Below are 278407 nucleotides of genomic sequence, written 5' to 3' on the forward strand. Positions count from 1 at the left end.
AGTAGAATGGAAACCTAAACGCTGACGACAACTCGTGACTGCATGTACGCGGAAAATGTTTCCTTTCTGGCAATCCTGCAAGGAATAAATGTTAATAACATAAACCACTTAACAGCTTTTGCCCGATTGAAAAAAGACGCTTTGCTCAGAGCTTTACAGAAATTAATACTTTTAGTTTACCTGTTCATTTTGTTAACTTTTCATTCCATAAAGCTCAGATTAATATAGCATGCGATGCTGCCATTATTTTTCATTCCATAAAACTCACATTAATAATAATAGCGTGTGCTCCTCCCGCACAAAAGGCGCGCTTTATCTTTTTTGTAATTCTCATTGACATTTCCAATATGAATAAATAAGTGAATAAATGAATGAATAGATAAATAAATATTAAATAGATAAATAGATAGATAAATAAATCAATAGGTAAACAAATGAATGAATAGATTAATAAATAAATTATGAAACATGCACCTGCTACCTGCGTGCAATACTCTCGTGTTGAACTGTGCCAGTCCTTGAAGACAATCAAGGCGGCTGCTTATATTGGGGGGGGGGGGGGGGGGGGAGTTTTACACTTTAAAATAATTGTCTATAACGTAACATTTTGGTGTCTCTGAATTCATAAATCATCTCATCTCACACATCATATGTGTAAATGAAAATGATCTCTTTGTTGAGTAGCCTTTATTAGTTGGACGAATTTCTATGAAATCCATTCGGTGTGGGCAATAAGCAATTAAGATTTACACCTTTATAGTCTGTTTAGGGTTTTTGGTTTAATTCCTCCACGGGAGAATATGGGTTTATGTTACTGAAGTCGGGGCTCATTCAAATTCACGAGACCAACACCCACGAATCATACAGCCCACGAGTCATATACAGCCCATATAGCCCACGAGTAATACAACCCACGAGTCATTACAGCCCATTAGTTCGACCCGTGTATAATGCAGAACTCGTGGGCTGTTTATGACTCATCTGGACCTCTTTTTTTTTTTCAATGACAAACTCGTGGGCTGATGAAATGTTTATTACTCGTGGGTGTCGATCTCGTGCAGGATGACCCCGTGTTAATACACAGTGTATGTTTCCACACTCCATCCTGAATTACTAACGCGAATTAGTGATTGCATGTCTTCATTTGAAACGTAGAGTCGCTATTGATTATTTTCACAATCTATTATATCTTTATTGACGGCATCGTGAAAACAGCAATAATTTCATTCCGTCGAACTCTGAAATCAATCTTGGTACCCTGTTTAACTTTTTTTTTCGTTGTATCAATCAAATCTGTAGAATTCAGATGAGGAAGTAAATCCTCCATAATGTTGTTGGTGTTGTTGTTTTTTGCCAATAGTATCCGGTCTTGAGTCCACGTGTTCTGGCAATGTTTCGGATTAAAGAGGAAATCCAACCCAAAAATAAATAAACGTCAAAAGAAAGAGAAAAATATTCCCTTCAGAACGATACAAAAAAGGAGAAAAAAATCGGATAAGAACGAAGGAAAATATAACATTCTAATATTTTTTTTTTCGGAAAACATTTCTTGACCAGTCATTTTGAATATTCAAATCAGCAAGTTGACGATGTCATGCTCTCACAATTTTTTTTATTCATTTCATATACAGAAACAACAAAAATCTCATATTTTCAACTGTATAAATATAAAACTTGTCTTAAAACCACCCGAAATAAAAAGAAAAAAATTTCACTCTTATGGGTATTGATGGAACATGCCTTTACTTATATTCGCTAAAAATAAGATTTGTTACCGAATTTCATAATAATACATGAAGTAGGCCTGCATGAAAATTGTGAGGATATGGCATTATCAACTCACTTATTTGAATACTCATAAGGACTGGTCAAGAAATGTTTTCCGAAAAATATTGTGAAATTGAAAAATGTCATATCTTCCTCACTTCTTATCCGATTTTTGTCATTTTGTATCCTGTGTATAGGGTCCTATAATAACAGGGATTTTTTGTTTCTCTTTCTTTTGAAGTTTATCTTTTTTTTTGGGGGGGGTGGATTTCTTCTTTAAAGAGGGTCTAGGGAGTTGTCACGTGAAAAGTCACGTATGTTTTCGATATCACTGTTAGAATTATTATCTAATCATCATCATAATTATATGCAACATTTTCTTCTTCATTTTTATTGTTTTGCTCTTTGGTGTTTTTTTTTCCTGCAGCGCTCATAAAAAGTACAAACAACAATGGTAACCAGTCTTGTGATTGTGCCAAAGAGGAACACCATCTACTAGTATATATGTCAACCAGTTATCAGTGCAATGGTTATATGTATGAACTGGCAAATTTGAAACTATGGGTAACAGTTTGTTTCGCTCTGAGATAGGCACGTGCTTAGTACAGACTTGCAATAAGCCGTCCGCAGTATTTTATAGACTTGAGCGCTCTGTAGATAGGTGTATAGGCCCTATGGATACTTACACTCAATATTTATCTCAAGACATGCATTCTTTTAATTGTGCACCGAATTTGATACCGAGCCTTGAGCTTCTCGTTATTTCACGCATCAACTTGTAACTCATCAATGTATACGGAATGGTTTAAAAATTACTTTGTGATATATAGTTCCTACTTATCTTTATTCTCTGTCATGGTTTAGCAGTATAACACAAAATAAACAGCATCCGTGACAGTTACATCAATTTCATTAGTGGACAAGAGCACAATGATAATGTCATAACGTGCATATGGAGATCACGTGACAGCACGATTATGCTATAGGGACACGTCTTGACGAAGCATTATACAGCAGAACAAATCTTACGAGGTGCACAAAAAGAAAGGCATTTTCAGTGTTGGTATCATATCCAAGTTACGTCTCTATTTACCAAAAGAAACCTTAATTACTCTGTATAATGCCATAGTTATGCCTCATTTAATGTACTGTAATGTAGCTTGGGGAAATACTTATAAGACTCATATAGATAAGTTGATTGTTCTTCAGAAAAAAGCTGTAAGGTATATTACAAATTCAAACTTTAGAAGTCCAAGTTTGCCATTGTTTATTCAACTTCATATTTTGCCATTTGAAAAATTAGTTATCTTGAGTTGCTTGATTTTTATGTTTAAGACACAAGGTGATCCGAAATCTTTCATGAAGGATGCGTTTGTGTTAAATTCTACCGTTCATGCTTATAATACGCGTAAAAGTAATCTCATTCATCAACCCTTTGCAAGAACTCAAACTGCCCAAAATTCATTTGTATATGTTTGTATTAGAGAATGGAATAATTTGCCATTGAGAATTAGGTCAGCCTCATCACTATCCAACTTTAAACGTACATGTCGCATTTATCTTGAGGGAAATTTGTAAAACAAGAATGATCAGGGAAGCTGAATTTAAAAGTATAGTAAAATAGAAAGTATCTTTCTGCAATTTCATGTAAATTATATGTGTGTGCATGAGAGTTTTTGTGACACGTGTTTGTATGATTGAATGTGTGTGTGTGCGCGTGTGTGTGTGTGTGTGCTTGTGTTGCATCTGTCCTATGTAAATATGTTACTATTATACTTCTTGTTAATATGTTTAAAACTTTAGTATGTTTTGCTTTGTTTTATATGTTTATCCGGGGCCCCTTTTTTACAAGCTCTGCTTCTTTTGGGGTCCCAAACCATTCATTATTCTTAATGCTGTATCCTTTTGTAAAATGTCAAATGTTTAATGAATTGGTTAAATAAACTTGAACTTGAACTTGATATATCCTGAGGCCCATTACTTTGCCTCACAGGCCTAGATAAGCTTTTCTCTCTCTCTCTCTTCGAGGCCCGGATAGATAGAATACAATTTTTTTTTTTTGACCGACATCGCGGTCCATTGCTTCGTGGTCTAGCGGTTGAGGAATTGGCATAGCGGGTATATTCTATCACTCAGTTTGTGGTTCGTTCAAATTGCCACGGTTCTATGCTTTAGATGAGTGAAAAGGACTAAAATATCACATCGTGACTGATGAGCACTGCCTGATGAATTATATTGGCACAAGTTATACTCTCTTTCCTTTTGGTATTGTAACACATTTCTCTCACATTTCTCTCACTGTCAACATCACGTTATTGTGGAGGTCATGTTTCTATTACTTTATTAACCATTGCCCGTATCAATGCAGGGAGGTGGAACCAGAAATTGGTATATTTTCCATCCACAATTCTTTCAGGAACATTATATGATATGCGTTAGGGAGTGCAGAAAAAAAAATACAATAGGTGTTAGAGACGTCAGTTCGAAAGCGGGTTGTTCTAAATCACATAGTCTTTAATTCTTTGTTCGCATTATTAATTGATATACTCATTGACTGCGAACAAACTTTAGTTTTTTCGTAGCAAATCTAAAGAAAAGTGCTTGCATATGACTCCAGACTACACACTTTGGTAAAACAATACATTGATATAGCTGCTTTTAACGATAATCCTTATGAGCCGAAACTGTTGGAAATGTTCATGGTAATGTCACTATAAAGTGTTGCGCCAGGATACATTGGTGAGCCACTTTCACTTTGTCTTTCGGTTTTTGTCGTGATCGCATTGTTCGAGCGAATGAAAATATTTGCTAAAAAGCTTAGAAGTATATAAAAGGAAAAATGAAAGGGTTTACTAAAGGTATATGTTTCAAGGGGCACTCTTCGAAGGACGCGAGGCTACTACGTATACACAATAAATTTACTTATAAGTGTAAGTGCCCCGTTAAGGGCGAAAATTTCGCATTTATCAGTTATGAAATTGACAATTTTTGGGCAAGAAAGGTGCTTTTGTTCATTTTGGTCTTTGAATAATTGATAAATTATGTGTTGCCTTTCAGGGGGCAAATGGGGGGGGGGGGGCAAAAACTAGTTTTGACCCCAAAATTCTAGGGGGGCAAGTTCTCCCTCTGCCCCCCCCCCCTCCCGCGTCCGGCGCTCTTGATTTCTAGTGCTAGTTCTAGTTCTAGTGCTATTTTTCTAAACGGTTATATCAAGAGTTATTACCAACGACTGAGCTGTGAAGAGTATCATAAAAATAGATCGTTAGAAAAAACACTGCATGTGGAAAGGATCTATATGCCCATAGGCATATCATGTATCAAGATAAGCACAGGGAGTATTTCATTTCAAGGATTTCAGCAGCTTGTAACAGTTTGTCAGAAAAATATCCCACCAAAACGCTTCATGAAATGCCCTCCACATCTTGTGTGTCCAACTTTGGCTGATAGTCAAGTTATCCAATCTCTGCCAAGTATATATACTCGCTGAGAACATCACAGCGTTGTGAGTACGATATACAAGAACACGTAAATAATTGTATACATAGTCTGTTTCCAAGACAACAAAAAGCACTTTTGGAACCTACTCTTCCCGGCATACACGCACACCTATAGTCCTATTATAGATCTATTCCATAAACAGGGGTTCGCAGGGGGGCTGCGATGACGGGGATAATAAACCCCCAACCCCATCCCAACCCCCCCCCCCCCCTGCAGCTTTATGGATAATTATATTTTACAAGCACATATTACTTTGTTTCCAAGACAACGAAAGCACTTTTGGACCCATCTCTTCCAAATTTCTCGTAATCCACATCCATTACACACGAGATCTATAGTTAGTATTATCCATAAAGAAATATGCTATACATCTCTATAGCGGCTGCGGATTTGTACTATACTAATTAAACTTCATTAATATTGTCATGAAGGAGGGGGCATATTATGTTTTACATGAGGATAATATTCGTGGCGAATTTGACAACTTTCATGGAAAATTTTTTTGACGTTTTTGTTGCAATCATCATGCTTCAAACAATAATAATGATGATAATAGTGATTATGATGATCATGATGACAATAAAATAGTAATGACAATTATTGTGATAATAATAATAATGATAATAATAATAATAAAAAATAATAATAATGATAATGTAATAATAATGATAATAATAATAAAATAATAATAATAATAATATTAATAATAATAACAATAATAATGATAATAATAGTAATGATAACAATAATAATACAGATGTTTTATTCAAATATTGCGTTCATTCACTTCGGAGGTTTTTGTTATGCCCATTCACTTTGTCGTTGAAATTCACTTTTGATCACTCGAATTTGTATTCATGTCAATTAGATCTATAGGATAAGAATTTGTCATTCAAACTGTAACAATAATTCCAATTTCACGAAGAGGTCAGTCCATTTTTGGGGGAAGTATAACTCGGAATATAATTTTGTATCTTTTTATTCTTTTATTGAGGAAAGGGTGTTATAATTAATGTTCATGACAACCTGGTTCATGAAATCCTATACTGATTTATATTTACAGCCTTGATACAAAAAGTTCGTTTGTGATGGGTATGAGCTGAATTAGTTAGCCGTCTGTTTCGTGATGTAAATGCTAAATTCTTTGATCAAGGTGAAAAATATTGAGTGATCAAAAACGAATTTGAATGACTAACTCCAGAGGCAGCTTGTTATTGCACGATGACGTCACTGTGTGATATAAAACTTTGTATAAGCCATTATTTCTGACCAGTGGTCAAAAGAGGAAAATCATGTCAGGGAGTACAGTTATACCTTACTCCCAAAATGATATGGAATTACTGCCATACTCTCTAAAAAAAAATCGAGTGAAAATATTCACTCTAAAAAGAGTGAATTAAAAATAGGAGTGAATTTCAAGTGAAATTGGAGTGAATTTTGAGTGAAAATGCTCATTTTCACTCATTTTGGAGTGACGTCAGGGATCACTCCAAAATCTTCGAGTGATCCCTGACGTCACTCCAAAATGAGTGAAAATGAGCATTTTCACTCAAAATTCACTCCAATGTCACTCGAAATTCACTCTTTTTTGTATTCACTCTTTTTAGAGTGAAAATTTTCACTCGATTTTTTTTAGAGAGTACAAAGAAAGAATCAGGGGCGGATCCAGGAATTCTATAAGGGGGGGGGGCATTTCTTTTGCCACTTTCGGGTTTATACTCTGCTGGAAAAGCAAAAAACAAAAACAAAAACAAAAACAAAAACAAAAACAAAGGCTTTAGCGCAAGGGGGGGGGGGCAAGCGCCCCCTTTCATTTTCTCTTCCTTTTATTTCTTTTGTTTTAAGAAGAATTTAAGGGGAGACGCCCGATGCACTCCCTGGATCTGCCACTGAATCAAGCTAGTCAAAATGAAAATGAAAACTTAATGCGATGATGATAAAGATGATCAACTTATGACATCAATAATGAAATAATGAAAATGATATCAATAACATAAATGAAAAGAAGAAAAAAAGAGAACTGGAGAATAAATTAAAGACAGAGAATATTTGTGATCGCAAAAGGACTGTATTTCACACAGTGACAGATGTAAACCAAATGTTACATGAACTCAGAGACTCCAACCCAAAGCACCTTCTGATCTGAGAGATTCTCCCACCTGAAACCCCCAGCAAACGGGAGACTCCAAGTTGATGTGTGCGAAGCGCGAAGTTCCTAGGGTTCTAGATGCTCTCTGGTGCTATTTTATAGGGCTTATTTTTTTCGACATACAATGGCAATAAGTAAGAAATCCTTTCAAACGGGAGACACAGAGGCAGGGAGGGCGGGAGAAATTAAATCTCAAGCGGGAGAACGGGAGAATTTGCAAAGATAGGTTTTCGGCGGGAGATCTCCCGTCGAAAACGGGAGAGTTGGAGTCTCTGTGAAGTCATTGCCATGGCAAGGAATGTGGATCATTAATTTGAATAACGATTTCATTATCATTTTTGGCCACATAATAAAACCATTGTAATTTCCTTCGATACCTCATAATCATAAACTATGCCGTCATTCGCAACAGCTACTATATAGAGGGAATGTAATTATAGAAGCTCCAACACCTTTTCTTTTTCTTTTCTTTTTTTAATTACTAGGATAAGAATAATGGATGTTCCTCGACAACAGCCTAACCTGTTGCTTCCTTTTTGAAAGCGTCCATTCGCTCCGTCCATTCAGGAAATTCTAACCCCGTCTGAAAATCAGACTACGTCGAAGTGCTTGCGCCATCATAGTTCGTGTTTCACAAGGGGGGAAAACCCTTCTCCGTTTACGCTACGTCTTTGCGCTGGACCTGGGGGGAGAGTCCAAAACAGCAACACCCCAGGGCAGGGCCAGGGATCGTCACCACACCGGCTCAGGGTCACAAGAATCGACGAGTATTCCAGTCATATTGCACACTTTGCTTGAAAGCTTTCATCTTACTTGCCTAAATTCGATCTGAAGTACCTTGCTGACTGAGAGTTGCCATGCATGATGTGATATCCGCCCGCCTGCGCCTGCCTGCGCCTGCCTGAGCTGAGCACGAAAGCATGTTAAAACGTGTCCAACGAAGTAACTGTAGCCCTAGGCCCTACTGAGTAAATATATATATATATATATATTTTTTTTTTTTTTACTGTACCGGGCCGGTGGCGGTGTACGTCAGCTGACGTTGTGCATGTAAGCCAACATATTCTTTTTAGTCATAAAAGGACTTGATTCAAAGACTCGTGTTTAGATAGATATGTGGCTGGTGTGTCAGCTCTGCAGTTTCAGTTTGCTGTTTTCTCCAGTAACACGGATGCATGCAACGGTCGGATCAGCAGTACAGTAGCACCACTGCATGTTCACATGTAAATTTAGCTTGTTTTGGACTTGGACTCTGGAGCTGGACTCTGGAGTAATTGTTTGAGCTTGTATTCAGCCCGACCAGACTCCGTGCGAAGCACACACTTGTGTATAGTGACAGGGATGAGAACGTGTTACCACCTGGTCTGTAGTCAGTGTTTCAACACATGACAGTGAACATATGTAGAAGAAATATGTGTGATATCTATTGCTAGTTATCGTTTAGACAGACGGTGGTACTGAGGTATACTGTACTACCCAGAGTGCCACTGAATACAAACATGGGAGCAAAGGAGAGCATTCAACAAGGTACACGATGCAGGGTTCATAATTTGGAGAAGGAGCTGTTCTGTGAAGAGTGCAGAGTCTACATCTGTTCGGACTGTGTTCCATCAACTCATTCTGATCACGAGAAGATACAACGCAGGCAGTTTGAAGATGATCTGGAGCAGAAAGTGCGTATCCTTGATTTTCGAAGCAAGGACATGAAGGCATATCTCAACAGAAATGTAGAAGTCGCAGAAGAAAAGCGCCAAGAGATAAACTCTGCCATGGAGCATCTAAAAACAGAGGTCAGAGAAGCCTGCAGTGTACGAGAGCTGAAAGACTTAGAATGTTCCCTGATATATGAGATCGAGAGTCTCCACAGACATTACAATGAGGAGCTTGATACACTAAAACATCAAAACCAGCAAAAAATGAGCAAACTGAACAGCATGATGAAACAAGTGGCTACTGACAAGTTGAAATATTTAGAGACAGAGAGCTTGACAGCTCATGAGTCATTGTGCAGTGAACTCGGTAATATTGTGAAGGAAGAAGTCGATGATGCGGCGCTGGTGGCAGTCAAAGAGAGAGCCTTTCGCAAACAAATCACTCCGGCAGGCCAAGATGTCTTTTCTGTTGTGGATGTTCCCATCTTACCGTACCACATCACCAAGAGTGTTTCATTGCGGTCCACGTCTAGTGGCATGGCTAGTCTCCCGGGGGGCAGTGTTGCGCTGGGATACAGAAGACGCAGCAGAGAAGGAATCGACTTGATAGACTCTACAGGTTGCACACAACCTCTGCAATACATTCCTTCAAAGTGTTACCCTGATGTTGCCTTCCTCTCCAATGAGACATTAGTTGCGCCAAGCCTCAATGCCACGGACATCTGTGCCTTCAGCCCCAATGGTTTTGAGCTATTCAAGAGCACTCTCCCCACCAAATATTCTTGCCCAAATGTCAGCGTAACTTCTTCAGATGAAATTCTTGTTGCCAATACCACCCAGCATATCTACATCTTTGAATCTACGAGTGGAACACTGGAGCTATCGATCTCGACGGAAGATTTCAGGGCTGAAGCGGCACGCTCAACAAGGGCTGGGCCGATTGTGTCAACTGCGTCATACCCAGGCATCGTAACGGCCTTTGACAGAGATGGTCAAAGAGGGAACAGCGTTCTGGGGAGCCTTGGGGAACACTTCTTTGTTGATGTGGATGAGGAGGACAGGATTTACATTCTCACTGTTAGGTGGATTCCCCGTAAAGCTGAGTGCAGTTACAAGCTCTCTTGCTACCGGCTTGACGGGCTAAATCTGAAAGAAACTGCACAATTTGCAGGAGAAAAGCTGACCTTAAAGAGCAGCTTCTGTTATCTAGTTTGTCTCCAAGACAATATGTTAGCTTTAGTGAGTGCTTGCACTCTCTACTTTATCCAAGTTCCACCAGTTTGAATGCATAGCAACAGTGAACAGACACCTATTTTAAAATAGGGGATTGCAATGTATGCTTATTATGTACAGGGTGCTCTGAGCACAGCTATAGTAAAATTTTGTTCCAACAAAGTAAAAATTCAGGTCCCAATCTCTTTTCTTTCTTATCTCTTTCCACTCAGCTATGTAGTGAAATTTTTGATACAATGAAAGAAAAATGTAAATCATGAAGACTTTGTTATAATGGAAGACACCTGTATGATTAGTGTTTAAGTGTAGACTTTTTCTTCCAAATGCTGAGTGACTGGTTTGACTACAGCTCATCAAGCCATGCAGGAGACAGGGTTCTTGTACAGTGGACTCCCGTTATAACGAAGTCCATGGGACCGGCAGTTTTCTTTCGTAATAACGAAATTTCGTTATAAGCGAATGAATAAACAATAAAAATACATAGAGTTGATAATGTTGCGGCCCTAAATTTTATTTCGTTGTAACCGGAATTTCGTTATAACCGTGTTCGTTATAACGGGAGTGCACTGTATATGAACAATGTCCTTCAACAGCAGTCTACAATTATGGCCTACTCTAGGCAGGCAAGTACACACTGCTGATGGGGAAAAACAACAATGCAGAAATATTTTTACTAGCATTCAGTTATTAGGATTTAATGTTTATTATAATTGCTTCAATGTGATAATGCTTACTTGAGGGAGAGTATACAGTAATATTTATGATTACATGCACTTTACTAATTTATCATTGTTGAAGAGACTGAATACAGTTCTGGACATGAATACAAAGTGTTCATCCTATTGACAGCCACTTTGCAGGTTCTTTTGGAATGTCCTCATTCTGAGCAAATCAATTTCTGTCTAGAATGTATACGAACAGTTGTATGCTGTTTACATTCGTGGTTTATCAGATAAGTGTCTTTAATGTGTATCTTTGCCCAAAAAATTCTTTTTGATATATGAAAGAGATGCATTTCAGTAGTCCATTGCACCAACTTTCAGAGAAAAGGGGTCATTAATTAGTGAAATAATGCATCTGAAAGTTTCTAAACTCAATGGGTCTGGGAGGCAAGACTAGAGCAAACCCTATTGTTTGCAGTGGGTTACGGAACCACAGCGGTTCCTGAATCTCCCAGACACAGTGTGATGGGAAACTTTGAGATGCATTATTTCACTAATTAACGACCCATTTTCTCTGAAATATGGTGCAATGGATTACTGAAATGTGTCTCCTTCACATATCCAAAATAATTTTTTTTGGGCCAAAGATACACTTTAAAGGTAGGGGATATCTTTTACAGAACTCCCAAAATGCAGCAAAACATTAAATATGAACATCAGGGGACTTGTTTAGGCCACTGCTTAGAAATTTGGAAGTCAACAGTTATCTACAATTTGAATAATGCACAAAACTCAACTACTCAGTAGTTCTGTGTGTCAGCCACACTTAAGCCTTTTTGTTGCAGTCTTCTGTATTTTTCATCTATAAACACAAATCTAAAAGTATAAGAGCTGGTGTAATAACATATGGAGTGTGTGGCAAGAATGTGTATAGAAATGTTTGTAAGTTTTGAGGAACTTTATTCACAAAATATACATGATGGACACACATGCAGTGCATGGGTCTGCAAAGGTAGCCTAGTAATGTACTGGAATTTACGGTGAGCCCTGAAAAGAATTCAATTCAAAATCTAACGGTCGATAAAAATGTACTAAATGTTACCTTCCACTTTCAATACTTTATGCAGGGCTCGACACTAACGGTGGCCCGGTGGCCCGGGGCCACCAAAAATGAAAGTCGGGCCACCAAATTTCCAAAAAGGGCGAATTTGGTGGCCCGCCTCGGGCCACCAAAATTTTTTGAAAAGTATGTCAATAAATTCGTAACTTTTTGCGCTGGAAATTAGCAGTTAAATTAGTTTAAAGGATGGATGAAAAGGACTGAATGAGTGCCTGAGAGTGAGTGTTGCAAGTTTGTTGAGTAGATATGTCCAACTTCTAATTCTTACTATCATAAAACTTAAATATTTGACTCATTAAAAAAAAAAGGACTTTTAATGTTTTTTATTGTGTTTTTTTCAGGCCACCAAATTTTTCTCTCGGGCCACCAAAAATTTGAAATTTAGGATTTTGGTGGCCCCATCGGGCCACCAAACAAAAAAGTTAGTGTCGAGCCATGCTTTATGGGAGTTTCTAAAATGATACTCTCTTCAGCATACCACTGTGTTTATACAACTCTTCATTTAAGGCATGCAAATGGGATTCCCTACCTTTAAGTGCAATGGAAACATGGAACCAGCTATTATTTTCCAGTAAGTATGAAGTAATGTCAGTACAGAAGAGGAATTAACAATGTTGAAGTCAGTGATTCGGTTATTGAGGCATTTTGATTGCAATTATGTTAATGTATGTATACTCGATTATACCAACTTTTCTTCTTGAAGCCCCCCCCCCCCCCTCCCCCTTTCTAGTAACAGGGCTCTAATCCAAACATGTACTGCATATATGCCATATATATATTGTGAGTTTATGCAAATGGAGAATTCTCAACAATTTCGCAAGTGGTTAAATTTGCAATCATGGTGTACAGTATTGAACAGAGAAATGCATGCGTGTGCATCACAATTGATGTCGAGATCAGAGTTGATGAATTTATGTGTTAATTAGATTCATGAATAGCACCGGCTCACAAAATTTGCAAAAATAAAAACATCACCAAATATTTAGTGTATGCAGCATACCTCACCAATGAGATGGGCAAACCAGAGGGGTTTTCATGAATAGTATCCGTCTTTATTTCCTCATATTTCATAATGCATAAACATATATGGCATCCATGTTTGAACTAAATAGTTCTGCTCTGTTTTAGGAATTATCAGTGATTGCACAATTGTATACTTGTGGGCATCAAAATGTGATAGATAGCAGTGCAAAGGTATGATGAAAAAATTGTCCCCATACTAGCTAAATGCGCAGTTGTACTGTCATTTTGAATGTGAAATGAAATGGGATTGTAGGATATTTCCCCAGACCAGTTATGAGCAAAATATCCAATTATTTTGATATTTTGTCCATTCAAAACTTGTTAAAGTAGAAAGCTTGATTTCCAAACTAGCAATGCATCTTTACAAACTCAATTAAAGTGGAAGAGTAGTCTCAAACACAAATTCTGAATGGCTCAATATGATTATAGTTCCAGTTATGGATCATTTATTACAGAACGCCAATTGGAAATGTAGGTTTAAAACTATCTAGAGTCTTAAGATGATCCTGGAAAAATTGTCCACAAGCAATGAAAGGGCAAATAAAATCTACCACAAAGGAGTAGCATACAAATGATCTACCTCAAGATTTTGTTTGGATATTTTGGTATCATTGTGTACTGTAATGAAATGTTGGTAGGGTTTAAAGGGAAATGGGATAAGGATAAAAGAGAAATAATATACAGAATACTTGCTGAAGGCCGCCCAAAATATTGGTGATTTGGTAAGCCAACTCTGCAAATGATAAATCTGCACAACAGGCCTCACTTACTATACCGGGTGTCCCAAAAAAAGCGGAACGGTGGATTTTCAGTACCTTGTGTTCTAAAAGTGATATATTTTTTGACATCATTAGAAAGAGCATCTTCCGCAGAAGACTATGATAACAAAATCATTAAATTTGGTTCAGTACTTTTTATTCTACGCCAATTTCTGTAAATGCAGTCATTTTCAATTTTTTGCGACTTATGAGATAATAATTTGGGTGCGACACGCGTTCCATACGATGAATTGTGTAAGCTCGTTGATCCATGTCAACAAAAGATAACGCTTTCATATTTGGCGCACACACACACACACACACACACAGACACACACTGTTTTTCCTGGCCCGTGCCCAATGTGAAAGCTGTATCTTTTGTTGACATGGATCACCGAGCTTACACAATATTCACCGTATGGATCGCGTGTCGCACTCAAATTATTATCTCATAAGTCGCAAAAATCCGGCGAAATTTGACAATGACTGCATTTTCAGAAATTGGCGTAGAATAAAAAGTACTGAACCAAATTTAATGATTTTGGTATCATAGTCTTCTGTGGAAGATGCTTTTTCTATCGATGTCAAAAGATTAGACCGCAAGGTACTTAAAATCCACCGTTCCGCTTTTTTTGGGACACCCGGTATAACTGTACTTGTACATTTCTCATTTCACCTATTTAACCCATTGAGGTTGCATCTTGAGTATACTTGGGCAAGTGTCTATGGGAAATGTGTGTTGTGCATAGATCAGCCCATCCTCAACAGGTCGATATCGATGCTATGTACAGTCTATATTAGTAGGCGAAAGCTCCTACAAGGTAAAAGATTTTTATATTGAACTAATGAAATTTGCCTTTATTAGAGATTCACCAATCAGATGAACCTCTTCAAAGATCTATGATAAGTCAATATTATTGTTTTGCCTTTCTTTGCCACTTTGTGAATTATCTGAAATACAAGACATAAAGAGCACTATGAATGTGGAATCTGCACAGACATAAGTACTTGTATGTATCCTTTTTATCTGTTTGATATAACCTAGCTATACAATTATTATTATTATTATTATTATACTGCTATTTATTTGGCTTTCAGTCACAAATATCAATATTACAATACCTTGGTATTCAATATCAAAAGACACAATGGAGAGTTATGTTTGCACCAGGTTGGGCAGCCCTGGTCTGAAATCAAGATTGTGTTTTGCTTTTCTTTGTCATTTTGCCATTTTTGTGTCATACAAACTATTTTGAAGCTGTTTGCATATATCCTATTGTGTAAATGAATATAATAATGTAATATGTAACTTCTTATAGTACCCTAGGTTTCAAACAAATCTTCAGCTTTCTTTAGACGTAGCCCATGTTTATATTGTCTTATTATACTTTTTTTTTACTGGTGCTGTAGTAAAATTGGATTGACATACGATGTGTACCTCCATACTGTTTGTGTATATTCATATGTAGATGGAGTGTCGTGTTTGTACTTATATGCAATTAAGTTATATTCTTTGAAAACATGAAATGGGAATCATTTTGTCTTATTTTGGAGGTGGTTGAATTAGTGTTCATATTTACATGTGTATTTGTGTGTGTGATTGTGAATGTATACATGTGTTTGTATACATGTTGTGTGATGTGTTTAGTGTATGTGTGCAGCATATGTGACCCCTCCCCCCCCCTTCTGTGTGTGAAAGTGTTAGAGCTTATAACACTTTTTTAAGTGTATTATTCTCAATGTGGTATTCTAATTTTTTTCTCTGTGAAAAAAAAAGAACTAATCTCTGATTCTATAATCTTTGACAAAGAAACACCCAAATCCATGAAGAGAAATTGGTACAACTTGTCCGTTAACCCTGGCAAACCTAATATATATTTAAGTTCTATTGACATTGTACCAGTAAATAAATATTTCAGTAATAGGACAAAAAGTGTTCACCACATACACATGTAGGGTTCTATTTGCAATGAGCACAGTGCTGCATGTTACACATTTGTTTGCTTTAGGTTTTATAACATGTGTGTTTATACTTACTGCAGGAGTGTTATGGCAAACTTGGCAAACATGTTATTGACTGATTGTAGTACAACATTTACTTATTCAACATGCCATTATTCCTAAGTAAACTTACCTACTCACATTTACAATACTTTAAATTTACAAATCAATATGCAGTCCCCTGATGTATCATAAACTTGGAAGGTGTTTTCTTATTCTTTCTTTGCTGTTTGGTGTTTTTTTTTTAGCATGTACATAAACATATAGATGTTTCAACAAATTATTTTATGACCGAGATACTGTGCACCCCCCCACACACACACAAAAAAAAAAACATTTACATATGTGCACACACACACACACACGTTATGGGTGATAGGCATGGGTTGGATGAATAAGTTGAAAAGATTATGAACACTGAATAGTTTGAAAAAGAATAATTATTGACCATACCAGCTGTCCTGTTTAGGACCTATAATATGGTTTGTAGCATGGATGTTGATTTCCTCACAAGTTACAGGAAATAAAACCACAAAAGAACGGGTCCACTCTCTTACTAACGGCAATTACACTAGCTGCAGTATCATACTGGTACGGTACATAGACTTAGGATGGGTAGGCCAGCCCTATCTATATCTCTCTATATACTGAACATGTTGAGATATCACGTATTGACTCCATGAAGAAGAAATGAAGGAACAAACTGGTAATGCATTTTTGACCAATAAAGCATGAATTTATTCGACTCAAATTTTCAGCGTCCTACGCAGATTCAGGAGCCTGACAAGACTCCTGACGAAAGCATAGGACGCCAAATATTTTCGAATAAACTCATGCTTTATTGACCAAAAATGCATTACCAGTACCAGTTTGTTACTCTATATACTGTATATTTTTATACATACCGGTATATATATATATATTTTTTTTTTTTCACCTACCAGTACTCATCAATATTGCTGTATTGTAGGCCTATACTGTGTTCATTCCATATTAATCATGCAAGTTTTCCTATGCCATATAATAAATATCAAATAATATTTACATAGGCCTACAATGCAGATCCCATCATCAAAAAAGAAAAAGCAAAACAAAACTGTGTGCCTCCGTTGTTGTTGTTGTTGTTTTAATTTCTAATAGAGGCGTGTGTCTCCAGCTCCCTCTTCGTAACTTTTAGTCTAGATTCCTGACTATTAATTTTTTTTTTTCTGTCGGTATGGTGCAACAAGCAAAACGCAACATGATGTACTAGTAGTCTTCAAGTATTGTGACCTTGCATAAATGGGGTGTGTGAGTGTGCCCACGTACATATCCGCCTGTTAGTGCTTGTCATGACGGAAAGTGAAAACAAGTCCAGAATCTAGACTACTCTCTTCTGTGAGCGTGTGAGCACAGAACTCTTACAAGAGTTCTGTGCGTGTGAGGGGAAACCCGGAACCGTATGCATTACGTGACCGAGATCGTAGTGTAAACATCAACAGCCCAGCCTGCATAGTAGATCTGCAGCCCAACTAACCCCGTCGCGGGGCGCTGTAACACAGTAGTTGTCCGTATGGGGTCGCTGCTGCGGTTACAGCCCAACCAACCCAACCGTACATGGTATCTGGTCATTCTTGCCAACCCGCTTTCTTCACATCATCTGAAACCAACTTCCACTTTCCCTTATGTGCAAGACACTTGACATGTAACTTTTGCGGGGAAAAAGACTTAAAGTGAAATGACGTATGACAGCTCCAAACGAAACAAAATAGGCTGTGACATCACTCCCATAAACGAAGTCGAAGAGCTACTGAGCTGAGTGAATGTCCTGAGCTGAACAGAGCAGTGCAGTGCGTGCGGCCTGGCACCGACACTCGGTCGCCCACGCCACTCCTTGGTATGTAAATCTTGTTGCTACATGCAATTCATTGTCAGCGTCAGAACTTGTTTGTTTGTCTGTTGAAGTACCTGGTGATATGTTCCACAGTTCCCATGTCTGTCTAGTTAAAGTTCTTAAAATATTTGACGCTGGAAGGAAGTACAAAAAAGAATGCAAATGCACATGCAACACACCTCCCACGATGGCCCGGCATATGGGGTCCTACATATGATTTGATGTATCAAAATTGATTTCATGATTTGGCAGATTTTAGGAACAAATTGCCCATTTTTTTTTAAGGAGGCCCTATTTGTAATGACTCTGGCATTGTATTTTTATTTTGCAGGCACAGGGTGCAGATGATCAGCGATATGCATGCTTTGTCGTGAATGGCTTTGGTGTTTAGTGGTGCATGCACACTGGAGTATTCTCTAGCCCACTAATTTGAGAAACATCGCATAGAATTGACACATTTGTGCCTCATGCAGAGAAACCAGCTCTAGAGAAAAAATGGATTCTAAGACCAGTGCTGAGGAGACAGAGCAGTGTTGTTCTGTTCCCACGAGCCATGTCGAGCATGAGACAACTGATCGCATGGCCTATGAAGAGGAGCTAGAGGGCAAGGTGTATGCCCTGGTCGAGGAAAGTAAGTACAAGGTGCTATGTGTTGACAGCAATATCCAAATTGTGGAAAAGAAGCGGCAAGAAATTGCCTTGGCCATGGAGAAACTGAAAGCAGATGTTAGACAAGCCTGTGGTCCTCGGCAGCTCAGAGATCTGGAATGTGCATTGTTGTATGACATCGAGACCCTACATTCAGGATACAATAGGGAGCTCGATAGACTTAAGCAACGAGATCAGCAAAAGATAAAGAAAATCAACAGATTATTGAAAGATGTGGATACAGATGAGTTAAAAAGTTTACAGGGAGAGAACTTGGCTGCTCACGAGTCGCTGTGCTCTGAGCTCGACAAGCTTCTGGAGGAAGAAATCGATGATGGTCCAGCAGCGGAAGTTAAGGAGAGGGCTTGTCGCAAGCAAGTCGCTCCTGTCGGTCAAAATGTCTTTGCGCTGGTCAACATTCCCATCTTTGCATTTCATGTCTTGAAGGAAGTTTCACTGAGAGGAGATTCCTCGGCAATGACAGCACTGTCAGAAGATAGTGTAGCACTTGGATACATGAGCATGAACACCGAGGGAATAGATTTGATTGATTCCAGTGGTAGCATTCTTCCTTTGCAGTATATACCTCAACAGTGCTACCCAGATATTTCTTTCCTGTCAAATGGAACAGCGCTGTTGTCGTGCTCAAATCTCACCGACATCCGCGCCTATAGTCCTAATGGATTCGAAGTGTTCACCATCACGTGCCCCACCAAGAATAACTGCCTAAAGTTTGGCATAACTTCTTCAGATGAAATCCTCGTGGCAAATGGAACGGAGCAAGTCTACGTCTATGAACCGACATCTGGGAAACTAGCACAAACCGTGGCAACAACAGAAAGGAGACCAGAGCTGGCGTTTCCAACCAAGTCCGGAGTGATTGTCACAGCTTCCTACTGGCCGAGTATAGTGACCGTCTTTGACTGTGATGGTCAGAGGGGGAACAGCATTTCAGGGAGTCTTGGTGAAGAGCTGTTTATCGCTGTGGATGAGGACGACAGGATTTACATCCTCACAATCCTTTGGATTCCTCGAATAGCTGAATGCAGATACAAACTCTCTCGTTACCGACTGGATGGACTGGATCTGAAGGAAACTGCACAGTTTGCCGGAGAAGGACTTTCGCTTAAAAGTAGCTTTTGTTACCTGACCTGTCTTTCTCGTGAAAGACTGGCACTAGCATGTGGGCAGGCACTTTACTTCATCCAAATCCCTCCACCGTAATTACAGAGAATTTATTTCTTTGAAAAGTAGATTTACTTACCACAAGATATTCTTCTTTCTTCCTCGTACATGTACTAATATTGTACAGCTATTATTGTATGATTCATGTGACTGAAATGTATGCTACCACTCTAGACAGTACTCTTTGTAACTCAAATGCAAACATGTGTACAATACTCTAGCTCTATCCCAAGGAATTTGTTTTGCAAATGTGTTAGAAGAAGCAGATTATTGTTACCCATTCTAGTGCATTGCGGTGTTAAGAATCTGGACAAAATTCAATACATGTATTATGTGAAGACAGGCGTAAGAACATTTAATTCACCAATATTACAGAATCTCTGTATGAAAGTTCATTTTACTGTTTTTTCTGAAATGTTGATCTTAAACTGTATTCAAATCAATGTAGCGATTGCTAACCTCTTGCCAAACTGATATTTCTTGATAACATACTCCATTGTCGGTTCTGTATATACATAATGTATTTCACAACAGTGTTTTGGTGCTTACATGCCTTAAGTGATGTAGCAATAATTCAAGCATACAAAATGAAATTCATTTATCTGGATGGACCAAAATTAGCAGGGATCCATGAATGTTCATGAATATAAAGCACTTTGAAGATATCTGGAAGAGTGGTCTATTCTGGCCAAAAGTTAAAGGTACAATGCATGAAAACAAAGTGAAGCTTGATATTAAAAATATGTATTTTTTTTCTGCATTTGATAATCACTTGTATTTGGTGCACACCAAACAAGAACAAAAACAAATGTCTCTATATATTTTACATTCAATTGTGTCAAGATTAGTTACTTCAACACGTCAATTAGATGTTAGATTCTGACCAAGAGTGAATTAGTATCCCATATAACCATCCTAATATTTGTTCTATATTATAGGGAACATTCAAATAAGAAGACCCCACAGACAACTGTTGATTGAAACAGCATTCTACATGTACATTTCTTCTCTTTTTAGCTCACCTGAGCCAAAGGCTCAAGTGAGCTATTGCGATCGCCCTTCGTCCGTCGTGCGTCGTGCGTCGTGCGTCGTGCGTCGTCCGTCGTCCGTCGTCCGTCGTCCGTCGTGCGTCGTCCGTCGTGCGTCGTGCGTAAACTTTTTACATTTTCATCTTCTTCTTGAAAACCCCAAGACCGATTTTCATCAAACTTGGCAGGTAGCATCCCTAGGGGGTTAGGAACTCAATTTGTTAAAATGGGCACCATGCCCCACCCAGGGGGCCCCCAGGGGGGCCCAAACCCCCCAAAATTAAGGAATCTGTAAAAATCTTCTTCTCTAGAACCAGAAGTGATAGAGCTAAGTTAATACTATGAGTTAGTACATTGATGACTGTAGTTTCAAGTTTGTTCATGGCAGAATCAGGGGTGCCCCCCTTGGGACCCAGGGGAGGGGGGGTGGGGAAGGGTTCTAATGGGGCCTAAATTGTACATTTTCATCTTCTTCTTGAGAACCCCATGACCCATTTTCACCAAACTTGGCAGGTAGCATCCCTAGGGGGTTAGGAACTCAATTTGTTAAAATGGGCACCATGCCCCACCTAGGGGGCCCCCAGGGGGCCCAAACCCCCCAAAATTAAGGAATCCGCAAAAATCTTCTTCTCTAGAACCAGAAGTGATAGAGCTAAGTTAATACTATGAGTTAGTACATTGATGACTGTAGTTTCAAGTTTGTTCATGGCAGAATCAGGGGTGCCCCCCTTGGGACCCAGGGGAGGGGGTGAGGAGGGGTCCTAATGGGGCCTAAATTGTACATTTTTATCTTATTCTTGAAAACCCCATGACCCATTTTCACCAAACTTGGCAGGTAGCATCCCTAGGGGGTTAGGATCTCAATTTGTTAAAATGGGCACCATGCCCAACCCAGGGGGCCCCCAGGGGTCCCAAACCCCCCAAATGAAGGAATCTTTATAAATCTTCTCTAGAATCAGAAGTTATAGAGCTGAGATAATATTATGAGTGAGTACATTAATGACTGTAGTTTGAAGTTTGTTCATAGGAGATCCAGGGGTGCCCCTCTTGGGTGGGGGGGGGGGGGGGGGGGGGGGGGTGGTTGGAAGGGTCCAAATGGGGGGCCTGAATTGTACATTTTCATCTTCTTCCTGAAAACCTCATGATGGATTTTTGTCAAACTTGGCAGGTAGCATCCCTAGGGGGTCAGGATCTCAATTTATCAAAATGGGCACCATGCCCCACCCAGAGGGCCCCAGGGGGCCCCAATCCCCCCAAATTAAGGAATCTTTAAAAAATTGGGCCCTTATTGTACATTTTCATCTTCTACTTGAGAATGCCTGGTCAAATTTTAATTTAGATTAGTGACTGCGTGAAAGGTGAACTTGCGATACTCAGGTGAGCGCTAGACCCGCGGGTCTCTTGTTTTACTCACTCTCTGTTTGTGTTTTAGTTAAGGATGTGGCACCAGACAGCCCAATACATTTTTGGAAATGGAAATGAACTCCCCCAAATTTCCTGAGAATGACTTTATTGTGTGCTAACATTCAAATTGCCCTGGTATGGTCTGGTAGTCCAGCCATGTTTTTTCAAAATTTTGCTTTGACCATTCACTCAGCAAGCACAAATGCCAACAGAGATTTTAACAACAATAACAACAACAACAAGAACAAGAACATAAAAACAACAGCAACAACAAAGAAGAACTAAAACTGTCAGCAAACTCTGTGGAGGTTAAAGAAGACTTCAATAATTCAGTGAGATCCTTGTTACTAAAATCTTCTGACAGTTACAGTCTTTTACTTTGAATCTAGTGTTACATCATAAGTGACTTTTGATGATGTACTAGAAATACAAAAACCAGTCAGGCCACGTCACCCAACAGCAATAATTTGATTACTGCAGCACAACCATTCAACTGCATATTATTCATATGAAGCAGTACTGAAATGTATTTACTTTCTTGCCATATGATATCTGAAACCAATTTTCTGAAATTTCTTTGTGGTACTCTGAAATGTAATTTTTGTCTGTTTTGCTGTGCCTACGTGGTGGAGAGTCGCAGTCTGTTCATTCGTGTGCAGGGTAGTAAAATTAATACAAATGCATGACGAGGTTGTGTTGACACATTCTTGGATATCCACCTCTTCATATGCAGCATAAGTAGATGCAGAATTTAGAGTGAAAATAAATTTGTTATTTATGGTAGGGGTCTCATTTGGGAAAGGAGCAACTGTTTTGAATTCCGTTAATCCATTTATATGCTGTTATCACTGCCTTTAATATTTGTACTGAACTAAGTGTGAAGTTTGTTATGAATACAAATTGATACATACTGGTACATCATTTTATGATCATCTCTCATAATGCATTAAATTTCTTTTTCAGCTGTGTACAGGATACTTTAGATGTCGTGGATCTGGAGTTGTTATGTCATTTCAAAGCACTTGATAACTTTACATGATGAAACAGAGCAAAATGGAGAGAAACCAAGAAAGTAAGCAGTAAAAAAAAAAAAAATATTTAGGAATGATTTAGATTTGTATGTCCATCCCAAATGTTATGATCCATTGCTTATAACTGCAGCTGGACAAAAATGTGTCCTATAATACAATATTGTACACCCATGGAATGAAAGAAATGGAGGGAAATTAGGAACAAGATAAAACATGCGTAGCAACTCACTGGGTATTTCAGGATAAGTGGGATAAGCCTAGGGGAAAAAGAAGAAACAACAAAATCAACAGCAACAAGATTACCACCATAGAATGACAAAACTTACCCCTAAGGGAAATATTTTATATTTGCTATATATGTGTCTATCATGAAGTGAGTCATACATTAAAAATATAAGATGTACATGTATGTGTGTATGTGTGTGTCTGCATCAATTACACACACAAACACAAACACATATTTACATGTAGATATCATCTGAGCTATTCAGCAAAACATACACACAACACACAAATTCCGCCGTCTCATTCACTTGCTCTTTTCTCCTTTCATCTCCTTCGCTAGTACATAGAAATAAATTTACCTTTCTCTGGACAGGCCTTCATCATCCACTTTTAATGACTGCTTCTCACACTGTACTGGCTTTACGGATCTAAATTTGTTTGATGAGGGTAAGTTTACTCCAAACTCCAACTCTAGCCTCCCATACATGTGTCTTAAAGAGCCACATAGTCAAGAATCGCAGTATCAAAGCTTATTGTCACAGGATTTAGTGATAGAGCTGTAAGTGCATTGCGTATTTGGGTGAGTGCCCTGCATAATCTTTTTTGACACATAGTACTCGAATAATCAATATCAGGTTTCTTTTGTTATGATCTGAGGGTTGCCAAGACCATTCTCACGATTTGGAGGATAGTTGGAGGAGATGGACAAAGGGAAGGATGGTGATTTTTGATGACAAGAGATAAGGAGTTACACATTGACAATACATGGATCTAATTGTGAAAAAAAAAGAAAGAATCGATACACAAAATGAACAAAAAGCATTCATGAATACAAACTACATTTGTTAAGGGGCATCTGTTGTCATGCATCTCATTTTCATTACAGGCCAGATCAGTAACAGTTCACAACAGTCAAAGATCTGATGAAGTAGTAATATTGCACAGGGTAATGTATCTATGTGATTTGTTTTATTTTTCTCTTCAAATGCATCACTTAAAGAAGGCGATCCCATTCTGGCACCTATGCAAGTAGATGCATAGTTGTATATAGGTGTGTGAGTGTGCATGTGTATACTGAATGTATGTTTGTATGTATGTATATGTACATATATGTGTGTGTGTGTGTGTGTGTATGCATGTATGTATGTATGTAAAGTGAATATTTACTTTCTTTTAGCCATGCCAAAGAGACAGACAGTAATGGCAGCATATAAAACACATTTCTCACCAGGTGTGATGTCATGATTTCTTTAAATGCACACACACAAAAAACAGCAACAAAAACATCCAAACAAAAAAGAGAAACAAACAAAAATTATGTTTGCAAGTACAGTATTTAGGTTTTTTTTAATCGAAGTTTTATTACACAAAGAGCAGCAACATCTGCAGTCAATGTTGAACCTTTTTTTCTTCCTTGAACACATGACAATTTACCAGTATGCTGTAAGATTTGAGCGATATGAAGTGAACAGATAAAATAAATGCACATCAACATGAGGCCTGTGAATAAATCCATCTTTGATCTTAATGGTCTCATGTTTAATGGTGCCATCGTGGCCTTATGATCTCTCAACAGGCTTGTCTTTATTGAAGTTATACCTACATCTTATTCTAACTTTATAATTCACATACTGGTAAATGTAACACATACAAAACATTGGCTCACTTTGTAAACCACAATGAACATGATAGCAACAGCAAAGCAGTAATACATCTGAAAACAATTTATACTATGATGATGAAGATTAAGAAAAAATCCCAGGCACTGACTGTTTGAAGAATCACCTTACTATAATCTAGTGATGTCTGACTAAATTACAATATACAGTGGCTTCTGCTCGCATTACACGCAATAACATTATCACTGTGGCATCAATTGGTTGTTCTGTAAAGAAAACAGAGACTCCAACTCGCCTGCTTTCGACGGGAGATCTCCCACCGAAAAATCTCCCTTTCTCCCGCTTGAGATTAGATTTCTCCCGCTTGTATGGTTTTGTAGATGTAAATTAATTTCATATGCATGCATGAATAGTATCTGCATATGATATATGAAATGAAGTTTTATTAAGCCAAAATATATGATTTGAATCATTGAATCACTACATAGTGACTATGTAGTGATTCAATGAATTAGTGCCATAGTATGTTGAAAAATAAACTTGAGATAGCACAAGAAAGCATCAAAAACCCTATTGACCCAAGGGACTTTGCGCACATCAAGTTGGAGTCTTCAGTTTGCTAGGGGTTCAGGTGGGAGAATCTCCAGATTAGAAGGTGCTTGGGGTAGGAGTCTCTGAGAAAATGCAAAATTACCGTACACACTGCAATATTTTACGAGCGCAATATTTTGAATTTTACAATAGAGAACCACAAGGGCGATTCTGAAAGAAGTAAAATATCTGTATCTAAGTTGGTGACTTCCCATCTCGGATGGGGGTAAGATACATATTCTTTCCAATACATGTTAAAACCTTGACATGTAGGCTACAGGTCATCTCTAAACACTTGTGATTTGGGGCATATGACTTAGTTTTTAGTTGTGAACTTACCCCTCAAGGAAGGTTTTTGAGGGGAGGCATGAAACATTAAACAAAAAAAGACAAGAAAAAAGAATGGTGAACCTTTCAGCAAAAGACAACTAACATATGGAAGAAAACTGTAACAATGTGAATATTAGTAAATAACCTACAGTGACAATTACTGTCTTGACAACACGCCATAATCCACTTGCTTTTCAAAAGCTCCTCTCAAGTCTCAAGTCTTCTGTTTGAAATATCACATATTTCACACTTTCTGCAATGAATCTGTCAACATGATACAAAACATGATTCAATTCTCAAAAGGGACACTGAACTCCTTGCAACAACAAAACTCATACGTATGTCTCTTTGTCCCAAAATAATAAACGTGCACTCGCACGATCTCACTGGCATAGGTTATCTACAAATGAAAATGGTAGTCTGCTTCTCAGACTGTCTGCATTTCATCTGCAGTGGAGCTGACCAGTCAAGTCTGTCCATCTGAGACCCATTCACACTTGAAATATAAGAGTGCAATGCTATCAGCAGTGATCACACAGACTGCACAAAATTTCTCCTTGTTTATTGACACTTGGTGCCCTGTTACCTCGCCCAACAAGAACAGTCTAGCAAGCCCATGCAAATTATACCTTGGGCAGCAACATTGATCTCTGCAGTTAAGACCCATTTTAGAACAGCGTGAGTCTTAGAACTGTGTATGAGAGCTGTCTCGGAAGCACACTGTGCTGAAAGACCACCTGTACAAGTAGGTCGAGAGAAGTCTTCAGCTGATTTAAAAACATGTCCGCACATTCTCGTAAGACTGCACATATTACTGGGGGTGGATCTACCAAGAGCACTTTCACATTGTCCAATGCAGTCAGACACACTGAAAGTGAGAGCATGCCTCCACAAACAAAATCTCAGCACCAACAAAAACATTCAACGATAGAAGTGATGCGCAAAATTCTAAGGTTTACTGTCATGTCAAACACGTCCTCCTTGCCTGGCAGGTTAGGGTGATGTCCTCTGGTATCATAATTTGTACTCCATCAGCTCTGTGAGTTGCTTCCGGTACTCTGGGGCAAGAGGTACACTCCTGTGAGGTGGAAGAGGAATGAAGAAAAATCTCGTTGTTCACCCTCTATGTGATGAACACATCAGGATAATTACCCCAGGCCTCCCTCCGGACAATTACCCCCAGCCAAATACAGGTTAGTGATACGGTTAGAGTAACGATTAGGGTTAGGGTTAGGTTTAGGGTTAGATTTTGGCTTAGGGTTAGGATCAGGGTCATGATTAGGATTAGGGATTAGGGTCAGGGGGAGGGTCTGGGGAAATTGTCCAGAAGGTAATTGTCTTAGAGTCATGCTGACACTTAGCTGCAGCATGCCATGTTTTTTGATCAGCTGTGTTCCAGTAATTCCTTCAAACTTAATTGTGATTTAGCAAGCCCACTCAGGCATATCAATTTGCCTCAGTCCAACAGAAAGGCCATGGTGACAAATAGGATCTAAGGGGATTAGGTAATCTCTATTCACTGGCAGCTACTTTTCACAAATCTGTGGCAATCAGCAAAGCGAGCACTCCGGCGGACATGCCAGTCAGCATAAAGCACAGTAAGGGTTAAGAGGTTAGAGGTCATAATATATTGATAGACCGATAGATGTCATGCCTTACGCGATGTGTAAAGACATACAAAGCACAATCATTTCCCTCCTGGTACACTTTCAAACATGACAGCCTTGAACGACCAGTCTTATTTTTTTTTTAACCAACCCTGGATAACCCAATTCCTGGACAATACGACCTGAGCCCTGGACAGCTCGGCTAGGTCATATTGTCCAGGGTTGGGTTATCCTGGGGTTGCGTTGTCCAGCAGGCCAGTGGCAATGTTAGTGTGTCGGGGCAAAGCTACGCACTTTATGTGATAGCCAAACGTTGAGGTGATCCTATGCAGAGAGGTCTTGACAGTCGTCCGCAGGTCGTTGCGCAGCTGGTCATCAGGGTGGGCAGGGCCAATTCTGGTGACCTTCAGCTCACGTGGCTCCCGTGACGTCAAGGGAGTTGGCAATTTGAAGAGTTTTTCCAACGCCTGAAAGGTTGGAAAGAAAGAAGAGTTTCTTCTAATTCTCGCTATCGCCAATGACGTAAAAAGTACCCGGATGTGGTTTTTTCGTCAAGATTTAGTGCACTTGGTAGCAAGGGCACTTCCGGCGCGGGGCATAATTTGCACAACCCTAGCGTGCGCGTACGTGTACCTTACCTATAGCGCAGCGCCGACCACGGATACTAGTACAGTAGGCCGCTGTAAAATACCGCCCGAGCCAGCGAGTGGCCAGGCCTGTCATACTCGTACACTGTAGTCCCCGCCGGCGGCCGGCCTTGCATTAATAGTATACAAATATTGACTGCTCATGAGGATGATGGTGGAAATTATCATTCCCGAGGTGCTTTTCATACCGACCCTTCTATCACCCCGAGGCGTTAGCCGAGGGGTGATGGAAGGGTCGGTATGAAAAGCACCGAGGGAGTGATAATTTCCACCACCATCCGAATACAGAGCAGTTAATATCTGTTTTATATACCTCATCGTTTACTAAGACTTAACCAAGATCTAGGGCTAGGCAAATAAGAAGTAAATTCTAACTGTTAGGCCTAAACGTTAGCCCTAAAATCAGGCCACAGACTGCGCTTGTTGGCATGGTTTTCGTGCATTTCGTACTACCCAATACGCACGGTACATTGTACTCACTCACAGTCACACGGCCTTCGGCGAGCTCCTGCATAAAATCTTGGCAGAAGATTACAGTATACATCCAGTTTCCCGTCGCTCGTGTTTTTAATTCGATATTTTCAACATGCTGAGATTTGTCTCTGCTTCGGGATCCTAAGAAATTCTAATTGCAAAGTGTACGATCTTTGATCCAGCTCACTTCAAATCACGGAGGAGCGCTCGATCACCATGCCACGTAAACGTATGCCTGCCGTGCGCGCGCTAGTGCGATGATTTTGCATGTGTTTAAATACGATGCGCGTAGTGAACGTCCTTAGTGGGTGGGTGGAGGGGTTGCGGACACCGCGCGCGAAGTCTAGTGTGCTTGTTATGTGTACAAAAGTCGCGGAGGGTTTACGAATTCTATCACGAGGGTTTTGCCTTTCTATCACGAGGGGTTTGCCTTTCTATCACGAGGGTTTTGCCTTTCTATCACTTACATGAAAACCCTAAGGCAAGATAGACGGGACTACACCTTGTCACGTGATATACTTTTGACCAATGAGTGATACGAATCTCACTTATGAGGTATATAACATGCACCACTGCACGCAGCGCATAAGCTAACACATACCGGTACAGCGTACTGCTTGATCATGCGATCGATGTGCACATCACAGATCAGTCATCTCTGCATACGCGGAAAATATGCTGGAAAATATTCACCCACCTGGATATACAGTATATCGTCATGGAATGCCCATCTTTTTTCTTTGTTTGTTCTCTGTCGAAATGTCGCGAACACAATCGGGAACGAACAGTGATCTCGAACTTATCCTGTCTCCGAAGCAATTTCTTCCAAGTAAGTACGTACAATGTACGTAGGCACTAGGCCTACTACCTAGTGCTACTACCACTACTAGTAAGTCGCGCGTGCACGTATACTGCGCTGTGGAGTCACCCGCAAACTTCACCCACGCTGCCACGTCACGTCTCGCATGCCAGTAAGGGTCCTATTTCTGCAGATTTTTTTCATTTATTGTCGTGCGGACAACACATGGCAGCTTCGCAGCAACAACCAATAGTTGTATTAACGGCAATTTCTTAAGAATGGAGAAATTTCAAATCATATTAAAGCTGTAATTCAAATTGAGAAAACCGGAAGTACACGTAGAATACAGTCGGTTGTGTGTGTAAATAGCATTTGTCACGTATCACGCGCGTACGAACGGAAGTGACTTTGCTACCGGACTATCCCATAATGCACCGTAAATGACGCTTAAATCAACATCCGGGTACTTTTTACGTCATTGGCGATAGCGAGAATTACATCCCAGTGCTACAGTCGGGACACATATACTAGTACATCAATGATGCAAGAATTTATTTAAAATGTATTTTACAGGAAATGTGTGCATTGGATATCTTTTGAATTTCTGAAAAACAAAGGTAAAGCTGAGTAGCGTTTAGGCAAAAAGAAGTTGAAAATCTAAAAATAGTTCAACTATGAAAGTCAGTGCAGGTTTACAACATGACGGGGCAATAAAAGATGAATATTTACCAATGACTCACTTTGGGTTCCTATTACCATAACTTACAATGTACATTAAGATAATTTTTGCTATGCAATGTTGTCAAGGTATTTAGTTGTGAATAATGTCTGTGAAAGCTGAGCATGCTCACAACGCATACAGGCACATACCCTCATGTTAATGAGATGCGAGAACGTCATGGTTCTCATCATACAGACACAATATCACAATCTAGCCAGTTATAATGCCTTGGGCACAATGGTTGGAGGGTCTCTGGAGTAATACTACTGCGATGAAGCTGCTTCCCATAAATAGGACAGTGTAGACTCTCCAGCTTCAGACAGACACCTTGACGTCTTTCCTCTGCTGTTTACATACTGTAAAACGAGAAATGTTGGCGTGCATTTTAATTTCGCGAATTTCGTGAGCGCCAAGATTCGCGAAATTAAAATGCACGCGAAATTTCTTATCTACATTATATGCATTGAACGCAAGAGGCAATTCGCGAAAATTTCTTGCCGCGAAAAAGGCCGTCGGCTCCAATTCGCGAAAATTTCGTGCCGCGAATATTTCATGTTTTACAGTAATAGCAAGCTTTAGATTTGCGACGCGAACGCTGAGACTATGCTAATTTGGCCAAATCTGATGTTCTGCACATGTGCCACACAGCTGTTTCTGTTGTTCAACCCAGGGAGTCTTCATCGTCTTGGCGTTTGTGTCACAGATGTAACGTTCACTATTATTACACTTCTGTGCATGAGCCAGAGGACTATCTTGCAATATATAGAAACTTACATTATGCAAAGCAAGCATTTCAGCAAGAATATCTGGTAGAGATGACTGGACAACTCCAAAGGAATCCTCCAGATAGGAGGCAGCCACTAGAGAAGACAATGCTGGTATTGACAAGGATGAAGAAGGAAAATGATAATCAGTCATTAATCATGCCCTATTTCAGCTCTACAAATATGATTCACATGCAAGTCATGCTCGTTTATCTTTTATCCTGCTCATGTACATAGTGTCATAAACACATGTGAGCTGTCATATTGTATGCTATGAATCTTAAAACACTGTTAAAATAAGGAACATGAAATAAACTTTTATTCAAGTGGTGTAAGTACAAAATCAAAGACAACTCTATGTCAAATCACAAAAGAAACACACATTAGCAATTTATCAGAAGTATGAAAGTTGTTTGAAGAATTCGTCTTGCGTTTCAGTCCACAGTTCAGACTGAATCTCCTTTGCAAACATGTGCTGATGAGTTTGAACAGTGACTGTGCACTTGAAATGCATTTCAAATTCATGAATTTCTTCCGTCGAGATGTTTTCATTGCAACTGATTGACAAATTGCCCTACATCGACGTAAATAAGCACTGAATTGATCAATGTTTTAGTAGTAGCCATGATAGTGGAGATGACGCCTGTCCGGTGATCAGGAGGTCGCAGGTTCGAATCCTGCTCAAGTATGTATGCCCATGATTTTTTATCATGGCTACTACTAAAACACTGATCAATTCAGTGCTTATTTACGTCGATGTAGGGCAATTTGTCAATCAGTTGCAATGAAAACATCTCGACGGAAGAAATTCATGAATTTGATTAACAAAGCAGTACCCGCTGCATGCTATAAGGATTAGAACCAACACTTGCTTTCGGGCGAAAGCTCGGTGGTCTAGTGGAGATGACACCTGTCCGGTGATCAGGAGGTCGTAGGTTCGAATCCTGCTTGAGTATGTACGGCCATGATTTTTTATCATGGCTACTACTAAAACACTGATCAATTCAGTGCTTATTTACTTCGATGTAGGGCAATTTGTCAATAAGTTGCAATGAAAACATCTTGACGGAAGAAATTCATGAATTTGAATAACAAAGCAGTACCCGCTGCATGCTATAAGGATTAGAACCAACACTTGCTTTCGGGCGAAAGCTCGGTGGTCTAGTGGAGATGACGCCTGTCTGGTGATTAGGAGGTCGTAGGTTCGAATCCTGCTCGAGTATGTACGCCCATGATTTTTTATCATGGCTACTACTAAAACACTGATCAATTCAGTGCTTATTTACATCGATGTAGGGCAATTTGTCAATCAGTTGCAATGAAATCATTTGTCCACCACATACCCTCCAAGGCCCAGATATGCAGCTGAGCATCAGTAAAGAGAGCACGACCGTCTGCCTCGGGGAATGGATCCACGAAGTAGCAGAATAGGACCAGCTGTCGTAGGACTGTTGGGCGGGGCAGGAGCAGGAGGCGGTGGCGGGGCGGGTAGGGGGCACTGTTTACTGGATCAGCTGTTACAAAATCACAATGATTATGAGGGATTGGGGGTCAGTTGCAAACAGGTCAACAGTGATCAAAATTTGATAGAATAGTTTTGGAAACTTTGAACATGTACAACATGCATAAAAATCCCAACAAAGGATGCAGAGCGCACACGTTCAAATACCACTGTAATGGACATAAAACCAACGCATGTCCGTTGTCCTCAATTTCCACAAAAAGCTCCTAAATTTCAAAAAAACTTCACAAAAATCTCCTTACAGTGTGTCGAACTCGCATATAAGCTCTATCAGTACAACTGGTAACTACACTCCATGCGATGTCAATGAAATTTAATGTCAGTGATCCCCCAGATGGGTTAATCAAAGCACACTACAGAGTGCAAAGAGGCGTCCAGGCTTGAACCTCTGTTGCCCCTACCTCTTTGGGTGTCTCGTATCGGCTTTCTTGATGTGACGAGAGGAGTGTAGCTGTGATTTGCAGGAGGGTCCACCAGCACGCTGTCCTGGCCTGGTGTTACTGGGGCTTGGCTCCAGCTAGGGGTTGCTGGTGAGTAGGGGGTACCACACCCTTGTGAGTAGCCCCCCTGGACGGGTGTGGTCATGCTGGTGGTGGAGAGGTTGGTGATTCTCTGGCGGGGCTCATGTGGGGTGGTGGCTGTGTAGTATGAACTACTGGAACCTACAGCAGCACAGATATTGAGTGAAACATATAACAGAGGGTCTCTATGAAATGATAAACTAACACATTTACACTGAGTGTATTCAAAAGTGTATTCTTTCAGTACACTAAAACATTCATTTCCATTTACCCGCCTCAATACAAGAACCTTGCTAAAAAAGGCACCTGATTATTAAAAGTTGTGCCAAAATATCTTCAGACTCATCAGCTAGGTGAGGTAAAGATGGATGAAATTGTTCTCCACTAGAAGTACAATAGGTCATGCTACTGAAACAATTTCTATTCTTGGGATGACAAACTTACATTCAATGTATCACCATTGCAGAAATGTATTGGAGCTCATTAAAAGCAATACAAGGTGAATGATGTCTGAAGAATACAAACATACATGTATTTCCTTAAATATTACAGAGTAGTGATTTGTCTCTCTCACCCCTCTGCTTCAAGCTACCACTACGCTTCCTCTTTTCTTCAGCCAACATCCGCTTCTCCTTGGCGAGTCCGTTTGCTGCCCTCTCTTGGTGGATGAGCAGACGGTCAGTGAGGGAGGAAAGCAGGTCCAGACACTCCATGCTGATCCTGTTCCAGTTGTGAGGATGGCCACCTGTGGTCAATCATCGGTCAAAGCATGGTGACACACTTGAAATCCCAGTATATGGCATTACATGTACTAGTCATCTACAGGTCACTGAACTTATCTGCGACAAAATAGTCAGGTCTCAATGTACATCAAAGGCAGCAGTCTTGGGGAAATACAATTTCTGGTACTATAGTCACACATTGGAATGTCCATTGGCATGGTTGGTGGTGCCACCTCCCAATACGTCGCAAAGACATCTAAACATGGCATGAAAGCCAACCCAAGTGCCAACACCACCACAAGTAAACTATAACGATACTCACTTAATGGCCATTTGTAATACTTTCCATAAATATCAACTCTTGTTTTCTTTCACTGACCATGAAATGTCTTGAGCATCTACAAAAATTATTACAGATATTTTTGAGGAACATTCTGACTACTAATTGCAGAATGCATTCAGTGTGTGAACAAAAAAGTTTGAACATATTTGCAATATAGGGCTGCACACTAACTCATTTTCTCTACTGGTCCAACCTGTCTGTCGGATCAGTAGGTACCCAGAGTTTCAATTTTTTACAGGTCAATTCCTGAAAAGGTTACTGGTCCGACAGTGGGTTTGACTGGACAGGGACCGTAAGACCAATGCCAGAGTGCAGCGTTGCATATTAGAATGATATCCTATAACATCTATGGACGCAAAATGAAAGATGCTTGGAAGGCTCAAAAGGGAAAAGGGCTTGCAGTCCGGATAACTTGACCCTAGCTCGCCCACATTAAGAGCCTGGATGATAGACTAGCACCTAGTCAAAAGAATACCACTGTACCCCTTAGCTACAAAGCATTATAGTCTTACTGTCTCCTCTAGCCCAAAGCACACAAAACTTTTGCCTCCCCTGCCCTGCAGCTTGGATAAGAGACTAGTGGCAAATATCAATACCTCTGTTCTCCCTGGTAACAGAGCACACTTGAGTCTAGCCTCACCTGGCTGGCTGAGAGAGAAGATCTGCTTCCTCCTCACAGGAGAGTGCTCTGCCAGAAGGCTGAGATCCTGGTAGGCGAGGTGCTGGACCAGGGGAATCCCCCGCTGGCCCAGGGCTCTGTGCAGTGTCATCTCTTGGTTCATGTTGAATGCTGCTTCTATGGGAAACTCGAAGACCTGGGGAAAACAGGTAGGGAAGAAAAGGTATCTCAGATATAGATCCCCAAAAATGTTAATGTTAAATATGTAATTAAATTATTGCTTTATATGAGCTGTAAACAGGAGTGTTCTCATACAAACCTTACAATTATACGTTGAAGTCGTCAAGCTACACTACGGACAAGCTATCGCTTGCAAATTGTGTCCTTTTCATAAGATTTTCATGTGACCATTCAGAGTCCCAATCGTCTGGCGTGAAAACAGCACACAGCACTACCTCTTCAGGTTGTGCTACATTTTGGGAGACTCTAAAGGGGGTGTACTGTTTGTGCCCATTTCATTCGTTTTGTCCCTTTCTCCGTAGTGGAGCATATAGGCTATCAACAACAATCCTCCACTGGACATGATTCTGGGTTGCCCTTTTTGCTTCTTTCCAGGTGATACCCCTCTACATATCTGCCCCGCTACCAATTTATCATAAATAACAAAAATGTTGAAGGGGGGATGGCAAGACTAACCTCAGTATTGAAGACCTTGAAGAGGTAGAGGGCAGACTTCCATGAGTGGGTCAGGAGGGTCCCAAGTAGCCAGGCCTGCCAGAAGAGCCTGATGTCCAGCAGACCTCGTATGGAGTCCACTGGGGTGGGCAACTCATAAAGCCTGAGGTTGGTCAGCAGCCAGGACTTCAAGAGGCAGCCTGTAGGAGGCAGAATGGGAGACAGAGTGAAAAGAATGCTGGAGGCACAACTGGTTCAGCAGCATCACAAGTCAAGAAAGATATTGAGCAAAAAAAAATAATTAAAAAAGAAACTAAAAGAGAAGAGAAGGAATGCAAAGAGAGAGAAAAATGCACATACACACTAGTAGTGAAAAAGGAAATCTACGCACACAAACTGGCCAAACGAAGCAAGATCAAACAATAAAGAGCAATACTTAACCTGGTAGAATGAAACTAAAAAATGAGTTACTTTTTTAATGGCAGGTCCATACTAAATAGTTATAGACAAACACACATACATATGCCTACTTGGGACTACAGCATCTATCACTTTGGCTAATGCCAGTAAGCTAATTGGGTAAGATGCATATTTGTCCAAGACACAACTGATAAAAACGTCACATATTATTAGCACACTATTTTATCTATTCTAAGACTAACACTCTGTCCTCTGCACAGGACAATAAATGCAAGCCAAACCAAAAACACTTTGATGAAAAAAAAAATAGATTGAATTTACTCAAGGTTCAACAGACATTCAAACATCACATCATGTCAGAAGGGAAGTTATTTCTTCAGGGTCAAACACTCACCAAGGAAGTAGAACGTTAGGTAGAAGTAGGCACACAGTCTCAGGGATCCCAGCGCATTGCTGGCAAGGGACGGCAGCAGGTTGGACTTGACTTGGAAGAACTTCATTTGCTACATGGATAGGGAAAAGAAAGTCACAATAAAATCACATATACAGCAAAAAAGCAGACACTTCATATCATAAACATACAATGAAGAACTTTTATTTCACATATCCCGAAGCCATTTGCTCTAACAAGAAAGTGCTTTCTTAATAAAGAATAGCAAAATACATGAAAATGTTTGTAGTAAACCAGAGTTTCATAAAAAGTTCTCACTTACCTGTATGATACTGAATGTCAGCAGATTTGAACGTTGAAGAAAATGAGACACACTATAGACCACTCCCTGTGGAAAAAGATTTTTAAAAAGACATTTGAAATTTGCCTATCTAATAGACTCAAAGCAGTACCTGTGGCAATTCAATTTTGCCTGGCTTGAAAGTCTATTTGGTATCACCTCCATGACAAACATGATGATAAAATGGCACAGGCTTTCAAGGAGGTAACAACTATGGGCAACATCATGGTAAAGGCTGAAAATCAATTTTGCATTACTTTTACAACAGATATGAATAAGGCATGATACAGCATGAGAAATGCTGCTTCCACCTAAAAGACATTGAAATGTCATCATATACCACTCCATTTGATACATATCAACAAGGTGGAACATTTTAATTAGCAAACTATTGGTGTAGATTATACGATAAAGGCTTGAATAACAAACACACATAATATGGTTTTTTTTTCCCAAAAATACTCCAAAGTGCAACCATTATTAACAAAATTTATGAATGTTTCTGATATTTTTATTACAAAAGTGCTAGAGACCAATGCAATAGTAGATATTCCAATCAACTCACCAAATAGGCAGCAAAGAGAACCAGGAACAGGTGACGGTCATTCAAGCACAGTGCTCCCACCTGGTTCTTGCACTCGATAGAGAGGGCCGCATAGCGTCCACCAATCAGCTTGCAGCACGCCCATCCTATCAGCCCGCCTAGGAGGGTGTGGCCTATCGCATGGAGGAGTCGGCCTGGTCGCGTGACGCTCAGGATGATTGACAGCCGGTTCCTGTGGATTTGTGGGATCACTGCGAGGAAACAATCACAATTTTTTTAAACAATATGTGGTTAGCACCCTCAAATCTCCTCATAAGGAGAAGTGATGCTGTAGTCTCTTTATGTTATCAATAATATTCTACGAGGGAGATGGAAAGGGGTAAAACAAAGTATTACACACTTTAAAGACCAGCTAGGGTGCGGAAACATGGGCGGTTCATCTTCATTCACTGCCCACCAGGGTACAATTGAAAACCATAAAAAGTGCCTGTCGAATTTGCACACAGAAACATAAGCTCATCAGTAACAGTCAACTTTGGTCAAGATTCTTTGGCCGTAAGTATAGCAATCAGTGATATAGCTGTACACAATTCCTTTCCTTCTCAAATATAAGGAGCCAGGCCAGCCTTCTCATTCCATGAATCCACATGCTACTGGGTTTTCAAACCATTCATGGTTACCTATGATTATGAATAGTTTGCACAAGAAGATTATGCTAAAGTCTCCAAAATTATGAGGGGGTTGAAATTCTGGACACAATATTCCTTCATCACTGATCTGTTCTAAAACTACTCTACAAACTCTAAATGCACTCTGTTTTTCTTTCTGTAATCACATAACACTAACAGCAAATGCTTTTACATATCATGAGCTAGTACATTTTGCACAGTGTGCATGTGACAAATACATACCGTATGTCCCAAAAAAAATTACAACGGGGCCCTACGCAATGATATCTTTAAAAATATTGCATTAATCTAAATACAAATTCAGGGTGTGAAACTATAACTCATTGCCCACATCTTACAGAAAACCCCATTCGATTTGCTTCAGCGGTCAATGAAAAATGAGGAATTTTGTAGAGGATGTCGGGAATCTCTTTTGTCCAAGTTCTGTCTATTGTTTACACACAAAATCATCGAAGTGCTAAACTTGGAAGAATCAGATTCATGACATGCTTTACTACAATCCCCATTTCTCTGTGACTACCCAACCAAATCGAATGGGGATTTCTGCAAAATAGAGCTAAGATGTTATATTTTAAGACCCTGAAGTAGCATTGAAAAAAATAATCATATTGGATGTTATCGATGAGAAAATCTGATTGTATTTTTTGTTGGACATACTGCAGTATGTCCCTCAAAAATTACAATCAAATTTTCGAATTGATAACGTCCAAAATGATCGACCTGTCTAAGTGCTACTTCGGGGCCTTAAAATATAACATCTTAGCTCTATTTTGCAGAAAACCTCATTCAATTTGGTTAAGCGGTCACAGAGAAATGTAGATTGTTGTAAAGCATGTCATGAGTCTAATTTGTCCAATTTTAGCACTTTAATGCTGTAGCGCGTGAACTTGGACAAAAGAGATTCCCGACATCCTCTACAAAATTCCTCATTTATCTTTGACCACTGAAGCAAATCGAATGGGGTTTTCTGTAATATGTAGGGAATGAGTTATAGTTTCATACCCTGACTTTGTATTTAGATTGATTCACTATTTTTAAAGATATCAAAGCGGGGGGTCCCGTTGTAATTTTTTTGGGGACATATTGTACACTCGCAAAAACTCAAGGGTCAAAAGGGATCTCATAAACTGCATTATTTCAGTTGGTATTCATTACTCACACGAGTATGAGAAAGCATTCAGAATGGACACGATTGCAGCACAGAAAACGATGAAGGTGATGTAGGCAATACCAGACAGAGAAAAGCAAGAGAGAAGACATCCTGTATATTCAGAAAATAAAATACAACAAAATCATACAATATATTACTTCCTTTGAAACTGGAATATATTGCAGGAAAAGTGATGAAATAGCATATTTCTAGAATTTTAAGAAGGAATCATATTCCCTTGTTTGAGACAATGTGTAATGACATATTGCCATTGATATTTTGAGCTAGTTAGTTACGTGGAAGTATATTTTTGATGAAAACATGTAGAAACTCCTATGGAAGAAACCATAACCAGAAGCTTGTAATTCTTATGTGGCTTGATAAATGTAATGACCAACCGATCAGTTTTAGACTGGGCATCAGATGCAAGTTTAAGTACAATTTCATTCCATTTAAGTTTGGAGCACTCTTCACTACAATTATTGCACATTTATGAGAAACAAGCCCACTGAAAAGCTATTGTTTGTGTAAGTGGTAAGATTTTGAAGTCCTAAAGCCATTCATCAAATTTAAAGTCAATTCTCACACATCTATTTCATAAAAGAACTTGTGAGCATACAATAGCTAATCAAAGCAATCCATCATATTTAAATCTCATAATACAGAGGTTGACTGGGATTAGCAATTGATTACTTTTGCAACAGTGAAGGTTGAAAAACTCACCAAGAATCCAACGAGAAGGGTGCAAGAGATCAAGGTGGGTCAGAAGGACATAAAGACTGACCGCTGGTGGCAAGAGCAGCAGTGACCAGGCAACACTGGCCCCAGTCCTCCATCGAAACACCTGACCAAGAAAGAAACCAAAGAAACTGTGTACTGATATTCAATCTTCAAGCCTAATATTGTAATCGTGGAATATTGCTCACTGTGAAATTTCTTGCATCATGATACCAGCACAAAAATAAAAATGTGGAAATATTTTGTACACTATTGATCATGTGAATTCATGCTACAGAGACAAAGTGTTGAGAGTGAACAAAATTAAAAAACACAGATTTGTTAATTGTCAAAGTTGAAAATTTCTTGTCCTTATTTAATACGTCGCTCAAAACAACTCCTTCTTCACTTGCAATCCCAGCATACGCTGCCTGCGCCTGCACAATCTGAAACTGAAGACTACAGTCTAGTGAAGTTTCATTTCATCTAATGAATGCGACTTTTCTTTCAAGTAAAGTTGAATCTGTCATCATGCCCATGGTCATTGTTCATGTTGGCATTACTAGACTATTGCAAATACTTGGGCCATGCCATCTAACCTTGTTAGGATCTTTGTTTCTATGGCATTGGACTACCCTAAATACAACTACAAACAAGAGATTGAAACTAGACACCTATTATTAACTCAATTACATAATTACATAAGCTCAAGTACGTAATCCCAACTGTGACCATAGATGTGTTCAAATTTTCCTTTTTCCCCGCGAGCGGTTTTAGTGTTAGAACCTGGAACCATCTGCCAGGACCTGTGGTCGCGATTACCAGCCCATTCATTGTATGATTGACATTTTACTTTCAGAGACTGAGAGAGGCTGCTCTTCCAGTCCTCCGAGTGATGCATCCTCCTGTTGGGTCACACATGCTCTAGAAAAAAGTCTAAGCAAAGAGGCATGTATTCTACTTGCACTATGCACAGTCACTTTTATTGTACATTTATAGACATAGAAATTTATAGTGACATTTAATCACTATGTCACCTCTCACTGACGCACAACGCTTCTATCATACCGGGATAGTTCCAAGGAGCTCCTGAAAGCCAGAAAGGGATTACTACTTCAGGGTTCAAGGTTCAATTACAAACATGACCCAATGCAATGGCAAATGATTGATGAGATGGCCAGCAATACCAGCGGCAGCAGTGAGCTGTCTCGTGGGTTACATACAATGCCTGTTACCAAGTGTTAATCTTTCTAAATTCTACTATGTTAGACTCTAGGAGAATCGTTAGGTAGCTAGGGCCTACCGGGTAGGGGTAGAATATCTAGAATCTAGATGGAATCTGTAAAGAAATACACAGTCCAATCGAAACTTCGACTGTAAAAGTGTAGACTTTAGAATTTAGGTTAAACTAAAGTCTAGACCCACTCTCTAAATACAGTCAGTAAAATTATGACCGTTTAATAGCTGTATAATGTAACTGTTAGCATGGAGGTAGAAACTACCACCATGCTGTTAGTGTGCCTATCTGTTACAGCGGTCCGGAGCGGATCGGAGGACAAAAATGAATGCATAAATTTACAACGATAAAACCCAGCCACATGATACTTACATCTCTCATATACCAGTTATATCGGATATTCATCCTCAGAATACAGTCTGGGAACAAACAGTCTGAACTTCAAATGTTTGCAGTAACTTTAGTACTTTGCATGGGGATAAACTCCTTGAATATTTACACACTTCGTCGGCACTGTCGAAAGCACGAGCTGGGTCTGTCTACACGGTTTCAAAAGTTCGCGCATGAACGCGAACGGCAGCACACAGAGCGCAGGCTAGGCTAGAGGCAGCCGTAGCCCCACAGCGCAGTGAGTGAGAGCAGCCAGCAGCTAGGCTCGTTCTCATCGGGCACAGTCGGGGTCGTGAACGGAGGAAGCATCAAGATGATGGCCATTCAATTCATTCAGTGCCGTGGATGTGGATGAAGCGTGGCCTTCAAGGTGGTCGTTGTCAATAGAGGGAGCTAGCCGTGTAGATCTTGCGTGCGACGCGACGCCCCATACAGCGATATCCGCGCGCGCCGTAGTATAGTAGCCATGCGCCAGTCGAGCGACGCGATCACGACGCGACGACGCGACGCTACAAAATTCTGAGCTGGTCACCCAATCACCATCAACGGAAAGACAGAAGAAATCACAACAAAATGACTTCCATGCTAGACCCAGCCACTGGAGTCCCATTTGTAAGTTCCACTTATCAATGTATCTTGTCGCATTAAATTCTGGTTTTGTAAGAATGTATTTTACCTGGCCACAGTTGGTCGCAACATCATAAATAGACCACTGCACTGGTGCAAGCCGAGACCCAGTTGAAGAGTCGACACGCCCTTTTGTACAGTCCCATTGCCTGTTATTGATGTTGCTACTTGAAATGTGATGGTGCATGTGCAAGTGAAAAAGCTAAAAGATGCATGCTCTTGCAAGTCTTGAATTAAAGTGACAGTCACCAGCGGTGAGAGGTTTTATCCTACTAGTATTGCAGGAAGAGTACCCTCCTGGCTATTGGCAGTAATGAAGAAAATGATATGCTTACGTTGTATGCATGCTTGCAGTTGCATAGCATATCAGTCCGGGAAACCCGCTCATGAGGACCGCTCCCGCGTACGAGGACTGCCCCGCCTCATGAGGACCGCCCCCCCGCCTCATGAGGACCGCCCCCATGCCTCATGAGGCCCGGGGGGAACGCCTCATGAGGCCCCCCTATTCATTTCTATTCATCTCACATCTGACGAATAAATTGTCGCAACTTTGCACGGTGATTTTTTGTTACACACACATGTCCACTCTCCATGATGAAAAGAAGAAAAAATCCTATCTGTTTTTTTTTTTCAAAAATCGAGTTTTAATCGACCGATGCAGAGCGCCCATTAAAACATGTGTGTTTTATACGTCAGATGTGAGATGAATAGAAATGAAAAGGGGGGCCTCGTGAGGCATGGGGGCGGTCCTCATGAGGCGGGGGGGCGGTCCTCATGAGGCGGGGCAGTCCTCGTACGCGGGAGCGGTCCTCATGAGCGGGTTTCCCGGACTGATATGCGACTATACGCAGTATAGACTCCCTAAAATCCTACCCCTAACTGTACAAAGTGCTATTTGCATTGCATCAATGCTTTACCTGAACACATTTGATTAGGTTGGCAGAAAACAGACAAACTGGATACAATTACAAGGTGTTAGTATGAGAAACAGATAAACTTCACCTGTGGTGTAGGTTTGCTTGTATAACTTATTATTGGCCCCATGTTAGGAAGGGCATTTTGAAAGCTTGTGTGGAAATGCTTGAATTTATCTGTTGTCTACACTCTCATTTAGATTGAAGTGAATGTATACAAGGATGGCACCAGACTGGGCTTCAGTGTAGCAGGCGGGATCGACCAGGACAGTGCCAAGAATCCCTTTGTCAAGAATGACCAGGTGAGCTTCCACTAAACCACTCAGTTTCCTGTATGTTTCTGGATTAGGATCTAGCCCTTTAAGGGGAGAATGTGTAGCTTGGCTGTGACACAACAACCAAGCAATTGCTAGAATGGTTTAAAAATGAATAGTTGATACAGTGGAAACTCAGTATAACAAGATCCTTGGGACCAAGACAATTTGTTCTTTGTATCAAATATTTTGTTATATCAGTAGTCAATAGTCAGTACAAAACAAAGGAAATAAATTTATTGGGACCAGAAAAATTAGTTTGTCATATCAGGTATTTTGTTATATCAGATCTCTTTTTATCAAGTTTCCAATACTATTCCAGCCTTGTCTCATTGACTGCTCTTTAAATATTGACCTTGTCTTCCAAGGTGGTTACAAATTGAGTCATCCATCCACAATTCAGGAGTATGTGACCCTGCATCACAATGCGAATAGAAAGTCACTAGATATTGATTTTTAGTTAGGGGCAGATATTGGAAGAGCAGGTTTCAAGGTTTAAAATTATGTATGTGAACTTGGTTCAAATGGACTCTCCTAACTTATCTAAATTGTAGAAAGAAGCACACATTCTAGAAAAGTGTGAACTCAGAAAAGAGGCTCTGAAGTACCGGGTCTATTCAAGCACTAAATCTTACAAAGCCATGCTAGCTGTGCAATGAATGAGACAAAAAACAGGATGTAAAACACCCCATTGACAGCTATGAAGGGTTTATCAGTTTAAGCTGAAATTGATCATGCTCTATCGACGCATTGTATCCATGGCTAACCCCCACTTCCAAAGCAGTAGCATCATCCTTTCAAAAGTTATTAGATTTGAAAGTGAAGAGTGTGGAAAGGGTTTTTAAACAATGAAAGTGGACTCTATTATTAAGACACACCTTATCACACTATTCCACAAAAAAGTGTTCTAGAAAATCTGCTAAGAATTATATTCCCCCTGTATCTTATGATCCCAAACTGTAGAATAATAAAGAAGAGGAATTTCTCTTTCAGAAAGTTTGAAAATTTAAGATTGACTAGGTTGACCCGTTTTACCTAATTTGAGTCCTCACACAAAATCAGTGTGTGCGACGTTTTGTTGGTTTTGTGATGCACGGCCGCATAAGCTCTTAATTTCACATGCATTATTTCATAAAGTGACATACACGTAGGTGTATGGACATGGATGAAGAACATGAGATGCTGATGCAGTGGACTCCCGTTATGATGAAGTCCTCGGGACCGATAGTTTTCTTTCGTTATATCAACATTTTGTAACATTTTGTTGATAACCGAACAAATACACAATGAAAATACATAGAGCTGATAATGTTGCAGCCTGAATTTTTACTTCGTTGTAACTGGAATTTTGTCATAACCATGTTCGTTATAACGGGAGTTCACTGTACCTGTCTAAATTAACTTTTTCAAACAACAAGTGAGGATAGACATTTGAACTTGATAAAATAATTTGAAGACCAGATTGTTGGTGAAATTGTGCTAAGTCTTAGCCTGATGATGTGGTCGAACCTCAGTAGTGAAAGCTAATGAGGTTGATAGGATATTTTCTTTTATTTGTGCCCTTTATATTATAAGAGTGTGAATATTGAGAAAGGTTGGGAGGTCTGTTCCAGTCATACAATATGCCTAACATCCGCATTATACCGTAAAGGGGAATGAAAACATATACAATCATATGTGGATTGAGTGAATGCAGAAATAGTAGTAGAACACATTAGTGAAGTTTGAGGAAAATTGGACAATCCGTTCAGACGTGAAGTTTTAAAGTTTCAGTGCTGCCATCGCTGGATGAGAAGAATACAACAGTTTGTGATGTCACAGTAGGAGTAGCAGGACAGTGATATAATACACTTTTGTTTTACTCTATACAATTGTACATGGTGTTCATGTTGTATAAATACAGGCATTAATAATGCATAGATATGATATCTTACGAGCCAACTTGCTTCAAGTGAGTGCCGGCACTTTACCATCTTTCTTACCTTTTCCCTCACCACCAACAGGGCATCTTTGTTTCCAAAATAGCTCCTGAAGGTCCAGCTGCCAGTGCAGGTCTACAAGTTGCCGATAAGATCCTTGAGGTGAGCTGGCCATCTTGCGTAATTCCAGTCATGAAATACTTCATCTTTAAAGGTGAAATCCAGTCCAAATATAAGTTGGTGCGATAAGAAAGAGTAAAATATTACGAGTTCAATGGTAAAATTTTGATCGAAATCAGTGAAAAATAAGGAAGTCATGACATTTTGAAGTTTTGCTAATTTTTTAGGAAACAGTTCTTGAACGGTCAATATGAATATGCATATGGCAAAGTGAGCATGTCATCCCCTCACAACTTGCCGTATAGTTTGTACATAAAATTTTGAAATTTCCAGTTTTTCATTTAAACGCAATTATGCCCGAGGCTCAAATCCTGATATATCTAGCTGATCACTATTCTGAAGTTATTCAACCAGGAATAACATCATATGTCAGACTTCAATAACAGAAACATTGAATTTTTGTCATTTTTTTGTACACGATCAATGAAAAGTTGTAAGGTTATGACTTGGTCAGCTCACTCATTTGCATATTCATATCCACTGTACAAGAACTGTTTTGCAAAATTAGCAAAACTTCAAAATGTCATAACTTCCTAATTTTTCATCCAATTTCAGTTAAATTTTTACCATTGAACTCATAACATGTTATTCTTTTTTTATCAGACTAACTTATTTTTGGACTGGATTTCCCCTTTAAAAGCAGTGTCATGTGCCAATGATATGAAGTCTCCATAAATACTTCTCGACTGTAGATCAATTTTCAATAAACCCCCAGTCAAGTCACCCTTGACAAGGCACACCAAATTTAAGCAAGTTCTCATGACATTAAGTGGAGAGCATACAAAATTTTGTATATTGCTTTACCCACATTGATCTTGGTATGCGAAGCAATAAGGTAGCTGTGTAATGTCTCTCTGGCAAGCTACTTCTACTGATTGTGCATCCAATGCTCAACTAAAAAAATTGTATGGCTGAGATTCAACATTGTAGTACTACTGTATACGCTATAATTTTCGCGTACATAAATTTTCGCGAATTGCCGCTGTCACACATTTTCGCGAGTGGTTAAATTCGCGATTGGTGGACCAGAGAAAATATGAAGTGGCAAAGAAAGTGTGAATTTTCAACTTACTAGCAAATAAGAATGATACTAGTTATACACTGCATGAAAAAAACTTACCAAACTCTGCGAACTAGTAAGTTAGAATTCAACATTTTTGAAGTGGTTAAGTCCATCGCGCTAGATTTCTGACGAGTGGTCCCCTCTCTACAGTATTCGTAAGTAGACGTGGACGTGCGTAAACAAGCTTAGCCAGTATGGTCTGTTCGGTAAGCCGTGACATGATATACTAGTACTGAAATGTTCGTATCATCAAGGCAAGGGATTCATTTTGGAAGGTAATATTTTCGCGTGTTGTTAATTTCGCGATAGCTCCCGACTCGCGAAATTCGCGAAAATAAAACCCCCGCGAAATATATAGCGTATACAGTATAATATTATTGTACTTTCTCTTTTTAGTGCTATTCAGTGAGCATATAATAAGTAAATCTAATTAAAAATTTGAACTATATTTGAACTGCTAATCTCCTTTTTTTTTGTATATTTTTGTCTGAATTTGCAAAGGACCTATCCAATGATATGTTGTGAAGAGCTTTGAGCACCACGCTGTGTTAAAGATATTCGATGCAAAGTACAGCCATTATCATTTCATTTGAATATTTGTCTGAAGATGACAAATTTTGATTGTATGTGGTCAGCAGTGTAAGAGAGCAACTTCTTATTATGATAAATGATATCGGGAATTATAAATGTTCAGGACCTGAAATGAAGTGGGCTTTTTACCAAACTGATATTCTGCTTAACCTGAAACAGTGTGCGCTGTGTTTATCACTGGCACACTGCTCTGCCATACTAGCACCAGAGAGTGATGTTCGATTGTACTCGGCACAATGCTGGAAATGTAGATAAGTTTAAATCATTGCTTAAAACTTATCTGTTTACTCAATCTTAATTGCTGTTGTTGTTGTTGTTGTTATATGATGTACATAATGCTGTATTTTAGTTTGATATTTTTCCATATTAATGTGCTTGGAAACGTCAGTAGTAAGGGCTATGTTAGTGTTATTTATTATGAGACGGTATAGCTACATGTGTATTCCCCCCTTCCATTTTGTAGGTCAATGGCTATGACCTCACCATGGCAACGCATCGTCATGCCGTCAAGATCCTGACCAAGGAGAAATACACGATGCTGAAGATGAAGGTGACTAGGCAAGGACTAATGACCAGCTAGTAGCCCCATCCTACTCCCCCTCTTTTTATTCTCGCTCCCCGTCGAATGGTCGGACATACCTGTGGCGTTACTAAGCATAGCTTGCTATTATAGAGGAGATCATGAGAGTGTTTGTATAGTTCTGTTGGTGCCTATCAGTGCCACTAGTGTGCACATGTTTTAGAAGAATTTCTAGATGGCTGCCACTTCTTGATCATGTGCCAGCCTTTGGCTGATTTTGGAAAAAAAAAAAGATGAATTAATTCAGTGGCAGATGATAATCTGTGTAAAATAATGTTTGCAGATGAAGCACCAGTGTGCTTTAAGTGCTTCCATGTTGAGAGAATTTTCTCGTATGATCACTGGTAGTCGGGATATTCTTCCCTGTTTATGGCGATGTAAAATGGATCATTGAGCTGTCAATATTTTGCAGTGAAGCATTGACTTGTGGTAGGTAGATTTGTTGCACATTTCTATGCTGCTTGTTCTGAGTCAATTTATATCTTTTGCCAAGAATTGTGTGTAGCCTAGTGAGATCAGGGAATGAGCTGATATAGGGGCTGTAGTCAAAAGGTATTTAAAGAGTGATTGCGACTCTTTAATAACAGTGCATTTCTAGTGATTGCGAGACACTTTAGTAACAGTGTATTTCTACAGATTACTGTACATAGAGCCAAAGAGATTTTCTGATGAAGTAAGGTCGACTGTGCATCGGCAATCATGTTGTGAGTTTTATGTACGTGTCACTCTTCATTTTGCTGTACTTGCTCCATCACAGCAAGTGACGCTTGCTTTTGCTGTTGTCTGCTGGCAAAATTGCCACTCACTTGTTAATTCTAAGGTTCCAAGTGTGCACTCATATTCACCACCATCATGCTTGTACACCAACATGCTATGGATTGTTGGAAAATTTGTCACACGCCGTGCTAATCCTGCAAAATTGTATGCAGAAAAATTTCACCATGGCGTTTAGCACATTTTTATTGAGATATTCAGTGTGCTGTGCTGTGGTACTATTGCCTCTTTCTTTTAACAGTAATGCAGGCTCAGTTTCAATAGTGATCAGTTGGTATATTCTTATTGGGTGAGAGTAGTTTTTTTTTGGTACTCTTTGTTCATAACATGTGAGGTGGAAAGAAAAAATGGTTTAGCTAGCGCGGAGTTGCTTGATCCTATTCAGTTTAGCAAAGAATGTCTTGGACTGTCATATGTATGTGAGTTGCATTTTACTTTAATGCACCAAATTGCTTGCAAGAGTTGTGCACCTTAGCAAGACGTCGATAGGGGGAAAATCTTCGGTCAAAGATTCCACTGCAGAGCAGAACTGACCATCACTGTGTGATCAGTACAAACCCTCGTGTTGCTTTAAGCAGCTACAACAAAAACCCAATTGGGCAGTACACATACTTTGCACTTTGCACCTATGCTACATTCAGGGAGAACAGGAGAGAAATATATATGAAAAATGTCCTCTTTTTGGAATTCAAAAAGGCATTTCAGTTGGTGTTCTGTAGCCGTGGCACTAGTGTCATGACATGAGAACGTCCTTGCAGCTTGCAGTGTGCAACACCAACAGTGCAACATGCAAAAATGTTTACTATATTTTGACCTAGTGAGCACATAACTGCTGTTTATGACGTGGCCGACAGAAAAATACAAAACATGCAAAATCTTTCCTACTCAACAAATCTAAAAAAGAGAGGTAATGATAAATGATGAAATAAATGAGTATGTGAAAGTAGGCGAAAACCATCGATATGCTTCACATGCATGCACTATCTCAGATGAATTTAAGCTTCAAAGAGTTTGAAGAGCACGTCAGCCTTAGTTGGAATGTAGGCCAGTACTATCGACAGAATGAATTTGTAATGTGCATTATATAAAAATGGTTTACTATTGCTTGTGACTTTCTACTATCAGTATCATTATTTACATGTTGAAATTATTTCTGTTATCAGTTTCATTATTGCAGTTGTTATTGTTGTTGTTATTATTATTATTATTATTATTATTATTATTATTATTATTATCATTATTATTATTATCATTATTATTATTATTATTATCATTATTATTATCAGTATTGTTATTGTCATTATTGTTATTATTATCATCATCATCGTCATCATCATCGTTGTCGTTATAGATTGTTATTGAGGATTTTTATGTCTTTTTATGCTTCTTACCAACCAAACCAGTCTCATGTATATCTCATTTTAGAGACTTTGGAATGCCTTGAGGTAGTGGCAATTACTCTAACATGTGTAGATCAAGGACTGTTATGCTTTGTACTATACCTACATCTGAATATTTATGTGTAGACTGTATAGAAATTAGTGCTAGTACAGTACTTTTGGAGAGGTGTTATTATATAGCTTTATTAATATTTATGGCGTAGCTTTGGAGAATTTGGTGTGAATCTGAAATGTCTTCCGTTTATTATCAAGTCTGGAATGGCATGACTTTTGGAGTGTTTCATATCCTATTTCTGATCATGCTTCAGGTGGTAAATAATATTATGCAGGGCTCAACATTAGCGGTGGCCCAATGGCCCAGTGGCCCAGGGCCACTAAAAGTTGATGTCGGGCCACCAGATTTCCTTCTTGGTGGCCCGATCGGGCATCTAAAATTCAATAGGAAATTTCATATTTCTTTTTATTTCTGGCCATTACATTTCTTTTTCGGGCCACCAAAATTTCATACTGTATTTGAAGATGTTAGTGGCCCGAATGGGCCACATGAGAAAAAATTTAGTGTCGAGTCCTGTTACGCTTAATGATCTTCATTGGTGATTCATCTTAGTGTGCTGTGATGCAGCTTGTGAAATCAACAAGAAAAAAAAAATGCTGGATTGAGGCATAATATTTTATGAAAAAACAAAACAAAACTTGTGTATAATTTTGATAAGCTTATGTGAATAGCATTTTGCAAATATGCCCTGGCGATGGCCTGTTATGTAAACTATTATCTTTTCTCTTGTATAAAATAATGAAAGTAGTTCATAGAGGACCATGGGTGTAGCAAAGTAGAAAGATCCGTAGGAGTCCAGAATGTAGTTCTTAATGCAGTTGTTGTGGTTTTTTGTCCCAAATACATTTGTAGTTATTGTATTTTTTCCTCGGAATCATGGAATTACAAAACTATTGTGATTTCTCCTCTTGTGGTTCTACAAACTTTATCTGACACCTCATGTAGTCCGTACTGACACCATGCTAGACATTCAGGAATTAAGTCAATATTTTGATATCAGATGGGCGATCAAGAATGAAAGTACTGGAAAATGAGCTCTCACTCAGCATTTGATGTACTTGTATTTATGTTTATGTTTCAAGATTTTGCAGCTTTATGACAGCATGACGGTGCTGAGGATGATTAAGTCTACCATTCAGGAAAAAGCCTTAACCAGTGCATCAATGCACAAGTGTGGTGCAAATAGCTGGATGTATTAATGTTTCTTGATCAAATACAAACAAAGACATTTTTTAAACAAATTTATTCATATGGTATTTTAACACGAAAACATCACAAAACTGTGAATACCCCGTTTTTGAAATGACATCCCTATGATTATTCTTGCCATGGTATTAATCATGAATGATAAATTAACCTTTAGCTGTGCATTTTAAACAGTGTAGAGCCTTTCATGGTAGTGTTGTATATGAAGACTGCTCCCTAATGCTAACTAAGCAGTACTAGTTCGGTTGTTTTGTGTATCAGAAAGGTAGACACAAGTTTGTTGGTCAATGACTGTACAAAATGTAATAGAAATACATTTTCTAATTTTTAACCAGTGTCTTACTTGAAAAGAGTAAATCAAAAGAGATTCAGAAACAAATTTTTAAATCAGCACATAGTCTCTGTATACAGAAATATAAGGTGATGGATGTTTTAATGTATGATAATCCATTTTCTCCTGTAATTATCATGTTAGTGTTTCATTTGAGTCTAAGGTGTATTGTGGCTGATGTATTCTTATGTAAAGAAGTGAATATTGTATTCCTGTCTTCTGTAATATATTTATTTGTATGTTATCTGTGATAATGCCTATATGACGGTTCTGAGTAAAGCAAAATTTTTGCTAAACTGTACTAAAATACTGCGGTATTCCTATGACATATAGCATGGATGATTCTATAAGAAACCTTGCTTTTTATGCCATGTTGACTGAAATGTACGTAATTGTTGTAAAGTGATAATATCCACTGTGAAAAACAGCATCAATTGGTCTTTGGAACAGCACTGCACTTTTTTTTTTTTTATTATCATCAGGTTACAAAATGTACTTGGCAATTTTTCTTTCTTTTTTTTTAATCCGTCAGTGGCTAGCAGCTGTGGTGATGTATAAGAAGACTATGATTATAAAATGTGAAATAGGGACTTAATTGGGCACTTTTTAGGCTTTCTTGTGCCCTCTTTATAGAATAACTGCCTGATATTGACCTATCAAGTATCACTCATATCACTTTAGTGCCCGATTTTAGGTGTTCATCGATCCACGCCCGAAAGCAAGTACTATTCTGCGAGGAACTGATTATTGTATTATGCCTTGATGCATGCATTTTATGTAAGTACGTATTTCATTCAAACCATTTGTCAATGTTATTTAAAAAAAAAAAATATCTGAGTGGTTTTTAAAACAAGAGTGTGTATTCAGTCAGACTGTTTTCTGCAGAATGTAATCAAATGTAGATTTTAGGACGGTCATGTTAACTGATCATGTGAAAGCCAGTTCTTACTTACAACCCGATCATGTGAAGATATAGGTTATTGCAGACCTTCTCCTGAAATTGACTTGAAACTGATATATGTTTGAAAAGTGGATAGGTCTTTATGGAAAATACATCATAAATATTCATAGTCTATGAGGTATGTGCATGTCGGGATGTACGGATGATTGTATATTCTTTTCAACCAAATTAACACATATTCATGTTGCATTTACATGCGGATTACCACTTCCTGCTTGGTTGTTTTCAGCTGAACTTCTAATCAAAACATCAATCCATGGTTGAGAAGTGTGTGGTTTAGAGGTCATTGCAGACCACTGCTAACTGTAAACTGGCTTATTCAAACAATCACATGTGATAAGATTGTCAAAGAATTCTTGTCAATGATTCCACAATGCCAAATGTTTTCTCAGAAAGGAATGCTAGTCATGCCTGTATTTTTCTATCTAGTCTGACACACAGTATTTTACACTCTGTCACAATGCTTTAGCTGTGAGGGATGTGTGTTAATTTTTAAAAAGATTAGTGGTATCAGTCCTACAATTGGTTTTAGCCCACACATTGGTCTGACGGTAGGATAAGTGTAAGGTTTTTGTCTCGCCCACCGGAGGTGAAGGCGAGACTAAGGGATCCAAATGGCGTCCGCCCGTCGTCCTTCCGTCGTCCGTCACAAATGTTAAAGTTTACCTGCAAGACTCTCTTATGATGCATAACTTGGCAACTGTTACAGCAATGGCAGCCACACTTGGGTGATAGAAGCACTAGGGGTATCTTCATGTTATGGTGTTGTCGGAGGTCATGTGATGATGTCAAAGGTCATTTGAGGTCATATACATGTGTATTAAAGAGTATGTGCAAGACTCTCTTTTCTATGTTAAAGTTTACCTGCAAGACTCTCTTTTGACAAATAACTTCACATAAGTTGCTTGGATTACAACCTAACTTGGGTCATAGATGCACTGGGGGTACCTTAATGTTATGGTGCCGTTGGAGGTCACAGGATAAGGTCAAAGGTCATTTGAGGTCATACGTTAAAGTTTACTTGCAAGACTCTTATCACACGTAACTCGACACATGTTGCTACAATGGCGCGTTTTGATTATGGCTCATAACTTTTGATCCCTTCGTCCCTTTGTGACCAAACTTGGATGGTAGATGTCCCTTGGGGAGCTGAGGGTCATCACAAGGTCAAAGGTCACAGACAGGGGTCAACAAATTTTCAGGGGCCCCAATGTTAAGTTTTTAAGGGTGCGTTTCGATTGTGGTTCAGAACTTTTGCTCCCTATGTCCGTTTGTGACCAAACTTGGACGGTAGATGTCCCTTGGGGAATTACAGGTCATCACAAGGTCAAAGGTCACAGAAAGGGGTCAACAAATTTTCAGGGCCCATTGTTAAGTTTTTCTGATGCGTTTCGATTATGGCTCATAACTTTTGATCCCTGTGTCTGTTTGTGACCAAACTTGGATGGTAAATGTCCCTTGGGGAGTTGAAGGTCACCACAAGGTCAAAGGTCATAGGCGGGTCAATGAACTTCTGGGAATTAGAAAAATATTAATTTCTTGTACGCAAATGGGCGAGACACAATTTGGCACTTGCCTTGTTATAATCTGCTAGTGCGACGATCATTCCCCAGTAGCGCATGAAAGTCTGCCCTTTTTCTGCCATTCCCGATGTGTTTTCTCTGCCTGTTGAAGTCAGCCAGTTTAGGATCACATTTTCAGGGGAATGCTGGAGGACCTGTGTTGAAACTGCCATTCATACTGACAGTCTTTTGGCAAAGTGTTAAAAAAAAAGAAAAAAAAATTCAACTTTTACAGAATGACCTCAACTTAGACTGGTTGTTTGTTGTTGGAGGTATGGAGAAAAAAATCTGGTAATGAAATGTGGTTAAATCTAAATCTGTTACTATGTCTAGGTGGTGTGTGATTTCCAAGGTGAATTTAATACAAGTTGTGTGATTTCCTTTGCAACATTCTCTTTAAAAGTGTGAATCATCTAAATCCTCCCCCCCCCCCCCCCACTGTTGTATCTTGTCATGTGTCACTCTTGAGTCCTCATTGCCATGTGCTACAATTGTATTCATGCATTTTTCAAATGCCAAAAATGTTTATCTGCCTTCTGTACTGATGAATTGTATTTTGTATCTAATCACATTTGTGACTGAGTGTGTAAATTGCGCTTGCAGGGCATAGATTTTGTGTCATGTTTGACAAAGAAGAAATTTGTAGAACTTTGATTTTGATTTGCATTTTGGGAAAGACAATGAAAGAGATTTATCTACAATTAAAATTTGTAATGTAAACCAAATACTTATGTAAAAAGCCTGTTGACTTCTGTCATTATCATGTGATGTGGTGTGTGTGTGTGAAGAAACAAAAGTCCTAATAATAGGCCTGCTGTGGAAATTTGTTTCAGAATGGTCCTTGGAACCAGAAAATTTTCTTCATTGTACTGTATCAAATGTTTGGTACTTAAGTAGCCAAAAACAATTTGGTAAAAGAATTTGTGGTATTTTGTACGATTCATAACAAAAGTCACAATGAGCCAAACGATTCTCTTTTTTTTTTTCATTTTTAGAATGGAAATTCAGTGTGCACACTTTTGGTAGAATATGTGGAAATTTTTAATCCAAAAAGAAAGATGATACTGTGGTTGATAATTGAGGTTAAAAAAAAATGCCTTGACAAACTGAATTCTCCATTATTGCATGATTTTCTCATTTACTGATTACAGTGCACTCCCGTTACAACGAACACGGTTATAACGAAATTTCGTTATAACGAAGTAAAACTTCTGGTCCCGAACTTAACGCCATTATAAGTCTATGGTACAAAATTCGCTTATAACGAACACGGTTATAGCGAAATTTTCGTTATAACGAAGTCTTTTCTGAGCACCACTGACAAAGAAAAACAAAAGAAATGTGCTCCGTTATAACGAAATGCGAATTGCTTTCGAAAATACGTAGCGGAACAAGCATTTATAGCGTCTCTGCATGGGCGAACGCCTTCACGTCACTGTGCGTTCGCCCCTTGTGTCATGCACAGTTTCTGAGGGGAACTTGCGTTTAATATTGTAATACAATAATCCCATCCCATTTCACATAGCTTTCCAGTGTATGATGAGTATTCAGCAAAAAGAATATGATATATATCCGTGGTTTCCTTGTTTACGTTATATATTGTATTTGTTCGGTTATAACGAAATTTCGTTATAACGAAAGAAAACTGCCGGGTCCCAAGCATTTCGTTATAACGGGAGTGCACTGTACTTTATAAAGCTGTTATTTTCACGTACAGGTATTTTCGTGAATGAGGAGGTCACAGACATTTTTGTGAGATGTTGTTTTCACGAATTGACACCAAGATTATCCTCAGTGCACTACATGTATTACCCTAGTGTATGTAAAACATTTTTGTGTGTTATATTCGTGGTCCAACAGTGATTCGCGAAATTTGCAAAATTAAACCTTCACAAAAATAACAGCTTATACAGTAAATCATTTGAAAATCTAATATCCACATGCAGCGACAGAAGAATATAATGTAATGAAATCATTTTATTCACACTGCACATACTCCTTTTTCAGGTGCTCAAACTGATATTATACTTGAAGACCCACATGTGGTCACATTCTTTTCAAACAATTAAGAAATGACCCATAATCTGGTATAACTCTCTTTTTCATTGTTCTTTTTTTTTTAAAGAGGGGGTGAGGTTGGAAGGGCTTACGGAAGTCATTTCTTATTTATGCTGTGTAGATCATGTACAGACCAGAAGATAGAGATAATATACACTTGAAGATCAATTTTATACCGAAACACAGTGATAAAGTCTGAACAGCGCCCCCTTGTGACTTTGGTCTGGCAGATGGCTTTACCATTTGCTCTCCTAAGTTGAAAGTGTGGGTAGATGAGGTTGAGGTTTGAGGTGAGGTGAGGGTGAGGTTTATTATTACTGAAATTGGCAGCCCAGAGGCTGAAGCACATTCAGTTTACAAAATATAGATAAAATCACAGTTTCACAAATAATAAGATGTTTACAATAAACATATTCAGAAACTATGCATAAAATCATACATACAATATATCAATCTAAAATCAACAACAACAAAAAAACATACATATACAACAAGAGAAAAAAAACTACCTGGGTACTCAATATCTTTATCTTTTCATCACTGCATTATAAATTTAAAAAAATACAACCCCTTAATCTGAACAAAGAAAAAAAATGCAAGATGCCTTTAATTTTGGACAAGACTACTCTAGGATGAACTACTGTATAGTGGAAATGAGTGTGTGACAGCGTGTTTGTATGTATGGGCATCTGCATGTTAAGGCAAATGTGTAATCATTCTCATGAGTATTAAGAGAAGACAATGGTCCTTTTAGTGTGGTGTCACTCTGTGGAAATTTCATATCAACTGCAAGGCTTAGATGAAGAATGTAATCTGACCAGCTTGTTGCTACTTTTGTACACCCGGGGTGTTTCATAAAGCTGTTCGTAAAGTTACGAACGACTTACGAGCGACTGGTGATTGGTTCTTGTGGTAAATTATGGAAATTCTGATAAGTATAGCACATCAGAACTGATCACCAGTCGCTCGTAAGTTGTTCGTAACTTTACGAACAGCTTTATGAACGGGGCCCCGCGGCCGGGCACTTATTAAGTAGTAGCAGAAGTTAGTTGTATGTACCCTAGCTGCTTTGACATGGTGGCAGAAGTTTGTTTATGAAAACTTGGCAAATGAAATTATTTCTTATTTGTGCATAACCATTCACCATAATAACTGCAGCATTCAATTGCCGTTTGTGTACAATGACAGGCACATAAAAATAACATCAATCACAGTACCAGTAATGACAATCTTCATCTTCTTTACCATCATCATCATCACTATCACCATTACCATCATCATCGTCATCATCACCATCACCATCGCCATCGCCATCGCCATCACTACCACCACCATCATCATTACCACCATCATGATGGAAATGCATCAATGGTCCATACTTTTTGTGCTTTTCAGCCAATTATAGTTAACTGATATTAAGAATGACTCAAAATGTGCCTGTTGGACCAGAATGTCTTTAGTAGCATATCAATTGTATCAAAGTTTCCATGGTAATAAATTATGTGGAATAAATTGGGTACATTGAATTTTGTTTATCGAAATTTTCATCTTTAAGCTATAACGTTTTCTTGAAAATTTGATAAATCAAGCAATACAAGGTCATTCTCTGCAGTCCGATAAGAAAGTACCGTAGCTTGAATCACGATACAGTGTATCTGCCACATACCATGCAATCTTTTTGATGGGAACATACCTTCCTATGAAGAGTTTAAATGCAAAAGCAGATACATGTATCCTCATTTTTATCAATTCGAGATATTTAATATTAAAGCTGCCAAAAAAGAAGAAAATAAAACCTACAATTTGTATGTGCGATAATTTTGATATTTCAAAAATATTAGTTATGCAATGAGTGCAGTATCATTGAAAAGATTTTATTTTTCTCTATTTGATGATGGCCTTTACGTTAAAAAGTCTGAAATTATCTCTATCTCTTTATGCATTCAAACTCTTCCTACGTAGAATATATATGTACATAGAAAACATATAATATATATATGTATATATATATATATATATATATATATATATACATATATATATATAATATATATATATATATATATATATATATATATATATATATATATATAGATGATGAAGACAAACAAGTTGACATAATGCATTAGAATCCAACTTCGTTTATTTGTAAACCAAATTTTCGACCCTTGCACGATCTTCCTCAGGGTAACAGGGTCGAAAATTTGGTTTACAAATAAATGAAGTTGGATTCTAATGCATTATGTCAACTTGTTTGTCTTCATCGTCTTCATGCTCTTATTCCAACACGTGGATAATAAACCATAATATATATATATATATATATATATATATATATATATATATATATTATATATATACATGTATAATATATATATATATATATATATATATATATATATATATCCATTTATTTATTTATTTACACTTGGTGATTCTATCCTACTATGAAGAGTGCTCGATATCCTCAAAGGAAGAGCTTTAGACAGTAGTAATGAAACAAGTTCACGCAGTTGACTGCAGGTTCATCCGTATTTATTGCAACTCTGAGTTTCATGCAACCTCATGAGGTGCATCATCATCATATCACTGCCTGATGATTGCACCTCATGAAGGTTGCATGAAACTCAGAGTTGCAATAAATACGGATGAACCTGCAGTCAACCGCGTGATTGTTTCATTACTTCTGTCTATATATTTATTTATATGTATATATTCCGTCACCCATGGCTACGAACAGGTCCTAAGAACCCATTTTCCACTGATATGTGATGTTGAATGGCAATCCCCTTTGTACATCGCAAAACTTTGACCCAATAAAACATTCAGACACTGCTGTAGTTGTTCCTTTTAGTTCACACTTCATTTAATATGTCCGTTTAAGATATTACACAAAAACAAACAGTATGGAAAACATTCACTCCTGTTCAGAACATAAAGAATCTAACCATGAGGTGAAGAATCTACAATAAAGTGAAGATAAAACCCATTATATCCACACAATATTTTTGAATGAGTTGTTCACAAATCACTTGACGTCTATGACAGAAAGAGAGGGAGGGAGAACTTTGAGAGAGAATGAATGAGAAGAAAGTGAGAATGACGTATCAAATTTAACTTAGGATGCACGCAAGAGAAAAGAAATTATCACTATACACCTCTTTGTACAATTAGTATACACAAGCCATCATAGTCGTTGCATGATTTCATCAATATTTCTTCAACCACATGTAAAGAAAAACTCTACACCATTGCTCCTTCTGAAAGCAAGTTCAAACACTGCTTTGCAAGAAAAAGGAATAAAGTAAAAAAGAAAAAATCATAGAAATAGACGGTCATGGCATAAACAGCGGACACACAAAGAGCACGGCAAGAATTTCATATTCAATACAAAAAGGATGCAGCTTGTAAAAGAATCGACACTACACAGCCAGGGTAAGGAATACTCCAAGAAGGCATTTCTTTGCCACCATAGAAACATATCGTCATCTCTGATAGGTCGAGACTTGCATGTACACTAACACACCTGACAGAGACTACTGAAATACAGATGACTGAGGAAGACAACCTACAAGGGGATGGGAAGACAAATGTGACCCGCTACAGCAAAAGGATCCGACAGTCAAGGGAAATTAATTTCCTGTAAATGACCTGACATTATACCCTTACTCTTCTGCTTTAATTTCATATATAACACGACTCATTAAAGTACTACTGTAGGTTACGGAGATATTGATGATTTTATGAGACCATGTTGAGTGGTGTACGAAATCAGCGTTTCGAGAAAACCACCTTCCTTTTTTTTTTCCGCGCAATAGTGATCAATGGGAGGTAAGGCAGTTTTTGCCTCTTGACAATAGAAGGTATGCTCATAGCAACCTCCGCGATGTTCATTCAAGCTTGGCGCCAGCAGTCTACACACGACCAATCAGTTACCAGGATGCCGTGCGCTGACCAATAAGATTACTCCCTCGTTGCTGGGGGGGGGGGGGGAAGTCTATCTGCAGCGCTAAATCCAAATCTTCGGACACTTTTCTGTTCCGTTGAAAGTCAGAAAATCATGGCCTAGAAAAATGCCAATTTCTTCCCTTTCCTTTGATCATTTCCCTTCAAAATTTTCGTAGATGATAGACGAAACATTAGACAAACAACATTATGCCAAACACAGAAATTCAACAGTTTAGACCGATTTTGATGATATGACATCATACTCGATTTTCTCGGCTCTGCCATCAGCGATTTTCGGATACTTTTGTCGCGTCACAAATATTTGAGGAGAAAGTCTGTTTCCATGGATACAAAAGTGCAGACTTAGTAAGAGGTCAGACTGAAAATATGGCCAGCACACTTCACAGAGTCAAAACAACTTCCCAACTAGAGAATCTGTCCCCATCCCATCAGATGAAGAGTCTCATTTTCATCATATGGTAGATTAAAAGAAAGCACACAAATGACCCAATCATCATGAAATCCCAATGGAGTATTAAACCAAGCATTGATTTTTAAATAGCACTTTCCAATTTTCCAAACTCTTCAAACATCCCCATGCTTTCTAAAGCCATAAAACAACATTGCCAAATTCCAAACCTCCCATAAATACAGTAAGATTGCTGACCACTACCAAAAACAAAACACCAAAAAACAAAACTGATTACTGTATATTAAAAACAAAGGTGTTTTCGCGAGGGTTTAATTTTCGCGAATTTCGCGAATCTCAGTTGGACCGTGAATTTAACAACACGCGAAAATATCCCCATACGCCAAGGTAGTAGTGCGCTTATGTAGGCCTCTATGTCAATTCGCAAAAACACATCTCGCGAAAATGTCCGTGACCTCCTCATTCGCGAAAAAAAAATATCTGTACGTGAAAATAACAGCGTATACAGTATCTTTTCAGGAAATCAACTTTGAAATTTTGAGGTGGTATACTTATGTAGCTGGCAGGAAATTACACATTTAAACACAGTAAGTTGATTCAAAATGTCAATGTAGCACGAGGGCTGCAGAACGTTTTTGTAAGGGTGGGGGTGAAGGGGCAATGGTACCCTGAGCACTGTTATGATGTGTGTTTTGAATGATGGGATTAAACAATTCAAGATTTACTCCAGCATTCAGACACTCGCCACGGTGCAAAATAACCATCATGAAATTTCTCAAATAACTGCAATAATTCCAAAATAATTGCATGATTTTCTGTGATTTGGATTGTGATGATGATCGCACTATTCGGTAAGACTTTCATGTCACACTAGCCAAAATCTGAAGTTATAGATGGCAATGCATGCTGTAAAAAAATGATATCTTTTTAATAGTGGCATGAAATTTTCGCGAATTGGAGCCGACGGCCTTTTTCTCGGCATGAAATTTTTGCGAAATGCCTCTGGCATTCAATGCATATAGTGTAGACAAGAGCCTTTGCGTGTATTTTAATTTCGCGAATCTTGGCTCTTTCAAAATTTGCGAAATTAAAATGCACGCGAACATTCCTCGTTTTACAGTATCTGAAGATTTGGATCTGCTAGTTCGTGTCGGTGTGAATGCCTCTATTGTTTCTATCAAACGGTCAGGTACTACAAGTGTAGTTTACTGCAAGCAAACATTGACTGGTTGGAAACAAAGGTGCCCTTCAAGGACGTTGTTGGGCTTTATTACATATCAAAACTACCGATTACTTCTAAAGTTCTCTGCAGTAATTTTCAGTGGAGGAATGCATGTTCACACTCAACTCTAACTGTCCTGTAGTTGGATTGAAAGTGGTCATGTGTCTTGTTAAAGGTACAGGTCAAGGTCTGTGAAATACAGCGGAAGAGGGTGGAGACTAATTTGGCGTACTCTACGAGACAAAAACAAAATAAGACACACAAAAAAAAACCAAGGTGCAGGCTAGAACTTGGGCAGAGCAAACAAACAAAGCAAGAACACATATGTACACATTTGGGACAGAGAACTTTTGATAAGGGTTAAAAAACAATGTACACAGTACACACGGCCTTTTGCAATAGACCGCTATAGCTGCCTATCCATGAATAATCCATTTTGCATATCCTATTGCTGTGACGAATCAAACATGATTACATGATTTCATGCATTCTAACAAAATGAGTGCTACTTTTCCTTCTTGCTACACAGACAACAGTGTATATCTGTTTGTTTGTTCATTTGTTGCAAAGAATAGCATCAGCCTGAGCAAATAGTAATTTGGACGTGACAGACCAAGTAAATCTGACCTTCCATACAAAGACCTTTCATAGACGTCAAACATATATACACATTAAGCTGACAAGTCTTGCCAGAAGGTAGGGCTCACCACGTATTGAAGTTCTTGAGAGGAACAAGACATTTAAACCTCGTCACCTTTGCTTGAATTTCTCCACTCACGACAATTGTCTTGTGAAAAACAAAATCTTTCAAAAAAAAACCCATGCAACACATGAAATACAGACCACTCAATAACAAAAATTCATGCCTACAAAATGAGACAAGCGAAATAACCTGCAACATCTCTAGAAATATATATATAGATATGTAAATATATATATATTTCATATTTACAAGTATATACTTATTAAAAAAATCTACTATACAGATCTCTTAACAAAATACAAATATTTTTTGTACAAAAATATGATACATACTTTATGCTCTATCAACAGTACATACAAAGGTTTACCAAGCTCTTATATCAGGACAGTATATAATGGACAAATATTTCTAAACGCAGGAAGAAAGGCACATCCATTTTTCCTTTTCAGAAAAACGACAACATTTTACCTTCTATCAGAAGACATACACCCCCTAGAGATTTCAAGGGCAAGACGCAATGGCAATTATTTTTCGGTTCTATTCAGAGAGGGAAGGTGAAAACAATGTGAGTAACAGGGACTACTCAAACATGAACAATATGATGTCTTCTTTGTTCCTTTCCTTTGTAATTGTGACTATTCACATCACTGTGTACATATGCCAGGTGCAGACCACATTTTCTGACTGGCTACATTTCTACACTATACTGCGTGTCCCAGAAAAAAACGAAACCGAGTTTCCTTGCAACTGTTTACTATCGAATCATACATTTTCTCTTTGAGATATACATCAATAGAAAGATAAACTTTTCTCCTCTCACTTGATGTACAACTTAATGTTCATCATTCATGCATGACTGAGTTAGAACAATGAACAGTGGTGCTATCAAATTTTCATTTGCACGTGCAAATCATGACTTCAAGTAAATTTTTCAGACTTTTAACGTTAAGTTTTCGAAAAACACAGTTCATAACCTAAATACCCATATTTTCTTCTTTCATATGAGACCTTATGCATCACATATGAATAACGCATGCTTGAGAAAAATGTGCATGAAAACATGCTTCATTTCTACCAATTCTACGGATAGTAAAAAAACTAGCATTCAGCTCTCCCGACTTAGCATTAGACAATGGGCTCACCTGTGCCATTGAATTCACACAAAACAATGGCAGTGCTACAGTGAATGTTGTTCGGGGAGGGGGGGGGGGAGGGGGAGGGGGTATTTACAGAGAATGCTGTATGAGACGGAAAGCCCTTTGTTTTCATTTATTCAGAGTAGGTTATGAGACTTGACCAATAATTGAAGATTAATATCGAGTGTATTCTCAGGCTGCAAGCAGTCCAATGGCTATTGGAAATCAATGTTACAGCAATGGTATTTTTTTTTTTTTGGGGGGGGGGGGCTCGGAAGGCTTTTTCGGTCGGTTACTCCCTCCCCCTTCAACAGTCCGCTGATGAACACACTTTGCTTTGCAAAAGATTGCCGAAAAAGCCTGAAAAACTGATTCAAAGTTGCCATTTGCTCGTGCAAATGAAAATTTAGTAGCATTACTGTCTATTGTTCTAACTCAGTCATGCATGAATGATAAACTATGAGTTGTGCATCAAATGAAAGAAGAGATGTATATCTTTCCATTCATGCATATCTCATAAAGCAAATATATGATTATGATTGCAAAGAATTGCAATGAAACTCGGTTTCGTTTTTTCTGGGACACGCTGTATATTGGTGGGGAAAAGAAGGTCTTCACATTTTTTATTAATGGCTATCAAACTAGGCCTTTCATCACATTTTCAATGATACTGACCTAAGATAGGTATACAAAACATGATGTACATTCTCCTCTGCAAACTACCTTTCCTGTCTTTCGAATGAAAAGAAACAAAAAAGCATACCATATCAGACTAAACAACTCATATGAATACCATTATTCCATGAATTTAGTTTACTTTGAATGGGTACTGTAACACCATTCAAATTGTGGACAAAAAAGGTAAGGTAGTTCGTGGAATCGGGAGGAAACCACTCATATTTTGACTCCTCTTCACAAAGAAGAGGCTCATTCATACAGATATTTCATGGATTCTAAATAACTGCCTTTGAATAGTTCAAAGTTCTGTAGTCTTCATACATGTTTCAGAAATGGCATTCACTCCTGGCAATGACAAGACATGAGCTCCAAACACATAATCTTTTTTTTTCTTTTTTTTTTAAAGAAATGGTACAACATTGGTGGAGATGAGAATTGGGCATTTAACTTTTTTGCGAGATACCAAGAAAACACTTATGAGAAAGTACAGAGCATACCATTTTAAGAGGACTTCAAAGTTTATTTGATGAAAATTGGGTTTGGAATGACTGAAACATCCAAAAACAAGGTAAAACAAAGCGATCGTAATAAAGTGTGGGTCCCACACTTTATTAGAATTGCTCTTTTTTGATATCTCATCCATTTCAAAACCAATTTTCATCAAATAAATGTTGAATTCCTCATAGAATTACATGCTCTTTCATATTTCATAAGAGGTTTCTCATTATCTCACCAAAAAATGTTAGAAACATGAAATTAGGTCTCAACCAAAACTGTACGATCCCTTTAAATCAATTCTTTAATACCTCGCTGCCTTTCCTTTCAGCTACTAGCCAAGGCTTCTTCTCCATGTTTTTTTTGTCAATAGGTCTAGAGCCTTACATAAGAGATGGAGAACCTACAGAGGAAGAATCATCCAAGTGATTTTGTTTTCTTTCAGGCGGATTTTTTTTTTCATTAATTTCACGAGCAAAGAGTACATTTCATTGCCTTCTGGTACAGTGACAGCATACCATGGCAACAACACAGAAAAAAAAAAATGCCTGCTTGTCTTTTTTTTTTTGTCACAATCATAAAAATCTGCTGTCAGAGTTTCGATCTTATGCACAGACAACAGCCTCATAAAGGAAAAGAAAATGAAGAATGGTATCACCATGCATAATGTTTTCTTTGAGATGATGTATCATAGGATTAGTATACACTGCCTCTAATCTGGATTTCCCAAGACTATTGAAGGTTTATTTCCATGCCGTGTTACTTTCCCATCTTTTTTTTTCCATTCCTCTGCCATCATTCTCCCTTCTCTGCCCCCCCCCCCCCCCCCCCGTCTCTCTTGCTCCTCTATAATCATCTGCATTTCTACAAAATTGTCTAAATAGTTGCTACATGATACTGATGTAAAAATCTTGATACGTCTTGAATACCAATCAAACGTGTCCACTGCATTTGATTAAACATTATATCATAAATTCAAATTTCAGATCTCATTGAAAAAGGAATGTTTTGTTGATTTGTGTCATTTTTCAGGAAATTTTTACAGTAAAATCCACAATCATTTCTCTTCCTAAGGTACAAACAAAAAAAGCTTCTAATGAAACTATTTCAGCAATGGTTAAACAAAAACATCACGTTCTTTTTATAACTACCGTAGTCTCATCTATATACATAATCTATCCGGATAAGTAACAGTGAATGAAATACCTTTGGTAATTTTTGTAAGTACTGGTCATTTGGAATCCACTTCTCTCAGTGGGGAGGGAATTCACTCCATAGAGGAATTTGTTCAAACTACAATTAAGTAAAGGGCCCATCTCCTTGGACAAGACTTAGCTATAGTTCAGGTGACTCTTAAGTCCAAGAAATGGCTTGTGATCTAACCAAGAAAAGGCGACTCTGAGCTACTTTCGAGATGTCTCCAAACAAGGTGACATTTGCCTGGAAGTCAAGCAGACATCGTGGAGACGTTACTGCGGTAGGTCGCTGATGGGTCTCTGCAAGGCCACGGAGACCTCACGGAAACCTCGTGGACAAAATTTGTCAGCACAAATGACTGGTAGACATGGGTAACATTGTACACATAAAACGAACAAGAATTACTCTTCCTGCTATTTCAATTTGCATTCACTTTTACTGCAATCAGAAAGAAAACTCCTTATAAGGAAGAATGTGATTATGACCTCACATTTTCCTTCAAAAGACAGCTTTCACAATGTTGTTTAAGAGTATGGTACATCCTAATGAATGCATGAATACAAGAGTTCTACGAAATGTATTTCAGGTTAGCTGGTCCATGATTACACACAACAGGGTTGACAGAACTTCACTAATTCTTATCTCAATATCAGACGTAAAACCAGGCCAACTTTCGACCTTCAACTTTCCATGAAGCCCAACATTTCTGTACCTGCTACACATGTTGCAGCTATTATATTACCTAACTCCAAGATTCTAGGAGTTTCTAGGCCTCTGATTGGTCAAAGGTGCAGTCACGGAAACCGCTAGCCGACTGCTAGTAAGTAAAGCAAAAACTAGTGACTAGGCATATAGGCTAGTTCAACCTTCGTGTACAATACTTGTTGCGTTCATTTGCATAAACATGCCTAGCTGGGAAGATACATGTAAGTATATCTTGTGCATGTATCTATATTTGCACATTGCAAAGTTATATTACATCTAATTTCTCTGACTGGTACCAAAACGACTTGATTTCAATGCATTAATTAGTAGGATGTAGTACATAAAACAACTATCGACTGCTTCTTTTCGGGTCACTGCTAAAACTATTCACCTTTGGTGATTTCTCAACAGTGCTATGCCCTGAGACTCGGCTGTTGAGGGGCATAGCACTCACCTCTGGGCAAATAGTATTAACCATGCCCTTCGAAGCAGTTGATATTTGTACAACATAGACATATGTCATATTTGACAAAATACCACACATATTCCAGCTTGTTTTTAGACACATCCGAAATGACAATCGGGCATATGATGTACAGGGAACATTCACAATTCACCAGGATTTCACTTTCCATGAAATGATGTTGGGGGAAAATGGCACAAAATTCAGATACACTTATCATAAACGCATAAAAATAAGATGGAAATGATTGATACAGTTTTTACATCATTATCAAAAAAGCATGGACTATTAAAAAAAAAAATGTATCAAGGTATCTTGCTGCCATTCTCTGGGCAGAAGTGGCATTTGTTGTTTGTTTTTTGACACATACAAAAAATATTCAAGGTGATAACGTTAATGAAAGAAAGGCACAAGTTGTCCATATCAAATTTGTGAATACATACTTTTGGCATACAAAGGGATGGACGGATGTTACAAAGTGGGCCAATCGTACTTTAGGTAAGGAGTCCAAGGCACTTTGGAGACTTCAATGAAATGTCTGTAACTCCTCTCAACTTCGATACTGATTGAAAATACAAAAAAAAAAAAAAAAAATTCCCACGGTAGTAACTTCTATTTATTGAGAAGAAATTGCAACCGATGATCGCATATTGTCCTTGGGTGACAAGACCTCATATCTCAATTGGGGTCTAGGGCAGTTACCACCTGGGCAATTACCCCAGATCCTTCTCCTGACCCTCACCCTAATCCTAATACTGAACCTAATCCTAACCCTAACTGAAACTCTAGACCCTAAACCTAACCCTAATCTATACTCTAACCTTATCACTAACCAGTATTTAACTGGGGGGTAATTGCCCTAATAGGCTCGATTGGCATACATTGAAAAACCTTCCAACTCAAATTTGAATATCAAAAATACTGATCGGAGTTTGAATATCAAAAATACCGATCTGACTTTTAAAACATTACAATCATTAATGTAGTCCAAAACAAATGTCTTCACATTATTTGACATCAACATTGATGTTATTTTGCAAAAATGTTGAACTTATGAGAAAGTTTTTTTTTCACGCTCCTGAAATTTCATGATATTCTTGCAATACGAGGTCTTGTCAACCAAGGTGCAATTATTTCATGATTATTACTCCTTACTAATATTAAAATGTACATTGAGCTAAGACTCTAGCATGGCAGCTTGAATACATGATTATACGATTGTAAACATTAATGTGTTATGCAGCATATTTTGGCCTGTGGAGAATAGAGTTGATTTTATTGGTATAACTGACAAAGGTCAGATTACGATATGACAAAGGTTGATAGATCATATTAATGTCAAGTCTATCGGTTACTATGTAACATGAATCCCTCTCTTTGAAAATGTAGTCTTTCACGGAGGAATATGTCTATATTCAATAGTCATTTAGGAGCAGAAGGAACATAACACCACACATTTGAATTGATTGCATTCAGCTTATCACGAAGAGTTTGTAGACAACATTGTTTGTAGAGTGGTCAGACAGAGGGTCAAAACTGACCAAAGCCGCTATACCCAGTATGGCTGACCATTTGTGACAAGTGAGTACCGAGGTAATTGGCTACTTGCGTACGGCAGGCACAAAATGCACAAATTGTGCGACAGTGTTTCTTTTTTCTTCCTTCGGTCTGCTGATCATCTTACAACACAAAATGACGTCATTCTAACACACAAGGGCTTTTAATCTATCAACACCCTGATTGAATATCACACTATGTGTCACAAATGTCATAAATGCATCAAGATCACCTTGTGAATCCTTCCTGGATATATTTTTGCATAGAATGTTAGCATAAAATGACAAAATAGCTTGTTATTTCTCACACCAGTGTGGCAGAAAAATATAATAAAACCTATTTCTTATTCTTCAAGATTTGGAGATACACACTTGTCGGTAAACGTGATTTTCAACAATCTCTTTCCATCAATTATTTCAGTTTCTGGATTCTCTCTGACCACTGTGTTTGCTGTCCATCTCATGCTGGACAGTGGTCAAGAAAGCTGTCGATTGACCTCTGTCCCCCCCCCCCCCCCCATCCCTCTCTCGTCAGACTGGGACGCATAGAGAAGGATGCTACACATATCTTGCATTAAGTTTCAGACTGGTTAAGGATCAGACTGGTGTCACATCACACGATGGTGCCACTGAAGCCAACCTGTCCTCTTTAGAAGGACAATACGTTGGCTGAAAATGATAAGGGCGTAAAGTTGCCACTAAAACCATCGTGTTCAAGACAACTTAACGCCTTTCTCATTCTCAACTGACGAATACTTCTGAACCTGAGTGGGAGGTATGTTAAACAATCACAGAATATGGAAGAAATGCATGAAACAAATTCATCTTCTATCAGCACCACTAGGATGAAGCATAATTATGACCAAAGATGACACTTTAACGAAATTTATCAGATGGCCTCTGGTGAAGAAAGGCGCCATTATCAAACTTGTTCGTCGTGTGTCTGTGGAAGTCAAACAATAACACAACCTCAATGCTAGAACGTGTCTTTCTTTCTTTGATACCGGTACATAGCCATGCATTAGATATTCTTAGGGGAGTTCTGGGGTGTGTTTCATCAACGTTTGTCAGCGCTGACAACTTGAATCACCATAGTAACAGTCAGTGACCAGAGCATCTCAGCCAATCAAAACCAAGGATGCTGAAATTGTAGATGAAACACCCCCCAAGTAGACCTGTTGACATAAAACCAATTTGAAAGTTTTACAGACAATACATCACACATTCTTCAGATTTGAAACCATACTGAAGATGGATCCACAACAGTCACAGTCTGATAAGTAGTCTCCATTGACAGCCTTTTAGTTGATTAAAACAAAAATTTCCCCACAATCATCGATTGCTGTGAGTGTAGCCTCCACAATCATTTTTCCAGGCGTCTCAATGCTTTTTGTGCGCCTCAGTCTTCACGAACATCATTCACCCACATATCCTCCATGTGTGTTCGTCTTCCTGGATGAAAGCAAAATATTTCGTGTTATTTCTCTGCCGATTCCAGAGCAGAAGATAACATCAAGATGAAGGACAGGGGAAATAAAATCAGCCAGAGAGAGAGGGAGCACATTATACAATATGGATGAGAAGCACAGTATGGTCTTTTGAGCACCAGATATTTGTGTTTTAGGGGGCAGCTTTTGTTCGTTCACTCGCTTGGGTCCCACGCTCTTTCCGTCCGACCGTGGATCACGATGCTCCGTCGGCGTAGACCGCCGAGAGCTGGCTGGGACACCGGTCCACGGCGTTCATCTGGAGGAGATGGCTGTCCTCCGGGGTGTGGCCGGCGGTCAGGAGAGAGCCGTGGAAATCAGCTGCTGTCGAGGTTATCTCCACATTACTGATACCTGGATGGAGAGTAGAAAAAGAGAAGATGATGATGACGATGATGATGATTCGGAGCATCTGTATGGCACCATATACTGTATACACCATATATTCCGCGAGTCTAAATTTTGACGAATCAGGAATTCCCGACGATTTCGCGAGTGGTTAAATTCGCGACCGTGGAGCCTTGTACTGAACGGAGAAGTGCACACGCGTATGTCACATTCACATCGGGATCAGAGTCAATATTTTCGCGTGTCTTTAATTTCACGAATAGCACCTGACTCGCACAATTCGCAAAAATAAAAACCTCGCGAAATATTTGGCGTATACAGTATCTGTTTAATTCTCTGTGTGCCACATTAATTTCTTGTTCATAGGTTTGTGTGTGACATTTGTGCATATTTGACTCATTGGTGCAAAAAGGGTTAAACAAATATTCAAAGGTGTAGACTCCTCCAAGAGGAATACAGACAAACAGATAGAGAATACACAGGGAGGAAGAAAACTAAAGGGAGATTTATTTTTTTTTAAAGAAACAGGGAGATTCCTGCATCTCACTGGCCATTAGGCAAAATGGCACAGAGGATAACAAGTTGGGTCACTTTAATGAATGTTACAGAAAAAAAAAAAACTTTTGACAGTAGCATAAAGTTCTTTAGAAACACTGACTGACATTGAGATTCCTTTGCAATAACCAATGCATTTCTATTTGAATACTCCATGATAGTCTTATGCAATTGATGTAGCAAGCTGTCTGAATTAAAGTGGTTGATGAAATGCTACCCGACAGACACACATTCAATACCGGTATCTTCTTGACATATTTCTCAGTCACTGCAGTATTTGGTGACATTTTTGTCTGAAAGAGTGTTGACCCACATGAATTAATGCAAAGGTTCGGAAAGCTGCTCTCCTTCCAAGAAAACATATATATCTTCATCATGGCGTTATCATCTCAAAAAATTCCACTTATTTGATGCCATAAGTGCCTGATCAAGAAAGGGCTTCTAAGTTGGCATTTCATCAAGCCTCTTTTGTAGGTCTTCCTGCAACCAGGGATGCTGACAATGAAATGTTCGAATCAAGGACTTCTGCAACTTTGATTACTTGCTGATACAGAGAGAGAGAAAAAAATAATATAGCAGCCACATCCTGGGGCTTCAGTTTTTTTAGCTGTATACACATCAGTCTTTAATTAACACAGCGAAGGCCACTGCAGTTCTTATTCAGTTCTTTGATGCAAGAGAATATGGCAGCTTTAATTGCTGAGAAAAAGAAATGATTATAAATGACACCCTCAGACAGGGTGACTTCACCTTTATAGATTTTAATCTGATGATTCACTTCACTTCTGACGCACAGAAGATGTTTAGGTTTATACAAACATATGGTATCACATAGCAGTGTGATTGTTATCACGACAGACATATTTTCTATTCTTTATTTGCATAGCACCTGACAAAACATTCTACTGTCTTATTGTCTGTAGTGTCTCCTCTATATTCTCAGTCAATATGGGGTAGTGAATTCATATTACATATCACACGGCATGGTACAATGTGCAGAGCATAGGCCAAAAAGTTTGAAGGGAAATTCAGGTGAATGTTCACATGACTTCAAAGTAAAAAATAAGTGGAACTGGAGAGGTTTCAGTAATATCAGATATGAGGTGTGGTAGATGGAGATGTTACATAAAAGTATCTGTCCATGTTATAGCAATTGTTCTTGATGAATAGAGTGATATATCAAATAAAGAGAATGAAAATTGTATACAACTGTAGTTTAAATCGGATGTCAAGCACAGAAGTTATGAAATTAAAATCTTTAATAAAATGGTGATATTGGTTGCCTGTGAATATGCAAATTAGATGAGACAATGATGTTGACACCTGACTGATAAATAGCGAGCTTTAGATTTGTGACGCTAATGCTTTAAACGACGTTCATTAGACCAAAATGGTGTTCTGCACACGCGCGAGACAGCTGTTTACATTGTCCAACCCAGGAGATTGCGTCGTCTTAGCGTGCACGTGGCAGACCTACAGCTAACTATTAAAATTTCTAATAGCTCAGGTACATCATCTGAATACTAAGCCTTGAATCCTACACCTACCTCTCTCATTGATGGAGTGTGCTGACAGGGCCCGCTCCAGATTCTCAAAGGGCGAGAGGGTGGCATCATCCAAGGTGGCCAGGCCGACGCCCCTCATCAACCCCTTGGGGTGGTGGTTGTTATTGTTGTTGTTGGCGGAGGCCACAGCGGTGGTCAGACTGAGGTGCCTCTGGTTGAGTGGCTGCAGCGTCTGCAGGGTAACACCAGCCTGGGGACGGTTATTGGGGCGCTGGCCCAGGACCGGTGGGTAGGGCTGCCGGAAGAGGGGTTGCCGCGGCAACGTGGGTGACATTGGTACCATTCCTGCCAGACTGGAGGAGAGCGGTGGTGGCTTGGGACTCAAAGCAGCTTGGCCTAGAATGCAAAGTCAGAACAGGCATAACATAGAAAATAGTGTCAATACAGTCGATACCATTCAAGAAGGACTAAAAAAAAAAAAAAAACAGCATATAAACAGAACATAATGTCCTGATTGAGCTGTAATGACTGTACTTCATTGTACATTCTCTCCTTAAACTAAACAAATTCCCCTCTGAACAATCGTGGCAATATCACTGTGAAGAGTCAACATTCCCAGCAATATGCACACTGCACCAGTACGAATGCACAGAGTACAAACATACGCAATTTCCCTTGAAATTATAATAAATGGCAAATCATAATAATGACAACATTTTTTCATTAAATCCTCCACACCCATATGGATGTAACTTTGAAGCTGTCATCACTTCAAACAATTGCTTGTGATAGTCTTGCCATCTGCACTACCAAAATTGTAATTATCTCCCAAACAAGGTTTTTATGTCAAAGGTATCTATGTAAACTGTATGATATTTGTCTGTTTATGGCTTGGTTAAGAATCGGTCATTTATATCATATTACTGTAGTTGTTAATATTTATTATCAAATAAATGCAGGAAAGTATCTGGAAAAACATATTTTCACTGTAAATTAGATACAGACATCATGGAAAAAGAGTATGGGTCCTCCATATTCTGGCTGATAACATAATTTCTTTGTCATTCATCAGAGCCCATGCATCATTTGAGAAACCTTAGAAATGCACCAAAGCTTGTTTTTCATTTCGCTCACTTAAATTAGATTGCATAATTCGTCTGTTGCTAGGGGGCTGCTTGATTGATGGATCGAAAACAGCCTTCAAGGAGACTTCATTCCTTGGATATATCTACATTAAATCATGATGATGAGTTAAGAAGTGAACAAATTATACCACAAGACAGTCACGCCAAATACAATGTGAGTAGGGCATATGAGAGTTACTGTATATGCCATACACAATTGTATGTTTAGCAAATCTAATGTTCGCGAATCAGGACTTCTTGACAATTTCACGATCATGAAGTTCAGCAATGAACGGAGAAATGCATGTGTGCATGTTGTGTTCATGTTGAGATCAGAGTTAATAATTTTGTATGTTGTTGAATTCACAAATAGCACCTGACCTGCGAAATTTGCAAAAATAAAAACCTCATGAAATATATGGCATATGAATACTTGCAAAACCTATTAAAAAAAAATGCTGAAGTTGTTTGCCATACATTTCATGATTGTTCTATGCATAAAAAGGACCCGAGCTTATTTTCTCCAAACACTTATCTTTTATATTAGTTTACTCAATGATAACTATAAAACCTGTAGGAGCTAATCCCTTCCTAAAATTCAGGAATCATAACACTGTTTTGTCGTTGTTGTTGTTGTTTTGCCTTATTTTGTTTGTTTGTTTGTTGGTTTGTTGCTGTTTTAATTTTTTGATGTGTGTGTGTGTGTGTATTTTTTTTTTAAGGGAATCTAACTAGTTCAGAGTTCTACACTAGCTACATAAGATATCAGGTTGGCTATTTGATGTTCCTAAAGCCTGCCATGTTAAATGACTGTAATACTCATCAATCAGACTGCAAGTATAAAAACAAATGTTAATTTTCACTCTAAGATTTTCCTATCAGAATCTGTTCTCTCTATATATCACAATGATCAAATCTGTCTATAAGACAAATTTCCATGCAGCATGAGAATCTTCACAATGCTTCCAGACAAGAAAAACCCATTTTCTATCATAATTCTTTGAGGACTGAAAATTTGGATAATGCTGCCCTCATGTGCCCATACTCATTTAGTCTCACTGCCAGTGCCAGAGACTCCAACTGTCCTGTTTTCGACGGGAGATCTCCCGCCGAAAGCCCATTTTTGCAAAATCTCCCGTTCTCCCGTTTGAGATTTAATTTCTCCCGCCCTGGCTCTGTGTCTCCCGGTGGAAAGGATTTCTTACTTATTGCTATCGTATGTTGAAAAAATAAGCCTTAGATAGCACCAGAGAACATCTAGAACCCTAGGAACTTCGCGTTTCGCACACATCAACTTGGAGCCTCCCATTTGCTAGGGGTTTCGGGCGGGAGAATCTCCAGTTCAGGAGGTGCTTGGGGTTGGAGTCTCTGCAGTGCACACTGCTACGCATTTTTGGTGAGAATTTCAGCTCATCATAAGAAGTAAACTTACTAAACATGGCCTGGGCCCTTTTGCATAAAACCCTTACCGCTGGACTTACCGCTCCTTTCTAGCGGTAAGTCTTCAAATTAGCGGTAAATTTTATAATCCTTGATGCTGATTGGCTGTGACGCCTAATTTTGACGGTAGCTACCATTGAAATTCAATGGTAAGTTTTATGCAACGGGCCCCAGGTCACTGCAGTACAATGGTAACACCATGCTACATTCAACTTCGCTGTAATAAATTGAGTAAAAATCAGATAAACAAAATGGTGGCAGCAATCATCGTATTGGACAAATAAGAAAAATGTTCTAAAACTTCTGAGAGTCATTTCTGCTATGATTTCAACAACCAGTGATATCAACCACAACCTGATGCCTGCAAACTGCAGGAGATAATATCACTGCTCCACAAGTCTCCCACTAACCTGTACATCAAACTTTCTCAAAATCTCCTTTTTTTAAAGCAAAATACAAAGAAACAAGTACTGACTTCCACATGAAATCATTGTAGTCTTGAAAACAAAGAGCAATGGTGACTCCTATGGGAAGCAGGACTGTATGAAATGTAACAAGCTAATCCTGTAGATAATCACTAAAACTGCTCTAATAATACTTCTGTGTATAAGTAGAGGGTCACCGAGTGATGAAACCATAGTCCCTTCTAATTTTCATGAATGGCTTCAACCAATATTGCCATTCAGTAAAATCATGTGACACTTTAAGATTCTTTAATACTCTATGTCCATTTTGTTGAAACTTGTGCAGTCCTGTTTGTGTAATATTCCCTGATTCATTAAAGGCATTATTTACCATTTGCCGATAAAACAAAAACCCAGCTTTAGTGCTTCAAAATAGTTCTAAAATATGAGTTAGAGAGAGAAACAAGCAATGTAAATATTTTAATCAGTTCAATCAACATTAAGTATTGCTAAATATACAAAATGTGAACAATAGTTATAATAAAAATTTTTCTAGAATAAATCGTCTACAGTTATACGGTTTACTGAGAAAAATAGTGATGTATCTCCTTATATTTTAGGCTTTTTATATTGCAAAATTTCAATATGGTAGGATGTTTTGTGATACAACTGACCTACACATATGCATCAAACGTGATAACTCAGACATTCTTTTTTTCTCCAATTACTGTTCGCAATGGTAAACAGTACCTTTCAAGTCAACTAGAAGGGGATGGGGAAGAAACTGCACTTTTGCGAAGGTCAAAGGTAACTGAACTGGTCCAGTAAACACTAAAAAAAAATGAACACATAGCACCGAGAAATCAAGGTAACATTGGCAAGTCCTATTTTTCTTCTGTCTCCCCCTCCCCCTTCTCTAATCTTGAGAGGACGGAAGGGGAGGAAAGGCTCAACATGATCAGAGGACATACAAACAAAATCTGAAAAAAAAAATCTCACAAAAATTCATAAATGCATTTGAGAATTAACATCCTGCCAAAAATGTGAATTGGTATGCTATGAAGGTAGACTGGGAAATATGTAGGAAACCCCTGGTGAACCAACCCACCAAAGCCTTTGTCACCCAAGGGTACAAAACTGCGCCCCCTGCCGATCTCGTGGCCAGGTCGGACGGAGGGGAAGGACAGGGGCGGAGGGTAAGGGCAAACGTGTCTGGTAGGAGCAGGATATTTGGGCCAACAGTGATATCTAACATACACCATCTGCAGCTAACTAATGATGTGGATAGCATACATCACACAAACTTGCTGATACATCTATGAAAGTTACATATAGGTCCCGTATAATACAGTATATATTCATATACATTTAATGGTACTCGCAAAATAATAAACGAACACAATATCTTTGTTACTATGGGTACGATCTACGCCTGTTGTATTTCAATAATTTGAATCTAAGAAAGGATATATATCGAAAATTTGTGTGAAGGATAATATCAGGGGAAATTTAAAAAAAAAAATCATCTCTTAGTGCTCGTACATATTAAAAGGGATTCTTTTTTCCCCCTGTAAGCTGCATCCTCAAATAGATGTTATCTATGCTAAACTTTCAAATCTTATATAATATCCGTCTTACTAAGCTCTGCAGATCCAAAAAAAAAAAAATACTGATATGCGCTAAGACAGGTTCTGAAGGGAACCAGCCTTTTTTGCCCAAACATGGGGAAATTTTACGTATGAAGCATGCCAAATCAAATTAAAAAAATATCAAATTTTTGTGGTTGAGAAGATGGAAAAACAAACACACTAATAGTGTGAAACACTACCTGTTACTGGCTGTATGATGTAACTGGCTGTATGATGTAAATGTGTTGCAGGAAATTCCATGACAATTTTTAGTCACATAATCCCTGCATCCATGCTGGATGGCTTTTCTGTTATGTTGTAACAACAAAAGGTACTGAGGGGAAGAGGAAATTAGAGTGAGTGTGATTACTCAAAGGACAGGGAATCCTAATAGAAGATCAACCGCATATCAAAATATTTTTGTCTGCCCTCAATGCGTCCAGGCTTCGTGCAGACCCCAAATGCAAGGTAGAACGATGCTATTATGGAGTGGAGGTATGAAAAGTTGTGGTATTAAGAGGCTGAGTCAATTTCTACCAACTTCTCTGGTTCGGCCTCCTTTTTTTTTCTTTTTTTTTTCTTCTCCTTTTCGCCAGAGGGATGGATTTAACGGGCTCGTTTTCATGCTTTGTCTGCGTTTTCAATAGTTAGAGAAAGAGAGAGAGAGAGGTGAGGTGACTTCGCATTCTAAACTGGGTCACTAATGGTCACATGTGGATAATGCGTGTGTTCAACATCTTTAGAAGTACAGGGCAGTAGTGTAGCTCAATGTCTAGTTTATTACATATTTTTTTTTAATTAGTAGTAGTAAGTAGTAGCAGTAGTAGTAAGTAATAGTTGTAGCAGCAGAAGTAGTAAGTAATAGTTGTAGTAGTAGTAGTAGTAGTAGTAGTAGTAGTAGTAGGAGTAGTAGGAGTAGTAGTAGTAGTAGTAGTAGTAGCTGTCATCGTTGCCAAAGTAGTAATACAGATAATAGTACACGTAGCAAGTATTGGATATGTATTGAATATATTGCTTGTCATCCAATAATAGAAGAGGTATCTGATAACAGTAGGAGTGGTAAGAGATGGGGTGGGGGAGGGGGTGTGATGAAAATCAAATGTGAAGAAATAATCCACATAAGCGTGTAACAGCAAAATTAAACCAATGGCAGAAAAGCAAAACCTTGTCCTTTTTTTTTTTCAAGTAAACAACATAAAAGTTGTAATCTTGAGCTGAAACTACAAATAAACACACAAACAAACATACACAAACGTACAGAATAGAACAGGTGAGACCTGCTAGTAGGACTACTAAAAAAAGGGACAAAAACGAGTTCTGAATAGGAGACAGAGTCTGAAAAATAACCTCATTTGCACTTTGTCCTCAGTGTGTAACCAAGATGGTTGTTTGTTATTGCTTGACAGGTTGCCATGGCAACTGACATGTCTGACCACACCAGTATTCTGTGGGGCAGATTGTGTACGCTGGCAAAGAGGAAAACACAAGCAGGTAAAGAATACAGGTGAAAGAGATTGAGAGAGAGAGAGAGAGAGAGAGAGAGAGAGAGAGAGAGAGAGAGAGAGAGACAGACAGACAGACAGACAGACAGACAGACAGACAGAGGGGGAGAAAGAGAGATGGATGGGGGGGGGGTGTAAAAGATTATATCTAAAGAGAGAGAAAGTTTATTTCAGTGGCCCTTGGCATATACTATTTTTAGTAATCTTTTCCAAGTCCAGTTCATGAAAACTAAAGAGCTAGCTGTCTTTGAGATCATCACCCATTCAAAGATCATAAAAGCAGGCCTTAGCACTTGTAACCAAATCCCAGCTCTTGCAGAATCTTTTCAGCCAGGCCACGAAGCAAAATCATCTGGAATAGTGGCTTTGTTGGTGATACTGATCTCTTGGCATCAGACGTGGGCAATTGAATGATCCGCTGATTACATTATAATGTAAACATGCATTATCTGTGCTCAGTCATTTCTTTGTGCACAAGTGCAAAATGTATTTGAATGCCACTGAATGCTCCACATTTGTCTGTTCCACCATTAAAGGCATTATTCACCATTTGCTGATGAAACAAAAACCGAGATGTAGTGCGTCTAAATAGTTCTAAAATGTGAGTTCGGGATAGAAACAACCAATATATGGAAAAATGCTAATCAGTATAATCAATGTTAAGTATTGTTAAATATATAAAATGTGAACAACAGTTATGATAAAATCGTTTCTAGAATAAACCATCTACAGTTATGGCTTATTGAGAAAAAAGTGAAATCTCCTTAAATTCTAGGCTATACTGCAAATTTTTGTATGGTAGGATGTTTTGTGATACAACTGACCTACTAGACATATATGCATCAAATGTTATAACTCAAACATTTTTTTTTTTAAAATCACTGCTCCCAAAGGTAAACCGTACCTTCAAGCTGAACATTGTATCTACGAGCTTCTCTCAAAGTGAGTCTGTCGTCAATGTAAGCACACTACTTGTTCGGTTGCCCGCACTTAGTAGGACAAGAGCATTTGTATAGTCTGTGCAAAATTCGCAAGGAACTATAAATTATCCACTGTCAGTTTCTGACTGCCCGAACCTGGTGCAAAGTTTGCTTGGCTGGATCCCAAGCATCATATACATCTCAATCATGTATAATATAATGTCGTGCGTATGGCAGAATGTTGTTTACCCTATGCACACTCCCACACTCTAATGACAATCTGCCATGTGCGGGGAAGCGCTGTACCGACAATCTGCCATGCACACAACAAATAATTGCGCTTGTGTGCTATATGCATTCTATATGGCAAAACAAGTCAAAAATTGGGAAGGTTTTACATTCTCTTGTTAGGAAATAACTTTATATCAATATCTTCAAGGAGTCACTGGGGAGCTATAGATTTGTGGCGCGGATATTTAGATGACAACTGCGTTGGCCATTCTCTTCTCTCCCTGCGTCGTGTTGCAAAGTAGCTTTAGATTATGTGAAGACGCGACCTGTAAAAAGTAAAATGGCACCCCATATGATGAGTGCATCAAGTACTTGTCGCTCGCTGTGTCGTGAATGAAGTGGCCGTAAAAATGCCCCAGAACACGTAGTGAAAAGTCAGACCACGAGAGATTGATTTTGATAAGCGATTTTGCACATGCGCAGAACAGGTTTTTGCTCAGAATGTCCACATCGTGAAAATCTAAACTCCCTACTCTCAGAATCAGAGAAACGTGGCAGTTATGTTTCTGAACATTCAGATACAATGGGTCACCACATTTCTTTTTTTTTTTTGTCGTCAAGATAGTTTAATTAAGTCCTTATCTTCATACTTTGCTTCCTGCTTTGCCAATACGGAGCTTTTGATTTCAGAATGGGAGGCAAAAAGGATGGTAGGTAGCAGGTAAAATCAATCTGTGCATGCACAAAACCGAACATCTCTCTGTTCTGTTAATTCTCAGGACAGCTCTCCGTGGAAGTAGCATTCTGTCTGTAAAGAGAATGAAGCAGCTAGCTAATGTTTTTAGGTACTGCCGCACATGCATGAGACAGCTTACACAGAATACTGCATGGAATTTAGTGTCCCCAGCGCAGTCCTCAGATATCAAAACAGTCAACATCATCAGAACCGAGTGAGAAGGGGACGATGGGTTAACTCTCCATTCTGCATGGTGCACGGTCCCAAATCAAATACTCCCTAACAAAAACTATAAAGAAAACCCACAAGTTAAACAGGTATTGATGGGATATTCCCACAGAAATCTCAAACGTGTGGTGGTTTTGCAGAAATATTCCTCCGAGAGTAGTATGTTTGAGCCGACTGTCAGGCAACATTGACATCCAGCGAAGAGAAATGTCTGTGGAAGGACCAACAAGGGGACATAATCCACACCATTAATATCACAACAGAGAGAAGCTTAACATACCTCATGCCGGGCCTCACAGGGGTGGACTAAAGCAGGTATTAAGAAAATCAAATATTGTAAATTTGTTTGGCTTTCTATTTGGTTTGTTTTGTGGTTGGCCTAGGTTGTTACTTCTTGCTGGAACTATTGGGAATGAAATAGAGGAAAGAAGAGAATATAAAAGTTGGAAACTGAGATGATTTCTAAACTGGTTAACTTTACAATTCATCAAGCGTTGCCAATTTGACAAACTCTTGTTACCTATCAACTTCTTATCTCGGTGAATTCCATGAAGATTAGCTTTTCTCAGTCTGTTATTCCTTGCTCGCGATTAATGAGGCACTTTTGTGTCAGGTTTCACAGCGCATGCTAAAATTGATTGCACAGGAAATAGGTGAAAGCGTGCATAATACGGCCTAAGCCCGTAGCTGCTTTGGCGCTGAAGGTAGCGGTTAAAAAATGACGACAAACTGTTTTGAAAAATTCTGCTCTTGATTGATGAGATCTCTTCCATGATACTGCACTAGCTGGTAAGATCAATTTCACTAGAGTTAGTTGACTGGTTATTTGACAAATTACTTGAAATGATCCTAGTGGGTTCCTTCCATAATGCGCCGTACATAGCTCTTATTTACAACACTTCAATAGGCGTACTTCAGTGACATTTCTCCTTTGATTTCTTCATCTGGGGAATTTTTCTGTATTCCCTATATTTCCAGAATTCCCTATATTTCCAGAACCTTTCAGAGGCACGGTTGTTCCATATCTGTCTTGGATGTAGGGAAAATTTCTGGCAAAGGAGTCAAATTATTTCTCCCTTTCTTTTTTTCCTGCATGTCTACCCAAGCATGCAGCACAATATTGGGTGGAAATAATGCCTAGATACAAATCTATGGGTTCTATTTGAAGGCAGTAGGAGTTAAAGGTATTGTATAGTTTTGGTTGAGACCTAACTTCACGTTTCTAACATTTTTTGGTGAGATAATGAAAAACCTCTTATGAAATGTGAAAGAGGATGTAATTCCAAGAGGAACTCAATGTTTATTTGATGAAAAGTGGTTTTGAAATGGCTGAGATATCCAAAACAGAGTGATCCTAATAAAAGGTTGGACTCATCTGTTATTACAATCGCTTTGTTTTACTTTGTTTTTGGATGTCTCAGCCATTCCAAAACTGATTTTCATCAAATAAACTTTGAATTCCTCTTAGAATGGTACGCTCTGTACTATTTCGTAAGTGGTTTCTTGGTATCTTGCAGAAAGTTAAAAGTCCAATCTTCATTTCCACCAAAACTATACTATCCCTTTAAACTCTTTCTGTGCAAGGGACTTTGAACAGTGCATTAACAATGTGCTAAGTGGCACTGAAAACACACGAAGGGTTAAAGGAAATCCAACACCATGTTAGAATAGGCTTTACTATACAGAGGAAAATCAGACAACTACAATGGCTGCTATGACTTTATCGACAAAACTTGAAATAAATCACAAACTTCAATCGTCTCAAAGGCTTTTCACAAAACTGTGGCATTAGTCGCAACATCCTGTGAAAACCACAGAAAGATATTATCTAACAAGATTCTCACTGACCAGAATATAATATCTCTTCCCAGAATTCCAATTTTTTATGTGAAATCAGTAGGAATGAGTCATATACTTTGCATCAAATCACTGTCGTCTTGTATCAACTTTTGTAGCATTGAGGCATTTGGGTGGAATGGGGCTATTGTGAAAGATTCTCGAGCAAAAACATGATTATGATAATATTCTTGTGCAAAACCAACAAGAGAATTTTGGGAAGTGATGACATCACCCCCTCTCCTAATTTGCATACATCTTTGAGACCAACAGTGAAATGTGGAAAAACTTGCCCCCCCCCCCCCCCCCAATTTAAATGATTCCATGACATTTTCTCTCGCAACAATTGCTCCCATGAAATATCTGCACGCTAAGCCAAACATAAATTCTATCCACAAACATAACCCTAACCCTAATCCTCACATCAAACTAAACCTAAAACCCTATGACAACCCTAATCCTAACCCTAAGTCCTTGGAGAAATTTTTGACCAGAGCAATTGTCACAGGAGCGAATGTTGTATCACCAGTTTAAAGAGATGAATATTGAAGTAAATCTACTGTAGCTCCTGCCAAAGTTGAGATGATGGATCACTGACTGCTATGCATTTGTAACTACCACCAGTAATACCAACCAAAGGAGGGCCTTATTACTAATCAGCATTCATGATAATTACAGGATTTCTTGTGGTTGAGAGGGCAACCCTTCCTTTAAGTTAAGCAAAAGTTCTGTTGAACCCTGTCCCAAGCCAAAAGTTAGATGCTCTTTGGGTACCAATGTCTTCAAAGTTAACTGACTATGAGTTAACTTTAAAAGTGAAACTCAATGCTCTGTGTGTACATATCTATTCTCTCTTTCTTTTCTATCTTATATCTAGGTCAAATATTGTACGGATGATGGTGCGTTCTGACTTCAATATATGGAGACTACACTTGTACCGCCTGATAAAATGAAATGCTGATAATGGCATGTAAACAAATGTAAACAAACCATCACACACAAAAAAAGTTCCGGTAATATCTGGCTCTCTTCCAGTTATGATACCACTAAAGACCAGTGATTTGTCTGTAGTGATTAATGGCACACCGTTAAGCAACCGCTTTACGTGGAGAAAGAAAAGCATCTCACACACAAACCACAAACTTTTCAATGTGCTTGAATGTCATCTCCGCATTCACTAAAGAAACTCCTGGGGGTATTAATTATGTGGCGCTGGATTACCTCGACATGTCGCGAACAAATGTGACGACAAAGGAAACCTTGAGTCACGCAGGTTTCGAGAATGTAACCTCCAACCATGAGGTAGTGTAAATGTGCCATTTCTCTTTCTGTAGTTTTCCATTCTCATTTTTTTTCTTCTATGAAGTGAGAAATAAAAGTGAAGGGACTTTCCCTAAATCTCATCCCCATTCCCCCGTTATCCCTGGGGCCAAGGGCAACAGTTAGCCCGGGACATGCCCAGATGCTCCCCGCCATAAGTTGCTGATACTCCACAGCACAAATTGTTCACACTCCGCATTGTAGTAACTCGCGAGCTACCCCCATTGTGCTCATGTGACGCAGTGCGGTAGACATGCTTCTCACTGTCGCCATGGTGATGGTGACAACAGGTATGAGATTGACTGATGCTGAATTTAAAAAAAAAAAAGATTTTCCACAAGCATTTCAGGGCATACAAATTTCCACAAACACACATAAAAAGATGTAACATCTACACTGCATTTGGTTCAAGAAATAAAACATTAGTAAAAACATGCAATTGTAAATTAGGAGGATTGTCCCTCAAAATAAAAAGCAAGTGTCTCTAGGAAAGTTTCTGATCCAGAACGATCTGGGGTTCATATTCTGCCTAGTGCATTGATCCTTTAATAGACAAGATGTTTTGTCTACGATAGTAAGGTACACACAAAGTTTTAATCTTTAAAGTTTTAAACTTTGATCATAAGTAGTTTTAAACTATGGCAGGTGTCGTCCAGACGACACCAAATCTTTAAGATCAAACTTCCAAGGAGAGCCTCGCTCAGAAGCTGGAAGAGAAGGGAAAATGTGCTTGATAGAGATGTCACAGAAAAGTTTAAGTTCGTTGATTATTGTGCCAACATGATGCTAAACTAGAAGTGGGGACCACCAGCAACTCACGTACAACACATAAAACGTACGCTATAAAGAAACCTTCAGGTTCTACGCATTGACTAATTTTTAAGATTGCTAATTTTCGCGCATCTACATGGGGCTAAACTACGAGCCAATCATCAAAGATTGGAACGTCAAGCTAATCTTTAATATTAGGAACATTGTGTGAACGCAACTTATGTTTCTTTGACCCAGGTGTACAGATTGGTTCCTGGCAACGTTGGAGTAATGATAATGGCAGGCCCTCTGGGAAGAGCAGCTTTTGAATTGACAAGGCTACCCTGGGTAAATAAGTATCATTATCACTTTCATTAATATCTTTAAATGGAATCTAAGAGCTAGTCTTTGATCAAGGACCTGAGAAAACTCTATCAAGATTCTCCTTCAATCAAACCAGAACACATCCTGGCAACAAAAATTTATCACAGCCATACGATCTCACATTGCATCAGAGTCATTCTTTCTGAATCAAAATCTATACAGCAAACTACCAAAGAAGCAATAATTTACTCTGACAACTCCACAATAGGAAAGAAATAACAAAATATGATGAGGTGTAGTCTACAAAGGACTCAGAGGAAGTGGTAGTGGCCTAATTGGTTGTAGAAAAAAACAACCCAGACAGAAGAATTCAAATATATTTCACAATCTCGATGGAAATGAATTGAGGAATCTCTTATCTGCTGGCAGCCAATATAAGAACGGATCTCTGAATAAAATTCTATTCTGTTAGATAGCTGTTACCAATCCGGTATTGGAGCCAAGTCAAGCCAGAATGCGGTTGATACATGATGTTTTCCCCCGATCCCCATCAACTATGCCCCCTCCTCTTATACAATGTCAAGAAATGACCTCATAGCTCCCCGTAAAAAATAACGTTATTGTGATATGCATTGTTCAGCGAATACAGCCATGAATGGAAAAAAAAAAGTATATTCATGGAAGGTAACCACATTCCAATGGCCATCTTATGTATATTTGTACACACATACAAACACAAACACAACACAAAGAAGAATTTCTTTTGATATAAGATTTTTGAGTGCCTTACCGTTGAAGGGCTTCACATTAAAAATAATAAACATGGCTCATACTGAAAAGCACTATTTTGTCAAGACCTACGTCAAGAACTCAGCCACGCCTAATATCAATATACCTCACAATCTTCTAATCTTTTTTATGCTACAGTCACACAGGGCCGGGTCACAAAACGCATTTGATGCGAGTGAAAATGAGTCAGATTAGTCCCGGAATGGAGGGTAATTTATGCTACAGTCACACACGGCCGGATTTCGAACCAGGTCCATAAAGAATTAAAACCGTATCGACCAGGTTCAAGCCGTAGAGACCCGTATTGACCCGTATCGAACCGTATAAAAATCTGCTTTAAATCCTTTTTTACCCCTATTGACCAGTGTCAACCCGCTTCGACCCGTACTGACCCAGATGTAAACCATGTCATCATCCATTGCATGAAGGCAATGCGGTATACGGCAAGGGTCCATATGGTTTTATGCTGCGGGCTGCAGCGGGTCGATGCGAGTCAATGCGGATCGAACTGGGTCATTTCGGATATCAATAGGGAATTGAAATCCATGAGAACATTTAGAACATGACCAAAAATTTTTCACCGCCGTATCATAGTCGCCGGAATCCATCAGGAATTGACACAGGTTACGATGCGGGTCAATGCGGGTCTCTACGGCTCGAGCCGGGTCGATACAGTTTTAATTCCTTATGGACCCGGTTCTAAATCCAGCCATGTGTGACTCTAGCATTACAGTGCTTACATAGTCTAACCTGCACGTTTAATAGGTGAGAAAGCTGTATTCTAAAGAAGGGACAAGATATGAATAGATATTCATGAGAAATCATGCAAAAAAGGAAATGTGAGCTTATTCTCCAGTCACCTGAAGTCACTATCCTATCTGTAAAGATATTATGATGGAGTATACGTGTCTGGACATGGAATGCCTCCTTTTTAGCAGTAAATACTTTCTGAATTACATCACCCAGGATATAGTATATTATGAGTATCACGTAAGAAACTTCCTCCAAATTAAAGGAAGATTACAATTTTAATTCATGCAAATAAAAAAAAAAACACAGGGGGATTGTCATTTAGCATTCAAATTCATTTTAATAAACAATGGCACATCATACGCAGAGATGTCAGTGATACAATAAGCATAGCTTCACTAAGGCCTGTTGAAACAGAGAATTATATCTACCAGTCAGAGAGTAATAAATCTTTTATCACTCTCTCACTTTCTCTCATATTAACCTGATCTTTTGGTTGAATTTCACTATGATACTTATTCACAGCAATCATTTCAGGACAAAGTCTTCATTTCTTCCTTGCTTTAATTGGTTATATCAAAAAATGTAGATTGCCTCATAAGGCAATAATGTACAGCCAATGTCTTTCTATTTAGTGCTACACTTGCCCATACAGAAGATCATATGTAATTCAAATGTCTCCACCATCTGATTCATGTTGGTGCTTTGAACGCATTCCACTGCCAGGCTTTATACCTGTAGTTCTCTTTCTCTCTCAGGGATGAAAAAAAAAAAGAAAAGAAAAGAAAGAAAAAGTGAAGAAAAGGAGAGAATTGCGTGACAGTGCGCTCCCATCCGAAGCTCCAGATACAGACTCATATTTCCTGACCTTTGACCTTACAAATAGTTTTCTATCTCTAGGATGGGTTGGGGGGGGGGAGTGGGGGAGGGTGGAGGGAGGGAGGGCGGGAGGGGAGAAACAAGAGAATTGCGACACTATTTTGATTCTCGAACTAGTCTGATGTCTGCAGACATTATAAATTCTGGGCTCTGACATGGTCCAAGTGGGCTACGTGGAGGTACAGCACCTTTCTCATTTCCAGGTTTGAAGATTTACACAAGCTTTGCAACCCTTCACGAGATCATTCCAGAACAACGCTTCTATATTACTGTACCTCACCGTCACAAAAAAAAAAAGACAAACAGAAGTACGCTAAAAGTTGTCATCATGCAGTCAAGGAATGAGACTAGTCACATCATGAGTGAGAAGAACAAGCTTTCTCATTTGCATCCTTCACCTAAAATATCCTTCATTTGTGAGTTGAAAAAAGGGCATCAACAGTGTTAAATACTATTTCCATCAAATACATCCGCAATCCAGTCTCCACCGTCCAGTTACGGTATGGTAATGTATTCACAGAGGCTGGTATCAAGACTAAGGGATGAAGATCAAGTATATTGTCTTAACTCTGATTTCTCTATCTCTATTCCACGTGACCCCAGGCTGGCGAAGGTCACGCTGGAAGGCCAGCAACCTCCCTTGAAACCCTAGAGTCAAATTGGGGTCAGGGGTCAAGGGTCAATCATCTCAGCTCCACCCTCAGTCTGTCCAGTATTAACTGCGTGCTTACACAGTTACAACATGACTTAGATCATCTGCACGACCAAAAAACAAATTCATTCTATTACAGTTGACAGTAATGGGTAGACTCAACTCAAACAACAGAGCACAGAAAGTGCCAACAGTCGTGTAAAAAATAGGATTATTTTGGAATTTCAATGATTTGCATGTGACATAAACGCAAACATCTGTCCACTAATGTGTGTTTATAATATGATGGCAATGATTAAAGGTTAAAAGGCGAACGTGAACATGAATGTCTCCTATGAAGTGAGATCTTGAATTTACCTAAGTGTAGGAGTGTGCACAATAACGGGTGATGCTCTGTGTGAGAAGGATGTTGAAATGGATTGACTACGGTAATGAGGCCGATACCCTTTCAAAAATGACATCATGAAAAAAAATTGCACAGATGTCGCTCTGGTCCATCAATCTCTTTGCAATAGATGAAGTTCACTTCTCAATGATTTACTACTTTGCAATTCCTGGTGAAGAATAAAAGTGCCCTGAGTAATGTCACATACTATTAGGTGCCCCATAACTTAACCCGTTGAGGACTAGTCCCTAGTATACTCGGGCATGTGTGTATGGGAAATGCGTGTTGTGGCAAAATCAGTCCGTCCTGAACGGGTTAAGAGCGATAGATAAATGTACAAACCTGAAATAGATACATGTAAGTAGACTGGGCTTCCCCAAAAATTAGCAATCCTCACAAACAACCCTAATGCCACTGACACTAAGTTGACAAAGATTAAAAAAAAGAGAAAGGAAGAAAAAAAATAGAAGAAAAAACTAGATGAAATGAAAAATGGACCCCAAAGGTGCACAAACACTGAATAATAAGTCAAAAACTATTTTTCTACTCAGAAATATTAGTGGTAAGTACGAAGGGATGGGAAAATTTCATTGCAACATTGGAATGATAAAAGAGATTGGGAGAAATTGTGCTTACTAACTCAGGCAAGTCCAAACTAATCCTCCCTGACACATTATTTCTTTGATGATGGTGCATAAATCACAATTATATCCCCTCTACGGGTGAAGATTATCTAGAGGCCACCCCTGTGTAAGCCATATCCAGGGGTAAGTCTTGGTCTAGTTCCGATCCAAAGGTCGGAGAGAGCCCCCTTCGCCGTGCGAAGTAGAGCGAGAGGAAAAGGCCTCCGACTCGGAGCGAAACTCTTTCACCCAAAGCCGCACTGCATTTGTTGACCTACAATGAATGCATCGATTGCGATTCTTTTTGAACAGCAAAATGTTTATTTCGGGGCCGCACGTAGGTGGAAAGTTTGGGAGTTAACGGGGTCATTGTCCCTTGACCCTGCACAGAAGGAACACTGTATCATGCGCGTTGCACGTACCTAAACAGAAAACAAATACTTATCTGTTCCTCCTTCAATTACATTTAATTCACACACAAAAAAGAATTTTTAGGGGGTATATGAAATATAAAATTGCTCTTGCATATCATTTATACAAATTCAATACTCATTTTTTAAGACTAATAAAACAAAAACGATGGGCGCACCCAGCAATGTAACACAAATTTGAGTGAGTGATTTTTTTTTTTCTACATTCACAATCAAATCAGCAAACAAAGGAGGATTGTTTCATAATCACTGTCAGGGACACAGAGCAAAATATGGGAAGTATAGAATAAAGTAATTTGAACCCATGCAAACCATAAAGGCATATCAATATTTCAGTGATACACTGTACCAGGTGAGTGGAAAAACAAACGTTTTTTAGAAACCCCAGATTCAGTAGCAGTCCATGTAATGATACATCATCGATTACATTTGCAACAAACTAACAACAGAAATAGACCTCTTGTGCCTGTTTTTTTAGGTCATGACCGCAAAAGCACTTGAATGTATTTGCTCAGTCCAAATTAGATGTGTTGTTTTGCCGAGTAACCTTCACAGGCTAGCAATTCCTTTTACTACAGGCCCAGTCAATCATCAAGTTAGCCCATTGTGGCCCGCTAACAATGGTTGCTAAATTGATAGCAGGCAAGGTGTATGAAGTGGGCTCAAAACAAACAAGCCTCCACATCAATACACACAGTCATCCATCAAAACTCATTTCAAGCCTGTCTAATCACATTACAACACTCTTCCTTTTTCCCCACTTTTTTCTTTCTTCTTGCAGTTGAATCTTAACCTGTTGAATCCTGAAGTTATTTTTGCAGTAGCAATTACTGTATACGCCGAATATTTCGCGAGGTTTTTATTTTCGCGAATTTCGCGTGTCAGTTGCTATTTGCGAAATTAAAGACACGTGAATATATTGACTCTGATCCCGATGTGGATGTGACGTACGCGTGTACTTTTCTCCATTCAGTACATGACTCCACGATCGCGAATTTAACCACTCATGAAATCGTCGGGAATTCCCGATTCGCAAAAAATTTAGACTCGCAAAATATATGGCATATACAGTATTACCTTGTGCCTATTGAGTTGGCAACTTACTCACATTACAACACTCTTTCTTTTTTTCCTGCTTTTTTTTTCTTTGTTGTTGTTGAATCTTAGGCTGTTAAGTCCTGAAGTAATTTTTACAGCAGCAATTATTATCTTTTGCTCATCAAATTGGCAACTCTGAAATTTATTCCATGTCTTATATTGCAGAAAGGTTAAATGGAGCTGGTTATATTCATTACATTTGGGAAAAAAAGGACATAACTAGTGATACAAAATACTGCCACTTTGAGACAGGACAAGAAAAAAAAGACACCTTTAATATTCTAAGACATGCTGCCAATTTAAGGATCAGTTACAAAGCAAGTGATTACAAGGTTTCACATAATTCTGAAAAAAAAATAATGATAACTAGTGATACAACTTTAACTTGGTCTAACTTTAAGGCGATTTTCTCACATGAAGCAGTGAGTTGCAAGCACAAGCTTGCAGCGCAGGTGACAACATTTTTTTTTTTAATTACTCAGATAAGACGTATAGTTTGCTTAGAATCAAGACTGTAAAAATAAGATTGTATTAAATCAGGTTAGAATTACCCAACATTCAGATAGATACATTAGTCTCCAGCAAATGGCATTTTACACAATAGCTGTATCAAGACCCCATGAGCTACCATAACCAATTAAACAAGCAATTTTTCATAAATGTTATACCATCAAACATACATCAACCACATATATACTCAAAGAGTGCTCGGTTTGTCAGTAGAATTAAAAATGAGGTCATATTAAAGCTTTGCCTCACATGAAGATGTTTTATAGATCAAAGCATTCAGATTTTAAAGAAAAAAAAATGAATTAATGAATAAATGTGAAGCTGTAATTCAGCAGGAATGGTTTGGCTGAATGTAATTGGAACAGCACGAGTGAAGAGCTGTGATGTGAGCTTGCTTTCAGACACACTAAAGTGCCTTAATTGGCCTCAAATGGATATTTCTAAAGACATTCATTATCAAGTTTGCATTTTGCCACTTGTAAGGGTTAAATGGCCATCTTATCTCCCTCCTGCTTTGGACTTTGTGATTGTTGGTGAATGCACGTCATTTCAGCTAAAAAAGCCAATACACCTGGTAGTGATTAACCTGAAAAAAAAATGAGAAAATCTCAAAATTTCTGATCGTTTTCTTTTGAATGTCTGACAGTTTCTTGAATTGCCCGACAATAAAGGGATGTGGTTTCATTTTTTGAGGTAAGAGATATATTATGACCAGATTTAATGCTCTGATGGTCCCCCATGTGATCACTCATTACAATGCTACAAAGGCCACATTTCTGTCTGACAAAACCAATCAAAATAATGTCTGAACACTGCGCGTTAAAGATAAACTTCGCCTGTCTTTTGCAGGGACTGTCAAGTATCCATTATAAGATGCCAGCTTTTGAAGCCACCAAATGCCAACCTTCCCCACAATGTATAAAGACTAACTGATTTTCAGATACTCTATGTTTAAAATTTACCTCAACCATCTTCCAAACAATAGGGCAACTCACACTTAGAGTGAACATCTCAACACCAGAAAAATCACATTTCAGTGAAATTGTGAAAGAAACTGTGCTAAAAGAAACAAAACGTCGCAAAAAAAAAATGCAGAGAAGGGGGTGACGTCTGTTTTTGTTTCTTTGTTTGTTTGTTTTAGATTTGGGATGAGTATGTTCACTGCAGAGTAATTACAATTTGTGTCACATGTTTTCTGCCTCCTACTCTCAGCTAAGGAACCTAAGATAATCAGCAAGCAGGGCAGACTATTTGTCAACATCACTTAACAGTTGAGATTTGTCCCCGGTGTCATGTACTTGCAATTTGTATGCTGCAAGATGACTGGAATGTTTTAACGTTGAAATTCACAATCTATGGAAAATCTGTTCATTCAGCTGCACTTTTGAGAGTATTTGAAAAGAATTAAAAAGATGAGCTAAAAATTATAGATAGCAAAAAAAACAAAACAAAACTTTGAGTTTTGAGATACCAGCCATCACTACTTTACATGTTATTCTTCTGACTGCTTCGAAGAGTCTAGTTACAGTTCCAGGAACAACTGGCAGATTACAGCAGCACATAACTCAAATATTTTTGTTCCACAGATAAAATCCTTCATCACCCCTTCAATTTTCTTTTTTTTTTCTTGTGCTTTGCCTACAAGTGGCCCAGTTCCATACCAATGATATCAATACTTAGAGCAAGGGGACAAAAAGGGAGTCAGGAGAGAGAGAAGGCAGCATAAAACAAGTTGAAGTACTAAAATTTCATTGACATTGGATACAGGTCAATGCCTGAAAGGAGAGACAATATTTCACAGCGCAAAGGAGAATTTGACAGAGTAATGCAGAGACTCAGGAGTAACTGTGTCATTGGTAGAAACTCGGGAAAAAAAATCAAAGATTGAGAGAAGGGGAAGATGACTGCAACTCCATGATAAATGATAGATAGATCGAGAGAGAGAGAGAGGGAAAAAATTAAAGTAGATGGGGGTGAGAGAAGATGACCTCAATAAATGTGCACACCCACTCAAAAAGAATGCAAGATGGGTACGACTTCGGAACAAGTTGGCCAAACTGAATGCAGGTAGGACAGGATGTGGGAAGACAGGTGGCACAGAAAAAAAAAAAACAACCTCCTTTCCTCATTCGAAGCAAAAAATTTCTATACATGTGAAAGTTTGGTATTATGGGCACATTTGGATGTAGAAAATTTGAAATAGAAACCATAATATATTCTGAAGATGGAAAGTTACTTGATTGAATGATTTAGTGTTTAAAAAAAGCTACTTGATAAAAGTTAGAAGTCAACAATATCAACAACAGGAAGTGGTATCTATGGCCCTCATTTTTCAAGTCATTTGTTCAGTAATACTGTCTCTCTGAGATTCTGGTTAATGCTGATATTCCCCCTGTTCAGACACAAGCCAATTTATACCAAAACTCGATAAAGAAACGACGTATAAAGAATCATCGTATAGCCGACAGACCGTTCAGAAGCCAATTTCGATTATTCCGGAAAAACGTTGTATAGATGTGCAGTTTCTCACTGCGCATGTTGTTATGGTCTTGAGTGACAGTTACAAAGTCACCTTTCGTGTGCGCTCCCATTAAGCCACGCCCAGTTATACTTTTCTATGGTCGCCATACGTTCAGACGCACAATGGACACGATGGAATGCTGATTCGTTATCAAGTTCTAGTTCGAAACTATGCTCTGACCATAATGTCGCCATACATCGTTTCGTTTGTCAGCGTTAAGACGTATAAATTCATCGTATTTTACATTTACAAGCCAACAATACATGCTAAACTTGTCAGATCAAATCAGCTGTCAAGAGGGACATGTGTAGGAACAGTGGGAACAGGTATTGTTACCAAATAATGAATGTAACTTCATCACAGAGGGCACACAGCCACCATTAGAATAACCTTTATAACCTGCATCTGAGGCTGAACATGAAATAACAAAAGTGATTGAGCTTAAAGGGACTGTACAGTACTAGTTGATGTGGGAATTCATGTTTTGAACATTCCTAAGTGAGATAATGAGAAACCTCTTATGAAAATATGAAAGAGCATGTACTTTTAAGAAGGATTCAGCATTTATTTGATGAAAATTGGTTTTCAAATGGCTGAGATATCCAAAAAAGCGATAATAATAAAAGGCGACAGGCCACGCCTTTTATTAGGATCTCTTTGTTTCACCTTGTTTTTGGATATCTCAGCCATTTCAAAACCGATTTTCATCGAATAAACTTTTGAAACCCCTTAGAATTGCATGCTCTTTGACATCTCATATAGTGGTTTCTGAATATCTCGCAAAATGTTAAAAGCTAAATCCTCACCTCAACCAGAACTGTACACACCCTTTAAAAACCACAACAATAACTGTTGACACCTGGTAATATGCTATGGCTGACACAGTATCTTTTACACATCATCATAATACTGGAATTCTATCCATAATCCCTTGTAATGATACACTGACGTGTAGCATTGCTTCATCAGTAATTGCATACAGGGCGTGAGTGTTTTATTTTCTTTTTATGAACAGTTATCCTATTCAACCCCAAAATGGAGAAGGGGGCCTATCTATTTACAATCAAACAATGGCTCTCAAAACAGATATTTATCACTTGTCAGGAGAGACTACTGCAGAAGATGGATGGCAGAAATTTTTCTAAGGTCAAAACCTTAAGTTATTTTTGCACCCCCCCCCCCCAAAAAAAAAGGGGGGGGGGAGGGGTTAGAAAATTGCTTGTATCTCCAACTTTATTCAATTACAACTTTATCTATTCTTCTGTACCAGAAGCAGTTTCATACCTTCCAGTGGGAAGTTCAGGCACGGGAATAAAATAACACACTGGTTTGCACACTTTGTGAGATATTGGTGGTGTTATTGAATTAGATCAGAAAGTTTTATTACCCCCTTCTTTCTATTTAGGAAAACATGATCCTTACAATCTCTCCTGTTTGTTCTTTTTTTGCGGGATCGACCTGGCACTTTCAGTGTTTAGTTTTCATCATATGTGCATGCTTTTTCTCATATTGAAATCATTCACAGTCGATGCTGGCTGGATCTGCCACTTTTAATAAAAGGATGAGTGAATGAAGGAGTGAATGAATGAAGGAGTGACTGATTGTATGAAAGAATGAATGTATGTATGAATGATTGCATGAATGAATGAATGAATGACTGTATGAATGAATGACTGAATGAATGATTGTATGAATGAATGATTGTATGAATGAATGAATGAATGAATGATTGTATGAATGAATGAATGATTGTATGAATGAATGAATGAAAGAATGAATGAATGATCGTATGAATGAATGAATGATCGTATGAATGAATAAATGATTGTATGAATGAATGAATGAATGAATGAATGAATGATCATATGAATGAATGAATGATCGTATGAATGAATGAATGATTGTATGAATGAATGAATGAATGAATGATTCTATGAGTGAATGAAAACATCGAAGAATGACTGCAATATAAGAGGATGTTTGGTTAATATGATAACCCTCCACGGTATCTTACACAAGACCCAGGATATTTAGTCAACCTTTCAACAGGAACCCTATTCCCCCATCATTTGATCATAAGAAAAAAGGACTGTCATTTCTCATTGTCATATTTTTTTCAAGAGCAGCTCAGAAAAAAAAAATAGAAACAAGTCAAAAGGCATTAGAAAGAACCTGAAAGGCATTAGAAAGAACCTAAAAGATGAATGCAAGAGGTATTAAGCAGAGGGGTGAGGGTTGAGGTGTGAGTTTTCTTCAATTTTGTCTCCCTCAACAAATGAAATTTGTAAAATCGCAACTGCTGATCTATGATTTTCACAAATATGGCACAAAATTTTTGTCTCCCTCTACAAATTTCATTGGCAGAGGGAGACAAAATTGAAGAAAACTTACACCTAAACCTAAAAGATGTAAGAATCAGCAAGGGCTGCTGCATCCCATATGATAAAATATTCTCGCAACTTTACTATGGTTTATTCCGTCAGGGTTTTAGTTTCATTTTTATCTTTTTTGGGGGGGCTAAATCTAAACCTATATGAAGACATTCCTCCCCTTCTGCCAATGATAATTCTTTATATCAGAAACTCTTAAACCTTACAGAGCAGTCTGTTTTATGTGAACATGTTACAAAAATGTGAATAACATATGACATATATATACATATTACTACAAAACCTGAAACATTAATGGCATGAAACTTTCGCAAATTGCCGCAGGCACTCAATGCATTGTGTAAACAAAACTTCTCACATACATTTTACTTTCATGAATCTTAGGTCCTCACAAAATTTGCAAAACTTTCATGCATGTGAAATTTTCTGATTTTACAGAAGATCAATCATATCTGTATGAGGGTAAAAATCAGGGATTTGATTCTACTTCTTTTCTACTGAAAAACTAGCTTTGATGTGGATTATATCTTTAATCTCTGCTCCCTGATTTGCAAAAAAAAAAAGGAAGAAAAAAACTATACAGAAAAAAATTCGACACAAAAGAAGACCTACATTTGACTTTGAGATGATCACATATGCAGTGTAAATATCTTGGAGGGAAATACTGTTCTAACTGTACATGGACACAAAAGAAATGTTTCACCCCGAGGATATGACACCTGTCTGATGAATCCAGTGTTATAACTGAAAAGTCGTTTTCAAGCGCTACAAGATGCATTGTCTGCGACTGACAACAGATACAACAGTCTCATCATTCTTTGCCTCATCCCATTCTTCAGCCTCTCTTCTCTCTCTCAAACTAACTCCAAAGTGACTATGTGGTGCGCATATAATGCCACCGTCTGTGTTCTATGTCCCGGTATCAAGAGGCAACAATCGCGGCTTTAAAGCTCGTCTGCATGAATGGGATCCACGAGTCACGAACAAGGGGATCGCCTGGATCACGGCCGAAAAGAGAAAACTCTTGAAGAGCCACAACCCCATCAATTCAGCTCAGCTCCTATTCAGTCAGCTTCCCTCCAAAAGTGGATACGGAGTTCAAAATCCGTGTCGCCAACTCAGGTGTGAGGAGGTGTAGCAAGCACGACCCTGAAGAACCTGAATGAGGTGATACCTGGGTTACCGATAATCGGGTCGAAAGCATCTTCAACTTCACATTTGACTATGAATGCCATCAAAAGAACCTCCATAGGGTGGCCGATGACATTGATACGGCACAAAGGTGACATACGGGTATTAAGAAGCAAAAGAGAGAGAAAGGGGAACGGGCGTCTGGAGAAAAGAAACTCAACTCAATTCAACTCGGCAGTCATCTGCCTAATCAGCTGGAAAGGGACGTGCTCAGAATCACGTATCAAATTGACGTCAGATCACGACTAGATATGAAATGCGTGTGTGTCGATAAGTGAAGCCCAGACAGTGACTTGATGGTGTATTAGGTTAATGAAAACGACAAACAGTAGACACTGTAGTCAATAGTTACAATCAGCACTACTGTGGAAAACAATGCTACGAGAACATCTCTCCATGCCCACCTAACAAAAGTCATTTCTAAGTAATCAAACAAAGAGATCAATACTCAGCTTCAATGAATCCAAATAGGATTCATTTTCTTGTTTAACAGAATAACAATTCAGTTAGGTTTGCTCTCATCAGCTTAATTTATCCATTTCACTGCACAAAATAAATAGATGTTTTTACAGATCATACACAGATTGTTAATGCTTCTAGGAGCATTAAAAACAAATAATTTTGGGGATAAAACATTTCTTTTCCTGGAATAACATAGCAGTAGCATTCAGTTCAGCAGCAGAATACCACAATTAACCGCAGACCCTGGCAACTCTCAAAACTCATTAAAAAAGATGCTACAAACTCAGCTACCGACTATTTTGGGGAGGGGATTAGGGTTAACTCTTGCATGCTCTGAGTGCCAGCTGGAACTGCGAACCTCACAGCGCTGTGTACACTGTCCTAAGTCCCTGGTACAGGAAAGGTTAATCTAATATTCCATTTCACTCCACATTTGGGTTTACTTCAGATAAGAAGTTATTTGAAGTTTCAGGGCTTCAGAATGTATCACCCAATACTGATTACAATCATAAATGATAAATGAGCTGAGGGAATGACCACATCAGCTTGATACTGCAAAATTAAGCTTGTGCACCAAAAGGGAAAGAAAAATCACAAAAATCAATGTCTTTGAATGAGCAAAAAAGGGTAATATCTACTATGTATCTGTTGCAAGACAATGGCCTTCTCCCGTGTGAATCTGAGATATTGCTGGTACCAGATGTATGCTACGATGGTTTGGTATGGTTTGATTTGGTCCAATTTGGCTTGGTTTGGTTTAGTTTGATTTGGTAGTTTAGTTTGGTTTGGATTGGTATGATTTGGTTCAGATTGGCTTGATTTAGAGAGGTGATAACACAACAGATTTCCAATGCTTAGCTGGGAAATCTGTTAAGTACAGGGCTTTATGGTTTGATTTGGTCGAGGATGGCTTGGTTTGGTTTGATTTGATTTGATTTGGTTTTGTATGGTTTGGTTTAGTTTGATTTGGTAGTTTGGTTTGGTTTGGATTGGTTTGGATTGGCATGGATTGGTCTAGATTGGTATGGATTGGTATTGATTAGTATGATTTGGTTCAGTTTGGCTTGATTTGGCGAGATATCACAAGAGATATCTGATGTCTGGCTGGGAAATCTGTCACGTACACCCAACAACGGGTATTGTGTGCCATGCCACACTCCCTTTCAATCCACTACTTACCTTGGTCTTTCTCCTGCTAGTTCATAATTCATTTTGCCCCTTCAACCAGCCTCTTTTCAAAGAGTCTTTTGCTTTGCTTCTCCCTTCTTCTAGTTTTTTTTGTTCCCATCCCATCTTTGACCCCGCTTTCTGTTCTGCCACGTGCATGTTGCTAGTGATATCAATTGTTTTCTGCATTGCTTCATATTCTCAGGTCTCCCCCCCCCCCCCCGAAAAAAAGGAGGGATTTAAGCCGTCTGAATGGGGAACAAGTTGTCAGCCATTGAAGTACGAGACTTAAATGTCTCAGATTCACATCCCTTCAGACATTCTATGCAGCCTGTGAGTTACAAGAATGAATCTACCTTGTCTCAGTTTAGTTCTTTTCTTCTTTTCAAAGACAATTCTTTCAAAATCTCCTCTTCTTAGGGGTCTACATGTTTGACTTTTTCTTTCTCATCATTTTAAGATTAATCCCTCGTGAGAAAGGTGGGAAAAATTCAAGACTTTTCATGCCACAATTCACACGCATAATGACATAAAGATAAATGTAGAAATAGAAAGAAAAACTATAATCGCTGTATTCTGGTCTCTTGTTAGACTTGTCTGAAGGAATATGAACAGAAGAGTTTTAGGCCTCTTCATTGAATGCAAGCTGTCACAATCACAATTAAGAATCTGAAGGTTTCACAGCCGATAGATTTTATGACCATCTTTTACATTTAGCTGTGGCAATTCACATGTACGACATGTAGACACTACCTGAGGTATTTGCGGTCACGGATATTGCTTGATATTCACAACCACTAAATTCTACCTTAGACAATTTTAGCATAACAAACTCTGACTTAATGATAATGATTATGAAAGACATTTTTTTTTTGGTTTCCTCTCCAGACAGCTTTGATGATTTCACACAAAACTGACGTACTATTACTCCTGCCCACACTAAAACAAGGACAAATACTGATCATACAGGTATCAGCCCAATTGCTTTTAGTTGATAAATGTAATACGGTGAAATCAAACAAATTTCACTTTCACTTCGAATTTTCCAACTCACTACAAAGTTCAGGATTGGACATGAAAAACATTATTGCCATTGCAATGATACCTCCAATCTCCATTCTGCAAATGTAATCATCATCATCATCACCAGCTCTGACAAAATCATTCCCAACTTCCAACGGCTATATGTATTACAATTTATGTGGCACACCATCTCCAATCTCCAATTTCCATCACTATCTTCAATGCACACTGTTTCTATTCTGTTTCCATCATTACCTTTAATGCACTGTTTCCAATTTCCAATTTTCATCACCACCTTTAATGCACTTTCTTCAATTTCCAATTTCTATCACTGTTCCCAATGTACATCATCATCAAATTCTAATACCTAATACTGTTTCCAATGCATACTTTCTCCAATTTGAAAATCTCAAATTGCAATTACCAAATTCAAACAGCATTATCAACTCTAGTCTCAAACACCAATCTCCAATTTCCATCAGCATCAATGTGCCCGTCATCTCCTTTGTCTACCCCTTCTCCATCCCCTCCTTCCCCCCCCCCCCAATTTTCAAACTGCATTCCCAACTCCAGTCTCAAACATCAATCTCCAATTTCCACCACCATCTGTGTGCCCACCATCTCCTCCCTCTACCCCTTTCCCCTCCCCCTACATCCTCATCCTCTCCCCTCCCCCCCCCCTCCTTCCTTCCACCTGATCTGGATGCACTGCCTCACCTGGAGTGTGTATTGCAGGGGGCCTTGGCTTGAGAGGAATGTTGCTGAAACCGGAGGGTATCCTCCGGGGCGGGAGGGCTGGCGGGAATGTTCTTCTTGTTGTCAGCATCGCGGGATGAGCAGGGAAGTTCCTCCTATGATTGTTGCAGGTGAACAAGGTTATGACATAACACAATGACTTTTATTACTGGTGGCAGCATTACATTGAGGAAGTTTGAGGACTTTGTATCATAGAGGAAGGGATGGATGAGGTGCATCATGTTCAAGAGATTCTCTTCAACATGAGTACAGAGTATCCTTCTTCATCGTTCTCCATTATATCTTGTATCAGAGTCTCTTGCTCACACACTGCTTTTTATGTGGGATGACTTGCACGGACCGATACCAGCCACTGCTTAAGAGGGAGCCCCACTTAAACTTGAGTAAACGTTGTCTCCCGACTTCTCCCAAGTATGCAGAGGCCTCCATAGAGCCTTCAGCATTCTGCATACCACCACTGGGCCTTCGGCAGATATAGGGTGCATTGTACCTCATAACATGGCAAACAATTCTCCACTTTTGAATTTTCTGTTGTACTCGACCACACATAACATAATACCATCTCATCAGAATCCCACCATATCATGATACATCAAATGCTCTATTCTGTTTATCTTTTGTTGTTCATTTAAGAGCAACGGAATACTTAAAGTTGCAGCACTACAAGAACATGTAATTGGAAGTAAATTGAGCAGTCATGCAGTTGAGTAAAATCTCAAAAATAATTCCTGTCATTATCGAGAAAGATGATGATACTACCACCAACAGTATTTCATAAACTTTGCTCTTGAGGACTGCATATGTGACCCGCTACAACAAAAGGATCCCAAAGTTGGGGGAGGTTAATTTTCTGAAAATGACATGACATTAGGGTATTCCCTTGCTCTTCCACTTTAATTTCCTATATAACACGACTCTGTGCTCAGTTGCAGAGATTTCGCTGATTTTATTAGAGCATGTCAAGTGGTTTAGGAAATCAGCGATTCAAGAAAAGCGCCTTCGAAGTTTCCCTCCTGACACAATCATGATCACGAGGTCACCTCTTGAAAATGGAAGGTATGCTCTCAGCAACCTCCGTGATGTTCATTCAAGCTTAGCATCAGCGACCAATCAGTAACCACGATGCCGCACACTGACCAATGAGATCACTCCCTCATTGCTAGGGATGGAGTCTATCTGTGGTGCTAAATCCAAATCTTCAGACATGTTTCTATTCCGTTGAAAGTCGGAGAATCATGGCCTAGAAAAACACTAACTTCTTTCCATTCCTTGATCATTTAGCTTTCAAATTTTGGCAGATGACAGATGACACATTAGACTACAAAATTATTCAAAAAACAGAAATCCGATGATTTTGACCGATTTTGATAATCTGACTTCAAATTTAATTTTCTCCGTTCAGCCTTTTTTGTGGCAGGTCACATATTCTATCTATATAGATCTTTCATTTGGACCAGTTACCATTCCTGGCAGACCAAATCAGCCCCAAAGCTCTCACCTCTCCTGCTGGATTTCTAGAGACTGTGTGGTGGCAATGTTGTGCGGACTTCCCTGCAGACTGTGCACCGGTGAGGCGTGGTTGCTATAGCTGTTCACACCCGTCGCCGTGTCGCTCCTGCTTGAATGCCCACTTGAATACATTCCTGAACAGAGATAGAAGCAATATCATATCATCTACTCATATCATCACTCATCCAACAAAAAGAGACTAAAGAACCCCACATGATTTGAAGCTGTTGTGTGATTCCTTCTTGTGAGATGCATTGGACACCAATTACCACAAAAATATTCCAGCGGTAATATATACTACTAAATATATACTAGTAAAATATATACTACTATTAAATATATGAAGAATTGTTCACAAAAACCGATAAGTCCATATTTGCCAAATGGAGATATTTGCGATCAAAGGTCAAGAAAAATAAAGAGAATAATAAGAAATTTTTTGCTTCTTTTGACCATAACTTCAAAAATTTACCTTTATATGTAGTGACCAATATATCATTTGAAAGGTATTATTTTGCACTTTATGACAGAGACCTTACTTCAAAATCTTCAAAAATGGACTTATTGGTTTTTGCGAACAAACTCTTCATATGACTAAAATATATACCACTAAAATTTATACTACTAAAATATATACTACTAAATATAAGAAATATTCCAGCGCTATATCCATACTACTAAAAATCATTCATTACATTTTTTTTTTTTTTGTGGGGGGGGGGGGGGGGGGGGAGAAAAAAAAAAGCAATTATCCTCCATTCTAATAAAATGATGCTGACTTTCATCTAACACTATCACGATGAAAGGGAGGATATGCCATTCCAACACTGAAACCACTTACCTGGATACATGTCAGATGAAGTACCAGTCATAGATGAGTGGGGTGACCGTCCCAGCCGGCTATCACTAAGCTCTAGCGGGCTATCGCCATGACTTAAAGGATGCAGGGGTTGTATCGTCAGACACTCCCCAAGAATATCGCCGTGAAGAAATTCTTCCCTTGTCCGTATCTGTAAGAGAGGCAAGTTTTGAAACGGGAAAATTTATGGAATAATTTGCATTGGTGGTTTGTTTTCATGTTTTTATCTATTTTCTTGTTTATAACGTGGTATCATGGTATCATCAGGTTTTATAAACATTCAAGGTTGAAATCTATTGCCTGAACTAAGAGAGGGTCAAAATTAACTTCAAAGCAACACTTGAGAAGGTAACAAAAAAGTAGTGGGAAGAGTGGCAGTCCAAAAACCTGGAGTTTTCTTCCCATTCTGAACTTACATCACTTGCATATTCAGCTCCAAACCACACATGAAGATCCCATCTTTAAAGTATGATTTTTTTTTTTAAACCTTTGCCTATGAAAAACTTACTAGTGAAAAAAAAAAGAATTATGCATTTAAACTTTTTCGAACATAGGCACAAGATATGGTTACTTTCATTTATATCCCATACATGTTTGCAGATTGTGGACCAGGTATGTGTGATATGCATGCGTTACCAACCATTATTGTTAATACAAAGTGGATGATTTTGGTGAAGGGTTTTTCCACCAGCTGAAATGATGACTCCAAAATTCCAAGTCTGTTTGATTGTTTCAAATTGGGACTTTGCCAGCACAAATGGGGAGCACTTTTCTGCCTAATCAAATTTCCTCCCGAAGTGAAAATTTATGGGTCGGGTGACCTTGCTTTTTTTAGACAAATTTCCAGCACAGAAAAGGTGTTCAGAAATTATCTAGGATATTCATTAAATGCATTAAGCAATAACTATATATGGAAACTAGACAGAAGCATGAACAATACATAATCTCCACCTGCTGTGGGATGCACAATGGCGGAAGAACCACAGTGGTAGCTAAAATGTCACGGAGTCATCTTCTTGGAAATGGTATCTATTATCGAAATAGGGATCTTCCTTTTTGAGGGAGATGAAGTTCTAGATTCCCAGTGGAGGCTCGGGAGGATGGATGGATTAACCCATCCACTACTAGAATCCGGCATCCCTGGAGACTGTGAACTAGACCTTCCTGCTTCCAGTAAGAGAGGGGTTATAGATGAGCATCCCTGCCCCTCATAGGCCCACCACAGTCTATCAACATGTGAGCCATTGTGCAATCTGACCCCGGAGTCAAAGGTTATCTTCAACAGTGAATTCCTTCAGCATGGTAAACAAGCAGCATTACCTCTGCTGTTCTTCCAGCTCCATGCTGCGAATGTCAGACGACTGCTGGTATTAGTGGTAGCGAGGTGTCATCAATTGTATCTTTATTAGTAAGATTCAAAATTGTCCCTCATCTTCAGACAAATTGATAACAATTTAAGTGAACTGCCAACTTGGCTGAAATGAATTCGCTTCTTCCAACCTTTACCTTGGAGATATCCCTGCTCATAACAAGTTTGCAAAATCACTTCTTTCAATTCCTTGGTCCATTTGAATTCAACAAAAACGTAATGTTCCACATTTGACCTTTCACTTCTTTTAGATAGATGTATCTTATTTTGGATAAGTCTCTGAATTAGCCATTCCAAACATTACTGTTGGGCTTGTTTAGTTGGATGCAGTACATGAATTGAATCACCTAATAAATGACTTAAAAGATTATCTGATAGCTCTCTTGCAGCTCTCCATTTTCTTCCTGTTCCATAGGTAAGTAGGTCAACACTTCCGATCACATCATTGTTTAGCTCTGTCCAGAAAATACAATGCCACCTTTGATGAAGGAATGGTTGGTACTCAAAGGGACATTCTTGTAAAAACTTGACAGTTATACATTTGTTACATGGAAGATATTTGCTGTAAATGTAAATGAAAGTGAGGCTTGCTACCATTGTATAAGAATCATTGTTTGGTTATTCAAATCATCTAGCAAACTTCAATTCCCTTAAAATTAGCAAGTACAATTTCCTTAAATGTCATTAGTGTTATTATCATTCTTCAATAATTTGTGCAAAAGATATGTATGTTTTCTTTCATTAATCTAAACAAAGGACAGCTACTGAAGATATGCATGCAAGTCAACAAGAGATTGGTTAGATAATGGCATTATCACTTCATCTAAGTAGAAAGAATTATGTAGGCCTAATCATCACCATCAGTGTTTCATGTACCTTAATTCCATAAACCCTCTAATCTTCTTGCAAATTTGTTCCACCTTTTAATTTTTTGTCTGATCGATTATTCTTTTTCTTATTAGAGCCAGTTCAAACATGGGGATCACGTCAGTTTTCGAGGTGCGGTTATTAAAGACACTCACCTTTTTTCTTGCCTGCTGCTCTTTGGCTGCATGTGCTTTGACGTGCTTCCTCAGCGAGCTGGGGTCCGTGTACCGCTTGGTGCACCCCGGTATTTGACAGGCGTAGGGTTTCTGCAGAAAGAACAACACGAGAGGGCCAGTAAGTTAAAGCAACCAACGATAAAAACAAAAAGTCATCATTTGAAGGCATCAATCTGCAGTGTATGGATTACCACAAAACTCCATCCCAGTGGCAGAATTTGATAAGAAGTTGATCGTTGGCTGGTGGCTGAAATGGACGTTGACAGCCACGGAGCAGAGGGAATAGATCGAGCTGTTACCTACCCCATGAGCGAATGAAAAATGCCATAAAGGTATCTTGTGATCTTTGGAACAGATATGAAGTATGCCAAACCAGAAAACAAAAAAAACAACAATGCAAGTGATGGCAGGAAATAGAACAAAAGTTTTAAGGCCCTTTTTTGATGTTTTCAACCCATCTCTCCACCCTTCTGTGGTAACTTTTGAAGCAGGTCATTCTGTACACTTTAACATGATGTAGAAAAGTCACCCAAAAACTACTAGTGAAGACCAAAGTTTTAGTGTTTTTAATTGTTCAAATAAAATCATTAAAATATTGCATTTATAGCAAATACTCAATGGGTGCTCATGCATTTACATTTGAAAAAGAATATTTCAGTGCATTTCGTTCTACGCACTGTTTAGCAAGTTACTTTTTCTTCTAACTTTATCAGTCAAAACTGTCAAAATTTAATGGGAAAATATGCACAAAAAAAAAAACCTTTAGGAGTAATACAATATTTGATGTCTAATATACAGAGATGCAAATTCAATTCAATTCACACTTAATTTTTTCACTTCGCAAATGACTGTAAAATTTCCTCTTTTAAACTTTGACCAAAGCTGTTCAGATAAACCGAAAAGCTAGCAAATGTGATGTCTTGAACATTTTTAAAATCACTGCTCCAAAGGTAAACAGGACCTTTAATACCCCCATGCTCTAGAGATCCCTCCCATCCACCTTGCTCTTTAATGGCACAAGAGGGAACTGTTATACCCGGTACGCATAATTTAACTTTCTGGATTGAATCAGATTTTTAATGGTGACAAATTTATTTCATTAAATCACCTCTATCTCTCCTAAGAAGTGGGCAATGGAGGAGAAAGTAAAAGAGAGATAGAGAGAAACAGAGAGCGAGTGGGAGAGAGTTAGGGGGGGGGGGGGGGCAAGACTTAGCCAAATACACAAATGTTAGTACCAGCACCCAAACACAAAACTGTTGCCCTTATTCAAGAGCTGGTATCATCACTACCATACATGTAGATGTCTTATAATATGAATGATGGATTGGAAGCCGGCATGCAGCATTACACAGACCATTGTTTGGGTTGAGATGGAGGATTCGAGATTTTAATCTTTTTTTTTTAGAGATGATTAGATATCACTTATGGAATTTGAAAGAGCATGCAATTTTAAGAGGTATTCATCAAAGTTTGTTTGATGAAAATCGATTTTTGAAATGGCTGAGATATCCAAAAATGAACTAAAAGAAATGGTCCTAATAAAAGTTGGGTCCAAACTTTTACTAAACACCCCTTTGTTTCTGGATATCTCAGCGATTTCAAAACCAATTTTCATCAGATAAACTTTGAATTCCTAATAGAATTGTACGCTCTTTCATATTCCATAAGAAAACCTGCAGCCCGATCTACACCATAACTGTACATACCATCCCTTTAAACCATGCTCAAAACTTTGGACTCCACCTCGTCTGGTTAAGACGTGGAAGACATTAATTTGACAGGAGGCAGCAAGGAATCTGTGATTCTCATCATGTTCCCCTATGGATGGAGTGCTACTACAAATTGGGGGCTGCCACCCTCCTACTTAACCTCCATCTGGACCAAAATTGGAAAGTCGGTGTCAAGATCAGGTTGGTGTGATATTCAGCAGGGTCTTATACTTGGCTTTACATTGTATACCTCTGCCACTTCTCAAACTTGGAGGTAGGGGTGTGGTCTGGAATTCAGATAGACCCATTATCCATTGACGTGATATCTTGCATTCTTGCCTGCACCCTTCCATGAATAAAAGGTTGCATCCATCTTAATCTTTTGAGGAAGGACTGATTTTGCTACAACATGCACTTCCCATAGACACCTGCCCGAGTATACTTGGGACTCGTCCTCAACAGGTTAAAGAAGTCATCATCTATACCCTCATTTTTCAAAATCAATCACATCCCATAAACAACATATCTGCAGTCCTCTTCTGTGAATTTTTATCATAATTTTCAACTATTCATTGATAGTGTTTCAAAGGGTAGGAAAGAAAAACTCCTCTTGATCCAACAACAGTCCTTGAAGACAGCACCAACAAAGAATCCATAAGAAATGTCATGCAATAATGACTGATTATTGCCATGACTATTAGCATTGTTAGATTATATTACTCTTTTATTACATTGTTAGACATATCTAGATTAAAGGGTCATGGCCTAAAGCCCCTATCCCCCCCCCCCAAAAAAAAGCACATAGGTTTTTACTACATCTTTTGAATACAGAACTTATGATCAGAGAAACATTAAGTTCCTCATACCACTGCCAGCATGATTATGGGGGGGGGGGGGATTAGGGTTGTCAGTTTATCATTTACCATAACTCATCTTTCTTGATCTTTTAATATGTCTGTCTGCCTGTATGTATTTCTATCTGTCTGTCTGTCTCTCTCTCTCTCTCTCTCTCCCTCTCACTCTTGTTTGCTTTCTTAGGAAGCACATAAGATTTTAGTGCAATCACGCGCTCCGTGCGCAATCAGTAATCTCTTTAATTCCCGTCTCAAGTTCAATGTTTATTTATTGTGAAATGATGAGGGGAGGTTTCTAGCGTGGCGTCACTCAGCCAGTGTGCCTTTTAAAAGCGTCTATGAAAACATGGAGAACAATGCATCGTGCCCTCTGTGCTGTGCCATCTTTTAAGCCTTCAATGTGTTAGAGCTACACAATGCCTTCAATACTTGTGCAGTTTAAGTCTGCATTGTGTTCAGAAAAGCGGTAAGAAAAAAAAAAGAATGATCCAGAAGTTTGGCCACCTTCCAAGACTGTACATGAGACCAGACATGAAATATGCCTAGAACAGTCAAACCTGTCTATAGCGGCCACCCAAGGGAGACGAAAAAGTGGCCGTCATAGACAGGTAGTGGCTACAGGCAGGTTATCCAACTTTGTGTGCATTGCCTACATGTACATGTATCATCGTTGTATACATCTATAAGTATTTCAATGTACACGCATGTGTATATGCAGGGATGTATGCACACGTGCAAGTTTCATACATAGAGCAATGCCGGCGTTTATCAAATTGTTGCACAGTAGCATGTGTACAGTCGTGAAGAAAGCTCAACACTAGTGCATTATTATGACTGCATGCTGTGGCGATCACTGAACGTTGCCCATGAATGACTGGCATGGCTACAAAGCAGATAGCATGCTGCATTATCGGCTCGGCTATGGTTCCATTGGGTCTGTAGCCGCTATAGACAGGTTAAAATCTAATGCGTGAAACAAAATTTGTGGCCGCTGGCCACATTAGACAGGTGGCCGCTATACACAGGGTCTTTAACAGGGCTTTTCTCTCTCGGGTTTTTTTTCAGTGGCCGCTATAGACAGGTAGCCGCTAAGGCAGCTTTGACTGCATTTGAGTGAGTAGTATCAGACAGTAGCATTGCAACAGAACTATAGTTTTGCATGTCATTTTTTGATGCAGATGTTATTTTTAAAAAATTGTTCACTACTTCTTCCTTTTGAAGAATTATTCCAATCTGGAATACGCAGAAATATGTGTGATTAACAATTATTACAAATAAAGCCCATTACATTTTTTTTTCTTTTTTGCCCTCAAATCATTTCTACATGTAGACATTTATATTAGTGCAGGGCGATTTGTCAATCAGTTGCAATAAAAAACAAATCGACAGAAGAACTTCATCAATTTGAATTTAAGTAGTACTCAGACCAGTCTTCTGCTATAGTGCCAACACTCCTTAAGCCTGCACTACCATGAACAAAATTTGTTTCAGATTTTCTTTCCAATCAAACATATCACTGAACCTAGGAAACCTTTAGAAATTACATGAAAAGATATACCAATGCCGCATGATCTTAATAACAAGCTGGTACAACATGTTGAGAAAAACTGAGAGATTTTGTATGATACAAAATATTTCCCTCGTGGAAAACCTCAAAATTTTTCTCCTTTGCATGTCCACTGGAAAGTTGTGATCTTCATATCACGATCACAGGAATCGTAAAATATAAACAAAGTTTATCATTGGCTACAAAGGATATAATTGATATTGACAATTTCACATCTGGGTTATGGGCTCCATGACTCGAACTAAAAATAAATCTCTATGTTATTCTATTGCCCATTCCATTATTTTTTTCCCCCTCTTCTTCCTTGCCCACTTTTATAGGGGCAATATTCACTTTGATCACATTGGCAAAGAACATGAAGTCATGACGCACAATGTGCATGGGATGATTTACATTTCCTGAAAAGATGTTGCATATGAATACAACAATCGGCATGAACCCACGTTTAGAATTTATGACGTATTGGACTAGCGACTCAGACGGATGTTTTTGCTCTCTGATTAGAGGCTGAGTCACGTCAGTAAGAACTTGTGCAATTTTTAGAATGTTTATTGTAAAGAGAAAGGGCTGACAGTCAAATTTAGGAGGTAGACCAAGACTACCTCACAGTATCAACAAATACAGAAGCCACTTGCCAATCGATCACTTTATTCCTGGAGAACCAATCAAAACAAGATTTGCGTACCCTTTTGTTCAGGTTCGGAATAGAAGGGCAGATTATTTATCTAGAGCATTTCTATTTGGACGTGAAATAAATTATTGGTCGATTTGGGATGATTAATGAGTCTCGCAAGAATAATTTTCCCAACTTCCTGTCAAGAAGAATAAAGAAACACAACTCAATTTCTTTTTACTTCACATAAAGAAGTGTTCATAATTGACTTGGGCATAGGACTTTAGTTTGGACATTCAACCCTGTTGTGATAGGATGAGAGTTACAATGACCATAACTTCATGTCATCCGCAGTAGCAAAACTTGTCACATCTGACAAAACATTTTCACAGAAAATCCTGCTCTGGTCCTATATGTACAAACATTTTGAAGGAATTTTACAGGAGCAACACTAGCTTTTCTTTAAAAAAAATGGTTAACAATAAAAATAAAGTACTAGATAAAATACTTACACAGTATACTAAAGCCTTCTGCTTACTGCTGATTAAATTTTGTCACTTTTCACTCAGAGCACACATCTCTTTAATGGAAAATTCTGATTTAATCCCGGATTTCATGGGGCTAATTCTCTTTCCAAAAGAGCAAAGTCCCCCCCCCCCCTTTAAATCACAAAGGCACTCCATAGGAGCCAGCTTATCAGCTATAAAAAAAAAGGAGGGAAATTTTAAAAGTGCAATGAACAGAACCCACAATGAAAGAGTCTTGTTGCCAGGGGCAACCGTCCAAGCTTGGTATTATCCAAGTAAGCAGCCTACACACAGCCAGTCCTACTCCCAGGGTATGGAAACAGACTCTTTACTTTGTAAGAAATAGAATGTGCAACTCCATGTTTAATTGAGAGGTCACTGAAGAGAGTGGTGAATAGCTCGAGGGGGGCAAGAGATTAAAAGCTTAGATACAAACTGCACATTTGACTAATTGATCAATACACTATTTCAACATCTGAAAGCAAACTGATTCTAAAGACAGAAATGCAAACCTGCAGGAGAATTTACCCGAAACATATACTGGTGTGCAGATTTATATAGTGAATTACTGCATTAGAACATATCGGTAGAAATTTTATCAGTCACTAAAAAGCAGTGAAACTGCAGTTTTGTTTAAACCACTGTGACATATTTGCTGGATAAGAAAGCTACAACAGCTCATGATGGCATGATGGTCCAACAATGCAAAAAAAAAAATGCAAAAAGATTTCCACAAATTTTCACTTTTCTAGTGTAACAAAAGAGCACACGAATCCCCCTACCCTAAACATATGATGTGCCAGTAACAAGTTGAGGAAATGTGTACTTAGTACCACAAATTAAATTTGTGGAATTCTCCTCAAATTTTCTTTATAACATTTAATAACTACCGTGACATTGCAACTTACGCACTGATGATGCAACATGGATTCAACAGGCACTTTAAAATTCATGTTTGATCTAATGGTCCATATTTCCAATGAGGTTGTGGGCGTGTTCTACTAATATTTCTGCGCACATTGAATCCACTAAACATGTTTGGGATAAACTCCCCCTGAAGGTGTATACCTTGCACGCTTGACTGAACAGTGTAGATCATAATCAGAGCATTGTAATTGGTCTCTGTGAATTGTTAGAATTGATACTATGGTGATGATTGCTATTTCATCAACACTAAACGACAAACATTGCACTAGGAACACAATTCATGTGAAAGGAGCATGAGCTTAAAGGGATGGTACAGTATTGGTGGAGATGAGAATTGGGCTTTTAACTTTTTGCGAGATACTAAGAAAACACTTATGAAATAGTACAGAGCATACCATATTAGGAGGAATTCAAAATTTATTTGATGAAAATCGCGTTTTGAATGACTGAAACATCCAAAAATGAAGTAAAACAGAGCGATCGTAATAAAAGGCGGGTCCCATACTCTATCAGAATCGCTCTGTTTTGTACATCTCAGCCATTTCAAAACCCAACTTTCATCAAAAAAATGTTGAATTCCTCATGGAATTACATGTTCTTTCATATTTCATACGAGGTTTCTCATTATCTCACCAAAAAATTTTAGAAATCTGAAATTAGGTCTCAACCAAAACTATACGATCCCTTTAAAGGAAGAGTTCACCTACATAATGTCTGAATTGTGTGAGTGCAGTAATATCAGTAGTCACATCAGGGAAGTTTGAGGAAAATTTGACAATCCATTCAGACATTATGAATTTTTGAAGTTTCAGTGTCGCCATCGCTGGATGAGAAGACTACAACAGTTTGTTACATCACTGCTGGACAAGAATACAGCAAAAATATATGAGAATTTCATAAAATTTTATTTTTAACCCATTGAGGATGGACTGATTTTGCTACAACACGCATTTCCCATAGACCCCTGTCCAAGTATACTCGGGACTCTTCCTCAATGGGTTAATGAAAGTACCGTACACTTTCCCTTGACTTGTTACTGACACATATTCAGGGTAATGTTGTTCCCCCCTGCTTTCTGAAATAGGTAATAAGTTATAGGCTCTTTTATTTTTGCTTGTAATATGAAAATATGTCGAATTAGTAATATTTTCTCTATATTGTAGTCCTGCAGTGATGTAAAAAAACTGTATGACGACACTGAAACTTGAAAAATTCCGAACTATTGGACAGGTTGTCTGATTTCCTCAAACTTTCACTGATGTGTTCTACTTAATCCACAAATACAGTCACATGAACGTGTCCTATTGGGTAAAGGATATGGTCATCCTCCATCAGTATCATGAGCCCTCATGAAGAACAGCGTACAGAATCACTTAGCTGACATTATCTTATCCCCCCCCCCCCAAAAAAAAAAAAAAATGGAATCACAAACAAAGTAGTCATAAAAAGTCTCTGGATGAAAAGGGAAGAGAGATGAACATCATTTACATTTTGGTCTATTGTTATACAAATAATACACAGGTGAGAGTGTGTTTGTGGAGATGTAGCGCACTCGAGGGTATTTACAATTGTGAAACATGCACGAGGCGAAGCCGAGTGTATGTTGCACTACATTGTAAATACCCGAGAGTGAGCAACATCTCCACTAACGTCAGAAACTCAAACCTGTGTATTATTTGATTTATAAAATGGGTCGAAAACTAACAGCATTTTTCATGCACCTTTGTGGGTCAATACCAGTCAGCTACATGTAGCACTACATGTAGTACTACATTTATGCACGTCGCACTCGGAAATCCCGCACATATAAGTACTGTACGTATAAGCGTATGTTTTGAAATGTTTTGCATGGATTTCACACTTGTAACAACTGATTGAGTGTGCACTGCTAATGTAAACATTGTGACGTCAGTGACTTTACGCTATTTTGCAAGGCCGTGCAATAGCAAGAAATCATGCACGCACACGTGACTCATTTCAGCGCTTCCGATTGGCTACATTCTTGAACCCATTTTATAAAACACAATCATGCACTTTCATAGCTGTTTGGCACACACATATTACCAATTTCGTCAAATGTCTAGGTTTTTGAATGTTTGGAGTGACATATGGAGGTATGTTGTATACATCAAAACTGTGACCAAATTAGTGACCAGCTTCAAAAACAGGTTTCATACTGGCATCATTTTCAGAACACAGCTCGTTTTATGTGAATGCGATGCCCAGAATAATGCTACGCGTGCCTGTGTAAGCAAGTGTGCAATTAATGCAACATCACATGACATGCATCACTGCTGTAGATTTGCCTGAAAGTCACTGTAGAGTCTATATGTATAGTGTCAGGGCTAATCAAGCTACATTAGCTCTGCCAGAAGACTGTCTTGATTAGGAGTAAGGGACAACTTTCATATTTGCAGTATTTTAACAAAGACTTTTCTTTTTGCTATGGACGTATTGGATGGTACTAAAGGACAATTCACAAACTCAGCAAGTAGACAGGCTATTTCGACAGAGTACCGGTAAGGCATTTTATAATCAAGAGTCAGTGATACGATTGCAAAATGGGAATCGGAAACTGCTTCTCAGCAAACCTTAAAAATTCAAGTTCATCATCCTATTATCATCGTTATCATTGAGTTTGATCTTTTTTTTTGGTTGATTTTTTGGAGCGATCGATCCAGGTCAGCAGCAGACGGTGAGGGCGGCGTGTGCAGACCACGCCTACTCAATTACCCGACGAGTCCCCCTTTATGCGGCTTCCACTGACGTGCATGCGACGCGCCGTGCAAATATTTGCCAAGACTCACGGATGAGATCCGATACATCTATGGCCACGTGACAATAGTATACAAATTTTATTTCGCCACTTTCGTTTGGGTCTCCTTTTTTCCCCCCATCCTGTCTGTCTCTGATCCAGCGCCATCTACACGCCCTCCAAGCTATCATACGTATTAAAATTCTTTTGTGCATAATATTCTTTCTTCTGTGACGGAATATCATGTACATAAAAGGAAAAAGTGCAGTCACAATTAGTTGTGGAGATTACGCAGGGATAATAGAATGGTGTCAGTAACAAGGGAGATGGGCACGTACCACTCAGTCGACAACAAAAGATGAAAAAGAGTCTGTTGTAGTGACATTGACGGCTCGGCGGCCTACTGTACAGTTGCATGACTAATGTTGAAATGAAAAGGACAAGCTATTGGAAAAAGAAGAGACAGTTACAAGGAAAGTAGGTCACATGTGTACTCATCTGGACTTTTTATTACTTTTTTGATGTTTGACTACCAATGTATATTTTCCTTTGCTGTGTTACCATGACTGCATTTAATTTGCGAAGTCAGAGATTGTGGTGGTTGGAACCGATATCACCTTTATTTCCCATGTTTGTGTTTCCCCGTGAAACATACTCTAATTTTTTATGAATTGGAGCTGACGGCCTTTTCCCTGGCATGAAATTTTTGTGATTTGCACTGGCATTTGATCCATGAAGTGTAGACGAGAACTTTTGCATGCATTTTAATTTTGCAAATCTTGGCTCTTGCGAAATCCACGCAAAACATTTCTGTTTTACAGTATCTGCACACACACACACACACACAAACACACAGATCTATAGGTCTATGAGTGAATACAATATTTGGACTTTCCCTTCCTGGTAAACTTGCTTCAGGCTTAAAACCCTCTTTTTTTCTTCTTCTCTGTTTTTAACTGATAAAGTCTTATTGGAGATTTATTCAGCCAATTTCTGCAATATTACTCAATATGGACATCTGTCATCATTTCACAGAAACCATCAAAATCCAAAATTGCATGAGAGAGACATAAAAAAAATATATTATCATGTGATAGTATCAATTTGGGAGAAAATTGTGTGATACACACACCATTTGGGATTGATAACTCCAGCTGTGGTGGATTTGGACAGATTGACTTCTATTGGGGTGAAATCGTTCTAGAATGCGGTGGAAAATTTGCCGACAGATGTTCTGTATGAAGAAGTTGGTGGGGGGGGGGGGGGGGGGGGGGGGGCGGGAGGGGGTGTGGGGCTTCACAATGGTTACCAGTGACCTAAACAGACTGATGAATATTTGTCTTCATATTGTTGTTGTCACACCAATCAACGAATAAGCGTGAATTTTAACCCTGCGCCTATAATAATAAAAAAAAAACTTGGAAAAAAAATGAAGTAGCAAAAGATAGCAACTGTGAGCAAAAATACCGTCAAATTATACAGGAATGTGCCCCAGTCTCTTTTGAATTATCATTACCTTGTTTCTGACCAAAGTCTTGAGTTCTATAAATATCACCTAGAAGCAAGAGGCAAGCAGAAATAACATTCCAAAGGAAGTGTCCTAAAGGTCAAGTTCTGACCACCTGCTGAATCAGGCCAGGGTGTGGCAGTAGTGTCCACTCGATGTGTTGTATCAGTTGCTACCACCAGTCAAAAAAAAAAATTGCAGCAGGATTTAAATATGTTTGAAAATGAATTGATTGTACAGTCAATTCATTAAAAAAAAATAAAATCATACATCACTATCAATTCAGGGTTATGCTCAATCACATTCAAGCATAAAGCTAGCAATGATATATTGATGAAGGTTTCCACAGACCATGAATACAAAAAAAAAAAAAAAATCACGTGTGCTAAATGCTGCAGTGAACTCATCAATAGTATTCTACATTGTTTATGTAGTTGTTGCTGTTGTTTCTATCTTGCTGTTGATGATACTGTTGTGAACTTTTTAATCCAAAGAGAACCAGTAGGATATATAGTGATGTCAAAAAAGTTAACAAACTTTTGGCACTCAGGGTTGGGGTGTCTCACCATTTATTTTGGAGGAGACAGTTATATACTCAGTTGTCAGTTATGTTTGTTCAGTTTTCTCGTATAGACCTTCCTGTCCACTTTTTCTTTGTATCTCATTCATACATAGCTCAGACGTGGCAGGAGTTTGATTACTTCGAATCAATCACTACGGCATGCCTTGACATCCATCACTTCAAGACACAGCACACCTCCCCTTAAAGGGATCGTTTAGTTTTGGTTGAGACCTAATGTCAGGTTTATAGCATTTTTTGGTGAGATAATGAGAAATCTCTTATGAAATATGAAAGAGCATGTAATTTCAAGAATGATTTAACGTTTATTTGATGAAAATTGGCCTTGAAATGGCTGAGATATCCAAATAGCGATCCCAATAAAATTGACAGGCCACGACTTTTATTAGAATCTCTTCGTTTTACCTTGTTTTTTGATATCTCGGTCATTTCAAACCGATTTTCATCAAATAAACGTTTTATTCCCCTTAGATTTGTATGCTCTTTAACATTTCATAGAGTGGTTTTTAAATATCTCGCAAAACGTTACAAGCTGAATCCTCACCTCAACCAGTACTGTACAGTCCCTTTAAATCTTTTTAGTCCCTGTCACAGATCTTGTATTTATAGAGAGTGAGAAGGCTTTGAGACATGTTTGGGGTGTGTTTCTTTGTTGTTGTCAAAAGAGACAGTTATGTACTCATCCCCTTCTGTGGCGTTCCATCCCCCTTTTCCTCACGTGTATCAAACTTAGACTTGAGATGACGAATGTTCGATGATCAATCATTCTGTACGGAGTCTTCACAGCGCGGTCTAAGAGAATGAGATCAGTTAAACACCAGTTCTCCTTTTCTTCGTCTGCTTCTTGCCTATTTTCTCATCTTCCAGCCGCCACACTAAGCACACTTCCAAGAGTCAACTGTGAATGGTTTTTCGGTCGGAACTCGTCACCACACGGGCCAGGCCATTGTACTAGACTGCGATATTAATGAAATGTCAGACAGTCACGCGAAGAAAAGGATTTGGCGACCTCATTTTGCCTTTGAGCGATTTCAGAATGGAAAACATTCTGACTGAACATTTGATTGATTCCTAACCTATTCAGTGCTTGCTTGGATTTTTAAAAGGTATTCATGTTCCGAGAGCTCTAATATTGCTGTCATATGGTCAAACACATTTCCGCAGCATATTCATTCTGCTCCACTTTTACAGAACCGCAAAAGATTATACATTGCGATGTGTTAATATCAACGGCAATACTGCACAAAAAATATATATATATTCTTCTACACTCTTGCATATTTTCCATACAAATGGTTTAACCCGAAAATTGATGTAACTTGCAGAGACCCATGAATTTCAATAATAAAAGATTAAAATTAAGATGCATGCAAAAGTTTTCTTCAAAATTTTTATATATGCATTGAATGCCAGTGACAACTTGTGAACATCTACAGCTGCCATACAGGCAATTGGCTCCATATTCACGAATAATTCTGGTTTTACATTACTTAATTTCTAGTCTTAATTAAGAGCAGGGTTCAGTTTTCTAAATCCTTATCTCCTATGAAAAGATATAAGTTAAATATACAAGCACACATACAAGGATAAAATCTCATATGGTTGAGGAATTAATGGCAGAAAATGAGAGAAGTAAAATCAGAGCTGACTTTCTTTGTGCATTTCAGGAAATTTGAAGGACGGCCTTTGGAAAACGTCAACTACTCACAAAGGAAGATAGCTATTTGACCTCATTCTGTAATACCTAAATCAGGACAGGTCATTCTTTTTCTTTCTTTTTTCTCTTTTCATGGGGGGGGGGGGATGGGTTGAGAAGTCACTGACAAAAGTGTAATGCGAAAAACTCTCGTCAATGAAGAAGTTAAATGTAGCGATGGCGGGCAATCGTGAGGGCAGCGGTCCAAAGCGGCCATTGTCACCTGTTTGACAGAGAATATCGAACGTGCCGCATTGCCACCATCCCTCGGGTTCTGTGATGGAAAAGTGTCTTTGCCAAGTCACGATGGATCTACAGAGATGTCTGTATTTGCCCAAGCTACAATTACACTTTATTACACCTTATTAGGTCTTTTACCAAGTCTATGGTGCGTGCAAAATGTCAACATTTCACACAAGAAAGAAATTCAGCTGAATATTTTCCCCTCCCTCTCTCTCAATACACTCTGCTCTTCATTAAATTTCGTCATCCGCAAGTAAGTCCAAACGCATCATTATCATATTGATATATTTTTTCTTCTCCCTTTGAATAAAAAAGATATAAATACTAAACAAAGGGAACAACAAGCCTCGAGTCTCGATCGTTATCTGTCGTTTTCGCTTTCTTTGATCCTTTTTTTTTAAGGCACATTCACTGCTCGGTCTGTTTGCGCTAAATGAAAATCTAGATCACACGTAAAAGCTCCGCTGGCCCCGGGAGTGTTTCACGTAGCGGGACAACACAAGTTTTGTCACGGAGAACGCGACATGCGACACCAAACATTATCCGGTTATCTTCAACAGAGGTTAAGTCTCTTATTGACTGTCAGTCAATTATATTTTACGAAGTGATATCAGCTCTAAGGGGGTGTTGCAACTGTTACCCCGAAAAATGCATCTGCTAGTCCTATTCATCACCCAGCCATATATTTTCAAGGTCAGTTTCACAAGTACAAAATCATCGCTTTTGATCTGACATACTCATAATCCCCTTTCTGGAAAGCGAACAGCGAACAGCCAAACATAAATCTCTTTTGGGATTTAAGTGTCACAGCACTCTTCAGCAAAAAAAAAGGTAAAAAATGGGTGCCAGGTCACCAAAATTTGCCTTCTGACCATGTTTGTACACACCAATCTCATAGCGGAGTACCTGCAGTGATCTGTTATTAAAGAAAATATGTTTAAAGAAATATATTCAAATAATTAGTTAGGCACTGCTAGAAGAGTGCCCTTATTGTAAAATTTTCTGGCATGTATACTGAAATCATCACCAATACTGGATCACTTCAAACAAAATCTGAAGATCTACTTATTCTGATATCCCTATATATGCACTGAACTAGTACTGTCACTGCCTGGCAATTTGAACGGTCTCGTATGGCAACCAGGGAAGTCATCTCATAGTGCCTTGTATCCAGCGGAAAAGGTGCAATGAAAGTATCAGCTATTATCATCACCAAAAGTTATTGTTGTCACATTATCACAAGGCTACAACAATTTGATAGCAAATGGTCCATCTTATCACTACTGATTTCATGTCAAAATCTGAAATTTAGTGTCGGTCTGAGTGCAGTGCCATGGGATATTTGTTTGGTAATTACATGTATATCATCATCCCTATTCCAGTTTGAGTGTGTAGTTGTGATTAATATCATTGATTTTTAAAACATGGGAAAATCTGAATTTCATAACACTTTTTCATTTTAGGTCTAATTTGGATTGAGCCTCTACTTTTCACTCTCTAGAATTAAGCCATAATGTTTGAGGCGCAAAACTTTACTTTCCATGTCACAACTTTTTGATGAGGTGAGACAAGTTCCTAAACTTTGGACCAATACTCCACTGATCAGAAAAGCAAGTTTGGGACAGTCTGGCCAATTTTTGGTAAATACAGCAATCCCTTTATAGTGGTCCTTTTACCCCTAGTGCCCCTCCCCCCCCCCCCCCCTAAAGAATGGGGAGAGAGAGAGAGATACCAATTACAAACTTGTGAATTGTTGCACCTCCTTCACCCTCTATAATTCTTTGCTTGAAAAAAAAAGGCCGAAAACTGTCAGCAGTCATAAATCTTTATGGGATTCATTGTGTCAAATCATTCAAACTATTCACACATATAAAAGATACAAGAGAAAAGGGCGGGCTGGGATAAATCTGAACTCTAGTCATATGATCCCCTATGATAGATTCTCAGCTTTAGCTCACACAAGAGACCTGGCCATGACAGTCAGAGAAAAATCTCGTCACCCAAATCAGCCTTTGAGCTAGGTGCCTTCTGTAATGAATACACAACATGCTACCTATTCATGAGTATTGTAAGCATATATTCATAGATATACAGACTATGCATTTTATTCCTCTATAGATGGTTTACAGGGATATTCTGTCTTAATGAAAGAAGGGATTTATAATATCATAAAGCTAACAGGTGCAATGCCTTAGCTTAATGGTTGGTGGCAGTTATGTGTCGAAATTCACACGCAGAGTACATGTGTATTGGCGTCATGGGGGGGGGGGGAGGTATCATCATATACCCTTCTGATGTCTGTGGAATAGACTGCCTGGTTTTCTGACATATTCAAACAATTGAGTTTCAAGTCGTAGTCAAACTTTATGCAGAAACTAAGAGCGAAATATGTTCCTTAGAAACGAAAAAGCTGAATATCTCAATGTGCTTTCCCGAGACCATTGCTTCACCTTTGTAGAAGTCTACTGATTTACAAGGATTTCAGACTTTTTAATACATCCCAAAAGCGATCGATCACATATCGGTATTGCGAGGTGATATCCCTTGATATCGGCTATACGCAATATAGAGAATTACATTAATGAAAATACTTTCTAGGCTTTAGACTGTTTTTTTTTTTGGGTGTGTTTACATTCTATATGCTTTTCTCACAGAAATTGCCCTTAACCTGTCGAGGACAAGCTAATTTTGCCGTAACATGCATTTTCCATGGACACCTGCCCAAGTATAGTCAGGACTAGTCTAAAGCTTGCTAGAGGCTTGCTCTACCTGAACAACTATAAAGTGCATTCCTCCCTTTAAAGGATAATTGGAGAGAGCAGGTAAATGACATGGTTTGTTACTAGGCTGCCCGAAAAGAAATATCCATATACTTGCATTGTAATACAGTACATTACATAATCTATATATTATATAGTCTATTCATTAACATGTTTACTGGTATTTGTTTTTGTGCTTGATTTGTTCTTTTTATTTCTGTTTGTTTGTCTGCTAACAGGCAACGCACCTGGCTTCTTAAGCGTATTTCCTACGTAGACAAATTTACGTCAAGATGAGATTTCATACCCAATGAGCCGTGATGTGCATCCTACCATTCAATTCTTCGATTCATTTGTCTGGATTCCACTTTGTTTCATCATTAAAATCTCCAAATTCCCCAATACTTTCATTCTGATCATATTTCCAGGGTTAAAAAAAAGGAATCATGCGTGCTGCCCATTGTAAGGCAAAACAATGATGTAAGAGAGGAATAAAGGAAACCAAGGTTGCTGCAATAACCAATTCAAGCAAATCATAAAGCAAGAATTTTTGGCTTTGGAGGAATAATAGTCTGACATATAACACCTGGTTGGGACGGCTCATTTCTCTCTACAAGGGAATTTCCCAGTTTTGAAGACTCAACTTTTTTCTCTCTCTCTCTGTTTTACTCTTTCTCTCTTCTCTGCTTGTTTTTGCCATCTCTCTAGGGGCTTTTACACAGCCACTGGAAAAAAAAACACACAGTCTTTTGCACATTCCAGTAGTTTGTTAGAAGTTGCTAGGCAACAATCAGTATATGAGCGATAAACTGGAATAAAAACATACAAACAAACCTCCTAAGAAGAGAATCTCTTTGAAACTCCACAATTCCATTTCTGATTTTAGCAAATGTCAATTAAAGGTCCTGTTTATCCTTGGGGAGCAGTGATTTTAAAAATGTTCAAGATATAACTTTTGATGCATATGTGCAGGTCAGTTGTATCACAAAACATCCTACCATATAAAATATTTGCAATAAAGCCTAAAATATTAGGAGATATCACTATTTTGCTCGTCAAACCATAACTGTAGACGGTTTAGTCTAGAAACATTTTCATTATAACTAATGTTCACATTTTGTATATTTAACATTACTTAACATCAATTATACTGGTTCAAATTTTCACATTGGTTGTCTCTATCCCTAACTCACATTCTAGAACTATTTTGAAGCACTAATGCTGGGTTTTTGTTTCATCTGCAAATGGTAAATTATGCCTTCAATGCTCACTCCAGGACTGGCCAGTTTTCTTCCAGTATTTGGTCACATGACATCTATACTACCCTTTGCAAGGGGAATCTCTTACCTGCCTGTCTACACTAAAGAGACAGCAGCAAGTTGCATATGCCAACTACCTGCCCAAAACCTGAATATCCTGAATATTCACAAATGTGCATTTCCTGCCCAAAACACCAGAGATTTTTTTTTTTTTTTTTTAGCAGTGTGAATGGTACATCCAGAAACTCATGTTTTTTTTGTTGTTGTTGTTTTTTTGGTAATGTAAATGCCCCTACTTTATTTCTCCTGTCATTTTTATGACAGTCATTAGCTCTTTCTCTTCTCATTACACGACCATAATTAAACAAATGATCATGATTATATATAAATATATATACATATATATAAATATAGGGGCCGTGACGCAAGACAAGGGTCCTTAGGGCATAAAATACATATATACATACATATAAAATACATATATATATACAAATATGTTTATTTATATATAATATTTTAATGTTCATACCAATGCATATGTTTATACATAGATTTCTCTTTGTGTAAAAATATATTTCTCTATCTCTCCACCAATCTACCTATGTGTCTCTATCTAATCTATATCTACCTCTCTACCCATCTGTCTGTATAGCTACCTCATTTCCATTGATCAATTTCTCTCACCCATCTACCTCTCTTACCGTGTCTAAGTGTGTCCTCTGGTGCTTTGCCCGGTCAGACGAATTGCTGAATGCCTTGGTGCATCCCGGATGTTGACAGAGGTACGGCTTCTCGCCCGTGTGTGATCGCAGGTGGATCTTCAGGTTCTCTAGGCGAGAAAACGCCTTATTGCACCCTTCGAACTGCAGGTATCATGGCGAAGGAGGAGTATTTGGAGGAGAAAAGGGGGAAACAATGTTAAAGTTGAATCATTTTGTGAACGAACAATATGAGAAACACAGGTTAACTCAATTGCATCAATGACTGTCAGATTAAACAATGGAAGATATATATTCACCTGGTAGAGATGGAGATGAAGAAGAGAAGTTTAGATGGGGGAAGTCCCAAACATTTTGGGTGTTCACTGAACAAAATCTGTTTTGTTCTCATCAGCTTTTGTGCAAACACAAATACATTGTGGAGCAATACAAATGCCACTGTAAAAGTGCATCTCTGCTTGCGTGATTTTTTGTTTTGCTTTGTTTTGTTTTGCACAGGGCCAATTTCAGTGAACTGCATTTGTTTATAATTTCGCCGACAAGAGTTTTGATTGTACAATATTTGTGACTTTCCCAAATATTTTCATTGTTAAGATTTATGCTGCTCTATTGAGTACAAAATGTGGGACAAAAAAAAAGATTCCAGAAGGCTTAATATTCTATGCATACAACAGCTCATAACTATGGATCAAAGTTAGAACTTACTCCAGGTAAACACTCTCTGTATGCAGATCAAGATGTTGCCAGATGCAATGGTCATTTTTATACAATCAAACATATATATATATATTTTTATTTATTCAAGATTTCATGCGTGTTCACAAAATAGGAATGCATACAAATGTATGCAAGTACATCTCATATAGCCAAGACAGAATATATACAATAAGTATACATTGATAAGAAGCAGTTACAGGATAGTATACAACTCCACTAAGAGAGCTACATTATTCAAGGTAACGAACACGCAAAGGAATTGCAACATAAGCTTAAAGCTTGAAAATCGTTGCAACCCCCGTGCACACAATCTATATGCTTGCAAATAGTTTAAATGATACTTGATAGGAGTTGGGGGGGGGGGGGGTATTTACAAAGAGAGCATGGGAACATGAGGGGGAAAGAAGAAATGCATGTGTGGTGCCTATTTGTCCTGTCGGACATTGACAAAGAGAGAGCAAGAAAAAGTTTAAAGTGTCAAGTCATTATAAGCAAATTATACTGATTAAATTGATTAAATTTCTCATAAATCCCATTCAAATGTCGATTTCAGGGGAAATATATGATCACAGCAAGTTTAATAGTTAATAGTATCCAGGAGTTCAGCGTGATATTGTTCTTCATGTGCTCAGCAATGACAGCTTGCTACAATGTATATATTCAGCAATTCGGGTATGTTACACAGCAATATGAACAGTGAGACTCAACTTTAGTAATAGCATCTGACAAAATATCAAGGAAGCCAAACGGCATGGAAAAACACCTCGGACTAGAAATATACATTGCATAAGAACTAATGAGAAGTCTTGGCAAACATAATGCTTATGGTGACTGACTTGTCTAATGTCAAAACTCACATGGTTCACTATTTTCTGCATACAACATGCACTTGTACACACCTCATCTTTTTAAGATACTAATGCTCTCTTTTCCATCTAACAATAAAGTGTACAGAAGTTATCTCTGGCAAATTCTGACCATTTAAGTGCACTGCTAAATCAGTCATGATCGTGAAGAAGTATGAAACACAAGATTCCATGTAGCCCTTCGTGCAAACTTCTAGACATGTAAGCACGTTCAGGAGTGGTACGATCAGATTGCACAAAGGTCTGGTTACAACGTACTGACACTTGAGAGCACACATTCCTCCCTTTCTGTATCTAATTTCCTTTTTTATTTTGCTTTTTTGTGTCTTTTTTCTTGGGCGATGAAAGTCAGAAAACACTCATCTTCAAGCCAGCAGACATTTTTATTTGTTCTGCTCATAAGACAGTAGATGGCATTGTATAATGTGCCCTGCGCTTGATATTAGACTCTCATTAAAGCATCAAGAAACTATTTTTGATGCACGACCATTTTCTGCTACAGATGTAGGCCAAGAATGTGCAATTTGACTCATTTTATCAGATTACTTTGAATAAAAACATCTTTACAACAGAAATTGTTCTCCTTTTCACTGAATAAAACATACTTTAAAGGACCTTGTCAATGTGATGTAATACTAGTAACCTGCCTTTGTAGGCTAATCAAATATTGTCCATTCAAAGGAAACACCACAGAAGAGCTGGTCTTTAAAGACAGGTGGTCACTATAGACAGACTGTCAGCCAACTTGACATTATCATATAGTTACCATGATAAATGTCACACAGACAAATCTTGTGAAAATATGATAAATATGATACAATCAGGAGGCCCATTGACACATACAGTAAACTCCCATTATAACAAATACTGTTATAACGAAATTTTCATTACAACGCAGCAAAAGTTCAGGTCCCCAAATTACCACCTATATATCTTTACATAATTTACGGCTCAGCTTCAACAAAATTTTGACACAATGAAAGAAAACGGCTGATCCCGTGGATGTCTTATAATGGGAGTGCACTGGACCAAAAAATATATAATAGATTATGCTGGACAGATTTTTTTTTTTTCATTGTGATGCATATCATGAGAGTTACCAATTTTTTGTGTCTACACACAAGAATTACTGGTTTTTGCATCATGTTCAAAAATATCGAATTTTCAAAAAGTCACTAATATATGTGATAAATATAAATAGATGAATAAATAAATAAATATATATATATATATATATATATATATATACACTAATATATGTGTGTGTACAGGATTCTTAAAGTTGCCAAAGCAAATTCTTTTTTCTCTCCACAATGATGATCAGCTATAGCAGGACATGCTAACCACCTTTGAAAGGTAGATAAAGACATACCAACCATGAAATCCAGTCTGTGTTGTTTCTTCATGAAAAACACCACTATTATTGTGTATCTATTATTGCTATGAGACATGTGTAGTCATAATAAGACGATCATAGGCTGCGTTTATCGACTTTCCCATGTTTGAAACACATATCAATATCCACTATCAAAATGAGTTTTTGGATCTCGAGTTGTTTCTTGAGTTGATGCGTTTATCAACTCTGTCGTGAGTCGATTGGGAGGCCCTGTCACTGCGCAGCTCCATTGACGGGACAGAAAATCTCAAGATTTTTTGCTCCGGCATTCACACACATGCCAGATTTCAAATTATTGTACTATTTTTCAAATTACTGTGATTTCTCAAATTATCGCAATTTCTCAAATTTCTCAAATTCTTGGGACTTGGATCACGATGCTGATTGCACTATCTTTGATAGTGGGATTACAGTACACTCCTGTCATAACGAACACAGTTATAACAAAATTCCTGTTACAACAAAGTAAAAGTTCGGGTTGCAACATTATTCACTCTATGTATTCTTATTGCTTATTTGTTGGCTTACAACAAAATTTCGATATAACGAACGAAAACTGCCGGTCCCACGGACGTCGTTATAATGGGAATCCACTGTATTGTCCACACAGGCAAAATCTCACGATGTGTATCCTGCTCATCAGTGTGAATTCCACTACTGTAAAACGAGGAATGTTCACGTGCATTTTAATTTTGCGAATTTCGCGAGCGCCAAGATTCGCGAAATTAAAATGCACGCGAAAGTTCTTGTCTACACTATATGCATTGAATGCCAGTGGCAGTTCGCGAAAATTTCATGCCGCAAAAAAGGCCGTCGGCTCCAATTCGGGAAAAATTCATGCCGCGAATATATTATGTTTTACAGTATTTTGATTTTTTTTTTTGATATTCTCAAAAGCTGATGCTACCGGAATTTGAAGGAACGCTCCACTACGTCTGTTGCTTGCCAGCACGTGGCACTGATCCCTGCCATCATCATGACTAACAAGGTCTGCATAGCTACTGCCCAAATGTCGTTTCCGGAATAGATTTGAAAGCTCCCGTCAATGCACTGACAAAGTTCAAAGGCATGGACTGACAATTCTCGATACAGACTGAGGCAGTCATGTACTCATGAAGCTTTATCATCTGGCATACTGTAAAACCAAAATTATTTGAGGCATGAAAATTTTGCAAATTGGAGCTGACAGCCTTTTTGGGGGCACAACATTTTTGTAAAATGTCACTGGCATGCACTACATGGTTCAGACAAGAACTTTCCAGTGCATTTTGATTTCATGAATCTTGGCTCTTCCCAAAATTCACAAAAATTAAATGCACGCAAAAATTTCTGGCTTTACAGTGCATTCATAAAGAAGTAAATCTAAAACCTGACATCCGCAAAATAGTGTTCAAAATGCAGACATTTGGCAGTTGCTAGGAGCAGAATACAAACATGATTCCTGAACATATTTGAGTGCTTTTGGTCTAAACAGCAGGAGCTAACATGTCTCAACTTTAAGAATATTGTTAAAAAAGGAAAAAAATCTGTAGAGGGATATATCTCTCTCTTACTCTCCTGATAAAAGCCTCTTGTAAATTCTGTCAAAATAAATGATATCGAGAAATTCTTTAAAACACCTGGGACACGATTTCATGACACTCCTGCACATCAATGAACATGTTGTTTGAAGAGAGAGAGAGAACAGAAACAAGACTTCCAGAGCCGTGGGGCGAAAACTTGAATCGCGGAGAATGACTTGAAAGAGACAGACAAATGTTCAATGATGCGGGATTCTTTCAAGTTCAAAGATCTATAAACAAAATGCCACTTGTCACACTGCAAAGCTAAAGAGAACCAAAAAGCCGGCATAACCAAGGGGCGCAAAGAAAGAAAAGACGGTGTAAGCTTTCACCCCTTTGTGCGTCAACCGGCGGCCCGCGAGAGATCGCAAAGAAAAGCGGCAGAATAGAAAACGTGAAAGGTCCCTAGCAGAGGGGTAAAATTTACAGCCCTTTGGGGAACTGCTCTTCAACAACTCCACTCCACAAGAGGCAGATACGCCGTCACTGCACTGCCGAGCAGCGCCCCTGCCACATTGTTGCCGAGACATTCTCCGCGGTGAATGTTCCTCGAAGCCGAGGAAGAGGTCAGAGAAAGAGCCGCTCATCACATGACCTCGATATCACATGACCTATTAGACTGCAGACAGAGAAACTAGAAAGACTGAGCCCCAGGCCTGACTACCCCCTTTATCGTGAATGGCCGCAAACATAAGACTACCCTCTTGCATTCCTTCCCACACAGGTGGAACATGGAATTTCGTCAGAGCAAGAATCTGGTCCCATAAATATTGTCTAATCATTATTTCAGACACGAGGATGTCTTGAAGAGGTTGTTGTTTTCTCCTCTCTCATTTTTCAGATAGACAACCATCACGTTCACACACACTTTTAATGAATGGTTAGTTGAGAATCAATTTTCTTCTTTTTGCAGTGTTATGCGAAAACCTTCAATTCTTGTGTGTGGACACAAAACTGTCATTAAACTACCGTGATGTGAAAATCAGCCAAGTTGATTTTCTTTTAATTCTCATACTGTCAAATCAGATATTTTCGCATGAGCAATTTTTCACGCTCACTTATGTATTTTTAATTCTGCAGAATCAAGACATAACTGTTGAAAAATATGGCATGCCAAAATATTCCTATGCTTTTATTTTCGTGTTAGCTTCTGGTTGCGCGAAATGCGTGTAAATTTCAATACCGCAAAAATTTCCACTTTTACAGTAATTTGCTCTGGTGGCATGTGTGAAGAATGTTTGAAAAATCCAAAATATTCTTAATTTCATAACGTGACTCGCCACACTGTGATACCCTAGGTCATGCTCCAGCCATCGTTTAGGAATGTGCAATCTAGTGATTTAAAAAATGCTTCATTTGCAGCCCGGTTATATTTTCTTACCATGTGTGTGAACGGTGGTAAATAAAGTCGATTTTCGCATTGAAATACAAAAACCGATAACTCCTGTGTGTGAATGTGGCTAGAGAGACAACCTTGCCAGATATCTTAAGTGAGCTCTCGGCCAATTAGCACATTTCTGGAGCGACATGGAAGTCATGGAGGTCAGCCGCGAGAGCAGACAACGCTCGTAATGATGTATCATTCTGGTCGACCACCTCACCCGTCATCCATCCGTCGGCATCGCTTCATCGCGGCACCATATTCATCAAACACTTCTCCCAGGCAAATTTGAGGAGGACGTGGATCAACAATTGTGAATTTATCAGGAGCTCTTGGAACACTTTCATCAAGGGGCAAAAAAACAACAACAAAACAAAACTTGAACAACTGAGATATGTCACGAAACTTTCGTTTCCATCCTAAAGGGTGAAAATGATTCAGTAAGACACAACCAAACAAGAGCAACGCAACTGGTTGTGCCTTCTCATGTAGTCAGTATGTTCCATCACAAGTATTATTATTATTATTATTATTATTATTATTATTATTATTATTATTATTATTATGATTTATTCGGCAATTCAACATACATGTACAATACAAGCGGACATAAAATACAAACAGAAAATCGTATTACATGATATAAAAATTGTGGTGATCCCAGGTGCATGCTGCTGGTTGCCAGGGGAGGAAAAGGCAAACTTAATCACCGAGGCTCGAGACCTTCCTCCCCGACCAGTGCATGCAGCCAGAATCAGCTATATCAATATTAAAATAGTTACAAACATTATCAAATAATACATTATTACACAAAAATGCACTGAATTCAAACACAAATATAACTTAAACTATCACTATTAGATCTAGATGAGTGACAATGAGGATTTACCTTCTACCCCCCATGAAGGAAGAAAATGTTTCTCAATTCATTTTCACCCATCTAATACCATTTCACATATCGATTGGTTAAAGTTAGGCTAAAAAATGACATTCTTAGTCACCTTTGACCTATAACCTGACTTTGACACTGAGATCCCAAGCATACCGTCTCACTAATTGTTTACATATCTTGGTCCTCGTCACCAAATCACATTTCTGCTGGACAATCAGAGCTGAATTTCTGGCTAGAAATTACATTTACGTGGAAGTTCGATGACTTTTGACCTGTGACATCGAGCAACCTTAAACAAAATCTTTTATTTCTATGTTTCATGTAGCATACCTGCACATATTGACCAAGTACCATTAAAGGCCAGGAATCTTTTTCAAAATTGTGATACAGAGGTGGTCGCATGGACAAGACATCCCCAAAACATCATGACCTGCAATCTCAGGGCATAAGCATATCATTTAGCAACACCTAAAATGCAGCAATATACTGAATATATTTACTGAACATCGTTTCTTTCTATAAAACAGCCCAAAAAGTAATCTCTTCCAGCCCCCTCCCAAAAAAAGTAGCCAACTGCACACTCACATGCACAAAAATAACAATTGAAAATAGAATTCAAACTAATAAGGTTATTCAAACTATGATGGATTCATTCTTTGATAGTTCTTAGCTCAAGATTGTTGTCGTAACCATTCTGTTTTTATATTTGTCACAGGGGACAATATTTCCTGTAAAGCGACTGAGAAATATTGCACTTTGGTCATCCGAATGGTTTTGTCTCTGGGACATGGCCACAGGGACTGAAATGAATACATTCAAGGGACTCCTGTGCATCGCTAGACTTGACCTGAGCAGGTTGCAAGAATTTAGTCCGAGCAAGGATCTCTAGCTTCAGTATAACTTTTCCTGATGTCCATGCTGCTTTGTGTTTTTATGCCTCCGCAACGAAATGGCCGGAGGCATTATGTTTTCGGGTCGTCCGTACGTACGTCCGTCCGTACGTCCATCCGTCCCGTTTTGTTTTTGTCGATATCTCAAGAACCGTGTGGTGGTTTTACATCAAACTTGGTATGAGGGTATATCCTTGGGGGATAATACTTTGTGTGGATTTTAGGGTCACAGGGTCAAAGGTCAAAGGTCACAGGTTATTTTGTGAAAAAAAAATTTGAAATTTCATGTTTTTCTCCATATCTCGCAAATGGTTCAAGGTATCTTCATGGAACTTAGTATATATGCTTGTACCGATGGGCTGTGATTATCTAGGGAAGTTGGGGGTCATGGGTCAAAGGTCAGGGGGTCAAAGGTCAAGGTCAACTCCTCAAAATATCACTACTTTCCTTAAAATGCAATATGCCTGAAGGTTTGGTTTTTTTTAACTTGATGTATGGCATGTATTACCCAATATATATTTTTGGGGAAGTTTCTTGCCAAAAGGTCAAAGGTCAAAAGGTAAAAGGTCAAGTGAAAGTGCTAAATTGCACTTTTCCTCCATATCTCGAAAGTAACTCAAGGTATCATCATGAAACTTACATATTTATGCATGTTCTACCTAACAGTGATTCTCTGTGGAACTGTGAGGTCAAAGGTCAAATGAAAGGTTTAGATAATGCTATTTTCCCATTTGATACTGAAATTATACTTTTTCTCAATACCTTGAAAATTACTCAATGCATAAACTTATAAAAGGGTCAAAAGTCAAGTAAAAATCATCAGTTCCCCAAATACCTGCACTCTGACATTTTAATCATTCATCCAATTGAACCTAGTTCTAGGAAAGTGAACATTCAGCACATTTGTGTCAAACCTGTCATTTTAATATTTTGCCAATTGTGTGAAACTGTCATCACACGTTGTCAAGACATTGTACTATACACCTATTAGGAGAACCATGCATTATGGCGGAGGCATATCAGTCGCCGTAGCGATATATCTAGTTATCTTATGCATTTTATTCCACCTTCAGGTATAAATTCGTATGATCTATGGTATAACACTGCCAAGAAATCCCATGTTTTTCCAGCTGTAAGTCTATCTAATTTTCGGCAATGAAGTGGTAATAACCACAGAAACATTTTTTTTCAATTTCAATTTCAAAGGTTTTATTTTCACTTCTTTCAACAGAATGTACAAAAAGTATAAAGTCGACATGCCTTTGAAAGAATGATACATAGATAGCAAAGAATAACATTTGTCTATTTGTTTATAACATATATACATTCTCTGCTCGAGCAGCATGGAAACATGCAATTTGTTGAAAATTATCAAGTACCTTGTTAAGGACAAAGACCCCGTTTACAGTGCGAGGCTCGGCCGCAGCTCGGCCGCGGCCGAGTCTACCTTCACTTCAGTGTAAACGCGCAAAAGGCCAAATGCGAGGCCAAAATTGGCCTCACATTTGGCCTCGCTCTGGAGGTGGTCTCAGCCGCGGCTCGGCCGCGGCCGAGCCCGGCCTTTTCTCAGTGTAAACGCAAACTAGGCCAAATGCGCGGCCAATTTTAGTCTGGCTTCCAAACCCTCTGCCTGTATCTTTCGCTATTCAGGATATTAACCCCCTCAACGTCGAACACTAGTATAGTTTAAGGTGGTTTTGTCCTGCAAAGGATTTTTTCCTATGGTAAAGGCCCTTGCCCGAACGGCGACTTTGTCGCCACGGAATTCAGTTGGCAAAGGGTCTGAAAACCAGACAATACCAAATTGCGTTTGTTTACAAGCAGAGCGCCACTACGACAAAATATTGAAAGGTTTGAATCAAAAGTGCGGCCGAGCCCGGCAGTGTAAACGGACAAAATTGCGGGGCTCGGCCTCGCAATTGAGGCTGGGCTCGGCCGCGGCTCGGCCCAGCCCCGCACTGTAAACGGGGTCAAAATGACACCTTTTTGACAGTACCTTGACCAGCTCTTACAATTCACATCCAGATCAAGGTGCCTCAGGAATTTCAACACATCACCAGCTGCCAGCACATTTAAAATTTACATGTGCATTCATATGCATGCAACCGCTACAAATTGAATATTCATGACATACAAATTATATTTGTCTAATGTAGAATAGTAAGTAACCCACATATGCAAGAGAAGGATAGCTGAAGAATTCTGCACAAGCAATACATTTTACAAGTAAATATTGCAAATCAGAATTTTAAAAGAAGACTATTGCAGGTAAAAAAGTTTAATTCAAGTGAAGCGATAGACTGAGATTTCTGTAAGCATCTCAGAGACTGCTTGTATGGAATGGAAGGCACTATTTCAACATTCCAAAAATATCACTGGACTCGAAAAGATCCCTGCATTTCTGGTGCATTGCATGTTGAAATGAAGTGTGATTGCTGGTTCGATCTAAACTTCTAAAGTTTAGGAACAGCGTGTGAACCTAACTAAAGACGTCTTGAGTGGCGGCTGTCTCTTTCCTCTAGTTCTAATGTTTCCTAGGGCAGTGTCTAGGAGCAAGGAGGTACAGTGATGAGGAAGGGAGGGACCAGATGGAGGGATGCTGGCAGGGGGAGAGAGAAGGGGATGCTGGTAGGAGCTGGGTTGTACCAGGGGTATTGAGTAATGCCGTCCATGAAATATGGGAGGGTAAATTGGCATGACTGGACCGCATTATTTGCTCGTGACAGACGAGTAGAGTATTCCCTTTCCTCTGGGTCAGAGATTCGAACCGAGAGGCGAGCAGATTTATGGTTTGTGTGGCTGCCGACTTCATGATGCATGTGTAAACTTCTTCTAGCAGATCCACAAACTCATACTAATTGGGGGCAAAAGTGTGCATGACTCTTTCTCGGATGCTGTTGTGGTTGTTTTTTGCTGACTGGTTTGACAGAAAATTCAACAGGAACAAGCTGTTGTTGTTTGTCTTTTTATAAGCCATAAGACAAAAGACTTTTCACCATGAAGACAATGAACATGAGTTTTGACGAGACTTCTAGTGTAAGATCAAACTGTACAGCACACCAAATAAAAATTTAAGAAAAAGGCTGTCAACTTTGATGTTATCTCTGGACTTTTCTCTTCGTAGATTTATACTGACTTGCAATTATGAAAACGCATAACCTAAGTAGAGCGTAACAACACAGTACATCACATCTCATGGTAACTATACTAATGATGACGATGATGATGGCGATGATGATGGCGACGATGATGATGACGATGATGACAATGATAATAACAATAATCACTAACAGTCGTAATGATATTGATGACAAAAAACATCTCTCTGGTTGCCTTTCTTTATGTATTCATACAAGAACTACACATTGGATCTAGTCTAAAAAGGGGGTAACATATTGCATCCTCCACAACCTCTCTACCTGACAATACTGCTTGTCTACCTTGAGTGCTGCTGTACCTTCACACAGTCTCGCACAATAACAATGCAGCACTTGATCAAGAGAAAAGTATTCCATGATCAATTCATTAAAAACTCATTTAAATAATGAAGGAGTCAACTCATTGAGCATATCTTCCTTGATTCTTTCAAAAGGCACTGAAAACTTATCTGTTCAAGAGTATTAATAATTGTGTATGTTATGTCATGATAGATTGTATATTATATGTTATGTCACGTACATAGAAAATTTTGCTTAATATTATGCTCTTTATATACATGAATTATCATTATTTTTATTATTATTGTTATTATGATGATGATGATGATGAAAGGGGGGGGGACAAGTTGATATACTAGACAGGTCAGTGATTGGAGTTGAAAGAAAAATCATGAATTTGTTATAAGATGTCATATAACTGCAGAAATGAGGCTATTTCACACAGAATGTGACCTTTCAAAAGCTCCCTCTTCTGTTTTTAATAATAATCATGATAATAATAATAATAATAATAATAATAATAATAATAATAATAATAATAATAATAATAACAATAATAATAATAATAATACAGGGTACTTATAATGCCCCAATTCCACATGACTACTTGTACAGAGTTAACATCCTTTCTTTTTTCCTTTTTTAAATCTTCTCCATCATTAAATCCACCCAAGACCATCTGAGCACTGCGGATTGCATCACCTCCTTGACATCTCAAGGCATGTACGAGTGACATTTCTTTGTCTGGGAATACATCCACAGACATCTCCTTCAGTTTACTGCTCCTAGCTTTCAGACGGGCGTTCAGGAAAATAATCACAGACCCACTCGCACTCCGGGACAGATTTATCGATCCTCCATTGTTTGTTTTCCCTCCTCTCATCTCCTACGTCTCCCACTTGCAAGTGATGCCCCCGATCTATGACATTCTCTGTTTCATTAAAGCCCGTGCACAGATGCTGCAGAGCTTCGCTTACATTCCCAACACCAGCAGATGAGGATGATGATGTGTTAGATATGACGCATAGAGAAAAGTTGTCAGCATAAGAAACTACCTCCAATTCATACTTCTACAATATAATGATAATAATAATAATAATAATAACAATAACAATAATAATAATAATAATAATAATAATAATAATAATAATAATAATAATAACAATAATAATAATAATAATAATAATAATAACAATAATAATAATAATAATAATAATAATAATAATAGGTATAAGTATAATTATAATAATAATAATAATAATAATAATAATAATAATAATAATAATAATAATAACAATGATAATATGGTCTTATTTACTCAGGATAGCCTCTTCAGTGTTGCCACTGCTCCACCAGAGGACCCTGCTATTACTATTACCCTAGCATTGCCACGTACCCATTTATACACCTGGGTTGAGAGGGACAAAGTGGGTAAAAACATCTTGTCCAAGGACCTAAACACTGGGCGGGATTTGAACTTGGGTCCTCCGATCTCCTCCGATCGGAAGGCAGGAGTCTTATCCACTATGCTACAGCACCCTCACGTACGTCTCACAATCACATCTCTTTATACAATTTTATGTGTTCCCCCTTAGAGCTACCTTTCTTAACACTTGATGGATGAATTTATGTCCAGACTGAGAGTTTTATGAGTCTATGGTCACTTTGTTTGACCTTTTCTTATTACATAACTTTATAATAACAGAAACAATGATTTGAAATGTGCACTACTAACCCAACAGAACGTATTTCTATGATTTTCCCCAAAATATTTTATTACAACAAAGCTCTTCCGGAGATTTTGACAGCAACTGCAAATCATACTCCAAGGTCCCATCACACTCATGTACAAGTCAGAACATTTCTACATTGATGTTGTGCCATAAATTTGCGGGAGACATCCTCGGTCTGAGCACGGATGGAGGACCGTAACTTATCAGGGAGCGAGAATGACAATAGAGTGTGCATGCCCCCTGCTCTATAAACAAACATGACATCACAGATGTAATGCTGCCATTAACTTGAAGGAATGCATTTTGATTCCGTAGACTATACGACAATAAATCACTACCTAAGAAAAACATGAATCTTAAGAAGACATGAAGATCCATGGCATTCTGATACATTATCATTCATTCCCATGGTAACAAAAGAGCAATTTTTTTTTTTCCATATGAAGCTATCAAGATCAAACTGACAGTTGAAGAATGTTTGATTTATTGTCTCAACTAGTCTCAGTCCCAGGTGTTTGGATGTCATTCATTCATACCATAATGCCAATATCACCATCCATTGTTTGTATGTTATGATCAAAATCCAGTAAAACAAACAAACAAACAAACAAACAAAAACCTTGTAATTTTCATATAGGTGAAACCATCTCTGACAGAGCTGGAGTAACGTGAAGGGAAAGGGGACAGGATGGGGGGGGGGGGGGTAATCCGTATTGGATTGGGAGACGGGTGGGGAGGGGAGAATCATGTTTTCAGGACCCTGAAAAGCCTAATGGCACGTTTACACCGAGCACGGGCTGGGTTTTTGCTACAGTACACCAAAAGGAACCATGTCTAGTCCTGTTAAAGAGAATCAGTAATTTGGTACAAAATCATCCAAAATGATATTCTTTTGTCAAAATCAAGAGCAACAAAATTAACAGTAGAAAATTAATTTTGTAACAAAATCATAAGCGAGGAAGTGATATTGTAACAGAACCAGACATGGTTCCTTTTGGCGCACCATGGCAAAATTCCGTTCCATTACCCGAGCCAGATTTGGTGTAAATGCAGCTTAAGTGATTATACTCATATAGTCCTTTTACTCATAAAATGTATAGCTAATACATAAGTAATTTTGATGTCTAAATACAACTGAGCACATTTTTGGTCATGACTACTTTTACATATATAAGAAAGATGAAGTTTTACCACATTCTATTATTTCAAAAGTATGTAAGAGCTTCAAAGTGGAAATACTGGAGAAAACGTTGTGTCCAAGGTATACTGTTTGCCATTGGGAGCAGTGATTTAAAAAATGTTCAAGATGTCACTTTTGATGCATTTGTGTAGGTCAGTTGTCTCACAAAACATCCTACCATATAAAATTTTTGCAATAAAGCCTAAAATGTACGGAGATAACACAATTTTTCTCATTAAACCATAACTGTAGATGGTTTAGTCTGGAAACATTTTTATTATAGCTATTGTTCACATTTTGTATATTTAACAATACTTAACATCGATTATACTGGTTCAAATTTTTGCATTCATTGGTTGTTTCTTTTTATCCCTAACTCATATTTTAGAACTATCTTGAAGCATTAACACTGGGTTTTTGTTTCACCTGCAAATGGTAAATTATGCCTTTAAGATAGACATTCTTTGCATCACACAGGTAGTTTGACTGCAGTACGGTAATAATGACCAAGAGAACGAAGGAAGTTATTAATATAAGAAGTGAAACTGGCTTATTCTTTTTTTAGTGACTTTCTTTTCATTTCATAAAAGTACTACGATGGTGGGTAGAACCCCAAGAAGGAGGTGTGTACATGCAGGAATGCTCAATAAACTGAAATAGGCCAAGATAAACCAGGTATTCCGGTATTCTCATACTGAGTGACGATAACTATAAATCATAGCATTATATCAGATGTTGAGAGGAATAGATATAGAGTGACAGAGAGTATGTGGGGGTGGGGGGAGGGGGTGAGAAAGATGGAAAATATAGAGAGAAAGATGGTAAGAAAGATGGAAGGGAAAAGGATAGACAAAAAGAAAAAGGCAGATGAAAAAGTGAAAAGATAGGAGAGACAGAAATAGGAGAGGAAGGAAGCTAGAGAGAGAGATACATCATTATAAATCACTGCATCCCCAACTCCAAACTGTTAATGGTATCATATGAGATGGATTTTAATTCTGCATTATATGCAATTTATTGACATGTCCCTCCCCCTCCCCCCCCCCCCCCCAACCAATAGTTAGGGCCTACATCCCTTATAAAAATCTTAGGTTGCGGCAAGCTTGCAGCAAGCTTGCGGTAAGCTTGCAGCAACCTTAATTAGCTTGTATTAAAGAGCGCAAGCTTGCGCATGCTTATTGCCATCTTACTGCAAGCATGATACAAACTTGGCATCCCCTGGTAAGCTTGCTGCAAGCTTGCGGTAAGCTTGCAGCAACTTACCATTAGCTTGTGGACGATTGCAAGGTCGCAGATATGATTGCAAAAATAATCGCAAGCTTGCAGATTGTGTCGCAAGCTTGCAGATAAGTTTGCAAGACCATATGAAAGCTGTGCAAGCTTATGACAAGCTTGCGGTGAGACAACTAACAGCTCTGCAAGCTGGCCGTAAGCTTGCAAGTAATGCAGAAATCTCCGCAAGCTTACCACAAGCTTGCAGGCCATTATCAGAATTTCTGTGAGCTTGTCGCAAGCTTGCAGGTTGTTAAAGAAAACTCCTCAAGCTTACTTAAGCTTGTGAACTGTGATCAAAATCTTTGCATGCTTGCTGCAAGCTTGCGGGTTAGAACTTCGCAAGCATGCAAAATGCAGTCAAAATCTTCGTGAGCTTGTCCCAAGCTAAAGCTTGTGGGTAAATTGTTAGAGCAAATTCTGCAACCTTACCGCAAGCTTACTGCAACTGTATGGCCACAATCAAAATCTTTGCAAGCTTGTCGCAAGCTTGTCGCAAGCTTGTCGCAAGCTTGTCGCAAGCTTATAGGTTAATTAATAGAGAAAATTGCCTGGTGCCCTCTCAGTTACAAAAAAGAAAGTTACTTTGTTCACTCTGAAATTCAAAATGGCGGTTTGACTGTTTCTGTGTGCAGCTTAGATTTAAGGACAATAATTCTGTTAAAGGTATGAAATTGATTAATACTATTATAACTAACTGCATGCATTAACATGCTGAATAACTTCACCATATTTTCATTCCCCATAAACCTCAATAATCTACACATTTTAACAAAGTAATCATAGTAACTTCCCCTAAATGTGCAATACAGTCCCACCCATTGTAATTTGTGTGTGTATTAACAGGTATTTTTTTTTTTACATATAACTCAATACCGGTACATTCTGCATACCTCTTTTTTTTTTAATAGTAAAATAAATGAATGTATAACAGATTTGAGTGTATTATTTATACTTCATCCTTTTTTTTTTATGTTTCACTTTTGTGCAAATTTCAATTAAATTTCCTAATTGTATCCCCCGAACAGAGTTCGGAGGATACTATGGATTTGGCCTCGTTGCACCGCTGCGTCCGCTGCATCCGCGTCCGCCACAGAGATTTTCTTGTGAGAGCGCTCTACTGGCTGCAGTTCTTCGTAGATCATCTTCAAATTTGGCATGAAGGTGTATTATGGTACAACGAAGATGTCTGTTGTTTCTGGTGATGGCGCCCTCGCTTGTTCTGTCTTTATACATGAAAATAAGGTCAATTTAACAGGGTCTGCTTGTGTGTGCAACGTACGCTGGCCTTGTCTCTTGACCGATTTTTTTTTTTTCAAATTTGGTAGGCCTATGTATTAATGTATCATAGTCAAATCTATACACCTACGTGTATACCTATTGATAATGCTGCCCTCACTGTTCCACCTTTTACAGGGTCAAAGGTCACCCTGATCATGTCAAAATTTGCAAATGTGCTTATTATGCAATAACTTGATTGTTACTCAACGGATTTTATTCAGACTTGCTAAGGAGGTGTATGGGTGGTCATTCTACATGAAGGACACAACAGTTTGTGGTGATGGCGCCCTCAGTGTTCCGACTTGGATGCCATGTCACATTTCTTGTGTGTGCTCTATCAGCCACATTTCTTATTAGATTTTCTTCAAATTTGGCAAAAAGGTGCATCATAGTGAAATCAAGGTGCCTATTGTTTTTGGTGGTGGTGCCCTCGCTTGTTCCGTCTTTATACATGAAAAGGTAAATTCAACAGGATCTGCTTGTGTGTGTGATGCTGGCCTTGTTTCTCGACCGATTTTTTTTCAAATTTGGTATGTAAAGGTATCATAGTCAAATCTATACACCTATACCTACAGTGTATTGATAATGCTGCCCTCACTGTTCTAGCTTTTACAGGTTCAAAGGTCACCCTGACCATGTCAAAATTTGCAAAAATGCTTAAATATTTATGCAATGACTTGATCGTTACTCACTGGATTTTACTCAGACTTGCTATTTTAAAGGAGGTGCGGGTGGTCAATCTACATTGTACATGAAGGACACATAACAGTTTGTGGTGACAGCGCCTTCAGTGTTCCGACTTGGAGGCCATGTCACATATCTTGTATATGCTCTATTCGTAAGTTATTTAGAAGCGACATTTCTTGTCAGATTTTATTCAGGCTTGCTATGGAGGTTTTGTGGGGGGTTATTCTAGGTACCGATAACAAAAGTTTTCATTGACAGCGTCCTCATTGTTCCAACTTTTAAGGATATGTCATATTTCTTGTATGTGCTGTATGGTACTACATGTAACCTCAATTCTTATGGGATTTAATTATTCAGACTTGCTAAGGATCGGTAAACGAATGATCATTGTACATGTACATGTAGGACACAACAGCTTGTGGTGGTGGTGCCCTCAGTGCTCCAACTTAGATGCCAGTCACATTTCTTGTGCATGCTCTATCAGCCACATTTCTTGTTGAATTTTGTTCAAACTTGCTATTGAGGTTTATGGGGAGTTATTCTAGGTAACAAAAATGTTCATTGCCAGTGCTCTCATTGTTCAAACTTTTATAGGATGACATGTTATATTCCTTGTATGTGCTATATACCAGCCTCATTTCTCGTCAGATTTTATTGTATCCTGCGACAGTTGCCATATTATACAACATTCTGGCCTAAAGTAATCCAGATGGGGAATGGGAGATTGGTTCAGGGGATACAATGTATGTGAAGAGTTGTTCGCAAAAACCGATAAGTCCATATTTACCAAATGGAGATATTTGCGATTAAAGGTCAAGAAAAATAAAGAGAATAATAAGGAAATTTTTGCTTCTTTTGACCGTAACTTAAAAAATGTACCTCTATATGTAAGGACCAATATATCATTTTAAGGGTATAATTTGTACTTTATAACAGAAACCGTACTTCAAAATCTTCAAAAATGGACTTATCGGTTTTTGCGAACAAACTCTTCAAGTGCTCGAACGGGTCTCCTGTGCGAGCGCTCTATAGTAATCAAATTTCTTAATTTCTTTAAAAAACTAAGCTTGCAAAGGCTTGCGACAAGCTTAGCAGCAAGCATTCCGCGAACTGGTGGCATAGCACACAAGGTTGCAAACTCCCTGCAAGCTTGCAGGTCAGCTAGCCCTGCAAGGTTGCCAGAAGTCAATACACAAGGCTGCAAATTTGCAGGTCAGCTACCAGTAGCCCTGCAAGGTTGCAGCAAGCTAATATGCAAGGTTTCAAACTTTGTGCCAGCTTGCAGGTCAGCTAGCCCTGGAAGGTTGCAGCAAGCTAGCATGTTAGGTTGCGGCTGCTCATTTGAATATTTGGAACCCTGCAAGCTTGCCGCAAGCTTGCCACAGACTGGCCCGCAAGCTTGCAGCGAGCTAGCCAGCAAGCTTGCGGCAAGCTAAAAACTTTGTGCAAGCTTGCAGGTATGTGAGCTAGCCCTGCAAGGTTGCAGCAAGCTAGTATGCAAATTTGCAGCAGCTCATTTAAATATTTGGAACCCTGCAAGCTTGCTGCAAGCTTGCTGCAAGCTTGCCACAGGCTGGCCCGCAAGCTTGCAGTGAGCTGGCCGGCAAGCTTGCGGCAAGCTAAAAACTTTGTGCAAGCTTGCAGGTATGTGAGCTAGCCCTGCAAGGTTGCATCAAGCTAGTATGCAAATTTTTGGCAGCTCATTTAAATATTTGGAACCCTGCAAGCTTGCTGCAAGCTTGCCGCAAGCTTGCCGCAAGCTTGCCGCAAGCTTGCCAAGATCTGGCCCGCAAGCTTGTGGCAAGCTAATCCGCAAGCTTGCGGCAAGCTTGCGAGGCATGCTTTACAGATTTGTATAAGGGATGGTACACATGAAGTGGCGAATGATTACAGTTGCTGAATGGTAAAGGGTCATATGAAATACCAGCAGAAGTTTCAAACATATAATCTCACTTATATGTTGGTTAATCTTATTTTGTGGAACACCAGAAAATATTAACATCATCATTCTTGTGATATATCCTTGATTCATGAAGTAATAAACCTCTAGTTCACGCATTAAATCTTTTAGTATCCAAATCAATAGCATCTAACATTATACACTTACACACAATGACAGTGTGTATCAAAGTTAAAGAAACTCAATGAAAAATATATAGAATAGTCCAAATTCTATTTTCCAGTGATCTGGATTAAGTCCTGATCATAAAAAAAGTTAATCCCCTACATGAGATTTTGAAATTTCTGTGGAAATGCAAAAAAAAAGTACTATCACCATGTAAAACATCAGTGTGTCTGACCTGATGAAATAACAATTGTAAACAGAAAGGTCTTTAAAAAGAAAAATGGGTTTAACATTGATTTTTGACCAGTTTTTTTTTTTTCATGAATACAAAGAATTGCTATGATAAATTCATTTGTGAATGAGTAACATTATGGACACATCTACTCATCAAATTACTAATCTGTACCTGCTTATAGATTTGATTTTTATTTTATTGGTAACTATTTCATGTCAAAAAAATGTGAAACTTATTTTGTGCAAAAGTTCTATAGTCACACTTTCACTTTCAAAACATATCAAGAATGTGGACATTGACTTATAGAACAGATAACACTTCATTATCAACAGGTATACTTGAATCTAAATAAACTTGAAAGAATAGAACTCAAAATATTGAAATCTGTTTTTCAATAATCACATTCAGGAAGTGTTTTTTTTTTTTTTAAGTTGGAAAGAACAACACAATTTGAGACAGTAATAGCTTGTCAAGTACTGGATCTTGTTGTTGTACAACGTTGATGATAATCTCTTCCACACTTTTTTTCTGTTTTGTTTTGAGTTTCTTTCTTTCAACCAGAAGGTGAGAAGGAAAAAAGACTGTTTAAACATCAGGCTGCATAGTTCTGAGCTGAGAAATGTGATACAACAATGCATTTCAACAAGGTCAGCATTATTAAGAGTGTAAGTTGACATTGCCTGGGTGACACTGCAGAGTTCAGCATTTTGAACCCACGCATAAGGTCGCATAACCCTCATCATATTTCAGTGTGAGGGACTACACGCTGCACAGTGCCCTATGAAGATAGCTCTCTATGGCTTCTTTGATACCAAGCACTTCGTTCTGATTTTCCTTGCAAGTAGGCAGTGCCCAGTCAAAACACCTAGCCATCTGGACCAGCATTTTCACAAGGGGGAGGGGCAGCGGGGAGGGGCAGTGGGGAAAGGGGGTGGCAGGAAAAGGGGGGGGGGGCAGAAGAGGATGAAGGATGAAGATGACACGTACATCCTCCATCTTCTACAGGAATACCACTTTCACCACATATCTTATGGTCCCTCTAGAGATCATCACCTGAGCTTCAGGTCCCCATTCAAATAATCCATCAACTGATGGTCTCTCTTCAGAGTTCAACCTCATTTTTGTCCCCTTCTGAATATTATTACAGCTTCGGATCCTTTCATATATCACATTAGCTTTATAGAGTCTGTCTGCAGAATATCATCTTAGCTTAATTGAAGACTAGTCATAAGTATATTTAGTCAGGTGTCAATGGGAAATGTGTGTTATAGCAAAATCAGCTGGTCCTCAGTGGGTTAAGGTCATCTTCAGATAATTCCCCTGAATGTCAGCTACCTCTTCATTGTGTCACCTTAACCTGTTGAGGACAAGCTGATATGGCTATAACACATGTTTTCCACAGACACCTGCCCAAGTATGGGGGGGGGGGGGGGGCTTGTCTTCAATGGATTAATGATCAGTAAAAGGGTCCCTATGGAACACGGACTCCCCTAAAGATCCAATGTAACACTTTATGTGCCATTAAGGCAGTTACATTAACTTGCAGTGCTTAAATTTCATCAGCATTCATTTAAACTTGACCTATGGTAGGTTGTAAAGTACAGTTGTAAAAGAAACATGTTAATTGCATTACTTCAGATGAGTTTAGTAGACAGCTGCTGTGACAATTCTGCTACAGCACTCACAATCCTTGTTTGCTAAAGTTGATGTTCCCTGTAAATATTTCTGTCACTCCATAAGTTCTAAGATCATTAACAAATTATTACAGAAGCAGGCCTTCAACAGGAAATCAGAATGACAAAACATTCCACTGATTATTCTTCCATCTTTGAACTTTGGTAGATTACAGCAAATGCCTACCACTTCCAACATTCCTCCCATTTTTAATTAGTTAGTGTTACGGGGAATCTTTTTTTTTATCACCATATCATATTCAACGAACTTTGTCCTCAAACTTCGACCCTACTTTGATATGTACGTGTACTCCATTCATTGATCAAAGCTACATCCTGATCATAATTACACATTCCTAGCTAAGCCACAAACTAATAGAATATATTATAGTATATCTAAGTTGATTGACCTTTCTTGGTTTTGGTCGTTGTTGTATTTTTCAAATACAGGAATGTTTCTTCATTTGTACCAGTATACAAACACAACAATAATGGTCAATGTGCTATTACCATACTGAGCTCATCTTAAAGTGTACTAATATCCTCAGTAATATGTTTGCTATTTTGTAGAATATATACTCGAGACATGCCCTCTGCAAAATACTAGGAATTTTTGTCACACCGATTTTTATCAATTGGAGTGTAAATGTAAATTTGAAAGAGTATGCAAAAACAAAAACAACTTGACACATGGTTCTCATACTGTCTTCATATCAACTTCATACTTTGGTTTGAAAAACAAAATCAGAGGAAATGTCCACTTGTTTGAAAATTCCTGGTCACAGACTTTTCCAGAAATCTCTCTCCCTACCACAAAGAAAACAAAACCCAGGCAAAGCACCACTACATGAAAACTGCTTTCCAATAAAACTGATTGGAAACTCAAACAAGAAACATGCACGAAAAGTGAGTCTTTGCCATCTACAAACAGCATTTCAGGCATGGTGGAGGCTATTTATCAGCTTTTGGTCACAAAAAGTTCACCGCTGCCAAGTCCAATTATGCGATTAAAAACAACTCTTGGAGGCTCTCCGTATTTGGCATTCCATAACTGAACTCAATCTCGGGCTGCAGCACGTATGCTGCATTTTGGTTGCTTTGGAGTTCTGAGCCATACCATATCATGCAAGGATGATTACGGACAAACATACAAACAAACTAACAAAAATGAATAGGGATGAGGAATCTTATTTGATCAGGAATAATTTGAGATACTTGTAACTTGTCTCAACTATATGCAATATGCTGCCCTTTTCTGAGTTTGATGAACACTGTTCTAAAAGAACAACATGCAAACGGACAGAATACTGCTTCATGAAGCAATAAACTTGCTCTCACAAAGCAGAATGTAATCTTCTGATGCTCATGTGGCTTCGTCATTAATGGTTTTGTTGTTGTTCTTTAGGGCCTATAAATATCTTAATTTCACTATTCTAATCAAGAAAAATTGTGTCTATGGTTTTGTTGTTGTTTTTTGTCTCTTGCTGGATGCCCTTTAAAGCACTGTGCAGTTTTGGAAACAAAGATAAAAGAACTTACGCAAGTCTCGCTTTGCTTCGCTTGATTTCTTCTGAACGTGGTAGTTTCATAGAGGGGAGAAAAAAAGATGCATGACCTTTCCTTTGTTCTGTAATGCATGTTTTTTAAGTTCTGAAGAAAACTTGCGTGCTTGTGCGTGTTTGTGCGTTAGCACGTGTCTTTCCTTCCTCCACACCTCATGCCCACTGCAGTCAAACGAAACTCTTGCGAAGGGCATGCTGCTATAAATACTTCAGAATAAATATTCCAACTTCATCTCTCTTCCCTACTCTCTCTCTCCATGCTCTCTATTTCTCTCTGGCTCTTAAAAAAAAAAAAAAAAAACTTTTTTTCATCCTGAATCCTCCATCTCGAGTTTGGCAATGACCAGTCAAGCTCCAAGATCACTGTAGAAACACTATCCTCGCTTGAGGTTTAGGAATGACCTTTTTCTGTTCCTCTGAAATGGAACGCCTGCTGGGACCCCCAAAAATGGGAGAAACCCAAGAGGAGCTGTGGAGCCCATTGAAGCGGGCGGGCGGGCAGAGCAGAAAATGCCGAAAGTTTATCAAAAGAGCTTGGAAGAAGAAGTCATGGTGGGGTCAATCTCTCCTTCTCTGGTCATCTGACTAACAATTCTCACCTTGGCTGAGGATACACGCCATTCCAGTAACGATAGTGCCTTTTTCATTGCACCTAATGTAACAGTGTTTTCTAGTCACGATCCTAATCGCGATACTAATCACAACCCAAATTTCAAAACATTTACAGTGAGAACAGAAATAATGTGTCTTTTCTCCAGATTTGGGTCACAATAAACATTGCACAAATTTGTGTAATTTTTTGATAAAAAGACACAAAGTTGTGCAGTAAGAACAGTGACCACAAAAAATTACGCAATTTTATATCCCACAATGCAATGCGGGTGTCTTTCCTTGCTATGTTTACGATGCCATGCAGCGCCACAGCATATTGAATTGGCCTTGAGAAGTAGACTAGTAACATAAAATGCGCGAGTCAACTCTACGCAAACAATTGTGACCAAAACAGTTTAAAATATTTCTACAGTGAGAACGCTGAATCAAAAAGATGGAAACCTGATCGCGACCCAAATTTTGACATTTTCGCAATGAGAATGGTAACAATGATGCAGAGATTGATGTCATTATTCTGTAAAATAAATCCAGGATATAAAAAGAAAAAAATTGTTATGATACCATTTGCAGTGACTCCCACGTAATTTTGGCTCTTTTCAGCACTTGTAATCCACAGCATGTTTAATCACTTTGTTTGAATCTTGCCAGTGAATATAATCCAAGAATGCACATATCTTTGGCATCATCTAAAATTGTGAATTAAATTCAACCACATTGACATTTTAGGTCTTCAATGCAATTTCAGGTACCAAAACTATAATATGGAGTTGAGGCATAAAATTTTAGGTATGTGATAAGGTACTTCAACTGGCTAGCTGTTGGGGGGGGGGGAACCATTGCAAGGGATTTTCAAATCAAGAAAAATGAAGAGCTCCTGAACATGCCCACATGCTGATTTCTTCATTTATTAGTTCTTGGTTTTATTTTTAGAATCACCTTAATATTTTTGTACAAAGATAAAGTAGTTATGGATATGTGATAAACATTGAACTGTTAATGAAGGCCACAATTGTCCAAGTGTATACTTTCAAAAATAATTTTCCATCCCATTCAACACTAAAAGTGCACCACTGTCTCAGACCAGTCAATCAAATCATTATGAATTGACAGTTAACAACAGCAGGAAGAAGTGTCCTGTCAATACTCAACATGACGTGTCAAGGTGTGACGTTCTTGCCACAGTTATCTGCCACTCATTTGAATTAAGAAAGCCAATTGTCGATCATGACACACTTCACTGGTAACAGTCCGGTCTGCTGTTGTGAAATCATATTCACGAAATGTGACAGGATTTTTATGCAGATTGGGAAACTTTCAGGGCATATGTCAGGCAAGCTTTTCTTCTAATATCATGGCTTTCTTCATCAGACTGAAGTTTCAATATAGCACGCTATGTTTTGGTTAGGAAATTATCACGGTGTCAAATTAACCCACTATTTGTGCAATAAAGACGCAAATAGCATACTATTTGATCAGAAAAATTTCCCAGAAAATCTTGGTCGAGTTTGTGAAATAGCGAACTAATTTGTGAATTAGGGCACTATTTGGGTTGAGTCTCCATCAGCCCGAAATTTTCTTGATCGCATCATTAATACCACGCACTGAGCTCACTGAACTCTAGTAGAGTTCAGTGCCTGCGTGAGCCAAGTAATGGTGCAAAGTACACGTATGCATTAACTTTGGGCTAATTTCCAAAGCGGGCCATTTTCGAGCTGATAAATATGCATATTCCTAATATCGGGCTATTATCCTAAGCTGCAAAATAGCCCAATGGTTTGAATTTGGGTCTGATGAACACATGCCAATTGGATCCGAGACCAAATGCAGCAAGAAAGGATGAGGGCAGAGGAATACTGGAAGAAGATAGGTAGGCAGAATACAGAGGGGATGTTTTCATTGCGGAGTCTCTCCCTCTTTCTCACAAGAGCAGGCAGGTGTGTGGGTGGATAGGTGAGGTCAAGGTTACCATACCACCGAGACTTCCAATGCCAGGGGTGTAATCCCAGAGACCAAACCATTTGACTCTGGGGTTATGGATGGGGGGGGGGGGGGGGGGGGGGAGAAGAGGGGGGTTGCATGAGGGTGGGGGGAGGACAACAGGCAAATGATAATAGTTGACTCTGACCTTGACAGTCAAAAAGAGGTTTGTGAATGATTTAAGGTATGACATACAAGGCCCACTGCAGTTATGATTGTATTCTTTTGCTTTGCTACTTATGTCTACATCGTTTTCAGAAGTTTCAGAATAAATATCTATATATGTATGTGTGTGTTGTGAACAATCTTCTATTGAATGTTGAACCAACTAAGTGTCATCATTGTTAAAATGACTTAAAATTCCAGCTAATGACTGAAGAAGAATAAGTTTAACTAAAATTACATTAGTAAATGAAACAGCAAGAACATGTTCAACTTTCCTATTGGTTAAGATATTCATAGATTTTCACTTTCTGGTGATATCTGGAACAGCAACTAAACTTCCCTTTTCTCCACAAAATCATCACTGTTAAATCATTTCATAAAATTAGAAGAGCTTTATGTTACAGCTATAATTTCTCCTACTGAAAGGTACGTTGACAATAGTATCTAGTGACAACTTGTAAGGCAGTAAACGGTGTTTTACTGTACGGTTAAAACACCAGCAGCAGCAGCAGCTTTTTACTGTGTTTGTTATTACTGTACTAAGAAAATTATTCAATTTAACTTCTCCATAACTTTCTTATCCACTGTGGAATTTAATAATGAAAGTGCTAGCTAAAGGAAGATGAAAATACCATTGCTGGTAACATCAATGAATTGGTGACGAGTAGAAATAAAGCATCTCCTAATATCATGAAGGCAAAGTTGTTAAGCTCCTAGCCAACTGAGAGGGCAGATCTGTGGTCATTGAAAGAATTTGCAATGGACAAAAAAAAAGAGAAAAAACACTGACAATATTAGGACAACTCATCTCCTAGTTTAAAGCGATGGTATACTTTTAGTTGAGATGGAGATTTGGATTTTAACTTTTTGTGAGATAATTAGAAACCACTTATATCAAATATTAAAGAGCATGTAATTCTATGAGGAAATACAAGTTTAGTTGATAAAAATTGGTGTCCAAAAACAATGTGGTGTGAATAAAAGGTAGGACCCACATTTTATTCAAACCACTTTGTTTTGCTTTGGTTTTTTTTTTTTTTTTGGATATCTCAGCCATTTCAAAAATGATTTTCATCACATAAACTTGTAATTCCTTTTAGAATTGTACACTCTTTTATATTTCATATACATGTAAAAGGTTTCTGATTAGCTCGCACATGGTTAAAACCTGAATCCCCATCTCGACCAAAACTATACCTACCCTTTAAAAATGTTGTAAGGATTGATCAAGGCCCATTAAGGTACCAAATTTCAAATAACAAAAGGTACTTGATTTCTTAAGAAGAGGATAGGGAAACCTATAGGACGACAGTAGAAATGTCGAAAGATTGCTTCTCCGCAATGGAAAATAAACATGTCTCACTATTAAAATCAGTCTGCATTTTCTGAACCTGTTTATATCTCCTTGTATATATTGGTGCTGTGAATACTCCTCCTGAACTACACGCCCTTCCACACTCCTAGGTCTGTTCTTTTATTCTTCTCTTCAGTCCTTTTTTTTTTTCTTCTTCTTTTTTCATTTCAGGAATGCAGGGAATAACATGGGATGCGAGCCTAAAGTGAGACAAGATAAATGGGTTTTGGTGTGGAAAGATGGGCTGGCACAAAGCATCTCCTCCAGGAAACATGAAACTTTGATGTTGTCTTGTCTATTCCTCTTGAGTGCTGGGCTGCCTTGACCTTTTGACATCTCGACCTTTGACTCTTCTGCTTAGGTCATATACATACATCTTTGATGGTTGCCTGATTTTATTTCTCTCTCTCTCTCTTTTTTCCTTTTTTTTTCCATGTCAACCCTGCCCTATAAAAGTGAAAACTGATTCCCTCTATACTGTGAACTTGACACACAATTTGACATGAAGCACAGTCTCTTTGCCTAGATTCTGAAGTATCCATGGGCGTTACACACACATATTACAAGAGACTTCCTTCCCCCCCCCCCTCCACCTTGTCATAACAATATGGCAGAGATTATCAAAACAAAGCTAAAACTTACAAATTTATACAAATCGAGTGGTATGCTGCATTCACGCTGGCAGATGAGGGTGATATCCTCTCTACATAGAGGCTCAAAACTTCCTCTTCAACATATTTTGCACAATTTTGATTGCCTATTCTTTTCGAGTACCAAAGTGTGATGTCATAGGCATTCATCGCCATGGAAACAGGTTCTAAACAACCTCACCTGGCCCGGTTTGTACACACTGTTGTTGCTAACCATGCTCACACCTGGTTCCATACCAAGCAACAACAAAAGACTATGACATCATCACTTTGATACTCTACCAAGGAACCAATGAGAGGGCAAATCTGTGTAGAATCAAACCCTGTCAAGGTCAACTGATGATATCTTTCCCCCTACGGATGATCATTTTCACAGCAATAACTGATACAATGTACAGAATAAACACCATACAGCATCTAACAGTAAATGGCACTCGTGCCCACATCGTAATTTTTTGGTCTATCTTCAGAGAAATTCTAGCCACATCCACATCAAAAGCCACTTATCTATTGGCATATTTTTTTGGTGTATTGGCTTTTCCGTCTTACTACACTTAAAGAAACTCCCCACACAAACACATGAAGAAAAACCACTTGCCAGAAATCCTCAAAGACAACACCAACAATACTGCCCCAAGTCGACAAGGACAAGATTCTCAACTTTTTCCCCTCATACTGGTGTGTACTACTTGTGATACGCCTAGAAACACACGAAAGACTTCCATCTTTATTCACTTTCCTGATGAGGACATGCAATTTCCCTCTGTCTCCCGCTACGTGCTCCATTCCGCTGATGACTTTTTAAGCAAACAGCAAACATTCCTCTCTGTTTGGTAACTGCAAGCCGAGAAAATTGACCTCTGACCCCATGCCCCGATATCTGACACACGTTTGTTTTTGATGACTAGATATTCATGGCAAACAATTGTCCATACTCGATGATATTAAAGGTGCCCTAGCAGTGCAAGAATATCAAATTCCATCGTAAAATGCAACTTCGAGTCTGCAGACTCGAAATAACAACACGTATGGCATGGACGTTCCTGAAGTTGCGTGATATAAGGTCTATGAGGAACAACAAAATATTGGTTGAATGTATTTTTAAACACTGAAATTTAACAGATTTTTGTTTTACTCAGAGTATCATGTACGTGTGTACTTTATAATTCATCAATATATTATATGATAAACTTTCCCCTACATTCCATACATTTCAGTCAACATTACAGATGAAGACGTATCCAATGCACAGTTCCGAATTGATATCAACATGAAGAGTTTTCTGTTTTTCCAACTATTAAAAAAGGCATGTTTTACTTCAAAGCTGATGTATGACTATTTTGCTATAGCTTACTCTCCGTGATCTGCAATGCTTGTAGGTGTCTACAAGAAGTCACTTCAGAATGATGCCAAGATTCCTGTTTAGGTTGCTCTACGAGAATACAATCATGACAGCATATTATTGGTGGAAAGTCTAATTTGTTTTAAGACTGTGGGAGTAATGTTCAAACAACTTTGTTTAGGCAAGCCTGATATTTCAGTCATCAAATTGATGAAGTCTGAATTTTCTTCTAGAAAATGATGAGGATTGTGCCAGTCACTGGTTGTTTGATACAGACCAATATCCATGTCTATAGTTCTTATAATTCCTAGTATTCATTGGGTTTGGGGAATATCGTTTGCTTACAAGTCATCAACCAATTTTTTTTTTCATACAAGAAGTGATATCATAAATATTTATTCCATACCTCAAACAGTTACACTAGGCAAACAAGCAGCAGAAGTCAAGCTCAAATGTCACATTCAAAGTTTCCCAAACTCTATTGCTACATGGTCCTTCTGAGCACTAGAAGAGCCTAAGTACCAAAGAGAATCCATGGCAGTCACGACATTTTGCTTCTTAAAAGACTTTGTGGTCTGAGTGGAGTATCTTTCAGTCAACGCACAATGAAGAAAGCGAAAGAACGCTTCAATTGCATAGGACAGGTACCGCCAGAGACTGGGGTTTTCCCCCATCACTTACAGATCCTGGTTTATGGATGGAACATAGAGAGAAAAAAGCATTCAAAGATTTATCTTTTATGATGGTATTTACGAGGCAGTCAGGTGTTCTATTGAATCTTGAGGGGTAATGAATTATTGATATCAGTTCATAATGGCTCAACATCAAGTTACTTGGCCTTCTCTCTTCTAGAATGTGCAACGTACTGTAAAAGTAGTTTCTTTCGCGTACAGATACTTTCGCGGTTTCCATCGTTGCCGACTTTTTCGCGTGTGTTTAAATTCGGGATTGGCAACATCTGTGAATTCACAGTCGGCAAAAACTGTTTTATTTTGCACATGAAAACCCAAACTATAATTCAATTATTCTTTTATTCATTAAATAGAAATTAAAATGAAATGCAGGCTTACCTGAAATCCCGTCTCTTGAGTACTTTATAACATGCTTGTACCTACATTGCGCGGTATCGCTGTGTGTGTGTTGACCATCAATACACTCAATGCACGGAATCTTCGTGTGTGCATGTGTGCAATAGCGTTGTAACAAGCGGTGAGTTCAAAACATTTCCTTGCGTGGTTATTTCGCGCGACTTTTCAAAACAATTTCGCGTGATGTTAAATTCGCGGTTCAACCTCAAAGCGCGAAAAGCGTGAAAATGAAACCACTGCGAAAGAAACCACTTTTACAGTAACACAAGTGCTCTTCAGTAAGTTTTGACAGGAACAATTCTAAACCAACCACATGTATCAAATAAGCCTGGGTTTGTGTTCTTTGCTATTTTACTACACCTTGCCCACCTGTAATCATGATTATATCTTTTATCACAATATATGCATATCAAGAGAAAGTATCTAATCCCCTATTCCTCTTCCAAGGCAGAAGATAACGAGTCCACAATTAAACTCTAAGATCATTTTCCATGATCTTGGTTCCACTGTTGGTGTTTTTTTTTCTGATAATATTGCCAAGTTCATCTGAAACATCACATTAAAAGTCATTTCAATAGTAAGTGGCCTAGAAACTTTTGGGTCTCCATGATTTGTGTCTTTTTGGAAGAGGAAAATGTTTTCCTTTGTATTCAATTTTGTTTTTCTCCCCAGAATGGACAAGTTGGGCAAAGAAATCACAAATCTAACCAATTTGACAGGTAAATGTCAATTTACTGTAAAATATCATCACAAATACGGGGGAAAGAGCAGCTCCCCTGTCATAAACAAGCTCAAATGGCTGTACCGGTGTTGAAATTCCACATCCAATAGATATATATTTCTTATGCTGGCAATGCTCTGGGTGCCACATATTTTTACTTTCAACAGTAATAGCAATGCAATAACCCTTTGAGTACCATCTGCAGCTAGCTTACGTAAAAGATGTCCAAAGGGATACTAATGGCACCTAGGAAGAGATAAATGTTTTCCTGTAACAAGCATGTTCAATCTGCTGAAATGACTTCTATCAAATTGCAGCTCTGCATATTCTTTGTGTTTTAACCTGTTGAAGATTAGCCCTGAGTTTACTCGGGCAGGTGTCTAAGGGAAATGCATACTATAGCAAAAATCAGCTTGTCCTTAACGCACTAAAATAGTTGTACTGAAGTCTCTCTTCAGAAAGTATACTTCATTTTGATTCAGGTCACAGCCATCATTACAATGACCAAGGACCCTATCACCAAACTGTGCATAGAAGTTCATCCATGAAAGATTACATGGGTTTTTTTTTTAATGTACTCACCATGCATTTATTCGGTTTCTCTCCCGAATGTACCCTCATGTGGATGAGGAGCTTGTAGCGGGCATTGAAGGGTTTGTAGCGCCTCGTACATCCCTGCCAGAAGCATGTGAAGTCCTCCCCTTTCCGCTGGTCAATGTGCACCTTCTCTATGTGCCGGACCAGCTCTTCCTGCTCCTCAAAGAAGGCATTGCAGTCGATCCAGCGACAGATGTGGATCTTCTCCTCCGGTTCCAGACCGAGCTTTGGTGTCGTCGTGGTGACGGGAGAGCCGTGGGGGTTTGTGTTGATGATGGGCGGGGAGTGTTTGGCACTGGAGTCGTAGTGTTGGCTGTGGTAGGGTGGAGGAGGTGGCATGTTGGCCGGCAGTGGGTGTGTGGTCATGGAAGGATGTGGACCTGGGCCTGCTGGGTATGGTCCAGGAACAGGCTGGGTGTAATTCCCCTGGATGGGGTAGTTTGCAGGTTGAAATGTTGTGGTCTGGGTGTATGCAGGATTGGGTGGGAAGGAAGGGGTAGAGTAGGGAGGGTTTTGGGAGAAGGCGGGGTTGTGATGTGGTCCCTGAGGAACTTGCTGGGGATGGGGTTGTTGCGGAGGAGGGTGGGCATGCCCTGGAACAGGGTGTGGCTGTCCCGCCGAAGGGTTGAACTGTTCGGGTTGATAACCCTGACCCTGTGAGAAGCCAGAGTTCTGAGTGAAGCCCTGATCTAGGGGCTCCTGTTTGTAGCCCTGAAAGGTGGAGTTGTAGTTGGCAAACTCCTGGATGGCTTCCTCCTGGGACTGCACTATCAGCTGACTGTTCATTGCTGCCCCAGTGGGCAGAGCGTTCGCTCTCTCCATCTCCTGCATCTGTTGGGTAACAACCTGAGGATTGGTAGCGTCATACACAGCACCCAGCTGCTTTGGCTGCTGCTGATAGGGTGGAGGCATCCTGTCCCCATTCACAGATCCTGCAGTCGATGCATTCAGGCCCGAAATTGACCCCTGGGATACTGGACTACTGCTGTTCCGTGCAGATAAGTGGCCATAATCCCCGACTGGCAGCCCTTGGAAAGGGGAGATTGAAGCTGACGATCCTCTGGAGCCATTGATGTAGGCAACCAGAGAGGTTGGACTAGTACGGATAATGGAGTTCAAGTCGATTCCCTCTGACGACAGTGGTGACAGTGAGAGTGCTCGCTTCCGAGAGCCCCACGCAGTGTAAGACCTCGCAGAGTGTCTGGGGCTGGCGAAGCTGGAGCCTGATGGTGATATTTCAATGGGGAATGGTGAGAGCGAGTTGAAACTGCTGGCATACTGAGACATGGCAGAGCCAGGTGGCATCAGGCTCTGGTCCCCGACATCGCTCCCAGCTTGCGAACCCGGGCCAGGGTGCCCCATCCGGTTGCCCCACTCTGGCTTCACTTCCAGCAGGTGTCGCTCACTGGATGCACTGGTAGGAGGATGGTGGTGGTGGTTGGTGGTGGCACCTTCCTGGACAACGGACGGATTCCTGTGGAGGGGACGGATGCTGGATGTATCGCTGACCGCCGGGGACATGCCGCCCTCTCGGGACCCACCTTGCCGCTGGGCGCCCTGGTAGACTTCCCCCTGAGCAATGTGCTGCCCCAGCTGGGAGGCCTGCCTGAGGCGACTCTGTCTGAAATTGGCTACTGGTGTGGCAGGACTATGAGTGTTTGTGATGACCACCTCCATGCGATTGAAGTTTCCATCTGTGTGGAGAAAGCACATAAGCACTATTATTACTCACTGAAAGTACAACAGGTAAGGCACTGGGGTACCTTTGAAATAAAATAAGATACACAATATATTACACAGAGAATATTTTTGTGTTCCAACACACGTTCCAATGCTGCATATGTGACTAACCTGGGTATCTTACACTTTGTATATACCTACACATTCATTTAACATCGAACCAGTCACACAAAGATTTTAACAACTTTTGGGGACAACTAGAGAGGACCACACTAACCTGTGAAGAAGAAATCACCAATTGCTCAAAGACATAACTACAGGTGAGATCAGCGGAAAGGGTTCTCTTCCAGCACTCACACAGAGTCTGAACACTTCTATTTGTGGCATGCATACAAATAATTCTTTTCTACCCTGGCAAAAATGTGGTGTTTGTGAGTAGAAAAACCAAGAGAGCAGGTGCAGCAATCGAAGCGCATCGCTTCCTGTCTTGCGATCACTCTTTGATTCCTTGAAGGGCAGCCAGCTCTTCATGTTTGATTTCTTTCCACATTTACACACAAAAAACAAAAAATATGAGATTCTCAAGGGCGTAGCAAATCAATTCGCAAAGTGGATTCATCAAATAAACATGGCCCTGCAGATTGTGCAATGACTATAGTAGCCTCGCAAGCCACATTCACGTCATACATGGAATGAGAAAGATATAAAAAGTTTAGGTTTCAGATTTTTTTTCTGGTGGTTTCAAAGGGTGCATAGTCAGTAGAAAAAATGCACTAAAACTGAGCCTACAAAACCATAGTTAAATGATGATAGACTAGAACCATGCTCTTAATCTTTCTTAATCTGAGGCCCACTTTGGATCCCACATGAATTTTCGAGGCCCAGTTAAATACAAATCTTTTTCATTTCATTTTCGGGCCATTATTGCGGCCTACATGTCAAGAAGTATGGACTAGAAGATCGCTCCTTCTTTACAGGTTGTCATGCCAACTGGTTGTGTGCATGGCAACCAACAGCACAGAGTGTTGACCACAGGTTGTGCTCAATGTAAGGTATCCCTCAAATTTTCACACTGAATTTATGTCAAAGCATATACTTTTTCACCATTAAAGTCTTTAAAACAAATCTGGGCCTTTGAAGTTTCTATTTTCAGGCAGGGCATTTTGAATGACAAAATTTACGTCAGTGTTGGGTGAGAACAGAGGAAGAGGGAAACTACCTTTCCACCAAGAAAGTGTACTCTGTTCCATTTCACTTGCCAGCAATAATGAACAAATGACTTAATATGTGTAATAAGAGATCCCACCTGTTTTTCAAGGGGGAAAATGGTCCCCAGAAAAAACAAAGAAAATTTGATGAGTGGATTCACACCAATTGACATGTACACATAACTGTGTGCAGCAGTCACACATGAATAACACGCTAGGAATGACGCACGCAAAAATAGATCTTTTCTGCATTAAGGGTAAAGCTTGATTAGCTTGGAGCATGTAGTCCAAGACGGATTATTGTTTCTCCAGGATAGAAGAGTTCAGTTACGGCACTGCTATTTTAAAAACAGCGAACAAATATTCCTCTAGCTATCACAATGAGAGTCATGGTTGACAAGTCATGTCACCTGCACAACTGGAATAAGTGTCTTTCCTAGCAAAATGCAGATAGTTTTCTAATCTCATCAGGCTAAATGAAGACAGCTAACCATGAAGAGCAAGTTAACTGGAAAGGAAAATATGTAGATAATAGGTCACAATGCAAAGGAAATCCTAGATAAATGATAGAATGTGAAATAACCAATAATAAAGAGGAGAGGAGTTTGGGAGAGGGATGAAATCCTTAACCTGTTGAAGACAAGTCCCGAGTATAGTATGAGCATGTGTCTATGGGAAATGCATGTTGTAGCAAAATCGGCCCGTCCTCAACGGGTTAAAGAATGTCTGGGCAGGAAAAGGGATGCGAAGATGGAAAAGAGAAAGGGTCATCTTGTACCACTGTATCATTTACATCCACCAAGCAGGGTGCCAGCATGGCCAAAGGATGCATGGATCAATTGGAGGAGGAGTGTAGCAGCATGACGTTTATCAATCATTGGCTGCCCTGACCGACTTACACTTCAGTATTGATTTTCTTTCTTTCTTTTCTTCTATCCCTTTGATGTCTTTAAAAGACAGGGAGGCTTACGCAGAATGCTCCGACAGATCTATACAGCCAGTGTCTCCAATTGTTGGTATCTGGCTGTGTCCTTTGCTAGACTCAAAACCATGCTCTTGGAACAGTGATGCAGCAATCTTGTGAGAAACGACGTTGGCCGCCTTTCACAAACACCTGTCACAAGAGGCTGTGTGCGATATTCTTGTTGTCTATGTACCACTGAGACATTATAGTCTTTTCTAACGAGGCGTAGCAAAGGGAAAAAACCTAATTGGGAACAGGTCCTAGTGTAATGTGTTTTCTCCAGCTAATTGGGGTCCCAAGCTTGAATGGGACTCGACCCTTGAATGACGTCATGGACCAGGTTCCTTCTTGGAAGCGAGATGATGCCCTACGTCAGCACTGACTCGTGTGACAAATTAAATTCAATCTTGCATGCCCCCTATCCGTACCCTTCCCCCTCCTTCCTTGGTCCTAACACACCTTCTGTTTCTGAAAACGGTTTACATTTAAACTGGCAACTTGCCACAGAGAACTTGAAATGTACACAGGATCCCTTTGCCCATGTATCCAAAAGGATGGTTGTTGAATGATCATAAGTCTTTCAAATTTATGTTCTTGAAATGATCTAAAATATGTGTGTGTCCTGAGTATGTACAGAGTCAAAGATAGAGACAGAGACAAAGAAGGTGAAATAACAGATCATTTCGTTAGATACCAAACTATAAAGGTACATTTGAATCTCACAGCCCTTGGTCCCTGACACCTTTTTCTTCAATGTAAATCACACTTTCTGTCTTATTCAAACACATCAAAATCACCATTATCACATCATTTTTGTTGTCCAGCCACTGTGCCCACCTTGTCTGAAGGCTACCATTTCCTCCTTTTTCCCTAGGGAATAGTACCTTGTTTGCAAGCATGATCAATGAGCATTGTTTTCAAAGCTTGCCTCCCCCTACCCCAAAACAACCCACCCCTTTCATCTACTCTAACTGTTCACAGTTAACTCTGATCCTCTAGTCTCAAGTGGTTTTAATCCTTCCTTTGTGTTTTAATCCCTTAAGAGATGAGCAAGACACACCTTTTGGTGTGTTGTTGTTGTTTTTTTCTTTTGATGACCACGAGCTGAGAACCGGAGGATGCCATTGGTCATGTCATGTGTGCATACCAGTGAGTATGAACTGTCAAGACTCCATATGGGACCACATCACAGGTGTGTTGAACACCTCTAATTGGGTGTGGTCGGTGCATGGAAATGAGAGGAAGTGTGTCACCTATGCCAAGCTTTTTCAACACAATACCACAACAACCCAAAGTCAATGTCACTGACACTTATGAGAAAAAAGGTATGGAAAATTATATCAATTGAAAGAGAAAATAATAGTTTTTCACATAAAATGTAAATCAGAGTCTTCTACAAACGGAATTATGTGACATCAAATTACATGCAAATTTGCATACTGTTTATCAGAGGGCACCGCAGACTAGTAAAACCTGCACTGTACTCAGTAAATTACATACCGCTGATGACCACAGAAGACAATGAAATACAACAGAGGTACGAATCTATGTACAGATTTGCCCTGTGATATTTGGAATCCAATCTGCAAAACAATTAGTCTTGTCTTCTTTTCTGGCTCAGAAATTCAGATACATGGCAAGAAAAACTCCAAAATAACTTTCTTTTTGTTGTATTTGGTTGGTTTGAAATCATATTTTTATTTCTTTTTTAATTTTTGCATGTTTTTATGGAGAGGAAGGGGAGAAAAATGGGAAGACTAGAAAATTAAACCTGAAAACAGGAATAGCATGCCTGCATGAGCAACCATGATAGCATACCATGGAATGTATTCAATATTTTGTCTGTTTGCCTTGTACGCTGAATGCAGATCAGTTGTTTTGCTACTATGTTTGACTGTTTTTTACTGAATAAACTACTTTAATTACAATTGATTCCAATTCCAATTACAGTATATTTCATAAAACAAGAAGACAGCAAAAAACCCAGCAGAGCGATGAAATGGGGCAGAACCAAGCAACACGATAATGACAAAAGTTGACATGAATGTAATCAAAGAGCGAAGCACCACGGACTACCTCAAAGCAAACACGAACACACTTTACAGCAGGTGGTACCTCGTTGCCATAGAAACATGTTGGCTCGCTCATGTCACCTGCGACATTTGTTTGAACAAGTTACTGCAAGTCATCTTCTGTATTCTCCATATATTTTGTGAAGTTTTTATTTTCGCAAATTTTGCAAATCGGATGCTTTTTGCGAATGTAATAACACGAAAATATTAACTCTGATCCAGAAATGAATGCAGTGTACAGGAATACATTCCTCTGTCTATCTCTACACTCCACCTTTGCGAATTTAATCACACGCAAAGTTAGAAGAAAGTCCCAATTCATGAAAAATTAGACTCAAGAATTATATGGTGTATATAGTATAGTTCATGTCTTTCGATATGGGAATTGTAATGACAATAGGAACACTTCAAAAACTTAAACTATTGCATTCACGATTACAAATACTACTAAAATCAAGAAGGTCCGAAGAGCTGGCAGGGTCATATCTGTGGCACTGGTGGCCCAGGGCCACTAAATGTTGATACTGGGCCACCTATCTTCCAAAAAGGCTATCTTTTGGTGGCTCAATCAGACACTTATGATTCCAAATGGATAGTTATGTTTTTGCTTATTTCAGCCTGCTACATTTCTTTTTCAGGCCACCAAATTTTCAGATTTAAAGATTTTACTGGCTCAAAAGGTACCCAATAAAGAATGGATAGATAGATAATGACCACCCACAGAAACACATAATGAAGTAATAGATGAGCAACAACAATAAATTTACTTTATGTAATGTATTCATATGCATTTTTTTTTTTTTTTTTTGTTGCTTACATTAATGCAATCTACTCTTGGGTTGCGTAATGGGCTTTTGGCTGGCATGCAAATTATACCATTTTATCAGCTACCACAAAACAACTCTGACAACATCTAGCCTGAAAACCATAAGCTTACAGAAAAATATTGATAGAATGAAACGATCTCTGTAACGAGAAATCCTGTGAGTGGGTGGAACTTTCCGGACCCTGGAGAAAATGCTTGCTTTCATTGGCAAAGCCGAACATACAAAGGGTCCAAAACACTGAACTGAAAAACGAAGGAGCCATTCAACGACTAAAATGTTTGCTAATCTGTGCTTGACGTAGCAGCAAAAGTCAAAAGTACGTCACACACGACAAAAGTCTGTCATACACAACAAAAGTCTCAAAACCTGGATCTTCTCAAACTCATTTGCAAGGTGAAAAACAACTTTGTTGAGGTACTCCGAGCATGAAATTCAATAAACGCTACAAAAGTGTCAAAAGATTAAAAGATGGTTTACTCGATGTCATCAAGCGGAAAGAACAATCATTGCGTACTGGGGTAAAAGAAAAAAAAAGGATCATAACATCATTCTCATGATTGTGCATTGACAAATTCTTATTGTACTTTCACCAATGGTGGATCCTTGTCAAAACAGAAATCAATTACCACAAAAAGAACTGAATTACCTCTTCAGGGAAATGACAAAGGAATAATGTACTGATCATGGCAACAAGTCTGTTGATGATCACAACAAAATTGTTTAACTGAAAGAGTATCAAGATGTGAAAATGACATTCACCTCAGGCTTTGAATGGTTCATACCAACTTATCTTGGTCCCTGTCAGAATGCATTCATCATTATAAATTTTGCATAGATGTTACAAAATAAAAGCCGACACACATACTTTAATTTAAACATTTTCATCTACATATATGTATAATTATATAGATAGAAAAAATAATTTTTGTGTGTTTTTCCCTAATGGTAAATTGATACCAAAATCAAAACTGATAACATGCCAGGAAAATGTGAAACACTTCGTTTTGTTTAAAATATGATAGCTTTATTTCAAGAGATGATTTTGATATGTATCACAAATGAACATTAAAAACTCACAGAGATAATTTCTGATCATAAACCTAGGTAATAAAAGTAAAGTGAAATACCATGAAATCTATGGGCAAAATTATGCAAGTCTTATCAATTTTATATTATTTCCATCCAAGTTAGCCATGGATCATGGTAAGACCAATGATAAGATGACCAATAATACCATCTGATCCCCATCTTTCTCAAACTGTCCACTGCTTAGATGCTATCTGACAAATCCTCATTCCCTACTCAGTTGCATTCCTGATTGCCCAAATTATCTGCCACAAAGAAAAGCTTATATATCATGTCAGGTCTATTCCTTCTCACACTTAGATCTCCACACAAATGAAGATGCGTTCAATAAGAATGACAATGAGTCTTAGACCCACTTTCCTTACATTACTCTTACATTACGATCTCGATTAAAGGCCTCAGTATGTCAGAACAAAATCTGAGTTGCATCAATGTCACAACTGAGTGAGGAAATTGGTCATAAATTCTGGAAAAGCAAGCTTGAAAAATGATACAGCTACGATCAAATGTCAAAGCCAAGAATTACTTCAAATCTGGAGTAGATGATGATGATGGAAGAGGGTCACCAGCTTCCTACAAGAGGGCTGCTAGCACTGCTGAAAAAGCATGAAAACTATCTGTAACATCATAGGAAACCACACATCTTTCTATGTGCCAGGAAATTGTTTGCTGTCCTGCTTGGAGAATGAACAATCTTCAGCAGATTTTCAAGATATTAACTTCGTTTAAACTTAAATGACAACAATTAATTGTAAATCATGCCACCTATGATGGTGATTGATTCACAGAAAATGTCAGGTCTCTTTAATCTCAACATTTGCTCTAACCCAGGGCTGCCCCTCTGATGTGGAACTACCAAGTATTGACTGGTAGTGAAGAGGGACAAAGGATCTCTATTATTAAAGCTCTCTGCAATAGGCCATTTTGAGGCATGAAAAGGAGCTCTTCACACGGGCAACTGAAGGCTTATACTCTAGGGCCTTAACTGACCCAGGGTGTAATGCACATCAAAAAATTAATCCTGGAGTAATTCACATATGCATTACTTAACATATACAGTATACTAGAAATTATATATCAGAAAGGGACTCATCTTCTATCTTTTGACCCAAACAAAGGCCACACAATTGTTCAAAATCTGAAAACAACAATACGGCTCACAGACGTAGGTATACCGGTACTCCTTTTCTTCCAGTATCAATGACATGATATGTGATAAAGAGTCAAGCATGCATTTAATTTCCCAGAAACAGCACGATTCCTATGCTTCCTTTGGATGATTTCTGGGAAAATTGAGGGGAAAAAAAGGAATCAATCAGAGCATGATGAACAACTTCGTGTGAGACTTGACAGTTTCTGAAGGCAGGATATTCAAGGACCACTCCTCTGTTTTAGTCTCAGTGTATGCACTATGGTACAATTTATGTGATTAATGAAGCATATTTTTGAATAATCTATGAATAATATCACTTAGCAAGAAATCAAATCGCAATAATAACAATGTCATCAATGAGAAGGCAGAGATACAGATCATTTTTTAAAATTCTACGATTTGTTTGTTTGTTTGTTTGTTTTGTTGTTGTTTTTTTGTAGTGGAGATGTTCTCAAGTAAAATGACTGACATAAATACTGATGAATACTAAAAGACACTGAGTACAACTCCTTGTTCCCGCATGAAGCCAGCAGGTGAGAGCTAGTAGGGTACAAACTCCTCCATTCATCACTGTTAGTGGGTCAGGATAAGAGAGATTTTGTTTCACACCATGTCTTGTGGGCGAAGAAACGAAGAGGATCGGATGCCCCTGCCTGTGACTATGTCTTTTCCCCACATATCATCTTTCAGCTTTAACTAGAAAGAAAAAAATGAATCACACCACGCTCTAGTTGAAAAATAACGAAAGTCAATGACATCTGTGGCTTGTGTGGGTGGTATATAGTTCCAGGAAAATGCAACAACTTGTTCTCTATCTCTACCTTTTTGCTCAACAATCACTCTAATGTTTCTAACGAACTGAATCCTATTCTAGCATTTGAAGAAGAAAATACAGCATCTTTGAATATTTGCATTTATCTTCATGAAGACAACCATTCATGGGGAGGGGGGGAGGGGGGCATCCAATGACCAAACTCCGTTCTATGGGCAAACATCTCCCAAATACTCAAGAGCTCGTCACACCATCGGTCACTGACGAGAACAAACAGTGGTGACTCATAGGACTCGACTGCACAGACCTGGCGCACCCCCGATCCATCCGTGATTCCAGTGATTCGAGCCGAGATAAACCAACACTCCCGCACAATGACCTCTCAAATCAACGGGTCAAATGGCACAGTGGGTAATATGGTTTTACTCTCATTACAGGACTATCATATGGGGCTCCAGTCACTGAATGGCATAGTATTACAAATAGCTATGAGAAAGAAAATCAATCATTGTTCCTCAATCTTTCTTAATTTTTTTATGCTTCCTTTGAGGACAGACACAAAGTAACTGGCTTTCTCACAATCTCAAACCAAGCATGTCACAGTTCCCTCCCCCCCCCCCCAAAAAAAAATAATAACTAGAAAAGCACTCTGAGAGCGCAGACCTCCGCCAAGCAGCTACTTTCCACCGATGATCTTGCTCTTCCCTACGAGATTTTTTTCCTCTCCACCACTGGGGGAAAGCTCTTTGGGCTCTTCCATAGAGAGCAGTGATTTCCATCCATAGGTATACATGCTGAAAAATCGCCCAATTTCCCAATATAGAAGCCTTTGTTACGTCATAAACCCTCAGCTGCGCAGCACACCTCGCCCTAGCAGAAACCAGAGCACGCACTTTAGTGTGCATTTGAAAACCTCAAAAAATGCGCAACTTGAACCCCCGAATTCATTGACCATACCTGTCAAAATATCAAAAATCCTTCATAAATTCAAAAAAAAATCTTGGATCACTACCAAAATTTAATCATTTGTTACTTGTGTCATTCTCAACCTTTCCTGTAAGTTGCATCCAAATCCATTATCTACTTTTTGAGTTATTTTGCACACCGACAAACAAACAAACAAACAATGGTAACGAAAACATAACCTCCTCCCTTGGCGGAGGTAATAGTGCACTGCTGGAGTATGAAAGTAGACAAGAAGCTCGTGGGTCAGAATCTAAATCTGCTATAGTACAGGTACCAGGATGATCACAAACATTTGAAATTGATTAAGTCTGAACCTAAGACTATACACTGCAGGCATTTTGAAAAGAAAAAAACAAAACAAATCTCATATCATATAACGCTCAGTGGGATGTGCATATTCCACTCAGAGGACACAGTACAAAGTGTTTGTCACCACACTAACTCTTTATTTCCTCCAACCCTTCCATCATGCTCAATTACCTTTCACTATCATTCATTTTTGCTCAATATCGTGGAGGGGAACAGTCTCCTGTTTGAATTTGCTCTGTTATATGTCGTTCTCGTGTAAAAACATTCAAACCTACAAACAGACAAACTGTGCAAATGAAACACAAAGATGATCTGTGGTGAATTAGGGCTCTTGTAAAGTTTTTCTGTGATAATTTCCATCTTGACTTATATTTCTTTTGTAACGTACATCTACCATACAACTGACTCACCCTCCAAAGTATACAAAGGCCACATATTTCAAGTGTGCATGGGTTAATCTGTCAGATGTGAATTGGGCATTATGTAACGAGGGCAGATTATCAAGTGGATCGATCACTGGGGCATCAACAAATTTAAGAGGGAAAAACATGAATGTGTGATACGGACACTTTAAGTGGGTGTGTGTAAAAAAAAGGAACTCTTTAAGCCTTTCAAGGTCTTATGATGTTCGAGCGTGTCCAAATCAAAAGATGTAGAATTGACAGGACATGGAGAGGGGTATCTTCGGCTAATCCGTCTCGGTCATCCCCAGGCCCGGGAGCCCGAGTCAGACTTGGTTAGAGGGTGAAGACAGTGAATTACAGAAACACTTTTTTCGCTTCGCTTCTTCACCTTGCATCAGACTCTGCCCTCAATAGATCTGTCCTTTACACTGTATTTGCACTATTGCCTTTTCTGTTTGCCATTCTTCCATTTCTCCTCCTTCTCTCTCTCTCTCCCATCTCCCCCTCCCTCCCGGTGAGTTGGCTCAGTGAGTTGGCTCAGTCGGTAGCGCGTCTGCCTCACGATCACGCCGCCCGGGTTCGAACCCGAGTCTGGACTGAGCAATGTTGTGTGTAAACATACCGTCCCCTCTAGCAAGAGGCAAAACACTCTGTCCCTCGGATAGGACATAAAATGGAGGTCCCGTGTATGAGAGAGTCACAGCTCATGCACGTAAAAGATCCCGCTTCATTCATTCATCGAAAAGAGCAGGGTGTCTAACCCGGTGAAGTGGTCCCACCCCACATCCAACTGGACCCCATGGAAGACCAGCTTAGTGTAGCTGAATATGGGCTATCCAGCCATCTTCACAGATGGAAAATGAAAAACAACAACAACAAAAACAACCCCCCCCCCCCCGTCTCATTTTCTAAAGGCAAGATTACTTTTAGCCCTTCAACTACCAAATCACATTTCTTTGGCTTCCTTCTATTTCTTATAGGTCAACCAATCCCACGAAATATTCTGTTATGGGGCAACCTCAAAAGAAGAAGAAGAAAAAAAGTACAATTAGCCGAATGTTCTGACAGGCATATATTTCAAATGATATTTTGCTGCTGTTGTGAAAGGGATTAGAAAGAACATTAAACGAAATGGAAATACTGGCTGACATATCCCGCCATCAAGACTACATAGGCCCCTACATTTAGACTAATTCTACATCCCATCTTTCAGCCTCTTTTCAAAATTAGCAGGAACTACAAGTCCTACACCCCCCCCCCCCCCCAATCAAAAAGGACAACAGTGTCATAAATGCCAATAAAACTCCTGAAGTCAAGTGTCATATGATATGGAGATATAGATTCTCCTATGAAACAGGTAGGGCATGGCATACATCTGGGCCTGTTTTATCAAAAGATAAAATCGATTTTAAATTTCCTTACCTTAACACACTGGCTGCCATAGACTTATCATAGATATCAACTTTATAATCAATTTTAACTCTTCATAAAACAGGGCCCTGTACAGGTTTACACTTCCAAGATATGGGGTGCAAGGAGTTAACAGGTTTGCCCATCGGCATTCATCTTTAACATCTCATCTGAAGCCTGACTGGTGTCTTTTGTACCCCGGCCCTAATTGACTGTACCCTCTTTTGTTCCTACCAGATCCAACGCCAGTGAAGAGGAGTCAGGGATTAAGGGAAGGGGGCAGAGGATCAATAAATCCACCCTTCTTTCTTTTTCTCTCTAGACAGAAGAGGTGATATTGAGACATAGTACCATTTTTGACCCGCATCAGCAGAAAGTGTACAAGTAGATTTAGCAGTCATAATAACAGAAGAAATAATAGTGGTAGTGGTGGGGATAGCAGTAGCAAAGTGGTTGAAATACTAAGTAGTAGTAGTAGTAGTAGTAGTAGTAGTAGAAGCAGCAGCAGCAGTAGTAGTAGTAGTAGTAGTAGTAGTAGTAGTAGTAGTAGTAGAAGCAGCAGCAGCAGTAGTAGTAGTAGTAGTAGTAGTAGTAGTACTTGGTACTTGGTAGTAGCAGTTGTATAGTAGTAGTAGTAGTAGTAGTAGTAGCAGTAGTAGTAGTAGTAGTAGTAGTAGCAGTAGTAGCAGTTGTATAGTAGTAGTAATGGTAGTAGTAGTAGTAGCAGCAGCAGCAGCAGCAGCAACAGCAGTACTAGTAGTAGCAGCAGTAGTAGTAGTACCAGTAATAGTAGCATTAGTGGTAGTAGTACGGTAGCAGTATTAGAATAGTGGTTGAAGTGGTAGCAGAAGTAGTGCTTCTCTTATATTTTGAAGTCATTCAAGTGTTTTATGAGAATGGCATTTAAAAGAGTACCTACATGTCAATTCTTGCTGAAAAAAAGCATCTTATATCTAAGGAAGATGACTGCCTTGCTTCACAAAGCTAATAGCTAAATGCTACCAGAGGTTATATAATTTCATTTGTTGCCTATGTGTATTTTTCATTGTGCCTCTTGGAAATTAGCATGTTGATGTTGCTTTGTCCAAGTTACAGACATAAATGTTCCCTGTTTACTATTTTCATGATTTAGTATTTTTGTTTAACCTGATGCCATATCATTAACCATTTCAATACTTTTGAATCTCACATTTTCAATAGGATCCATGGTACTGAGACCAAGAATTCATCATTATATCAATCTATCTACAACCTGTGTAACTGTCTGGGCATTCCACAAATTCACAACTGCCATTGCAGATTTCGAAGAAAAATCAAACAGACAAAACACGAAAAGCTAAACTAAAATGTCCATCTGTTGGCGTATATCTGGAAGCACTCTGTCACATTAAACCAATCCTCTTCCATATGAACTACAGTCAACAACAGGTGCTCACAAACATACAACCCTGTGACCCAAAAATAAACCCCAGCTACCAACTGCTACTACAGGGGTGCAGGCCAAATGCTGAAGCCATGACATTCCTAATGCCTAAGCAGAAAATGGGGAGGGGAGTAAAAATAGGAGGAGAAAAAAAAATAAGTGGTCCAATTTCATGCGAACTGAAGCAAGCATGCAGTAACCGTGGCAACTATTGCGTAAAAGAAAGGCAAGCCTGCCCGCCTATCACAAGCTCTTAGTTGATAGGGTTTCTTTCTTTCCTTACACATTTCACGGGGTCATCGGGGTTATTACTGCCGATATTTATAGACAGCTCTATAAATAGAAAGCAATCTCAGGCTTATTTCGCATCGAGGGATCCGATCACTCCTTGTTGTGTTACATCATCAAATCTGCACTGTTAGTTGTTATGTTTGCTGAGAATTTGTACATGTATAAAAAATACATGCTGTCAAAAAAAAAGTATTCACATTACAGAAACTAACATAACTTAGTCAATTAAAAAAGCTATCTGCTTCACAAAAATGTCCTCACATAGGCCTACCTCAACAATGAGTGCTTCTAACAATTTAATGTATCTTCTCTAGCCTAATATGTACCTTTGTTTTCAGACATTGTAAATGAGAAACTGTCTTCCATGTATCTTTTGTGGGACAGACCAGGGAGGTGACACCTCCCTGGACAGACTGCCCCCAAAAATATCAACTTTAAGATATTTTGTTTTTTAAAATGTAAGTTCAAACATATCAAAATAAGCACAAATTCAAGTCTAGGATATGGAATGGAGAAACTTATATCAATATTTCACAAAAATCAGCATTAACTTTTTCATCTTTATGCTTAAAACAATTGTCACTTTTCTTTTAAAGCCTCTTTGTAAGAAAAGTAAGTGATGCCTATTTTAAAACTTATTTCTTTTCAAGTTGATGAACTGTCAAGTCAACTCATCTCTGTACCTTTCAAAACATCAGCTGAGAACTAGAAGGGCCCTACTGCATTCTAAGATTTGAGCGTAAATAAAAACGGAACAATCGATTCTCATGAAATAAGTTCATTTAACCAAAAGTAGGTAGAGTGGTGGGCATTGTTCCAATAATATGGTAAAATTGTTCCTTTGTGGTCTTAAAGGGGCTGTACAGTACTGGTTGAGGTGGGGATTCATGATTTTTACATTCCTAAGTAAGATAATGAGAAACCTCTTATGAAATATGAAAGAGCATGTAATTTCAAGAAGGATTCAATGTTTATTTGATGAAAATTGGTTTTCAAATGGCTGAGATATCCAAAAAAGTGATAATAATAAAAGACTACATGCCTCAACTTTATTAGGATCTCTTTGTTTCACCTTGTCCTTGGATATCTCAGCCACTTCAAAACCGATTTTCATCAAATAAACTTTTGATACCCCTTAGAATTGCATGCTCTATGACATCTCATAGAGTGGTTTCTGAATATCTCGCAAAATGTTAAAAGCTAAATCAGAACTGTACACACCCTTTAATTTTAACTTTATACTTAAAAATGAAAATAATTTAAAATTGACACCATAATGTAATGGAGATCGAGCTCTACAACATGATAACAATAACTCAATACCTCCAAAAATTATGTAAAGAGCCCTTCTGGTTCTCAGCCGACAATATGGAAAAGTTGCTTCATGGATCTCTTTCATGCTTCTCTACCATCTCCTCTTTTCACACACTCTCTGTATCTTCATCTCCCCCCTTATATACTCTTCTCTGTTGGTAACCATCTCTTCCAGGTCATATATCATCTGGTCAACAGACCGAGAAAAAGATCTTAATATAGACAAGAAAGTTACTATACCCCTGTCACAGAAATGGCAAGACCTTAAATCAAACGTATCTCAACCACGCCTCCATCATAAATAATATCATAAAACACTTTCTTTCCCATTCCCCATGTCTTTCTCCCACTTTTTCCTTCGTTGTCTTCTATCCATGTCGCGACTCCATTCTCCGTTCTATGTTCGTAGTTTTTCTACGTAGCAACTTTTTCTTTATGCTGATGTAACCACATTTTGTCAAGAGATTTATCGTTGCAGGCAAGCATACTGAGAGAGAACTTCACTTAGGGGTTCGGTGAATTATTGGAGTTGAAGTAATGATGTCATTGTTGGTTAAGATACTTCTGCCAGGACACACTCTTGTTCATACCTCTCAGCTGTCTCTCCAATCAATCTCCCTTGGTTGAAACATGGCCAGTAGGTTCAAACATGTTTTATCATCTATATACCGTAAAAGTAGAAATTTTCACACATTTTGCACGTAGAGACAACAGAAAAATATAATCTATCAACCACATTGTTCTTTTCCTATGCTTCATCTTAACTAGCCATTTCAACAAACTAGATTCACCTCAACACACACACACACACACACACACACACACACACACACACACACATGTACATACAAACAAACTAACAAAAAAAAACTTAATGATCAAAAATGGTATTATTCTCTTCCTCATCCCCTGGAATACAAAAAAAAAACTTTGCCCAGTTAAAATTACTTAAGATATCAAAGTTTCGAGGTGGTCTCTCCGTAAATCATTTTCACTGCCCAGATGAATCTGCCCATGAGGTACTTTGCCTTTTCTTTCTTCTTATATTTGCATTGCCAATTTGAAGAGGTCACTCTGAGGGCTGCAACTCGTATATCACTAATGATAGGATGATGTTTTTTTAAAGCACAGAAGTTGAAACCTGACCATACAGAATGACAATATAGTTAAGAAATATGGCAAACGTGCATTTCTTTAACACGTGGCTGCATTCACAAGGTTAATGCGAGGCTAATCACACCTCTGTGTACGTTACTTTCTGTTTTTTTATTGCTGCCTGTGACAATCGAAAGTGTCTAAATAAAACTGATTAGAAATTACATCAAAACATGTTGTTCGAACACCATATGATAGTTTTCAAATGATAAGATTTGATCTGATTTGAATTTCAACTGATTTTGCTATTTACAATATTCAAATCACAACACTGGATGCACAGTCAAATAGATAAGATTTTAAGATATCATGTGTCTAAACTTGTGATAGGAACAATCAAACTAATATGCATGAGGATTTTAAGTGAGCATTTAGGCATAGAATCATGGAACATTTAATTAAACTTATTCAGAATCGTCTTGGTAACACAACGCGCAAAAACAGCATGCAAGCAGAGCAGACTTTCCGCTCTAACAAGTCGCATGTAGACATATGTGTGTTGTCACTCCATGAACTTGGAAAAACTCTTTACAAACACAAACTTTTTTTTTCATTCTTTCTTTCTTTTCATTCTAAAAACCCAGAGTCCCGGCCTGAGCTGGTTCTAATAGGCTCTGGATACCGTCTCTGGAGACGTTTGCGGGGCAGACCGTAATTCCTTGGTATTTGATTTAAAAGGGGTCACGGTCCCAACATTACATTTAGATTTAATCAAAATCGGATCACTAGGCTCTGTGCAAGACTTGAATTGTCAACCAGTCACGCATTTGTAAAAAACATTTCCTCAACCTGGAGTAACAGAGCATAAGCTTTAACCCTTTAGCAACCAGAGGCAATTGCAACGTCAAATTCTTTTCCACTGAAGGAAGAAGAAGAAACTCATTTTTATGTTTTGATGATTAAATTCCAGATTGAAGGATGCAAGATAAAATGAAAGAAAAGGCCTAAAATGCATCTCAATGAAGTTACTTTGGTATATAAAGGGCCTAAACTTTGATACTACCAGGGCCTGCACATTCAGGCTTTTGCCTGAAAACTGGTATCCCTGCAGACTGTGGTGATACAAGGATAAAATGAAGAGAAAGATAAAGAGACCTTTTCACAGATAAAGACATAATAAACACACAGACAACCAGACACAAATAAATGTTTACACACACACAGACACACAGACAAACACACACTACCTCACACACATGAAAAAAGAATACGGGTAGTTCATTGACTTCCAAGAGGGGCAGCCATAGATGGTTCACCTGCTAAAGGTTAATGCTTGGTGTCTGAGATGCCCCTTCAGCTCTGATTTGGTTGGACTACACGAGAAAATGATACCGCCAAGAGTCTGGAACCAACACTAGTGGTCAATGCTAAGGTCTTGCCTATCTCTACATCAACATGTTCCACACTGAGATGGCACTGCAGCTGGCCAGAGATTGCGAGGAATGATATCACTCCGAGAAGACGATGACTTGTGCAACCAGTAAAGAGACAAACAACCTGTCAGAAGGTTGAGTTTGGGATGAAAAGATGAAAAAAAAATGCCAAAAAAAAAAAAAAAAACCAAGGAGATGATTGCAGAACTGCATGTTTATTCTCACAGTCATACTGAAAGTAGGTATAGTGCATGAAATTGACAAGTGTGATTAGGGTCTTTCTCACTGGAAAATATCACTACAGTGATAATGATGACACATGACCTGTTGCATTTACACTGCAATCAAATCTCTTGAAATTACTGTCAAACGAGGAATGTTCGCATGCATTTTGATTTTGCGAATCTTGTCTACACTAATATGCATTGAATGTTAGAGGCAACTCACAAAAATTTCATGCTGCGAACAAGGCTGTCTGGTCACATTTGCAAAAATTTCATGCCGCAAAAATATTGAGTTTTACAGTACCACACTTGCCAGAATTTGTGAGCTTTAGGAACGCAGTACAGTGTGCATGCATGATTTGATTGACAGGCTACATGCAATCTTTTTTTTCTTTGGGGGGGGGGGGGTGGTCGGGGCAGTACTACATTTGTTTTTTGCCATGATGTCACAAGTTTCATAGAATTGCTGGTCGAACTTCTGGTGTAGAATTTTTGGTGCAATTGTGCAGATTCACAACGCAGATTCAATGTCTGCATCAATATCAATACAAATTCTTGTGTCACTGAACTCATGGACCTTTTCGTTGTAGGTCCATGCTGAACCAAAGTATGCATTTCGAAATCTCAACAGAACTTTCATCCTCCTACTGGGTATCCATGTACCGCCTCTGGTAGAGGGGGGAATGCATCCTGCCCACACAAAGCAACATCCATGTCAAGACTGGAACCATGGCCCTGCTCCTTGAAAACACAGGTCAGAATCCACTAACCCCACTCCTTGAGAACACAACTAACAATCCACTAGCCACACTATCGGGTACTGTAAAAGTGGATATTTTAGCGCAAGTAATTTTTTGCGCTTGGCCGGGTAACATGAATTTCACATGTTTTTAATTCCGCGGAATCAGGACGTTGATAACTGGAACATATAGCATGCAAAAATATTCGCATTCTTTTATTTTCGCGCTAACCTCTGGTTGTGTGAAATGCGTGAAAATTTCTACACTGCGAAAATTTCCACTTTTACAGTATTGGAAAACATGGCTCTTAATCCACTAACCATGACACTGCCTCGCAGTCAAGGCACATCTCTCTTTGTATTATGATTCATATTTTTGCAGCTTTTAGGGGAAAAAATAATTCCTTTTACGATACAGCCACAAAACTTGGAGCAACTCTGGATAGAGATCAGCAATGTATTTTTAGGAACACATTATTTCCAATCTCAGTTGAATCTAGTCAAGCTGTCTGGTAGCCTAAGGTGATACTTGAAAATAGCTCTGATTTCAAATTTTGCTGGAAGAAAATGCAACTGCCCCATATGGAATGGAATGTTTACTTTACAGATAAACATGGACAGCAAGATAAACGAATGGAAAGAAATCACTGAAATCGTGATGATCTCGGAAGGGGTCAAAAAAGTATCAACAATCAGTCATCTTTTTTTATTTTAAGTCCAATCTGAACAGAATCTTTACCATCACATTGGTTTGAATTCACTCCATTTGATAAAGTCAAAATTCAACTGAGTGACACTCAAAATAAGAAGATGATTTGATTTCACTCCACGTATTAAAATCAAAATTAATCAAAGTGACACGAAAACAGGAAGATGATTTGATTTCAATCTATTTATCAAAGTCAAATTCAGCTGGGTCACATTCAAACAGGGAGTTGATGTCTTGATACAGCTTTGGACCGGATATTAGATCAAGTGAAAAAGATTGGTACCGGTAATGACATCGTCTGACTTGCATCATTACAATCTGAAACGATGTCAGCAAGTTAGGAGAATGTACAGAAATTGATTTTGTGGTATTTTGAGCCACTTATTGTACTGCAAGCCTAGCAGTAGCTTGTTAAAGGACAAGTTCACCTTCATAAACATAAGGATTGAGAAAATGCAACGATATTAGTAGAACACATCAATGAAAGTTTGAGGAAAATTGGGCAATCGATGCAAAAGTTATGAATTTTTAAAATTTTTGTGTTGGAACCGCTGGATGAGGAGACTACTACGGCTTGTGAGTCATATGCGTACAACAGTATAAAGAAAATGTAAAAGAAAATTCAACATATTTTCACTTTTTTCGCATAATAAAACAGCACTTGACTTGCCTCTTTCTAGAGGCAGGGGGAATAATATTGCCCATAACATTTGTCGGTAACGAGTTAGGGGAATGTGTACTTTTTTCAAAAGATGAAATTTTGTGAAATTCTCTTTATATTTTCCTTATATTGTTGTACGCATGTGACATCTAAGTTATTCATACACTGCAGTAGTCTTCTCATCCAGCGGGTACTGCACAAAAACTTCAAAAATTCATAACTTTTGAACCAATTGTCCGATTTTCCTCAAACTTTCGATGATGTGTTCTACTAATATTGCTACATTCTCTCAATCCTTATGTTTATGAAGGTGAACTTGTCCTTTAATCTCACTGTCCTTGCATTGTAGTGCTGATGCCCTTTTGCTTCTGAGCCGACAATGCAAGGTATCCCAAAAGTGGTTCCATGACATTTGCTCCTGCGACAATTGCTCCCGCGACAATTGCTCCCACAAAATATCTGCACGCTAAGCAAAACATAAATTCTACCAATAAACATAAACCTAACTCTAATCCTAAACCTTAAACCCTATCACAACCCTAACCATAACCCTAAGTCCTCAGAAAAATAAAAATGGAGCAATTGTCACAGGAGCAAATGTTGTGTCATCCCCAAAAGTACCTTATTTTGAGAGAAATTGTCCTCACAAAGTTAACATCAGGTGTTCCTTTCGAGAACATGTCAGTTCTGATCATACTCCTCATGATGCGCCAGCACAGAAAAGTGCAAGCGTACTCTGGATGACATCCATTTGGTAAAAGCCCACCCAAACTTTGTTAAACTTCACCAGGGCATGTCTCAAAGGCTTACCGGCATTAAATCATGTGGATACATGAATTTTCCATTGAATTTCAAGCACGTAAAGAAGAACACGGCATTAAACATCTGACAAATCTGTAGCAGAATATGGCCTAATACCGCAGAGCTGAAAGACCTTTTTATTGCCATTCTTTGATGCATTACAATGGTTAAACTCTAGACAAGTTATCTCTATTCCTTTATCGCTTCTCTTCTAGATATCTCTCTTTTCTCTCTCTTGCATTTTCTGCTTAACTCCAAGCCCAAAAAGATGAGGACATGAGAGGATCCAAGTATTCAATGCCAGAGCCATGACCTCTTCCATGCATCGTGTTCCACTATTCAGTCCGGGAGAAAGATAAAGGAAGGATTAGAAATTCTGACATGACCGTTTTATGAAGACTTGATGAAAGAGTAAGGGGGGGGGGGGGAGACAAACTGTGAAGGAGAGGGGAACATCGGGCACCCCTGGATTCTGATGACCTGTCAAAGCTGGGGAAAAAAACTAAAAACTAAAATCCCCCAGCCTCAGGCAAAGCATCCAAAGACTGAATGAGATTCTCGTAACAGACAACAAGGCAGCACAAGCCTCTATTCACACCCTCGTGCCTGTTCCACACGTAGGCCCTCCGCCAGACGACACCGCCCGATCAAGACAACTTTAAAGTGCCACTCCATACCACGATCACGACAGCTTAAATAAGGGAGTAATGTCACACAAATTTATAGAAAGGTAGAAATTTTTCTTCCAATCAGACAGAGAGCAAAAATCTAAAGACTTTTTTATATCCACACATTTTCATAAACTGTGATATGAATAAATAATACATAAGTAAGAGTGCATCAGTAGAGATGTAGCACACTCAAGGGTATGTTCAATGGTGTGACATGCATTATGCACTATTTGTTTTATAAAATGGAAATAAGAACTATTCTTAATTAACCTCTATGGGTAAATACCAGTCAGTCAGCTACGTGTAGAACTTGCTCAAAAGCCATGATGCCCAAAGTAATGTTTCAAACACACTGAAGACGATCTTGTTTACAGGGAATTTAATAGAGATTGAGCACACGTTTGTAACTGTTGTAACTGATTGAGGGCGCACTTCCAAAGTATGATCTACGCTGTGACGTCAGTGAGTATGTATTAGTAACTTAGTTGTATTAGAAACTTATTTTCGTTGTATATGATACGCAAAATGAGAGACTGGTTATGTGACTGCTCTCAGCCAATGATTTGATTAGGATCAATTATTTTTTATAGCAATTACATAATTATGCAAATTACATAAAGTTATATCATGACCTTATGAGTCTACCACTGACCTACTCACAAATATCTACAGAATTCCTCTTTTGATATTTTACCCAAATGAGAAACTGTTAACCTTTGCATCAAATTTTGTTATGGTGCTGTAACACACTAATGATGACATTAAAGGGAAAGCATTATAATTGCTTCATTCTCGATAAAAAGAAATATGATATTCACAACATTTTTAGCACAAACTCATGGGAGAGTTAGTGTTGTAATATTTATAGTTGTAATTGCTTCATTCCTGATTAAAATAAAAAATTGACACAACATTTTATTACCCACAAACTCATGGGAGGGTTAGTGGTTGTAACATATGTCACTCTATAAGAACATGCCAAGTTTTAGGATCCCATCAACCTGTTAAAGACTACAGTGTAGTCCCGAGTTCAGTATACCCGGGCAGGCGTCAAGGGGAAATGCATGTTTTAGCAAAATCAGCCCATCCTCAACAGGTTAACTTCTAATCCAGGGTGCTACATAAGCACTTGCCCGATTGCCCGAGGCAAGTAAAAATCAATTTTGGGCAAGTGTTGTGGAACAATGAGAAAGAATGCTTGCCCGAATTGGGCAAGCAAAATGTTTTGAAGCCACCTTTACTTCCCAACACATATGTGAAGAAGTCTTAATGCAATACAACACCAACACTCTACTGAACCAAGTTTGTTACTTTGCTTATGTGCTCCTAATTCAAATGATTGTGTTTCATCAAGTATTTGACTTTTTAAGGGATTTTCTATATCATTTTCTTATATCTTTGGACTTTCTTTTCGGGCAAGTAAAATTCATGTTTGGGCAAGTGTTTTGCAACAATCTGAAAATCTGCTTGCCCGACTGGGCAAGTGGTAAAAAAAAGTTATGTAGCACCCTGTAATCAAGTTAAATTTTGATGAAACTACTGCCAGTCTGTTCATCTGATCAAATATTTACGAATCTAAATAAACAGATACAACACAGAAAACAAAAGTGAGCTCAGTTTTCAGGCCTATATGATTCTTTGAAAAAATCATGAAGTAGCAAAGTGTGTCTACTGGACGTATTAAATTATCAAAGTTTTATTCAAGCACACACCACCGTCTGAATTGGGTGGATCTGAAAATGACATGAATGAAATCTGTTCTTTCTCTGAAACTTCTTGTAGTCAGGAAAACTTATGAAGCAATTTGATCAATCTGGAGAGTTTCGTCGCATCGCCGCAAATGATTCAAATATTTCAGAGTGTTTCTTTGATGAATTATTACTTACAGTTACAGAAAAAATAAAACCCATATTTTCTTTTTTATCTCTAGAGGAGGCTCTCTTTTAGAGAGAAAAGCCTTCAGGGGAGAGGTAATAATGAGAAATCATTACTGAATGGCATAAATCACTGATCATTAGAGGGAGTGAAATATTGGTCTCAAGATTCATGAAATGTTCTCATTTCAAAAGGGAAAACCAAGGACAGTCGTCAATAGACCTATCTATATGAGCATCTCTGCATCTCCAAGAGAATGTCTCCATTTTTCTTCACTTGCCAGTATGGGTAGCGGGGTCCCTTAAAGGCCATGTACGGTTTGGGGTACTTTGGCCGTGTTTATGCTTCCCCTTTTCGGGCCAGAATCAGCGTTTTGATACGCGTTTAGTTCAAAACGTGGTTGCGTCCTTGCTCATTTTGATCTAAACGCCGTTTCAAAACGTCGTTTCAAAACGCACAAAATAGTGCGTTTACGACCGGCGTTTCTGACTAATCACGTTTGACGGGGAAGCATAAGTTTACGCAACTCACATCACAAACGCATTTAAATTACGTCATCTCCATCGCCTTTCCGGTTCACTTGAAATTCGCGCGCCAGGCCAGCTGACCTTGTACTGTGCTGGAAGTGCTGATCCCTCGAGCTCCCTGTTGGTACATTACTGTACACGGTGACAGACATATTAATGCATGAAGAGCTCACTACATATCATACATTCCGATTTTGTCAAAATTTGTAGATGAAATAAATACTCGTATTTCCTATCATTGTCTACAGTTCATGTATGTGCGTAAAAGCAATCGAAATTTTATTAGACATGCTACGGAACATGAACAATACACACACTCAGGCCAGAACTTCAAAAAAAGCACGCGCCCCAATTTGACCTGCCTCTGCTGAGGTCAGCAAAGCAATCGCAAACGCTCTTTCCAAGACTCGAAGAAAGTGAGCATAAACAGTGCTCCCGTGCGCATTTTGAATCAGCGTTTTGAATCAGCGTTTCAAAACGCTGATTCTGCCTTCGCAAATTGAGCATAAACACACCCTTAGTGAGCTTTCTATCCTTCTCCTTTACAATGATGACCTTACATCCTCAATCTGACTCATACAGGGTGTTCAGATGCAAAAAATTTATACTAGAACGGCATAGCTATACGACGAATTTATACGTCTAAACGCTGAGTAACGAAATGAGGTATAACGAAAAGACGTAAAGCCAAACGACGTTCACTAGAGCATCGTTTCGAATTAGAACTCGAAAACGAATCAGCATTCCTTTGTGTCCATTGTGCTTCTGAACATATGGCGACCATAGAACGGTATGACTGGGCGGGGCTTGATGGGAGGGCGCACGAAAGGTGACATCAATGGAGTGAGGTTGAACACTGCATTACATTCACTGCCTTTAACCCATTCCATACTGAATTCTGAAATCCCCATAGACCTAATACACACGCTACCCGGTTCCCAAATGGAACGGGTTAATAGGCATTCCTTCTCCCTTGCAATATCAAGCAGCATAAAAAAAAAAAAATTATTGTGCTTAAAAACACATTCAATTTTTGTCTCTTATCTGCATGATTGATTAAAAAAAATATGATTGTTGCTTTAAAGTAAAGAGCATGAACACGTGTGTGGCATGTGATATTCCATGACACGTTTAAAGGGATACTACAGTATTGGTGGAGATGAGAAATGGCTTTTAACTTTTTGCGAGATACCAAGAAAACACTTATGATATAGTACAGAAAATACTATTTTAAGATGAATTCAAAGTTTATTTGATGAAAATCGGGTTTGGAATGACTGAAACATCCAAAAACAAAGTAAAACAAAGCGATCGTAATAAAGTGTGGGTCCCACACTTTATTAGAATCCCTCTTTTTTGGATATCTCAGCCATTTCAAAACCAATTTTCATCAAATAAACATTGAATTCCTCAGAGAAGTACATGTTCTTTCATATTTCATAAGAGGTTTCTCATCATCTCACCAAAAAATGTTAGAAACCTGAAATTAGGTCTCAACCGAAACTATACGATCCCTTTAATCTCTAAAGAGTATTGTAACATCCAAAATTTTTGAGTGCACGAAACTTCACAAATTTCACAAGGAGCCAGGATTTGTGAAAGTAAAATGCATGTGAAAGGTGTCGTCGCACAATTTGCAATGAATGCCGGTGGCAATACGCAAAATGATTTCATGCCGCTAAAGAGGCCATTGGCTTCAATTTGCAAACATTGCACACCTTGAATATTTCTGCCTTTACAGTACCATCAAAGTTAGCTCTACTACATTTGCTGACAAGTTTGAATGGACTCTTTACAACACTAGAAATGAAGCAAAGATTATGAAAATATTTCCACTTAATTTTTGCTTTGAGATAATTTCATATTTTGTACAGTCAGTAGGTTTTCATCAGCTATAAATTGTACAAAAGGGCTAATATCTGACATTTTGGGAAGTTAGGCCATAGTTTAAAACCACACCTTCTGCAGCTCCAAAGATGAAACACAGAAGCAAAGGATAAAGAAGTCATTCAATGCTATAAGGGCAAACACACAACTGCTTCGTAGTCCAAAGCAAGATGCTTACGTTAAAGAAACAGCCTTGGCATGAAAATCACAATATTTCAGGTTGAGCTGTAGAGCAAACGGGATTTTGTGACCAAACTACAGTATGTCATCCTGGCAGCATGCTGCAACAACTTCATTTCAAATCCCACAACCGTGATGAGGGGGGGGGGGGGGGGGGGGGGGGGTATTCACAATAGCGGGTGGTGTTGCGAACTTGGGCAAGGCAAAACACATGTAGTGATTCTATTTCTCTTCCAAACTCAAACATGGATTCCAGTGATCGTAGAGGCAGGGAGAAAGGAATTTCGAAAAATCAGTCATTCTCTTGCGGTTATTACAATTTTCGTCATAAAATGTTGCACCTGTTTCTCTAATATTTTTTCTAATGTGTGTCTGTGTGTATGTCACTCAGCAGTAAGTATACAGCTTCATGCATCAAATCTCAAATATGATTTCACTCAGCCTCTTTGATGAAAATGCTCCTCCAGTCCTCCTTCACTTTTAATGTGACCTGCTGGATAGCATCAAACGTTGGAGAATGCATGGTTGTCTAGATCAACTCACAACATAGACCTTGATTTCTATTTCTCTAGATAGTCTTAGCATGGGTGTATGCAAGGGGGGGTCGGGAGGGTCGTACGACCCCCCCCCCCCCCCAAATTTTCAAAAGGTCCACTTTTTGTAAAAGACAATTTCTGTTTTTCGAGGGCTTTTTACCCTGGGGTCTATGTATTAGGAAGGTGTAAGGTTAGCTAGTTAGCAACTTTTTTTAAATGCACTTATGCAGTTTTCAACTTACCGATTAACGAACTTACAAGTGGCCAACACAGGTTTTATCACCAATTTTAACATGATGAATGGGTGTTTTTTTTTTTTAAGTATGCTGAAAAAGTCACTTTTGTATGCACCAAATGGCCCCATTTTAAGATATAAAATTCAAAAACTCCCTACTGTGGGAGGGGGGACACCCCCCTCCCACACCCTCCCCCCGCTCGGTCGCTCCGCTCCCTCGCAAAGGTAAAGGTCCAAAAACTTTGATTACGACCCCCCCAGAAAAAATCCTGGATACACCCCTGGTCTTAGAGAGTTTTGTGTCACCACAAATAGCCTTGGTGTAATGATATTCCTATGATACTTCAACACAATTTAGAATGCAAACAAAACACTACGAAGCTAAAAAAAAAAAAAAAAGTGTTACGACTGAATAATCTTGAATATCCTACAGTATGAAATCCTCAGTTTCAAGACCTGTAAAAGTCTTCTGTAAAGGTTTCTTTTTGTCATATTTGCTCAAACTGGCCTCATTTCAAGGCATGTTTGGAAAATTTGACTCAGAGCAATACAACAGTTAGTAGCAGTTTATTAAGTTTATTATTAGTAGCAGTCATTAACAGTTTAATCTTGTGAACAGCACCTGACTCGCGAAATTTGTGAAAATAAAAGCCTCGCGAAATATTTGGCGTATACAGTATCTCCTTTCAATGACTTTACAAGGAGATGTAAATGGTAAAGATAAAATTTGCCTGGAACAACTAATATTAGTTCCTGGGCCTGCATCAAGCATGTGTGCACACTGGTAGAGGTACATCTGGTCTAGAGAAATTGGCATCGGTTCTCAGTACCGTTCAGCATACGTGCTCAAGTCCTGCTGACAGGCAGAAAGTCGTGACTACATGTGCTCAAGTCCTATTGACAGGCAGAAAGTCGCGACTACATGGGGCAAAGTTGAAGACATCACTCCCAAGGAGTAAGCCTTAGCTTTTGATGTGCATTCACGGCGGGGACAGAGCACGTAGATCAGTAGAAGGGCGTCTAGTCATAACATTTGAAACAGTTCAGTACATCCAGGAGACTTGGGGGCTTGTGATGATTTATTGTGCCTAGTACTGTTTTGACTCGGAGCAAGCAGGGCAGAAGAGGAGAGCTTCCTACCAACAGCCTCCATCTTTCAGGAGTTGCCATGACAACTGCACCCCAGAACAGGCTCTATCATCAATTCTTGTATCTGGAAGCATTTTGTCCCTAGTAGATTCGAGTACGCCTCGCAGGCAAGGATGTTTCATTCCTTTCTAACATAATACTCCTGTAAGTCCTGAAGAGGCTTAGAATGACAATGATCGCACTTTCACATAACCTTTTTGCAAGATAGCATACAGACAAATGTTGGGTGTCTACAATTGTTCCACAAGACAGATGGATGCCGATATTCCATCCCACATCCCAACACAGACAAAAAAGTTTCATACAGACGACTTTATCACAAGTTGTCAGTACACAACTGCTCTCAGGTAGTTTAGCATGAGGAGACATACACTTTGGTACTGATTTGAACACACGAAGTGTCACATGGAATATTTCGTTACGAAATCAGTCATTTCGTCGATGAAATGATTATTTTGTAATGAAATGAGAACATTTTGTAACTTTATGAACATTTCGTCCACGAAATGATAATTTCGTTACGAAACGGTCATTTTGTCAACGAAATGACCAATTTCATATCGAAATATTTCGTGCGACACTTGGCGCTCCATGGTTTTTGTCCATGGTTTAAACCATGGTTTCATTTGTACCACCTTCTTGAATTCGGGCCAGGATGTGTAATGTTTTACCATATATGTAAACATGTTCAACATTTATTTGCAACAAAAGCAACTGTTTGCAACAAGGAAAACTGTTTTGCACATTTACTTGCAACCTTTAACAACCTTTTGCAACCTTTTACGCACCCTGGCGATATCCAAACTTCCCTATGTTCGCAAGTATTCGTCGCTCAGTGAGATAGTCCCTTAAGAGTTCCTGGAACCTAGGCTACGCTCTTGATACTCATAGTCACATGTGCCTATTATGTGTCACCAAAGTATGCTCCATGGCTGATAAGAAAAGTATGCCCTGATGACATCACATCTCAGACTGAAACACAAAATAGACATTACATTCCCAATGTCAAGGAGAAATTCTCTCTCTCTCTCTCTCTATTCGGCTGACGTACATCGAGAAAGAAAGTGGGGGCAAAAAATGAGAAAAAGGTTAAAAACAAGACTGGCTGGTGACAGGCCCTCACTTGGTTTGATGCTCACACCCACATTGTTTCGATCCCCTCTTACTCTCCGTTCTGGTCCATTCCACATCATCCTTTTACCCTTCCACTTCAAATACACTCATAATATCTGCATCATCTTCTTTCTCTTTGCTCTCAATCCCTCCCTTTCTCCATTTTCTTTTCCTTGTGCACCTGTTTTTCCTCCCCTTTGCCATCTTATATCATATGTCACCACATTCATTCTCTTCTCCTCTCCTAATTCATTCTCTTGATCATTCTCTAGCTCACTTTCTCTCATTTCTGCTATTTTTCATTCTGATATATTCTTTCTACTCTGTCTCTCTTCCTTCAGTTCTTCCTTTCTTATTTCTTTCAAGGGATTGTACCTCTGTTCTGTCACTCCTGCCTCTCTCCTCCAATCTTTCCTGTTCCTTTGTTTGTTTGTTTGTTTTTCTCATGCTCCTTGACTCTTCTTGATGTGTTTTTATCTCTTCATGGATACCTGCGCTTCTGCAATAATCATCCTCCTCTCCCTCCTCCTCTTCCTCCATCTTCTCCTTTTCCCCTCCTCTCCTCCTCCTTTTCCTCTTTTTCCTCCTCCCCTTATTTTTCCTCTTCCTCCTCCCCTACTCTCCCTCCTCCTACTCCTTCTCTTCCTCTTCCTCCTTTTCCTCTTCCCTTCTTCCTCCTTCTCTTCATCCTCTCCTTCAATCTTCATCTTCCTCCCCTCTTCTTTCTATCATTCTCATCATCATCATCTTTATCCTTATATTCCTCTTCCACCTCTTCCTCTTCCTCATCCTCATATTCATCTTCCTCAGCCTCTTCCTTCTCATCATCATCCTAATCTTCATCCTCATATTCCTCTTCCACCTCTTCCTCTTCCTCCTCATCCTCATCCTCATATTCATCCTCCTCAGCCTCTTCTTCCTCATTATCATCCTGATCTTCATCCTCATATTCCTCCTCCTCCATCTCCTCCTCTCCACACCCATTGACTGTTTTCCTCCAATCCACATCACCATCCCAGTGCATCCTCTGGCTATGTTTACATTCTAACGTTTGACCCCAGCTGACCGCATCCAATTTTCATCACCACAAGGGGCAACATGTTTTTTTCTTCTTCTTTTTTCCTCCTTCTTCTTCTTTTCACCAGACACTCATATTCTACTTTGTTGCTATTTTGGTTCCTTGATTTGTTTTTGTTTTATTTTGTTTTGTTTTGTTTTGTTTTGTTTTGTTTTGTTTTGTTTTGTTTTGTTTTGTTTTGTTTTGTTTTTGTTTTATGGGGGAGGTGTGGTTGCAGGGATACCAAAGGGAATACTTTATAAGCACTTACGCTAGATCCGACTTTTATGGTAATCTGTAGTTGTATCATGAAAATTGAAAGCTGAAAGGCTGAGAAAATGTGGATGATTGGCTGAAAGGATGCAGGAAAGGAATTTCTTAGTGTTTCTTCATCATCAACATCTTCTCGTCTCCTCATCTCCGACCAACTTATAATCACAGCTTTATGAATAGCTAATGGATTGTCCAATTTTCTCAGAACTTTTGCTGCTTGGTTTCATCAATTTTCCTGCATTTGCTATATCTAAATATTAGTCATCAGGGCCCCATTTTATCAAAAGATAAAATCAATTTTAAATTTCCTTACCACACAGGTTGCCATAGACTTACAGTTGAAATCAACTTTATAATCAATTTTAACTCTTCATAAAACAGGGCCCAGGAAACTTTCCATTTAATTAATTACCATAAACTCACCCTATGGGAGAATTATACTACTGTATTCACCATATTTTTAACACGTCTATAACTTTTCAAGAATCATGACTTTCCGACAATTTCAAAAGTGTTTCAAGTCGCTACGATTGGAGTACAATAATTAATGGAGAAATGTATGCATGAATGTCGCATTCATGTCAGGATCAAAGTTGATAATTTATCTTTTTTTTTTTTAATTCGCGAATAGTACCAGATTCATGAAATTGGCAAAAATAAAAACCACACAAAATGCCGTATACAGTACCACATAGACAGAGACTTAAGATGCGAGTCAGAAATTCAAAAGATTAAGGAGTGAGAGAAACTTTGCACATCCCTGCTTCTACCAAAACTTTCCAACTTTTTTCTCCACGTGCCTCCGTCAGTCTACCCCTTTCATAGCAGTCAGTCGCTGCACAAATATACTCTGGACATATACCTCGACGCATTTCTATAGGCCTATAATTGATGACCACACATTGCAGTGGATAACCTGTTCAAACAGTGGTCTTGATTTTTTTTTCTCTTCTTTTTGTAGGTCTATTCAGCTCCTGGTACTGGACAAGGAACCTTTTGTACCGACACATTCTGCGTCTCTGAGACATATATTTGCACTTCAAGCATCTCTCTCAATGAAAGTGGAAGCTCTTCCTCTATCACAGGAGAAAGTGGATCCCCCTCCCCACCCCCATCACCCCCCCCCCCCCACCCCCTTATACCCTCTTCCTTTCTGGTCCCTATTGACAGATTCCCCCTGTATGTACTGACACAGTGTTGTGAAGATTAGTACCTAGAAGGTGGAGGCTCTCTTACTAACAAATTGACCCACTCGTGACCTTTCCTGGAAAATCAACTGCAAGAAATCAACGTCTTTAAATCAACATCTTTGACTCACATGTCCAGAAAGTCCAACAAAAATTTATTGGTCCCTGCACAAGGGACTTTCATTCATCACTTCAAAATAGTGATCACATCGAACTTTCATACAGTTGAACCTCTCTTATCCGGCCTCCCTTTATCCGGATCTCTCTATTATACGGACGCAATCTCGCCGTGATTTTTTTAAAAAATAATTACGGGAGGAAAGGGGGATTCCCAACTCTTTGAGAACTCCTACACAAACACACATGAATTACATATTACTTCCAACATGATTAACATACATTAAATCAAATTTCCTTCCAATTTGCTTACCTTCAGACATTTTAACATCCCCAAACATCCCTAAATGTAACAATGAAAAGGTTGCAGTATACACATTACTACATGTGGTACTACAATGGGCTACATCAGTACATGTGTATGTATATGGACATGTATAGAGCATTGAGTCTCCCGTATCCAGCCAAATCCCTTATCCGGATGAGCCCCGGTCCCGACTTGTCCGGATACGAGAGGTTCAACTGTACTTTAATGTGATAGTGACAGCAGTCTCAGTGGCTACCTGCAGTTCTATCTCAAAAATTTCAATAATAATGACAATAATAACAAATACGAAAACGAATTTCGCTTACTTTTTTTTTGTGGAGCGGGGTAGTTGTAAACAATTTGGGGTAATAAAGCTTCATTTCCTATCTGTGTAAAGCTTCAAATACACTGTTGACTTTCATTATAGTTTGAATCAAGCTAGAACTTATCAATGTGCACATCAACTAAATTTTAGAATATATAATAGCAACCACTGATGAATTTTGATAATAATTTCATAACAAATACATTTTAAGGCACTTCATACAGATGTTTCTAAGCACACAGTTTACGAGAAAATTGATATTCAATCAAGATGATATTTTCATCATTTTCATCAAGCTTTTAAACTTTGAGTCTTACAACATTATCACTGATGCTACATGAAAGGGCAAGGTCATCAATTTAAAAGCACATGTGCACTCACACATACAAGCATGCATACAAACATTGTGTGTGAATGTTTGACTGCACAAAGTAAATGGGAACAAAATTCAAGATTTCCTGAGGGTGCTGACACCATAAAATCTCACATCAACTTTTTTATTGCCAAAACAGAAAGAATTAAGCTTTTGCACTTTGTGACAGCTGTCATCTGGTTCAAAACACAAATAAATTTCAACTCACTTCGAGCAATTCACCCCAGGCATGTATCTGGGGCACTGGCATCTTACAACAAGAGACCCGGGGGTCTAGCGCTCACCTGAGTATCGCAAGTTCACCTTTCACGCAGTCACTAATCTAAATTATTCACAGCTCTACCAAAATTTGACGAGGCATTCTCAAGTGGAAGATGAAAATGTACAATAAGGGCCCAATTTTTTCAAGATTCCTTAATTTGGGGGAATTGGGGCCCCCTGGGGCCCTCTGGGTGGGGAATGGTGCCCAGTTTGATAAATTGAGATCCTGACCACCTAGGGATGCTACCTGCCAAGTTTGACAAAAATCCATCATGAGGTTTTCAGGAAGAAGATGAAAATGTACAATTCAGGCCCCCATTTGGACCCTTCCAACCACCCCCCCCCCCCCCACCCCAAAGAGGGCCACCCCTGGATCTCCTATGAACAAACTTGAAACTACAGTCATTAATGTACTCACTCATAGTATTATCTCAGCTCTATAACTTCTGATTCTAGAGAAGATTTTTAAAGATTCCTTCATTTGGGGGGTTTGTGCCCCCTGGGGGCCCCCTGGGCGGGGCATGGTGCCTATTTTAACAAATTGAGATCCTAACCCCCTAGGGATGCTACCTGCCAAGTTTGTTGAAAATGGGTGATGGGGTTCTCAAGAAGAAGATAAAAATGTACAATTTAGGCCCCATTAGGACCCCTCCTCACCCCCCCCCCCCCCCCCCCCCCCCCGGGTCCCAAGGGGGGGCACCCCTGATTCTGCCATGAACAAACTTGAAACTACAGTCATCAATGTGCTAACTCATAGTATTAACCTAGCTCTATCACTTCTGGTTCTAGAGAAGACGATTTTTGCGGATTCCTTAATTTTGGGGGGTTTGGGCCCCCTGGGGGCCCCCTGGGTGGGTCATGGTGCCCATTTTAACAAATGGAGTTCCTAACCCCCTAGGGATGCTACCTGCCAAGTTTGGTGAAAATGGGTCATGGAGTTCTCAAGAAGAAAATGAAAATGTACAATTTAGGCCCCATTAGAACCCTCCCCCACCCCCCTCCCCTGGGTCCCAAGGGGGGCACCCCTGATTCTGCCATGAACAAACTTGAAACTACAGTCATCAATGTACTAAGTCATAGTATTAACTTAGCTCTATCACTTCTGGTTCTAGAGAAGAAGATTTTTACAGATTCCTTAATTTTGGGGGGTTTGGGCCCCCCTGGGGGCCCCCTGGGTGGGGCATGGTGCCCATTTTAACAAATTGAGTTCCTAACCCCCTAGGGATGCTACCTGCCAAGTTTGATGAAAATCGGTCATGGGGTTTTCAAGAAGAAGATGAAAATGTAAAAAGTTTACGCACGACGCACGACGGACGACGGACGACGGACGACGGACGCCGGACGAAGGGCGATCGCAATAGCTCACTTGAGCCTTTGGCTCAGGTGAGCTAAAAATGGCCAGTATTGTACATGTACAGCAAAGAATTTTTTTCTCATCCTTCTTTAAAAGAAAGGTAGTATCACTCCCCCTTCTTTTGGATCAAGTAAATATTTGTTTACAAAACCCTCTGACATGACATTTTTTACAATTTTGTTTTTCCACATCCTACGAGCACTTCCTCTATTTTTTGAGGTTACAACTGAAAAAAAAAGTGTTAACACGATATATTTATATCACAATCTACTTTGTCTCATTCCCTATACAGCCTGTCAACATCTTTACCTGCAAAAACAAATTTATCCACACCTGTTGCTCATATCCATTATGCACTTAAGCCGATTAAACGCCTGCATTAGCCCAATCAACCTCTTTTCTATGGAAACCATCGGATCAGATCTATCATTCACACCAAAAACTGCACCTCTTTTCGCATGGCAGAGTTTATATTTTCCGTCATTACGCACGGAGAAAGACATGTAGCTGATTTCATATAAGTTTGCCCATTCCATGAATTCTTCAGGGTGCTGTACCCTTTAATAGCGAATAATTTGCCCCAAGCATAAAATGTGCATTCAGTCACTACAAAACTATCAAAAGAATTCATTGATCGGAAAAGTCTGAGAGTATTCAAATGATCCTTCGAAAAAGTGATGTATTTTTAAAGCCAGTGTTACTGCAGTTTATGATGTCAGAATATAAAGGAAATATCATGAGAAATTTCATGATTTCATGTTTTACAAATAGTGCACCTGTCTTCAATTGTTGCTGACATATAAGAATGATACATTTACATGTGTTCTCTCATTACGCTCGGAAATGAAAATATGTTATGATATCTAAAGTCTATGAAGCATACTAAGGAGGGGTGAATTTGATGCCTTATTTCACCAAGCTGAAGATTCTTTTATTCATCCTACACGTGTATCTACCAATAACCTTCTCCATACAACTGTACAGGTCTATTAATCTGTCAAACCAGTTGGTAATTCCAACAGGCACAACATATGCATCCATGCATGTGCCATGTTTAAGGAGAAGAAAGATCAATCTTGTAATTCTGCTTACAAACCAAGAAAGAGTACATTCAGCATCATTCAAGAAGTTATAGTACATGATCTCATCGGCTCTAGAGGGCGCAAACAGTAGGAGCTAGCTCTTTCAATTCATGCATGAACGGTTTGGGATATAAATCATACAATATTCTGGTCTTCAATGAGGTATAACACATGTGTGTATGCATTTAAGATGTGCAAAAGTGCTTGTGTATAATGTGTGTCTATAAATATTTTGTGTGGATGTGTGAATGTGAGTGATCTCTCAGTGGTTTTGCAAGTTGATGAAGTAGGGTAAATAGCTAAATTGAGTGTCAAATCACAGTAATGCTCTCTATTTATTTGTTTTTGCATAAAATGGAAAAAACCACTTGCTTCCCTGTCTCTACACTAACACATGAGTGAAAGTGGTTTCTAGTGAAGAGAGTTGTTGGTTGCAGCTGAATTTTACAATAATCAGTATGGTTCAACCCATCAAGAAACATAATAATTTCTAATTACTGCATCTAAGGTCAAGCCATTCAAGCTATTAAAAGGCAATCTTCAAAATACATACTCATTGCAAAAAAATGAGACATGGCTAATGAAAAAAAAATCAAATATCCCATTTCATTAACCAGAAAAAAGTGAATCCACAGCCACACCCAGATTGCTGCTCCCCTGCATCAGTCACCTTCACACTTACGAGAGTAAGAATTAATCATACTGCAGTCAGTGAAAAATCAGCTCTCACAATCGCTTCACCTAAAGAATCCTCCCCACTGAACAGCACGGGAGTAAAGTGGGAGGAGCCACTGCTAAGGGTAATACAATGAGATCAAAGCACTAATCCTCATGTTACACCTCTGTATTCCAACAGCATGCCCCTCCTCTATTCTTTCGCCTCCCACCAATACCACTTGTCCACCATTGTTTCTTTTCACCCCTCTCAAGAAGCCCTGAAATGTGTCTTTCACCCCCTTTCATTGTCCACCTGCAAGTGTCCTAGCGGTGCTGCATGGTTCCTCATGCGCGATTAGAGACCGGTGAAAAATCATTCAGACACCATAACAGATCAGCAACAGGGGCATTTCTCCAGAGCTGCTCTGGCTTCACAAACTTTTATGATACCACCATCTTTGGTCTTCAGCCCACAATAGAAATTAGTCCCCCAATGATCAAAGACCCATACCGCCATATCAGTGTTGAATTCTTCACGAAATAGAAAGGGGGAATGGACCTGTTGATTTTCTCCCTTCGTCAAAAAAACCCGATCAAGAAAATTTCTTCCATCTGTTGAACCAGAATCAAAGTCAGAAAAAAAGGTGATGACGTTAACTGTGTGCATGTGAGCTGGGGCGATTAATCTTCCTCGTTTTTGTTCGACAATCAAATTAAGCCGCTTTATGGACCAGAGAGATGGGACTACATTAGTTCCAGGTCCATGAGCGCTGTTGGCGGTATGCTGGTGATGCCTCCAGGACTTTGACCTTGTTGCCAACATAAAGTGCAAGGTCACCGAAAACTCTGACTCTGAACTACAATAAGGTCAAATAAAGAAAGAGAACGGGCTAAAATCGCGGGGAAAAAAATCTTTGCGTTAAAACCATCTCGCAAGAGAGAAATCTTGAGAACTTGGCATAATTTTGAAATGCCAGGTTAAACATTTATGAGTAGAAATAATTCATGTTTCAACTTTTTTCCAATGTTGAATCATTAACATGCAATTCATGACAGTGAAGCCATGATTCATTCCTGTATAAATAGATTTCATCCTATTGACTACAAAACCTACCTATTATGCCGCAAGCTTACAAGCTTGTAGTGAGCTTGTCTAATATTTGAATATAATTTGCTCATTTCTGATTGGTCAATTTGGTCTCCTAATTTGCATTTTTGGAACTCTGCAAGGTTCCATGGGCCTTCCAATTATCAAAAGTCATCAAATGGTTTGATTTTGACAGAGCATTAATGTATTATGTCTACTGTTTCTCTCAGCTACTTGCTTAGGAATGTGATAAATCACTCCCTTCATTCTTTTTTTAAAATTTATTTATTATGTTTTATTGATTTCAACCATTGGCATACAATTCTTAGTGGCACACTACAAAATAGACCATTTCTGTCATTCATCACAATTTCTCTATGTTTCTTTTCAAACAGCCTAGTAATGAGGCATTTCATACCCATGCTTCCTCTAATTACCTTCCACAGGCAAGAATTCACTTACTGTAAAAGTGGAAATTTTCACGCATTTCGCGCAACCAGAAACTAGCACAAAAATGAAAGCACATGAATATTTTTGCTTGCTGTATGTTCCAGGAGTGGCTGTCTTGAATCCCCGGAATTAAAAACACACAAAACTCTCCTTGCCCCGCTGAGCATAAAAAATTAATCGTGCGAAAATATCCACGTTTACAGTAGTTGTTCGATGTCGGGCAAGTCTCCGGCAAGCTTTGTGGTGGTTAAGGGCAACTTTTGTGAACAAAGCATGCAGAAAATCTGAATACATTACAGAACTGATCTATTGTAAATATTCATTAAAATTCATTCAAAAGATGATCAGACAAATGTTGAACTTATTTCATTGATTATCATGAGTGAGCAAGTTAGCATTTTACAAAGGTAAAAATTGCCGCCAAACCCTTGGGGGGGAAAACCCTTGTTTATGAAATGTCATGACTACACACGGTACAACACCCTTGAAGATACCGCTAATTAACATGGAATGTGCATCATGTTGCTATAAAATGTGTTTACTGTTTACGCTCATTGCCTCTCCTCATATGCAACAATCTTTTCTCCAACGATCTATTCTCGTAAATCAGGATCCTGTCTTACATCCATTCACCATGGCTAATGGAGGGCTTCGACGTGGATAAAGTGTCGACCTGTATGTTATCTGGTTGGCGCATCTTTTAGCCGTCTCCACCGATCACAATGTCCTGAATCCTATCACCCTCCCCCATCAGCATATCACTGACAGTTATTCCTTTGCTATTTCAATGCCACCGACCAGCCGCTAGGTCAGAGGTCAACCTAGACTTCTGGTTCAACACGGACCATTGTGTCCTGGGTATATTCAATTCCATTGCATGCCTTCAAGCTGTTTTTTACCTTCTGGTTTTTTTTTTCCCTACAAAAATAACCCATCCTTTCTATCTAATTTATGAATTTTTCTTATAAATATTTCAAACTGCAAGTAGCCACGAGGGTATGATTCACCATTTGTTCTTAACCTGCACATATGAGTGAATTTTGTAATCACATATACCCTTCCATGCTTCGAGACTTCTTTTAACACTATTGAAAGCCCACCACAAATGCAGCATAAGTACCTGATTCTCTGGGGCCTTGTACGAGAAGAGAAAAGGAGATGATGTAAAGTTCAAATAATTGATAAGCTCAGTACAGTTCTATTTCCACTTGGGACAAAAACAAAAACAAGCAAACAAACAAAACATATTTCCCTCACTGAGATCTACCATCTATCTTAGAAAACTTATCACCTTTTAGGACATATCAAGTTTGAATGACAACATTTTAACATCAAATGTGACCCACTAAAATGCTAACCCTAAGACCGCACAGCCATTATATTTGAATTATGCACAAAAAAATGTAATTAGCCTGAAAAATAAAAGAGTTTAAAGCATGATATTGGAACAAAAATTGAGAGTTTAAGATCGAAACTACCTCCGGTACGAATGTCAAAATCTGAAAATGCTTCTAAACTGGAAATTTTTCATTTGTAAGTCGCTGTAGTTTGCTCAATTAAAACATGTTCAAATGACTAATCTTCTACACATTTCCCCTTCTACAGGAATGGTATTGCACATTTCATTTCTTTTGTGGGGGGGGAGTGATTATGAAGGCAAATTATCTGAAAAATTATCTTTGGAATAAATGATAAACTTCACGCAAATACAACTGAACAGATGGCAAGCAGAAAGAATCATTACAGATCACTTGATCATCGATAAAATGGACCAAAAAAAATCACTGGTTGGTTGAATTCTTTGTTCCAAATTGAGTAATGTTTACTCGTCTTGAATAGTTTCACATCAGTTTCACGCCAGAAGAGAATCGCAGACTTTAAATCCTACACTTTGGGATTCTTTACGAAGGAGTGGTCACGCCCGTGGCATAAAGTGACAAGGAAACGCAAAGCAACATCTGGGCGCGCCGACCTCTGGATGTATTTTGATCTTGGTGCCTCATACAGGGATCATCTCACAACACACACACATGGTGATGTTTACATATTTCTGCCACATCCCGCAAGCTTGTGATGGACAGAAATAGACCCTACGATTGTGTTTACAGTAATGGTATTAAGTTATACACATGTCATTCAAATCTTTAATCATATTCCTTTGCATCACAGCAAAACTCATGCACTGATTTCCGAGAACTTGATCATAAACAGGAACACTTTTAGAGATTTTTCATCTTGTCAAAATCTACGTGACAACATGTGCAGACACTGGGAGGATTTTTCTTCCAGTCAAACATTCTTTTTCAAAAAACGAAGATTAATATTTATAAAGTAAGTAGTCGCATTCAAACACAACCAAAAATTAACTATTTTTTATTATTTAATCAATTTGCGGTACGATGATAACTGTTAGGCCTAATTCTTGTATGAGGACACAAAAAGAGATCATTATTTCTCTGATATTTGTTTTGAGCACAATCACAAAACATATATGTTGCTTTCTAAGACATGGTGCAACATATTTTAAACAAACAGATGAAGCATGAAGTAACTGTACAGCCCAGACGATGTGGCAGCTATTTGAAATGAGACATAATTTCCTATGTTTAATGAACTCTTGGAAAAGCCAGGATAGAAACACCCCCCCCCCCCACACACTTAAATTCCTGCCTATCAATATGAGCATTGCATGGAATTCAACCTACAGTCAAAACAAGACAGTGACATGTTTTCAAATTTCAAAACAGTGTCAACTGAGGACATGGTTAGTGCTATAAATATAATCAGTCATCAAATGCAACATACAAGAATGCTTGTAATGATTGAATGTCAAATGAATGTCAAAAATGTGCATTGTACAATGCAGAACATGATATATATTTCGTATGTAAACACTCGTGCATGAACAATGCAAGTCTACTGCAATAGGAAATACTTGCCATTTGTTATTCAAAATACCTCAAAGGTAAAGTATGCAGAATATTATTTTTAAAGTGTGCTGTCAAACAAGGGGAAACTTGGTATCAATTTTAGACACTGTAATGAACAACAGAATATTAAAGGACAAGTTCACCTTCGTAAACATAAGGATTGAGAGAATGTAGTAATATTAGTAGAACACGTCATTGAAAGTTTGAGGAAAATCAGACAATCCGTTCAAAAGTTATGAATTTTTGAAGTTTTTGTGCAGTACCCGCTGGATGAGAAGACTACTGCAGTGTATGAATAACTTAGATGTCACATGCGTACAACAATATAAGGAAAATATAAAGAGAATTTCACAAAATTCCATCTTTTGAAAAAAGTACACATTCCCCTGACTCGTTACCGACAAATGTTATGGGTAATATTATTCCCCCTGCCTTTAGAAAGAGGCAAGTCAAGTGCTCTTTTATTATGCGAAAAAAATGTAAATACGTTGAATTTTCTTTTACATTTTCTTTATACTGTTGTACGCACATGACTCACAAGCTGTAGTAGTCTCCTCATCCAGCGGTTCCAACACAAAAATTTAAAAAATTCATAACTTTTGCATCGATTGTCCAATTTTCCTCAAACTTTCACTAATGTGTTCTACTAATATTGTTGCATTTTCTCAATCCTTATGTTTATGAAGGTGAACTTGTCCTTTAAGAGAACATGTTAGATATATTTGAAGTAGACAGAAATGCCATGTCAAATGACTTTAAAGAAATTGGAAAGTCTTAAAGGGGATGACTAGTAACTGATCAGTGATGGGAATCAGTGGGAATGCTGGGGGATGATTGTTCTAATCCTTGTGGGATTCATTTAAGAGTACATTACATATATTGTTGTGTGAAAATTATTTGCTTCAGAATGGTCTCATATTCAAGTAATGTGCAGTTCAATGTTTCCAGGGCCGTTAACGGCCGTTAACGATTGCCCCGACACTGTACAGGCATGCTAATGTGGAAACATTGAACTGCACATTACTTGAATATGAGACCATTCTGAAGCAAATAATTTTCACACAACAATAGATTTGTACTCTTAAATGAATTCCAAAAGGATTAGAACAATCATCCCCCAGCATTCCCACTGATTCCCACTGATCAGTGACTAGCCATCCCCTTTAAACTTTTCCATTTATTCATGCTGGTCTTCTGCTTGTCTTTTTGCAATCTCAATTTTCTCTTGGGTTAATTCTCTGTGTATAAAATAAGCTTGTAAAATTCGTTAAAGTTATAGTCTGTTCACAATGTATGTAAATGGGTCAGAAAAAGTGATAAATTTGAATACATCTGCAAATGGGAGACAGCTTATGGAAATCACCCAGTTATCTACTTTATGGAAAGTTTATGGCAAAGCTTACACAAACCCATGGTTCTTCCTCCCATAAAAGTGCACAGCTGAGCATAAATGGGGCACAGTTGCCGCAAGCAATGACGCTCCTGATAGTGATATGATTGATGAAATTTAGCGCAATCTTTTTCAAGACCACTGAAGGCTGGTAAAATTATTAAAAGAGGAAGCATAAAGGGAAAGGCTGCCCTGAATTCATGCCTTCATGGACATTGGTTACAGTGTTAAAGATGCATACCCCCTTTCTTTACCCCTACATTCAGCAGGGCTAAACAGTTGGTGCATGTGCATTGTCCCATAGCGATGTGCACAAATTAATCCCATTTGGACAAATGGGAACGGCATTCATCTCGCTGATAGAAATGAAAATAACACAGGTGAACCAGTTCTCCTAATAATTACCAGAACAACTGGCTTCACTGGAGTAGAGCGGATTCTTGTGGCAGTTGGGTCTCTGGGTGAAAGATTTCGGTTCATCTTTCTATCCCCACCTCCCCCCAAAAAAGAAATGACAAAAACCTGATCGATTCACCTTATCTGATCTTGGGTAGCAACGGCCTGGAACCGACTTAAAGGAAGAATAAAAATAGTCACATTAGAAGCCAGGGGCACCTATAGAAGATATAGGGGATTCTTCAAGGGGCAGGCGCAAATAAGCTGTGCCCAAAAACTGAGCAGATACGGAAGAGTAGCGAGACGAAAATAAACGACAGATTCAGCGGAATGAAAGGTGAGAGTGATAATGACGACCCAGGAGTGCCTTGGATTTGGACAAAGAGGATGTATTCAGCACCGACCCGCCCACGAACTGGTATTTCGCAACAGCTTCCCAAAAAGGGAATCGGCTACACAAAACTTGATTCCGGCCTGATAATTTGAACTGCTGATGGCAAACAACGGGAATGAGAGAATGTTATCAGCACTTCATCAACAAATATCACACAAAAGAGAGGTAAATCCCCCTATTCAACTTCAATGAATTGACAAGCCCTTTCAAAGATGTCTCCAACTTGATCCCCTCACTGTCATTTCTCCACGCTGACTGCGCTCGCCTGTATTCGGCGGTCTTCTTGACGCGATGTCGTCCACAGCTAATGAACACGCATCATTCATTAATGGATGCCTTTACAATGTCAAAGGAATGCTTGTAATACTTGAGATGGTAGGTGGTGGTGGTGGTGGAAAAAAGAATATCAATCTAAAAACCTTAAGAATGATCCTCTAATTCTGAGTTCAAAGACAAGAGACCCGGGGGGTCTCATGCTCACCTGAGTATCAGAATAAGTTCACCTTTCACCGAGTCTTACAGACTATTTACCTGAGAACATTATGGGGGAGGGGGGCAGCTTTGAGGGCTTCTATGGGCATGTTGTCCATTTGGATTCTATCATATTCTATCTATTTCTATGTACAGAATTTGACCATGCACTTTCAAAATGACGACAAAGAGTAAAAACTGGCTCCCAATTTCTTCCCATTTACACAATAGAGAACAGATGCCAGACAATGAGTAATCGCAATTTTTGGCTCAGGTGAGCTAAAAAGTATGAATTGAGAATAAGAGAAAAGCGTAAATGGAATTACTCAGTTTTTCGTTTGTGTATGGACCCATCACGCAAGCAAAAGAGAAGAAAAAGAATAATGTATAATATCAAATCCACATGTGATACAGCTAAGCACACTTTTAGAATGAAATGAAAATGTGATTGTGCTTGAAATGCCACAAATGATACAATCTTTTCCAGACAAAATTTTCTGACTGAATCAGAATTTTTTTCAATGAAATCATGACTCACATCAGCTGGCATTCATTGCCTAAAAAAAAAAAAATTAAAAAAAAAAATCTATGAGACTATTTGTCAAGAACTGTAGATATCAGAACAACAGTTATGACTACATTCATGGAAATTTTACTGAGTTCTGGAACCATGGTAATGTAAAGTTCAGTTACTTTCTTATTTCAGGTCTGAGTTTGATGAACCCTCTGCTACTGTAAAAGTGGAAATCTTCGTGCATTTTGAACTACCAGAAGCCAGAGCATAAATAAAAGCACCCAAATGTTTTTGCTTGCCATACATTTTTTATGTTCCAGTACACTGTAGTTCATATCTTCATTCCACAGAATTAAGAACACACCAAACTTATCTTCCCTCGCCAAGCGTGAAAAATTATTCACACAAAAATATCCACTTCCAAAGTATTCCATTCATCTGTCTGATTTTTCTAATGTCATTAAAGTGAACTTGAACAGCAGAGATCAACTCTGAAGTAGAAGTATGAGTGGGGAGCTTTGAAATTTATCCCTTTGTATGATTTGAGTTTTGATTAGCATAGGAAACCCCATAGCATTGTATGCACCTTCAGAAGTTTCAGGCACAAAAAGGGTTAACTAGTGTCAAAGACTGTTGAGTAGGTAAAATTCGTCAACACCATTCTATCCCCCCAAAAAGGGTATTTCAAATAAAAATACAGCACTTTTTTTCTACCATCATCCTAAAAATCAATCATAAAAAGTTTGCCTGCATGCATCAGATTCAGGTTAGAAAAGTGAGCACGAAACTCAATCACCGATTTGAAACGTTGTCAAGGTATACACAGAAAGGTATTACACATTTATAGTACAGTTATATCACAGATTTGACAGAATGCAGACACAACAATCCCAAACAAACTGCATATTTCTATGGCATATCAACTGAGCTGTCTCCACTATTACCCTAGGCTATCTCTGTTTTTACCAGATACTCAAAGGGGCACCCACTCCCGCTCTATTCCTCCCCCCCCCCCCCCCTTATCGTGATCTCTAGGGTATATTTCTCTCTCCCCCTCTTCCTCCCTATTTTTCTCTTCCTATCTCTATGAAAATGCAAAAATTCGGGAATCTTTGTAAATGCTATCCATGACCCAATCTCGACCTGAAACCAATTCTCCCCATTCTTTTCCATGAAGTATGCCATTATCTTGTCATGACACAGCAGCCAACTTCTGGCCATTCCTCAGAATCTTTTGTAAACTTCTTGAGAAGAATAGGAGCAGACTGTGCATGTGGGTTGGCGCATTGCTTTCTAAAATCCATAGCAATAGCAACAACAATGTGTCCACAAGAAAATATGCTTTTTCTATGCAAAAAGACTTCCAAAAGACCAGTGAACTACTCTCTCAAAAGGAGCGAAAAAAGGAGGAAGAAGGAGAATTAAACACAAAATGAACGATGACAAACGATCCTGCCACAGATCAAAGGCATCCATTGTCAGGAAATGGCAAAACATTTTTTATAGCTGAAAAATTTGAATGTAACTGACGCTATTCATTTTTTGTGGAACGAGATCAAACTGATAGGGCAAGTTTCCTTGAGGACAGACGCAAATGAAAGGATGAGGAAGAACATCAGAGAAAGAGAGAGAACGTGAGAGATACGTGTACATAAAGATACAGGAAGATACAGAAAGATACAGAAAGAAGTACAGAAGCATGAAGTACCGATGTCGCAAATGCCAACTGGCGTATTTCGCCATGGATGATGGATGCAAATAAAGAGCTAGTGTAACTGACAATCAGCTATTAACACATGGCAAGAAATCTTACATGCTTTTCCACAAGAGCATTGTTTAGAAAACGTTTCCCGTTTGACAAATCTGAAATGCGTGGTCCTACGTGCATGAAGTATTCTCTGATGTAAAGATGAAGCTTTGACAACTAGAAGTGATAAGTATCATTAAAGGGGCATAGTCCCGGTAGTGTAGAGGGCGCTGTTGATGATACTGCCGATCACCGTTAGCATTGATACGAAGATTACCGAAGTTGAGCTGTCATCAAGAGTTAAGTGCGTAGGTGTTGCTGAGTAACGTTGCCTTCGTTGTCTTCTCTGCGCATCGCTCAGTCTGTAGTAATGCCAGGGTGCGTGCATATGTGCTTGTTATTATGACATCACAAAAAAAGTTTGCTAAAGCTGTCATCCCCCTCAGCCGAATCATGAGCCGAACTGAGTTTGGACCACTGACTACAGTGGATCGGACTTCTTCGGACTCGGGGAAGTGGGACAAAGCGTAAGAGCTAGAGAGGAGTCGATAGCGTAGGTCTCTATAGGAAGCTTGCGCCATGCGCCCACATACGCATTTGACTAAAACACCGCGACCATGCACCTTTAAAATGTTTCAAGCAAGTGAAAATCTGTGAATGTGCCCACTTCACCTTATTCAGGTTTTCTTGCTGACAGTATTGTAGATTTAAAAGAACTTTGGAAATGTTTCTATTAGATATTATTCCTACCAACTCTTTACTTCAAGATAAAACATCAGCTCCAGAAAGGTTCATGGAAAGTATTCTATGAATATTGTGGTCCTTGATTCTCAGTCTATACTGATCATATATGAATCACACATGCCTCCTCACTAAAAACAAGAACTTACAAGAATATTTGAAGCTTTTCTCTGGAAATATGCTCGTTACTTCTAAATCAAATTGAATAATTTGCACAAAAACAAAAAAACCATCGCATTTCGACAAAAGCTGACAGGCTGAATTCTACTTTCTATAACACATTTCATGGGTAAATGGGGTGGTTTGTTGGATCAAATGGAAATCATGTCTTACCCTTATTCTTTTCAAAGTGACTGCCATCTCCATAGCTACTATTCGCATCTCCTTCCCGGTTCTGTTGCAGTCCATTTTTTAGCACCTCCGGCGGTTTGCCGTTAGTGACGGCACAGCTCTGCGATGAGAGAGCCGGAAGGGGTTCCACGTTCCCACAATAGCCCCCATCCGTCTGCTCCAACCCTTCCTGTTTGATTGTCCGCATTTGGGGAACGGGTGTCTGTGAGGCGGAGGGCGGGCAGGGTGTGCCGCTCTGCACCCGGATGGGCGGGATCGGCCGGTCTCCATGTGCCCCCAGCCCCATCTGAGTCTGGCCAGCAAGGGGCGGGGACGAGTCCGGAGGGGTACAACCCAGGGCGTGTCCGTTGCCGATCAGGCTCTCGCTATCGCTTCCTGGTGAGTGATGTTGATCTTGCTGCTGTTGGCTACTCATTGTTGCATCTGAAGATCTGTGAAGAGACATTGGGATAAAGAGAGAAACAAATTTAATATCAGACACACCATACATTTTGTACACCAACCTATCTTAAAAGGTGTGGTAATTTCCAGGTCCAAAGACGTGTTTGCAACTCCCCTACAACATATATACAAATTAGCAGAGAAATCACATCATCAACTCACACCTCTCCCAATAGTTTGTGCAAAAATAAGAAATAAAATCAACTGTTTTTTAGTTTGTAATGAAGCAAGTAAGACTCTTTCACACACATACAAAAAAATAATAATCTGGTTTACATCAAAATTATGAAATGCCGAATTCTACTGTATTCTTACTTCTGCAGCAATTTTGAAGAAACTTGTACCATCATTTCAAAAGGCCAATTTGAGCATGGGATGAAATTGTAGTTTAACCAAGAACTTACAACTCATGACAACTGGAACGGAGACTAACTTTTCCTGTGAAAACAAAGCAATCCTCCTTAAATAGGTACCAGCACACAAACTTTTATTGAGCACTCTCCATTTTAATTTCAGTTCTGTATTACAAAATAATATGGTTGGGTGGAATATTTCCTGGCCAAAATCACAACCTTTACTCTGATATGCTTTTGGTGGATGGAAACTGCATTTCTATTAAATTTTTAGGTCACAAGTCATTACTCATAAAAAATTGATTTCCCAGAGCAACAACAACACATCTTTATGAGCAGATGGTAAAAAGAGATAGTGCTGCTTAAGTGAATTTCAATAAAAGAAAAACAAAACAATGAAATGCAGAATGAAATATGAATTGATTTTTCTTCTTTTGCCGCAAGTCATTTTCTTATCATTTTTCTTGCTTATTGTAGTAAAACTCTACAAATCTTGTATTGAATTCAAAAGCAGTACCAGGTAGTACAGATATCAATAGTCAAGATGACCGCTACGGTGGAAGGTTCACACCGTTGATCCACTTCTGTAGCAAAGTCCTACATCTATGCAGAACAAGCGAGACATGGACAGCGGCAAAAGAAAGGATGCATTGTCCGGAGGCAATAGACGGACACAAGCTCTGGACAATGGACACAACAATAGGACAGAATATCCAGGACAGTCCACCAAGAGGGTCAGTCAGTTGAAGCCACGAAAGGATGGACGGCACGCACTAGTGTCCAGTCTCACCTTTGAGACTCCTACGATACCCACACTCAACAGCTGGGTGTTGAGCAAAACTGGACAAAAGTTACGAAAGTTGTCATGATTTCAAAGACCAAAATGATCATCTACACCCAGGTTTCTATGGGCAATAATACGATGGTCATCTTAATCACATGATTGCACCTGAGTCATTGTCAATGCGATACTTTTCTTACCCATTACTGATGCATTATTATCAATTATATTATTAATTTCTCATCACCTAGACATGATAAAGACATTGAGGGGTGCAGGGGATAAGACTATAGATGCTAATGTCCCATTTTAACGCACTCACTTAAACTTGGTATAAACCTTTGCTCAATTTTCCAATACTAAATTATATTCATTTCTGGTCAGTTTTCTTCTGTTTACGTTTGTTACATACTCAAAAAGCTGCATCACTTCGGTGATCACTTGCATTTATCCCCACGTTGAATTATCCTTCGGGTTTATGCCAGGTTTAAGTGCGTGCATGTGTGTCACACACAAAGCACACTCCTATAGCTTCTGACCATCATCACAGCATTGAGAATTTAGGGTTTCTGGGACGAACACTGAACTAGGGCTTTCTATAGCTCAGTTGGTAGAGCACCGGGCTAGCAATCCAGAATTCTCGGGTTCGAATCCCGATGGAATCCCATTTTTTTTTTTTTTGCTCAACTTTCTATGTTTGACGACATATTATAAAGGGCTTTTTACACTTGTAAATTTTTGCTTAGTCCCATACCAACGGTGGGGCTAAGGGGGGGCCTTAGCCCCACCGTTGGTACGGGACTATCCTTAGCCCACTTTCTGTTTACACTCGTTTTTGCCAAAGTGGGCAAGCCCCACCGATAGTCCGGTACTATCTGGCCTTGCAAAATAGCAGGATTAGCACCGCAATCGCGGTAACAGAGCGAAAAAATAATCCTGGGCTAAGCGACGGAGACGAAGTCCGACCCTCACTGACCAATCAGAAACGAGGTAGTCAAGTGCTGCCGGTGCGTGCATGTACGTGTGTACAGTACACAGCGTAATCATGAATATTCATGTGGTTTGGAAAGTCCGGGGCTAAGAAATACGAGTGTAAAAAGGTCAGTTTTCTCCTTAGCCCCGGACAAGAGATAGTACGGGACTAATTGGCGAGTGTAAAAAGCTGAAAAAATTGGTACGGGACTAACGATAGTCCTGGGTCAGAGAAAGTCCGGGGTTAAGAAACACAAGTGTAAAAAGGGCTTAAGATACATGTATACTCATCACAGGGGCCGAGTTCCGGGCAGGCAATGTCAGAGATATGGGTATGGAAAATGAGCACTTGCTGTCCCCAATAGCTTAAATGTCTGGTGACAATACTGAAATTCAATTCAAACCAGTGCATATCCACATAATTACATACATTCATCTGGTTTTTCACAATTTTCACTGATTTGTGGACTGATTCCATTCACTAGATTAAAAATATAATTCTCAGAGCAAAATAAAAAGAACAAAGATATCCTACTTAAATGCTCAGAATCACAGAATTCCTGGGAAAATTGCATGCTCAGAGTTCACACAGGATAAGAGACAAAACAAACAAACTTTACAAGAATAATATTTAAACATTTTGAAAAAAAAAGAAGAGGTTGAATACAAATTTATCACACAAAAATAAGAACATAGAACATATTGTGGGCCCTTTAATATACAGTACATAAGTTGCTGTATTCTACACTGTATGAGATCTTATCAGCCAGTTTACAGAGTACAGTGCTATTGGAGCATGCATGTTAGAGATCAAAATAGCTGGTGTGGGACCCTGATGACTAAAATAATCAATAAATGTGTATTGGGAACCATTTACTCATAGCCTTTGAGTGAACAGGGCGGAGAGGCATAGAGATACACACACAAAGCACTACCATTGATTAGGTGCTCCATATATAGAGCACTCTCTTATGCCATCTTACGTTGTACATCCACATCAACATTTGCAAATTCCTATGAACTAAATTCATAATTTTCTCATCTATTTTATACTTGGATATGAAACTATCATCATCATGGACGTTGACACTAACATTCCTCGATACAATGTTATCAAGTATTCTGCAAATACCGCTAAATAACTGGAAAAATCCACCTCTTTTAAAGTAGAGCAGGGTTTTGCAATATGGGAAGAAGGCCATGTAAAATTTATAATACAAGCCATATGGATATCATTTGTTGTACAGCTCTTTTGCACAAATAAATGTGAGAGCATCGAGATAAATAACAGAGAGATTCTTATTATATAATAGGTTTTGTGATGCGATGACACTTTTAGGATTACATGGAATATGGATTCAAAAGGGATGTCACAAGCTTTCATAATTTTTTGTTAGTAACATAATTCCATTCTAATCCTTCGATAAAATCTAGATATAAACAAATAAATTTTCAAAGATTACCATAAAAAATACTGGGTGCATGTAAATGTATATAACATCAAAAAATCCACAAAAAAAGTACAAGTCCACAATTTCTGATGTGCTCTTCTAATGTTGTTCATTTAATCCACATTTCTCTTCGGGTTTTGGTTTCCTTAAGTTTTATCATGAACACAGGGGGACACAAATATCACCAACATCACAACTTATCAGATCATTTTTTCCCTGTCAGAAAAAAATAAAATAAAAAACTTGCTTCAGACAGTATAACCATCTAAATATGTGATGGAGAGCTGAAGCCTATTCTTCTTCTATGGCTTCATGTTTTGTTGAGCTTCTTTTTTAATACATAACAGATAAGAAATTAATCTGAATCTCTGAAGCGACACTACACTTTTGAAGGACATTTTTACCTAAGTATAGAATGGTTTGCCACTCAGAACAAGCTAAGTGCTCTTAAACAGTTAAAGGACAAGTCCACCTTCATATACATTTAAGGATTAAGAGAATGCAGCAAGCAATATTAGTAGAACACATCAGTGAAAGTTTGAGGAAAATCGGACAATCTGTTCAAAAGTTATGAATTTTTTAAGTATCTGTGTAGTTACTGCTGGATGAGAAGACTACTACAGTGTATGATGTCACATGTGTACAACAATGTAAGGAAAATAAAAAGAGAATTTCACAAGACTTTACTTTTTTTCACATTTCTTCGATTGGTTACTGACGTATGTTAAGGGTAATATCATTCCCCCTGCCTTCTGAAAGAGAGAAGTCGAGTATTCTTTTGTTATGCGAGAAAAATGGAAATACTGTATGTTAAATTTTCTTTATTCTTTCTTTATATCATTGTAAACATATGACATCACAAGCTATAGTAGTCTTTTCATCCAGCAGTGACAGAGCAGAAACTTCAAAAATTCACAACTTTTGTACGGATTGTCTTATTTTCCTCAAACTCTCACTGATGTGTTCTACTAATATTGTTGCCTTCACTCAACCCACATGTCTATGAAGGTGAACTTGTCCTTTAAGGGGATTCCGACATGAAACACTGCATCACTGCAGATTGTTTTTGACCAGACCAAAATAAAACACTGCCAGGTAAGTTGATCAGTAGTCAGTCATGAAAACAGTTTTAACACATATGGTCCACTTGGGTAATAGTTCTGATTGATAAACAGAACTTTGCTAAAGATCTACACCAGCAAAATCTTTGAGAACTTAGAACTTCATATATTTTGCCAGTGTGACCATGGCTAATGAAGACCTTTTACAGGTCTTGTAATACAGACTGCTACAACACAGACCTAGAATATATTTATGTAATTTTTTCACGCAACCCAAAATAGGAGAGCAGTAATGTAATGATGTCACTCACCCAGTACATCTACAGAACAATATCAATGTCCAACTAATGTCAACAATATAGGTACGAGTACTGTGTATCTCTTTTTTTTACAAGATTATAAAGATATACTAAAACTTTGAACTTTATTGCTTTCTGACGGCTTTCCACATCCAACGATTCTGAACTAATAATCACAATACAACAAACAAAAATGAATGGTGCTTGTAAAGTCATCATTCCAGGGAATAAACCGGTATTTGGGGGGGGGGGGGGGGGGGTGTAAGAGAATGAAGTACAGTTTGGAAATTACACTTGCTACTCATTTGTCAAAAGCTGTTTCCACACTCCTGTGTCATGGATAGGATTTCCCCGGTATTGACTCCGGCATTCTTAGGGCTGACCCCTCTTTCTTCATACCAAATGTTTTTGGATCCATCATCATCTGATCGCGCACAAATAGTTTTGCCGCCATCTCCCCCAACCACCATGCCCACACTCCCGCTTAAAGGTCGCAGCCCTTTCTCCTTTATAGGACTTCTTTCCAGTTTTCTCATTTCATCACGCCCTTCTAAAATTAAGACTCAGTTTGAACGTACAACGTACTGAAGGCAAAAGACATACAAAATTATGAGTAATGATATACATATATTCAGTAAATATCATGCATCCACAGCCTTCTCAATTTATTGTGTTTACATCATATTTCCATGTATGTAGAATATGAATATTGCTCTTTTATACTCTGTTTTGTATTCTGATACTTTTTGTTGATGAAAAATGAATTATTTCGAGGGAGAGAGTTTTATGGCAACATCACGTGTACAGAGTATGTAGTCCTTGCAAGGACAGTTGCTTGGCAGAAGAAGATTATAGAAAGACGAGAGTTGAGGAGGGAAGCGACAGGGAGAGTGAAGGGAGGGCAAATAGTGACAAGTGGGGGGGGGGCAGCAGAGAGCTGGAAGTTGAATTTGCACTCGTGAAGATGGAAGAAAAGGAGACAGATAGAGTCATAAGGAAGAATAGAGTGAATATCAGGTCAAAGTTTTGGAAACCGTTGGGAGGAGAAAGACAAAGCAGAGAGGAGGGGAGAGGGAGAAGTTGAAGGTTGGAAAGTCATGGGATAGGAGAGAAGTGAAGTTTGACAAAAACATTACAAACTTGAGCAATTTGGGAGGGGGGTGATTGGCAAATAAAGTATGAGATGTGTGCAATCAATTACAACAAAACTTAAGAACATTGCCAATTTGGAGTATATAATAATCCTCAGATACTGAAGAGGGATTTAAACATAATTCAAGCTGACTTCGACTTTGATACCATGTGCCCCTACTGCACACACGCCACAGTGATTATTCGTACAAACTCAATCCAATAACTTCTAATCTATTCTCTTTTGTTTCACTGCACTTTTGATTCCAAATACAATAACTCCTCTCTCCTCTCCTCAGAAAAATAACGGTATTGTTTGCCACCCCACCATGAAATGGGTGTGAAATAGATGAAGGGAAATCGTATACACCCCTGTTTTGTTTTGTTTTGTTTTTTACAGTATTTGCAAGTTTGGAGTTTTTTTTCTTTACTGGGGAGGGGTGATGGGACCGAGGGTATTATTGTCAGTAAGGGCAATGTGAGAATCATGCTGTATTTCAGAGAATAGAATGAGAGTCATTGACAACGGCCAAAGAGTGCTGTGCCAAACAACACCAACCCATTGGCTTGCTGAACCCAAGACTGTCGGTCGTTCAGGCTGCTTTCACACGTAATGCTGTGCGTAATTTGAATCACGATTCTCATGACGTATCACTACAATCATGATTCAGATGACATATTTTGGCCATGTGTGTATGCAAACTGGAATGGCGAAGGGTGATCTGAATCAAAATTCCAATAATGATTCTAATGATGGTGTAGAGGTGTTTTCCGATCACATTTCTCCAGAATTGTACGAAACAATTGTGTGTATGGATTGACCTCCAAATCCTGTTTCGGGGGCGGAGCTTACACTGACCTTTCAACCACTTCCACAGAAAAATCACGCTCATCAAACGCTACTTACAAGTACTGCTCAAGAGTGATTTATGGGAACTGGAAAAGAAGCCACACCTCGTCTCCTCGCTCTGAAATTCAAAACTGCAGAATCCGTGAAGACTTCCTCGTTCACGTGTATCAACGATAATTCTAATTGTAATTGTAATTCAGCAAAATTTTACGTTTCTCAATCCGTGTGAAAACGGCCTCAGACGACTCACAAATGGTCTACTCCGGTTGCAACTGTTTGTCAATTGTGTACTTTGCAAAGATCAACTCTACTCCCCTGAACTCTCAAGTAACTGCCATTTTTTATAGGCTCACTATAAAGCCTCAAATATGTAAACTTATGGTACGGACCATTTGATCTTGAACGTGCGACCTCTGGGGATTTTCTATTTCTTTTTACGGAGAACCATTAAATTTCTTAGCTGCTCTTGATGCAAGTCTCACATGTCATAAGAGAAAAGATAAGAATGCTGATAATTTGTGGCAATTCACTGAATACAGAAAGAAATATCTTTATACACAAGTAAGCAACCATACAAAAAAGAAGCACATTACACCAAGTCATGGTGTTTCAGATGCAAATATGTAGTGTGTGTGAGAGGGGGAGGGGGTGTATGTGTTATCTTAAATCACACATTCACATTTATTTTTAGTTTTCAACTTGCAAATATTGACAGCAATTTTAGATTATATGTTTACATGATTACGTCTGTTGAGAATGAGAAGGGCGTTAATTTGTCTTGAACACTACGGGTTTTGTGACAACTTAACGCCCTTATCATTCTCAACAGACGATTACATCACACTCGTGTCTGAATGATACAATCCACTACCCTAAAAGTCAATACAGAGAGACACACCAGAGTCTTTTTTAGGAGTGCCACAAGAAATGAATAACATCACAGGTATGTACATCCGTCTGCATTGTTTTGCCATGACACAGAGGGGGTTTCAGAATTACAAAAGAACTGGTTTGCAATCACAGCTCCTACACGAGCAGAGACTCCAACTCTCCCGTTTTCGACGGGAGATCTCCTGCCGAAAACCCATTTTTGCAAAATCTCCCGTTCTCCCGCTTGAGATTTGATTTCTCCCGCCCTGGCTCTGTGTCTCCCGTTGGAACGGATTTCTTACTTATTGCTATTGTATGTTGAAAAAAAAAGCCTTTACTAGCACCAGAGAGCATCGAGAACCCTAGGAACTTCGCGCTTCGCACACATCAACTTGGAGTCTCCCGTTTGCTAGAGGTTTCAGGCTGGAGAATCTCCAGATCAGAAGGTGCTTTGGGTTGGAGTCTCTGCACGAGTGCTCAGATATCATGCAGAGAATCCACACTCTGGACCACAGTTCATTCTCTTTGCCAACTGCTGTCAGTAAACAAAATTTGATACAGAAAGTGTGAACTCTATATCATCTGTCAATCAACTCTCCTATGCTTTTAAATCATATGCAAGAGTAAGAAATGCACATATCCAGGGATGCCAAGTTCAAAAACATTTTATGGGTGAGATTTTCATGACTCGGCATCTCGGCATGCGAATGTGCGCGCGAGCGAGGGTGTGGGAGGGGTTCCCCCCCCCCCCATGGCCTCCCACGGTAGGGAGCTTTTACAATTTTTAGCTCTTAATGGTGCGATCAGGTGCATACTTAAGTGACTATTTTTTACTTATTCTGAAAGACAAAAGCGAAACATACCTTCAATTGCAACTATCACTTTAATCTTTTGAGCTATGCTCATTATTATAGACCCAAGTTGCAGACTTCGCCAGATGCGTGAGAAAAATGGGTGCCATGCGTGAGATCGTGAGATGGCCCCTAAATGCTTGAGTCTCACGCCGAATGCGTGAGACTTGGTAGCTCTGCATATCACGCGAAGGGTAACAATGTCAAGCTACTGGATGCTCGCCTCTTAAATCTTGTTCAAGTTTTAAAGTCAAGCAGTTTTGACTGCCTTTGTACACCTATTCCAGAGAAACTCAATTTCGGCTCAACTCAACGGCCTAATGAAAACATAACCTCCTCCCTTGGCGGAGGTAATAAAAGACAAAACAAAACAAAACAGTAACTTTGAGACCACAACTGGGTAAGCATGATGTAGAATGTGTTTAACAGATATACAACTGTATAATTACTCCAGTTTGTTTTCAGACAAAAGAAAGAACTTGATTTGTGTGAGATGGGTTTCGTTTAATGCACCAATAAGAGTGTTTCTGCAAGTCTGAAAACCCCAAGAGCTCATGCTGGCTGCCCCCACCTCACCTCACAAACCACACATCTACCCAGAGTGGTTGGGGAAGGTCTGCAACAACTCCTGTCGTGTTAGATCTCTGTCAATCAGATGCTGACTGACCCAGACCAGGACGATAATACGGCTTGACATGCACAACACACACAGGATCAAAACCCAGATACATGTTTGTTTCTCATCTTACACCATCATGAGCACACGTTGCTCACAGAGTACACGGTGCATGTATACAATGTTTGAAGATTACAGCTAATACGCTGGACAAATACGAATGGACCAGATCAGGCCAACATGCATACAGTTCTTGGTCAAATTTGGTCCGGCTCGTGAACTACAGTACCACAACCCCAGTACGATGAAAGCAAACTGTATGATTTCAATAGGGAGAATAAAATTATATCAATCTCTCATGCTAGACAATTTCCCAATAAACTGATTTCTTTTCTTCTTCTTTTTTTTCGCTTTCTCTGGATCAACACTGGTGAAAACATGCAGGGATTACAAGAGTGTGCTAAATGTGACCTTTTCCTCTCAAAAAGTTTGGCTGCACAGCATTCAGAGATGCCAACCTTGTATACAGCACTGCAGTATTCTGAGAGCTACAAAGGCACATTTTTGGTAAAAAAACAGATATACCTTTCCTGTACTGTAAAAGTGGTTTCTTTCGCGGTGGTTTTATTTTCGCGCTTTTCGCGCTTTGAGGTTGAACCGCGAATTTAACATCACGCAAAAATGTTTTGAACTCGTCGCTTCTACAACGCTATCATTACTGACCGTGAATTTAAACACATGCGAAAAAGTCCGCATCGATGGAAACCGCGAAAGTTTCTGTACGCGAAAGAAACCACTTTTACAGTAAATATTAAGTAGTTATACCAGTAAAATAGATACATATACATGTACATATATATATACAGTACATATATATACACATTGTATATAATATGTTTCATGAAAACTGTACTAGTATTTTTTGCAAAAAAAAAAGAGTACAAAACACTACAAAGAAGTAACAGTTGGCATCTCTGAATACTGTAAAAACATAAATTTTCATGTGCATGAAATTTTCATGAATTTCAGGAGTCATCAAGATTCCTGAATGTAAAAACGCACACAAGATTGTTTGTCTACACAATGCATTAAATGCTAGTGGCAATTTTCTCGAGTTTCATGTTGTGAAAAAGGCCATCAGCCCAATTTGCAAAAGTTTCATATACATTGTAGTAAATGTTTCTGGTTTTACAGAATCTATCGGATAAAAGAACCTTCACCTTGTAGAAAGTTTGTGTTTCACTTTCTACAGACAGCAAACATGAATTAGGGCATTTTAACACAGGAAATGACTGTACTGTAATTGGATATCCACAACCAATTTATGTCAAACCACATTTTATAGACATTGAAGAGACATCTGTTTACACAATATGTACTATTGTTTTGAAATTGTGTCCTGAAATATATGACTTAAACAACTTGACATGTTGCTAAAAATAATCTTTTTTTTTCTTTGAGAGCTGAATGATGGAAATCATGTTCTTTCACACAATGACAGAATGCCAAATAGACTTGAATGGCTAACTCACACCTAGACCCTGGACCATGGTTACCATGGAAACTACATGCGCATGGAGTCAAAAGTCACATGATCTGTTTACAATGCTGTGCTACATCACGTCATGCGAGCTGTGCTCTTGCATTAATTTATGACATGTGTAAGTGCATCCTAAATTCTCGACATGGCAGATTTGTGAGTGATTCTCTGGGATGGTGTTGGTCTGCGGCTACAAGTGGCAAGACAGTCGCAAATGCAACATGGCAGACTCATTGGAAAGACTGCATGCTCTTTCTAATACAATCTATCATCTTCCCCTTTTCACTTGTCATTAATCTTTAGCTTCACCCTTCTATTCTATTTTTTCCTTGACATCTATTCTGTGTCTGTGTTCTCAATCTCTTTCTTACTATTACTCTTTTAATCCAAAATCTCTTTTGAACTATTTTTTTTTAATTCTTGTTCTTATTATTATTCCTACATCTATTTGTATCATTTTTCCTCCTTTCCTGTCTGTGCCTTCTCTCTTTCCTCCTACCCCTATTTTCAAAAAAAAAAGCAGCATATCAAATCAGTATCAGATGTACCACTACATAGCTGCCACATACTGTACCATACTTTTGTACAAGTCCCGAGAGTGCTTAATTTGAATGCTGAATTAAATGCATCTCATTTCAGTACATACATGTAAGTGCACTGACTTTATCATCCCCAGAAATCAAAATCAAAAGACACAAGAAAATGATACCCATTTCACTACAGATCAGCTAATAATCAACAGGTGCAGTACCACCCATAGAGTTTCTTTGGGCTGGGAAGCCTTCGACTAAAACACCATCAAAGACTTGAGCAAAAGGTACAAAGTACCCTCCTCATTCTGAGGGTGACTCCTGATCGTTGAATGGACATTGAATGGAAGAATCTCAAGAGAGACTCTCCCACTGAATCATCATTGAAGGGCAGTGAATTCACTTGTGCTGCCCAGTAGCTCCACATTGCCCATGCTGTGACATACATTGTACATGTATGGAACCCGCTGTCTTTGAGTGGTTGTATTTTTGTGACTTTCATAAAGATTCATCTTTCTCTCTCTCTCCCGTTTTAGATTATGTTTTTGCATCAGTAAGAGTTCAATGAGGAACCAACAGGGAAATTTGGTCTGAAAGGGTGCAGAAGAGAAGTAGGAGTACATGTATAAACCTCTCCGTCTCTCTGTTATCTGTTTGGGAGCAGACTCCCTAAATTCCTGACATCGTTTTGATGTCAAGAACTGTGTCACATTGTCCCAGTTTGAAGAAAAGGGGGAAAAAGTATGACAGTACAGTCAAGTTGGTGAAAAGCAGGCATCCTCTCTCTCTCTCTCTAACCACCCCACCCCTCTAAGATCCCCATTCTATTCCCTCTCTACCCCAACCCATCTCCATCCCACAATCAGGGTATTAAAGTACCATTCAGTGACCGGTCGACAACTGGTGACGAAAAATGGAATGTTGCGTGGAAATCCCGTCGCCCGTCGGCTATTTCAACGGGAAAATGAATGAAATATCAATATCCTATTTTCAACTGAAAATGAAACACAGGATAATGAATTTGCTCTGAAATCCTGTTTTCCGTGTTTCATTATGATAAAATATCGAAAAATGACTCAAAATCCTATTTTCTTAATATTTCAAAAAATAGGAAATGGAAAACAGGATATCGGTTCGATATTCGTTTTTCCATTTTCCATATGCAACGAGCGACGGGATATTGAAGACCGCCCCCAACGGCCACTTTATCTCGACACATAAATCAGTTGTAGCGATTCGGCGTCTAGAAGAAGGAGACTATACCTTTGACATAGCTACGCTATACGCACCTCGGTCCTACAATTATTATGCAGGCATATGAGGTTGTTTAGGTTTTCGTGGCGATGTGCAGCAAGCTTTGCTGCGAAACGACAAGTTTGTAGAGACTTTCGATCGTAATTACGCGATATTTTCATCTACAGAAAATCACATTCTTCTCCGACAGAAACTTTGATGAACTGAAAAAATAGTTTCAGATGAAATTTTCATATTTCAACAACTGCACCAATCATAATGTCGGTGAAAACCGTGAGAAAGGAGCTGCGTTTCGCTTGTATGAATCCGTTGCCTCTGTGCCAGGTAACAAAGAAGATTAAAGGACAAGTCCACCTTCATATACATAAGGATTGAGAGAATGCAGCAATATTAGTGGAATGCATCAGTGAAAGTTTGAGGAAAATTGGACAATCCGTTCAAAAGTTATGAATATTTTAAGTATCTGCGCAGTCACTGCTGGAAGAGAAGACTACTACAGTGTATGATGTCACATGCGTACAACTATATAAGGAAAATAAAAAGAGAATTTCACAAAACTTTACTTTTTGAATAAAGTGCACATTTCTTCGACTTGCTACTGACGTATGTTAAGGGTAATATTATTCCCCCTGCCTTCTGAAAGAGAGAAGTCGAGTGTTCTTTTGTTATGCGAGAAAAATGGAAATATGTTGAATTTTCTTTATTCTTTCTTTATATCGTTGTACTCATGTGACATCACAAGCTATAGTAGTCTTTTCATCCAGCCGTGTCTGAGCAGAAACTTCAAAAATTCATAACTTTTTAACGGATTGTCCGATTTTGCTCAAACTCTCACTGATGTGTTCTACTAATATTGCTGCATTCACTCAACCCACATGTCTATACAGGTGAACTTGTCCTTTAAGCAAATTTGGCATCATGACACTTGCTGTTGTTGGGTGGTTGTTTTTTTTTTTCAGATCAAACGCAATTATGCTTCAGTCTCAAATGCTTATATATCTGACTGGTCATTATTTTGAAGTTATTCAACCAGGAACAACATTATGTTTTATACGTTTGCTGACAAGAAAATGGAATATTCTCTATATTTCGTGTAGGGGCCCTACCTGGTTTATATATATATATATATATATATATATATATATATATATATATATATATATATATATATATATATATCATGTACGTACCTACATAATTTCTTGTGATTTAGGGTTCCAACGGGTATGTTCGATAAGTGAAAGCACAAGGAGGGCCTTGTGAAGCCGGGACTTAGTGCAGCAATACATAAACGTCTCGCCGGATTTTCAGCAAATTTGGCAGAAAGTATCTTTATGATGATATGATCTTAATTTGTTAGATTACCCACCCCACCTCCGAAGGGGGGATGGAGCCTCGATCAGAGTCCCTAAACTTGTTCTTTTTTATCTTCTTCTTTCAAACCAAAAAGATCTATGCCCCAGTTTTGCTCGTATTGATATCCAGCCAGCAACAGATAAAGAATTTCATTATTTCCTAACTAATCCAAATCCCCAATCTGTGTTCTTTACTCCCATCCAAGAATATGAGCTGAAGGACGTAGTTCACAAATTAAAAGGAAAAAAAAAAAGGAAAAGAGTGCTTGACATGATGGCATTACGAATGTTTTACTGAAAAAAAAAAATTATACCCGAAATTTTGTCTCCTTTAACTTATCATATTGAATTTGTCCCTTCTCACTGGTACAGTGCCTCGTCAAATGAAAACTGCTTAAGTGGTTCCACTTTATAAACAAGGTAACAAACAAGATTAAACAATTATCGTCCAATTTCTCATTTGACCACAATTTCCAAGATTCTTGAACATTTGATATATTCTCGCGTAATTAAGTTTTTAGATGAATGCAATATTCTTTGTGACTCTCAATTTGGATTTAGAAAAAACAACAACACTCTACTACTCACGCTCTGCTTGCTTTTATTGACAAATAAAAGTCGTCCACGCTACTAGTATTGACGATTTATCATATACAGTTGGTACATTCCTCGACCTGTTCAGGGCCTAAAATTTGACACTATCGATCACGATATTTTGTTATATAAACTATCGCACTACGGAAAACGTGGAAAGGCCTTGGACTGGTTCAGGAGCTATCTAACCAATAGGAAACAGTTTGTATAATATTAACGGTTTTAGTTTTAGTTTGAAGACACTTTCTTGGGGATCCCTCAAGGATCTCTTTTGGGTCCGCTTTTGTTTATTCTTTACATGAATGATTTCAAAAATTAATCTTATATTTTGTCCTTCCTTCTTTTTGCCGATGATTCCAATATCTTATTTTCACATCGAAACCCAACAACCCAAGTTTTCTCTCAATGTAAACAAAACTAATTATATGTTATTCAGTAATTTTCATTTGCCAGGTGATATAAAAGTGAGTAATGATTGTTTAATTCAAGTTGAATCTTCTAAATTTTTAGGTCTATATATTATTGACCATGATTTTCATGGAAATATCATATATATTACTTATCTGGTTTTTATTCTGCCCACACGATCTCACACGATTCTTCTCTGAAAGCAGACTCCTTTGAGGTTGCTGATTTGTTTCTATACAACTTAGTCACATTAATTTTATGCATCAGTTATCAGCCAACGACTTGCCCCACATTTTAGCAATTTGTTTGAGAAAAACTATGCGGTTCATGCGTACCCCACAAGGTAAAGAGACTAGTTTCACCTTCCACGTATTCGCACACTCTTTGCTCAAAAAACAATTGCTTTCACCGGACCCAAATTCTGGAATGATCTTCCCGCAGATGTAGTCAAATGTTCTTCTCTCTTTATTTCAAACAAAAACTCAAATTAATGTTACTTAATGAGTATAACTTGCCTGATTAGAATTATGTAACCTGTTATTTTACATTATTCTTTTTCAATGCATGGGGGATCAATTTGAAGTGTACGTTTGCTTTACCTCTGGTTTCAGCTTTTATGTGTTTATGCTCCCAATAATTACTGCGCTATCACTCATACTTTGAACTCGTTGCATATAGGTCATGCTCGTATACCAGTGTATTGTCATGCTGTCTTTTATCAATCAGCACTTATTCCCTTCCTTTTCTCTTTTTTCTTTTCTTTCTCTTTTCTTTTACTTCTTCTGCTCTTTGCACCTTGCTGTTTTAGCTTTCAATTATAGTTTCGTCATTAGTACTTTGTGTCCTATCTCCACTGTAAAACGAATTTACATCGTGATACTTTTTCCCCCGGAACACGAAGTTACAAGCTTTACTTTTGCGGCTCTTTCGTATTTCACATGTTATAGAGAATTGTCTTTTATGTGTACATAATATGCTGAGACACTTTCTTGTAATGACCAACCTTATATCATATTTTGTATTTTGCTAATTGCTCGTTTCTATTTTTGTTTCTTTTTTGTTAAGTGTAGGCCCTACATGTATACAGATGTGATGTGAAATTATGAAAATAAACAGCTGGAACTGTTCACTGTGTCTCAAGAGTAAGACCAGTGCAGTTTCAGTAATTCAAAATTAAAATTCAAAAATGCTAAAGATAGAGCTATGAAGACGTTAATGGCTGAAATTTCATGTTCGATTATGGCGGATTCAGTGCTGCCCTGATCGGGGGAGGGGGTGAAGGGTAGGAGGGATTTTCTACATTTTCATATTTACATACAATTTGCGCAGTATATACATAGCCTAAATACTCCTGGCTCAACTGAGTCAGTGTATTCTTTCACTAACATCGAAAGCTGCAAGCTTCTTCCAGCATTGCATAAATTAGATAACAACTTCCACAGTACACTACATTTAGTGCAATAAAGAAGGAAATGGAGGATTAATTGGAAGAGAGAGAGAGAGAGAGAGAGAGAGGATAAATCACCGTATCATCTCGTTCATTTCTAGTTAAAATGAAGCTTTTATTTCCATAAACATTCCCCTAAAATTTAGGCCTTCGTCTCACCCCAACCCTCCCCGCCTCCCCCTCCCCCTTCCCCTCCCCCCCCCCCCCCCCCCCCCCCCACTTGTTGCCCCTTCGAACAAAGTTGGATTCTATTACCCTGGGGATGCTATCTCCCACGCTTGATGAAAATCTGTCATAGCTTCTTTTTTTTTAAGAAGATGCTGAAAGTGTGAAAATTCCGCCTCCTACTGGTCCTACCCCACTCCACCCCCCCCCCCCCCTCCGCCCCTATCAGGGCACCCCTGTATATCCGCCATAATCAGACATGACATTTCACTCATTAAAGTCTTCATATAGCACTAACTTAGCTCTATCTTTTTTTTTCGGTTCGACAGAAGAAGATTTAAAAATAAAAAATCCTGAGATTAGGAACTCAGAGACTTCAACCCCCCCCCCCCCACCAAAAAAAACCAAAACAACTAAATGTATTAATCCTATCAGTTGTTTTATAGCACAGTGGCAACGGATTCATACAAGCGAAACGCAACTCCTTTCTCACGGTTTTCACCGATATTATGATTGGTGAAGTTGTTTAAATATGAAAATTTCATCTGAAACTACTTTTTCAGTTCATCAAAGTTTCTGTCGGAGAAGAATGTGGTTTTCTGTAGACTAAAATATCGCGTAATTACGAAAAACTAAACAACCTCATATGCCTGCATAAGCTCACCATCAGGGAAAACCTGACATCTTGTATCCTTAATTTGTTTGCTTTGTTTGTTTATCTGTTATCACTTGTATTGTATTGCAAATGTCGAATGAATTATGATAATAATGATAGCAATAATAACTTCGTTTTATGTTCACCTGTATTATTTCTTATCATGTGCAAACATCTAAGATTAGATTCACAAATTTATACACAAAACACAACACACCAAATGAAATCCTCTGTTGGTTATGATTCATCCCTTTTCTCACCATTAAGTTCTTTAGGTGCCACTTCTTTTCTTGCTTTTTCATGTGATCATTTCATTTCAATTTCATGTGATGGTGCATGTCCAGAAGTAACCATGGCAGGTGGACCATGAGACTACATGCTATTTTGTTTTATGGACTGCCCACCTGACTGGTCATAACAGAAAATTCAATGTAACATACCGTCAATAAGGCACCTTTTATAGAAAAATATTAACTGATTCAATCAAAGATACATGTCCAACAATTAATTCGAGACGACTCACAAGCTCACATACATAATCAAAGAAAGACAGTTTTCCTCTTTATCATATTTTATTTTATTTATTCGTTTTCCACTTATGGGAAGAAATTGCCCTTCAGCTAAATTAGGGCTGATTTTCAAAGAGAAGCATGAAAAGTAGGGGCAGCTAAAGAAACATGCGGTGAGAAAAGAGGTGAATCATAACCAACAGAGGATTTTACTTGGTGTATACATTGTGTAGAATATGATTATAAATTTGTTACACTAATCTGAGATGTTTGCATAATAAGGAAAAAAAAAACTTAGAACGAAGTATGTAGTGCAATGGTCTGGTCATAAATAATAAACAAATTCAAAACAGAGTCTCTATAATTATATGTAGAATTGCTGAATAGGTTTGGAAATGAGAAGGGCCTACGTTGAATAATTTACCAGTTCCCCCCCCCCCCCCCCCCACCATGAAAAGCTATGATTGGTACTATTCTCCCTGTTGTCCTGGTACAGTGACAAAGGAAACGCAACTCCTTTCTCACGGTTTTCACCGACATTATAATTGGTGAAGTTGTTGAAATTCGAGGATTTCATCTTAAACTATTTTCTTAGTTCATCTCAGTTTCAGTCGGAGAAGAAAAAGGTTTTCAGTAGATGGAAATATCGCATAATTATGGTCGCAAGTCTCTCCAAACTTGTCGTTTCGCAGCAGAGCACGTCGCTACAAAGAGCTACACGCCATGTGCCTGCTGGATAGTTTGATGAGGTGCGTAGCATATCGTAGCCAAGGTATAGTCTTCTTCTTCTAGACGCTGAATAACACGGAACCGCTACCACTGATTTATGTGTCGAAATAAAGTGGCCGTTGGGGGCGGTCTTCAATATCCCGTCGCTCGTTGCAAATGGAAAATGGAAAAACGAATATCGAACCGATATCCTGTTTTCCATTTCCTATTTTATCAAATCTTGAGAAAATAGGATTTTAAGTCATTTTTCCACATTTCATGTTAATGAAACGCGGAAAATAGAATTTCAGACAAAATCCGTAATTCTGTTTTCCGTTTTCAGTCAGCATTGAGATATTGACCTCTGGTTCATTTTCCCGTTGAAATAGCCGACGGGCGACAGGATTTCCACGCAATATTCGGTTTTCCGTCACCAGTTTTCGACCGGTCACTGAATGGTACTTTAATACCCTGATTTCCCACCCCTCTCTACCCCACCCCACCCCCGCTACACCCCCATCCGATCCTCATTCTCCTGTGTACTTCTGTGATAGTGCTGGTTCTGCTCAAGCCTTGTTTACCCTGCACCTGTGTTACAATCTGGCCTATGGTGCCCACCGGTACAGCTCCACCGAAAGCGCCAGTACAGACAGAGAAATGGAAGAGTCTCTCTTCCACCTCCCTGGTACAGACTGGAAGATTTTCCCTAGTTGACAAGTGGCATTACGAAATGGACAAGCAGGATTGCTACATGCCACTTTGAGGTATGGAAGCACAGCGACGTGGCAAGCAGGAAACTTGTCGAAACTCACATCTAGAGGAGTCTGATTTTGTTTTGTTTTTTCATTGTTTCATTTTGTTCAAGAAGCAAAGGCAACTTCTCACAGGCACCTCAGAACCAAAACCACATAATTTAGACAGAGGAATTATCAGTTTTCTGCATCACGATGTAAAAATTCATTTTACTTGCCACCGTTCAAACACACTGCAGGACAAATCATTTTGTGTCATCATATCAGCATGTGATCCAGGGCATCCAAGTTTGTGGACTTACTATAGCCAGCTGCATGATGGGAATAAAAGAATTGACAATGTCTCTGCGTGCTGCCAGGCAAATTTTTCAAGATACTTTTAAAAAAAAAATCAAGCAGGACTAAAGTTTGTATCACAAAAAAAAATTATTAAAATTCAATTTTTCTACTGTAAAAGTAAAAAACATAAATGTTATTAGTGGCTCAATTTCAGACTGTGGCATAATTGTGTTTGAACAGAAAAACTGGAAATTTCAAAATCTTATATGATACAAACAACTTGTGAATGGCAAATTGTGAGGCAATGACATCATCAACTATTTGCATAGATTAATTGTTACTGAAAATAAGCAAAACTCCACAATTTCATAACTTTCTTATTTTTCATCCAATTTTGATCAAATTTTCACTGTTGTGATTGTAAAATTCTAATTTTTCTTTTCAGACTAACATTTGGCTGGTCCATGCTAAAGTCCCCCCATGAATATTTATTAGTTATGCTGAATCAATGATAAATAACATTATCCACATCTGAGCGAGGGTTGGGTGCACAGGTGTACAGCTAAAGTTCAAGTAGATTTCTGGGGAACAAATGACTATATGTGCATGTATTCAGGGAGAACTGGCAAAGTTTGATCAAATACTGAAATAATGGACTGAACTCCTAAAGTGCTAAATGATTGTAATGCAGCTTTATTCAATCAATGAAACTTGAGAACCAAACAACAGTGCTTTTTTTTTTCATTTTGGGGACATTCTATGACATCAGAACTTTTTCTCTTTCATTTCATCACTGCAAATACCTGCCATATCCGCAACTTCGATTTAACTTCCTTGCCATTTGGGTACTAAAATAGCAAAAAGTTATTTGAGGCAATATAGGGCACGCAACAACAGCAAACGCGTCTACGTGTCTGCTTGGCAGCAATTTTACGGTCCAGTTATGTGGGTTTTCCACTGGATACATTCGGCGGCCGAGGCTCTAGCTCAAATTTCTGCACCTATCCGTCACTAATAGGAGAAGGCAGTTCCTTATTACCGACAAAACAATGCAGGTTCCCTGGAAACCCAAGTCACATTCTTGAAGGTTGGCTTGAGTTCTATTCAGCACACAGATGCATGACCAGGCACAAATTACGCCTTGTATGAATAAAAGAACTTGAGACAATTCAAAAACCCAGGGCTCTACAAAAGCATCATATGTATGGAATGTAAATGGTCTCTCGTAAAACGTACAAAATGACAGTTTGACGTACATACATGACAAAACTTCTTGTATCGTTGGCTGAATCAAACAAAGCAAATTTGAAATATATAACAAATCTGACAAATCTTCTGAGGTGTGCCTGGAAAGCATACTACATGTAGTTCATTTCTGCTCTTACAAAGACTCATGTAAATTGTACAATGAAGAGAATGAGCTCACTCCAAACTACTACATGTACATACACATACTGACTATGATTCTCTATTTCTACCCCCCCCCCCCCCCCCATACAACTTCTGGATATATGCCAATAGATTTGCCTATCTCAAATTGCAGACACAAAAAAAAAGTAAACAAAGTTATGAAAATCAGCTCACTGTACAAGTACAAATGGTGTTTTCAGGTATTTAAGTCTTACAATGTATTTCATTCATAGTAGCTACATGTAATAACATAAAGTTTGCCTGTGCAGGGTTTGACGTTAGTGGTATCCCAGTGGCCCGGGCCACCAAATCTATCTTTTTGGTGGCCTGATCAGGCAACTATGATTCAAAATAGATTATTACTTTTGCTTCTATTATAGGCCACTACATCTTTTTCTGGCAACCAAAATTTCAGATTAAAGATTTTAGTGACCTGAATGGGCGGGCTACAACAAGGGTACCACACAAACAAACAAAAAAAAAAAGTTAGTGTCTAGCCCTGCTGTGATTCTACAGTGACTGTGCGCCACCTACAATATGAGGGAAGAAAAATAATAGATTTTTTAAACTAATGTAATCTTTTCTGGTTGTTTGTTTGACAAGGACATGGGTGTATGCAAGGGGGGGGGGGGGGGTCGGGAGGGTCGTACGACCCCCCCCCCCCCCAAATTTTCAAAAGGTCCACTTTTTGTAAAAGACATTTTTGTTTTCCAAGGGCTTTTTACCCTTTATACAACAGGAAAAAAAGTCACCAGGTGGTGTTCCAGCAAATTGTCAAAAAACTCGTAAATTTTGTAACTGATTTATATGCCATTGATACCTTATTTCTAAGTTGCACTGCCATGTTTATCGATTTTCCTGTCTCCTATCAGCAACTCATCGAACTGGTTGACTAGACTACACACTTAGAGCTGGCCTATTACTAGTAATATTGCTCGCGCCTCTCACCCTATATGAACGTGCCACCGGCGCGGCCGGCCAGCTGGCAGAAAAAGTAACTTTTGAATCCACCAAATGGCCCCATTTTATATGAAATTCAAAAACTCCCTGTCACTCCCTCCCCCACCCTCCCCCGCTCCCTCGCAAAGGTAAAGGTCCAAAAATTGTGATTACGACCCCCCCCCCCAAAAAAAAAAAAAAAAAAAAAATCCTGGATACACCCCTGAAGGACCATGAAGATATACTGTACCAGCTCAGACAAACACAAGGTAAGCTTTTGAAACCACTGCCCTGTTCTTTATAGAGAGTGGGAAACACACCTCCACAAGGCAAACAATTTGGATTCTAGAATTTATGTCTCAAGAGCAGACATTTTTCCTTCTGTCTATTACTATTAGGGAAAAAATCTATTCTATATAAAGTTAGACTAGAACACTTAATGTTAGTATTTAAAAAAAAAAATGCTGAAACATTCCAAATATTCACTATCAAAATTTTCATTTGTGCACTTACATGTCCACTGAAATGCATATTTGGCATAGGATTACATCTTAAGCTACTGTGCAGGAACCTGCAGTTAAAATTCTTTCCCTTAGTATGAATCTGTACTTAAAACTTACCCAAAAAAAAAATGCACAACAAAAATTATCTACCTTGGTACCTGAAAGAGAACTCAAAACTTCATGAAAAGCTGGAGCAGATCCAGGAATTCAGTAAACGGGGGGGGGGGGGGGGGGGGGGGGGGGGGGGGGGGTGGCTCAGTTTTTTATTTCTTTTGTTTTAAAAAATTAAAGGGGGGTGCTCCCCTGGATCCGCCACTGAAGAGTGATAAACAAGACAGATACCAAAATTATTTGGCCAGCAAGCAAGTCCTCAGATCTAAAAAAAAATAATAATGATGATAAATAAAAAAAAATAAATAAATAATGATAATGCAGATAAATTACTTCACAGCAAAAAACAAACAAGCAAAAACACAAATAGTCTCGCAATCGAAACCTTGTGTATTAAATTTTAAAAATAATAATAATAATATGAGATGTCACACCACATAAACCAGGAATATCATTTCACAATCCACCACGAAATGTACATGACATCATTCTCTACTACTGTACTAGTCTGGTCAATGATGAAACTTTCACTCACGTGCACATGTGCTCACCAAGTAGTACCAGATTTCAGGTTCATTTCATTGTGCATTTAGTAAGTATTATCATTAAGAAGCAATCCCCTTGGAATTTCTGACTGAACAGAAATGAATCTAATAATTTCTAATTGAGTTTCATAACAGGTGTTTTGCCTGGGCTGTCCATAGTCATATACATAGTATCACTACATTGATCATATGCATGTTTAATTGTCATCAATGATCAGGTGTAAAAATGCAACATAAATGTCTAGAAAGGAATACAATAAATCTTTAGACGAGAGTTTCATAGGAAATATAAACTGGATGAGTTCACTTCCCTAAATTTCTGAAACAGTTTCTTCCAAGAAGGGGCGATCACAGAGAAGTTAGCAATATCACTGAACACTAGCGTGTTGCTGGGCCCGCTCGCTTACCCACCAACCGGGAGAGGTTGGGCCAGCTCGCAACTTGTAACCCGGCTAGAATTCCCCATGCGAATTGATTCGTGTGTTGTTTTTTTACGTGCGAAACCAAGTTTGAGAACTGGTTCTTCAATTCGGAATTGCCAAACCAAACAGACTTACTTTCAACACAAATCGAAGTCTTCTTGGTAATATCCACTCGAGTCATTTCCAGTAGAACAGAACAAACACTTTGGACGAAAGATCATAGACTGTCTCCTGTGAATAGTGTTCCATCAGTGACAGTTGATAGTTATATTCCCTGGAAAATGTCCATACCTCGGTGTTGGTATGATTGACTCTAGCACCTCTGAAAGGTTACTTGTTGCCCGAGTGAGTATGTGTGTGTGAATGTCTGTGTGTGTTTGTGTGTGTCTGTGTGTGTAACCTGTTGGGTATAACATAGGACCGTGCAATGGCCTATTGGAGAACGGGAGCTCGCTCCCAGTGGCTGAGCGGGGAGAAGGGACCCATTCTTTCACGTACGTACAGGTGCGCTGGTGGCGGTGAACGAGTCGTATCTTGCCGCCGCTGACGCCAATTTAGTTTCCATGGATATGGCGCGAGAATAGTCGTGGTACCCGTACCTGTGTGGCGCTGGCAGTACCGGAAGAAAATTTTCTTTTAAAGGACGGGGCTTTGGGGTTCCTAATGGGGTAGATAAACTTTGATTGTTTGATTTTTTTTTTTTTTTAGTATCTTTTTTTGCTTGGTCTTCGTAATCGTACAGTACCAATTTGCTTGAATGTCTTGAGATCATTATGCAATCTACTAGTATCTATACTTCTTTAATTGACACTGACAGTTATCGGAGACCTACTTTCATAATATCACAGCCGTACGCCATTCTTCTCTTGAAGAGGGAAGATGTAACTTGTAACCGCAAGGATTAGACGGTACCATATACCACATTTTCGACATGAGTTTTATACTAGTAAGTTAACTTTAGTCTTACGCCACACTCCTGAGAACAGTCGGTTTCTGAGTGGGAGAATGCGCTAAAGGTAAAGATGCCGAGACGGCCCTGTGTAAAGTGGAAAGCGCTCCGTCAAGTATAACCACAAGATGGCGTTATACAATAACTTTGTCACGCCTCCTTGTAGGAATAGGTCTTCGCGGAATTCAAGGATGACGCTTTCCGTGCAAAGATCCCAAATACCATGTCAGTCATATGGTTTATATATGCAATATATATATATATATATATATATATTTTTTTTTTTTTTTTTTTGATAAGATTTCTATAAATCATCTGTTGTTGTAGATCTGTGTGTGAACTTTTCTTTATTCAGGAATGTTAGGTGATTCAAGGAACTTTATTCCCCCCCCCCCCCTATCTCTCTCTCTCTCTCTTTGATAAAATGTCCCGGTGCAACTTAACATTATCTCACCTCACTATATTTGATCACGATGAAGTCACAAAGGCAGCCCTAAATTTTGCTTTTGCGTAAAATTACGGTGACTTAGATACCAGTTTTTGTGGACAGTTTTTTTTTTAATAAAATTGATGACCCAATTTGAATGAGCACAGAACACCTACGAAACAATACAAACTTATTCATTTATTCGTGTTTAATTTTGTTAACTCTTTAAGCAATATGAATTGGGTTTGGTGACCATGAATATCTTCTTTTTTCATAAGTAGCTGCAACTGTATGGGGGACCCACAATCTACAAGCTTCGCTTTTCAGTGCGTCTCCCATCTCCATCCTCTGACTGATTTATCATTATAATGCTTATATTAGAAATATTATATAACATTATATTAGAAATATAATGAAGGTTAGTATAGAAGATAATTTCAGGGCTTTGTGTGTGTATTTAAAAGATACAAAGCGGTTATAAAGATTGATTATTGTTATTGATATTGTTAGTATTTACTAGCAATACGCACACCTTGTGTGCTCGTATGTTTTGTTAAAAAATACACACACACACAAGAGTATATTTATATGTATTTGTACATAGATGCACTGCACAAACTGCACTATTAACGGTGGAGGGAAATTGATCTCACAGACTGCCACTTGACAGGTGAGCCGAAACCTAGAACAGAGTGAGTGTGACGTGATCAAAACCGAACTGAGCTCAGACTCTTTCATGGACTCCTACTAAAGCATGGAGAAGACGTGGCGCAGATAATCAGATTGATTGAAAAGCGCCAATAAACACCACCACCAACAAACCAACCCTTCTAAAGTAGGCCTATCATGTATTCCCGTTTTTATTGACTACTTATGTTGAAATTCTTTACTCTCACGTACACTGTGCATGTATATTATCATGTTGCGATGGAGAAAAATTAAAAAAGAAAATGAACTGAACTGAACTGAACTTGGTATCGTAAAACAGTGCGTTCTTAAATTCTGCATAAGACGTTTACCTCGCGTATACTAGACTAAAATAAAAGATAAGAATATACCACTGAATTTATCTTAAAGGGATGATATAGTTTTGGTTGAGATCATGATGGGGCTTAAGTTTTCCAACTTTTTTTGTGAGATGAGAAACATCTTATGAAATATGAAATAGCAAACAATTCTAAGAGGAATTCAAAGTTTATTTGATGAAAATTGGTTTTGAAACAGCATGGTCCTAATAAAAGGCGGGACCCAGCTTTTTAGGACCACTTAATTGTTAAACTTTGTTTTTGGATATCTCAACCTTTCAAAATCGGTTTTCATCAAACAAACTTTGAATTTCTGTTGAAATTGTATCTTTAATATTTTATACGGGGTTTGTAATTAACTCGCAAAAAGATAGAATTTGAATCCCCATCTCAAAAACTATACCATCCCTTTAGGCTAGAAATTTTCCTAATGAAATCGAATCGACAACTTCAAAGAAAAAGATACACACTTAGTTAGTGCCTTGCATTTCTATTATACATTCATTTTATTCTCTCTGTGATTATTCTCTCTACAGGCCTATCTAATGTTGTGAACATTAGACCTGAGGTTCTTCTTTTACTGGTAGGGCTAAATATTGCACAGTGACTGTGACCGTGCAATTACATTTATTATATTATTTTGTGCATGGCATTGCATTTCGGACGTATAAATCACAATCCACAGCCAAAATAGTGAGCCCTCTGCTATTCCGGAGCAATATATAGCTATATTTGAGGTGTGTTTTTTTTATCAACCTATAAACATTGATAAAGAGGAGAGATTTGAGAGAGAGAGAGAGAGAGAGAGAATATATAAAGAGAGATAGATAAAACGACAGACAGACCTACTGACAAAGAAAGAAAAAGAACAGGAAAACAAGGACAAAAGTTGAAAAGACTTAAAAAAAAAAACTTCAACCCTTTAAAGCTGCTTCCTATTATTTTGATAGTCACCATGACAACTCTGTCTTTACTCAGCTTTATTTCTAAAATGATGCAATCGTGGAAAATAGAAAATGTGCTATCCTCGATGACTAGAAAATACATGATATTGTTTAACAAAATAATGTTCAATTGTAATTCCAGCTTTCGTTTTGCTTTGTCGGTAAGAGATGATTTTAAAAAGCGCGCGGGAATGTCGGGAAAGGGAGTAGAAAGAAAGGTGTGGCTTAAATTCGCTCTGGGCGAGTCAATGATCTTACAGTTATATGGGTGTAAAGGTGAGCGAATCAGCGGGAGGGATACCTGTCCTTGTAGAAAAATAAATGTTTTTATTATATTTCACAATGGTCCGTATCAGTGACCCGCAACGTGAAAAGCGGGACGCGTCAGTATTGTGGCGCAGCGGCGTGTGAAATTTTGCGCGCATGATCATGACGTACTTGTCATTATAGGTTATTATTTTGTACGACTTGTCGCGAGTTGATCGGGAGGTGGGGAGGGGAATTTTAGCAAAACGACAATTGGATGCGCCCGCGCAATTTTGTCACGGTCTGCTGCTTGTTGTAAAACATGTCTGAGCGCACGTACACACCATACATGCCCAGTGATGTAGGCATACATTGAGGACACACACAATTGAAAGGTGGATTTTTCTTTTCACTTTAAAATTGGTTATTTGAAAATCTCTCTCTTTCCTAAATAACAGTATTTACACAGCAACAGAACTTCAAATGTTACAGCATGTTGCATGTGGAAACCATATTGAAATAATAGAAAATATATAACAAAATATTTAAAAACAAAACTCTTATGGAAGTATATCACATACATCTAAATAAACCAGGAAAGTTGACAGCTGTTGCCATGGCAATATGAGAAAACAGGGATTATATTTCTGATTAATACATTTGATAGGAGAGTTTAGGAATATTACACAATTTCTTCTATTGTGCGGTTTATTCTTCTGGTGCTTTTTTTGTTTCTTTTTTGTTTCTTTTCGCGTTTTCTTTCTGTTTTTAGCGTGCATGAATAAATAAATGCATACGGCATTTTGATTTTGCCAGGCCGGACAATCATGAATGAATTATATTCTTGATTTGCAAGTATATAATCTCTTAATTTGAATTCGTTACGAACATGACGTTATTTATGCATGAACAGTTGTGTTATCTCTTCGTCTTCATCTTCTTCTTTTCTTTCTCCTTTTATCCATCTTCCCTTTCTTCTTTGCTATTTTTACTTCCAATATGTGCCTACTCTGTTTACTTTGTGGCCCATCTCAAATCCAAAGACACTTTCAAACTGCTTCCTTTTTCAATTACTAGTAATGGAACGAGCATTTACAAACTCCTCCTTTGAGGTTCTTTCATATTTCACACCTTGTTAAGAGTGGTCTTGTAATTAGAGCTGATATGTAGACACATATTAAAGTTATAGAGTCAATCTATTGCATATTGTGTTTTTTTTATTGCTTGTTTAATAATTATCCTATTTCTATCAGTGGCGGAACCAGAGGGGGGGGGGGCGCAAATTTTTCGTTCAAAGCAAAAGAAATAAACAGAACAAAAATGAAATGAAACCGGGAAGTGGCACCAGAAATATTAGTTGCGCCCCCCCCCCTTTACAAAATTCCTAGATCCGCCCCTGTCAATGTAAAGTGAAACATTTGAATAAATGTGTTAGAAATGTCCACCGAGTCTGTTGTTGTTTGTTTTTATTTCCGAAACAATAAAATCATATACAAGATAAACAGCGTTGAACATGACATAACTGAAACATGAATCAAGATTGAAGTATCAAAATACAATGAAAACAAGTTGACATGTGATAATGATGATAACATGTAACGGTGGATAGCCCATTTCAGATCTGTCAACATGATAGATCTGTTCTTCCATGGGGTCCAAGATTTATAAACATATAATAACTAACATGTCTTTCATTCATACCAAACATAATATCTAAAATCATATCACAAAACAATCCCTCAAACACCCCCTCCCCCCCCCCCCCCGAATCATCTTAGATCTCTGGTAACATAGGGTAATATACATGTAAATACATACAACAATTATTATATTCATCAATTCATTTAGTGGAAATCTGTTCAGTTTTAGTAATGAGATCATAATCAATTAATTTTCCACCTGCAAAGCAAAATCCTTCGTTCTGAGTTTGTGTATATATGCAGATCGATTTTAAAGACCCCTTTTTGATATGGATTATTCAACTACCCATCATGCTACCTTCTGAAGAATGAGTCCCGACATACAATCTCAACAGCTTAGATGGTGGCTCAGAGGATGATTTCTCTATGGCTAAGTCCATAAATCACGATCATTGACACAGCCCGAAAAAAAAAGAAGGAAAAAAAAAGACAGAAGTTCACCAAAATGGTTCAGATCAAGTAAAGCTTAAAAAAAAACAACTATTGACTGAGTGAGACAAAAGGTGGAACGTGTACCGACAAAATTGCAAAGCTGGTCTAAAATTTATGATTTTACCCCTAAACCTCATTTGTATGTATGTCATACATTTCATCCACCCCCCCCCCCCCCCCATCCCCACCGTTCGGTTATGATATTGAGAGACAATGTTTGTGTGACGTCTTTGTATATTTTCCAGTAATAGTTTTCCCCAAAATCTACTCATGGAGCTCCACAGAATGAGACATGAACCATTAGATGAGCATGGATGGATATCCAGTTCAAATCTGTTATTTTATTCCGACTATGTTATTCTCCGTCCCCTAGATGCCCTAGATGCCAATTCAACATTCGTTTGACGGGTTTCAGTGAATGCTTACTGATGTGTGAGACCCACGCGTTGCTTGCTAAAGGAATGACACCCAATTTTCAGGATATTAATGCTAAAAAGACCTCCATAGTAAAATTAAAAGGATAATCCGCCTCACGTATGTTAACTATGTGGAGATGAGTAAAGAAATGTTCTCAGTACAGAAACAGATGCTGAAGGAAGGGGTGTAGTCGAGAAAGTTTGAAATTTCATGATGTTTTCATGTGTAGAAGTTGCATGGCATTGATTGCAATCACGTAAGCTGTGATTTTGACTAAGATTCACAATCATCTCCAACATTTTGATCCAGACACATTAGTTTAAAATTGCAATGCAATGTTTTATTGAGTTTTCATATTCTGTTGAGGTTAACTTGAACAAGAATCTGCGTTTGTTTTTATGCCTCCGCCACGAAATGTCGCAGATGCATTATGTTTTCGGGTTCCGTCCGTCCGTAATAAATTTTGTGGACAGCGTCACTAAAAAAAACATTTTAAGTATCTAATAAAACTTGGCATGCAAAAAGGGCTTTTTACACTCGTAAATTTTTGCTTAGTCCCCCTTAGCCCCACCGTTGGTACGGGACTATCCTTAGCCCACTTTCTGTTTACACTCGTTTTTGTCAAAGTGGGCTAGCCCCACCGATAGTACGGTACTATCTGGCCCTGCAAAATAGCAGGGGTTAGCACCGCAATTGCGGCGCCAAGCAAGTGAGTGTAAACAGAACGAAAAAATAATCCTGGGCTAAGCGACGGAGACGAAGTCCGACCCTCACTGACCAATCAGAAACGAGGTAATCAAGTGCTGCCGGTGCGTGCGTGTACGTGTACAGTACACAGCGTAATTATGAATATTCATGTGGTTTGCAGTCCGGGGCTAAGAAATACGAGTGTAAAAAGGTCAGTTTTCTCCTTAGCCCCGGACAAGAGATAGTACGGGACTAATTGGCGAGTGTAAAAAGCTGAAAAAATTGGTACGGGACTAACGATAGTCCTGGGTCAGAGAAAGTCCGGGGTTAAGAAACACAAGTGTAAAAAGCCCTTATCTGGCCCTGCAAAATAGCAGGGCTAGCACCGCAATTGCGGTGCCAAGCAAGTGAGTGTAAACAGAACGAAAAAATAATCCGGGGCTAAGCGACGGAGACGAAGTCCGACCCCCACTGACCAATCAGAAACGAGGCAATCAGAAACGAAGTGCTGCCGGTGCGTGCGAGTACTAAGTACGTGTACAGTGCACAGCGTAATCATGAATATTCATGTGGTTTGGAAAGTCCGGGGCTAAGAAATACGAGTGTAAAAAGGTCAGTTTTCTCCTTAGCCCCGGACAAGAGATAGTACGGGACTAATTGGCCAGTGTAAAAAGCTGAAAAATTGGTACGGGACTAACGATAGTCCTGGGTCAGAGAAAGTCCGGGGTTAAGAAACACAAGTGTAAAAAGTAGTGGCTGCAGATGTTAAAGGTCACAGGTTAATGGTCAAGGTTAAATGCTCAAAATGTCACTATTGTCCCCCCCCCCCCCGTATTATGCCCCCGTATCTGTGCAATGCTTGAAGATATTTTCTTGAAACTTAGTGTTTAAATGTACTGCCCGATAAATTCTCCAGAGAGAGTTTTGGGTCATGACGTCAGAGATCACAGGTCAAAGGTCAAGTGAAAATGTTACATTTTCACTTATTTCTCTATATCTCGGGAATGATTCAAGGTATCTTCATGGAACTTAATAGGCTGCATACGCATTTACTGATTGGCAGTGATTATCTATATAGAGAATTTGGTCGTGGGGTCAAAGGTCAAGGTCAACTCCTCAAAATTTTACTTTTTCCCTCATATTTATTCAATGCCTGCAAGATTTTTCCTTAAACTTAGTGTATACATGTATTACCCAATAGGCATTCTCTGGGAAGTTCTTTTGCCCAAAAAAGGTAAAAGGTCAAAGGGCAAATGAAAGTGCTAAATTTTACTTCTTCCTCTATATCTCGGAGTTGCTCAAGGTACAGTGTATCATCATGAAACTTAGTACATTTTTGTGCATGTTCTGCCTGACAGTGATTCTCTTGGGGATTTTAGGGTCATAAGGTCAAAGGTCAATGGTCAGAGACGAGGTTAAAATGCTAACAATTTACTATTCAATACTGAATTTACGCTTTTTTCATACCTTAAAAATTACTCAATGCATAAACTTATGAAAGGTCAAAGTCGAGTAAAAATCCTCAAATACGTGCTCTCTTAGAAAATATAGCCATTCATCCAATTAAACCTAGATCAAAGAAAGTTAACATTCAACACATTTGTGATAAACATGTCATTTTAATATTTTGTCAATTATGTGAAACTGTGATCGCATATTGTCGAGACGTACTCAAGAGCTATTAGGAGAATCATGCATTATAGCGGAGGCATATCAGTCGCCATAGCGACATTTCTAGTCCTGTTTTCTTTCTTCTTCTTTTTTCTGTAGAAAACGCGCTTGTATGAACGTTTTAAAAAGAAATTAAGAGGTAATACTTTGTTTGTAATTCGGATGAAATTGAGTTTGTATGCATTCATTGATTAATCTTTTGTCAACGAATTGATACTAATTCAAAGGAGCTAATATCTTCGTAAATGAGAGCCTACAATGGCAAATTACAAAATCATTTAAGGCAAATAGCGTCAATTTCTACCGACCTCTCTCCCCACTTTATGAAGCTTTTATACTGTAATAAAAGTGGAAAGGGTAATCAGGATCACCAACACCTACTGGTCTGCCAAAAATTAGTTTCCCACTGAAACTGTATTATCAGGGCCTTCAAGGGATGGTACAGTTCTTGTTGAAATTGGGTTTCAGGTTTCCAACACTTTTTGATGATGATTTTTTTAGATAATGAGAAACCTCTCATGAAATATGAAAGAGCATAATATAACTAATGTAAGTTTATTCGATGAAAACTATTTTGAAATGGCTGAGATATCCAAAGCAACGCGATCGTAATAAAAAGTGGGACGCTTTGCTCGACATACACAAAATTGTATGCAGTGCGTTCCTAAAAAATGTGACGATTTTTTAGATAATGAGAAACCTCTTATGAAATATGAAAGAGCATATAGCTAATAATGATATATAAGTTTATTCGATGAAAACTGTTTTGAAATGGCTGAGATAACCAAAACAATGCTATCGTAAAAACAAGTGGGAAGCTGTGTTCGACAAACACTAAATTGTATATAGTGTGTTCCTAAAGAGGCTACCGAAGTTCAAAGGTCAGCTATGTTACAAATACATGGTTAATACTTGTTAAATGTTTACTACAATACGACGTAACTCATCAGCTTTAATTTGACACCTTGCTTGCGTCAACATTGTTACGCATCACAGAGTTAGGGTCCTTTTAATGCGAAGGGTGCAAAACCTATACTTTTTCCGAGTTTTGCTTTGTAAAGTACGAAACAAACTTTTCTGTATTTTTTTGTTTATTTCATCGTTTGTTTGTTTTTCACACCAAGTTTTAATGAAATGCTATCCCCTCTGATAACTTTTTGCAAGTGACTGCAGTAATTGCACATAAACAGGTGTCTAGCCGCAATCTCTGTTGAGCATATCATTCCCTATACATTCATTTCATTGAATAAAAATGAGAGATGAATGGCATTGATTGCTACATTTTCATCCAGCAGGGTAATTAATGTCAGGTACGCATAACCCCGCATTCTTCGGAATGATTGACATCGTTTCACTGTCATTTTTTCAAATATATTGTCTCCCTCTATAGCAAAGTAAATTTGCCCGGAAAGCAGTAGATGACAGGTTCAAGTCCCGTGGTTCCCTTTTCCGACATGTTTGTTGAAATTATAGATAAGTCGTTGTTATCTTCCAAATTTAATTTGTTAGAGGGAGACAAATTGAAGAGAATTCACACCTCACCCTTCACCCCTCTACTTAATATTTTCTTGCTTTCATTCATGCTTGTCCGTCTTGGACTACTCAACATGACAATGTCGGAATTTCGGAACTTGGGTATTGTTCTAAGTTCATTGTGTCACTGCCTGCAACCAGGGATAGCCTGGAGGTAGTGTCGCTGCCCGGAAAGCAGTATATCAAGATGACAGGTTCCAGTCATGTGGTTCATTTTCTTTCTAATGTTCAATTAAAGTCGGACAACAAAGAAACGTATGGAATATCTAAGTTTACCGTGTGCTTTGTGAAACAGTATACCTTCGTCATGAATCATGTCGATCAATATCTTCCGCAAATCATATCGGGTGCATACATAACGAGTTCGACTCCCACGAGTCATACAACCCACGAGTCACAATGCCCCATGAGCTCGACACTAGGCAAAAGGCCTATGAGTCCGACACTAGAGAGGCAAATAATGCCCACACGTCGGACAATAATAAAACAAGGTCCACGAGTTCTACACTAAGCAAAGCAGGCCCACGAGACAGACACATGAGCCTCGTTATATGACGTCGAACTCCTGGACCTTTTTTGCTTAGTGTCGAACTCGTGGGCCTCGTTTGCCTAGTGCCGAACTCATGGACCTTTTTTGCCTAGTATTGGACTCGTGGACCTCGTTTGGAGGGCCTCTTGCCGAGATCCTGACAAAGGTGACTTTCCTGCGAATGTTATCACTCTCTGTGAGGCGGACAAAGTACAACCAGGGATTTTCAATCGGGAGCTGCCGCTCACGTTGGTTTCATGAAGAAGTATATAATTTGTATAGAATTTCAAGTTCTTACTCATGCCTTGGAGACATTTCCAGAAAACTGAATTGTAGACACTTGTTTTTGTTTCTCTCCCTTTCTTTGTTATGCCTATCTTTAGTCTGTTCTCCTGCCTGTTCCGTCAATGCTTTCTGTTTGTTTCGCCTGACGTCATGATATCAACATTTTCATACATGGAGTCCTTGACGGATCTTGAGATGCCCTCATCTCCTGGAGCTATCCACAAAGTTTACAAGCTATATGCTTCTCTTGTGAATTTCTCTTTTCCATATAGAGTTACAAAATAAAATTGTATTACTTACTTGTTTATTCATCTAAAAACCAAAGTTGATATTATTATAATATTGTATCCATGTTTTGTTGAAACTTATGTGATTCAAAGTTCCTTAGATATATTATGTACTCATTTAAACGTTATGTATATTGCTTTGTATTACTTTATATGGAAATGAAATTATTTGAATTGAATTGAATTGAATTGAATTGAATTGAATTGAAGAAGGATGGTGGTATTAGGTTTATGGGTCTGTAATAACTGCTCGATGATGATTCAAATCAAGAAGAATGAACAAATTTCACTAGTTCTAAGAAGCTTACACTGATGGCTTACATGCAGTCAAAAGTCGGATTCAGTTTAAGATATTGCTACTAGCATTTGAATGTTTCTATTTATAGTTATGTTTGCTCCACATTATTTGAGAAAGCTACTTCAAATCTATACACCAGAGAGGAACCTTTCTTTAAAAAGCAAAGATTTACTTGTTATTCCGAACAGAATAACCAAATTTTATGGCTAAAGAACATTAATGTGTGCTTTTAATGCCTCTTCCCTATGGAATAATCTATCTCAGAATTTAAGACGGGTCTAGGGCAATTACCCCCTGGGCAATTACCCCGGACCCTTCCCCTGGCCTTAATCCAAATCCTAATCATAAACCTAATCCTAACCCTAACCTAAACTCCTAACCCTAAACCTAACCCTAATCGTAATCCTTACTCTAACCTTACCACTAACCAGCATTTAGCCGGGGGGTAATTGCCCTCTGGGGGTAATTGCCCGGATACGATGAGGGAGTATGCACAGAGCATACCATTCTAAGAAGAATTCAAAGTTTATTTGATGAAATTCGGTTTTGACATGGCTGAGACATCTAAAAACAAAGTAAAACGAAGGGATTGTATATAGAAGGCGGGTCTCACCTTTGATAAGGCTCGCTCTGTTTTGAATATCTCAGCCATTTCAAAACCAATTATCATCAAGTAAACGGTAAATTCCTCTTGGAATTATATGCACTTTCATATTTCATTAGAGATTTCTCGTTTTCTCACTAAAAAATGTTAGAGACGTGAAGTTATGCCTTAACCAAAACTATACGATCCCTTTAAATGCGTTTTGCAGTGAATAGGATGTTGTTGAGTCTGAGAGTAGCTGTAGATGTCTATGGTTGTTGTCGTTCGCCTGACGTATTGACTCAGTTACCAGGACTCGCCGCTTGGAGGTCGACAACTTGAGCCTCAAATTTTACGATTGAGAGATTGTCACCAAGTTATACCATACAAACACAAATCTCACTCTCATTCCTTTTTTTCACCAATTCTCACCAGGATCACCGTCTTTGATTGTTTTCTTCTTTTTTTTAATCCAGCTTCATTGTATCACGGTGACAGGTCACATAATATCAATATTTCTCTAAAAATGTGATACTGTGATGTAAAAGAGATTCAAGTCAATTCAATTCAATTCAATTATTGTTTATTCAAATTTCAAATTCAAATTCAAATGCTCATTCAAAAAAAAATAGTATCATTTATTCATTTCCATCAAGAAATGAATACATGGTACAAAGTGGTACATGTGTCAATTAAACTTTCATCCAGTTGGGCAGGACAGCCCTTAGAACACAATATAAAATGTATGCACGAATGGTATTATAGCACACACAAAAAAAATCAAATGCAGGATGCAGGAATATGCATCATATTGTGATACCTATTAAAAAAATACACACACATTTTTGGGATGAGTATCTTTTTTTTTTTGTAATATGTGGAACTGGAGCAAGAAAAGTCCACAATTAGTCTTTTGCATAGCTTTCTATAGATTTTAAAGCTTTATGCGGATTTTTTTTTTCAAACTTAGTTCATCGCCGTGTCTAATCATTGCGAGATTACATTGCTAAGAATCCTTCACGTTTACATTTTAGGTCTGCATTCTCAGAATGAGCTGCCTCAGTCGCTCAGTCATCAACAAAATCCAAAGTTTACATGGTCTACCAAAATGGGGCACCTGCATAGATTCATGTTTTATAGACATATTAAGCACAATGAAAGTCTGAGGCAGAATGAATCGAGGAGGTATAAACTACGGTAATAGGCCTTATCTTTTTTTTTCAGTGCGTTTTACTCCTGATGTATAGGTACAAAAGCGTCCAGAGAACATAAATGATAGGTATAGGTTGTATATGAGTATACCGCTAACCTCTGGATTCTGTCGCGCTTACAGCCGAAGCAGAAATTGTCATATTTTATGGGACCCAGTGACTATAAGGATACGTGAAGAATTTAATCGCGAAACAATGCAGCTCTATTTTCTTAATTTCAAATATTTGTGATTAAACCTGTTATCAAGAACCAATCAAAGAATCAAAGAATTGTTATCATAACTCAAGAATATTCTTTGTGAAGCAACAACTGAGCAATCATTTGAAAGTTTTATTTTGCTCTTTGTGATGGTGGACTTATTTCAAAATGTTCGAAAATGCAATGGCGCTTAACCCATTTTCGCGATGAAAACGTACACCCTTCAGCCTAAAGTAGAGCGATGAATTTGGCTCCTCCATAAATTCAGTAAACACCATCAATTGTTTATCGGTTTTCTCTTCACAGAAATCGCATATATACCATGCTGAAGATATTTCATGGCATGTATTTTAAAAAGCAAAACCAGATGAATAAAAATCTTCCATAGCCTGGAGGTCCCCTTTAAACTTCTTCAAGGACATCGTATACCGAAAGGGCCGGGGTGCAAGAGCAGAATTCGATCATGAATAAGCAGAACTATAATCGGTTACAAATAGGGGTGATGAAAAAGCTACATTATCTTTATTTCACCTTATCTTATCTATCTCCATCTTTCGAGGCTGATTAAATCCGGTGATAAAGACGGACAGGATAAAAGGGTAAACATCAATGTTATCAGCTGGCCAGATCTGCCAGCGCCACGCCACGATTGCCTCGGTTTGTACCGCCACACTTTCCGGGACGCTGCTGCCGGAGAATGGTTGGTCACCGCACCGTGTAGCCGATAACAAGGCGCTCCTCGGTACATCGCGATTTAAGACTTGACGATCTGCACGTCTCATCCTGATCTAGTCAACACCAGTCACGCCCTGGCGATCCTCTTATATCAAACGATAAAAACGAAACTTGAACGGCCGGGCGGATGTCGGGGGAAATAGAAGAAGAACAGCAACAATGAAGAACTATTCTCCACCCTTCATTTATTTTAATGTCTGTTCTCCGAAGAAATCCAATCCCGTGACGTGACGATGACGTCTAGTTTAGGTCAAATCTAGAGACATCTATGTCTTGAAGAGATCAACATAATTTCACGCTATCTCAGTCCTGAACAAATATCATTGTATTCAAAATTTAATGTTCATCCATGTTCAGAGCACATTAAATTGTCATCTCAAGGAGGGAAGTGCACATTCTGTAAAGTCTTTTCTTTGAAGGCGCCCACTCATTGTCTTGTGACTATTATACTATAAAAGATTACAACGACTATAAAGCATTCTTGTATAACCGTGCACGCGGTGAAGGTATTCAAGAAGTGAGATACAATGATCATCAGACAATTTCTGGATAAATTTATTGTAGGGTCGTATAATTAAGAAGTGTTTATATGATGTAGAACAGCTCATTCACTGAGCCCCGGCCACCCGGCGTCAACATAGTCTTAGAAGTATCATTCTTTATGACATCATAGTGCATAGGTCTAAATAACTGTTTGTTGTACATTAAATACGAATACATCATAATTATGATGAAACACTATAGAATGTGTGCAAATAGAGAAATTGATCTATAGAGACTAAAAAGTCAGATTCTGAAAATGCATTTCACCTATCCAGTCTTTTCTTTTTCCTAAACATGAGGCACTCTAGAGAGGTAGATAGATAGATGGACAGATAGATAGATAGATAGATAGATAGATAGATAGATACGTAAGATAGATGGTAAAGATACAAAGATAGGTAGATAGATATATAGATAGATAGATACGTAAGATAGATGGTAAAGATAGATAGATAGATAGATAGATAGATAGATAGATAGATAGATACGTAAGATAGATGGTAAAGATACATAGATAGATAGATAGATAGATAGATAGATAGATAGATGGATAGATAGATAGATAGATAGATAGATAGATACGTAAGATAGATGGTAAAGATACATAGATAGATACATACATACATACATACAAAATGTACATACATACATACATACATACATACATACATAGGGACTAAACATACATAGATATACAAAGATAGACTATATAAGTAGGCAAAATCTAAGTAGATGAGTCTGTGGTATAGGGCTGCATGATTGTGACCTACATACAAAAAAATCAAACAAACAAACAAACAAAACAAACAAAAGAGAATGAATCCTTTTCAACCATAGTGCAAGTATATACACGTGCATGATGTAGAATACATGCATCAAGAAAGACAGACGGAAGTGTAGAGAAAGAAGGAACAGAAAATGAGAAAGAAAGAACAAAAGAAAAATAAAGAAAGATACATATTATTCAATTCAATTCAATTCAATTCTATTCAATTCATTTAATTTATTCTTCATTTTCATTTTTCTTCCAACAAAACATAACACAGAATGAATTGGCAGTTATATAATAAGCGTGGACTGGAATGTGCGAAAGATAAACTATAGTTACCAAAATATATATATGTATATATATATATATATATATATATATATATATATATATATACATATATATATATATACATACATATATATATATATATATATATATATATATATATATATATACATATATATATATACATATATATATATATATATATATATATATATATATGAAGAGTTTGTTCGCAAAAACCGATAAGTCCATATTTGCCAAAGGGAGATATTTGCGATTAAAGGTCAAGAAAAATAAAGACAATAAGAAAATTTTTGTTTCTTTTGACGATAACTTCAAAAGTAAACCTTTGTATGTATAGTAACCAATATATCATTTAAAAGGTATTATTTTGTACTTTATGACAGAGACCGTACTTCAAAATCTTCAAAAATGGACTTATCGGTGTTTGCAAACAAACTCTTCATATATATATATATATATATATATATATATATATATATATATATATATAATATATACCAGCAAAATACTAAGTTATGTTTAGTGGGGGAAAAGAGAACTGGGAGGTCCACTAAAAAGCAATTACTTGTAACTTGTGAACCACTCAAGAATTTCTGTGAAAATACTTACTGTAATTACAAGAAATACTTCAAACAAAAATAATCAAGACAGCATTAAACTAAACAGCAAAAAACGCAACAACATGACATGACTAAACTGAGGGGGATACGATTGAAAGGAATGGGGGAAAACAAATTTTAAGGAAGAAAGGAAAGAAAGAAAGAGTGCCTACACGCTGAACATAGACAGACGATGAGAAACTACAATAATTCGAAATTAACGTGAGCATTCGACCAACGTTGTATATCTTTCTGTAAGGAGAAGAAGAAGAGAAGAAGAAGAGGAGGAGGAGGAAGAAGAAGAAGAAGAAGAAGAAGAAGAAGAAGGAATGAAACACGAAAGACACCGAATCTTTCGACGGTCGTACTGTTTGACCATGGAAAAGATCATATAAGTGGAAGAGACTATGTCACAGTCCTCGATGAGGGCGCTATTCCTGTATTGGTCGCAGAGCCATGACCCAGCTCTTCATAGGACTCCCTACCGGTCGAAGTCCAGGGTGAAAAACCTCGAGTATAGGCCTACATACCGTAGTCACAGTATTATACTCTTGGGTACAAACTATAACTTGCAAAACACGTCTTCACTAGGAAAAGTGCCACGTGGACATGATACCATTGTTATTCGTGGGGTGTTATCGAGAGGATGGGGGGGGGGGGAGATGATGGACTCATGAAGATGACTTAAGATCGTAGCATTACCCTGAAACCATCATGATTTGTTATCTGAGGTACGTGAGATGAAGTTTAGGCTACTATTCAATTTAATATGTCTGCATGCAGTGTGCTTTGTATTTAGTGTAGAGCCTTCTGATATTATAAGGCGGCTGAACGCATTTTCGGGGTGTGACGATCGGGGGCGGGGGGGGGGGGCGGTGGGGAGGGCAGCAAAGGCAAAATAAAAAGTAATCAAAAATGCTATGACCAGTAAAGAAGCATTTGCAAATAATAATAATAATAATAATAATAATGATACATAAGTAAAAGATCACATACAATTAGAGAATTTAGATTGGTTTTTCTTGCGTTTGCCAAGTCACATTTTCTGCTGTAAGAATACACATTGCACATCAGAATCAGATATCTGTCACCATTCAACAGACTGTCTTTTATTTTGTATGCTTGTGGGCTTATTTACAATGGAGGCACTATGCAAAGTGACAGGTACAACTGAAGGGTTTGTTTGCAAAAACCGATAAGTCCATTTTTAAAGATTTTGAAGTACGATCTCTGCCATAGAGTACAAAATGATACCTTTTAAATGATATATTGGTCACTACATATAAAGATATATTTTTGAAGTTATGGTCAAAAGAAGCAAAAATTTTCTTATTTTTTTCTTTATTTTTCTTGACCTTTAATCGCAAATATCTCCATTTGGCAAATATGGACTTATTGGTTTTTGCAAACAAACTCTTCAACTGTACCACGATTAAGCCATACAAGTTGTCCCTGAATATTTATTGTTCTCACTTTTTAATGGAAAGTTTTCCAAATATTTCTGAAAGTGTACACCCGAATTGATCAACACACTGTATTCTATAAATGCAAAAGCTCCCTTATGTGGGAGAGTGATACTCCGATTTAGCTATTCACATTGTGCCAGAATGTTTATTTTCCAAATATTTTTCCTCAAAGAGAGCACCAGACAGTTGAATTTCAATTCTAAAAATATAAAAGCTCCCTCGCGTGGGAGGGGGATCCGATTATACTCCTCTCGAACACCCTCTCTAGCTTGTACCCTTCCCCTCCAAGTTTGAACATGTTCTTGTCTCCATTGGGAAAAAACCCTGCGTACGCGTACGACCATGCTACACATATGAATTACGTGTCCAATATATCTCCGATATATTGTATTTTGTCTGGATAAAGCAGGTATTGTAAACTTTCTTTGACTGGGATAAAGTCATAGAAATGCGACTATGGACCCCACAACATGCGCATGTACTGACCGTGTTCGAACGTTGAGGGGGCAAATCGTAGTCTTCCCTTTGCGCATTTTGTGACGCGTCGTTTGTTCTGCAGCATGCATGCTGTTCTAAAATCTGACTGAGGCTTCTCCTTGCACTCACGTATCATACCTACACGTAATATTCATCTGCACAATCGAAACGATACATTTTGATTAACAGGTGTCGAGATTATATTGCATGGTGTTATATCACTGCTGGTATAAACAGCTGCTGAGCATATCGAAAGTAATGGCTGTGACATTTATCATGCGGTATACACTTTGTTGCCATCATCACCATCGTCACGATAATCAACATCCGACGCTTTTCTTTCTATGGTTGGTATCTGACATCACCTATCATTACTAAAAAAAAAGTATATACGCTGCAGACCTGTAGTTAACTAAGATTAATGAAACTATTTGATGCGTATTAATGGGTATATCAAGTTTGATAATAGAGAAAATAATATGTTCTTTTTGTATGTTAATGTATCTAAACTGTATCACTGTTCAACGATGGCATATCACCTTGAAATCAACTTTTACCTATCATGGTAGCACTTGACAATCAAAACTGAAAAAAAAAATGAGAAGAAGAATAGAGAACATTCGAAGTAAACATAATCGTTTTGATTTTAGTTTCTGTGATCTGTTGCTGTAATATGCCACGAGTTGGAACCATACATACACTACTTGCATCGCTATACTTTTCCACTCCTGATACCAGTCATACTCACACACCCATTATGTATATTCTTTTTTTTATGTCAAGGAACAGATTTTCGTCCACATTAGTCTGGGAATATATGATTAAATGCAAGCAGTTGTGATTTTCAAGGAATGAGCAAATGCTGTTCTTAATGATCTCATTATACTTGTATCATCATCTATAAAGTCTCTCATTGATCTCTTCACATACCCTCACTTAGTGTTGATACTGACAAGTATTCAGAAAGAATAAGATAAGAATAAGAATTAACTTAAAACACGAGTTTAAACCAATAGAAGGGCAGTTGTGGGGTGATGATAACTGTATTTCTTCCAGTTTCCCAGTGTTCGATTTAAACATAATGAAACTTTAATATTCAATAATTTCTTTATGTTCGACTTGAATTAAATTTCTTTCATTCTAGACTCATTCGATTTCATGCTGTTGAGCTATAACTCACACTTTAAAAAGTCCCCACGCTAACTAGACGCCTCTCCAGTCAAAGCGGACCCTCCGGCAGTAGGGTGTCTTCTTACACCCCATGAGTGAAACCCGCTCCCTTCGGCCTTGCAGCGGCGTACAGTCCACCACAAAAGTTGTCTTCTTACCCATTAATTCCCCATAATGTCTGCCTAAAGCTTGCCTGCCAGTCACTGCATGGCAACCCGAGAACTTGTCCATTTTTTTTTTGTCAATGTTGCCTACTGTTATGATGGCGATATGCGATTACTAGGATAAGATTTGTTAAAAAAAAACAGTTAAAATAATGTCATTGAAAAAGATGAATGGGAGCGATTTGTTGTAGGTTTTCTTAGTCACATCAAACGAAGTTTGCATAATATGCTGTAATATGTTTTTTTTTTCTCTCTCTCTCTTAGTGATATACAAAACACACGACCGTAGTCAAACACGATTAAAGCGTCGGAGAAAGTTCACAGAAAATATCATGGAAAAATTTATTGGTGAACACAATACTGTACACTTTATGATATGATAAGAATGACATTACAAAATCCCCGTTGGGGGAGCTGTTGAGTACCTATCGAATCCCCATGCATATTTTCTCGCAATGGAATGATCGAAGCGAGAACTCAGTTTGTTCGAAAGAATGACGAATGGCAATTTTTCATAATAAATCATGTCAACATCTTCTTTCATCTTGCACCAATACTCCACAGCAATACTGGTAGCTCCCGTATTGCAATATACACTGCTTGCATAAGTGGCTTGTAAAATGTTTTGTTCGTCAACCGCGTTCAAGCAAGAGAGAGAAAAAAAGATTCTTCTAGAATAGATCTCCATTTTAGCATATTAAAGATCACTTGAAGGAATACTCCTGTAGCTTCCAGAAGAGACACAAACGTAGTCGTTATCTTTCCACTTCTTCATAAGATATGAAACTCCTTCGACATTTTCATACTGAGCGTGAAGCCCTTAAATAGGATATATTGACGACAGTCCAAAACTATAATACGATTACATTGTGCAGCTTAAAACTACTTCTTTTTGATAAGACAGTAAATTTGATATCCTAACGATTACTACAAGTTCAAGGTATACGAAGCGATTGCTAAGATAAGCAACTCCGAAAATACTATGCATGTATCCTAAAAAGATAAACACACAACATAAGGCAAGACAAGGCATAGTGGTGATCACGTTCAAAGTGCGTAGTGATTACACAAGTAATTCCAATTTAAAATAATCAGAAAATAATTCATTAAGACAAACAATATTCTCTATTCACACACTAAGATAAAATTATAAGACACTTGGTTGCGGGGTTAAAGATGTGCGACTTGTCAAAACAAATGATGTGTTAACATCATATTGCCTGCCGTAAGCGACCATGTGGAATGACGATTCGTTATTGTGTACAATGATGTATCACTACACTAGTATTGACAATGATCGTGTGGGTCAGGATAAGTGATTCTCAGACATATACACAAAACATACAGTCACACAAGCACGCACAAAAGTTATATACACTCCAAAGAGATTATACCTATAGAGTAAGTAGTCGCCATACGCGTGCGTACAAATAGTGCGTCCAAAATTGAAGAGGGAGCGCACACTCAGCTCCTGGCACTGGATCTAAGTCTACGTTCAAGTCATATCTTCTCATATCATATCTGGAATGATATGTTATTCTTCATTACACATTTTCATTTTCAGAATCTCAATGTGTTTATTTGTTTGAATATTAGTTTTTACGATGGTATCATATCATTTGAACCATTTGGTAGAGTCCAGACCTTTTTGTTGTTCGCAAAATAAAGAGTGGGAACTTGGGTGTAGACTAGACAGTACTTGAGCATTATGACGTTTGTTTCGCGTACATTCCCACTCAAGCCATAAAATCAAACAACCTCAGCACCATTATGACGCTTAAACATGACCATTGTGACGTCACAATAAAACAACGCAAGGTCACTGCGCCGAATATTCAAGTCGAGCGCATTAAACAGTGCGCTGCCAGGATCCGTGCAATGGCGGCTCCCACAACGGGAAATGGCAGCTCCCTCGCGCGGCTGCCTCCCCACTGGACTACGCCCTCTTGTGTTATAATCTCTTTGATACACTCACACACACGCTCACACACACATACGCACACACACCCACCAACACACACACACACACACACACACACACATTCTGTCATGGCCTTACCCACATAAATTTCTTCCGTCTTATCTTTTGTCCTCGGGACGTCAAATTCGATCACAATAGAACTAACTATTCGACCATCGAAGACTCGCAAAATGCTTTCTGAGGTCATTATTTTATCCTCGGAAAGGTTCTTTGGCTCCTGTGGCTCCAAAACACGTGGTAATGAAACTCACGCATACCGCGTGAATATAAACACTCGTAAACAAATATGCTCAAATACATACGGTCACGTTGATATTTTACGTAGGCTTTACTGGTTAGAAGTGAAACTGTAAAATCCTATGATTAAACGTTAGTGTATCATATAACGTTTCATACGATTAGAGGTACTCGGTTCGATGCCGGGATCGATGTAATCGTAGTCTTCTTCCGGCGTCATCAAAGGGTTGTCGATGCCCATCATCGACGCACCGACGTCCGAGCTGCCTTTGGTCAAGGTGTTCGTATCACCGGACGAATCGGTCATCTCCGAGCTGGCATCGCAGCTCGTGCGCGACTGCAGCGTGCCGCTGAGCAGTGTCGGCGTGGGCAAGGGCGGCGGCGGAGGAGGCGGGGGAGCTGGCGGCGAGAAGACGGGTCGGTTGTTGAGGGTCGAGATTGAGTTGGATGGGGGCCGAAATGTCCCCGATGAGCAGGACGGTGGGCTGGAACGGCGAGAGTCGACGGACGAGATGAGATCTGGACTCACACTGCTATTAGCTGGGACTGCACCTGTTTTGTAGATTTGACTTTGGGGATGAAACAATCATAACACAACGGTTTGTATATGAAAGTATGTATCTTGGAAAAAAGTTACTATATATATATATATATATATATATATATACATACATTATATAATATTGATATAATATAACCGTTGCATGTTACTTGGATAAGAAAGATCTAGCTATCCTTAGTACATGTATGCACATTGATGGATAAGATATCACAAAATATATCAAAATAATACAATAGAAGAAAAATAATGATATAAAGAATGCATGCCACAAGATGAATTTTACGAAATGGACAATAGAATAGAATAGAATAGAATAGAATGGAATTGAATACAAAATAATATGCTTATGTATTATATAAAACAGATGTCATAACATAAGTTATTATAGAGAAATATAAAGAGATGTCGTTTATCATGTTATATATGAATATATAGAGACGTCTTATGCTATTCATAATTATACAAAAAATGTTGCCAACAATAAAAACTGTGACCCAAGCAGCTGTGATTGTAATCGAGCTGCTCTCACCGTCTATAAGTGGAAGATTCCAGTCTGGTAGACCACTGCGCCCAAAGTCACGATTGTCTGGCGTGTCCGGGGTCACCTAGCCATGACCTGCAGGGTCAATGACCTCGTGGTAATGCTCTTTGATCTCCTCCGAGTTTGCGTACATGAACGATGAGGTCGGGCTTGCTGGCGGGTGGCCTCCTCGCTTTAAAGTAAAACAAAACAAAGAGGAACAACAACAACAATACACAGATAAAATAACGAAAAGATTCATTGCAAAATGTGAAAAATGACTCTCATGGTAAGGTTCAGTTTGCCGACTTTCAATTAGTAAAATGTATGTTAGATCCGAGGCAAGAACTTTCTCGTATGACTGACTAGTTGAGGAAACGATACACAGAGACGTCATTCCCTCTTACTTCCATAAAACTCTCTTTAATTGTTTGTAAGATACACATGCGATAGAAGCGAAATTAATGGAAGGAGAAAGTAGTTTTACAGAGAGAGTGAAAAAACAGATAGACAAAGAAAATCAAAGAGACGACAAAAGAATACTGTATGTTGTTGGGACATTTTTTTACTCCTATTTGGCATTCAGTATTTGTCAGTGTGTTATATTTCCGCTCTACTCACTAATTTTCACGTTATTTTGTTTGCAATCTTTCAAATCATTTTATTTCATGAATATTATTGTTCACCACTTATGATTCCAATAAGATAACATGGATGACTGCATCCTCTACAAGTGCCCGATATTTCGCATCTTTGTATCCTTAAGGAAGAAAATAATTAAACAACGAAAAATCCAACCAAGCAGTGTACCTCCTTGTCATCGTAGCGATAAAACTTGCCGTCTGCCCCGATGGAGCTGTAGATGCTGCGAGGGCGCGGTATACAGGTGTGCGCCATGTTGAAGTCGGTGAGTTTGATACAGGGCTCGTCTCGGATGTCGAAGGACCGCGTGCTCTTCTTGCACATTTTTCTCATCGCGTGGTGGACGACGACGATCAGCGCCAGGAGGACCACGAAGCCAACCACGACTCCGATGACGATGTAGATGAGTCGCTGTTGATGTTAGAACGGCAACCCGTTCCCGTCATCGTCGGTAACTGGTGGGGCGCGCGAGCTGGGCGGCCTGGTCGGGACATCCGCGTACGGCTCGCTGTGAAATGCAACGGACTCGGCGGTAAACACTTGTCCGCTAATATCTAGTCTGAAGGTCCTGTAGTTATTGAGTCTGTTGCGAACCTCGACCAAGTCCGACTCGGCCATATCATGTAGCGTAAAATTGACTTCCATGGGATCACATGAAACTTCTGTGACTGTAATTCTCGATGAATTCATACTAATATGAGAAGATACAGATGTCTTAAAGCGCTCTATAAAGTCTGATTTGTTGACAACAACCACGGAGCAATTACCCGATAAAACCATGGTGCCTTGGATTGCTACACCAACGCCTACACCTGGAGTAGACCACACGTCTACTGGTTCGTGTGAAGTCGTTTCCTGCTGAGATGTGCTTAGGGGATCAGTGACGAGGGCAGTGAAGTCGGGCTCGTATACTGTCGAAGAGATTAGCATCAGTTTGGGCGTGCTTTCTGTGATGTTGTCGGGCACAGTTGGTAGAATATGTGTTTGATAGATTCCGTCGAGCAGGGGCGTCACCAGCTTTTTTTCAAGGGGGGTGCGTTTTGACACTAAATGTTTACGAAATTTTTTGGACAGACATTTCGCTGGTGTTTTCACGAACCGGCACAGCCGGCCCCGGAGCCGCGAAAGTAAGTTTCGAGATAATCGCGTTTGAAGTTTTTGCCTTTGCAAAATCCATGATTGCGCCTATATTTCACGTCCAGTTACCTAAATATCACACTGCACGACAGATTAGGAGTTGTTTGTGTGTTTCATGTTCTTGGTTTATCGTGAAAAACAAAAGTTTCGTTGAAATATCGGGCAAAGTCCGTCGTGCCGGTTCGTGAAAACACAAAAACACGTAAACAACGCTTCCAATATTTTCACGAACCGGCACCGTCGGCCGTGCCGCTTCGATTCTTCGCGCATGGTGCGGATTTCATTTTTCACGAAGTGACACCATCGGCGCGCACGCGCTGCGCGTTAGGTTATCTTCATCATTTCTCATAGCCGCGCGCGCACATAATCGAGCGCGCGCACTAGCGATGCTCCTTTGTATACTAGTGATATGAATTGGGTATCAAGATTTTGTTTGATACTTTTTGTTTTCTTTCCCCCTTCTAAATCTCTCATCCATTCGCAGAGAGGCATTATTATTGAGTTGTTCTTCATTATATTACACATTGATCATTGCTCTCAGCTCATTGCATCGGTCTTTCTGCACATTATTTCGAATCATAATTTTCAAGATTCACACTTCCTCGGAGTATTACTGTATCTCGTGCTATAACCACGAAGCATGTTGTTTTCGAATATGAAATGTAATCAGTTTGCTCTATTGCTTTGTGAATGTGTCATTCTTGTAAAGAAAATAATTCTGTGCTGGTAATACTCTCTTTCACTCTCTTTTCCACCCTTTCTTTCTCTTTCTTTCTCTCTCTCCCTCACACACACGCAAACACACACATACACACAAACAAACACACAATCCCTCTCTCTATTTATTTCCTACACGTGACACCTTACAAAACTTTTTAAATTACATAAAAACTAAATGAGCTTTACTTGGGTATCTTTTCTCATTCATAGATTTATTACCACATGTGTACACGAGTTTTAAATATGGCTTTTCAATAAACTATACGTGGATCATACTACTCATATAATGCAGATTCCAACTTGAATGAAGTTAAGGTACAGTATATTACCTTTCATTTATTTTTCAGATGTAACGAAGGTTTCTGTTATGTTCTAACATTTATACCAAGCTCTGTATGTATCATCCACCTTGATGATATCTATATTTCATGGCATTCAGGGTACTACAATATTTTTTTTTTTTTGTACATTCAAAAATGTTATTCAGACGTATGAGACTAGACTGACTCTTGCCTTTAAAGCCCTAAAATCTTACAAAATAATGACCAAAATGTTCCACCTCCTTCCATATCCCATCACCTAACTTCAACCTGGTCAAATGCTGTTTACCAAACATTGACTTTATAATCAATCTAGAATTTGATGATATGAATACAAGCGCATAATTACAAAGGCACTAGCTGATTTGGTATGGATAACCTTCTTCATATTAAAGGCAATACAATCTCGTAGACAGTGACTGAACTAATTGATGTTCAAATTGCTGTGACAGTTCACAAAGTGTATTATAAATCTTCTGCAAACAGTCTTGATCTTCCCTAATTTTGTAAAAGTTTGTAAGCACTCATATTATGCACAGTATGTGCCTGAAATTTTATTCATTACCATACCATGTTATTTTGCAAGATTTAAAAATCCTCATGTTTCCCTTTCTTTTCTCTCACTGCTAGAGGATACCATATACAAAGTTCCTTATCTAAGCTCAGTAAGAAGTGGCTATCAGATCTGCATTTACTCATTTGTTCCACAAAAATATACAATATAAAAAGACATAGATAATGATGTCTAGGCCATAATTTCTGATGTGGACACAGACTGCAATAATATGGCTATGTATTGCAGTACATCTATCATCCAAGAAAACATTTTCTGTCAAAGTTTATTAGGCATTTTTTAGTTGCAGAGAGAGAGCAAGCAGAGGAAATGTAAGCATCCAATTGTTTATATCCCTCTTGCAGTCTACTAATACCTTTCTAACTTGCACAACTTGACTTGACTTGGTCCTGACTTTAGTTTATGTCTGCTGTGGGTGTCACAGGTGCTGGGGTAGGCATAATTCAAAAATACCGAAAATTGTTTATGGGTTTGGCCTAATGGTGGCTGGGCTAAGGGAGACAAAATGAATAGTTTGATGGGAGAGCTGGTTCATAAACAAAGTAAAAGAAGAGACATCTATATGGTATTTGACATTGCTATGGTTTTGTTGTGAAAAGCACTGTTTAAAGTCAGAGAGGGAAAGCATAATACAGTGGAAATTGAGGATGGCATCATTGTGACAAAGCAGTATAGAGAGACCCGTGGATTGATAGTCATCAAGAGTAATGTCAGTGAATAAGGTGACAGTGAGAGATACAGTATGTAGGATTAATGTCCCTTAATGTCTCCTTGATTCTTTCACATACAATATTTTGAAAATTTGAGACTTTACTGATAAACGCACAGCAGTACATTCAGTTCATGGTTTCTTAATGTGACATGTTGATCTTGTCATTAATTACTTTGTGGATTGTCAGTCAAACAGATACAGAGATTACAAGCTATTCCAAACTCTGCTGCAAGAGTAGTGTCCAAATTAAAAAAAAAATGAACAAAAATTTCACCAGTGCTAAGAAGCTTGCACTAGCTTCCAGTCAAAATTCACATACAGATCAAAATATTGATATTAACTTTTGAATCCACACTATTTGAAAGAACTACTTTAAATAGGAAACACACCAGAGAGAAACCTTCGTTCAAAAGGTAGTGACTTATTTGTTATTCTGAATAAAAAAGCAATGGCATACATTTGCTTGTAATGTCTCTACCATTACAGTCTAAACGTGAAAAAAGGTATCATTGTAATTGCAATTGTATGTTTTTGTTCAATCATTTCTATCCTTGAGCACAAAAGGCATAATACAGAATGTTTCCATATGCTATATATTAAAACACTGTTGATTATTATAATTATTACTATTTTTATTGTTATGATTATGATTATGATGATGATGATCATTATCATTATTATTATTATTATCATCATTATTAAAAATGATGTCCTACTTTATGACACCACTACCCCCCCCCCCCATTTCTGCACACATACAAACCCAAAGTCATTAAATAGAAAATTAAAAAGAACATCAAAATAATGTTCTGCTAGAACCTGCCTATCCATTCATAAAGCACACACTCTTGTGAATAGTTTGATGCTGCTGTGTGGAGCAACTCTGTGATTGTGGTGAAATATTGCTATGATCTCCTTCCACAATGATCCCATGGCTTGGATTTTAGTGCAGATGTTCAGCTCAGCCACCCTAGTGATTTGTAGCTGTTTCGGGTTTCTCTTGGCCTTCTCCAGTAGACAGTTGTTATCTGCTTCTCTCCCTATGCAAAGAGGAACAATTGTTTTTCACAGACAATGTCACTTCTCCATTGCAGAGGAGAATGATGACATTTGATACAAAAGTCATAACATACTTCTTAATTAATTTTACACATTTCTAAAACTCCATCGATTTCCCTAAGAAAATAATTATATGATAATGTTCCTTTCATATCAACACTTTGGTAATGTTTTACTCAAAAGTGCTAATGCATTTTTTTTTATCATAAAGTTTAAATCAATGTGATAATGTGCATGACAAGACTGTAGTAGGATTACACCTAATTGTCCATTGACACTGGATTTTCTTAGTAATTGTCTATGACAAAATAAAACCAAATGCTACATGAAAAGGTGTTGCATGGATTGCTGTTTATTGATCTTGCTCACCTTTAGCATGGTGCACAATGTAACCTTTGAGTGCAGTAAGAAGAGGATGCTACGCCAGACGAAATGGTGAATGAACATATTGTTGACTAGAATCAGGAGCAGAACTAAAGTAAAGAATAAAGAAAGCAGGACATCACAAGTGAAAATCAGTGACACAGTCAATTCCATGTAAGTAATGTTTCAGACATTTGACTTCTGAGTGAACAAAGAAAAAAAACACATTGACATGAGTAAAACTATGAATGTATATTGAGACAGTTCATTTTCATCGTCTCTGCCAAGAATTTGTCATACAGTATGTGCCATTGACTTTTGCAAAGTTGATGGTATCTCATATCAGTACAGAGTGTATAACTGTTCTTCCTCATCTCCCTTGCCCCCCCCCAATAAAAAAATAAAAACACAACAATAATCAAACTAACAATAAAAAACTATAGTTACAACAGTCCTGAAAGATACATGACACTGAAGAAATGCATACTGCTACCACATCAAAATCAGACTGAGGGACAACATTGCCTTTATACCAAAATGCAACATGACTACAGATAATTAGATGTCAAAATGTTGGATTCCATGTTATGTCAGTGCTTCACATTCATAAAACTACAAATACAGTTGTAATTAAAGAAAGAGTAAGACAAAACAATTATTTCAGTATGTGGCAAATCATATTAGGAATATTATTATTACTAGTAGTGTGCCTGCACTGTCTATTACACACTGGTCTGTCTAATTTACTCTAAATCCTTGACAGATAGCAATGTAACTTACGGTTCTTGTTCAAGGTTGAGATGATAGGAGAAATCTGCAGGAATGTGGTATGGAGTACAATACTGTAAAGTAGCCCATCATCGAAGGACAGCACTCATTTCATTCCAGTCTGCAAGTTGTTGGGTTGTCCACACAAATGCCTCAATATCTGTTTGTAATGGAAGATGAATGAAAGATGTCAGTCACATGAGACTCCATCACTACCAGTTCTGTAAGATCATAAAATTGATGCACAGATTTGCAAAACATCACACTGCCCCCCCCCCCCCCCCCCCCCCCATCCCTTTCAGGTCTATATTCTACAGCTTACCAGAATCTGAAGTTTATGAACGTTTCTCTGGTTTAATTTTACAATTTGCCCAGCTCTGAATCCCTAGCCTCCATCCCCCCCCCCCCAAAAAAAAAAAAAAACCCTCTGTGTTTCAAATAACCATAGATTGTAGAAAATCAAAACAAACAAAATGAAAAATCACAAACTAAGGCAAAAGTACTTGCCACGTATAGGCCAATTACGTCTTACATTGAGGCTTTTAGGCTCATAATATAGCATGATAAAACAATTTATGAATTCATGTGCTGAGCATAAACGTTGCACAGGAGTTGTTTTTTTTTTTTTTTTTTTTTTTGCTTGTTGTCTATCCATTATTCCAAATCAAATTTGCTGGTACAGTATTCTTGACAACATTATCAAACTCTTCATTGTTGTTGGTAATGCCTCAATTAGACAGGGAGGTGGGAAGAGGACCTCCCTGATTTAACGTTAGACTTTTAGCAGAAGTAACTCTAAAATCTTTTTTTTTTTTTCATTGAGAATTCAAAGGTTATCAAAACAATTATTTTAGTATGTGGCAAATCATATTAGTAATATTATTATTACTAGTAGTGTGCCTGCACTGTCTATTACACACTGGTCTGTCTAATTTACTCTAAATCCTTGACAGATAGCAATGTAACTTACGGGTCTTGTTCAAGCTTGAGATGATAGGAGAAATCTGCAGGAATGCAGTATGGAGTACATTACTGTAAAGTAGCCCATCATGGAAGGACAGCACTCATTTCATTCCAGTCTGCAAGTTGTTGGGTTGTCCACACAAATGCCTCAATATCTGTTTGTAATGGAAGATGAATGAAAGATGTCAGTCACATGAAACTCCATCACTACCAGTTCTGTAAGATCATAAAATTGATGCACAGATTTGCAAAACATCACACTGCCCCCCCCCCCCCCCCCCCCCATCCCTTTCAGGTCTATATTCTACGGCTTACCAGAATCTGAAGTTTATGAACAATGAACATCTCTTTGGTTTAATTTTACAATTTGCCCAGCTCCAAATCCCCAGCCTCCACCCTCCCCCCCCCCCAAAAAAACCCCTAGTGTTTCAAAGAACCATAGATTGTAGAAAATCAAAACAAACAAAACGAAAAATTGCAAACTAAGGCAAAAGTACTTGCCACGTATAGGCCAATTACGACCGCATTGAGGCTTTTAGGCTCATAATATAGCATGATAGAACAATTTATGAATTCAGGTGCTGAGCATAAACGTTGCATTTTGCTTGTTGTCTATCCAAATTAAATTTGCTGTTACGGTATTCTCGACAACATTATCAAAGTCTTCATTGTTGTTGGTAACGCCTGAATTTAGACAGGGAGGTGGGAAGAGGACCTCCCTGATTTAACATTAGACTTTTAGCAGAAGTAACTCTAAAATCTTTTTTTTTTTTCTCATTGAGAATTCAAAGGTAGTCAGTGAAATAACATCACTTTTAGAGTAACCTGGACTGGTAACCTGGACAGGTCAAGAACACTATTAACACTGTTAACTATCTTAATTAGATCTTGAAGTTGTAGGCCTAGATATAGACTCCCTTATCTACCTGCCACCTGGGAAGTAGGTCGTTGCATTACATATTTGAGCTCGTAATACAGGAAACAATAAAACTTCACAATATATCACCGGTTAGTGCGTTTAAGATTCGATGCAAATGTGAGACGTGTTCATTTGACTTTAGTTCGAATCACTTTCCCTGCCTATTCTCCACTTACACCGAATAATAGATGTGGGACTGCACACGTAGATAACGAACCTAGGACAGCGCCAAACGAAGTCAATGTGATCTGCAAGAATACATATTTACGCTATTTTGATATTCTAATTCCTCATTCATAAATCTACAATCAAGAATGTGAAAAATGAACAATTAAAGTGTCAATACAGAGCGAAATGTAACTTTACCGATTTCATCTGTCTAGCTTCCGTTACTCTGGGCGCAGCCATTTTAGACGCGCGCGTACGAGGACGTTTGGCAGATGAATGATTTATGATGACGTCCGGCGTATACGCACCGTCAACCCGCGATCGTGCCACTTCGTGAAAATCGTAGACCGACCAGTCGAAGTTTTCACGAAGTGACACGGTCGTTATTATTACGTAATTATTTGAGATTGAGGTTCAAAAATTTGTCAGGTTGTAGATCTCGGTATTTACTATCATAATATGCAAAAATCTTAAAATCGAAAATTTACTCGATTTTGGCCGGTCGTGCCACTTCGTGAAAACACCGACGATTTGGAATATAGGAAGCTCTCAATCCCTAGATTTTTACTGTTTTTTGAGGGAAACCAAGCGGGGAAAGGGCACCGGCGTAGCTAGGATTTCATCTTGGGGGGGGGGGGGGGGGGGGTTAGTATGCGAGGGAGCGAGCAAGGGTGGGGGGAGGGTGTGGAAGTGCCGGAGGGGGTTGTACCCCCTATAAATGGATTATGGAATGACGGTGTGAAACGACAAATTACTGGCACTTAGTGGCAGCGATATCAGGAGAATGGCATAACGACTACATGCGAGCGAGGGGAACGAGCGAGCTTGAAAATTTTGACATTTTATAGTCCCAAAACTGCCGTTTGTAGCCATATCTTTTTGCTTTGTAAATTAAGGGGGGCACAGGGCGCAACTGCTGGCAATTACTGGCAGCAACATCAGGTGAATGGCATAATAATCAAATGCGAGCGAGCGAAGAGAGCGAGCTTGAAAAAATTGACATTTTACAGTCCCAAAACTGCCATTTGGAGCCATACTTTTTCGCTTTGGAAATAAAGGAGGGGTGGGTGCGCAACGGGCGCAACTGGCGGTAATTACTGGCAGCAACATCAGGAGAATTGCATAACAATTGAATGCGAGCGAGCGAGCGAGCTTGAAAATTTTGACATTTTACAGTCCCAAAACTGCCGTTTGTAGCCATATTTATTTGCTTTGGAAATTAAGGGGGCACACCGGGCGCAACTGCTGGCAATTACTGGCAGCAACATCAGGTGAATGGCATAGCAATTAAATGCGAGCGAGCGAAGAGAGCGAGCTTGAAAATTTTGACATTTTACAGTCCCAAAAACTGCCATTTGGAGCCATATTTTTTCGCTTTGGAAATAAAGGAGGGGTGGGGGCGCAACGGGCGCAACTGGCGGTAATTACTGGCAGCAACATCAGGAGAATTGCATAACAATTAAATGCGAGCGAACGAGCGAGCGAGCTTGAAAATTTTGACATTTTACAGTCCCAAAACTGCCATTTGTAGCCATATTTTTTGCTTTGGAATTAAGGGGGCGCACCGGGCGTAACTGCTGGCAATTACTGGCAGCAACATCAGGTGAAATGGCATAATAATTAAATGCGAGCGAGCGAAGAGAGCGAGCTTGAAAATGTTGACATTTTACAGTCCAAAATCTGCCATTTGGAGCCATATTTTTTCGCTTTGGAAGTAAAGGAGGGGTGGGGCGCAACGGGCGCAACTGCCGGTAATTACTGGCAGCAACATCAGGAGAATTGCATAACAATTAAATGCGAGCGAACGAGCGAGCGAGCTTGAAAATTTTGACATTACAGTCCCAAAACTGCCATTTGTAGCCATATTCTTTTGCTTTGGAAATTAAGGGGGCGCACCGGGCGCAACTGCTGGCAATTACTGGCAGCAACATCCGGTGAATGGCATAACAATTAAATGCGAGCGAGCGAAGAGAGTGAGCTTGAAAATTTTGACATTTTACAGTCCCAAAACTGCCATTTGGAGCCATATTTTTTTCGCTTTGGAAATAAAGGAGGGGGCGCACTGGGCGCAAGGCAGCAACATCAGGAGAATTGCGTAACAATCAAATGCGAGCGAGCGAGCGAGCGAGCTTGAAAATTTGACATTTACAGTAAAAGACAAACAAACTGCCGTTTGTATAGCTATATTTCTTTGCTTTAGAATTTAAGGGGGCGCATCGGGCGCAACTGCTGGCAAATACTGGCAGCAATATCAGGAGAGCATAAATGATTACATTCGAGCGAGCGGAACGAGCGAGCTTGAAAATTTACATTTTACAGTCCAAAAACTGCCGTTCTTAGCCATATTTTTCGCTTGGAAATTAAGGGGGGGGGGCGCACCGGGCGCAACTGCAGGCAATTACTGGCAGCAACATCAGAAGAATGGCATAAAGATTAAATGCGAGCGAACGGAGCGAGCGAGCTCGAAAATTTTGACATTTTACAGTCCCCAAACTGCCGTTTGTATAGCTATATATTTTTTTGCTTTGGAAATTAAGGGGGGGGGGGCGCACCAGGCGCAACTGCCGGCAATTACTGGCAGCAACTTCAGGAGAATGGCATTAGGACTAAATGCGAGCGAGAGGAGCGAGCGAGCTTGAAAATTTTGACATTTTACTGTCCAAAAACTGCCGTTTGCAGCTATTTTATTTTTTTTTTCGCTTTTAAAATCAAAGGGTGGGGGGGGGGGGGGGAAGGGACGCCCTATGCGCCCCTCCCCCTGGATACAGTGGTAGTCAAGGGTGTGGGTTTATGTTCATGACTGGGGGAGGTATGACCAGCGAGGTGGCGTCGAAGTGACCAAGCGGGGAAAGGATGTCCAAAATCTGCACTTTAGAGCATCCTCTAAACTAATTGTGCGTGTTTGTTTGTGTGTGTGTTCTACATGGAAAAGTTAGGAATTACCCCAGGTCAAGTCTTTTTATTGGCAATGCAAGACATTTTTATATATACTAGTATGTAAAGCAACACTGCAAAATCAATGATCGAGCTTTGATACAACGAAGCGTAAGGTACAAAGGTGTACTAAGTACATTCTAACATCACATTGCGCAACATTGTAGCGACTCTTCGTTCGGATGTACACTGCGCACATCCTGCTTATATGCAGAATGCCAACCAGGAATCACAATCTTTTGTCGGGTCCGGGCTTGTTGAACAATGTTTCACACTATATACCTATTTAATTATGGTTAAAGGAAATCATAGAAAAATATCTTATTTCTGGATCACCCTTTCATTCAAAAACAGTTTACTAACACTTGAACTACTATTTCGGTAAATCTTTTTTTTTAACCAGCGGATTCGGAGGGGGCGCACCCCCCCCCCCCCCCTCCTCCGTAGTTACGCCACTGCTTTTGGGTGAAATAATTGGACAGATTTCTTGAATTCTAACAAAAAAGCAAGAAAATCTTTTCATCGCGGGAATTACGATTATGTGGGGTGGGCAAATGGTGCGCTTGCCTTCCAATATTTTCATGGGGGAAACATTTTTTTCTTTCAAAAGCAAGAAAATCTTCTCATTTCGGGAATTATTAGTTATGGGGGGGGCAAAACTGAAATATGCTTGCCCCTCTTTTTTTTTTTTAATGAGGCTAAGGCTCGCTCTTGGGCTGGCAATATGGATTGGTCAGAAGCAATACATAGACCCTACATACTTGTAAGTAGCACACGTACATGCAAACATGTATAAGTGCTCCGTATCGTACGGATGTACATTACGGTCGATAGATAGTATAAACACTGTAGAATACTGATAGATATAAATTCAGTGCTGCCAGAACCAGGATGCGAATTGTTTTTGCCGACGAGTTTTTTGTTTTGTGTGTCCCTGGTGCAAACTATAAAAAAAAAATAGAAAAGAATAATTATTTAGCGTCCGGCGTTGAGGTCACTCGCAGACTGGTTTTTTTTTTTTTTTTTTTTTTTTTTTTTTAAGGATCTGAACCCAACGCACCCCCCCTGGTGACGCCCATGTCGAGTGAAGTGGTGAACGTTCCGGATGGCGACGGGGTAAATTCCACAGACGTCCCGAGAAACTCCGATGTCCCACCAAAAAGGGGTGTAGGCGACGGTGAAAGAGGAGTGACTGAGGACGACATGGATGTGGCGTAATCATACCCCGTGCGTCTTGCTGCTGTAGATGGAGATGGTGTTCACTGGAGATTGTGTGGGCGTGACGGGCGGTTGCGTAAGAGACGGACTAGGGTCAGGAATGGGCGTGTCTTGCAAGGAAGATGGCAACTTCGCAGTCGTGGACATTTCCGAAAATGCAGGTGAAGTCACCGCTGATGTTGAATTAGCAGAAGCAGACGACGTGCTTGACATTAGCGCTCCTATCAAATGGTTCTCAATGGAAAAAGTCATTGACTCTGAAGATGATATGTCGCTGTAGGCTAGGGGTGTCGGGGTTGCTGAAAATAGCGATGGTTGTTGAAGATGCTGTGAAATCAGTGATGAGGGAGAAGATTCAGTCACCAGCGAATGAAAAGGGCTTTCTGTCGGCAGTGGCGGAGTTGGGGAGGCAGAAAGGCTGTCAACGTTAGAGCTGTCACTAGCGGCAAGTGACTGAACCGGCGTCGACTCGATATCAATGCTCGCAGTTGACGGTGGTGGCGCTCTCATTGTTGTGTCTTCCAAGGATACTGTTGGCGTCATGGTATAAATCTCTGTTGTTTGTGCAAAGAAGGAGGAGGAAGAAAGTGGGGGAAGAATTATTGATTTTTCAATGATTATTTTTGCAGTACACTCTACAAGCCAGAGACGTTTGTTTGGAGCTGCAAATCATGAACATTGTAAATTTGTTAGTCTCAGCTTTCTTGCTCGTCCTACGTTCTATATCAACATTATTTCATTCGATTTGTTTCTCATGAAGTGACTGATTCTTAATTCGTGTATCCTGGCAGTAACTCAAATGCCTCAATGCTTCCAACGATGATTGAAAGCAAGGAATGAGACGGGAAAGTAATCTAAAGATAATGGAAAGCATTTGCTAGGTAGATGAAACGTTTTATACGAGATAATACAATCATCTCATCACATACCACAACGTAGTTCTGGGCCTGTATTGTGTAGAACTATTATCGAGTTACTGCCATTTTTAATCTTGAATTGAACCGCAACAATCGGAGAAGAATAGCGATCCACATCTTAGCTATATTCCCTTTGCATGTGACCCAGACACTTTTATAAGACCGCTAGTAATTCAGCGAAGAAAAGTAGTTCACCTTATTTTTAGTTCTTGAGCGATGTCTCTATATCACTGCCAATAAATCAAAAGGATTAAAAAAATAACGGATGGTTCACTCTAAAGGACTGGTCACTATAGTTAGCCATGTGAATCAAAGAAGTCATGTTGTTTTAGTTGTTGTTGTTGTTGTTGTTGTTTCTATCTAAAGGTCTCCAAAACTAGAAGAATTTGAAACTTACCAGTGATTTCATCCGTCACAATCAAACTATCGGTAGTCACTAACACCGAGTCTGGCGGGACGCTAGAGGCTGTGATTGATGCCGAGACAAGACCTTGACTGCCCCTAGAATCTGCAAGATGACAAACCAAAGACAAAACGAAGCAACTACATAAACAAAACTTTAAAGGGGATGGCTACTAAGTGATCAGTGGGAATCAGTGGGAATGCTAGGGTATGATTGTTCCAATCCTTGTGGGATTCATTGAAGAGTACATTATATATCTATTGTTGTGTGAAATTTATTTGCTTCAGAATGGTCTCATATTCAAGTAATGTGCAGTTTAATGTTAACGATCGACCCGTCACTGTATACAGGCACGCTAACCTGGAAACAGTAAACTGCACATTACTTGAATATGAGACCATTATGAAGTAAATAATTTTCACACAACAACATATATAGTGTACTCTTAAATGAATCCCACAAGGATTGGAACAATCATCCCCCAGCATTCCCACTGATTCTCATTGATCAGTTACTAGCCATCCCCTTTAAACTTGGATATGAATACTATAATTGCTTGAAATATTTCCATGCTGTTAAATCATGGGTGGATTGTTGTTGCGATCTTCCAACACTTTATTTGGCATCGATCCGTGAAAATGACAGAATAAAACATTTCCCCCCCCCCCAAAAAAAAAAAAAAAAAAAAAAACTATGTTAAAGTATTACAAATTCAGCTTGGGTGATCGAAAGCGCTGATCGAAACACCGGTCAATCTTACACCAATTTACAAACGATCGTCTACCAGTTTTGTTCATTGTCACATCCCATTTTAGATAGTTCGTAAGGCACTCACAAAATTTGCAGCTTGTGCCATCCGGAGAAAATAATCACGCGCCTCTTGGACATTGGAGTTTTCACTGATACCAGGGGAAACTCGGTATAACGAACACTGCTATAACGAGATATCGGTTATAACGAGGAAATTTTCTCGGTCCCAAATTTCCTTCCACACAAGTCTATGTAAAATGCTACTCTTATAGCGAGATCGGCTATAACGAAATAACTGCTATAACGAGATAAATTTTGTGACTTCCAAACAAAGAAAAACATAGTAAATCAAACCTGCTATAGCGAGGTAAAGCAAAATACCTTCGGTAAAGCTTTACTTCGCCTGTGCTATCATCTTCCGAGATTGTAAAGCTTCACACGCCAAAAACTGTCTTGTACATACATAACCATTTTCTTCAGTGCACTCCAGCTAGCACTGCATGTTGTATATGTGAAGTGTGTGTGTGCACGCACACTGATACAGTGTACATGCAGAAAATGTGGTGGGACGGCCATAATACATGACATCATCATGACGTTTAGCAGGTGTGAGGCAATCTGATGCTGTGATTGGCCTTCTACTTAGGGAATTCCCCGTCTTCACACACACGCAGTCATAATGTACAAATGTACATGCAGAATGTGTCACATACACACACAGCATTGTGCAGACCATATTCAAGCTTTCCACACAACACACACCCATACGATAACCACATTACCAATCCATAGACGATCTTGATACAATCGCAAGCTATATAAATTTACAAATTCAAACATCTGCAATTAATAAGAAACACATTCTTGATATTGGATTTCCTTGGCGAAAAACATCTTCTTACCCATAAAGGTGAGTGATTTTCTCACACACAATATCAAGTTATTAGTATTGATTGAAATATGGTGGGTAGTCCCACATGTGCAAATTAATGTCTTTATTTTATGCCTTCTTTTATGCTTACTGATATAACGAGATATCGGCTATAACGAGGAAGATGACTTGGTCCCGACCATCTCGTTATATCGAGTTTCCACTGTATATAATAAATATTCAGCTTCTGTTTGCAAAATGGAAAGCGTCACTCAAGCGCCAAATCCATTCGAAATGATTTCCAGCGCTCCTTCTATCGACTCACCACGGAATTTGCTCAGCGAGAATATTGTGTTTCATAAAATTTTAATCCGTAAAGGGAAAGCTACACTGATAATGGAATGAAACACAAAACTGCCACTCTGTAAGAATATCATCTATGATTTCACACTCCTGTATGTACAAAGCCCATTATTTTGTGAGAAGCAACGGACCTTGATATTCTATAGACGACTTATAAAGGCATTTCTATTTACCAATAGAAAGCGAAGTGGTGACACTTATACTCTTACTGTTATTCAACTGTGCAACTGGAAGAGTCGCCGTTGGAGATATTTGTATTGACGTCGGCAAAGATGAATACGATGGTGACGATGATAACGGATTCGATATCGATGACGTCGTGTTGTCATCCGTCATCGACGAGGAACTGGATACAATCGTAGAGGTGGGCGATGCAGACATCAAAGATGACACCGTTGGTGTAGCCGTCGGCAGCAAACTAAATTCTGACGAACTCAAACCTCCACTAGGTTGTTGCGTTGACACTTCTACGAGCCAGATATGATTATGAAAAACAAGATTTATATTATTTGTAATGTATATCAATGTATAAGCCTTTTGTCGAATACTCTCCAGCAGTGGACGGAATATCTTCAATGAATGTAGCAAATGATGAATTAATACATTGCCTATCAATCTACTGAAATGTTTATCGGCTGTGACAAAATAAGCCAATCTCAACAATGAATATTCTTTTAATCGCATAACGTGCACTTTCAGAATATTATTTACCCAAGGATCATGCTTATTTTTTCTTCAGAGGAATAGGAGCATACTTAAGAAATAGGATCATAATACATCAGAGATCAGATCATGTCTGATTGGTTTTTATGCTTCAAAATATTAAAAGAGATAAGATTATACTCCAGAGATAGGCTCACATCCAGAAATGTTATCATAATTCTCCAGTGATGAGATAATATACATTATACTCCAAAGATATAGGATCATTTATTTTAATTCATAGGGAACTTGATAAAGTTATGAAATATAACTGTGACATCTTTCTACGAGACATAATGGAGGAGTCGAGAGATATATAGTCATTACAAGTGTAGCAATCTTTAGAATAGACATATCCGTGGAACCACCAATGCTTATAATGCTTGACTTCTGCGGCTTGACTTACCTATAGCAAGAGCATTGTATTAGGGACAACTTTGACTGAAATCATCGAGGGTGGTAGCAGCATACCACACACAATGTGTGTGTATGTAATATGTGTGTAAGAAGCTACCATTATATAACCACAAATGTTTGAAATAATCAGATAGTTCGTAAGGCACTCACAAAATTTGCAGCTTGTGCCATCCGGAGAAAATAATCACGCGCCTCTTGGACATTGGAGTTTACACTGATATATAATAAATATTCAGCTTCTGTTTGCAAAATGGAAAGCGTCACTCAAGCGCCAAATCCATTCGAAATGATTTCCAGCGCTCCTTCTATCGACTCACCACGGAATTTGCTCAGCGAGAATATTGTGTTTCATAAAATTTTAATCCGTAAAGGGAAAGCTACACTGATAATGGAATGAAACACAAAACTGCCACTCTGTAAGAATATCATCTATGATTTCACACTCCTGTATGTACAAAGCCCATTATTTTGTGAGAAGCAACGGACCTTGATATTCTATAGACGACTTATAAAGGCATTTCTATTTATCAACAGAAAGCGAAGTGGTGACACTTATACTCTTACTGTTATTCAACTGTGCAACTGGAAGAGTCGCCGTTGGAGATATTTGTATTGACGTCGGCAAAGATGAATACGATGGTGACGATGATAACGGATTCGATATCGATGACGTCGTGTTGTCATCCGTCATCGACGAGGAACTGGATACAATTGTAGAGGTGGGCGATGCAGACATCAAAGATGACACCGTTGGTGTAGCCGTCGGCAGCAAACTAAATTCTGACGAACTCAAACCTCCACTAGGTTGTTGCGTTGACACTTCTACGAGCCAGATACGATTATGAAAAACAAGATTTATATTATTTGTAATGTATATCAATGTATAAGCCTTTTGTCGAATACTCTCCAGCAGTGGACGGAATATCTTCAATGAATGTAGCAAATGATGAATTAATACATTGCCTATCAATCTACTGAAATGTTTATCGGCTGTGACAAAATAAGCCAATCTCAACAATGAATATTCTTTTAATCGCATAACGTGCACTTTCAGAATATTATTTACCCAAGGATCATGCTTATTTTTTCTTCAGAGGAATAGGAGCATACTTAAGAAATAGGATCATAATACATCAGAGATCAGATCATGTCTGATTGGTTTTTATGCTTCAAAATATTAAAAGAGATAAGATTATACTCCAGAGATAGGCTCACATCCAGAAATGTTATCATAATTCTCCAGTGATGAGATGATATACATTATACTCCAAAGATATAGGATCATTTATTTTAATTCATAGGGAACTTGATAAAGTTATGAAATATAACTGTGACATCTTTCTACGAGACATAATGGAGGAGTCGAGAGATATATAGTCATTACAAGTGTAGCAATCTTTAGAATAGACATATCCGTGGAACCACCAATGCTTATAATGCTTGACTTCTGCGGCTTGACTTACCTATAGCAAGAGCATTGTATTAGGGACAACTTTGACTGAAATCATCGAGGGTGGTAGCAGCATACCACACACAATGTGTGTGTATGTAATATGTGTGTAAGAAGCTACCATTATATAACCACAAATGTTTGAAATAATCAGATAGTTCGTAAGGCACTCACAAAATTTGCAGCTTGTGCCATCCGGAGAAAATAATCACGCGCCTCTTGGACATTGGAGTTTTCACTGATATATAATAAATATTCAGCTTCTGTTTGCAAAATGGAAAGCGTCACTCAAGCGCCAAATCCATTCGAAATGATTTCCAGCGCTCCTTCTATCGACTCACCACGGAATTTGCTCAGCGAGAATATTGTGTTTCATAAAATTTTAATCCGTAAAGGGAAAGCTACACTGATAATGGAATGAAACACAAAACTGCCACTCTGTAAGAATATCATCTATGATTTCACACTCCTGTATGTACAAAGCCCATTATTTTGTGAGAAGCAACGGACCTTGATATTCTATAGACGACTTATAAAGGCATTTCTATTTATCAATAGAAAGCGAAGTGGTGACACTTATACTCTTACTGTTATTCAACTGTGCAACTGGAAGAGTCGCCGTTGGAGATATTTGTATTGACGTCGGCAAAGATGAATACGATGGTGACGATGATAACGGATTCGATATCGATGACGTCGTGTTGTCATCCGTCATCGACGAGGAACTGGATACAATCGTAGAGGTGGGCGATGCAGACATCAAAGATGACACCGTTGGTGTAGCCGTCGGCAGCAAACTAAATTCTGACGAACTCAAACCTCCACTAGGTTGTTGCGTTGACACTTCTACGAGCCAGATATGATTATGAAAAACAAGATTTATATTATTTGTAATGTATATCAATGTATAAGCCTTTTGTCGAATACTCTCCAGCAGTGGACGGAATATCTTCAATGAATGTAGCAAATGATGAATTAATACATTGCCTATCAATCTACTGAAATGTTTATCGGCTGTGACAGAATAAGCCAATCTCAACAATGAATATTCTTTTAATCGCATAACGTGCACTTTCAGAATATTATTTACCCAAGGATCATGCTTATTTTTTCTTCAGAGGAATAGGAGCATACTTAAGAAATAGGATCATAATACATCAGAGATCAGATCATGTCTGATTGGTTTTTATGCTTCAAAATATTAAAAGAGATAAGATTATACTCCAGAGATAGGCTCACATCCAGAAATGTTATCATAATTCTCCAGTGATGAGATAATATACATTATACTCCAAAGATATAGGATCATTTATTTTAATTCATAGGGAACTTGATAAAGTTATGAAATATAACTGTGACATCTTTCTACGAGACATAATGGAGGAGTCGAGAGATATATAGTCATTACAAGTGTAGCAATCTTTAGAATAGACATATCCGTGGAACCACCAATGCTTATAATGCTTGACTTCTGCGGCTTGACTTACCTATAGCAAGAGCATTGTATTAGGGACAACTTTGACTGAAATCATCGAGGGTGGTAGCAGCATACCACACACAATGTGTGTGTATGTAATATGTGTGTAAGAAGCTACCATTATATAACCACAAATGTTTGAAATAATCAGATAGTTCGTAAGGCACTCACAAAATTTGCAGCTTGTGCCATCCGGAGAAAATAATCACGCGCCTCTTGGACATTGGAGTTTACACTGATATATAATAAATATTCAGCTTCTGTTTGCAAAATGGAAAGCGTCACTCAAGCGCCAAATCCATTCGAAATGATTTCCAGCGCTCCTTCTATCGACTCACCACGGAATTTGCTCAGCGAGAATATTGTGTTTCATAAAATTTTAATCCGTAAAGGGAAAGCTACACTGATAATGGAATGAAACACAAAACTGCCACTCTGTAAGAATATCATCTATGATTTCACACTCCTGTATGTACAAAGCCCATTATTTTGTGAGAAGCAACGGACCTTGATATTCTATAGACGACTTATAAAGGCATTTCTATTTATCAACAGAAAGCGAAGTGGTGACACTTATACTCTTACTGTTATTCAACTGTGCAACTGGAAGAGTCGCCGTTGGAGATATTTGTATTGACGTCGGCAAAGATGAATACGATGGTGACGATGATAACGGATTCGATATCGATGACGTCGTGTTGTCATCCGTCATCGACGAGGAACTGGATACAATTGTAGAGGTGGGCGATGCAGACATCAAAGATGACACCGTTGGTGTAGCCGTCGGCAGCAAACTAAATTCTGACGAACTCAAACCTCCACTAGGTTGTTGCGTTGACACTTCTACGAGCCAGATACGATTATGAAAAACAAGATTTATATTATTTGTAATGTATATCAATGTATAAGCCTTTTGTCGAATACTCTCCAGCAGTGGACGGAATATCTTCAATGAATGTAGCAAATGATGAATTAATACATTGCCTATCAATCTACTGAAATGTTTATCGGCTGTGACAAAATAAGCCAATCTCAACAATGAATATTCTTTTAATCGCATAACGTGCACTTTCAGAATATTATTTACCCAAGGATCATGCTTATTTTTTCTTCAGAGGAATAGGAGCATACTTAAGAAATAGGATCATAATACATCAGAGATCAGATCATGTCTGATTGGTTTTTATGCTTCAAAATATTAAAAGAGATAAGATTATACTCCAGAGATAGGCTCACATCCAGAAATGTTATCATAATTCTCCAGTGATGAGATGATATACATTATACTCCAAAGATATAGGATCATTTATTTTAATTCATAGGGAACTTGATAAAGTTATGAAATATAACTGTGACATCTTTCTACGAGACATAATGGAGGAGTCGAGAGATATATAGTCATTACAAGTGTAGCAATCTTTAGAATAGACATATCCGTGGAACCACCAATGCTTATAATGCTTGACTTCTGCGGCTTGACTTACCTATAGCAAGAGCATTGTATTAGGGACAACTTTGACTGAAATCATCGAGGGTGGTAGCAGCATACCACACACAATGTGTGTGTATGTAATATGTGTGTAAGAAGCTACCATTATATAACCACAAATGTTTGAAATAATCAGATAGTTCGTAAGGCACTCACAAAATTTGCAGCTTGTGCCATCCGGAGAAAATAATCACGCGCCTCTTGGACATTGGAGTTTTCACTGATATATAATAAATATTCAGCTTCTGTTTGCAAAATGGAAAGCGTCACTCAAGCGCCAAATCCATTCGAAATGATTTCCAGCGCTCCTTCTATCGACTCACCACGGAATTTGCTCAGCGAGAATATTGTGTTTCATAAAATTTTAATCCGTAAAGGGAAAGCTACACTGATAATGGAATGAAACACAAAACTGCCACTCTGTAAGAATATCATCTATGATTTCACACTCCTGTATGTACAAAGCCCATTATTTTGTGAGAAGCAACGGACCTTGATATTCTATAGACGACTTATAAAGGCATTTCTATTTATCAATAGAAAGCGAAGTGGTGACACTTATACTCTTACTGTTATTCAACTGTGCAACTGGAAGAGTCGCCGTTGGAGATATTTGTATTGACGTCGGCAAAGATGAATACGATGGTGACGATGATAACGGATTCGATATCGATGACGTCGTGTTGTCATCCGTCATCGACGAGGAACTGGATACAATCGTAGAGGTGGGCGATGCAGACATCAAAGATGACACCGTTGGTGTAGCCGTCGGCAGCAAACTAAATTCTGACGAACTCAAACCTCCACTAGGTTGTTGCGTTGACACTTCTACGAGCCAGATATGATTATGAAAAACAAGATTTATATTATTTGTAATGTATATCAATGTATAAGCCTTTTGTCGAATACTCTCCAGCAGTGGACGGAATATCTTCAATGAATGTAGCAAATGATGAATTAATACATTGCCTATCAATCTACTGAAATGTTTATCGGCTGTGACAGAATAAGCCAATCTCAACAATGAATATTCTTTTAATCGCATAACGTGCACTTTCAGAATATTATTTACCCAAGGATCATGCTTATTTTTTCTTCACATTCAATTTTCATGCATGCCAAGGAATTTATTGCCACGATGTTTTTATATTCATGCTGTACAGAGGACATGCATCTGTTGAAAATCTGTGAAATGTTTCTCCAGATTAGCTTTTAGAAAAAAAATCAAACACTCAACTTGGTTTAAAATGTAAGACTTGCATTGTGTTATCTGGCTCAGTGAGTAGAGCGGCTGCCCTCACAATCGGGAGGTCGTGGGTTCAAACCCCGGCCGCGTCATACCAAAAGACGTTAAAAGATGGGAGTTGCTGCTACCTTGTTTGCCGTTCAACAGTAGAAAAGGTTAGAGCAACGTCGATCTGGCGCTGCTCAGTGGCTGCCGGGCCCACGATCAATTGGGCAAAATGAATTTCCATTCTTGGACAATAAAATTTGGAGTTTATAGTTTATAGGAGTTTTATAAACACTTGCTTATATACGTCTACACTTTCCATTTTGCAAATCTCAATAAATCACACAAGTCTATGCAAGCTTATGTGCATTTGGCCATTGGAGTCAACAGGTTGTTAGTGAGTAGTGATTAAATATTGAAGAGATGCTTCGAGCTATCCACGAAAATAGGTTTGAAATTCGACCAGGGTTGAATCCATGCTACAAAGCCATGTATCATAACGTACGCTCGTTTATCAACAGCAATGGTTGGGAAATTGCTGACTGTTCTCTCTTCAGCCTTTTTGCCAAAACAAGAACCTGGGAGCAAGACACTCGTACTGTAAATTTGAAAGAATTGTTGATATAGGCAATGTGGTACATTGGAAAGACGGATTTACTTTCAAGCCTGCTCTTCGTTGCAAATATAGCTAACTAAAACACAGAAAAAGAAAATAAATCCGTCGATAAATGCAACTTAGAATAAGCTGTGTGGCTTCAACCACTGAGATATAATTAACCTGTTGCTGTACGTTGGAGGCAGACGAGAAAAGCTATTACTGCGAATGCCGTTGCCATGGTTATCGTGTAGAATGAAATCTCGGTCCCCCTATGGTGACGTCTCCGGGTAATTTACGTCTTGATTATGCTTTGCAACCCTGCGGGGAGGGGGGGGGGGGAGGGGGTGTTGGAAGAGGACAGAGAAGAAAAATGTTGAATACTGTATGTATAGATAAAGACGCAGTCGCAATAAACACTATGTATATCATACATGTATACCCTATCTACAGCGTAACGAAATATCATGGAAGCATACAATACGAATTATCTTTCTGTAGGTCAGGGACATATATTCCACATAGAATAGAACTTGTCCGTTGATAGTGTGGTACATTAGAAGAAAACAGAAAGAGACAGAGAGAAAATCATCTTAGGAGTAAGTAAAGAGGGATAGATGGAGCAATGAACTTGTGGGATACAATAATTTGTGACTTTCAGTGATGGTAGTAATGTGATATATCATATAGGTATCGGTTACGTATACAGATTGCTCCTTAATTAGTTTTAAATTTTTACATGTGACAAGAATCATAATAATAACGATAATGATAATAATAATAATGATAATAATAATAATAATAATAACGCTTAAATAGCGCTTAATACTGACGTTTATAAGCACATTGATACGAAAAAAAATATTGAATTAAAATACAGCATTATGTATAACAAGAACAACTAAATTAGGATTGAGTAAATAGATAAGTTTTCAGCAATTATTTAAACTTATCGACACTTTCTGCATGTATACACGCAAGATAGACAAGATGATATAAATAGCAACATGAGAACATCCAAAATGAGAAGAAAAGGAATCAGATTCAGCTACAGGGAGCGATGTAAACAAAATCAGCCAAGACGGGAAAAAAAATGCCAAAGACATGCAATGGAGACGGTTGCATACAAATCTCGCTGCATGGTTGCATACATCATAGCAAGGATTATACTCATGTTCGACATGCCAGGTTATCATGTTGACGAACACGAGGAGAAAACAGGGGTATCACATGATACACTGAGAGTTTAAGGTTCAAAGGTTTTCTCTCGACTGCTGCAAAATCACCTTTCCCAAGTTCAGTAGACTAACTGAGAGAGTTCACGGGCTGTCCAAATTTTCAGAACATGCACTTGGTGTTTATACTAAGGATTGCGTTGCTGGGAGTGCACGGCTTGCCTAGGACTTTTGTGGTATGGGATGGAGCTTTGAAATCGCAGAGTCAGGGTTCGAATCCTGAAAGAGATACCCCGATACAGATAGGACCTGGTGCACTCTAGAGATATATTACCATAAGCCAGAGATAATATATATGATAAACACCAGACAAATAGGGTAATATGCTTCAGAAAAAGAATTATGATATGCTCCACAGACAGGATTTATTGCAAAAATATAATCATATACTCCAGAGAAATTATTTTATACACAAGAGGTGGAATCATATACTTCAGGGTTGAACATACATATTACTACAAGAGATTGCCTGATTATATATACTCCAGAAATATGATAATTTACTCAAAAGATAAGACTATACTCCAAAGATAGGAGCATATAGCCCACTCCAGAAATATTATCATATACCCCAAAGGAAATGATCATACTCCAGAGATTGAATCATATACTTCAGAGATATTAATTATACTCCCGAGATGGGATCACATACCCCAAAAATATTATCATTTACTCCAGAGATAAAATCATATACCAAAGAGGAATAGGAGCATACTTAAGAAATAGGATCATAATACATCAGAGATCAGATCATGTACTACAGAGATTGGTTTTTATGCTTCAAAATATTAAAAGAGATAAGATTATACTCCAGAGATAGGCTCACATCCAGAAATGTTATCATAATTCTCCAGTGATGAGATAATATACATTATACTCCAAAGATATAGGATCATTTATTTTAATTCATAGGGAACTTGATAAAGTTATGAAATATAACTGTGACATCTTTATACGAGACATAATGGAGGAGTCGAGAGATATATAGTCATTACAAGTGTAGCAATCTTTAGAATAGACATATCCGTGGAACCACCAATGCTTATAATGCTTGACTTCTGCGGCTTGACTTACCTATAGCAAGAGCATTGTATTAGGGACAACTTTGACTGAAATCATCGAGGGTGGTAGCAGCATACCACACACAATGTGTGTGTATGTAATATGTGTGTAAGAAGCTACCATTATATAACCACAAATGTTTGAAATAATCAGGGAGGTCCCACATCCCTGAAATAATGGTAGGAACGGATCCATAACCAGACTGCGGTGGCTTTGATTTCAAGCGCTCACAGAGGATCAGTTTCCAGTTATAATTCCACTCCTTCGTGACGGTATAAACCAGTTTCCACAGAAAGCATAGTACATCCCTGCTATAGATCTATCTATGCTTATCGATTTAATGAGCGCCAGTTTGGTCTTACGTATGGCACGTCATTTGCCCAATAATTCCGAAAAACTATGTTTATCACCGATAAACACTGTTCATCGGCGATAAACAATGTTTTTCGATCGATAAACTAAGTTGTTGCTTTTTTTCGCCCAATAAACATAGTTTTTCCCAGAAAAACTCTGTTTATCACTCGATAAACATAGTTTTTCAGAAAAGCAATGTTTATCGGCCGATAAACAAAGTTTTTCGAGCGATAAACTTAGTTTTACCGAAAACTATGTTTATCGCTCGATAATGTTTCGTCTGTTGAGAATGAGAAGGGCTTTAAGTCTTCTCGAACACTATGGGTTTTGTGGTCACTTAACGCCCTTATCATTCTCAACCGACGGTTTATTCCCGAAAAACAATGTTTATCGGCGATAAATTATTGGGCAAATGGCGTGCCATACTTACGCACTTTGTACCAGGGAGGTGAGAGTCCACCTCCCTGTTAGGATGACCGATTTCCACGAAGGGGCGTGCTCAAATTCGCAACCCCGGTCGCAACCCTCGCGATGAAACGTTTCCGTCATCTCATTGACTACCATGAATAGGATGAAGCCAAACAAACAGAACTGTAAAAATCTAATTAAAATCAGACAAACAGAAAGAAGTTATGAAACCTTTTCATTTCGCATGTTTTATCTTAGCGATGATGTCGATCACAATCGCATATGCAAATTAGGTGAGGTGATGATGTCACAGCCTCACAAGTTTCCCATTTGACCTGAACACAAATCTTCAGTAAATCCCTTCACAGAAGTGAAATTTTTAAAACGATTTACCGAGATCTATTGCATCCAATTATGCAGGGTTGAATTGACGTACTCATGATAACTTTTAAGGGAGGATCAGGTCTTCGACTTATAGCACGATTTTCACACTATAGTGTATTTTTAATGTACAAACAATGATAGTCTTGTGAGGCCATGATTATGATATCCTCATTATCGTTACATAATCATCCGTACGTACATTTTGTATACATCATACTTTATGACTTCTATTTCTTTCAGGAATTGTTTACCAATATTAATCGACAAATATTTTCGATTTTACCTCATCAAATCAAGTCAAATCAAATCAAATTATGTATTACCGTTTCATGGATGGAAATAAAGTATAAATGAATTGAATTGAATTGAATCATCTCTTCAAATCTGCAGATGTAGGTTGAGACCGCTGCGTCGTAAAACTATGCGAATTTTCACGTCCGATTTTGATGCTTTACATTATTTATTGCTCTGCTTGCTGGACTTCAATCTTCGTTATTCGTATTTGAGTCTACTTGAACATGGTACTTTCAGGAATGTAGCTAAGGGTGAATGACCTTGGGCCAATTTGATAACTGCCGAAACACGATCAATTATCATGGCGAGTTCATGCCACTGTAGAATCAAATGTCAAGGTCTAGCTGAATGTAATTTTCATCGCGTCACCTACATGTACGTGGCTGATATAGTTGAGAATTACGTTTACGTCAACCTGAACTCATTCTGATAACGACTGTGCAATGTCACGGCGAATATTATGAAATATCAGAGATAATAAACGTGGCCGTGGTTTCTCATGGCTGATACTAATATACGGGGAGGGGAGGAGTCGCTTGCAGGGTTAGGAAAATGTGTGGGGTGTTCCTGTTTTGTGTTTTTTTTCTAACTACTCTTGTCTTTGCTGTTGTTTGTAGAAAGCAAGTGTTCTTTTGTTTCACCGGGCTACACAGCAAAACACTCAAATAATAATTGTACTTTTTTGAAAGACTTGAATTTATATCCGACAGAAGAGAATCCTTTGTAACGTCATGTTTTCTTGTCAGTAATTACGAATAATGAGATCTACATAAATTTGAAGAGTTAGACTGCAAAAGGAGTTAACTCCATTCTTGCTAATTTGAGATATTACATAATAAAGCTGCTAAAAAATACAGGAAATAATAAGAATATGCGGGATATAATTATGTAATCATAACTTCAAGAATAGTCCTTATCATCAAACAAGTTGGACCTCATTGGAAATGTTTTATGTTGCTCCATCTTATAATGAACTTGCTTTAAAAAGATGAAAACCCTAAAAAGTGGTGCTTAATCAGTTTTGGGATCAAATTTGACCCAGAGAAATGATGCAAAGTTGTAGGATTGCTTACAGCTATATAGATGGGAGACAGCAAGGTTGGACTATGTATTGTAAAAAGCATCACAGTAATCATTGAGATGATGATGGCATTAAAAATGAATGGCGATAATGACGATGAGGATAGTATCAGTGATGAGGGTGATGATGACCATGATGATGTTCGTTATGACAAAGACAATGACGACGGGCATTGTGATAGTAATGACGATGACGATGATGATAATTATGATGATGGTGATGATGACGGCGATTATGACGATGATGAATTGTATCAGTGATGATGGTGATAATGGCCATTATGTTTTTGATGACAGTGACAATATCGACGATCATTACAACGATGACCATGAATGAACGAATGAATGAATGAATGTATGATGATGATGATGATGATGATGATGGTGGTGGTGATGGTGGTGGTGATGGTGATGACGATGATGATGATGACGATGATATGACTATGTGTATAATGGCAAGCATGGCTAAAGTATCATGAAAATCATGAATTACAGTGATGAGGAAAATGATGATGGTAATAGGATGGAGATAATGACGTTACTACACTACTAAAGAAGATCACGATAGGCGTTATCATACTCTGTATTAAAAAAATTTGCCGACCACTCGATTTGAGTCCCTCACAAGCAAGAAAGATCTACACATTCCACATACCCAGGCACGTTCCAAAGACATTACCAAGCTGACACCCACTATCTGACCCAACCCAGAATTGTAATGGCCTCCCACACACATAACTTTCGTTTACTTCTATACTGTCTCGTTGCCAAGCAACGAATGACACGATCTCTCCATGTTTCGGAGGTGGTGGGGAAGAGGGTGGAAAAGATAGGAAAGTGAGAAGCAAGTATACGTCAGTGACCAAAAATTGAAACAGGCCTATTTGACTTAAGTATTCGCACACGCCCCTGTACCTTTCAAGCAAGTTATTGTTTGTTTGTTTTTCGTTTTTAATGAAAAGCCAGACACTGATAAACTTACCCCCGTCCCCTTCATTCATTACTCTAATGTTGCCAGTGTGAGATAAGATGGTACAATAGTAGATGGTTTGGAATAGTGTGGTATGTGTTATGGTATGGTATGGTATGGTATTGTATGGTATGGTATGGTATGGTATGGTATGGTATGGTATGGTATGGTATGGTATGGTATGGTCCATGGTTAGTGTGAGCTGGTATAGCGTACAATAGTTTATTGTATGGTATATGGTATAAAGACAGTGTGGTGTGGTATGGCACATAGATACAATTTATGTAAACGTGGAATGGTGTGGTATGTATAATGGGTTTGTATAGTTTTGTTTTGTTTGGTATGGTATGGTATTTTATGGTATGATATGGCGTGCTATGGTGTGGTAGGGTTGGATTCGACTGGTGTTTTAATGGTACCGTTTGGTGTGTGGTACAGTTTATATCAGACCTATAGTATTTTATTTTCAGCATATGACATTCCTCTCACCTACAGGTTCTTTAGCCAATCAATGTCGATCCGTGCCCGGGTTAGAAATTCTAAAGAATCTCTGAAAGATCACAAAATAGCTTTGAATCTGTAAAAATGACATAAAATTGCATTGCTATATAGGTAATGTAACGTTATGTTACCCATAATTTATCAATGGTTCCACTCAAATGTGGTTTAATTATTTTTGGTGCGTGAAAAGAAAAAAAAATATTGCAGTCCTACGACTATAGAAGGAAGAGGGAGCTTACAAAGAAAGTGCATAACAGCTTTATACTTCGTTTCTCGGCAGGTGGGCAAACTAAAAGTCAAATATAATGAGTGAAAAAAGCCCGTCCTTTCACATCCCGTTGCCGACGAACAAGCGAACTTCTCGCAAGGTACGCACCTCACAGTCACCTCAGGGCAGACGACAAATCACACAGGACTTCAAGCGATATGTTTTTAACCGGCATTCCTGAGCATGTATGGAATATGCATACAAACACCGGTAGTAGTAGGTCAGACACACAAAACTCACCTTATGACTCTTGATCCGCAATATCCAATTCGCGTCGTCAGCTTGAGCTACACACATGGGAGCAGATACTGTCCCACACTCAATTTCAAACCGTAAACACACGCTGTCTGTTCCATATCGAGTCCTGCTTGCAAATGAATTGTTGCCAAGAGTGAGATGGAGTATCAAGGATGTCTTAACTCGGTGTTCACCAAGACCAAATTCTCAGGACCAATCTCTCAAATGTGATGTATTGACCGCGTTTTCGCCCTTGGACTTGGTGCCAACACCATGGCTCTCATTCATGGGTAGAGTCAGACGAAGAGACGAAGAGAGAGAAGGAGAGAACATAGGAGAGTGGGAGAGAGGGGGAGAGAGTTGGGTGGGGTTAACGTCTGGTAGCAGCTGGGCAGGGAGCATAGGGTGTAAACCATCACCTTTTGGGCTCCAACTGAGGTCAGAAATTCCTCTACCATGACTTATGTCTATCAAAAGCGATTATACGGGGGTTGGAATGCCACTTCTTGCTGTAAGTTTATCGTGAGAGACTCAGGAGGAGAGAGAGAGGGAGGGGGAG

The 278407-nt window shown here is 38.7% G+C and overlaps 6 protein-coding genes and 1 pseudogene across 7 annotated transcripts; 3 read left to right on the forward strand and 4 right to left on the reverse strand.

The window, feature by feature from the left end:
- The first annotated feature begins 8913 nt into the window (after positions 1-8913).
- Positions 8914-10399, forward strand: LOC139729182 (uncharacterized). Its single transcript, XM_071640114.1, has one exon. It carries the CDS (start codon positions 8914-8916, stop codon positions 10348-10350), a length of 1437 nt encoding a protein of 478 aa, XP_071496215.1. The 3' UTR covers positions 10351-10399.
- Positions 10400-18217: 7818 nt separating this feature from the next.
- LOC139729183 (uncharacterized) lies at positions 18218-19608 on the forward strand. Its single transcript, XM_071640115.1, has one exon. It carries the CDS (start codon positions 18232-18234, stop codon positions 19606-19608), a length of 1377 nt encoding a protein of 458 aa, XP_071496216.1. The 5' UTR covers positions 18218-18231.
- A 7147-nt stretch (positions 19609-26755) lies between these two features.
- On the reverse strand, positions 26756-41165 carry LOC139729170 (nucleoporin NDC1-like). Its single transcript, XM_071640101.1, has 14 exons — positions 41072-41165; positions 39469-39589; positions 38755-38856; positions 36928-37157; positions 36345-36410; positions 36026-36134; positions 35233-35411; positions 34558-34732; positions 33403-33597; positions 32718-32993; positions 32153-32323; positions 30820-30920; positions 27699-27871; positions 26756-26875 (listed from the first exon to the last, which is right to left on the reverse strand). Exons 1-14 carry the CDS (start codon positions 41102-41104, stop codon positions 26812-26814), a joined length of 1995 nt encoding a protein of 664 aa, XP_071496202.1. The 5' UTR covers positions 41105-41165; the 3' UTR covers positions 26756-26811.
- A 476-nt stretch (positions 41166-41641) lies between these two features.
- Positions 41642-52563, forward strand: LOC139729171 (tax1-binding protein 3-like). 2 transcript variants are annotated; one of them, XM_071640102.1, is made up of 5 exons: positions 41642-41701; positions 42831-42932; positions 44948-45025; positions 47161-47247; positions 50589-52563. In XM_071640102.1, the coding sequence occupies exons 1-5, from the start codon at positions 41663-41665 to the stop codon at positions 50703-50705; spliced, it is 423 nt and encodes a 140-aa protein (XP_071496203.1). In that variant the 5' UTR covers positions 41642-41662; the 3' UTR covers positions 50706-52563. The 2 variants fall into 2 exon arrangements, with proteins under 2 accessions (XP_071496203.1, XP_071496204.1); XM_071640103.1 differs by lacking the exon at positions 50589-52563 and having other exon boundaries at positions 47161-47823.
- A 17211-nt stretch (positions 52564-69774) lies between these two features.
- On the reverse strand, positions 69775-225227 carry LOC139729184 (zinc finger protein GLIS3-like). The gene is made up of 10 exons (XM_071640116.1): positions 225071-225227; positions 201116-201564; positions 153941-155649; positions 122603-122764; positions 104882-104992; positions 102473-102641; positions 101621-101765; positions 100061-100217; positions 72095-72425; positions 69775-69998 (listed from the first exon to the last, which is right to left on the reverse strand). Exons 2-10 carry the CDS (start codon positions 201546-201548, stop codon positions 69841-69843), a joined length of 3375 nt encoding a protein of 1124 aa, XP_071496217.1. The 5' UTR covers positions 201549-201564; positions 225071-225227; the 3' UTR covers positions 69775-69840.
- A 21446-nt stretch (positions 225228-246673) lies between these two features.
- Positions 246674-249465, reverse strand: LOC139729185 (uncharacterized; annotated as a pseudogene).
- A 10925-nt stretch (positions 249466-260390) lies between these two features.
- On the reverse strand, positions 260391-271286 carry LOC139729187 (uncharacterized). Its single transcript, XM_071640117.1, has 8 exons — positions 271239-271286; positions 269800-270057; positions 268326-268583; positions 266852-267109; positions 265378-265635; positions 263904-264161; positions 261705-261815; positions 260391-260944 (listed from the first exon to the last, which is right to left on the reverse strand). Exons 2-8 carry the CDS (start codon positions 269969-269971, stop codon positions 260391-260393), a joined length of 1869 nt encoding a protein of 622 aa, XP_071496218.1. The 5' UTR covers positions 269972-270057; positions 271239-271286.
- Between the last annotated feature and the right edge of the window lie 7121 nt (positions 271287-278407).

This window comes from Diadema antillarum, unplaced genomic scaffold (genome assembly GCF_040938485.1).
Source record: "Diadema antillarum isolate AM-2024a unplaced genomic scaffold, OU_Dant_1.0 seq00000222_RagTag, whole genome shotgun sequence".
Lineage (NCBI taxonomy): Eukaryota > Metazoa > Echinodermata > Echinoidea > Diadematoida > Diadematidae > Diadema > Diadema antillarum.

Bases quoted from the DNA above. Each gene is read 5' to 3' on its own strand.
- LOC139729170 (XM_071640101.1), bottom strand. From the start codon at position 41,104: ATGAATATCCGATATAACTGGTATATGAGAGAT. The intron at 39,590-41,071 runs GTAAGTATCATG...TTTCTTGGTCAG, and splicing joins ATAACTGGTATATGAGAGAT to GTGTTTCGATGGAGGACTGG. The intron at 36,135-36,344 runs GTAAGTGAGAAC...CTATCCATGTAG, and splicing joins TGACATTCAGTATCATACAG to CAAATGAAGTTCTTCCAAGT.
- LOC139729171 (XM_071640102.1), top strand. From the start codon at position 41,663: ATGACTTCCATGCTAGACCCAGCCACTGGAGTCCCATTT. The intron at 41,702-42,830 runs GTAAGTTCCACT...ACTCTCATTTAG, and splicing joins CAGCCACTGGAGTCCCATTT to ATTGAAGTGAATGTATACAA. The intron at 47,248-50,588 runs GTGACTAGGCAA...TTATGTTTCAAG, and splicing joins ACACGATGCTGAAGATGAAG to ATTTTGCAGCTTTATGACAG.
- LOC139729183 (XM_071640115.1), top strand. From the start codon at position 18,232: ATGGATTCTAAGACCAGTGCTGAGGAGACAGAGCAGTGTTGTTCTGTT.
- LOC139729184 (XM_071640116.1), bottom strand. From the start codon at position 201,548: ATGAGTAGCCAACAGCAGCAAGATCAACATCACTCACCAGGAAGCGAT. The intron at 104,993-122,602 runs GTAAGAGAGGTA...TTCTTTCTGCAG, and splicing joins AGAGGACACACTTAGACACG to AAACCCTACGCCTGTCAAAT. The intron at 102,642-104,881 runs GTGAGTGTCTTT...CCTCTCTTACAG, and splicing joins AGCAGCAGGCAAGAAAAAAG to ATACGGACAAGGGAAGAATT.
- LOC139729182 (XM_071640114.1), top strand. From the start codon at position 8,914: ATGGGAGCAAAGGAGAGCATTCAACAAGGTACACGATGCAGGGTTCAT.
- LOC139729187 (XM_071640117.1), bottom strand. From the start codon at position 269,971: ATGTCTGCATCGCCCACCTCTACGATTGTATCCAGTTCCTCGTCGATG. The intron at 264,162-265,377 runs GTAAGAGTATAA...TCTGGCTCGTAG, and splicing joins AGTTGCACAGTTGAATAACA to AAGTGTCAACGCAACAACCT. The intron at 261,816-263,903 runs GTAAGAGTATAA...GTCATCTTGCAG, and splicing joins AGTTGCACAGTTGAATAACA to ATTCTAGGGGCAGTCAAGGT.